The 288,358-nt window shown below is 40.0% G+C and overlaps 2 protein-coding genes, 1 long non-coding RNA gene and 3 pseudogenes across 9 annotated transcripts; 3 read left to right on the forward strand and 3 right to left on the reverse strand.

The window, feature by feature from the left end:
* Positions 1-20,159: 20,159 nt before the first annotated feature.
* Positions 20,160-165,451, forward strand: LOC149196873 (ent-kaurene synthase CPS/KS, chloroplastic-like). 4 transcript variants are annotated; one of them, XM_089405671.1, is made up of 13 exons: positions 20,160-20,490; positions 160,753-161,057; positions 161,731-161,911; positions 162,021-162,238; positions 162,329-162,449; positions 162,536-162,648; positions 162,873-163,084; positions 163,190-163,302; positions 163,424-163,522; positions 163,671-163,886; positions 164,060-164,198; positions 164,335-164,580; positions 164,708-165,450. In XM_089405671.1, exons 2-13 carry the CDS (start codon positions 160,772-160,774, stop codon positions 164,993-164,995), a joined length of 2,232 nt encoding a protein of 743 aa, XP_089261797.1. In that variant the 5' UTR covers positions 20,160-20,490; positions 160,753-160,771; the 3' UTR covers positions 164,996-165,450. The 4 variants fall into 4 exon arrangements, with proteins under 4 accessions (XP_089261797.1, XP_089261798.1, XP_089261799.1 ...); XM_089405672.1 differs by having other exon boundaries at positions 162,972-163,084; XM_089405673.1 differs by lacking the exon at positions 160,753-161,057 and having other exon boundaries at positions 164,708-165,451.
* Positions 145,022-146,749, reverse strand: LOC149196874 (uncharacterized). Its single transcript, XM_089408474.1, has 2 exons — positions 146,223-146,749; positions 145,022-145,169 (listed from the first exon to the last, which is right to left on the reverse strand). Exons 1-2 carry the CDS (start codon positions 146,747-146,749, stop codon positions 145,022-145,024), a joined length of 675 nt encoding a protein of 224 aa, XP_089264600.1.
* A 22,993-nt stretch (positions 165,452-188,444) lies between the features above and the next one.
* On the reverse strand, positions 188,445-188,867 carry LOC149196875 (uncharacterized protein At2g34160 pseudogene; annotated as a pseudogene).
* Positions 188,868-195,327: 6,460 nt separating this feature from the next.
* Positions 195,328-195,750, reverse strand: LOC149196876 (uncharacterized protein At2g34160 pseudogene; annotated as a pseudogene).
* An 8,720-nt stretch (positions 195,751-204,470) lies between these two features.
* LOC149196877 (putative pentatricopeptide repeat-containing protein At3g13770, mitochondrial pseudogene) lies at positions 204,471-207,521 on the forward strand (annotated as a pseudogene).
* Positions 207,522-207,694: 173 nt separating this feature from the next.
* Positions 207,695-208,825, forward strand: LOC149196878 (uncharacterized). Of its 4 annotated transcripts, none has more exons than XR_016254154.1 (3): positions 207,695-207,777; positions 207,900-208,120; positions 208,317-208,825. It is a non-coding gene; the product is annotated as an uncharacterized LOC149196878 (long non-coding RNA). The 4 variants fall into 4 exon arrangements; XR_016254155.1 differs by having other exon boundaries at positions 207,929-208,120; XR_016254153.1 differs by lacking the exon at positions 207,695-207,777 and having other exon boundaries at positions 207,784-208,120.
* The last annotated feature ends 79,533 nt before the right edge of the window (positions 208,826-288,358 follow it).

Here is a 288,358-nt window from a genome sequence, read left to right on the forward strand (position 1 = left end):
TAAGTTACATTTTAGCTTTATTCTTAAAGTAAGTTACACTTTTTAATAAACCTTTGCTTTTAACATGCATATTCTCCGCCCGGCTTAGCCTCCTGAATTGTGACTGAGTACACGGGTCAGAGTTGCGTGTCCAAGCATTCTTCCAAAAATTCCAACTATAAATATCTCGGCGGTCAGACGCTTTCTTGATATAGAGGTTGAGAATTGATGCGAGCTAGTTTGCCCAACAATGGTTTCTGGAACTCCTTTCCTAGAGTGATACTGCAGGCCCGAGGCGAACAACGCCTGGATTCGCTTAGTAAAAAGTGCTTTTGGCAGTTACATGCCCCGCGCCACTAAAACCATGGTGGTTTCTCTGTCGCATTTGATTATGTGGTGCTTAATTTGTTACAAATTTTATCTCATCTAGAAGGTTTTAAGGTGCGAGTTGATCTGCATCAACTTCCAAAGCGGTTGAAACCTCAGGCTATCACGACAGCAACACAAGGAGGGAGGACGCCAAGTTTAACACAATGGAGGATATTAGAGTTCTGCCTTAAAAAGGTTTAAGGTTTTGGATCAGACCAGAACACACTAGCAACTTGTATAACCGTTGTGGAACTGGAGATTTTGAGGTTTAGTTCAAGGGAATCCAGATCCTATTAAAGGTCAGGTCTAAACAACAGGTGGAATTAAGGTGCTAAAATGAAGAAAGGCAGAATTGACAGATGGAACTGCCATCTCTTAAAGGCATCTCTGAGGAGTCCCTTTTAAGTAACCGAGAGTTGCCGACAGGTAGTGTCTGCCGAGAACATGGAAAACGCTCAGAAGAGCCAAGGCCTACAGAGCAGGGATTCCTATCGTGTTGCTTGAGGATAAATTGGTGCAAGGGAAAGGGAAAGACGCTGCTGCCAATACTAAAAATTGTAAAAGTGTTAAAAATGACAAGGAAATCTCAAATTTTATGGAAACAAATCATTTGAGTCAAGTCAAAATTGCTTCAAGAGACAAAACATGAAAGTGGATTTGGGTAAATGCAAAGCAATATGAGGGCATTCTAAGGCATAGGCTTTCTAGCCTTAAATGGGAACAAATGAGAAGAAAACCAATCCAGGGAAAGAAAACAAATAAGAGAAACAAAAATAAAGAAGAATCAATCATTTATAGTCCCACATCTACACCTCTTACTTGGTCATCAGATCTATATATCCAATAACCGATGAAGGTCAGGACAAGGCTGAAGATTTTGGGAGCCAAAGAACAGGGAAGAGACCGCAAAATTTCACAGATCATAATTGCAAACCGATGTCTAATGGAAGGTAATACAATTTTAAAAGAACATGTAACAATGTTATAAGAGGCTCTAAAGACAGGAAAACAAGAATGGAAAAGCATGAAGATAGCGTGGCAAAGCATGAAATAATTAATAACAACAAATAGGGATGTGATAATTTCTAAACAAACTCAAGTAAGCACATAAGTATCTCAACAAATAGACATTTCCAGAGAGAAGGAAAAAATGAACATTGGGAAATATAGTTCAAAAGAAATCAAAGCTAGAGTTGAAGACGCTAATGGTTACATAAGGACAGAGGAAGAAGAAGATGCAAGTTCTCCTAGATAATAGGAAATAAAACATAAAGAAAGACAAGATAGGAAAAGAAACTTTATTATCATGGGAATAAGAGGTTATAGGAAGAATGAAAGTACTCTCAATTTGACAAGAGACTTTCTAAAAGAGAAACTACATTTGAAAGGGAAAATTTTCCAAGCAAGGAGCGTTGGGAGGATAAGTGAAGAGAGGCCTCGACCCATAAAAGTCACCATGGCAAGCGTACAAGACAAACACCAGCTTTTGGTCAAAAATAAATTCTTAAAAGGCTCACACTTCTTCCTCGATGAAGATTTAACCAAAAAATAACAAGAGGAGAGAAGGGATGAAGTGGAGGAAAATAGAACAACAAGATATGGAAGGGAAAAGGGCATGGTTGCACAATGGTAAAGTTGTTATTTCAGTGTTTGGGCCTCTAGGAAAAACAGGGCAGCAAGCTCACAGTAAAGAAAAAATAGAGAATTCATTAATAGGGACAAAAACAACAAGAGCAACATGGATGAAAAGGGGTGAAGACTCAAATTTGAGTCTTATGTGCCAAACTGCGTAGTAGTCAAATCCTACCTAGGTCTATGTAAGTTTAGTTTGTTGGAATTGTAGAGGTTACCCTTGGAGGAGGGGACCTGGGTTAGGGCTTATTGCGGAAGGTAGAGACATCATTTGTTTCACAAAAACTCATGAGCATGATGGTTGCAAAACTCCCGTGTTTGACGGTTATTTGAAGTTGGAAGTTTGGAACAAGGTAGAAGAAAATGGAAAAGGGTATGAGGGAATACTAGTTTTACCGAAAGAAAAAGAAGGTTGTCACATTCAATTAATTAAAGAAGATGCAAATAAACAATATTTATGGTTGAAAATATCAGAAAATGAGAATCACATAAGAATTGTAGCATGCCCATATGCAGCTTTAAAACAAGAGATTGTCGTGTAATCTCAGCAGGGAGAAGTTATTTTAGTAGGAGATTTCAATGCTATAACATCAAATAATCAAGCTAGCATTCTTTATTGCAAAGAGGATAACAATCCTATTTGACTCACTAAAGAGGAGAATCCCCAATGGGTGAGGTGTTCAAAAGATGACAAAGTTAGCAATCATTTTGGAGAGGAGTTGCTTACACCGTGTGGGCTTTCAACTTAATTTTTGCAATGGTATGTAGATGGAAAAGGTCTAGTAACTTCACTTGTAACACATACAATGGGGCAATGGGGCAAGTGTCGTTGACTATGTGACGTGTTCACAAAGCTTGATAGAAAAGATAGATGAAGTTAATGTTGGAGAGCATATTTGGGACTTAAAATCAGACCATTATCCAATTTATATAAGGTTATCATGGTTAGAATAAAGGCATCATAGGAGGAAAACCCAATGCTCTTGACAATCACTATCAAGGGCCAAAATTCTTCTAACATAAGAAAATTGTATTTTCTTCACGATAATGTTAAAGAGATTAATTCAGAAGGAGAAAACTGGTTTCAAAAGCTTTAATAGTCATGAGTTAACAAATATAATTCAAAGTGCACTTGAGAAGTGAAAAAGAGCAAAAATTAGGAAATCAGAATCAAATTATTTTCCTGTAAATTCTTGGTTTGATGAGGAATGCAAAATGGCAAGGAGAACCTTGAAAAAGGCATGAAAGGAAAATATGAATGTAAAGTTATATAAGCATATACTAAAAAGGAAAAAAGATGAGTTCATGCAAACAAGGAGAGAAAAGCTAATATATTTAAGTAAGAACAATCCAAGGCTTTTTTGGCAGGAACTGTAACCAAGGAAGAAGCAAATTAAAAATAATATTATAGCCAATCAATGGTTTGAATACGCAAGGAAACTCTATGAGAAAGAATCGGAGGCGGAGCCTCCCCCCTAGGATCAACACAAATTCAAAGCTCTTCACGTTACAGGAGGTGGAGAATGGAATTAAGAAGCTGAAAACATGAAAGGAAAAGGACTTGGTTGAACTTCAAGCAGAGTATCTAAAATGTGGAATGAACGCTCTTGCACCACACATCATGGAAATATTCAACAACATCATTCAGCAAGGACTCCCAAGAGAATGGATAATTAGCCTAGCAATAGCCCTTTTTAAAAGTGGAGACATTAATAATCCATCCAACTATAGAACAATTATGATCAATCCTTTGTTTGTGAAGCTTTTCGGCAACATGGTAGAAGACAAAATTAGTAAGTGGGCATAAGTCAAAGAAAAGAGGGTAAGAGAACAAGCAGGTTTTAGGCCGAAACATTCTACAGTGGATCATGGTATCACGTTGAGACACATTGTTGAAAAGGTTTGGGGGTACAAAGAATAAGTATTTGGCTGCTTTCTTGACTTCAAAAAAGTATTTGACACAGTCCCTAGGGATAAGTTGTGGTGTAGAATGGAAGAAATTGAAATTCCTGTGCATTATAGAGCCACTTTCCATAGACTTTATGAAGAAGTGAAAGTCAAAATTAGAACCTTAGCAGGTATTTCAGAAAGCTTTAGAAGTGACATTGGAGTCAAGCAAGGTTGCCCTCTATCCCCTACTCTTTTTGGTCTATATATTGATAAATTGGACGAGTGGCTAAATCTGCAAGGTGGAGATGGTGTTCGGTTGAGGGAGTTTGTGATAAAACTTCTTTTATATGTTGATGATATTGTATTGATTTCTAAATCGGCCCATGGATTGCAAATGCACTTATATGCCCTTGAGCATTTTTGTAGAGTAGTGGGGATGCAAGTCAATACTAGCAAGACCAACATAATGATTTTCTTTAATAAAAGAAAGCAGAGCCAATATACTTTCTTCTTTGAAGACAACATTCTTGAAGAAGTAAATGAGTAAAAGTACCTTGGAATTGATTTCAACAACAAACTCAATTGGGAGGACTGCAGACAGAAGAGAATGTTAGGAAGGTGGAAAGCATTATATGCTCTTCAACATAGATGTAGAGAGGCAGAGTTATGGGATTGGAAAATGATTAAAGTGATTTTTGGACTCCTAGTTTGTCCAGTGATGTTATATGGGTGTGAATTGTGGGCTAGCAACATTCCCGTCTCAAAATGGAAACAAATTGAGAAAATCCAAAAACGCTTGATCATGAGCAAATCCAAAATGAAAAGTTGAGTACCTTATGAGATAATGTTGAGTGAAACATGAGTAACTCCCATTGAAGCAATTGCTATGGTGCGGCTCATAAGATATCTAAAAATAATTGAGCAAATGAGAGTAGGTAGATGGCCTAATGTTATCGTCAATAAGGCACGAGCGAAAGAAATAAAACATGGATGAAACAAAACTACACATGGATGCAAAAATGGAATATCTACCTCAATGCCTATCCCACAAATAACAAGGAGCTAAAGGATTTTGTTATGAAGAAGTTTTGTTAAAAGGTATGGGGAAAAGAGTTGGGTAGAAAGAATAAATATTACATTGAGGAATTCAACCCTGCGTGTGATCTACAACAAAAAGAGTTCATTGGAGCTAGCATTTCGTGGAGGGAAAAGGTTCTTATTGCTCAGTTAAAGACCAACTCACATCAACTTTGGTGTGAAACAAGACAGTGGAAAAGGCCTAAAGAAGCTTGGGAAGAACGTGTGTGTACATTTTGCACGTCTAGGGCTGTGGAATCGGAAAAACATTTCAGTTTGGAATGTGATGCATTCAAAGATATTAGATAAAGTTATGAGAACATGTTAGCAACAGTTTCTTGGCATTGTCTTTTTAGCGAGGGGATTGTTGTAAGGTTTGGTTAGCTCATCATCAATTTGAATTGGAAAAGGATTGAATTGCAAAAAGCGAAAAATAGGGAACTAATGGTCTCATAAATTATTTTTAGTCTCATGGACCTTAAAATATCATTCAATTTCATTATTCAAAAGCAACTTTAAGAAAGAAATAATAATAAATAAAAAAGAAAAAAAAAAATCTAGAAAAATACTTTTGTAAAAAATGTGCTAAGTGTAAATGAAAATACTAAATAGTAAGTAAAAATAATTAAATCCAATATCCTAAACCATAAATATGTTTCTAACTCTGCATAATATTTATTTATATATTTTTCACTTGATATAATATTAGATTATTGTAAAATTGTTCATTTATTGTAAATGGGCAAAGTGACACGTGTTTCAAAAAATAATTAATATATAAATAACCTTATGCATGCACCACTTATGCGAGTTGTCTTTAGTAAGACTTTTTGGAAGCTTTTCCAATGGGTTTTTCTGGTCTAATTTCTCTAAAATCCGATAGGAATTTATTGAAATCACAAGCTTGATGGGTAACCCCTGCACAATCGAAGTGCCCTAGGGTTTTTTCAAGGCGTTGAATCCATATATACAGTCAAAAAACCAATTTAAATAACACAAATCAAGATTTCACCTCAAATTTTTCCGTCAGATTCTGGCACCGGAAAGTCCAAAAAGTCGCACTAAAGACAACTCCCTACTTATGTGACTCTTGATGAGGAGTGTTAATATAATTTTTATATTTAAACCTCCAAATTTAAAGATTTCGGAACAATGTTTTTTCTTTTTCTTTAATTCAACCCTACCAATTAAATATAAATTTCCATCTATTCTTGCATGCAAATGATTGAGGAGACTTTAATGACACCACAATTCTCATTGGCCTATTTAACCCATGCCTATAATTACCAACCCGTTCTAATAACCTTGATTTAAGTGTATTTATTCCAACTTTTTTTGATGTATCGTTTATTTATTTTTTCTAGGAGAACTTCCAATTTTGAGATTTATATATTTGAAAATTGAATTAAAAAAATGTCCATCTTTGCCTACCATCATCATTCTATTTGTTTGAAAATTGAATTTCGGTAATTTAAGATTGAAGAAAATTTAACTAATTTTAATTTTTCTATTCATACACAGTAACTTAGACTTCTCAATATACTTGTTTTCCATATCTTTATTGAAAATACAAGATATAGACATCCAATTTGACAACAATTGATGTTGCTTTAGCTAAGAGAGGAAACCATGGTTTTCTATAACACAACTATTATCATTAGTTTTTCTTATCATAATTATAGTACATAAATAAAATTTTAATTCTAATTTAAAACTTTTTTCTTTATAAATAAATGCCCACATGTAAGAAAATAAAAATAAAACCTCGAAAAATAAAAATAATGACTCGTTCAATATAAATAATTATTTGCTAAATAAAAATAATTTAATATTAATTAAAATATTAATCAATCATAAAAGAGATAATCTAAAGGTCCAACAGAGTTGAAACCTCGCTCTAATACCATATGTAACAACCCACAATTTAAATATACAACTAATTAGATCAATTATGTGATTTATAATCAACACATAACTATTCAACTAATTAGCATAGAATTTCGAAAAATATGAGCAGAGACAACTATGATATTTCTTACTTGTGATTTCAAAGTTGAATGCTATTTGGATCTCATTAATTGCAACAAAGTTTTGGGAATAACTCTCCACCCAACCGTATGTTCAGTTGCACATAATCTTTCTACAATTGGCTCCCCGCGAGCCTTCAATCAACACTGCTGCCAGGAAATCATTTGTTTCACAACACTTTTCTCTTGAGAGAAAAGATGAATCTCATCCTCCCCATTCTCTATTAAATATACCAAAAAATGGAAAAGGGTCTGCATACACACATTCTATGTGTCAACATGCAATTTTTATTTCTTTATTTTAAATTTTACTTAATTTAATATTTCTCTTAATTTAACTCTTTTGTATTTTATTCTTTTTTACTTTTGTTAACTTTACTTATCATTACTATTTTTATAATTTACTTTTAAATAAAATTATCTAGAACTCCAATATATTATTTACTATTTTATTTATTTATTATTATTATTAAATTCTCTTCATTATTTATTATTTATTTACTATTATTATTTTTTATTTTTTATTTGTTATTTATTTTTTATTATTATTATCTTTTTCTTTTTTACTTATTATTATTATTATTATTATTATGGGCATTACAATAACAAAGTAACATAGATAGAATCATCAAAAATCATTTTTGAATAACACGTTATGAAGAACATCGTAATTGCATGAAAAGAACTCTAAAATATATATATATATATATATATATATATATATATATATATATATATATATATATATATTTTATTACAATGGAATCGGTAATAGGGGCAGCCTCGTGACTCGCGTTACACGGGGTCGATTCTGACCGCTACCTCTATAACCACTGGGAGCTGTGCCCACCCCTCTATACAACTCCAAGGTAAGTCTGGGGAATTTGAACTTGTGACCTTCGGTACGGAGCCCACCTTTCTAATGAACTTCACCGCATTGTGATTACCAACTCGCCTACCCCTGTGGGGAACTCCAAAATATATTTTACATAAGAAGTATTTATATAATAATATTGTTCTTAACATGTTCAAATTTATTTTGAGAGGTAATGTAAAAAAGCTTGAAAAATATAGAAGAACAATTTTAATAAGTTTTAATACTATTATAATCAATTATGGATATGATCTGTATAAGATAAAATTCTAAATAGAGGTATATATTTTTCAAGGATCTGATGAAGGAGATGATATTTAACTTGGTGATAGCTAATTGTTTTGATTCACAATTTAATTCCATATAAAGGGAATTTAGTAAGGATGCCTAGTGAATTGAATAGCTAGGGGAGTTTGATTGTATTCTACCTTCACAATAAGAAGATGTTAATGAAATTATCAAAGTAGGTGAATCTCTACATGAATAAGTTGGATATTTAGCTTTAAAAGTAGGTTGTTATGAGTTTTATTGAGCACCAACCAAAATATGAGAATTGAAGAATCTTTGCATTGTTGAAGATAAGAACAAGGATATCTTTCAAAAATTTCATCCATTCATAATTAATAAATCAAGTTGTTATGGATCTTGTATTCAAGGGGTAAAGTAAAATAATATAAAAAAAATACATTTCATGTTAAGGGAGGGAATTATAATTGTTAATACTTAATAATATATAATACAGGTGTCCTATATTATAAAGTAATGGTGAATTTGTAGATACCAGTGAATCATTAAATGTTAGCTAAGTTACCTAAATAGGTGAACAACTACCTTTGCGATAAATAAAATGGGACAACCCCATCATAATAATTGTCTTAATGAAAATAATCATAGATATATTGTACATGAGTTTATTTTTTAGTGTCTCACATCTTTCTTTTATACTCAAAATCCTAACAATAGATATTTCTAATTTCTATTTAATTTGCTTACCTATATTCTTAAAAGTAGGAAAAAATTAGATAGTATTTTGGAGAAAGACATTTAGTCATAGAATCTAAAAATATCTATATTATGCTCCCTCAACTTGTTTTCTTGATTTATCTAGTGTACTCTCCTCAAAGCATATTCCCTTTTAGTCATAATAGTTAACATGGGAAAAATGAATGGTGTTTATTCCATTAAGCCAATCACCAAATGATTTTTTATATTGGAAGAAGGTGTTTGATTTGTCAACTTCAACATCAAATCCCAGGCTCATACTACTAAAATCTTCCCAGTTACTTATATGGAAGCATTGTCATATATTATAACAATAACAAATAAAATTAACAATAAAATTACTTGTTCCTTCCATTTTGAGAGTGATTTAATGTTGTCGTAATGTATGGCCACTAAGATTCAATTTTTGTTGTGGTTTGCACTGACTTTGAAACTTTTAGATATTGCTAATGGTTATGATAATGGTGTATAAATTGATTTACTAATAATTAAGAGTGTCAAAGAAAATTTGCATGTCGCTTCTTCTTGAACAACTCGTTCTTATTTAGCAGTTGCATTAATAGCAAATTTATTGATTGTTAATTAGATACAAATTGTTCATGGCTTTACATGATTTCTTCTTGATAGCATGATCTACCAATTCAAAATAGTAATAGTTCAAACTTAAAATTAGTGAATACAACTTATTAGAAGACTTAAATTAAAACATGGTTGATCATAAGTAACTTCAATTTGAAAAATAGCTTACGAAGTGATATCAAATCATGTTAATATTGCATATAGTCCATATATAATTTATAATGAATACCTGGAATGAATTTTTAGTATTCTCATTTTTACTACAGTAAATCACATTTTTTACTACAACAACTCAATATTGAGCAATATTGAGTGGAATGGGTGATTGTTTTAACAACATAATCCAACAATATCTCATTTCGAACAAGGTAGGGCTTCTCTTTGGGAAACATATACATTTTAAATGCAAACTTTAAACTTTGTGATAGTCAAACTAAACAATAGGCACAGTTATTTAATCTAGGAAATCAACCATTTATATCTAGCTTACTTAATTCTAAACAAGAGTTACAACTTGAGCATAAACCAACCTAAATTCATCATGAAGATGTACTAAAAGACTTCAAAAGTTTGGGGTTCGAACCCCAGTATTCCATCATAAATTGTTTTAAACCCGCCATGAATTTAGTCTATATATATATATATATATATATATATATATATATATTTTATATTTATACATGTGAACTTCCATTGCCAATTACAAATGGCTTATGCTTGCAAATGAACTCAACTCGACTCCTTTCAAGTTTTGAATTGTGTTGTATATATGTCGATTGGTTTATGAATTTAGTTTGTTGGCATTTTGTTGATACATGAGCATGACTTATGCTTTGAATATCAATCAAATGTCAACCAACTAAAGTCATAAGGATTCGAGTTGAATTCATTTGCCAACCAGGGCTTCTTATCTATTCACTTTAAACGAAGTTCTTTTCACAACTAACTTAAGAAAATTCATATATTGCAACAAGTAGAGACACTAACATTTTCATCTACATGATTTATGTATCATATAAACCCTTACTACCCCATATAATTTTTAAAGTTTAGCAACTTAAAACTAAACAGAGTGACACAAAACTCAAAGTCTTCAAATCTCATCTTTCGGTTGTTGAAATTCATACAACTGTAGAAAAAATATATTGTGAAGTGTGAGTATGAGAGGGAAAGAAATTACACCCAACCACCAAATTATTTTATTTCATATCAATCAATTGGTGTAGAGATCAAGAGGGATGGAAAAAATTTAAACAACATACAATCACTAAGTCAATTTTTAGTTTCAACTATAGAACATGCAACTACAATGTGTTGAGATGAGTAATAACCTCGTTTGAAGGTGCAAATTTGGCCTTTAAATCTCTTTTGGATAGTTGTTAGGTCTTAGAGTTTGGCTCACTCTTTTGCATCTAGACCAAAGCCCCCAAAAATTACCACACAGAGTTACCCAATAAACCAAATTCCTAGTTGAGTAAAGGGGTATCTTCCCAAGGCCAGACAACAATTATGTTGATGCCTTCATTAATACTAGATGATGTAGTGGCCATGTCAAGGCCAATATCAAATATGAACAAGCAATTTGCTCCGTCATATCAGGTGCAGGGTAGTAATTACATGTGGGTGGCAACAATATCCCATATTGTTATTGCCCTTTTATGTCAAATCATATATCAATCCCAAGTTTAATAATTTAATCAACAATCAACCCTAATGTTAACAATAATGTTACCCATTGTAAACCATGGTGCTTGTCATATAATATATTAATATGTGTTGCCAAGTATTGGACTATGGTTGTATGGTTGTATTCACTGTACATAAAACATATAATTCCCAAACTTTTTCTTTTTTCACAATTACTTTTAAAATTTCATTTCACAATAGAATCAAGATTACACCATGCCACATGATATATTATTGTTGTAACTTCTTTGATGCCACTATTCACGCACAAACAAGATGATGATACAATGTCAACATAACTCCATATGTGAGCATAGTGCCCCTATCTCTCCATCACATTTTCATGCCAAAAAAAAATTAAATTAATACCTTAAAAAGAAAACTAAACATTAAATAAAACTCTAGAACAAAAATCATTAACGAAATTAAAAATGAAAATAAATATTAAAAACTGTGTGAAAGCATTACCATTATTGTCGGCTACCATTCATTCCCAACTCACCCTCACCATTGTATATTTATGCTTTTGAGTTCTGACTTTTTTCACTCATGGATCTATCATGATGATGAACCACAGAGGAGGGTTCGAAACGTCGATTCCAAAAACATGAATGCAATGAATCCGGAAGATAACACCACAGAAAGCATAGATCACAGAAGCCTCAAATCAATAATATTCAATATAATGAAATTTGAGCACAATCAATGACACATGAACATAATATAATGAATACTCATAGTAGTCAGTCTAAACTAAACTAATTTTCTTCCTATGTGACCACATGTACTTATCTTATTTATCATTTTTCATAATGAATGGAAGGGATTTGCAATGCTTTGCAATTTTTTTAAGAATCACAGGGGTGTAGGTATCAACTTAGCTCTTCTCATTGTCTGCATAAACCATCAACCTCATCCACCTACCTTTGGATAAGATTTTGATTCTCAATCATGATTTCCATAAGCTCTATTGCCAAATGCTTTGCATGTAGGAAGAGAAACGCAAATTGTTATTTTAGCTCTAACGTTTCCCCATCTTGCATCGTAGTATGACTCCTCTTGTTCTCTTCTTAAGTTGCCATGCTAATTTTTTATCATAACCATTGTCACCTTACCGCTTTGAAATGTAGATTTTGACTACCGAATTGCCTTTGTAGCCATGACGTTTCCATTTCTATCCAACTAACATTATAGAGAAACATTACAGAGATAAAATCAGGGAGTGCCTCTGGAATGGATTCTTGACACCATAATAATACCATTGTCCTCCTTTGTGCACCATGGTGAATTGACAACATGCCTACACAAAATAAAACCTTCTATTACACAATATTTATTTGTTTTTTCAATTTCTTGGTGCAAGCTTCAGAGTTATAGACCAAGACACTATCCCAGAAAATTTTCACATAAGTAGATTTCCAACAAGCATTCATTTACTTGATTTGTGCACCTTTAGCCTGCTATATGCCCATTAGAATTTCAAGATTTATTAATTGTTAGGTATATGCCATTCACTTTCGATTTCCAGATTTGGATTATGAATAATAATCCTACATGAATCCTATAGAGAACCTCTTTACAATATATAAGCATGAATAAATTTTTATTATATTCATGTATTACACTGGAGTCAATATGGACCTCTTCCCTCACAAATTCCATGTGCAAGTTTTGTGTAACACATGATTGCATTTTCCAAGACTTTCCAAGTCATCATCTCATCATGTGCTTAGTCATCACATGTTTTCTATGTGTCTCTATGTCATTACTCATTGCCAAAGTCATGGGGTTTGTATGTCTTTAATAATATGGAGGGAAGAGTAGTGGATGAGAAAGAAATGTTACCTCCCAATCTTTAATATCCACTCATTTTTCTTTAATAATATGGAGAGAAGGGTAGTGGATGAGAAAAAAATGTTACTTCCCACCCTCTAATATTCACTCTATTTGAGGAGATTTTGAAGGAATGTGGTGTGGATTATGGAGTGAAGGTGGAAATGAAGAAGGGCCTAAGGATGGATGGGATGGAGCTACATTGAGCAAGGAATAATGAAGTGTGGGGTGGAGGTAAGTTGGGTTAAGGTAATGCACAAACAGGGAGTGAAGGATGTCTTAACCTTTTGTCCCAACCATGGGATAAAAAAATATAAGGGCACAAAGAATGGGATATTTGTAACCCCATACTTATACCATCATAATGACTTCAAGCCATTAAGAAGAGATGGAGGATAGGCTCTTCACAACTGTAGAATTTGCTCAAGTTAAAATAGGGTTTATGTAAAACAAAGACTTTAAGAAGAGGAATTTGATTTGATTCTTAAAAGGGTTAAGCTAATGGTTCACCCAACCCCAATAACCTTTTTAGAGATAATTTTAGTCTAAAATTTAGTAAAAGAATTTATGAAAAAGTAAAAGATAAAATCATAAATAGAGGTATTTATATTTTTTAAGAGTTTGACAAAAAGGATGATTGTGCACTTGGTGATAATTAATTGTTTTGATTGACAACTTCACAATTTAATCCCATATAAAGGGAACTTAGAAAGGATGACTAGTGAATTGAATGGCTAAGGGGAGACATATTGTATTCTATTGTTTTGATTGACAACTTCACAATTTAATCCCATAAAAAGGGTACTTAGTAAGGATGAATAGTGAATTGAATTGCTAGGGGAAGACAAATTGTATTCTACCTTCACAATAAGAAGATGTTGATGAAATTCTCAAAGTAGTTGACTCTGTAGAGGAATCAATTAGATATTTAACTTCAAATATAGGTTCTCATGAATCATATCGAGCACCAACAAAAATATGAGAATTAAATCAGCTTTGCGCTATTGAAGATAAGAACAAGGATATCTTTCAAAATTTGCATTCATTCTTAGCTATTGAATCAAGTTGTTATGGATCTTGTATTCAAGGGGTTTAAAAAAAATCGATTTCATGTTAAGAGAGGGCATTACAATTATTAATACTTAATAATATATGTGTCCTATATTATAATGTAATGGTGAATTAATAAATGACATTAAATCATTATTTCATAGGTAAGTTGCCTAATTTTGGTGAACAACTACCTTTATGGTAAATTAAGGGGAACAACCCCATCATAACAATCACCTCAATGATAATAAACATAGATATATTGTACACAAGTTCATTTTTAAGTGTTTCACAACTTTCTTGTATACTCAAAATCCTAACAACAAATATTTATAATTTCTGTTTAATTTTCATACCACATATTCTTAAAAGTAGGAAAAAATTAGATAGTAAATTGGAGAAAGGCATTTAGTCATGGAATATTAAAAAATCTATATTGCGACCCCTCAACTTGTTGTTGTCTCAATTAGCCTAGTGCACTCTCCTCAAAGCTATACCCTTCAAGTCACAACAACTAACATGGGAAAATTGAATGGTGTTTATTCCATTTAGTCAATCACCAAATGAGATTTTTATATTGGAAGAAGGTGTTTTGACTTGTCAACTTGAACATCAAAGCCCATATTCATGCTGCCAAAATCTTACACAATTACTTAGATGGATGTGTTGTTATATATTATAACAATAACAAATGAAATTAACAATAAAACTACTTATTCCTTGCCTTTTAATAGTGATTTAATGTAGTAGTAATGTAAAACCACTAGGATTCAATCTTGGTTGTGGTTTGCATTGACTATGTACTTTTTGGATATTGTTAATGGTTATGATATAGATGTATAAACTAGTCTACAAACAATTAAGAGTGTCGGAGAGAAATTCTATGCCACTTGCTCTTGAACAACTCCTTTAGTAGTTGCATTAATAGAAAATTTATTGATTGTTAATTAGATAATAGATTGTTCATGGCTTTATAGGATTTCTACTTGACAATATGAGCCACCAATTAAAAAATAACAATAGTTCAAACTTAAATTTAGCTAATCGACTTATTAGGAGGAAGACTTATTGTTAAGGCATGGTTGATCTAAAGCATCTTCAATTTGAAAAAGAACTTATGAAGTGCTACCACATCATGTTACATTGAGTGCTACCAAATCATGTTACATTGACTTTCCACTAGAACCCAAGAGAGAATAATGTTGCTACCATAGAAATTAATAGAGGCAAATTAATGTGTTGAGCTAAGATCCAATGACAAAATTTATCATGTTACAATGCCTTTTGACTTGAACCCAATGAAGAATATTATTACTAACTTAGCTATGAATGAAGACAAATTAGTTACATAGCGCCAAAAGTAGCGTCAGTTGAGATACACATTCTAATCTTTTTATTTTTATTTTTGTAAATTAGAACTTTTTATATTATCAAAATAGCTCAAAGACATGGTTGTTGCATATATCCATTTGAGTGGATCTCTGTTTTCTCCAGTGAATACAAGAGTACCCATAGCCCAAAATTATTTGTTAACCCCAAAGAACAAGAAAGCACAAACCATCCAACTAGTCTAGATTATAAAAAATCCCTTTCTATTGGGCTACCAAAGCATAACATATCAGAGTAACAAGAACACTAGAAATCATAAACATCATTCTGGACCAGAGGAGGAGATGGGAGCAGGGTCCTTGACACTTGATCCAAGAGTTGCATTGATGTCCGAATCATAGTGGATGTGTCCTTCCACGTGTGCCAACCTTGCGTCCAACCTGTCCAAAGTGAATCGTTGATTCCTCAACATCCTGTGAATTTCCTCCAAAGAAGCGAACAAATTATACGTTCCACATGTTTGTCCTTAAGGATCATGTCAAGCAACGTCTTCATCTGCTAGTGAATGGATATTGAGTTTAAGTATTGCTTTTTCCGTCCCATGGTATGACGAGGATCCAAAACCTAAATAGAAACCTCATCCAGAATATTAGAGTCCAAGTGGGACCGTTTATCTGCGCTTGCCTGCATTTCCAGTTTTCTAATTTCCCTTCGTGTCCCTAGTGGAACAATGTTAAAATAGGTGGTAGCGAAGAGCCTAATCCTTCACTAGCCTTGCGGGCTACTTCTTCGCCCCCCTACAACACATTCACTACTTGGGAGGCATGGATGGTGAATGAGGGTCACATCTGTAGAAATAGTTGAAGCGTCCATAATCTGGAAAGGAGCAAGAGAACAAAATAAACAATGCATGGGCGAGAAATAGACCAAAAGAAACAAAAACGTCACTATACCACATATGCCAGATTGAAATGTGCGAGAAAGCCCCATGCTTAAACAACACACAACTCGCTCCACTTGGAATAGAAACTTCCATCCCTAGAAAATTCAACCAAGTACAAAGGCATAAACCAATTTTACCACATTTACACATACCCAAATTAGACTGGGAGAGTGAGAGAGATTTAATCCAATTGCACATACTTGTCATGAGATAACTCCAGATAGAACTGTGGTGAGGCACACATAGACTTAGAAAATACCTAATCTTGTCATACGCCAAATGGTCAGAACCATAATGAAAATTAACCAGACAGAATCTCACACTTAACCTAACATAATTCCCAATAGATAACCAGAGACCAGATTTGAGAAACTAGAAAAATCTAACATTATAAAATTCAAGAGCGAGAGAAAAAAAACTTGAACCACCATGCCCGAGATTAAAGAGACAAACCTCTACTGGCTGGCGCATGCAATATTCGGGCTCGATGAAAGAATTTTACTCACTGGTGAAAAAACCCTCCCACCTCCACTTCACCAACAACATGCAATGCTCGAAACACTCCTCTTTAGGATCTAAAACCCAAATAAATGATGACTTAACAACGATAAAATATCGAACTTCCACCAACAACAAGGATGTTGGCTACTCGACCTCGCCTCTGCTCCAAACCTCCACTCAAACCTCATGAACGACGTCGAGTTGCAAGGATGAAGAGCCATACATGGCTAGCTAAGGGCCTGCATATAGATGCATTATGGGGGTAGGTTCCGCCCTTTGCTCATTAATTCACATCACGTCACAGGGTGGCAGGCTCAACCCCCAATGCGCCCTCTTGAACACTGTGTACACCCCCATCAGGGAGATAAAAATTATAATCTTTCAATCATGAGTGGAAATCACAAATTGCCAATACATTTCCTTTTATCTACTTGATTCATCATATAAGACGAAAAAGAGATATTTTTATTCTCTATTTATGGCCATCTTATGATTACAAAGGGGTGTCCTTTTCTATATATATATGCATATTTGACATGTGTTTTTATAGTATATTTTTTTATACTATATTAAAAAAACATTTCGATTAATAAAAATAAAGCTCTACTTACTATTATCCATGAATTACACTGCCAAAATGACAAAAAGTAAAAGACGAAAAACAAAAAGACACTTTGTGATAGACAAATATTAAATTATAAGTACTTATATTAAAAGGTGGGCCTTCTTTATAGTCATTTTATGTCCGCCCATGCCTTTTGGACAACAAGCTTGTTACCTTGTCAAAGTTGAGAGTAACATGAAGGAAGATACTTAAACTAACTACTGAAATATGTTAAATGTTGAAATTAGAGGTATAAGCTACATATGGTAGTCATTGAAAGAAGTTTAATGTTGAAACTAGAGGCATAAGCTACAACGTTATAATGGTTTCACATTATGAGACAATGACATTTAATGTTGCAAATGAAAATGTGAAATATTATGTTGATAAAGCTCATTAATCTTTGAAGAAGAGGAGCCATCCACATACACATTGCTAAATAGGGAATGTTGATCCCGCTAAAAAAATAAACTCACAATCTAGGAAATATCTAAAATATAAGTGGTTTTGAAATGTAAATTTTCCAAGGAAAAATGTTGAAGTTTGAATAATGATAAATTAATTTGGAATTGTTGTACGATGTATGAAAATAACAATTGTCAAACCCAAGATCATAAGTAGAAGTGTTATTTATTACTAACATAGGGGAAGGCTAATTATGCTTTGGGAGGTCTTAAAGAAACTTGGTATAGAGGGATCCCAAGGAATGCTTAAGGGTTTAGGAGAGGTGGACTCACAAGAGTGTAGTAGTTGTCATATGGCTTTGTTTAAAAGATAAGGTGATGCATCTAAAATAGAGACACCTAATAAATGATAAAATCCAAATCAAATGACATCTATCCATTGTTTGTGTTGAATCACCATGTGCATATAGATTAGTGCCATTTAGAGACAGGTGACAAAAAATACACAATGAGAAAAACTTTAGAGTAAAGTTATGGATTTGAGATGCATGTTCAACACACTATAGTATCTACAGATAATGATTGCCTCAAAGCTCAACTAATATAGTTGAACAAGGGCATTGGTATCCCTAAACCCCACTATTACAAAAAGACAAATCAACTTACCACGCTTTCATTGACTTGAAGATGATCATACCGAGATGAAGTCTTTTACACAATAGTAGCACTATTGCAAACTACATCATAGTGGAACCCTTAGTAAACATACGACTATATTTCCTTGCAACTAAAGGAGTATTATGAAGTGCTCACTCTAATTGTTGAACTAATGGGAGATAAAATATAATGGAGGAGCACTAACAATGAAAATATACGATACCTATAAACCAATGTTATTAAACCCCCCCATACTCAAGACAACACTAGGCACGACAAAAAAGTGTTGAAATATACAATGCCTATGGTAACTAGAATGCAAGTGTTATGGCTACCCAAAAAAATAATTAAGTTAAACTCGTGACAACAAAAATATCCAACTAAAAGAGAAGGGCCAAGACACATCCTTTGACTAGCAAAGACTAGATAAACACTAGAAAATGAAAAGAGCAGGATTTGAGAACGTACTCTATGCATGCCATAATTTAGTGACTTATTCACTAGTTGATTATCTTTTAAGAAAATACAAGAAGGTTTCCATTCAAATTACCAACAATAAATAAAGAAGATCTAGTAAGCCCTCATTTCATGTCTTAGAGATGGAGGATAAAGTTAAGGAGAAGATACCCAATTTTGTGACATGGGCCTAGTGATTAGGAAAAAAAGCAAAGAGAAAATAACTAAGATGGTTGAAGCTAAAAAAAAAAAAGTAGAGTTGTTTTTTCAAAGTGTATAAAGAGATTTGCTTATGCTCACATATGCCAACAATATAATGTAGTGCAAGAAATTAATATTTAATACACTACAAACAAATATTTACTAAAACATTGACTTGATATATTTCGCAATGTAAAAAAAAATATTATTCAAATTGGAGAGAAATTCAAATTTTTTAATTAAAAAAAAATAAACTAAAGTTCAATTTTAGAATATTATTTTTAAGATAAAAAGTAATAAAAAACAAGAACTTTAACTTCTAATTGCTTTGTTTGGTAAGACTTATTTGTTTATGGGATGATGGATCTTCTTCTCCTAACTATTTGATTGAGTTTATAAAGACAAACATATCTTACTCTAATTCCAAAAATTTAATAAATTTATTAAGTATGCATACCTCACTCAACCCAAATTCAAACCTGGAATCTAAATTTTTTATTTAAAAATAATAATTTAATTTGATTTTAAAATATTATTTTTAGAATCGAAATTAATTAAAGATAAAAGACTTTAGCTCTTTGGCTCTCAGAAGTCCTGGTTATACTTCTTTCTTTATTTATGAGAAATAGTCCTTTTCTTCCTTCCTGATTATTTAATTAAATTTATAAAAAAAAACCTACATTACTATAATTCCAAAATTTTAATAAAATTTAAAGGATCTATACCCCACTCCTTCTAACTTTAAATATTAGAATCTGATTTTTTTAATTAAAAATAATAAACTATAATTTAACATTAAAATATTATTTTCAAAACAAAATTAAATAAAAATTATATCTTGTTTGGTAAGATTTCATCGGATTTCTTTAATTAAAAAAAATAATTAAATTTACAAGGTGGCATGCCACTACTTTCTCCAAATTCAGACCTTATAAACTCCAAAATGAGTTACATTCCCCTTAAAATTTTATGGAAACCATCATTTTCTCACATTTAGTGCTTTTTGACATCTGCCAATAAAAATCCTCATATGGAACAAACATGGTAACATAATTTAATGCAGGGGTTCGAACATTATATTTCTGAAGAATCACTATTACAAGATTACGCTCGCGAATGGAGAAAGGTGGTTTAATATCTTATCTTCAAATTAATTAAGTTTTCTCCTGATCCACTCCAACCACGAAACATTTGGACAAGTGGGTCTTCCAAGATGGCATTCTGAGGTGAATTTACTGGACCAAAGCACAACATGGCTTATAATAGTACTCTCGGGCAGCAGAATAACCAGTGCTGTCAGCGTCAGTATCATAAAAGCCATCTTCATCCTGAAGCTTTTATGCCATTTATGTCTTCAGATTCAGAGCCACGAGTTGATGAAGCATGAGTAATACACAGTAAGTGATCTTGGCTCGTCAACCTTTTCTACTTCATGGCACCCTATTTCTTTCTCATAGTTTTTAAACGAGATAAAGGGCTTCTTTGCTTGCAGTCTGTCATGCATGAAGTTTACAAAAAATAGAAATTGAAAATGGCTCGAATATTAGTTTCGAATCTCGGGAAAAATCTGAAATAGTTAATATAATGATATAAAGTCCTCTGGTATTTGATTCTGTTCTCTGTAAGTCCTAGACCCCCACACATATTTATTCTTCAATGGATTCCATTCCTTGACCACCTTCATCGTTTGCTGTCTACTTTTTCTCCCATTTTTTGGCGCTCCGAAATGAAATTTGTGGCCAAAAGGTTCGTTACAGCCATTAGTTAAGTTAGTAATTGTAGTGTGTGTTAATTACTCGGGGTTCTCAGGAGGAAATGTGGCTTGCTAATGTGAATTTGTAAGCAGCAGATGCAGACCTCCCAAGAATGCGGGTGTCTAAGCAACTGCCTACCACGTTTTGGGGACGTCGTACACTTATTGGGGACATGTGGAGTCCCAAATTTAAGGGGATGATGGATCATAGGAAAAGTTTAAATGTTAGATGATTTGGAATTTTCTTTTCAGTAATCATCATCAATATTTGGTGACATACTTTTTGGTGAAATTGTCATTTTTCATGGTTAAGGACGCATAAATGGATTTAGTGTTTTTAATAACTCATATTCCATCTGGATTGTGAAATCTCAACAATCGTTATTTACCATTCCAGCAATTCTTCTAAATTTTAAGCTGGATTCTGAACAAAAACGATCAAAGAAATATAACTATAAAAAATCCAAATCATAACATGTTTATATGACATTATTAATCACATATCACAAACAACGTCATTGACCTTGTCTAATTTTTTTGAAGCTTGTTTCTCACATGTCCTAAATTTAGGGGAATTTGAAGTTCATTCATAAACTTTGTAAACTGCTGCTCTCTAATTTTTGTGATGCTCATTTCTCCCGTTTCTACATTCAGGAAACTGTGAAGTTTATTCATAAATTTTGCTATTCAAGAGTGTAATTAAACCAAAATTACTAGTAAGAACCCTAGAATCTGCAACTGTCAAAAGTCCTTTCCTCCTCCAGGAGAAAAAACCCAATCCAATTCATACCATAGACATCTCCACAATTAAATCCTGGCACTCAATACCCATCTGCTCATATGCATATCACTGGGATGTGCATTGCCAACAAATCCTCATTTCATGTTCTCTAGAATGTGTGCGTTTACTGGAAATAAAGGCTGCACATTATTCTTGTAAACCACATAAGAATCACAAAGGCAATTTACGATGATACTGTCAAATCATGATACTAGCCAAAGTAATTGTTAGAATAAAACATTCTAAGAAACGGAACAAATTGTCAATGACATTACTGAGCAAAACACAAAAAACACTGGACTTAAGAATATGACAATGCTCATACAATAGAAGGCACTTGGAGGCTAGGCATTCACAGAATCGAATCAGATGCTCTGCCAAATTATCAATGCAGCTTACATATATAGTCTGGGAACTATTTCAGCACAACTACCAGAGTGGAAGATAGGCACACATGCTTTCTCTTTTTCAGCAGGAAAAAGAAATTAAAATTTACGGTTTGTTGTCATATATGTTTTTACCAGGAGTACACCATAGCATTGGGTAATCCTGGATGTCTTTGCTACCCGGGCATGTCACCCCAAGTACCAGGGGTGTCCTGTTTCAGCAAAGGCTGGCTCCCGTGATGTCCCTTGCCATCCCCTCCATACTGGGGATGGTAAGGGACGTCCCTGATGAAGCTCCCCTTGCTCAGACAGCATGGGAAGTATGAGGATGTGTCCTCATGGAACCCTCCTAATAAGCATGGAACTATATTTGAGCCCCCAGCTTCACCAGCTCAAATTCAATAAGTGAAGTTCCTCAGCCAGTGTATAAGTCTGTGGACCCAACTATACTGGAACTTACACCCTATTCTGATGATGCATCCTGTTACAACATACAAAGTTCTTGAACACACCCAACCAGAGACATGAACCCAGCCACACATATTGGGTTGCGTACTCAGGTACACTTTTGCAGTCAAAGTGAGTGTGAGAATCAAGTTGATGAAGATCTTTTTTTCTATAAAATTGCATATGCTTGTAATCTTTCCTTTGGAATTACAGGTTCTGCAGTTAAAAAAGTATGAATTGAGTTTATTATAGAGCCTCCTCTAAAGAAGAACACAAGCGTTTGAAACAATTCTTTTGGCAAAACTTTAAGTTAGTCTTTGCTGTGCAAATAACTGGCATGTTAATGATGTTAACAGGTTTTGTTAAAACTTTATCGATTTTGTTTTGTTACTATCGTACTAATTACACTCAAAGAGCATCCTTCAACAAACTTAAAATATTTTCTTATAAGAGCAGCAAGTCAAGCATCTGTAACTTGTCCCGTGCCCAGATCTAGAGATTTAAGTGCTGTCAATTTCGATGGCCTTCACAAGACACTGTCAAATACTCAAAATAAATGACAGGTTCAAGCTTTCTAACTTTTGAAAATCTGAACACCACTGATATTTACATCAGAATACCATTACTATATTTCCACATAATATTTCAGACAGAAATCAGGTTCAGGGAAAATGGAGCCATAAAATAGGACTTATTGTCGAAGTATCTCTAGTGTTCTCTTGTAAATTTCATTCGAAATGTAAAATTTTGCACAACTTTCTGGAGTGGCAAGTTGCGACAGCATACCTCCTTCCAATCAGCAGATGGCGGAAGCACATGGCATATCATCATCAAATAGTGAATATCAGGGGTTGTTGGTTGCCAGGTTGTTCGACTGGTTATCAAATGTAGGAGAAAATTTTCCTCCTATGGGGTTACCCATTTTGGGAGTAACATTTGGCTCCAAGTCGGGGACATGAGCTCACCGTAGAGTGCATGATCCACATGTTCAAACAGGGAGTTCATGAGAACTCCAACAATCCCTGGACTCGTAGACGTGTTACTTGCACATCCAAGTCAACTTGTTTGGGAGCATGTGCACTAGGTGTTGGTTATCACCCTGTTTTATATGATGACAATAAAAATCCATACTGAAAATAAAATCTAACTAAAATGCGAGATTTAGAATGCTCACACAATATGTAATGCGATTAACTACATGCATAATTAAATTAAATTAATTTTTATCGAACAAAGTGAGGCGATTGCCTCTTACCGAGAGTTCACCATCAAGTATAAAAATGTAAAAGTATCCAACCCCTACTTTGCCCTGGATTCTAATGGGGATAGGGTCCTTATCCACCAAAACAAGATCACCTACTTGGTTTTCTCTTTTTGGTTTCTGGACCCACTGTTTCCTTTGAAACATCTATTTCTTCTTGTTGTTTTTGATATGACCGACGTTTTGGGTAGGATTAGTTTCTTTCAACTTTGGAGACCCTTTGGATTGATTTTGACCTACAGCCTTATGATTTTTGGCAACCGTTGGCTTTTCAATGGGCCTGGGGAAAGGGAAGGGCTCCATATCTTCTACGTGATCAGGCATTTGTGGTTTCCTGTACAAGACAAATGGTGTTCCATCAATGGTAGGTATAGTTGCATATGACAGGTCCATTTGTAATTGTCCCCCAATTGAGGCACACCATTTTCTTGATAATAACATTCCCCAGGCATTGGGCACATCTATGACTACAATATCCATCAATATTGATATATCTTTGTTGGCTGCCAAGGATATCTTAACATCTTTTATAAGGCCATATATGGGCATAGATTTTGAATTGAAGCCACCTAAATTTTTACACTCCCTGGTGATACCAATTTCTAATTGATGCAAGACTCTCAAAGGCATTACATTTGCAGATTGTTATTTTTTGTAGCATCAGACAGGTGTTCTAGTCTCGAATTTGGTTAGAGAGGCTAAGAAACACAAGATCTCCAAAACCTAGAAAAACTTTCAGGAGAAAACACCTAGAGATGGCCCAATTAAGTTTTGATCAATAATCAAATATTTCCTAAGTCTAACTAAGGAAAAGTGATTAATTAACAACAATTAATTGAGAAAGGTGAGAATTATCTAGAAACTCACATGGATCGAGTTGGAGATGTTCTTAGTCGTTGATGGGGATCTAATCATGGCCGTTTGTTCACCAACGAGAGATTATAAGAGCAACTCGATGGGTAGATGGAGGACACATCGGAGAGGTCGAATTCCTTGGTAGATCGAGCTATTCAGCTACAGAGGTCGAACAGGGAAGAAGAATTCGAGCCAGAAAGGACGCAGAGATAGAGAGGGAGCATAGATAGTGATTCCGAAGGAGTTTCTAGTTCCGGAGAGGCAACAACAAGAGGCTGAGTTATTCCACTAGAGGTTGCATAGGGACTACGCAGGTAGCTTCAGAGGGAAATTCGATTTGGCTGAGGAGGAGGTTGATTTAGGTGCCATAGGCTGGGATAATTTTCTAGAGGGTCAGAGGATAACTTCCAGCAACGACAATAGGAAGGACGTCTGATTCAAAGGCTGTTCCAGACAATGCGAGTTACAGGTTGCGCAAAGGCCTGTGCAGGGATATTTCGGGGCCAGATTTTAAGCAACAATTGGTTGTAGGATTGCTTGTGGAGAAGGAAAAAATTTCCTTAATAATTTTGGCCAGATTAATTGCTGAGGATTGCTAGTTTGGCATCCAGATTATACTCATAAATTTCACTGTTGCATAATAAAAATAAAACCCTCATCTGCTTCATTGGTTTTCCCACATTGGGTTTTTCCGGGGACATTTGTCCAAAAATAATAGTGTCAATTTTATTTTGTGTGTGCTATCATTATCTCATTTTTCGGTTTATTTCCGCAACATATTTTATTTGTGAAAAATTGTAGTGTGATTTATTCATTGTTGTTGTACCAAATAAATTGCATAATTAATCAGTTAGAAGAATAAATTTCTAGTTGCTGCAATTGAAGGAAATTTCACATGGTATCATAGCGATTTTGAGGACAGATCAGTAGCTCAGAAGCAAGGAGGAAATTTGTGAAGGTTTATAGGGATTTCTGCAGCACAATGTCCAGATCTGCGTAGAGGGCCAGCTAGGCAGTTTGAATTGTTGGACAGGGGTTTGATTTCTAGTTGTAGGTGCTGGGAGAGATCGAATAGCTTAGTAGTAGTTCTAGTAAGTAGTGGTGTTTTCGGGAAGCAATTTCGGTGAGCAAATTAGTCAGTTTGTTGAGCAGATCTAGGCACAATTGTTTTTGCAGTAGCAAAATCAGCGCTAGGTGGAAGAGAAAGCACACATAGAGGGATTTTCCGAGAGGGTTTCCAGTTTCATTTCTCTGGAGGAAATCCGTGATTTACAGTAGCTGAAGGCAGCAACAAGCAGCCGAATTGCACGTTCCAAGAGGGAGTGCGTGTAGTTGAGAAGGAAATCGAGTAGGAAAGGGGGAGATTCTTGTTTATTTTCCCAGTTGTGAGTTTTGCAAAAATAGCCTTAGCAGGACTTCGAGATCAGGATAGGATAGATGGAGCCTCAAATTGTTGTATCTGGAAAGCTAGAATACCTTTCCTGCTAGATGAGCATGGTCTGAAGATGTACACAGAGAGAGTTGTAGCCGTACCTACAGACCCACAACAACTAGAGAACTACAATAAGGAGATGGCCAAGGTGAAGCGGTTGATCCTTGATGGCGTTCGGGATTATATAATCACACACTTAGTAGCCAAGAATGCAACCAAAGAAATGTAGGATGCAGTTGCTACTCTTTTCCAGAATCCTTCCGAGAATTGGAAGATGTCCTTGAAAGAGAATTTGAGGACCACCAAGATGCATAAGGGTGAAGGGGTCACTCCTTATCTCACCAGGATTTAGAATGTTTGAGACAAGCTTGCTATAGTTGGGGAAGCACCTCAAGAGAGTGAGCTAGTGCATACAAACCTCAATGGTTTTAGCCTGGAGTGGGTTACCTTCGTCCAATGTATTACTGGACGAGATAATCTACCGGGTTGGGATTGATTGTGGGCCAATTTTACACAAGAGGAGATGAGGCTTGCTCTAGTTGAGAGCAATATTAGTGGCAGCAGTAGCAAAGGACGAAATGATGTGAAGGAAGAGGAGAATGTAGCCTTTGCATCAAAAGGGGAAGGAAAAGAAAGGTCCCAGTCAGGACAAAGGCTCACAGGGAGGAGAAAAGGAAAAGATAGATCTGTAGAAGATTAAGTGCTTCAGATGTGGTGAGTTTGGTCACTGTTACCCACCATTTTGTGGGTGAAATCCCTAGGAGAATTTTTTTCTCCAAGATGGTCCTTAGCCAGCAGCCAACAACCCCTTGTAGCCACCATCTAGCTCATTGTGCCATTTCTCCGCCACCTGAGCCAACCATGTGGTCCCTCACCTATCTGCCATGATCATATGTTTGAAGGTGGGCCTCTCGAACCTAAATGTTGATTTGGGGTAGCATCGGATATGCTCTAGCCACGAAATTTGGTGGAGAGGTTGGGGCACATGAGATCTCCAATACCCAGAAAGTGTTTGGGCATATTCTAAACAGTTCAGGAGATATTAAAATAATTAATATTTTTAATGGAGTCCTTAAGTCTAAACTTAAGGAAAATAAAATATTAATGTGTATTAATATGAAACTGTGTTAGAATGGTCCAAAAGACATGGATCAAGCCAGATCTAATCTTAGCCATTGATTAGGTACTTAATCTTGGCCGTTGATATGTCAACGAGAAAAGTATAAGAGGAGGCTTGAGGGTCACTTGGAGAATACACTAGAGTGATCAATCATTCTATTCTCTAGAGCGGGGTTTGCTAAGAGAGATAGAATTAGTGATCGGGAGTTGCAGCTGAGGGGCATTGAGTACAAAGAGACAGAGAGGCAGAGATAGTGCCGGGAGAGCAATACAGTAGCCGAAGAGAGTGACGCAGAGCCAGTCAGGGCTCACGCAGGGCCACACAGAGGCAACTGGGAGCTGCGCAGAGCCTTAGAGAGGCCAGCGTTGCTAATGCAGAGGGCCAGAAGGTTGACGCAGGGCCTCCTAAGGCTGATGCAGACCCATCCGGTGTGAAGTAGGGCCAGTGCTGGGTAGAGAGAGGCTGACGTAGTCCAAAGAAGAAAGACGGGGTTTCTGTGGCAGATTGGTGTTGAGGAGATGCCAAAAGGATTATCCGGGGTTTCAGCTAGGAGATTTGTCTCAAACTGAGAGGTATTACTGCAAAGGAAATTGTCTGTTGGGTAGGCCAGTTTCAGCACCCAGATTGTACTTTGATATTGCTTAATAAGAAAACCTTGAGATCGCTGCACCAGTTTTCCCACATTGGGTTTTTCGAAGGACATTGGTCCAAAAATAATGGTGTCATATGGTGTGATTGTTTATGTTTCCTTCAGTTCTTGATCTGTAATATGTTGAGCATGCACTAGTGTTTATTTTCAGTATTTACATTGTAAATAACTTGTTAAGTAACATAACAAGTAGGTAGGAATAAATCAGATAAAGTGCATGGAGGGTTTCTAACTAAGTAGACTTAGAAACTTCAACATGGTATCAGAGCGTGATTGCAGATCATAGGAGGACTGAGGACATCAACCGAGCGGAGCAATAGTAGCAGAAAATAGTTGTCTTGAGGTGACAAAATCTGTTTCTAGCAGAACAACAACAAGGGAAGGGCGAAACAGTGCCTGTGTCATCAAGGGTGAGTCGGGAAGAGGCAGCGCAGAGGCTAAGGAAGGCAAAGGGAGCCTCACGCAGAGCCACGCAGAAGCTGGGAGGGCTGACACAGTTGGCTGAGGAGGCCGGGTTGTTGTTGCCGGGATTGTGCAAAGCCTAGGAGCTCTCACCTTCAGGTTATTCGGGTTTAGAAGGCTGTGGGAATATTGCAGAGTGGGGTTGGTGAGGTACTGTAGTCAGAACAGTACCTGATAGAGCAATGCCAAGAGGAGGGAGTGGATACAGAGGGTTTCTAGCCGAGGAACCTAGATCAGTGGTGCAGTGGCACAAGACGATCAGAGAAGGGGGCATCTCGACAGTGGCAAAATAATTTCCAGGAGGGAAATTGGGACTCAAAGGGAGTTCAGAAGAGAACTTCTAGACGGGAAGTAGAGACTCGGAGGAGTCGAACAGAGAACTTCTAGGAGGGAAGTAGAAGAGCATCATGGCACTACACGGAGTAAGAGACCAGGACAGACTGGACGGAGTGTCGAACTTCGTAGTTTGGAAGGCCAAAATCTTATCCGTACTTGACAGAAATCGTGTCAAGAACTTCGCCTTAAAGGTTATAGCTATCCCAGTCGACCCCAATGATAACGACAAGTACAAGGAGGCAATGGCGAGGGCCAAGAGCATCATTCTTGACGGGGTCAAGGACCATGACATATGAGATGTGGGAAGCCCTCAAGAAATTGTACGAGCATACTTATGTGTAGAGAAGAATGTTACTTGAGAATCAGTTGAGGTCGTATCAGATGAAGAAGGGAGAACCAATTGACACCTTCCTCAGAGGACTGAACGAGATCCGAGATTAGTTGACTGCTATAGAAGTCACGTCGGATCAGGAGTTGATGGTGAGGACGACCCTGAATGCAGTGTTAGAAGACTGGGAGGTATGTGTCTAGAGTATACTGGGCAGAGGGACACTTCCACCTTGGGATGAGATGTGGGCGGCTCTTCGCCATGAAGAGATCAGACGGCAGTCGAAGACGGGTAGCAGCAGTAAGGGGATCAAAGTCAAGCAGGAGGAGGAAGATGTTGCCCTAGCATTTGAGGGAAATCAGGAAAAGCGGAAGAAGAAGGATCTATCCAAGATTAAGTGCTTCCACTGTGGGGAGCTTGGTCATTATGTGACTTAGTGTCCAAGGAAGAAGAGTAAGGGGGAGTCTTCCAAGACTAAGGCAGCATCAACATGGGCAAAGAAGGAAGTTTTGACAAACGATGACTGTGCCATGAGTGCACATGCGCCACTTGAGTGGAAGTGGGGAGACATTGAGCTGTAGTTAGGCGGACTACAGGCGATGAGGGGCAGGATCCTCGAGGTAACCCAGCCTCTTGGATTAGACCTTGATACGGGAGCCCCAAAGAGGAGTATCAGGATTGGCTGAGTCGGGTAGAGATGGATGCGGATGGAGCAGAAGAGAGAGCTACAGTGCAGGAGTCCCGAGACAACACGAGGCTAGCAGGCTGCAGCAGTGCGAGAAGCATAGGAGTGTTGTACCAGTGCAAGATTGCACAAAGAGGTGTGCAACGGTGCGAGATGCAGGGAGTTGTTGCAGCAGCGCAGAGGTCAGAGAGGGAGCACTTGTCAGTGACAGAGGGAGCTTCAGCATTAGGAGGGTCTCTAGCCCAACAGAGGCGTCAGATTGGGAGATCAGTTACTTACTTCTCAGTAACTGAGTTGCAGTGCAGCAGTGGGTAGTACAATGCAACGTGATGAGAGGAGGTGTAGTGTGGACGCAGTGCTGAGAGAAAGGACCAGCAGCAGCGCGAATACAGAGGGGGTTGTCGTACAGATGCAACAGTGGCAGTGGTAGAACCATGGGCAACAGTACAAGATACAATAGTGCAGAGGATGGTGGGCAACAGGCCTAGCATCAACACAGGGACCGATGCTGGATGATCAGGGTGATACTCAGTGAGGAGTATTACTAGAGCACACTCCTCGCTAAGAGGGAGTGTTGATTTGGGGTAGCATCAGATGTGCACTAGCCACGAAATTTGGGGGAGAGGTTGGGGCACATGAGATCTCCAATACCCAGAAAGGGTTTGGGCAGAATCTAAACAGTCCAGGAGATATTAAAATAATTAATATTTTTAATGTAGTCCCTAAGTCTAAACTTAGGGAAAATAAAATATTAATGTGTATTAATATGAAACTATGTTAGAATGGTCCAAAAGACATGGATCAAGCCAGATCTAATCTTAGCCGTTGATGAGGTACTTAATCTCGGCCGTTGATATTTCAACAAGAAAAGTATAAGAGGAGGCTTGAGGGTCACTTGGAGAATGCACCAGAGTGATCAGTCATTCTATTCTCTAGATCAGGATTTGCTAAGAGAGATAGAATTAGTGATCGGGAGTTGCAGCTGAGGGGCATTGACTATAGAGAGACAAAGAGGCAGAGATAGTGCCGGGAGAGCAGCATAGCAGCCAGAGAGAGTGACGCAGAGCCAGCCAGGGCTCACGCAGAGGCAGCCTGGAACTGCGCAGAGCCTCAAAGAGGCCAGCATTGCTGATGCAGAAGGCCAGAAGGCTGATGCAGGGCCTCCTAAGGCTGACGCAGACCCATCCGGGGTGACGCAGGGCCAGCGCTGGGCAGAGAGAGGTTGATGCAGTCCAGAGAAGGAAGACGTTGGGGTTTCTGGGGTAAATTGGTGCTGAGGAGCTACTGGAAGGATTATCCTGGGTTTCAGCTAGGAGATTTGTCTCAAATTGAGAGGTATTATTGCAAAGGAAATTCTCTGTTGGGTAGGCCAGTTTTGGCACCCAGATTGTACTATGATATTGCTTAATAAGAAAACCCTCAGATAGCTGCATTGACTTTCCCACATTGGGTTTTTCTGGGGACATTGGTCCAAAAATAATGGTGTCATATGGTGTGATTGTTTCTGTTTCCTTCAGTTGTTGATCTGTAATATGTTGAGCATGCACTAATGTTTATTTTCAGTATTTACATTGTAAATAACTTGTTAAGTAATGGTGCAGGGCTACACCCGCATCCATACCCACAGATTTCATAAGAGTGCCTAACACAATTGTCCCAGGCAATAGACTCACAAAGGAGTCAAACTTCGTATTTATTTATGGTTAAGGCCCTTCACCACCAGTTCCTTTGAATCGGAACCCAATCACCCCGCCATTATCTCCTATCGGAACTCTATCTGCTCTTATAACCTTCATATGAGAGTTAACGAAGCCTTTTCTTCATATCCCTCCATCGTTAGACATATATATATAATTAGTCCTCTCAACCTTTGGCTAATACATATTTAACACATAAAACCATTCTATATGCGTAAATACCTTTACAAAGGAAATTTATGCAAATATACTCTTTTCCGCTTTACGTACGGCTTCAACGAAGATTTCGAGGCTAAACCTCATCATAATTGCTATTGGCTATATTCCACGGCCATACACATATATATGCCTTCCATTTCCCGATATGAGATTTCCCTACAAACTCGGGAAATACACTATCGACGCTTTATTCTTCGCTATCCTGTTTACAAAGGAAAACACCCCAAAACATATATATCAGACATAAATCCATTGAACCCCCATCTATAAATGTGTCAGATCCGTTACCCATCGACCCTTTGTATTATCACAAGTCTTCTCCATAAGCCGATTCCGATATCCCGATACCTCCGATTCGCTTTATCGCTATCGGTGATCAGCCCTTGCTTAATCCACTGTCGCCAGTCCTTTGTCGGCTCCGATATGCGATTAGATCTAGACTGTCGATCTGGATCTTGATCCGACGCTACTCATTTCATCGGCAGTCGCTCATCGCTATAACTCAATGACTCACTCCGAACACTTTAAAAGGCTTTTCGCCGCTGTGATTTAATCTTAGCCGTTGATCTTAATGATCCAACGGCTGCTAAGCGTCCATCCTTCACTTTTCCACTCGACTCTCTGTACTTAGTTTTTCCGCGTTTTCTTCAGTTTCTTCTTTGTAGTTTGGCTTCTTCAAAGGTTCTACTTTCCACTCTTCTACTGCTCAACTCATTCTCGCTAGGGCTTAACTTCACTCCTTCTCTTCAGAGCTCCTTGAGACTTTTTCCATTCCATCTTTTCCTTTGTTTTAAAACAGAAAAGTCTTCTTATCAACTTCCCATTTAATGCCTAAAAGCTCTCTCTTGTTCCTAGAATCATGGAACTGTTTAAGAGTTGGATTTGACTTCTACCACTCATGTTCTCATTTATTTATTTTTGAGAGCATTTACATATTCTCCCATTATCTAATTAAATCACCCTTAAAGGCCTAACTATTGCCTTAACTTGATACTTAGGAAAACTATTTCCTAAAATGCATGACCCCCGATGTCTACTATTTACAATGATTTTCCTTGCGCTGAATGTTCCTGCATCAAGTAACATAACAAGTAGGTAGGAATAAATCAGATGAAGTGCATGGAGGGTTTCTAACTAAGTAGACTTAAAAACTTCAACACTAAAGGTATGCCTTGTCATTTGGTAATTGAGTATTGTAGTTTGCTTATCATGGACACTTTTGGGCATGGATCAATGGGGGGATTCGACGAAAATAATGGAATAGGTCTGTGCTCCTGTCCCCTAGACCCCTTTTGGGTATTAACTTTGGATTCTAGTCCCATGGGATCTCTTTTATTGACCATTTGGCTTTAGGGATGGTATTTCACAGGAAACCCCGATTTTGGTTGCGTGGTCCCGCTCCCTTATCCGCTTATATTAACCCCCTTTCACTCATTATTATCCCATTCATTATTTCTCTCGCCTGGGTCCACATTCCTCCACTAGGTCCACATAGGGTTAGCTCACCCCTTTCCCTTGCCTTCACATTGGGCCAGGCCTGGAATGATGCCCCGGAGGTTGATGCAGCTAAAAAGAAAGATAAAAGCATGTTTGGCCACATTCAACAGGAAATGTACTACAAAATGCAAAAGATGGCTGGGACAAACACATTTAGCACGTGGACAAAAGCCAATACATGAGCTCTAACCCATCATCATGGCCATCACCTTGGTTCTTACAGGTTCTTTGAACCTCCCTCATCATATAGGAACCCATGATTGTCCTAACCCATTGTGGGCAATGGTACCATTAAAGAGGGGTATTCACTACTATATCGTATGCATCATGCTCTTACCCCTTGAGCCCTCAACAGTTAATTAAAGAAAATCATAAAAAGGCAAAAGGCATATAAAGAAGGGTGGAAAAATCAAGGTTGGGGCAACTCATGTACCACGATTTCTCCCTCCTATACATTATAAACCCAAGTGTGGGATTCCTTTTTATTAGCTACCCTTGTACCTAGCATGTGGCCTGGGGCTGCCCTTTCTCATTCCCTACTTCATTCACCTATCTGTCACATGTCACTATCTTTTGAAGGATGTACCTTGAATATATTATCCCATTTAGAAGTATAAACCACCTAATAGGATACTTGGTTAACCACATTTGGAGTTTAGGAGACATTGGCACATCACGAAGCCCATTATGGAAGAACAGGCCATTATGAAGTCCCCACATGTGGTCCATGGTAGGTAAGGTTATTTACTCTATTTCCCTAATGAATTGTTGTACTGGAAGTCTAGGGGATGCATTGGATCTTATGCAGGATTGCAGATGGTCTCCATCTCGGGTTTGGTCTCCCTATACGGGGTCTTAATCCTCCAGAGGGCTACATTGGCACATGTAGGGTGTGTGTTGAGAGTCATGGGCCTCCACAACAGTAGACAACACTCCATGGATTCCCGAGGATCGTCAAAGATGCTCGAGTCTCGAGATACTCCCATTGGATGAGGAAGATGCACTTGGTTCATCTTTGCCTAGCAGGTCCCACAGATGTACCATTCACTTGGCAACTGAACTAGGACTTGTAGGACGATGTGGCATCCCCTATACCATCATCATAGCCCTTGCAGATGATTTATAGGCATCTTCGACTCATTTGGAGTCTCATGAGGTTATTGTTGTGCTCCCACACCCATTGGGAACACCACAAGTTTTTTGTTTGGAGAACAAGAGGCCAACCCCTTGTCCATCACTTTTGAGGGTCCTATTCTTCATTAGGGCACCTATGGACCTCATCAGGCCTCTTGGAGGGCCCTATAACATGTATTATTCATCATCTAACCTCTTAAGAGGCTTATTCTTTCATTTGTGAGCTAGTTTGGCGGGCTTGTCACCAAAAGTTAGATTATTAGCACATTATTTTATTTTGGGGGCTTATGTAGGACAAAGAGACTAATTCGAACTCCTCATTAGTGTTTAAACACAAGTGAGATGAGTGAATTTGCTCATCATCACTTTGGATTGGATGTCTTCTCTCTCTTGAGAATTTCACACCTTTCTTTGAGGATGAATTGGAGCTTTATGGATGAATTTTGATGTGTGGATTTGGTTTATCTTATCTTGTAGCTTCTCTATTTTCAAATTGTGGATGGTTGAATATGTTTTATTACATGTAAGTACATTCTTTTAATGCTATTCTTGTTTTACTTTGTCATATACATTGGATTAGGATTTTCTCTATTTAAGGCTAATTGCAGCATGCATTTACTGCTTAAATTGTGGAATTTTGTCTATAGCATCTCTCAATGTATGGGCCATGTAAATTGAATGAAATCTCCTAGGGATAATTCTATCAACGAATTTATCTTGATAAGCCATCACCTTTTGCACATCAAAGTATGAAAGCTGCAAGATTGCTGCTCTTTGACCTATAAGGCTAGTGAAGTAGTGTTGAGGCCTCCTTGACTAAGAACCAAAGGTCCTCATTCATTTCTATCATAGACTTCATTCTCCCAAGACTATGGCACTGATCTACCAAGAGGTGGTCACCTAAAATCAATTCCTTTCACCTTTTCCTAGGTCTAGCCAAGTTGGGTCACCTAGGGCATCATTTTCCCGACAAGATTGCCCTCCAAAAAGTTCAATCTCCTAGCCTCTCCTGTGTTGGTGTTTCCTCAAGGCCTCCTCCAATTTTGAAGCCATTTCGACGGTGGAGTTATGAGAAAAGCTAAGCCCTAACTCCGAGATCAAACTTTGCCCTAGTATCCCCAAGGCTAGTGCCTCATAGGATCAATTCAACACCTTTAAGTGAATAGTATTTCTTTGATCCTTCCCCCTTCCTTGTCTAGGTTAAGAACATCATTGGTTGCTAAACTCTTACCTCCTAACCTAGGTTGGGTCCACTTGGTCCCATGTGGTCCCATTCCTTTGAAAAGACAATTCTTCAAGAACCATCCGGGATATCAATTTCAACGAGGATTTTGGATAGGGAAACTCTTTCACAAGTGATATTCCCTAAACTTAACCCTCAAATCCTCCCATCCTTCTTCCTAGAAGACATTGTACCTTGCTTAGAAATCAAGCAAGCTTTAGCCTTCAAATTCTTTTGGAAAGGAATTATTTGGGTCACTCCATATCCACTTATTAGTTTATCCTTCATTAGTGACTCCATAATATACTGGGTCTCCTCCCATCGTTGAAAGTCCGTAAAGAGTAGGGAGCCTTAGATGAGGTGATAGTGGGCTAAGTCTCCATTTGTTTCCCTTGGTCTAACATTTGTTCTTTAGGGATCCCCTTTAGGTCCCCTGCTAGATTGAGTGGTAATATTTTGGCGCCATTGCCAGGGACAAGAAACGTGTGTTTTGTTCCCCATACGACACATTGACATCTCATTATTAGCGACTCCATTGGAAGAACGAAGCCCTAGTTCTTCATTGAATTCTAAGGTCGATGCTTGTAGGGTGAAGCAAGCATTTTTCTAGACATGTTTAAAATCACCCTGGCGAATCCTACATATTTTTCATGTATAGCTCAAATAGGTTGTCTTTCTTTGATAAATTTCCTGCTTTGGACATTGGTAGGATCCTTGGGCATCCTAATCTTGTCGCGGGAAGGATGGTACGTGGGGTGCTCGTGTTTGATGGTGATCCACTCTTCATAATTGATCACGTGGAAAGATTTAATACACATGCTTCAAGAGAGAAGGTTGTTCACCAAGACGTCCTTATGTTATTGTTTGTGGGATCTCTCGGTGGTCAAAACTCATGGCTGCATGATCATGAACCTAGGAGTATCTCATCTATTGAAGAGTTTGTTGATGGCTTTCTTAGACAATTTCAAGTACACCCTACGTTAAGCATCCAAGAGGAAGCCTTCATTGAGCATCATCAAGACATTAAGAATCTAGGTAATGAGCAAGAAGACAAGTCCTCCTTGGGTCCGCATGATGAGAAGGATGATTATGAGAACACGTGTTGGGAATAATGAGTCAATGGAAGGTGAAGTTGAGACTAACCTTACCTTTCTTAAGGCCATTACTTCTGATGATTCTCCTTTTGAGAACCTTGAGGAAGTTGACCCCATTAACCCCTTGAAAGATGACATTGAAGATTACTTCCACATTGAAAAGGAGAAATGGGAAATTGTTGGTCCTCAATTTGATTGTGCTCCCATTTACGGCACAAACAAGGAGGATGAGGATGAGATTGGTCTTCCCTTCCCCTCAGACACTATTTATGATGGCATAACGATTGATACCCTTGGGAAGGAGAATCTTCTTTTGCCTTTGCATTAAGAGGGGTAGTTGGAAGTGATCAATTTTTCTTTTAAGAGAGACCCAATCTTTGATACTAAGGAAATTGATAAGGCTCCCACTTCTCCTGAGTATGATTCTATGTTCAAATCACTTGAGCCTTTAGATAATGATTTTGGGAAAGCAAAACCCGTTGAATACAATACTTCTTTCTTCCTTTTAACTATTGGTCATCATCTCGGGTCTTCATCAAGTGATTCCCTCACCCCTGGTCATATGATCTCAAGGAACTGTGAGCCCTCCCCCCTCTCAAGTATAGTGTCAAGGAAAAGCCCTTCATTGATTATACTTTTCCTCCTTGGACGCACCATCAGGGTTTTGATTACTCCATAGTCTCCCCTCTCCAGTGTAATCATCATGTGCAATCTACTTGTGTTTCTCGATCTCGTTGGCCTCCCTTTCCTGCTAATCATAACCCAATGAAGGCCATAAGCCATGATGTAAATAATAAGGACAATGGTGAAAGTGATATGCCGGAGGTCGCCATCCATCGAAATTTTATGAGCTTGGTTGTTGACATCTCTAAATTTTGGTTGCAAGAGAAGATCTCATTGACTAGATTACATCCTCTTCTTACCTCTTCTCACATGATCATCCATATGTGGGCATCATATTTTCCCACCTCCCGCCTATAGCATCCTCCATGTGCTTGGGTTTGCATTCGCTTTGGGACTTGCTACATGAGTAATCATATAGGCAAGCATATTTATATTGACTTGATGATATGTTGGTTGCATTGGATTTATGATTACACTTAATAATAGCTTCATCATATGCATGTTAGGGTAAGATGCATTGCATGCTCATTTTCACATTAGAATTAATGTCATATGATATTTCTCATGGTAGATAGATGCATATTTGCATATTTTATTTTCTGTTGATTTTATGGCCTAACATATAGCATGTGCGATCATGAAACACCGTGAAAGCGTGTTGCCCCCTGTTCTTCATCTATCATATGTGCAGGGGACAGGTCTACGGTAACCAAGAGATTGTTGGAGTCCTCGTAATCTTCTGTTGAGTAGCTTCGCCCTCTTCTTCAAGAGATCACGTCCTAGTTGGAGCCAGATGTTACGCACCATTTTGTGGGTGATATCCCTAGGAGAATTTTTTTTCTCCAAGATGGTCCTCAACCGGCAGCCAACAACCCCTTGTAGCCACCAGCTAGCTCATTGTGCCATTTCTCCATCACCTGATCCAGCCATGTGGTCCCTCACCCATCTGCCATGATCATATGTTTGAAGGTGTGCCTCCCGAACCTAAAGGTATGCCTTGTCATTTGGTAATTGAGTATTGTACTTTGCTTATCATGAACACTTCTGGGCATGGATCAATGGGGGGATTCGACAAAAATAATGGGCTAGGTCTGTGCTCTTGTCCCCTAGACCCCTTTTGGATATTAACCTTGGACTCTAGTCTCGTGGGATCTCTTTTATTGACCATTTGGCTTTAGGGATGGTATTTCACGGGAAACCTCGATTTTGGTTATGTGGTCCCACTCTCTTATCCGCTTATATTACCCCCTTTCCACTCATTATTACCCCATTCATCATTTCTCCCACCTGGGTTCACATTCCTCCACTGGGTCCACATAAGGTTAGCTCGCCCCTTCCCCTTGCCCTCACCTTGGGTTAGACTTGGAATGATGCCATGGAGGTTGATGCATCTAAAAAGAAAGATAAAAGCATATTTGGCCACATTCAACAGGGAATGTACCACTAAATGAAAAAGATGGTCGAGATAAACACATTTAGCACGTGGGCAAAAGCCAATACATGAGCTCTACCCCATCATCATGGCCATCACCCTGGTTCCTACAGGTTCTATGAACTTCCCTCATCATATAGGAACCCATGATTGTCCTAACCCTTGGTGGGCAATGAACGCCCTACCATTAAAGAGGGGTATTCATTACTATATCTTGTGCATCATGCTCTTACCCTTTCAGCCTTGAGCAGTTAATCAAAGAAAATCATACAAAGGCAAAAGGCATATAAAGAAGGGTGGCAAAAACAAGGCTGGGGCACCTCATGTACCATGATTGCTTCCTCCTATATATTATAAACCAAGTTTGGGCTTCCCTTTTATTGGCTACCGTTGTACTCAGCATGTGACCCAAGGCTACCCCTTCTCATCCCTTACTTCATTCACCTATTTGTCACATGCCACCACCTTTTGAAGGATGTACCTTGAATATATTATCCCCTTTAGAAGTAGAAACCACCTAATAGGATACTTGATTAACCCCATTTGGAGTTTAGGAGACATTGGCATATCCTGAAGCCCATTATGGAAGGGCATGCCATTATGAAGTCCCTACATGTGGTCCATGGTTGGTAAGGTCATTTACTTTATTTCCCTAATGACTTGTTGCACTAGAAGGCTAGGGGACACATTGGATCTTATGCAGGATTGCAGATGGTCTTCATCTTGGGTTTGGTCTCCCTATACGGGGTCCTAATCCTCCAGAGGCTACATTGGCACATGTAGGTTGTGTGTTGAGAGCCATGGGCCTCCACATTAGTAGATAACACTCCATGGATCCCTGAGGATTGTCAGAGATGCTCGGGATACTCCCATTGGACGAGGAAGATGCACTTGGTTCATCTTTGCCTAGCTGACCCCACAGATGTACCATGCACTTGGTAGCTGACCCAGGACTTGTAGGACGATGTGACATCCTCTACATCATCATCAGAGCCCTTGCAGACGATCTACAAACATTTTCGACTCATTTGGAGACCAATGAGGTTATTGTTGTGCCCCACACCCATGGGAGCACCACATGTTTTTTGTTTGGAGAACAAGGGGCCAACCCCTTGTCCATCACTTTTGAGGGTCCTATTATTCATTATGGCACCTATGGACCTCATCAGGCCTCTTCGAGGGCCCTACGACATGTATTATTCATCATCTGACCTCTTAAGAGGCTTATTCTTTTATTTGTGAGCTAGTTTGGTGGGCTTGTCACCAAATGTTAGATTATTAGCACATTATTTTATTTTTGGGGCTTATGTAGGCCAAGGAGACAAATTTGAACTCCAGATTAGTGTATAAATACAAGTGAGATGAGTTCATTTGCTCATCATCACTTTGGATTGGGTCTCTTCTCTCTCTTGAGAATTTCACACCTTTTCTTGGAGGATGAATTGGAGCTTTATGGATGAATTTTGATGTGTGGATTTGGTTCATCTTATCTTGGAGCTTCTCTATTGTCAAATTGTGGATGGTTGGATATGTTCTATTACATGTAAGTACATGATTTTAATGCTATTCTTGTTTTACTTTGTCATATACATTGGATTGAGATTTTCGCTATTCTTAGGGCTAATTGCTGCATGCATTTACTGCTTAAATTGTGGAATTTTGTCTCTATATAGCATCTCTCAATGTATGAGCCATGTAATTTGAATGAAATTTCCTAGGAATAATTCTGTCATCGAATTTATCTTGATAAGCCATCACCTTTTTCACATCGAAGTATAAAAGCTGCAAGATTGCTTCTCTTTGACCTAGAAGGTTAGCAAAGTAGTGTTGAGGCCTCCTTGACTAAGAACCAAAGGTCCTCATTCATATTTATCATAGACTCCATTCTCCCAAGACTAAGGCATTGATCTACCAAGAGGTGGTCACCTAAAATCAATTCCTTTCACCTTTTCCTAGGTCTAGCCAAGTTGGGTCACCTAGGGCATCATTTTCCTGACAAGATAGTCCTCCAAAAAGTTCAATCTCCTAGCCTCTCTTGCGTTGGTGTCTCCTCAAGGCCTCCTCCAATTTTGAAGCCATTCCGATGGTGGAGTTGTGAGAAAATCCAAGCCCTAGCTCCGAGATCAAACTTTGCCCTAGTATCCCCAAGGCTAGTGCGTCATAAGATCAATTCAACACCTTTAAGTGAATATTCTCTCTTTGATCCTTCCCTTTCCTTGTCTAGGTTAAGAACATCATTGGTTGCTAAACTCTTACGGTCTTACCTCCTAACCTAGGCTGGGTCCATTTGGTCATGTGTAGTCCCCTTCCTTTGAAAAGAAAATTCTTCAAGAACCATCCGGGATACCAATTTCAACAAGGATTTTAGGGATTGGGAAATTCTTTCACAAGTCATATTCCCTAAACCTAACCCTCAAATTCTCCCGTCCTTCTCCTAGAAGACATTGTACCTTGCTTAGAAAGAAAGCAAGCTTTATCCTTCAAACTCTTCTGGAAAGGAATTATTTGGGTCACTACATATCCTCTTATTAATTTATCCTTCACTAGTAACTCCATAATATACCAGGTCTCTTCCCATTAGTGAAAGTTTGTAAAGAGTAGGGAGCCTTAGCTAAGGTGACAGTGGGCTAATTCTCCATTTGTTGCCCTTGGTCTAGCATTTGTCCTTTAGGGATCCCCTTTAGGTCCCCTGCTAGATTGAGCAGTAATATTCACTATAGTACCCAGTGTCTGAAGAGGAAGAAGGACAAGAAGGAGAAGCAGGAGCACGTAGTAGCATCGGTAGAGATCGAAGATTTGTCTTCCAGGTTGGAGGATGAATTCGCTTTATATGCATTTATACCTTCAGGAGAGAGGTGGGGAAACATTGAACTCTAGACCCCAGAGTTGCAGAGATTTGGGCAGGGTCCTTAGAGGAGCCGCAATAGTTGCAAATTACTCCTCATGTGGATCATTACCCTTGCTACAGGTGCCCACAGTGTTCAGTAACAGATGGAACAGTGTCAATATGTGTTAAAATTGGCAACTAGGGCCAAATTCCACTTTGGACAACTCATTTGATGGAGATGATTATTGCATTGAATTTGTCTTTTCGAGAGGACCAAAATCGACCTAAAGATCATCAAATTTGGACAAGGGGAAATATGTTTTTGAGGTCAAGCCCACACATGTGCAAATTGTCAAGGTTGGCCACATCATCATGTAGGCTCATGAAGCCCAATGGACATGTCCCTTGACCCCCAACGACTTGTATAAATAAGAGAGACCTCCAACCTCATTTGGCACCTCATCAACTCATCTTCTTCTTCTCTCTCCTCATCTGATTGGTTCGTACAACTTATTGGGCAACTCTTCTTCTCACACGTGTGGCTGGAAAAGAGGATGAATTATAGATCTGTTGCAGGGTTTGACCAACGTTGACAGGGCTATTTTTACCTCCTTTGACTGCGTTTTTCATGCCAATTTTTTTTTTTTGTTTTTGTTTTGGAGGGCCACATTAATTGGCACAAAAACCTAGGTTTTCAGGGCATGTTGACTGGGGTGACTGGAGGCTTGAAGTGCAAAGTGTGACCAAGTTTGGTTGCTGTTTTAATGATTGTTTTGGGCTAACATTGACCAGAAAAGAAGGCCGAGTTTGATTGAGCTACATTGTGGACTGTTCGCTATTGTGTTGACCAGTGTTGACTTTTTGGTTAGGGAAGAATTTGATTGTTGTTTACTACAAATTTGACAGGGCTATTTTGACTTTGATTTGGCAAGTGAATTTTGACTTTTGTACTCCCTCTCTCTGCTGAACATTTGATATAATAATAAGAAGAATTAATCAAAGGGTTTTCCGCATGTTGGGGTTTTTCCTTGGCATTTGCCAAATCTGGTGTCCTCTTGTCTTGGCTTGTCTTCTGCATTTTATAGCTTATGTTCTATCTACAGTTACTGCCAATGTGTTTAGTGGTTAATGTGATCGCTATTGGAAACTAAATTGGAAATTGTCATTGGGTTGCTACAAGGACATTGACGTAATTGTGCTAAGCCTATAACATACCATTGTTAACTAAAATTAACATGGGACCAGAGCCCAGGTGAAGACAAAGCCCAAGCAAGAGAGAGAAAAACAATCACTAAGAAAGATTTGCTGGGCAAGAATATGGACAAGTCTCCATGGCATCTACATTTTACTTCAAGACCTAGGACAAGCTGAATGACAAATCTGACTATCATGCATGGAATATGAATTTGGACCTGACTTTGGAGGAGCATGAAGTATTGGACTATGTGCAGGGAAAAGTGGTGGAGCCTCCTTCAAATTCACCTATTGGTAAGACGAAGTATAAAAAAGGTGAGGTCAAAGCGATGAAAATTTTGATTGACTCTATTCAAAAGCATTTGGTTGTATATATTTCTGATTTGGGAACTTCGAAGGAGATATGTGATAAGCTGGTTGGGATGTTCAAACTTGCATTATTGATAATATCGGTATTTGCAAAATATTGGCGAGGGTCCATAAAACGTCTTATCGGCAATATTGGCGAAAATATCGGCAAGCATAAAAAATGCATAATATAGTCATTTTTTTTTCCAGATTCTTAAACATATAAAGCAGTAACAACATGAAATAAACACATTGGCACATAAATATGAAGAAAGCACTGATATATATGATGTAAAATAAAAATGATACATCAAAGGCAATACCAAATCTTGCTGATCCTTGATAATTGTCCAATCAAGGACTCAAATGTGGAGAACCAATACAAAATAACATCACATATATCAAAGTATCTTATCATCATGAGCTATATGTAACAAAACAAATAAAACTAGCAACTATCTATCTGAAATCAATGCCCTCTCCCCCTTTTACGGGAAAACATGATGGGTTGTTTGCCAGGCTTGCCCCTAGCAGTAGAAAGCCCTACCCCTGCACCTAATGTCAAATAATGAGTGCTAGGTATGGAGTTGTGTTCTCCTATATCTATATCATATGGTGTTGATGTTGATGCTCCTACAATCTCCTCCTCCTCCTCCTCCTGCTCCTCTTCGTGCTGCTCCTTCCTCGAGTCCTCCTCCTCTTGTTGCCCCTATTCTAATGGATTATCTGGCTCTAACCATAAGGTGACTCCTCCAAGATGGGCACCTCAGACTCCACCCTCCATTGAGACAATATATCAATATTGTCTAAGGAAATGGCATCTGGATCCATTGGTGCTTCTATTTGCTTCACTCGAAGTCGGATATTGTAATGCATGTACACTAAATCATTGAGGCTTGAGAACTCCAACCTGTAAGAGTGTAAAAAAAACTAACGAGTCTTGAGTCCTTGACACTTGAGGGTCATAAATTAAAAACTTGAAATTACAATAAATATAATTGCTCAACTGAAGGCTGAAGCTCAAAGTTATACCTGTTGCGCTTTTTTGAGTGTATTTTCTCAAATACACTCCAATGGCCTTCACACCCTGAAGAGATACATGTTTAACTCAGGATTCTTATGGCCAATTTCTGCAAATTTGTTGCCCTTGCACCATAGCTTCGCCACCAAATATTTACAACAAAATAAAGAAATAAAAAAGTCAAAAAATTAAAACATAATTAAACTTTTAAATAAAAGTTACATAATTGAATTTTAAAAATCTAGAATTATAAATAAGTGTAAATTGAAAATTCTAATGAGTGATGACTTGTAACTTACGTGGCATGAAGAGGGTCCTTTCCCTAAAAGCATCATTAAAGCCAAATAGGCCAACACAATCCCAATAAAACTGTCTCGCGATTGATTTTGCTACGAAGCTCAGGATCAGGTACCATCCTCTGAATACAGGAATGGAGCCCTTCCATCACCTCGCCATCAAAATCAAAGGCGCATTTGCATGGAAATGCGGGGTTGAGGAAGAGTGTTGTTGCATGAATGGGTCGATGAAGCATCCATGTCCACCGATTATCAATCACATCTCATAACATCATATGCCTATCAAGCCCAACAGAACCCTTGTCTGCATAATAAGAACGAATGGCCTCCTTGGCCCTATCCTTGGCCTCATACAAATAAGCCATTGTAGGCTTATCCCCATCTACCAATCTCAGAACCTTTACTATAGGTTCACTAACTGAGCACACTTCTTCTACTCCCGGCCAAAATGTGTTAGTTTACACCATTTTTGCAATGGCTCTCCCGTCCTGTCTCTTGATATATCTAAAATCACACCACTCATTAGAAACAAACATTTTCTTCAACTCAAACTGGCGTCGAAGCAAAGACTGAAGAGTAATAAAGTTGGTGGAAAAACATGTGATTGCAGGACGCCGCAACTCCTTGTTTCTAGTGTTTCTCCTCATGAGGCTAAGAACAAAAGCGTGGTTATAAATAAACTTGGGGACGCTCCTAGCCATATCAATCACCTCCTTGATGAAGGAGAGTTTCCCCATATCCTCAAGAAGCAAATCGATACAATGTGTTGCAGACAGAGTCCATAACAATGTGCGATGCCTCTCCTTAAGCACCCTGCGGACATACACATAATTAACTACATTATCTGTTATGACTTGCACCACATTTTGCACACCAATCTCCCGGGTGAACCCATCTAACAACTCACATATCATTGCTACATCTTTTATATGTGCTGATGCATCCACTGATTTAATAAACATGGTACCTTTAGGACAATGTACCAAGAAATTTAGAAGGGTCCTACACTTCCTATCTGTCCAACCATCAGACATCACTGTGCATCTAGACACTTCCATGTTTGTTTCAACTCCGCCAATCTAGAGTTGATGTCCTGCTTTTTTGCTTGAAGGATTGGCCCCCACAACTCCTCATATGTAGCACTTTTGTACCCTGGGCCCACAACAGCAATAGCATCACACATTGGCTGCCAAAATGGATTGGTTTTGGTGATGCTGAGAGGTAAGTCGTTCCAAAAAAGACACCTCCCCATAACTCTATTTGCTTTTTGCTTCTCCCTTTTTTTAACAATTGATTTTATGGAAGGTTGTGCTCCATGTCCTATTCGTAGAACAAAAATTGATGACCTCGCACTCCCAACAACATTAGCACTAGCAGTAGCAGGGGACGTTGTGGAGCCCCTCCCACTATCCTCAGCCTCAAAATCAGAAGAAGATATCCCAAAAGATCTACGACACGTTCAACCTTGTTTCTTTCTGCCTCTTCCTTCTTTCTATCTTTTTCATCAATTGCTTCAAGAGCTTTTTGTATAAGCTCCGCACTAGAAACTGTACAAAGCCCAACATCATGTCCAGGGAGTCTAGCCAGATGGTATTTCAATCACGTAACCCCTCCTGTCATCCTGGTCCCACACAATTTGCATGATAGATATGCCCGATTTGTCCCACCATCATGCTCCCCATACTCCCAAAATGGGTCCAAGGCTTTTGGCATATTTGTAGTGAGCTAATTCAAACCTAGGGCACCAAAAAACCGAAAAATTGGCATTAATGATTAAAGTTTAAACACTCATACACAAAAAATAATAAGTAATAACCACCTCATTTTAAAAAATAAATGTTTTGCTACATTATTTGCAATGTGAATTCAATGAAAAATGGCAATAAGAGGGTGCATAAGAAAGTTAAAAAAAGAAATGGAGTTTGCAGTCCAAATATGGAGAAAACCCTTGCATTGGCTCATGGGCATGAAAATCATAGCAAATGGAAAAAAAGAAGAAGCAAAATGTTGGTAGGCAAAGAGGCAAGCAAGCATAACCTTAAATCTATGAAAAAATTCATTAACATAGGAGTTTTTAAGAACATGCCTGTTAGTGGAAGACATGAAGTTTGTCTCAATGTTCTTCAATCTTTGATCCACAAAAATTCTTAGTTGGTGGTGATAATGGCTGTTTGATCCTCAATCCCTCCTTGACAACCACCATAAAGCTCTTCCCCTTCCTTCTCCAACACTAAGAAACCGAAATGAGGAAAAAAAAGAGAAATTTCCCTTTTCTAGCCACGGCCCAGCCTGCTCGGCGATATTTCCTATCGTTGCGTGATTTTTTGCCTAGATATTGGCGATTTCTCGGAAATATCACGATATTTTCTCGGCAATATTTCGGCTCGCCAAAAATATCACGATATTTCTGAAAATCGCAGATATCTCGGTGATATTATCATCATTGGTTGAAAGTGAACAATGCAAATCAAATCCTCTTTCTCAAAAACAAGTTGAGGGATATCAAGATGGATAAAGGGGAGTCTATCCAATCCTACTTCATGAGATTAACTCAAATTAAGAATGACTTACTATGTATTGGAGAAGTTATTGCTGATAGAGAGCTCACTCTCATTGCACTTGGAGGTCTTTTAAGACCTTGGGATGTATTTTTCACCACTATTCTCAACAATGACAGGATTCCTGGTTTCGATGAATTATTGGCTAGATGCACTCAAGAAGAGACTAGGATGATGGATAGAGACAAGCCCTCCAATGGAAATGTGCCTACTGCGTTTTCCACTAATGCAAAAAGGAAGAATAATGTTGGTCCAAGGAGACAGAGTCAAGGATCCAAGAAAGGATTCAAAGAAGGAAGAAAAGGAAGATTCTACAATTGCAACAGGTTGCCGGGATAATGACAACAACAACCACAACAATTTCAAAGGCAATAACAATCAAAGGAAAAACATGTTCAACAACAAAGGAAAGAGGAATGCTCCTGCTGTTCGAAATGGAATGGTTGACCTCCTAAAAGGACAAGAAATGGCAGGTATGATGAAAGTAATGTTGTAGCAAAACAAGATGAGTTTTATCTTATATCTGCTCTATCTACTGCCTCTCCTCTGGATACTTTGGATCATTGGTTGATTAATAGTGGAGTCTCAAGGCACTTAACTAGATACAAAGAGGTTCTCTCAAATTTGATTGAAAATAAGACTAATTTTAAGATCATACTTGGAGGTAATGCCACCTACCCTGTGAATGTGATAGGTACTGTCACTCTTAACGTGAATCAAGGTCAAACAGCTCATCTACAAGAAGTATTGTATGTGCCTGATTTGAAGAACCTAGTGTCTATTTCTGCGATGGAAGATAAAGGCTTCAAGGTAGCATTCATTGATGGAAAGGTACGTATTTGGCAAAGAAACCCTAAAGATGCATTTACTCTTGGATTTAGGGTTGATGGTCTCTATCAAGTTGGTGGAAGTCCTTTGGGAGCTTTGGCAAGCGATACTTCTCTTCAGTTTGAGGTATGGCACTAGAGGTTTGCCCACTTACATTACAAAGTACAAACCCTTATCTGGGGTAGGGAAGATGGTCATAGGTATGTCCGAGTTTAATATGAACCATGGTGTTTGTCAGGGTTGTGCAACTAGGAAACATTCAAAGGAACCATTCCCTTCTCATGAAAGCAAGACAACTGATTTTCTTCAATTGGTCCATTTTGACTTCTCTGGTTTGTTGCCCATAACATCGTTGGGAGGATACTTATATTATGCAATCTTTGTGGAGGAAGGATGTAGTGTTCAAATGGTTTTGTTCTTTCAAAGCATTGGTGGAAAATCAAACAAGGAAGAAGATCAAGATATTGAGGACCGACAATGGAACCGAATATGAATCAAATGAATTCAATGACTTTTGCAGAGAGGTTGACATTAAGAGGGAGACAACTATTCCATACACTCCTGAGCAAAATGGTGTTGCTGAAAGGAAGAATCGAACGATTATGGAAGCCACCCGTGCCATGATCTATGATCAAGGTCTACCAAAGTTCTTATGGGGAGAAGCTGCCAACACTGCTGTATATGTTCAAAATAGGAGCCCGCATCAAGCATTGGATTTCAAGACACCTGAGGAAGTCTTCACTGGTAAGAAACCTGATGTTTCTCATTTTAGAATATTTGGTTGTCCCGTATATTTTCATGTGCTTAAAGAGAAAAGGAATAAGTTGGAAGCTTCCAGGAAGAAAGGTATATTTGTTGGCTACAGTGAAAATTCAAAGGCATATAGAATCTATGTGCTTGGTCAAAGAGATGTGGAAGTAAGCTGTGATGTCACCTTTGATGAGGATACTTCCCTTGGGAAATCCAAAGATCTCCCTATTCCAAGGAAGGATGATGATGATGTTGCAAAAAAACAGGATGAACCTCCGACAAATGAGCCTATGCCCAATCTTGATGGTCCAATGGATCCTATTGATCCACCTCCTAGTGTCCCTCTACCTCTAGGAAAAAACCACTATGGCTCAATGATACTCATAAAGATGTTGAAAGACGTACTGCTCCAAGAGGGACATTTCGTGAAATTAAGAAGCCGAACAGGTACCAAGGATATTTGGCTACTATGAGTACTATTGTTCAAGCTGAACCATGCACGTTCAAAGAAGCCGTAATGCACCAAGTATGGAAAGATGCGATGAATGAGGAATATGAATCGATCATGAACGACACCTATGGCTGTATCTGACGCATCTGAGGAGATGTGGAAGGGTAACTCCCAGTTTGGTCCTATTAACACTGGTACCGTTGAAACCAGTTTCTTGAGATTTGCAAAGGCAATATCACATTTATCAGTCCATTCGAATTCAATATTGCCTGTTAAAGTATACAAAGGTGCAACTATTTTTGAAAAATGTTCTATAAATCTGTGGTAATATCCTACATCAGAGAAGATGAAATTTATGATATCTTGAAAGCCTGCCATGACGAACCTTGCGGCGGACACTTTGCAGACCGCAGAACCGGACATAAAGTTCTTCAGATGGGCTATTACTGGCCCACGATATTTAAGGATGCAAAGAAATATGTTCAAGCCTGCGATAGCTGTCAAAGAATGGGCTGTCCTGGCCAAGCTGATGAGATGCCCTTACAACCACAATTGGTGGTGGAACCTTTTGAAAGATGGGCACTGGATTTTGTTGGCCCCTTTAATCCACCATCAAACCAAAAAGTTTATATACTGGTTTGCACTGATTACGTAACTAAATGGGTAGAAGCGGTAGCTTTGCCAAGAGCCACAGAGGAAGCAGTGATCAAATTTCTTTTCAAACTTTTTGTGCGATACAGATTACCAAGAGAAGTAATAACAGACGGAGGACCACAATTTACAGGTCATAAAATTTCGGCCACTCTGCAAAATTATCATATTAAGCATAGGATTACTTCTCCATACCACCCCCAGGCAAACAGACAAGTGGAAAGTACCAACAAAGTCCTGGAAGCAATTTTGACTAAAACGGTATCCGCGAATCGTCGAAATTGGGCAACCAAGCTTCTGGAAGCTTTGTGGGCCTATCGGACGACATGGCGCAACACTACTGGTCACTCACCATATCATCTTGTCTTTGGCAAAGAACCAATTTTTCCAATTGAATTCAAAATAAAGACTCTTAAAATTGCACAAGAGATTGGATTGGATTTTACAGAGGCACAAACATGACGCCTACAATAGCTCAATGAATTAGATGAAACACACCCATTTTCTTTTGAACGCACAACCATTATTCAACAGCAAAGAGCTAAATGGCATGACCGACTTATTAAAAAGAAATCATTTCAAAAAGTGATTGGGCATTATTGTATGATTCCAGATTCCAGGATTTTCCAGGAAAATTGCAGACGAGATGGCTTGGACCTTATGAAATCAAAGAAGTTCATGATAATGGTACCATAACTTTAACCACCATCGATGGGTCTGGTACCTCTTTTCTGGTAAATGGACACCGACTGCGCCTCTACCACTAGCCGCTCACAAAGGAGTCTTTCTACCACAAGATAAGTAGTGATCCTACTTTTCAAATTATAGCTGACTGGGGTGGTAACCCAACAACTTCATCTCTATGAAATCTGATTTTTTACCATATTGTACATAATGTATATATTTTTTGGAATTCGGTTAAGTTTTTTTTGTTTCTTTTTCTTTTCTTCCACGAGCCAACCCCCCACGATCATAAGACATTAACACAAGTGACATTCCCATTATGGCCACCAAACCAAGGTAATGGCCTTTGACACCATTGTCAAAAGGACAAGAGGTCTCATCACGAGCTGGCTTGTTCACTTTGTTATGATCTAGTGAGTGGCATTGTTGTTACCTAGTCACCATGCCAGAACAATGGCCTTTTTGAGAAAATCATTTAAATAATAACATGTTACATTTTTCATAAGGACACTGGCTCATCAAGGGGTTAAAAGGCAACCTTGTTGAGGCTATGGATGCCTGCTGGCAGCAGTGGCTCTGCCTATGGTATTGGAGTATAACTTGAATTTCCATATCATTACTATGTCATTAGATTCCTTTTTCTCTGAAAAGACATCACCACTACTAGTATGTATATTTTCTTCCTAAAACGACTAGAGGTGGTACATCTACTATTACATGAACAAATCATAAGTCTTTCGAACCTCCGTGATAAGCATTATTAGTTATAAAGGTATTTTTCCATATTTACTTTTTTTTTTTTCGTTCCCAAGGGTAATCTTTTTACAAAAAATATTTTTACCCATGATAAAGATATCTTTCATTACTATGCTTTTAATTTCACGACAATTTTTGCATAACAACAATCCGCGCATTTACTGCACTTTATCATCTTCCCATTTGGCTGTGTATGATTTGACCGTTTCCCTTCACGCTAATTAATGCCTCCGTATGAATTTAACTTCCCATAATCTTAAAGGTCGTGGTCGACCTTTCTCCTATTGGAGGAGGTAGGAAATATCACATGCGTGATATGACTGGGCACAAGCGTGATATGACTGGGCACAATCAACAAAAAATTGCAATTATTATGATAATCTCCCACACATAAGTATACTGAATGATACTATTTTGACATGCTGCTATTTCTACTAAGGGATTTTTGGTTTGAACAACTTTGTATACAGTCACTGCAGCAGTTTTATGAATTAGCAAGTATGGGTGGTAAGCCTATCCGAAATGAACCTACTCTGCTACAGGTTACTGAGCAAGCCCGAAGGATCCTAGAGCGGGTAGGCTGGGCCGAATACTTTACTCGACTGCAGGGATTCGACAATGTTGTTGCTTTGGAATTTTTGCAGAATTTGAGCAATGAAGTCACGACAGTCAGAGGCAAGCAAATAACAGTCAATGAGACAATTCTGGCGGAGGTCATAGGTCTTCCCATAGAGGGAGAAAAATGGATAGATAAGCACACTGGACTTCAAAGCACTATGGAATTATTTATAGACCCTGGTGAAGAATTGGCCCGTAAAGGCAAAGGTTTTCACCCTGCTTCATTCAGAGAACCATGGCAGGAGCTAGTAGAAGTAGTCCAGAGGTATATTACGTGTGATGGTCGCCATGACGTGGTAAGACCTCGACACCTCAAATTACTGGTAGCATTAAAACAGAAAGTAGTCATAAATCTGCTTTTCATTTTAAATTTTCTCTTGCATGACGTTGCTGGTAGACTTGGGAGAATTAATGACCCCAATTCTGCAGTTAGTCATCACTGTTTGATTAAATTGGTAGTAATTAGAGAATTGAGACAGTCACAGTTAACCTGGGATAACTTCATGAGACCCAATGAACTACCATCTCTAGAAGAAATGCATGAAGTAGAAATCAAAATATCTACCGATAGTTCACGTTGTAGGAACACTATCTGATCTTATTTTAGGTAAACAAGTACCTGTCAAATATGAAGACCCAGGAAATCCTGTAGTAATTGTTCAAATACAAGGCTGCACCTTTCCGAACACATTGGTAGACCTAGGAGCAGCTATTAATATTCTGACTTATGAGACCTGCAATATTTTGGGTATTACGGCCTTAAAACCAACCTCAACCCTGTTAGAATTAGCTGACAGATCGGTGGTTAAGCCTGAAGGTACTTTGGAAGATATTACTATCTTTGTAGACTCCTGGGAATATCCCGTGGATTTCCTAGTTATTAACCCAAGGAGTAGACTGGATGGGCATCCTTTGATATTAGGAAGACCATGGTTAGCAACGACAGATGCATATATAGGATGTCGAATAGGCAGCATGACGATTACCAAAGGAAACACTGTTAAAAATCTTATTTTGTATCCTCCTGCTAAACCAAGTCTGCCTATTACAAGTCTCCAGTTACGCCCACAAAGAGATCTAGAAGAAAATATGCGCTCTCCTCTTACGTTAGATGAGGCCCTTGGACTTAAAAATCAAATAGAAGATGATGTAATCAATAGCTTTATTAATGAACCAACTGTTATAAAAAATCCAACATGCCAAATGCTAAAATCTATACTCGATAATGAAGCACAAGGAGACCCCTTAGAGAATTCAAACGATAATCACATTCCCACAACTGTTGTCCATAATAGTATGCCAATCGAGATTGAACCAGGAAAAACCCTCAATATTAATGCCAATCTGGAAAATCAGCAGCAACAGAAATTAATCCAGATTCTCTGTAAATATAAACAAGCTTTTTCTTGGGAATATTTGGATATGAAAGGCATCGATCCGCAGTTGTGCACCCATCGCATTTATCTTGAGAAAGATGCTTGTGCTATTCGGCAGCCCCAGAGGAGGTTAAATCCACACCTCAAGGATATTGTGAAACAAGAATTACAGAAATTGTTGGATGTAAACTTTATATACCCCATCTCAGACAGCCAGTGGGTCTCCCCATTAGTAGTCGTCCCTAAGAAAAATGGGAAATGGAGAATTTGTGTAGACTATAGAGAGCTCAACAAGGCTACCCAGAAGGACCATTTTCCCCTTCCCTTCATAGATCAAGTCCTTGATACTTTAGCTGGGAAGAAGTTTTTCTCCTTCCTAGATGGTTTCAGTGGCTATAATCAAATTCAGATTACTTTGGAAGATCAAGATAAAACTACATTTACCTGCCCCTGGGGTACATTCACATACAAAGTTTTACCTTTTGGATTATGTAACGCTCCAACTACGTTCCAGAGAGCAATTTTGAGTATTTTTTCTGATCTGATTAATGAAGGACTTGAATTGTATATGGATGACTTCACTCCATATAGTGATGAATTTGACCAAGCTTTAACAAATTTGGAAAAAGTGCTTAGACGATGTATTGAAACCAGATTATGTTTAAGCCACGAAAAATGTCATATGATGATGACTGAAGGTGTAGTTTTAGGACATTATATTTCTGCTGCAGGAATTCAAGTGGATCTGGCGAAAATTGAGGTAATCCTTAAATTACCTACACCCCGCACACAAATTGAGGTACGTAGTTTCCTCGGTTATGCAGGATATTACCGCAGATTTATAGATCATTTTTAAAAAATAGCTGCACCTTTGTATACTTTAACAAGCAATATTGAATTCGAATGCACTGATAAATGTGGTATTGCCTTTGCAGATCTCAAGAAACTGGTTTCAACAACGCCAATGTTAAGAAGACCAAACTGGGAGTTCCGTGGGACATGGTGCCTAGACCTAAGGACAAGTTCGTGGTCACGTCAAAATGGATTTACAAAAGTAAACATGGAGCTCATGGAAGCGCTGAAAAATATAAGGCTAGGTTCATTGCTTGTGGCTTCTATCAAAAGGAAGGAGTGGACTATGACGAAATATTTGCACTAGTTGCCTGCTATACCACTATATGATCTATCATTAATCTCGCTGCCAATCAAGGATGGAGCCTACATCAAATGGATGTCAAGACTGCTTTCTTGCATGGCTCACTTGAGGAGGAAGTCTACTTGGAACAACATCAGGAGTTCAAAGTACAAGATCAAAGGACACATGTATGCAGGTTGAAGAAAGCTCTCTATGGGTTGAAGCAAGCCCCTAGGGCTTGGTACGAAAGGATTGACAATTATCTTGTGAAGTTGGGATTTACAAGGAGCTATGCTGATCCTAACCTATACTTCAATGTTGAAAAGGACATACCTCTCATTTTGGTCCTTTATGTTGATGATCTCTTTTTGACAGGTGCAAACCCTCTCATTTATCAATGCAAGAGTTGACTTCTGAATTCAAGATGAAGGACCTAGGATTGATGCACTACTTCCTAGGCTTGGAGGTTTGGAAAAAGCCAGGCGAAATTTTCCCTTTCTCAAAGAAAATACATTGTGAAGCTGCCAGAGAAATGTGGGATGGTGGATTGCAAGTATGTGTCTACTCCGATCGAACTCAACTTCAGGAAGCTATGTGGTAGTGCTGTTGGGCCCAAACTGGAAAACCCTTTGGAGTATTAACAACTTGTGGGGGCCCTGATGTTCTTGGTAAACCCCTGACTGGACATATGCTTCGTTGTGAATACTTTGAGTCAATTTATGGTTGAGCCTCATCACATACATTCGATTGTTGCTAAGAATCTCTTGAGATATCTCCGTGTCACAATCAACTATGGGTTGAGATACACTTCCGGGAATTTGAGGCTTCATGGATATCCTGATGCTGACTGGGTTCGCAGTGTGTGGATAGAAAGAACACGTCAGGATGTTGCTTCTCTTTGGGGTTTGCCTCGATTTCTTGGATGAGTAGGAAGAAAAAATCAGTTGCTTTAAGCACCATTGAGGCATTGCAGCCAGTATGGCCTGTTTTGAAGCTATACGGTTGACAAAGCTCTTCAGTGAGCTATTTGAGCACGTGCTGGATACCACTGTGATCTATTGTGACAACTAGAGTGGGATTTTCCTTTCAGAGAATCCCGTGTTCCACGATCGCTCCAAGTGCATTGATATCAGGTACCACTTTATCCGGGATATGGTACAATGGGGAGCAATAAGGCTCCAACACATCAAGACTGTTGAGTATATCAATGACATTCTCACGAAGTCCTTGGGGAAGGTCAAATTCTTAACCTTTCGAGAGACACTTCGAGTTGTGGAAGGACCCTCTCATGAGGGTCCTGCTTGAGTTGGGCATTGAGCTCTGGGAGCTCCTGGGGGCTTCAGGTACTTCTTGGAGCTATGTGTGACCATAGAGTGAGTGGTCCACCTTCCCCTATAGGTGCACTCTGTACGGGGTGAGTGGTTCACCTTCCCCTGTGATACCCCATGATGGTTGACATGTGTGTAGGGTGAGTGGTTCACCTTTCCCTACGATTTATGACACATGTGTGTAGGGTGAGTGGTTCACCTTCCCCTATGATTGATGATATATGCATAGGATGAGTGGTTCACCTTCTCTTGCGGATGCCCCAGCATACATCCTACCCATGTAGTCCAAGACTCATGGGAAGTACCTATCATCTGGCCAATGAGTTGGGAAAAGAGGATAGGGACCATAACACTATAGATGGACGCATTGTGTACTGCCGTACTCCCTATGTCTAAGATGCATGGTTTTCAACAACTTGATTTGGGATCTGTTAGAAAATCAGAAATGCAGAAAGATTTTCTTTATATAGATAATTACTTGTGACTTTCTTTATATTTATGTTCTTTAATCTTTTAGTTCATCAAGCAATTACCAAAACAATAGCACAAAGATCACAGACACCAGATATAGTCAGATAGCTAGGGAAAAACCCCCATCTAGGGGAAAACCTAGTCAACAACTCTTCCTTAATAACTTCCTGGGATAAACCAAGACTCTTGACCTAGACATAGACTTCCTCCACACCAAATCGACCCTTTCTTCCTTCTTGCAGATGATAACTCTATAGCAACAACTTCGACCTACCAGCAACTGGCAGTAACAACAATGACAGAAACTTCGACTTGACAAAAAGACTTCGATCTCCTAGAGGAATCCACACGAGAGAGAGATAGATAGCTCAAAATTTCGATCTTGCCTTTTTCTTCCTTCTTCTCCAACTTCACACTCCTTTTAGCCTTCTTTTCCTACTTCGCACTTTTCCAACTCTTTCTTCTAGATATCGAACTTGTGTGAGCGATAATGAGTGCTCCAAATGAATTTGAAATGCTCCAATATATAGGGTGTTGGTGAGGTCGAATTACCCAGTTTGAGACCGACTTGATCTCCTTAAGGCCGACTTGGTGTGGAGGTGACAAATAGCTTATTTGACTCAATATTAATTCTTTTTACATGATTCAAAAGCGTAAGAAGGGCCTCATTAAATGTACAATGACTCTAATGACTCAGTATAAATCCTAAAAGTCTTCAATGGGGACTTTGACCTAAAACATGATGACCTAAACATGAAACCCATGCTTTACTAATTCATAATAATAATAATAAAATTCTTTTTCATAAGTACATTTCAGTGTGACTTAAATATAATTATGAAGACCGAACCTAGTTACATTCTTCAACACCCCCTCTTAACTGGGGAGGTATTCATACTTACATATACAAGTACATGGAAGATCTCAAAATATATGAAGTATGAAGAGTTTAGGCACCGCAATGCCATGGACTAGATTCCTGACTAGAGCAATCTATCTAAGGTCCTCCAATAGTTTAGGCACTCACGGTGCCACAGACCAGATTCCTGACTAGGGCAATCTATCTCGGTGGAACTAAGATGGACTCAAGTTTTCAGCCAGTCTAGGTACCATCAGGCTTACTTGCTAACCATCAACTCAGGGATCTAGATGCATATCCGAGGTCAAAGCTCTATGACCAACGCCACCCTCCCTACTTCAAGATCTAGACATCAACACATAGTGCCGACTTGATGTCCTCCCAAGCAATGTGTCTCACACACAAGGCCTCAACATATTAAATCTCTCTAACCAACTTTGAGAGATTCACCTGAACAATCACAACCCGAATTAGTAACAATCTTTCAAATATTCATGAGTAAACACAAACCTTTGGTGTCTTCCAACTTCTTGATGCTGCCTCACAATTCATCACAGTAGGACTTCAAGGCTTTCCAGACAAATCTTGACAAAGTTTTCCTCAATCATTCAAATTCCTTTCCTACTTCACATATAGAAACCAAATCCATCTTTCCTTCTTTTAGCAACACCTTAATATGCGTTCTCCAATTTCTTCTTCAAGATATCCATCATGACAATAGTATGCTTTCCCTCTCAACTTGGGAGATATACTTCTTTCTTTATCCAGACTCCTTAACTTAGGGAGATTAACTTCTTTTCTACGACATCGGAGAATCTTTCATGGCTTCCATTCTTCTTATCCGAGACATCTTGCTCATTATCATTCATATAACTTCATCATACTTATCATATCAACTTTACTTACGAACATCTTCACCATCTTGAAGATTATGTACCTGCACAACCTAGATAGAAAGTACAACCAAATACATATATAGAAGCATGAACTTAACTATTTTAGAATCATACAATAATGGAAGCATTAGACATTAGACATCAAATACCTATACTTAGTTAGGTTCACAAACAACAAGAAACATATACTTTTATACTTCAACTACATGCCAGGGTTTTGTTATAAACCCTAGATTCCATCGTCAAGTCTTCGAACACCTCAATCAAGATAGCAACCTTCATTATATCTAGAGCTTCAATATTTCTTCCAGAGATATGGCATACCCTACTACAATATGTTGCAAACCTTAGAAGCAATTCAAACGAATATAGTTCTACAAAGCATCCAACGATTTTGAATTCATATGTTAGACCTCTACTAGGATTTAGTGCAAGCTCCTAGATTTGATACATGAGCCATTAAGCTTCAACAATCAAAACCAATCATAGCTCAATTTTAGATTTCAACAACCTTTCATAAATCTCAGATTGACATCATATATTAGAAAATTTAACTTCCACTAAGGTTTAGTTACAAAACCCTAGAATTCACAAACACTGTCATCTTAGAGTATCAAACTTCAACAAAGGCTTTGTTCCAAACCCTAGGACTTATGACCATCAACAGTAAGGTCAACACATATATCTAGGATTCCATCAACATGCACAAGCATATCATAACAACATATATTAGTCAAACCCAATGACACAAACACATTTAGATATCTAACATATTTGATTAGATGGACAGACATATGCCTAGGGATTCATTCCTAGGACATTATCTAAAATAAGGGTCTTGCTCATAAATCTTGTCAAACCTTAAAGATCTAGGGTTTCAATAGAAAACCCTAATTTATCAATACTTCAAAGTTTTGGGATTTCAGACATCACCATCCAACCCTAAAAGATTAGGGTTTCCATGACCATACCAAAACCTCAAATATGACATCATCAAAAACTTTAAACATCTAGAATATCATTTTCTTAGACTTTATGGATAACCCTAAGTAGGCTAGGGCTTCACACATTATCATTGACATACCTTTAAGTTAGGGTTTTATAGAGAACCTTTTTAGGGTTCCACAAGAATAACCAAAGATATGAGGAGGGTAGAGCTATCTAATGATGAATCACCCTATCAAGAATCTTTCTGATTCAAAAGAGCTAGACACAATAATGTTAGTAATGTAGAATAGTTTATCAAGAATGAATATACCTTTATCATGAAGAGAGCAAAACTTATAGTCTAAGGCATACCTTTTGTTTCTTAAAAAACCTTGTAATTCGAATGCTTTGTCTTGTGAGGCCTTCTTCCATAATCCTTGACTATTCAGCGAGCCTTTCCTAAACAAGGAAAATATGAATAGAAATGTTTAATGCAAACAAACTTAAATAAGTAAGGGAAACTAAAAATGAAAACGTAATACAAGGAATAAGGTACTTATCTTTGGAAGTTGTTGAGGGCTCGCTCCAATTTCGAGGGATACTTATAACCTTATAAAAACAATTCAAAAATGTTTTTCCAAAATATGTTAAACCTACAAATACTAGAAATAAAAAATGAAACAACTGAAGCTTAGAGTAAAGGACTTAGTAGTGTAAGTACCTTATATCTGATTCTTTGACTTTATTCTTCTTTGGAGATCCTTCTTCAACGAAATTAGCTTGGTCCCTATTCCCTTTCTTATTCTTCGGATTGTCAGGACAATCATTTTTATAGTGACCCATTTTATGACATTGGTAGCATTCTATTTTGGACATGTCTACCTTCCTTCTTGGACCTTTTGACTTCTTGAAGTTTCCTTTCTTGTGATAAGCGAAGTATACATTTGGAACTTTCTATTCTTCATTGTTGGTTACTAATGAGATTATCATCTCTTCTTGGCTGCAGGCATTCCATAATTGTTTGAATGAAGGAGTTTCTTTCCAACTATTGAGTCTTGAAGCAAAAACACTCCTAGTAGGTGGCAATCCCAATAATGCAGTGATCACTAGCTCTTTTTCCAGTATAATCTCATATATGGCTTGAAGGCATCTCTAATTCTAGCTATTCTTACAAAGAAGGAAGCCACAATGTCATCTTTTGTCAATTTTGTAGTCCTTAGTTCATTCTTAAGACTTGCTACTTGACCGATGTTCTTGATAGTGAACAATTTTGATAAGGCTTCATACATTTATTAAGCATGGTCTATGTTGGAAATGTATGTGACAAGATTGTCCTTTATACCTTCTACCATTAGTGTCATAGCCAATATTTTTGACTCTCTAAACTTCACTTTATCTACATTACTAGATCCTTCGGTAGGTTTCTTCACTTTTCCTCTGACCAAATCTAGTACTTAGTTCTTTTCAAGAATGAGATCAATTATTTTCTTCCATGACCTATAATTTGATGCTACTTCTAATTTGTTCTCTCCCTTTATTGTGTTAGACATTGTCCTTGAAGGTAGTAAGCTTCTTTCCTTATATGATCCCTTGCTCAATCCTTTTTGAGGTTTCTTAGACTCCTTTCAGTAGATCCTTAAATTGCCTTTTTTTTTCTTCACCTTAGCTCTGATACCATGTTAGAAAATAAGAAAGGTAGAAATATTTTCTTTATATAGATAATTACTTGTGACTTTCTTTATATTTATGCTCTTCTTTTATCTTTTAGTTCATCAAGCAATTACCAAAACAATAACACAAAGATCATAGACGCCAGATATAGGTGGATAGCCAGGGCAAAACCCCTATCTAGGGGAAAACCCAGTCAACAACTCTTATTTAATAACTTCTTGAGATAAACCAAGACTCTTGACCTAGACACAGACTTCCTCCACACCAAGTCAACCCTTTCTTCCTTCTTGCAGATGATAGCCCTACAACAACAATTTCTACCTAGCAGTAACTGGCAGCAACAGAAACTTCGACTTGACAAAAAGACTTTGATCTCCTAGAGGAGTCCACACAAGAGAGTGATAGGTAGCCCAAAATTTCGATCTTGCCTTTTTCTTCCTTCTTCTCCAACTTCGCACTCCTTTTAGCCTTCTTTTCCTACTTCGCACTTTTCCAGCTCTTTATCCTGGATATCAAACTTGTGTGAGAGAGAGGGAGTGCTCCAAATGAATTCGAATTGCTCCAATAAATAGGCTTCTGGTGAGGTAGAATTACCCAGTTTGAGGCCGACTTGGTGTGGAGGTGACAAATAGCTTATTTGACTCAATATTAATTATTTTTACATGATTCAAAAGACCAAGAAGGGTCTCATTAAATGTACAGTGACTCTAATGACTCAATATAAATGCAAGAAGTCCTCAATGGGGACTCTGACCTAAAACATGATGACCTAAGCATGAAACCCATGCTTTAATAAGTCATAATAATAATAATAAAATTCTTTTTCATAAGTACATTTCAATGTGACTTAAATATAATTATGAAGACCGAACCTAGTTACATTCTTTAATAGGATCAAGTCCGATTGGGGTTGTAGTTTGTACCCCTGGTTATGTGGACTGACTTTTGTTAGTGGAGAGTGGCAAGGTCTTGTGACTCACTCTTGATCAATTCTTCGTCATTATCTATATCAATGTTTAGCAGAGTAGAGACGAGATGCAAAGATGGTACGTGATGACAGGATGGCATGATGATGGATGGATTGGCGGGTGGGATTCTCCCTAGTTGAGAGGGAGTGTTAAAAGTGGCAACTTGGGTCAAATTCCACTTTGGACAACTCATTTGATGGAGATGATTATTGCATTGAATTCATCTTTTCGAGAGGACCAAGATTGATCTAAAGATCATCAAATTTGGACAAGGGGAAATATGTTTTTGAGGTCAAGCCTGTTACTGACCACCTTTGGGTAGTGTATATGGGAGAAATATTTTTTCCTAGATGGTCCTTAGCTGGTAGTCAGTGGCCCCTTGTAGCCCCCAGATAGCTTGATGTGCCATTTTCTCTGCCACCTGAGCCAACGATGTGGTCCCTTGCCCATTTGTTATGAATGTATGTTTGAAGGTGGGCCTTCCAATCCCAAAGGTATGGCTTTTTGTTGGCATAGTTGAGTTGTTTTTTCCTTACTTGTCATGAGCACTTTTGGGCATGAATTGGTGGGCGGATTCGACGGAAAGAGTGGGTTAGGTTTGTATTCTTGTCTCCATTGCCTAATTTCATTGTTACCCTTGTATCCTAGTTCCGTGGGATCTCCTTTATTGGCCATTAGCTCTAGGGATGACACTACATGGGAAATCCCGACTTTGGTTCCGTGGTACCACTACTCGATACCACCTACATTGCTCCCTTTCCACTCATTTGAGCCCCATTCATCTCTTTTCCCATCCGGGTCCACATGTGTCCACTGGTTCCGCACAGGGTTAGCCTCACCCTCCCCCTTGGGTCGGGCCCGAAACAATGCCCCGGAGGTTGATGCAGCTAGAAAGAAAATAAAAAGCATAATTTGGCCACTCTCAACAGGAAATGTACCACAAAATGCAAAAGATGGCGGGACATACAAATTTAGCACGTGGACAAAAGCCAAACATGAGCTCTACCCCTGAACTGTGGCCATCACCCTAGTTCCTATGGGCCCTAGATGAGCCCCCTCCATCATTAAGGAACCCATGATTGTCCCAACCCCTGGTGGGCGATAAACTGCCTCACCTTAAGGGGGTATCCACTGCTACATATTACACATCATCCTCTCCATCCCTCGAAGCCCTGAGCAGTTATAAAGAAAAATCAATCAATGGTAAAAGGCATATGAAGAAGGGTGGAAAAACAAAGGCCGGTGTAACTCATGTACCACGATTTGCACCCTTCTACACTCATATACCCAGGTGGTCCACATGTGTCCACTGGTTCCGCACAGGGTTAGCCTCACCCTCCCCCTTGGGTCGGGCCCGAAACAATGCCCCGGAGGTTGATGCAGCTAGAAAGAAAATAAAAAGCATAATTTGGCCACTCTCAACAGGAAATGTACCACAAAATGCAAAAGATGGCGGGACATACAAATTTAGCACGTGGACAAAAGCCAAACATGAGCTCTACCCCTGAACTGTGGCCATCACCCTAGTTCCTATGGGCCCTAGATGAGCCCCCTCCATCATTAAGGAACCCATGATTGTCCCAACCCCTGGTGGGCGATAAACTGCCTCACCTTAAGGGGGTATCCACTGCTACATATTACACATCATCCTCTCCATCCCTCGAAGCCCTGAGCAGTTATAAAGAAAAATCAATCAATGGTAAAGGCATATGAAGAAGGGTGGAAAAACAAAGGCCGGTGTAACTCATGTACCACGATTTGCACCCTTCTACACTCATATACCTAGGTGTGGGCTTCCCTTATTATAGCTACCCTTGCTCCTTGACATGTGGTCTGGATGATTCCCCTGATCCCCACTCCATTCCATTATTATATCATTTTCTACCTACCTCTTAAAGGATGTACCATGGACATGCCACCCCCTTTAGAGGTTAAAACCACCTAATAGGGTCCTTGGTTAAACGGTTTGGGGGTTTGGGTTTTTATTTCAATTTTTGTATGGGTTTTTGGGTCTTCTCTATTTCTTTTGTGCAAGTGATAGCTCAAGGGTTTGAAGCAGAAATCAATTTTTGGGCCAATCGTTCAAGAGAAGGAGGTTGATCTAGGCCCTAGAGGGTAAGATCTAGCCTCTTCAAGCCCTATTTCCTCAACGTCCAACTGAAAGAAGAGGGCTGCTAGCCTTTGGAGGTCTTTGGAGTGTTTTCTCGCCATAATTTTGTGTTTGCAGGGTGCCGAGGTCATTTGAAGGCTAGCCGTGGGCATTTTAAGGCCATTTAGGCCTAGCCGAAGCTCTTTGTGGGCATTTTACCCTAGTTGCAGCCCTTAGGGTTTTTTCCTTCGTAAGTCATAGGCCTAAAAGGTCTTTGTTTTGGCAGCCTCTAGGAGGCCTATCCCTCCTAGCTGCAGCCCTATTGGTCTCTTTCTGGGGTAGCTGCAGCCCTATTTGGGCATTTTTCTTATTGTTTCAGTCTTGTATTGGCTTACTTGTGGGGTTTTGCACTTGATTTTGGTACTAATCTTTGTTTTGCAAGCCTAGGGTAAGTTTGGCAAGGGTTTCAAGTGTTTTCTTGTCTCATGGTATCATTGATTTATGCTATGTTGAGCTAACAATTGGTTTTGTAGGCTTCATCACTCATTGAAGGAGTTTTCAAGGGCTCAAGTCCTCTCTAGCCCATCAACCAACCCTAGAAGCCCTAGCTGTCCTCATTAAAGGGCTGATCCATCACTTGGCTTGAGGTTTATATATCTAACATTGGTGTTGCAGGTGTTTGGAAGAGTCTAAGTGCACTCAACAAGCTCATCTAGCCATCTCATAAGTTCTTAAGGCCAAGGGTTTGCTCTCTAACCTTATCTCTTTCTTCACTGTTTTAAATCAGATCTGAGGACATCTCATAACAGTGGTAAAATCTCTGAATACACATCCTAAAACTCATTAACATAAGCCTATAATCATCACACATTTAATCTTGAGTGATAAGAAAGATTTATGTCATTATGTTTGTGGTGTTCTAAAGTGATTTTAGAGGACTATCATATGGTTTATGAGGTCTGATATATGCCTTTATAATTCTGATATAAGTCATAACAGTGATTAAAAAGGACATCTTAGAAACCTCTAAATTCATAAGAACTCATCTTGAGGCTTTGAAGCATCATTTCTCTTATCTTAAGTTATTGGCAAAGTGATTTAAGTGGGCTGCTCTAAGTTTTCTCTTCATCTTGTGGTTGAGCTAATCATTGTGGAAATATAGTGAAAGAAAAGTAATTGTTGTCTTGCTGGTCCCTCCGTGCATTTCCCATGTCTTGCATTGCATCATTGGCATAGTTTTACTCGTCTCCATTTGCATCTTAAGATTACATATAAGTACTCTTTGAAATTGTGCCTCATTGTTATTTTCTAAAGAAGTGAACCTAATTGCATATCTTGTTGTAAGAAGTTTGAATGATTGCTAATCCTCTTGGTATTGCATAAAAGAGCATTGTTGTCAAAGAACATAATTCCAAAGTAGTCTATTGTTCCTAATTGCTAAAATGACATAAGATTGCTCTCGCTCATTTGTTAAAATTGGCAACTAGGGAAAAACTTCATGTGGGTCATTTTATTCATGGCTGATAATATTTTTATTAGATTCCTCTTGTCGAGAGGTGTAGGATTGATATAAAGATCATCCGATTCCGATAAATATTCATGGAGATATGAATTTATTTTGATTATGGAATTATTATCAAGCCGACCTACAACTCATGTAGGCTCAAAAGCCCAACAGTCGCATTTATTCAAACACCAACGTTGTGTATAAATATAATAGGACTTTTCCTCATTTGGACTCACTCATCTCATCACATCTCTCTCTCTCTCTACTGCACAGAAATGAGTCTCTTCTCTACTGCGCAGAAAAGGGTCTCTCTCTCACACATGTGAAGCTGGAAGCTGTTGAACCTGAAGATGCAACTGTAGATCCAAAGTTTGACTAGAGTTGACCATCAGATCTCCTCCTTAGAACTACGCTGTAGGGCCATCTGGATCTCCTCTGAAAGCCGCAACTTTTGGTGGTGGAATGAAGTCAATCCGACGGATGGTTTGCAAGATATCAACTGCCCTAGTTTGAAGCTGGAAACTGCCGAAATTGAAGATGCAACTGCAGAAGTAAAGATTGACCTGCGTGGACTAGAAGATCTCTTCATCTGAACTGCGCTATAGGTTCATTTGAACCTCCTCTGGAAGCCGCAACTTTTGGTGGTGGAATCAAGCCGATCAGACGGTCGGTTTGTGAGATATCGTTTGCCCTAGTTTGATGATGAATCGCTAATGCTGATGCTGCTGATCTAGGGTTTGCTACTGTTGATATGAATCATATTTATTGTACTATTTCTCTCTGCTGAATTATTGAAGATAAAAGAAGATTTGATCAAAGGGTTTCCCCACACATTGTGGGGTTTGTTCCTGGCTAGCCGCCACATCTTGTGTCTCTTGTCTTGGCTTGTTTTTTGTCGATCGTTTAATGTTCTATCTGCACTTTAGTTTATGTACATGTGATTGCTAATATGTAGAATATAATAAGAAAAATAAGTAAACTATTATAAGCATAGAACATACCATAACTTAACATGGTATCAGAGCTGAGGTGAAGACAAAGCCCAAGCAAGAGCAAGAGCAATCACCGAAGAGAAGATTGGCAAAGCTATCCTAAAAGAACGATGGGGTCCTCAACACTCTTTCCTGCCGAAGACAAGCTCCGTGAGAAAGCTGACTATCACGGATGGAAGATGTCTATCGATCTAACCCTTGAGGATCAAGGAGTGTTGGATCATGTGAGAGGCAATATTGTTGAGCCTCCATCAAATGCACCTCCTGCTGCCAAGAAAAAATGGAAGAACGGAGAAATTAAAGCGAAGAAGATCATCCGGGACTCTATCGACAAGCGCTTGGTGGCCTACATCTCTAATCTAGACACCTCTAAGGAAATCTACGGTAGACTGGTGAGTTTATTTAAAGTTAATGATGCAAACCAAGTCTTGTTTCTTAGAAATAAGTTGAAGGAAATTAAGAAAGGCAAAGATGAGAGTATGCAAGCATATTTCTTAAGGATCACCAAGATCAAGAACGATCTCCTATCTATTGGAGAAGTAATTCTTGACAGGGAAATGACACTGACGACTCTTGGAGGATTGCCATCTGAATGGTATATATTCAGGACTACTCTTCTCAACAATAACGTAATTCCTGGATTTGAGGAATTAATGGCCAGATGCATTCAAGAAGAAACGAGGATGGAAGAGCAAGAAATGCCCATACTTAAAGGTCATCCCTCTGCGTTTTCTTCTCATACTAAAAGAAGAAACAATTCTGGGGCTAAATTCAAAGGAAAGGCTGAACCAAAGGGTGGAAGAAAAGGACGATGTTACAATTGCAATAAACGGGTCACTATGCAAGGGAGTGCCCTGATAAAAGGGACTCACACCGAGACGATGATCAAAATCCCTCTCAAGGAAATCAAAGGAATGGCAGGTCAAATGGTAGAGGTAAAAGAAGTGCCGAAAATCAAGGAAGAGGACAACCATTCAAGAAGGCAAGAAATTCCAGGTATGAATCTAACACTGTTAACAATAAGCAAGATGAATATTATCTACCAGCAGCTCTATCTACTACTGCTCCCTCGGACTCGCTGGGAAATTGGCTTATTGATAGTGGTGCCTCAAGGCACTTCACTGGTTACAAAGAAGCTCTCTATAATCTAATAGAGAAGGAAACCAACCTGGAAATTGTTCTTGGACATAATTCAAAATATCCCGTGAAGGGCGTAGGAAATGTCACTCTTCAATTGAATCAGGGTAATACCATCCACTTACAAGATGTATTATATGTACTTGATCTAAAAAAGAACCTGGTGTCCATTTCAGCAATGGAAGACAAAGGCTACAAGGTGGCCTTCAGCGATGGCAAGGTACGTGTATGGAAAAAGAACTTTAAAGATGCTTTTACTCTTGGGTTTCGAGTTGATTCATTATATCAGGTTAGAGGAAGTCCACTGGGTGTCATGTCTTGTGACACATCTCTTCAGTCCAAACTATGGCATCAGAGGTTCGCTCACCTTCGTTATAAAGCTCTACCCGATGTAAGAAAAATGGTGACCGGGATGCCCGATTTCAGATTAGAGCAAGAAGGTGTATGTCCAGGATGTGCCAAAGGATAGCTCAAAAGGGGACCATTACCCTCAAGCCAAAGCAAGACCTCCGATATATTGCAGTTGGTTCACTCAGATATATCCAGTATGATGCTCGTGAACTCCTTGGGAGGATATTTATATTACCTCACTTTTACAGATGATTATTCTCTCAAGACTTGGATATACTTCTTGAAAAAGAAGGATGAAGTGTTCTCCTGGTTTTGGCACTTCAAAGCCTTGATTGAGAATCAAACCGAAAAGAAGATCAAGATCTTAAGCATTGATAATGGGACTGAATATGAATCCAATGAGTTTCATGAATTTTTCAAAGAGGCTGGCATTAAGCGGGAGACTACTACACCATACACTCCTAAGCAGAATGGTGTGGCAGAAAAGAAGAATCGTACAATTGTGGAAGCTGTCCGTGCTATGCTCCATGATCAAAGACTTCCGAAGTTTCTATGGGCCGAAACTGCAAATACCGCCGTATATGTACAAAACCAATGCCCTCATCAAGCATTGGGTTCCAAGACTCCCGAAGAAATGTTCATTGGTAAGAAACTTGACGTATCTCATTTTAGAATTTTTGGAATCCCCATATATTTTCATGTGCCTAAAGAATAAAGGAATAAATTGGGTGCATATGGAAAGAAAGGAATCTTCCTGGGTTATAGCGAAAATACTAAGGGCTATAGAATCTATGTAGCTGGTCAAAGGGAAGTCGAGATTAGTCATGATGTCACCTTTGATGAAGATATGGCTCTTAGCAAGGTAGACAATCTTCCTACTTTAAGGGGATCTAAAGAAGCTGACACCGGGGAACCGAAGGAAAAGGAAGATGAGATGATGCCCGATGTGGAAGAACCTATGGATCCTATTGATCCTCCTTCGCAAGAGCCTTCCTCTTCTAGGAAGAGGCCTTCATGGCTTAGGGGGACACTTGATGATGCTGAAGGACACATTGCACCCCGAGGAACCTTCCGTGAAAGTAAGAAGCTGAACAGGTATCAGGGATACTTGACCATCATGAGCACGATCATCCAAAATGAGCCTTCGTCATTCACAAATGCCGTCAAGCATCAAGTATGGAAGGATGCTATGACCGAGGAATATGAGTCCATTATGAAAAACGATGTTTGGGATGTGGTCCCTAGACCCCAGGACAAAGTAGTTGTCACTTCAAAATGGCTTTACAAGATAAAGCATGCAGTTGATGGAAGTGCGGAAAAGTATAAGGCTTGTTTTGTCGCTCGTGGCTTCTCCCAGAAGGAAGGTATAGACTATGACGAGATATTTGCACCTGTTGCCCGATATACCACCATCCGCTCGATCATAGCCCTTGCTGCTTCGCAAGGATGGAACCTACATCAGATGGATGTCAAGACTGCGTTCTTACATGGTTTGATCAAAGAGGAGGTCTATGTGGAGCAACCCGAAGGATTTGAGATTTATGATCGAGAATCTCATGTGTGCAGGTTGAAGAAGGCCCTCTATGGGCTAAAGCAAGCACCCCGAGCATGGTATGAGAGGATCAATAGCTACTTGATGAAGCTGGAATTCACTAGGAGTGAAGCCGACCCTAACCTTTACTTTAAGGTTATAGATGACAGGCCTCTCATACTGGTGATATATGTTGACGACCTCTTTCTAACAGGTGCAGACCCTCTCATTCACGAATGTAAGAGGGAGCTGACTTTTGAGTTCAAGATGAAAGACCTAGGACTCATGCACTATTTCCTAGGACTGGAAGTTTGGTAGAAACCAGGTGAGATTTTCCTATCTCAAGGAAAATATGTGGTGAAGATATTGGAGAGATTCGACATGGTGGACTGCAAGCCCGTAACTACCCCGATGGAGCTTGACTTCAAGAAGTTAAGTGGTAGTGCTGTCGGCCCTGTTTTACAAAATGCTACCGAGTATCGCCAACTCGTCGGAGCATTAATGTTCTTGGTGAACTCTCATTCGGATATATGCTTTGCAGTCAACACATTGAGTCAACATATGGTTGAGCCTCACCACTCACATTGGATTGGTGCCAAGAGTCTGTTGAGATATCTTCGTGGCACAATCACTCATGGGTTGAGATACACTGCCGGAGATGTGAGACTACTTGGGTATACTCATGCTGATTGGGCAGGCAGTGTGGTGGACCGAAAGAGCATTTCCGGGTGCTGTTTCTCTTTGGGATCTACCTCGATATCCTGGACGAGCAGGAAGCAGAAGTCGGTGGCTTTGAGCACCGCCGAGGCAGAGTACATTGCTGCTAGCATGGCCTCCTATGAGGCAGTGTAGTTGCGAAAGCTCTTCAGTGAGCTGTTTGGATTTACATTGGATACCACCGTGATTTTGTGTGACAACCAGAGCAGGATCTGTTTATCAGAGAATCCTGTATTTCATGATCGCTTCAAGCATATCGATATTAGGTACCACTATATTCGAGATATGGTGCAGCGAGGAAGAATAAGGCTCCAACATATCGGTACAGATGAACAGGTCGCCGACATTTTGACAAAGCCTCTAGGAAAGGTCAAATTCCTGACTTTCCGAGAACGACTTGGTGTTGTTCAGAGACCCTCTTATGAAGGTCGAGTATGATGTATTGAGCTCTGGGAGTTCCAGGGGGGCGCAAGGTACTTCTTGGAGAAACATGTGACCACAGGGCGACTCACCATCCCCTGGTGGTGCATTATGTATAGGGTAAAGGTTCAACCTTCCCCCGTGACACCCTGTGGCCACTGTGGAACAGGATGATTAGTTCTCCTATGGGCCAGGATGATTCGTTCTCCGTGGTGATTGTGGAACAGAATGATTAGTTCTCCTGTAGGCTAGGATGATTAGTTTTCTGTGGCATCCACTGAACAGGATGGTTCGTTCTCCTGTCGAGGCATCCTACCCATGCAGTATGGGACTCATGAGAAGTACCTCTTATCTGATCAATGAGCAGGGAAATGAGGATAGGGACCATAGTAGTACTATCGATGGATGCATCGCTGTATCTACTGTACTCCCTATGCTAGGATGACCTCCATTGATCTGGGATCAATGATACTGATCTGGGATCAGTGAGAGAGGTTCACACTCTAAGACTGACTTCGGGTCAGTGGAGGATGGTATGATACATCCTTGATCATTTCTTCTTCTTCATAGTTCGAGTAGAGTAGAGCAGAGCAAAGCAGAGTAGGGTCAAGCTGTATAGGACAGTGCATTTGATGGATGGATAACAGCGACGGTCTGATGGATTGCAAATGAAGTTCTCCCTAGTTGAGAGGGAGTGTTAAAACTGGAAACTAGGGCCAAACTCCATGTGTATCACCTTATTTATGGCTTCTGATATTTATCCTAGATTCCTCTCATCGCGAGGTGTAGTATTGATCTAAAGATCATCTGATTCCGATAAGTATTTATGGAGATATGAATTTATTTTGATTATGGATAAATTGTCAAGGTCGGCCAACAAACTTATGTAGGCTCAGAAGCTCAACAGTGACGTCTATTCAACCTCAACGTTTGCATATAAATACAAGGAACATTCTTCTCATTTGGACAATTCAATTCACTCATCTTCTCTCTCTCTCCTCTACACATAAAAGGAGCCTCTCTCTCTCACACGTGTGGCTGAAAAGAAGCCATTGGAAGATGTAGAAAGAAGGATGCTAGGGCAGCAAGTCATATCTTTGACCAGAATTGACCAAGCCTTGACCTTCCAGAAGTACGGATTGGGTGTGGTTGTCTCTCCTAGGCAGGTCGCAATTTTTGGCATGAAAACTGAGGTGATCTGGCCTCTAGTTTGACCGGTGTTGACAGCCCTAGTTTAGGGCTGCAGTTGACTTCAGAAATCTGCAAATTGACTGTACTTTTGGGGCTGTTCAAGGGTTGTTTCTTCAGGCTGTTCAAGGGCAAGTTGACCGGAAACTGACCAAGCATTTTAGAGGTTAATTTTAGCTAGTTTGACCAAGTTTGACTTTGCTGATCTAGGGTTTGTTGATATAAAATTACATAATTCAGATTTTGTACTATTTCTCTCTGCTGAACTATTGAAGATAAAAGAAGATTTGATCAAAGGGTTTCCTCGCATTGGGGTTTGTCCCTGGCTAGCCGCCACATCTTGTGTCTCTCGTCTTGGTTTTTTTTCTGTTGATCATTTATTGTTCTATCTGCACTTTACTTAATGTATATGTGATTGCTAATCTGTGGCTAATAAGAAGAAAAATAAGTAAACTGCTCTAAACATAGAACATACCATAATTTAACATTGGGATAGTTGGTTGGTTGATAGTGAAGCCTCTCATCATTTCTCTTGGTATATGGAAGTTCTTTTTAATTTGGTGGAGGGGGAGTCAAGTTTGAAAATTATTCTTGGAGACAACTCCACTCATCCTGTTAAGGGTTTTGGGTCTGTTAAATTTCATTTGGACTCTAGGTAATCTGTTTTGCTTCATGATGTGATGTATGTGTCGGGTTGAAGAAGAATTTGGTATATATATCTGCTTTGGAAGAACAAGAGATGAGGGTTGCCTTCATCAAGGGAAAAATACTTACTTGGTCGATGGGATCTCCTATGAGAGATGCATTCACATTGGGATCAAGATTTGAAGGACTCTATAAAGTCACTGGAAGGCTGGTGGGCTCCAGTATTGTAGCAATAATGCTACAACTCCTGGAGCTTCCTATCTCTAATTTTATCAACCCGGTAGTTCGTAACAAACTTGGAAGCGACGGTGCTGTATGCACAAGTACTAGCTCTTGTCGCAGCTGTCACTTGGTCAGCTGGCACAAGTCCGCTAGGGCTCAAGCCAACTTCTATATGTTCTCAGAAGAAGTTTTCTAAATGATGAACGAAGACTATCTGAAAGGAAATTAACCTACTTTGCAAGAATGAACTGAAAGCCAACAAAACATGGAAACCCTAGTAAACCCTAATCTGACTAGTCTAATCTCTATGATGCAATGGTGGGAGTGCAAACTTCTAGAAATGATGCCATTACTTCTAGTGATATGAGATGCATGAATTTAAACTACTTCTACTGAAAAGAACATTGTTTTTGTATTTTTGCTTAAGTGGTTGGAGTTATTATGATTTTGTTTCTTATTAGGGTTTGACTGTGCAGGGGTAGTTCGAAGGGAAAGAAAGCTTGGGAAAGGTCAGGAGGGCTAGGAAATGTTCCAGGGGATCCAAAACATCATTCCACAGAAGTCCACAACGTTCAGGTGCTCGACAACCGAGTTTGCAGGCTTCTACAGGATGTCTGCAGGGGATCCTACAGGATGTTCAGAGATTTCTACAGGATGTTCTCAAAAGAGGATTTTGGAGAATGGATGGAGGGAAAAAAGGTGGAGGAATGAGTATGGAGGTGAAATAGGGGTCTGAAGTGGCCTAGGAACTGATGGATGGAGCTAAGGAATGGCGAGGATGGTTCGATTTGTTCAAGGGAGAGTGAAGCGATGTTGCACAAAAATTAGGGTTTTGGGAGCAAATGGCAAACGTGAAGCAAGGGTTCTAAGTAGAGGGTGGAGTGGATGGTGCTGATGGAGAATAAGCAGATGAAGGAGTGGTACAGGTGCTCTGCAAGTCGTTTTTCCAATCTGAACCAACAAAGACTTATGAATTCAAAGACCTAATTACGTTGACCTAATTTGCTAGCTGTTAGTAAAGAGAATGAACAGAAGTGTGACCTGCAATGAAACCATGTATTTTAACTCATGCAAATAAGCAAATGAAAGTTTGAACTTGTAACCAACTTCTACACATGAAAATCAAACACTAGTGATTGCATGGCAAAGCAAAATCAGTGTTTTTGTGGGCAGCGAAGTCATCCTGGTCACAGCTCCTGATCCCACTAAGGGAGAGGTGAAACCATAGATGTTTGTTGGCCCTTTTCTTGAAGCTTTTTCTGTTAACAACCTATCAACTAAATCTGAGCATGAAAAGCTATTTTACACATAAAAAAAAACAAACTAAATAACAACACAAGAGTTAGATCTAAATAGCAGATTTTATTCTAAGAATGCAACAAACACATAAAGATAAACGAAGGAGGTACTGGGCGCTTGAGATGGGCCCAACCCCAAGAGCTACAACCTCCTAAGAGAGATTTAGAGCTGGTGCAAAGCTGGATTCATCTTTATTGATCAAGAAATGAAAAGTTACATCAAAACTGTCCACAAGAATAGCTTGAGAATGAGCTGAAAGCAAAGCTAGTCTATTGCCTACAAATCGAATTACAAAATGACTACAACAAGGCTATGAAATGACTAACTACTAGCTACTATCTACTGGCTAACAAAATGACTAACTAGCTAACCAAATTGACTAACTGAAATGAGGTCTTAAGCCCTCTTATTTATACAATTTGAGGACCCAACAATGCTCCTAAAATTTAGGGACTTGGCTGCCCAAGACTTGTAGTTAACAGCAGTCCTACTTGACTTGCTTGGCTGCCCTTGTGCTCATTGATTTGGTGGCCTTTGAACTCCGAGCTGATGGTGGAGAATTCGAGGTAAGGGCCCATAAATGAGGGGGACACCTTCCTACAAATCCTCTAGCTTGTTCTCCCACGAATTTGGCTGCCAAGTGCTCATTAAGACCTTCAATTTTGTCTCCAAGTGGACCAAAAAGGCTACACAAAGCACCCATTAGACTTGTTGGCATAATGACTAACCAAATTCACTCTATTAACATAAAAATAATAAAAAACATGCAATAAACCAATGAGAATGGTGGATTAAGTCAAATTAGGAGGTTGAATGAGCCCAAATAATTGTCCATTTTTGGGGCTCATCATCACCCCCCTACTGAAAGTGTTGCTCACCCTATGAGCAACCAATCTCTCTCCTCATCTTTGATGGCCCTGGTGGCTTCTTTGGCTAACATCTCGGCTGTTTTCTCCTTTGGCTTCCCTCTTTTCAAACTTCCTGTAGAAACAGTTCGCTGGCTTCCTGTAGAAACAATCCTCTGTCTTCCTGTAGAAACAGTCCTCTGTCTTCCTGTAGAAACAGTCCTCTGATCAGTTCTCTGTCTTCCTGTAGAAACAGTCTGCTAACAGTTCTCTGTCTTCCTGTAGAAACAGTCGGCACTGTCTTAGCCTGCTTGGCTGAGGGTGCTTTTCCTTTCAGCTTGGCTGTGGCAGCCTTCGTCTTCTCGCCCTTCTGCTCTTCTTCCTCACTGTCTGCTGCTTTTCTTAGTGAATCCTCAGCCTTGTTATGAGTGCACAAGTATATGCAATCATATGGAAGAAATGGTGCCCTCTTCTCTGTCAAAGACAATTCACCAGCACTTTGTGTGAAAGCAAATATACCATCAACTATCACCTCTCAGCTCCAAAGTAAGATCTTCACAGAAATCATCAAAGATGAACATCTTGCCAACAATCCTCAAATGCTAAGTTGGACCAGTTAGCAGAATGAAGCCATCACCAAATCACCCCACTTTTCAAAGGCTTTGGTAAGCAGGTTATTGTGCTTAAGCATATTAGTAAATGGAATAAGTAGCAATATACGAACACACCCAAGTCCCAAGTTGAAAACACCTTCCTCTTTTATAAATTTCACAAACATCAGTGAAACAAGGAGACACAAGACAATCAATCAAAACCAAGCCAAAATAGTGTTTTCAGGACTTCCTGTAGAAAGTCCTGTAGCTGATTTCTGGCTTCCTGTAGAAAGTGTCTTCACTGTTTTGGTCTGCGTGGCTGGGGGTGTCTTCCCTTTTAATTTTGGTGTGGTTGCCTTGGTTTTGTCTTCACTTGTTTGGACTTTTTCAGTCCTCTCTGCCCTGCTTTGCAATTGTTTCTTCCGGGGTGTTTGTGTCTTTATTTCACCTGCAGCTTTGGTCTCAACAGCTGGTCCTTTTTCTTGCTTTTTCTGTGGCTTCTCCTATGATTTTTCATGTGATGGTCTGCCCTGGGTTTCCTTACCCCTGGCTTTCTCTTCTGCCTCAATGTGCTCCCTTTCCTCACTGTTGGATGAAGTGAATTCCTTGGCCAGAATTCAAATATAATGCACTGTTTTGGCTTGTGCTCTGATCAGAAGGGGAATTTTGTGTATGGTTTCCTCCTTTGATTCTCAAGACAGGGTTTCTCAGATGTTTGTATCTCCCTTTTCACCAATTCCCTGGTTATATTGCTGCTGCTGCCCCAAAACTTGACTGTCAAAATGAAATTAGGCTCTCACAGACAGAGTGCAGAGCTTAATTTTCACACCCACCAGCATACATATAACCATGTAAAATTCACATTTTTCACACAGGTTAGCCCTGACAGTGATTTATCTTTTCTACAAGAGAGATTTTAATTCAAGACCCTGGAGAAAATCTCACATGCAGACCATGAAGACAATTCCAGGCAGCGATAATAAAACAACTTTTGAATTCGTAGACAGACTTCCATTCACATTTTCCTTACCCCCTCAACACATCGAATTCACCACCTTTTGAATTATTTGCATGGGAAAGTTATGTTCAGGCCTACCTCACTGAGAATTTCCACCCTCGACGTGAACAGTCCAAGCTTCTTCGTATGCTGGGTTTCTTGTAGCACAGCTTCCTGTAGAAACGCCTGTAGAGTGTGATAGGTGGGAGATTTTTCAAAAACGGCAGAAATCTAAGAAATCAGGAAGAAAACTTGTAGAGGACCATTGGTTAACTGATCTGGAAGTGGTGGACATGTGCTTCAGTTGACCGTAGTTGAACAAAGAGTGGTGAGAGTTTCAGCCGAGCGTCGTTTAACTGCAGCGTGATTTGTGGTGAGCTGGAAAAAACGTGTGCTGTCTTCATTCGAACTACAGTGATGTTATAAACTGTATGTTCTCCTCTATCTGTTAATTATTTGACGTCCTGTGCACTGGAGTTCAACTGATCTACCACTAACTGTGTTTTTCAACTTCCACGTGAATGACTTACCCATGCATGCTGCGTGATTTTTGCCTGGATGAGTGCAATCGAATATGGCTACCTTCCTAACTGAATCTCACCATCTCATTCATTCATGCAATGCTTTAGATTAGATCTATGCAAACAGATGAACAAGGTTTAGTCACGTACCTGAAGTCAAACGGCTGCTTGTGAAGCTTTTTGCTGCTGCATGCTCTGATTCTGCTGCTGCATGCTTGGATCCTTTGATTGCATGTGGCTTGGCTGCTAATCTTTGATTGTTTTTTCTTGTGCAGGTGTCCTCTGGCCAGATCTAAGCTGCATGCAATTGTTTCCACGTTCAGATCTGCACCTTCAAGCTGCTGCTGCTGCATGGTCACAAAACCAGAACTTGTTTTCGCCATTGCTCTCAAACGGTAAACCGGATTGATCTGAAACTCGGTGAGCATGTTCCTATCATCATTATGCATCTCCCATAGCAAAATCGTGATCAATGGATGCACGGATTTCGAGAAAAATGGAAAATGGCTGAAGATTTCAGAGCTCGATTTCTCGGAAACCATGCATCAGAATCGGCTGAAACTGCTTGGGTAGGTTACCATCACTCACATGCATATCCCCATGAAACAGGCTTTGAAACGGATGCATGGTTATAGAGAAAATGCAAAAATGGCTGATGGTGATGGAGGCTGATTTCTTGGAAACCGTGCACCGGAACGGCATGAAACTGCTCAAGCATGTTGTCATCACCCTTGTACAATTCCCCATAAAACGGTTTGTCAAATGGATGCATGGTTTTCAAGTTATGGCAAAAACAAATTTTGTTCTATGGATTTTTGCCTCAAGGCTTTTTGCAAATGTTTGCATGGAAGGAAAAACTGAGCTTGGGCTGTGATGCAGGTATGGAGATGATGGAGGAGGAGTTGGAAGATTGCATGAGGGCTCCTGAACCCTTGAGGAAGCTACCATGTTCGCCAAACCACTTTTTGACATCCATGTCTAGTTTCCCACAATTTCTACAGGAAGTTCCTGTAGAAGCACAATGAGGTGGAAAAAATGATGCAGAAAGGCAAGGGATGGACACACAAGTGCTTGTAGGCCTAATCAACAGATTCCCACCATTAGATTCACTTTTGAAATTGGATTTGGCTCGTCCAAAGGTTCTACAGGATGTTTCCTGTAGAAATACAGAGCTTCCTGTAGAAGGCACAAAAAGATTCCTTTAGCCTTGATTTGAGTGCTCCTGTCATGAAACATCATTCTTGCAACCTGCAATGTCATTGCTGCAACATGAAATTATTCAATGGAGATTAGCTTTATTTTTCTTTTTCTTTTTCTCTTTTTTTTTTTGAAAAACAACTAGGGCGCCTCATGGAGGTTTTCACCCTAATTGCCTGCCTTGGGCGCCTCCAAGGGAGGTTTTCACCCAAAGATCTTATTCTCTTTTCTCTTTTTTTTCAACCCATTGACCGCCTCATGGAGGTTTTCAATCAATGAGCCAATCTAAGGCGCCTCCGAGGAGGTTTTCACCTTAGATTTCTATTTTCCTCTTTTTTCATTTTTTTTTTTTTTTTTTTTCTACCCTACCCTACTTGAAAAACAAAATCATTTTCAAGTATAAGAATACTTCCAATGGAGCCATGTGCACATCGAGATTAGAGAAAAAATGATGTGAAGGCTTGAAATGCATGCTTGGACAAGCATCCAGATCTCAGAGACCAAATGATCTGGCGTTGAAGGGATCAAACAAAGCTGAGGAAGAAAGTATTGCTGCAACTTAGTGACCTTCTGAAACCATATCTCAATATAGCTTTGATATCCTTGGTTCTTTTGCTGATCTGGATCATTCTTCATGTCACCTTCTATCATGACCTTCTGATCTTCCTCTTTTTGTTGATCTTTCTCTTGAATACATGGAAGATTTGATGGTAACCATGAGGGAACTCTCTCGATCTCTAATTCTGATCTCTTCTCTTCATCAAGTGCAACCCATGGTTCTTTGATCTCCTTTTTGGAATCTTCTTTTTCCTTTGGTCCTTCAATGTTGTCAATATAATCTCTGTTTTGCAACACTCTTCCTGAGCTTTGGTGAACATCATTGAGCTCAAAAGGAGTCATTTGCACATGTTGTGCCTCAGCTTTGCAATTGGGTTGAGCTACTCCATTGTATGGCTTTGGAAATGGTACGGGTAGTTGAGCGGAGGTGTGAAATTGAGATGGCATTGTGGTTGGGTAGGCATTTGGGGTTGCCTTGGTGGAGGAGGAGGCGATGGTTGTGGATGAGCAGGTGGTGGAGGAAACGAAGTGGGAGGAGTGTTGTACTGGGGCCTCCACCCTTGATGAGGTGCATTCCACTGAGGCTGTGGCTGAGCATAAGAGTGAAACGAATGAGCCGCTGGTTGGGCATAATATGGATCTGTGAAGGAACAAGGAGGAGGTGTGAACCAAGAAGGATGAGCAGGGGGACCCCAAGAAGGCATGAAAGTGGCTTGATAGGGGTCATAATAGGTCTCGAGTGTCCCTTGCAGTTCCTGCTGGTAAGATCTAGGTCCATGCGGCCAACTTTGATTCATGTAATAGAGTGATTCAGTGGCTCCTTTGGCTCTCTGATATGCAGCTTTGAATCTGGGTAAGGAAGGGCAGTGATCTGTAGGATGGTATTCTTCACAGACAAAACACACTTCTATGGAGTACAATGGACATTCGTTCCTAGGATGCTTTCTAGTGCACCTAGGACAAAAAATGACCAAAGCCCTCTTGGCTTCCTCTTGCTTCTGTTGGATCCGCAAGGTATCCAGTTGCATGGCAAGAAACTGCCTCATATCACTCTTGAAATCTTCAATCTGATTTTCAAATTCGTCTTTGGACAAGGGACTGCTCCCAACATTTCTGCTTGTAGCCATTTGCTCTAGAGGAATGGTTTCTTCTTCTTCTTCCCTAGAGGTTCTTTAAATATGCCTTGATGTCCACCTAGGGGTTCTTTAATCACAGCCATCGAAGAAGAGAGAACGTTGGCTGTGTGAAGCAGTGGGGGTGTTGTGCAATCATTTTTCTAACTTATCTCTACTCCTACAAGGCATGAAATGAAATCTTTTTGCTTAATTTTTTTTGCTTTTTTTTTTCTACTTCTACTTGCAAAACTGAAATAGATTGAACTGCAACTAACTATCTTGCTAAAATGAAAATGCGGAATTGAAATGAAAGCAGGAAAGGACTAATCTATTTTGCTCAAATGAAATTGCAGGAATGAAATGCTAAGCTACGCTTGCGGAATTGAAATGCTAATCTACGCTTGCAGAATTGAAATTGCGGAATTGAAATGCTAATCTATGAAAGCGAGAAATGCTAATCTATGAAAGCGGGAAATGCTAATCTATGAAAGCAAGAAATGCTAATCTATGAAAGCAGGAAATGTCTAGGCTAATTTTGCAGAATGGAAATGAAATAAACTACTTAGCAGAAGATTGTAGTGGAAAATAGAAGAAAAGCGACAATCACCAATACTCTGACGCTTCCCCGGCAACGGCGCCAAAAAGATGGTGGGCTCCAGTATTGTAGCAATAATGCTACAACTCCTGGAGCTTCCTATCTCTAATTTTATCAACCCGGTAGTTCGTAACAAACTTGGAAGCGACGGTGCTGTATGCACAAGTACTAGCTCTTGTCGCAGCTGTCACTTGGTCAGCTGGCACAAGTCCACTAGGGCTCAAGCCAACTTCTATATGTTCTCAGAAGAAGCTTTCTAAATGATGAACGAAGACTATCTGAAAGGAAATTAACCTACTTTGCAAGAATGAACTGAAAGCCAACAAAACATGGAAACCCTAGTAAACCCTAATCTGACTAGTCTAATCTCTATGATGCAATGGTGGGAGTGCAAACTTCTAGAAATGATGCCATTACTTCTAGTGATATGAGATGCATGACTTTAAACTACTTCTACTGAAAAGAACATTGTTTTTGTATTTTTGCTTAAGTGGTTGGAGTTATTATGATTTTGTTTCTTATTAGGGTTTGACTGTGCAGGGGTAGTTCGAAGGGAAAGAAAGCTTGGGAAAGGTCAGGAGGGCTAGGAAAGGTTCCAGGGGATCCAAAACATCATTCCACAGAAGTCCACAACGTTCAGGTGCTCGGCAACCGAGTTTGCAGGCTTCTACAGGATGTCTGCAGGGGATCCTACAGGATGTTCAGAGATTTCTACAGGATGTTCTGAAAAGAGGATTTTGGAGAATGGATGGAGGGAAAAAGGTGGAGGAACGAGTATGGAGGTGAAATAGGGGTCTGAAGTGGCCTAGGAACTGATGGATGGAGCTAAGGAATGGCGAGGATGGTTCGATTTGTTCAAGGGAGAGTGAAGCAATGTTGCACAAAAATTAGGGTTTTGGGAGCGAATGGCAAACGTGAAGCAAGGGTTCTAAGTAGAGGGTGGAGTGGATGGTGCTGATGGAGAATAAACAGATGAAGGAGTGGTACAGGTGCTCTGCAAGTCGTTTTTCCAATCTGAACCAACAAAGACTTATGAATTCAAAGACCTAATTACGTTGACCTAATTTGCTAGCTGTTAGTAAAGAGAATGAACAGAAGTGTGACCTGCAATGAAACCATGTATTTTAACTCATGCAAATAAGCAAATGAAAGTTTGAACTTGTAACCAACTTCTACACATGAAAATCAAACACTAGTGATTGCATGGCAAAGCAAAATCAGTGTTTTTGTGGGCAGCAAAGTCATCCTGGTCACAGCTCCTGATCCCACTAAGGGAGAGGTGAAACCACAGATGTTTGTTGGCCCTTTTCTTGAAGCTTTTTCTGTTAACAACCTATCAACTAAATCTGAGCATGAAAAGCTATTTTACACATAAAAAAAACAAACTAAATAACAACACAAGAGTTAGATTTAAATAGCAGATTTTATTCTAAGAATGCAGCAAACACATAAAGATAAACGAAGGAGGTACTGGGCGCTGGAGATGGGCCCAACCCCAAGAGCTACAGCCTCCTAAGAGAGATTTAGAGCTGGTGCAAAGCTGGATTCATCTTTATTGATCAAGAAATGAAAAGTTACATCAAAACTGTCCACAAGAATAGCTTGAGAATGAGCTGAAAGCAAAGCTAGTCTATTGCCTACAAATCGAATTACAAAATGACTACAACAAGGCTATGAAATGACTAACTACTAGCTACTATCTACTGGCTAACAAAATGACTAACTAGCTAACCAAATTGACTAACTGAAATGAGGTCTTAAGCCCTCTTATTTATACAATTTGAGGACCCAACAGTGCTCCTAAAATTTAGGGACTTGGCTGCCCAAGACTTGTAGTTAACAGCAGTCCTACTTGACTTGCTTGGCTGCCCTTGTGCTCATTGATTTGGTGGCCTTTGAACTCCGAGCTGATGGTGGAGAATTCGAGGTAAGGGCCCATAAATGAGGGGGACACCTTCCTACAAATCCTCTAGCTTGTTCTCCCACGAATTTGGCTGCCAAGTGCTCATTAAGACCTTCAATTTTGTCTCCAAGTGGACCAAAAAGGCTACACAAAGCACCCATTAGACTTGTTGGCATAATGACTAACCAAATTCACTCTATTAACATAAAAATAATAAAAAACATGCAATAAACCAATGAGAATGGTGGATTAAGTCAAATTAGGAGGTTGAATGAGCCCAAATAATTGTCCATTTTTGGGGCTCATCAAAGGCCTCTTCTAGCATTGGTCCATGATACTAATAGTCAAAGCGAGCTATGGCATCGAAGATTGGCTCATCTACATTATGATGCCCTTCTGAAATTGACGAAATTGGTCTCTGGAATTCCTGATTAGGGTTGCGAGGGAGTGGCTCCCCCACCCTCGAACCCGCTCCCTAACCTTTTTTACAATTTTTTTTTGCAGTAACATTCCAAATTCAATTTTTTCAAAGAAACAAATAATTTTTGAGTGGGGTAGCCTAATGATCAAGCCTATGGCCCTAGTATTGATATGTGATTCATGGTAATGTTAAATTCTTAAACATTACCATAATCTTGGCCCATAATCTTCATTTTCATAGCAATTTTTCAGGATTTCAGGATTGTGGGGGTTGCAATGTTTCCATTGGATTTTGTAATGTATTAGGGTATTGAACTCATATTTAATCAAGAGCACCAATCCCTCTATGTTCCTTGATGTTAGTGACATTGGTTGTTGAACTCATCTATCATGACCCTACTAAAAATGTACCCATCGCTCAAACAAAATCTTGACTTGACATGCTATGTTTTTTCTATCTTATGTTAATGCTTAGAGGGTGATAGTAACGACAAAGATCCTGATTTTCCAACAAGACTAAAAAATTACGCATTTCTCATGACAGCAAGAGGCCCAAGCATTAACAATAGATAATGATTTACTTGTCTTTTCTAGTTTCTAGTAGTTTTTATAACTGTTGACTTTTTCATATTTATTATGATATTTTTTATAAACAATATAAGACAATTTAAGTTTGAAGCTTGAAGTTGGCAATTATAACCTAAGTAACCGGATTCGTTATATAGGGTCCACGAATCCGAATCCGGCATGTCGGACACGATTCGCCCGAAAATCGTGTCCAAAAAACATGACACGACGAATCCTATTATGACACGTCGAATCCCAAGCGTGTCATGATTTTTTGACATCATGTCCTGTTTTCCAGGACTCGTTTGGTGGAAAAGTGACCTGCGCGGGTTAGAAAAGGCCGCATTTGTTCATTACAGCCACGCTGTTTATCATTTGGCAAGCGTTGTTTGAGCTGTTGGCAAGTGGAGAAGGGTGGCAAGTGGAGAAGGGTTTGGAGCAAGATTCCTCACGAGGATTCTCCCATCTCTTTGAACAATTTCGCTATTATCTCTGTTTTTATTATAATGAAATATTTCGTACGTGTATTCCTCTATGCTGCCAACCTTAACATAAATTTCAAGTGGTTAATGATTTGTTATTTTCATGATAATGCAAAATTGGTAATGAAAGGTCATTGTCATAGGATCACAATGGTGAATGACTGTCATTGTCATCGCAATGATGATGAGATGACGATGATCAAAGGCAGTTGTCCTCACTTAAATAAAACAAAAAGCAAAGCAACACTATGATGATGCGATGACGAGGACCAAAAACAGTTGTCCCTAGAATAAAACAGAAAGCTAAGCTAAGCTAAGCTAAGCTAAGCAACGTTCAATTTCTCGGAAGCATCCGGAATAAGCAACGTTCAATTCTTCCGGAGTATCCAAAGGAGCCAAAGCAGCTGCATCCTTCATTTCAATTTCTTTAAAACCGTACCAATTCCCTCCCTTTATTTATTTAAAAAAACAGCCCCACCCATAAAAGGAAGCTGATGCAGGTTTCGACAGTTCCCTCTTTTGTATCTTTTTGTTCCTGATCATGGATTGAGTTCATTTCCAGCAGCATTGCCATTTTCCTTGCTTCATGCTCCTGTCCTGTCCTCCATTTTATCTGCTTCATGCTCCTTCCTCCATTTTATTTGTTTTCATTGTATCTTATTATTATCATGTTTCTTTCATGTGTTCTTTTGGGTGCATTGTATGGCATAAATATTTCTGTGTACTTTTGGGTGCACTCAATTTTGTTTATCAGTCCTTGTCTTCTTGATTTCATATCCATGATCATCATCGCATGGCTGGACAAAAACCTAGGTACCTAGGGCAGCCTGGAGTGCAGAGATTCTGGAAATTGGAGATAAATCGATCTTTAACATGATTCAAGTTTTATTGGGGTAATATCTCCGTACTGAAGGAAAATTTGGTCTCATTTTGATACATTTATCCTGAGGGCAGCTTGGAGTGCATTAAATGAAGAGATTCTGGAAATTGGAGCTAAATCGATCTTTAACATGAATTGTGAATCATGATTTATGTGATCAGTACCACTGACATGTATTTGAATTTTGTATGTACTATGCATGCTATAGATGAAGTTTTATGTTTGAAATCAATAAATTTGTATCATTAAAAAAAATTTATGTAAGAAATATCTAATTTCTAATATATATATATATATTTTAATAAAATAATATATAACGAATCCTACGTGCCTTGTTCTGGAGGGGTCAACGTGTCCGAATCCGACACCACGAATCCCGAATCCCCGTGTCAGGTGACTTAGATTATAACTCATTGGTAATGAATTATGAATATGATGCTTCATGAAAGTTGAAAGTTTCATTTCATTTTATGTTAGATATTCTTTGTTGTGATGGTTACACTTAGCTTATAAGTACAACTTTGGTGCTCAATGATGATAAATGTTATAGATTGAATTTTGAAAGCTTGAAACTTTAAGATTGATGAATCATGAGACTCAATATGTTGTATGTTACTAACTTGTGGATGTGGTTGATGAAGATTATAACTTCTAGATGATTGTTGTTATATGGTTCAATCTATGTTTTTATGCTTTTTATATCTAATTCATCATTCTCCATGCTTTTGTTGACATATATGCATCAAAATATAAAAAATGTATATTATATAAAAATTGCTCCCTAGTTTGGTCTCGAACTGGGAGCTTATGAAAATGTCGCTCCCACTCCCCGTTTTCGCTCCCGCTCCCAAGTAACCTTGTTCCCAATGTTCAAGCCCAACACGATGGAGTATGTCCTGGATGTGCCAGTGGAAAGAAGACAAGGGGACCATTCCTCTCTAGCAAGAACAAGACAAATGACATCCTCCAACTCATTCATTCCGACATATGTGGACTGATGCCCGTACACTCTCTTAGTGGCCATCTCTACTATATTACCTTCATTGATGATTTCTCAAGGAATACATATATATATTACTTGAAGCATAAAGATGAGGCCTTCGATTTGTTCAAGAATTTCAAGACTTTGGTCGAAAATCAAACAAGGAAGAGAATTAAGATGTTTAGGTTTGACAATGGTGGAGAATACATCTCAAATAAATTCATATATTTTTGCAAGAAAGAAAGCATCAAGAACGAAACAATTGTGCCCTGTTACCCACAACCTGTGGGTACTATCCATAGGAGAAAAATTTCTCCTAGATGGTCCTCAGCTGGTAGCCAGCAATCCCTTCTAGCCACCAGATAGCTCGATGTGCCACTATCTCCACCACCTGAGCCAACCATGTGGTCCCTCGCCCATTTGTTATGATCGTATGTTTGAAGGTGGGCCTCCCGACCTCGAAGGTATGGTTTTTCATTTGTGTAGTTGAGTAATTTTGTTTACTTATCGGGGAAACTTTTGGGCATGGATTGGTGGGGGGATTTGGCGAAAAGAGTGGTTTAGGTTTGTACTTTTGTCTCCTCTGCTCGATTTGGTGGTTAGCCTTGTATCCTAATACCGTGGGATCTCCTTTACTGGCTATTAGCTTTGGGGCTAATACTACATGGGAAATCTCCCTTATGGTTGCATGGTCCCGTTTCTTGACACAATATACATCACTCCCCTCCGCTCATTTTAACCCATTTATCACTTTTCCCCATCTGGGTCCACATTTGTTCACAGAGTCCGCAAGGGGTTAGCCTCCCCCTCCCCTTGTCCACACCTTGGGTCGCGACTGAAATGATGCATGGAGGTTGATGTAGCTAAAAAGAAAATAAAATACAAAAAAGCATAATTTGGCCACTCTCAACAGGAAATGTACCACAAAATGCAAAAGATGGTCGGGACATACAAATTTAGCATGTGGGAAAAATCCAATCATGAGCTCTACCCCTTATATATGGCCATCACCTTGGTTCCTATGGGCCCTAGATGAGCCCCCTCCACATTAAGGAACCCATGATTATCCCAACCCTTGGTGGGCAATGAACTGCCCCACCTTAAAGGGGGTATCTACTGTTGTATCCTACACATCATGCTCTCATCCCCTGGAGCCCTGAGCAGTTATGAAGAAAAATCAATCAAAGGCAAAAGGCATATGAAGAAGGGTGGAAAAACAAAGGCTGGGGTAACTCATGTACCATGATTTCTCCCTCCTACACTCGTATACCCAAGTGTGGGCTTCCCCTATTATAACTACCCTTGTACCATGGCATATGGCTTGGAGCCTTCACCTGATCCCCACTCCATTCCATCATTATATCACATGCGACCTACCACTAAATGGATGTACCATGGACATGTCACCCCCTTTAAAGGCTAAAACAACCTAATAGGGTCCTTGGTTAACCCCCTTATTTAGTTTGGAGGCACCTGTACACGCCAAAGCCCATTATGGAAGGGCATGCCACCATGAAGTGTTCATTTGATCCCATGATTTGTAAGCTCTTTTACTTGATTAATCTAATGATTTGTTATGTTGGAGGGAAAGGGGACGCATCGAATCTTATGTAGGATTGCAGGTGGGTCTCCGTTTGTGGTTTTAGTCTCCTTATACAGGGTCCAAGCCCTCCAGAGGGTCACATTGGCACTTGTAGGGTGGGCTTTGAGAGCCATGGGCCTCCACCATAGCACAGAGCACTGCATGGATCCCCAACACCATTTATTGACTACTCGTGTTCCACCTTTTGGATGAGGATGATGCAACTGGATCACCACACCTAGCTAGCTTCACAATTGTACCATACACTTGGTAGACGTTCCAGGGCCCAGATAAGGATGTGTCTCTCCATGGGAGACAAAGGGAGGGCTTATGTCATCATTCTAGCCCTTACAAATGGTTTACATGCACTGCTGATCTACTTGGAGACCCAAGAGGATGTCATTGTGCCCCCACACCCACTTGGGGACACCACATGTGACTTGCATTGATAACAAGGGGCCAATGACTTGATCACTATGTTTGGAGCCCATTCTCTCAACTTGGCACATTTTGGACTCCACTGGGCCTTCTCAGTGACCCAAAAAGTCATCATGTTTACTATTTTGCCCTCTTGAGAGGTTAGTTTTGTACTACGGAGCTATCTTGGTGGGCTTGTCACCAAGGGATGTTATTATTGCACATTATTTTGTTATTTGGGGCTTAATTGGGCCTAATTAGGCAAATTGAACTCTTTAGGAAGGATGTAAATAGATGAGAGGCTTATCCATTCTTCTTATCATCACTTGGATTGGATTAGCAGCTCTTGTGAGAATTTCTCATTCCCTTTTGGAGGATGAGTTTGGTTTCATGGATGAATTTTGATGTTTGGATATTGTTCTCTTGGTCTTGGAGCTTTGAATTTGTCTTGAATTGATGATTGGATATACTCATTGTACATGTAAGTGCTCTTTTGCATGTCTATTCTTTACATTTATCTTGTCACATGAATAATGTATGGGATTTTTGTTCTCTAGATCTGAAATTTGCCCTAATCTATGCAAAATTGTGGAAATTTTGGACTTTTGGAGTATTGCTTATGTTACATGTGTCATGTATAATGAATGAATGTTCCTAGAGGTTTAATTTCATTGAATACATCTTGATAAATCATCAATTCTTGCACATTGAAGTATAAAATCCTTTGGTAGCCGAGTTCATGCCCTAATTTGCCATGCAAAGTTGCCTAAGGACTCCTTGATTGGTTAAAAGTCTCTCCAAATCTCAGAATTACCTTGACTCCATCTCTCTCAGGGTAAGGCATTGATCTAGCCTCTTGATGGTCACTCAAACGAATATTTTTCTCGCCTTTTCCCCTCTTTCTAGGCCTAACCCTAGTAGGTCACCTAGGGCATCAAGTGAAATTCTTTGAAACCATCGAAAACCCTTGAAATGTGTTCCACTACTGCGTTGGGGTTTTCTCAAGAGGTCCTCCAAGTTTGAGGCGAATTTGACGGTGGAATCCTGAGATATAGCAAGCCCTAGGCATAAGACCATCTCTTTCCTTAGGTTGATTTGGGTTAGTGTCCTCACTTGGGTCATTGCATTTGTATTTCAAAAGAAAATTTGTCCTTTGATCCTATTCCCCTCCCTAAACTGGTCAAGCCCCTCTAGTGTTGATCAACTCCATATCCTTGACCTAGTTTGGGCCCACTTGGGTTCTTTGTGGTCCCACAACTTTGTAACTCACATTCCACAAGGGTCACATAGAAGCCATTTCTCCTTTAGGATTCTTAGGTCTAGGATACCTCTTGTTAAAGGATATTCTCCAACCCTAGGTCTAGGTATCCTCATAGCCCTTCTTAGAGAGCTAATCACCTTGCTTTTAAAGCAAGCAAGCCAATTATTTGAGCATCTCTTGTGAATAGGTTTTAAGAATCACCCCATATCTTATCATTGATCCATATATTCTTGTGATTCCTCTCATACATGAACTCCTCCCATCAGTGAAAGTTCATAAAGAGCAGAGAGCCTTAGTTGAGGTGATAGTGCGTTATCACCCCATTGTTGCCCCTTGACCTAGTAGTTGCTCTATAGGATCCCATCCTTGGACCCTGCTAGTTTGAGTGGTAACATTTTTGGTGCCGTTGCCGGGGAGGAAGCAGGTCTACCTCCCTAGTGAATCATTGAGGAATTGATTCATAAACGACATTTCAACTATTCCTCTAACGACTCCATTCATTGTCCAAACCCCTAGTTTTCTTGAAGGTGACAACATTCCTCCTTTAACTAGGGCTCCTGCAAGAAGGGGAGAACGAACTCCATCACTTGTTAGAACTAGCCTTCTCCCTGAGTTTGAAAAGGTCGGTGATCCCACCCCCAAGATGGCAACAGACTCTAGCACTGACCTAAACCAAGACCAACCCAAAATGTCACGAAGTAAAAGGCATTTAGTTAGTGTCTTTGCACCCTTGAATTTGAGTGACAATCCTGAGCTTCTACCCGAGAAATACAATAATTGGTTACCCAAGTTTAAGGGTGATGCTACCATTAGTGCCCGTGACCATGTTGAAGAATTCTATTGGGCCATTTCTCCTAGGTTAGTATTTGACGAAGATAGGATCATGATGCTATTTGCCTTATCTTTTGAAGGACAAGCAAGGGAATGGTACCTTAGTCTTCCCCCAGGATGCATAGAAAACTCTGACCAATTTGAAGATATTTTCATAAGGAGATGGTTGTGTGATGCTCAAGGGACTTTCAACATTGAGAATTTTTACCAAATAAGTAGGGGAAGGGAAGACATCAAGGAGTTTATCCAAAAATTTGATAAGCTAGTTAAGGGATATCCTTGACCATTTGAGACCCCTTGATTCCAATATTCTTGACAACTTCATTAAAGTCGTGGGTGGTGATCTGACATATGCATTAAGGGATAAGAAACCTAAGACTATAATATTCCTAATTAGCCATGGCTAATTGGAATATTCAATTTTGCACAATTTTGCCTTTTATAGTTATTTATAAAATAAAAAGGTGAGGAAAGGGGGGGCATAACTCACTTTATGAATAAAGTCACTCCCTAGTAGCACAACGTTGTAACTTAAAAGGGGAGCTAAGGGGGCCCAAGGGCCACGTAGAGAAGGGGCCCACATAGACAATTGGAGGGACTGCGCAGATAGAGAAGGAACACGTGGCAAGAGAGAGGCTACGTTGGAGGAGGTGGGCCTTAGGGTTTTGAGAAAGGCCAACGCTATAAAGGAGAGAGGAGCCTCCTCATTTTGATCATTCGATTATGTTGCATTTGAGCTAGTCACTTCGACTTAGAGCACGTTCGCTGTTTAGCTTGTCTGCAGCACTGTTTAGTGCATCGAGTGTCTCCATTCGGAGATCTCACCCTTAGTCCCGGGGGACTTTGAGTGCCTACTTGGGCAAGGTAGTTTCAGCAGTATTTTGTAGGAGGACCGATTTCTGGAGTTGAGGAGGAGCTGAGCATTCTGATGATTGCGCAGCCTTGAGAGGGGAGGACGCAGTTACTTTTGGTAGGAGCTCCGGATTGGGGTTTTGTGGAGGATTTGAGCTTGGAGATTGAGCAAAGGATCAACCCTTGCATATTGGAGGATTTTGGCAGTGTTTCGGGCAGAGTTTTGGAGGATTCTCTTCAGGGGCAGCGCAGAGCCTTGAGGGATTGCGTAGATCCCCATGGGGGTGATTTTCAGGGGTCAGCTATTTTAGAAAAGCTTTCTGGGCTTTTTTGGGTTTATTGAGCAGAGGCTGATTCCAGAGTTTCAACGTTTTCTGAAGAGGGGAACAACGCCAAATCCTCATTTGATTCCAGCAGTAGCAGCAACACAACAGTTCTCTGGCAGTTTGGACACAGTTCAGAGAGAGGCCATTTCCTTACCATTCTGAGTGTATTTCTTCACTTGCCTTGTGCAAGTCGAGGTGCTACTTGTCTAATCACCTCTTGTACTCTTTCCATTACTCAGTATAATAAAATGGCTTAGCATTTCTCTCTGCATTTCTCGAGTACTTGCTTATATTCCATGTATACATTATTGTATTTTTGTTTTATCTCTTTGAGCACCCCGACTACTATATTGCTTGTGTTTGAGGGATATCTCTGATAAGGGATATTACAGTGGTATCAGAGCATAGATCTGGCTCAGCCTGTGGAGCTAGCAGTAGATGACACCAAGGGAGAAACCCTACATCTGTTACGTAGGTAGGAAATACAGAGAGATTGAGCATAGGTTGGAGAACACCTACGAAGAGGGACACTGTGTTTGGGTGGTGGACACAAAACAGGAGGAGCCTGTGGTGAACACAGAACAGGAGGAGTCTGTGGTGGACGCAGAGCAGGAGGATCCGATGGCAGATGATGACAGGAAGAAATTTGCGGACATGCTCCTCAAATCAGTGCAGGATCTGTCGAGGCAAATCGAGGTGATGGGGTAGAGATTCACGGCGGTGGAGGCTAGACAGCATGAGAGCCCACGAGTTTTCCAGGTTGGTGAGGGATTGGGTGCATCTCACCATTTGCCAGAGCAGGGTGCCACTCAGCGTGATACTACTCAGCAGGTGGCCTCACATGCCCCTACACGCTCTACCATGCCCACTTTCCTAGGAGCGGACACGGGGGCCGGAGCCCAGCAAGAGGTAGAGCCTAGTCATATGGGCTATTATTTTGCAGAGTACCAGGCCTATGGGTAGGAGTTCAGGGATGCTCTCTCATTCAGAGACTTTGTTCAACTCCAATGGTATAGTAGACCCTGCGACCATCACAGAGGATACCGACATTATCATGATGGAGACACCCACTGCACAGCTAGTAGATTTCACTTGCCTATGTTTGATGGCTCATCAAACAGTTCAACAAAGTCTTGGGTGGAGAAGCTGGACATCTATTTCCAGCTTAACTAGATGTCGGAGACAGAGGCCATCAAGGTGGCGACATTACATTTGGATGGTGAGGCCCAGGACTGGTGGTTCCATGGGTTGGTTACACTTGGACACTCCACAGTGACAACATATGTCGAGTTCACTAGGAGACTGATAGAGAGGTTTGACCGGAGGGATCCGGAACAACACTTTGTTGAGTTGACGAGGCTCAAACAGACTGGGAACCCAAAGACCTACATTGCAGACTTCTTGAGGGTTTCAGTGATGGTGCCAGATCTATCGGCGGCATGGAGGATCTACATGTTTGTTGAGGGGTTAGTAGAGCCACTTCGGGGTCTAGTCAGATCCACTAGACCAGCTACACTCTAGGATGCTATTAGCAGGACCCAGGACTTACAGGATGCCTTACCCAGGACCCGGACACCTTACCCCCAGAGACAGGCTTTCTAGCCTAAGGGGAAGGATGTGAGGATTCTGCCTCCAAAGGGGAATCCAGGACGAGCACAGATTGATGATGATGCCAGGAGGGAGCTAAAGAAGAAGCGGTTGTGCTTTACCTGCCAGGAGCCGTGGGCACCAGGACATAGGTGTGCTACTGACAAAGCACATTTTATTGAGGTCTTCTCCGAGAGCAGCGGGGAAGAGGATGAGGAGGATGATGTGGAGGTAGGAGATAGTCATGTCGCACAAGATCCTTTGCCACCTCCACCACCAGCAGTAGGTGGTGCAACTTTTGCACCTACTAGAGGGGCCCTTACAGCATTGCGAGGAGTTCCCAAGTATTTGACATTGCGCGTACGGGGGACAGTACGTGGCCAATGAGTATCAGTTTTGCTTGACAGTGGTGCAACCCACAACTTCATCGATGCACAGATGGTTGAACGGAGAGGTATACAAACAGAGAGCTTCGATGGCTTTTCAGGTTTGGTCCCAGGAGATCAGACCATGGTGTGTGCTCGTTATGTTCCAGAGTTATCAGTGACGATGGGCACCTACACATTGACTGACCACTTTTTCGTGGTCGATATTCCGGACACCAACATGATACTGGGTGTTCAGTGGCTTATCACTCTAGGGAAGGTCACGACAGATTGGAAAACCCTAGAGATGGAGTGGGATGATGAGAAGACAGGGAGGCATGAGAAGATACGGGGACAACACACATATCTGCCTCAGACTGTTTCGGCTCATCGGATGGAGGCAGTGTTCCGGAAGGGAGACGTAGAGTGGGCAGTGGAGCTGCGTGCATCAGAGGCAGGGACTACAGGGCAGACGGTGCACCCAGAGATACAGTCCATCCTTGACCAGTATGCCACAGTGTTTGGGGAGATTCCACTGGGACAGCCACCGGACTGGGGGTTTGAGCACACCATTGAGCTTGAGCAGGGCATACAGGCAGTGATTACTACCCCTATAGGCATCCCAAGGCCTATCGGGATGAGATTGAGTGGGCCATTCAGGAGTTGCTGGCTCTTGGGCACATTTGGCCGAGCACGAGTCCTTTTGCTTCTTCTGTGGTGTTGGTGAAGAAGAAGGACGGCACATTGAGGATGTGTATTGATTACAGGGCCCTGAACAAGAAGACCCTGAAGAACAGGTACCCCATACCCAGGATCGATGAGTTGAGAGGAGCACGGTTCTTCTCAAAGATTGATTTGAGATCTGGGTACCATCAGATTCGCGTGAGGGAGCAGGACATTCCCAAGACCGCCTTCAGGTGTCACTATGGGCACTTTGAGTTTTTGGTGATGCCCTTCGGGCTAACCAACGCCCTAGCTACATTCCAGTCCTGCATGAATCACATCTTCCGCAGTCACTTAAGGAAGTTTGTGTTGGTGTTCTTTGATGATATTCTCATTTACAGCAGGACTTGGGAGGAGCATCTCCAACACATTGAGATAGTGTTGCGCATTTTGGAGGAGCAGCAATTCTATGCTAAGCTCTCCAAGTGTGAGTTTGGGTTGACGAAGATGTTGTACTTAGGACACATCATAGGGGTGGACAAAGTGAGAGTCCACGAGGAGAAGATTAGGGCCATCAGAGATTGGCCGGAGTCGAGGAACGTGACAGAACTTCGGGGGTTCATTGGCTTTTGTACTTACTATCAGAAGTTCGTCAAGAGTTTCTCATAGCTTGTTGCACCCCTGACAAATCTGACGAGGAAGGGGGCATTCATTGGTCGGATACAGTGCAACGAGCCTTTGACAGGCTCAAGGAGGTTATGAGCAGCTGCCCAGTGCTTGTATTGCTGGATTTTTCGCAGCCATTTGTTTTGGAGTGTGATGCGTCGGGAGAGGGGATCGACGCAGTGTTGATGCAGGGAGGTCACCCTACAGCCTTTGAGAGCCGGAAGCTCCTTCCGCATGAGAGGTTGTAATCTATATACGACAAGGAGATGCTGGCCATTATGCATGCATTAGCCAAATTCCGACAGTGTTTAGTGGGTAACAAGTTCAGGGTGAGGACTGATCACAACAGCCTCAAGTTCTTTTTGGAGTAGAAACAGCTACAGGAAAGGCAGCAGAAGTGGATCAGTAAGATCCAAGCATATGACTTTGACATTGAGTATGTCAAGGTTAAGAACAACGTGGTAGTAGCCCTTTCACGTAGACCAGCCACGTTGTCTCTTATGAGCTTGGAGACAGACTGGAGGGCTCGACTCTTAGTAGAGTACTCCAAGGACAGATTTGCATGTGAGGTTCTGGATGGGTAGGTGGCGGATGATAGGTACAGGGTAATCGATGAGATCATCTACTATAGGGACCGAATCTTCTTGACTGAGGGATCTCAGCTTAAGAAGAAGATACTTCAGGCATCACATGATTCACCATTGGCCGGCCATCAGGGGTTTACCAAAACCTACAGGGCCATTAGAGAGAGGTTCTCATGGAAGGGCCTCAAAGAGGATGTGCTTCAGCATATCCGAGAGTGCAATATTTGCCAGAGGAATAAGGGGAGATGAGCCATCCCGCAGGGTTATTGCAGCCTCTTCCCATTCCGGAGGGGAAATGGGAGAGTATTTTGATGGACTTCATCATAGGGTTGCCCATGGTGCAGGGCAAGGAATGTATCTTTGTCATTGTTGATCGACTGACAAAGTACGCACACTTTTTCGCCATATCCACACACTACACAGTAGCGCAGGTGGCCGAGCTGTTCTTCAGAGAGGTCTTCAGGCTACATGGTTTTCCTAAGACCATCATTAGTGGGGACGGAGTTGAAACCGAGTACCAGTTATCACCCACAGACGGACGGGCAGACAGAGATAGTTAACAAGTGGTTGGAGGGCTACTTGCGTAACTATGTCAGTGGGCAGCAACGAGCATGGCTGAAGTGGCTGCATCTGGGGAAGTACTGCTACAACACTACCCATCACATGTCCATTGGTATTTCACCATTCTATGCTTTGTATGTATATCATCCTTTATCTTTTGCTGACGTGATGTTTGGTGCTAGCAAGGCTCCGAGAGCCAAGATTTGGATCCAAGAGAGTTAGGATATCCTCTGAGCTCTCAAGGATAATATGGCTACAACGCAGAACCAACAGAAGTTGTATGCTGACAGGGGTCGGGTGGAGAGACAGTTTGAGGTAGGGGACTTGGTCTACCTACGATTACAGCCATACCGACAGTCGTCACTGAAGCAGAAGGGAGCTAATAAGCTCAAGCCCCGCTTTTATGGGCCATACAGGGTGATACGCAGGATTGGACAGGTTGCGTATGAATTGGAGCTGCCCCAAGGCAACAAGATTCATAACGTTTTTCATGTATCATGCTTGAAGAAGGCATTGGGGCAGCAGGTGACAGTGACATATGAGCTACCACCCACGGATGATGAGGGGCATTTGGTGTTGTAGCTAGAGGCCATTATTGATACCAGGGAGAGGCAGCTACGGAGCAGGATGTTCCGGGAATTCTTAGTGAGGTGGAAGAATTTACCGGATGAGGATGCCACTTGGGAGAGTGAGAACATTTTGCAGCATCCATCACTTCAGTTGCTTGAGGACAAGCAACATTTTGCCGGGGGAGACTGTAATATTCCTAATTAGCCATGGCTAATTGGAATATTCAATTTTGCTCAATTTTGCCTTCTATAGTTATTTATAAATAAAAAGGTGAGGAAAGGGGGGGCATAACTCACTTTATGAATAAAGTCACTCCCTAGTAGCACAACGTTGTAACTTAAAAAGGGAACCAAGGGGGCCCAAGGACCACGTAGAGAAGGGACCCACATAGACACTTGGAGGGACTGCGCAGATGGAGAAGGAACACGTGGCAAGAGAGAGGCTACGTTGGAGGAGGTGGGCCTTAGGGTTTTGAGAAAGGCCAATGCTATAAAGGAGAGAGGAGCCTCCTCATTTTTATCATTCAATTATGTTGCATTTGAGCTAGTCACTTCGACTTTAGAGCACGCTGGCTGTTTAGCATGTCTGCAGCACTGTTTAGTGCATCGAGTGTCTCCGTTCGGAGATCTCACCCTTAGCCCCGGGGGACTTCGAGTGCCTGCTCGAGCAAGGTAGTTTCAACAGTATTTTGCAGGAGGAGCGATTTCTAGAGTTGAGGAGGAGCTGAGCATTCTGATGACTGCGCAGCCTTGAGAGGGAAGGACGCAATTACTTTTGGTAGGAGCTCCGGATTGGGGTTTTGTGGAGGATTTGAGCTTGGAGACTGAGCAAGGGATCAGCCCTTGCATATTGGAGGATTTTGGCGGAGTTTCGGGCAGAGTTTTGGAGGATTCTCTTCAAGGGCAGCGCAGAGCCTTGAGGGATTGGGTAGATCCCCAAGGGGGTGATTTTTGGGGGTCAACTATTTTAGAAAAGCTTTCTGGGATTTTCTGGGTTTATTGAGCAGAGACGGATTCTAGAGTTTCAACATTTTCTAAGGAGGGGAACAACCCCAAATCCTCATTTGATTCCAGTAGTAGCAGCAGCACAACAGTTCTCTGGCAGTTTGGATGCAGTTCAGAGAGAGGCCATTTCCTTACCATTCTGAGTGTATTTCTTCACTTGCCTTGTGCAAGTCGAGGTGCTACCTGTCTAATCACCTCTTGTACTCTTTCCATTACTCAGTATAATAAAATGGCTTAGCATTTCTCTCTGCATTTCTCGAGTACTTGCTTATATTCCATGTATACATTATTTTATTTTTGTTTTATCTCTTTGAGCACCTCGGCTACTATATTGCTTGTGTTTGAGGGATATCTTTGATAAGGGATATTACAAAGACCTTGGCTGAGGCTAAAGAGTTAGTCATGGAAGTTGAACAAAACCTATGAATTTCCAAAATGGATGTGGATAATCACCCTAAATCTAAGGTTGAAGTCAAAAAGGGAAAATCCAAGGACCAAACCGAAGAGACCCTTTTAGTGCTCCTTAAGAAAGTTGATAAGCTAACTGAGGAGATGAACTCACAAGATAGACTCTACATGAACAAGCTCACCACCTTGGAAAGGGTCCAAAAATCAAATTATATTCCTAAAGGTAAGCCTTTCCCTAGGAAGCAAAATGATGAAGACAAGCCAAGCTCATCTCAAGTCCCCAACACTTTGGCTCCAACAAATGTTGTGGAACAAGAATCATCCTCTAAGGATGAACAAAGTGATGAAGATGAAGAAATCAATGAGCAGCTAATATCGTAGAATCCAAAGCCTTTAACATTTTGCTAGGTGGCTCGTACACTCATCCTCCCATTAGTGAAGTGACTATTAAGGAAGAGAAAAGTGAGCCAATCCTCAATGCCGATGATAGTGGAAGATTTAAAGGGATCCAATATTCACGAAAGAACAACAATGAGAACCCCACAACCTCCAAGGAAACCAACAAGAATGAATCTTTTCCTAAGTAGACCCCTCACAAAGAACCTCTCCTTAAAGAGCCCCTAAGAAGGATCCTCCAAAGAAATTCAATTCTAAAAGGAACCCTCAAAAGGGAGAACCCACAAAAAGGGATAAGGGTAAAGAGGTCGAGCTTGATGTTGATATAGAGGCTTCTATAGGAAAGATGACTGTGCAGGTTCCATTAAAAGAGATTGTGAAACTTCCACGACAGCATTGGCAAGCCAAGAAAACCCTTGGGTTTGAAGAAGAAGACATACCCGTAGCATTGCAAAATATCCAACTTCCCGATTTAAACCCAGGGCATGAGCCATTCCTCCTCACCTTAGTTGGTAATGACCTCCTATTGCATAACTGCATGTTAGATTCAGGGGCTTCCGCAAATATTATGCCGCTAAAGGTCATGAAGCAATTGAATCTTAGCATTACTCGTAGGTACAAGGCAGTTTGTGGGTTCAATTCTCAACCCATTGAAGTAGAGGGCCTCATAAAGGATCTCAAAGTTTCTTTGGCTATGAATCCTGATATATCATTACTCATGGATGTTGTGGTCATAGATATTCCTGATGTATGGGGGATGTTGTTATCAAGGAAATGGGGTGCCACTGTGGGTGGTCAACTTCAAATGGACTTATCTTATGTCACCATTTCGCTCCACCTGCATCCGTCTCTACCGACATCTGCCAGTCCTGCTACGCCTCTTCGGGGCTTCTGTAGCAAGGTATAATCCAAGAGGTTGGGTCCCTCGAGGATCCTGCCCCTCATTGCCTATAGTTTGTCTGACTACAGCTCGATGTCTCCCCACTTCTTCTCAAGTGGCACATGAGCACTCATGGCACAATCGTCATCTGTCTCCACTTCTTTCTCTGCCCTCGTTGGCGCTGCCTTGGTCTCAGAAGCCTCTCCCTTGCTCTTCTTCCTCGGATACTTGTTCACATAGTGACCCAGTTCCCCATAGTGGAAGCATTTGACCTTGGAGAGGTCCTTATTCTTTCATTTCTCTTGCTTTCCCGCAGATGCTAGGGCAACATTCTCCTCTTCCTCCTTTTTGATTCTGACCCCCTTGCCACTGCTTCCCGCCTTGGTCAGCCGTCTGATCTCTTCTTGACAAAGAGCGGCCCACAGTTCCTCCCAATCCAGAAGGCTTGCCCTGCCCAGTAAGCTCTGGACAAATACCTCCCAATCCTCTGAGATTGCGTTCAATGGGGTCCTCACCAACATCTCCTCATCTGGCGTGGCCCCTATGGAAGTCAACTGGTCTCGGATCTCTGTTAATCGCCCGAGGAAGATATCTATTTGCTCTCCCCTCCGCATCTGGTATGACCACAACTGATTTTCTAGAAGCATCTTCGTCTGCACGGAAGTATGCTGATACAACTTCTTCCGGACATCCCATATCTCAATTGCCGTACCCTTCTCGGCAATATGTGGTACCACATGATCCTTGACCCCATCAAGAATGATGCACTTAGCCCTGGCCATTGCCTCATATGTCTCATTTTCAGCCGGGTCAACTAGGATCGTTGTCGTTTTCAAGGCGAAGTGTTTGATGTGATACCTGTCGAGAATGGACAAGATCCTGACCTTTCAGACTACAAAGTTCGAAGCTCTGTCCAGTCTATCCTAATCTCTTAGCCCATTCACTGCCATTTTGCTACTCCTCTTTCGAGTCTCTCAACTTCCTGTCTGGAAGCTCTCGGTTTGACTCCCTCTGAGCCTCGATTTCCCTTCTGGAAATCCCTCTGCCAATGTCGAGATGCCCCACTCCAATCATTTGTGCAGTTGCACCACTGATCTGGATTTCTTGGCTAGAATCCTCGACATCAACTCCCTCCTCCTTGGTCTTGCCCTGTTAGGTACTGTTCTGACCACAATACCCCACTAGCTTCGCTTCGCAACTTACCCACATCCTCCTATGCCCCAGCAGTCTGAAGGTTAGAGCCTCTAGGCTCTGCGTAATCCTAGCACCGACACAATCTGCACCTCCTGGCCACAGCGTCGATCCTTCCTGACTGAGAAAGATGACTGGGCACTGCGTAGGTCAGGTCTGCTCCTCTCTGCCTCAGCACTGATCCTCCTCCTGGCTCGAACTGATGACGCAGGCTCTCTGCGTCACCCCTTCCTTGCTGCTTTCTGCTAGGAACAACTTTTGTCACTCGGGACAGCTGTTTCTGCTGCTGCTGCTCTGCTTGGCTAATGCCTTCAGTTATCTTGTGATCTGCAACCACGCTCTGATACCATGTTGGAATTTCTAAGTCTATCTATTAGAAATTCTTCCTGTACTATTTGATTTATTTCTTCCTACTTGTTCAGTTACTTAAAAAGTTATTTACCATGTAAATACTGAAAATAAATACAAGTACAGTATCAACACATGTAGATCAACAACTGAAAGAAACAAGCACACAAGTGACACCATTGTTTTTGGACTAATGTCCCGGAAAAATCCAATGCGGGAAAATCGGTGCAGCTATTCAGAGGGTTTTATTATTATGCAGTTTTTAGAATACAACCTAGGTGCCAGAAATGGCTCACCCAACAGAGAATGCCCTTGGCAGTAGTACCTCTCAGTCGGAGATAGATATTCTGGCTAAATCACCAGATGAATGATCCCACAACAACAATACAACTTCTGCTGCTCTGCGTCACCCTGATAGGGACTGCATCACCCTATCCAGCTCTCTAGCTCCAATTTGTCCCACGAAAATCTCCCAGTGCTGCCTCTAGGGCCTGCGTTAGCCTCTCTGGCCCAGCGTCAGCTTCTTGGGGCTCTGCGTCTCACACGCTGGCCCTCTCTAGCTCTGTGCAGCTCCTAGCTGCCTCTGCGTGGCCTTTGGCTGGCTCTGCGTGGCCTTTGGCTGGCTCTGCGTGGCCTCTAGCTGGCTCTGCGTCAACCTCTCCCGACTTCTGCGCTGATCCTCCCGGTACTAACTCTGCCTCTCTGCTATGTATTCACTGCCCCTCAGCTGCAACTCAGATCACTTCACTCAATTTCCTCAGCAAACCTTGCCCTAGAAAATCGAGTTCTTGATTTCTCTCTTGGTGTTCTCCAACTGACCTTCAAGCCTCCTCTTATACTTTTCTTATTGGTCCATCAACGACCAAGATTAAATCTCTAATCAACGGCTAAGATTAGATTTGGCTTGATCCATGACTTTTGGACCATTCTAACTCAGTTTTATATTAATTCACATTAATATTTTATATTTCCTAAGTTTAGACTTAAGAATTCCATTAAAAATATTAATTATTTAATATCTCCCAAACTAGTTAGATTATGCCCAAACCATTTTTGGGTCTTGGAGATTTCATGTGCTTTAGCCTCTCCACCAATTTTCAAGGCTAGAGCACATCCGATGCTACCCCAAATCAACACCCATGTGGTTAAGACTGGACTAATCCCTTATTATAAGATGCCCAAGATTGAGAAACCTTCTCCCATTCTTCCTTCAAAAGAAGTCTGTATCCTTAAAAGGCCTAGTCATAACAACAAGAAATGGAAGCCTAAGAAAGAATACAAGGTTGGGGATGTGGTCTTGGTAGACAAGAACCTTGTGCTTGTCAAGATTCATGGAAAGGTTGGAGAAGATTATTATTACATTGCCAAACTTAATGATGAACTTTGGCCACAACTGGTCAAATTGAGTCATATCACCCCTTTCCTTGACACTTGACATTGTATCATATGCATGTTAGGGTAGGATGCATTGCATGCTGATTTTCTCATTAGAACTAACATCATATGATATTATCATGATAGACTAACTGCATTTAGAGAAAAATTGCATTTAGAATAAAAAATTATTTTCTTGTTGATTTTATGGCCTAATACTAAGCATGGGTGATCACAATACACCACAAAAAAGTGTTGCCCAGTGTGCTTGGTCTTTGATATGTGAAGGTAACAGGTCTGTAGTCTCAAAAGATTGTTGGTGTTCTCATGACCCCCCTTTCGAGGACGTTCGTGCACTCTTCTGAGAGGTCGTGTTCCAGTTTGAGCTAGATGTTACCCACCACTTATAGGTAGTATCCATAGGAGAAAATTTTCTCCTAGATGGTCCTTAGCTGACAACTAACAACCCTTTGCAGCCACCAAATAGCTTGATGTGCCACTATCTTCGCCACCTGAGCCAACCATGTGGTCACTTGCCTATTTGTTATGATCGTATGTTGAAGGTGTGCCTTCAGACCCCGAAGGTATCGCTTTTCATTGGTGTAATTGAGTAATTCTATTTACTTGTCATGGACACTTTTGCACATGGATTGGTGGGGGGATTCAGTGGAAAGAGTAGGCTAGGTCTGTACTCTCGTCTCCTCTGCCCGATTTGGTGGTTAGTAATGGCAGAAGTGTCCTCAGACACGTAATTTTATTAATCAGAAAAAAATAATTACATATTTGATTTTGCAAGACTTTACACCCGAACAACCAAACACTCTTGCAATGAACTATTTATAAGCTCCATGTCCTAACTACCTCTAATTATGGATCACTTATTAAATAACAAGTGTCCATTTACAATAAATACTATTCAAAACAACTAGCTAACAAATATCCTAAAATAGAGCCTAAGATACGACACTTTTGGAGAGTCATATCTTGTTACAACAATATACTAATTCTAAATGTCTCCATTAAATAATTAAACATTATAAAATAATAATTATTAATTTAATATCTTAAACTAATACTTATTTTATTCCTACTTTATAATCTATGATAATATTTTATTTTTGGATCATCTAACATTCCCCCCTATGATCCAAAAATACATTACAAGAAATACCAAGTTCTTCCCTGAACTTAGTAAATTTTATTCTGCCAAGTGGTTTCATGAAAATGTTGGAGATTTGATCTTCGGAAGGACAATAAATTGGCTTGAGGACATCTTTGGCAATGAGAGATCTGATATGATGATACTTGGTGTCCACATGCTTTGTCTTTGAATGAAAAACTGGGTTTTTGGCAAGTTTGATGGCTGACTGGCTGTCAATGAATAATGATGTAGCTTCGGCCTGAGAAATGCCCAAGTCTTGCAAAATTCTATGCAACCAAACAATTTCACATGCTGCTTCCCATGCTGATATGTACTCTGCTTCTGCTGAAGAAATGGCCACTGTAGCTTGTTTCTTACAACTCCAAGATACTGCTGCTGACCCCATGTTCATTAAATAACCTGATGTTGATGCTCGATCATCAATACTTCTAGCGAAGTCGACATTGGAATATCCACCAAGTACAAAGTTTTTAGTCTTTGTGTAAAGAAGACCAAAATCTTGTGTTCCTTGGATATAGTGAAGAACTCTTTTGGCTGCATTCCAGTGGCTGTCTCGTGGTTCCTGCATAAAACGTGAAAGAATACTGACTGCATAAGATAGATCAGGGCGAGTATTTGTCAAATAAATGAAGCTGCCAATCAACTGTCTGTAAGTCGTACTGTCCACCTTTCCCCCCTTCAGATTTTGCTCCATGTGGGTGAGAACGGGCTTGCAATCTTGCATGCCAAATCGCTGAAGAACCTCTGTTGCATACTTACTTTGAGAAATGAAAATATGATGTGGAAGTTGGAAGACATTAACTCCAAGATAGTAGTGAAGTAATCCCAAATCTGTCATCTTAAAACCTGCATGTAATTCCTTTTTCACCTATGCAATATGATCATCATGGTTGCCAGTAATAATCAAATCATCTACATACATGACAAGAATTACCAGATATTTTCCCTGTTGTCGCGCGTACAAAGTATCATCAGATTCACTTCATTGAAAACCAACTTTCTTAAGGTATTCATCCATCTTTGCATACCAAGCTCGGGGAGCTTGTTTTAATCCATATAAAGCCTTAATCAATTTGCAGACTTTATGTTCTTGTCCTTCAATTTTAAACCTGGTGGTTGTGTCATATACACTTCCTCCTGTAAATCCCCGTTGAGAAAAGCACTTTTCACATCCATTTGATGAACTTTCCATCCTTTCTGAGCGGCCAATGCAAGTGTTAATCGGATGTTGTTCCATTTAGTTGTAGGAGCAAAAGTTTCCTCATAATCAATGCCATCCTGTTGCGCAAAACCTTTTGCGACAAGTCGTGCTTTATACTTTTCAAGTTCTCCCTTTTGATTATACTTAATTTTGTAAATCCGTTTGCATCCAATGGGTTTAACATTTGATGGACAATCAACAAGTTTCCAAGTGTTGTTATCAATTACTGCTTGATATTCTTCAACCATAGCCTATTGCCATTCTTTATGTTTTGCTGCTTCTTTGTATGTGGAAGGTTCAGTAAAATCATTTGCTAACAAGGCAAAATTGCCTTCACTTCTATGTGCCCTTCTGGTGCCCGTTTTATTCTGCTCATAAGGCTTTACAATTTTCAAAAGTTGAACTGCCCATTTCGATAGTTGGTGCTCACTTGTTTGCGTCTCTGAAAAGTCTCCATCATTGTAAAGGGGATTAATGTAAACTGATGTTCGTCGTTCAGGTGAAGAGTCTGGAGAATCATTGTCAGAAGAACTGCTGCTGCTTGGAGATGCAGATGAACTGCTAGAAGACCCAGATGATGTTGTTGAAGTAGATGGACTAGATGACTCATCTTCAGAGGAAGGAAAATCAAGTTCATACCAATTTGGTGAAGTTGGTTGACTTTGCATTCTTCCTTGTCTTTTATTGCCCTTAGTTTCTAACTTTTGAAGAAGACTTTTGATTTCTTTAGCACTCTTACTTTTTGTTTTATAAAAAATGACATCCCTGCTCACAATGAATTCCATTGGTCAAAAGACGGTACCCTTTCTTCTCACCAGAATAGCCAATCATTGTGCATTTTAAACTTCTTGAGTCAAGCTTAGTTCGTTTTTCTTTCGGAACTAAGGCATAAGATACTGATCCAAAAACTCGAAGATGTTTAACTCTAGGTTTGAAACCAAACCAAGCTTCATAAGGTGTGATTCCATCTAACGAAATAATTGGAGATCTGTTTCTTAAGTAGACAGTTGTATGTATTGCTTCTGCCCAATATGTTGGACTTAACCTCTTGAAAGTTAACATGGATCTCGCCATTCCTAACAAGATGCGATTCATTCTTTCGACTACTCCATTTTGCCGTGGAGTGTAAACATTAGTAAGATGTCTTCTTATGACATTTTCACTGCAATAAGTTTTGAATTCATTTGAAGTGAATTCTCCCCCATTATTTTTTCCTGAGAGTACCTATCTTTTCTTTGACTTCATATTCAACAAGCTGGCAAAAAATTTTAAACCTCTCAAATGCTTCTGACTTGTTCTTCAAGAAGTAAACCCAAGTCATTCTACTGAAATCATCAATGAATAGTAAGAAATATTTGCAACCACCAAATGAAGTTTGTAGTGGTCCACAAACATAATTGTAAACTAGTTGTAGCCGTTTGTTTGCACGCCATGTACTTGTTGGAAAACTTTATCGACTTTGTTTGCCATAAATGCAAGCTTCACATTTTGCATTTTCCCTTTTGAAAGTGGGAAGTCCTTTAACCATTCCTTGTTTCTGCAATTGAGAAAGACTCTCAAAATTTAAATGTCCATATCTTACATGCCATAGTCTTACAGGTGAAATACCTGTAGTCACTGCCCCTGCAAAATTAGAATGCCTTGGAATAACTGTCCCTTTCATCCTTAACAATTTTCCATCTTCATAACCTGTCATGACAGTTTTCAAGCTCTGTTTGACTGAATTAATCTTGACTAAACCATCTTCCATAATCACCTGATGTCCTGCTTGTCGAATCGTGACTAAAGAGAGCAAATTTTTCTTAAAAGTTGGTACATACCATACATTGGAAATCATTTTTTCTCCAATGCCAGGGAGAAAAACTTTAACTGCTCCTTTTCCATAAGGAGTATGTTTTGTATCATCTGCAAGAAAAATAAAATTAAGTTGGCAATCTTGAAAATTCCAGAAAAAATCACGTCGACAAGTCATGTGCTGAGTTGCCCCTGAATCCAAGATCCACGCATCTTCATAATCACTTCTAAGATGGGATGAAAGTTGTGATGCTGGTGAGGAAGTAAAAACATATTCTGAGTTATCATCATCTTGATCATTTGCAAATTGCGCTGAGTGCTGCTGAAACTTAGGAATTTTATTAAGAGATGTTCGACAATCTTCAGCATAATGTCCAACTTTGTTACATCTTCGACACACAATTTGACTTAAGTCTCTTCCTCTTCTTGAAGATTGTCCTCTGCCTCTGCTTTGACTTCTATGTTGAGATTGTCCTCTACCTTGATTATTATTTCCTTGTCCTTGAAAATTGCCTCTTCCTTGGTTGTTTCCTCTACCTTGAAAATTACTTCTTCCTGAACTGTTGCCTCTATTAAAGTTGTTTCCTTTGCTTTGTACATTATGTGCTGCTTGATTCTAATTGAAATTCCCTCTGCCTCTGCCTCGAGAACTGTCTGCTGATGATTTACTATTGCTGGCCTCTGTGTAAAAAACATCTTCACCAACTTTCTTGTTCTTCCCAAAGTTTTATCATGTTGGGTCAACATTTCACAGAGCTCATCAAACTTTAGTTTCTATAATTTCCCCGTTAATTGTAAAGTCTCCAAAAAATGCATGTAGGAAGAAGGAAGTCCAGCAATTACAATTGTGACCATAAAGCTATCATCTATTGCTGGAAAACCAACATTAATGATTTCATGCCTAATATTCTTAAGTCTTGAGATATATTCAAGAACATCACCTCCTTCAGTCAATTTTTGTTGCAACAATTTTAATTGTAGATCAACTTTCTTTGATTCAAGCTGAGTATCAAAGAGGTCTTTAAAAGTTTTCAAAGCAGACCATGCATCTGTAGCATTTTCTATATGGACATACATTTCATCATTGACAGAAGATTTAATAAGAGCTAAGGCTTTGGCATTCTTAACTTCCCATTTTGCTAGTGCAGCTGCATCTGTGGGTTTATTTGGCTTAATATCTCCATCACATATACCCTGCCATAATTCATTGTAAATGAGAGTGCTTTCGATGAGGCGGTGCCATGTTTTATAAGATTTTGTGCCTTCAAGTTTGTCGGAATCAGAAAACAAATTAATCAACTTTGACATTGTAGCGTTGAAGCTTCGCACCAAGAATCAAAAAAATGTCAAGATGGGCAACACAACATGCAACACACCACACAAAAACACGATCTATCGGGGCTTGGCCTTGACCCTCGTATAGTCGTTGAAGCAGGAGAAAAATGACTGAGCTTTGCACTTGGCTCTAGTCAATTTCTCAAAAAATTACAAGGTAACTTTCAAAATTTGACTTTTACAATGATGCTCTTGCAAAACTTGGTAAAAAAAAGTTACCCCCCCCAAAGTAAAATTACTTTGAGTTACACTTATCCCTTCAAAAAATTACAATTGAAATCCCCTTATTACTCCAAAATACAATAGTTCTTATTTCTCCACAAAATTACAAACAACAAAAAAAATCCTTATCACTCCATTAACATTAAAAAATATTTCTTATTTCTTCGCTTCTTCACGCTTCAATTCAGCTTTAAATGTTCAAATAGAAAACTCTTTAAGAGGCTGAAATTTTTTGTTTCAGGCTGTCCTCCACGCTGGCTACTAGCTAGCTCGGGCTAGCTTCTTGCTGGCTTAGGTTGGCTCACGCTGGCTGGTTTCACTGCAAAAAAAAACATAATCGTTTATCCAGTATTGGGCGGAATGCTTGAAACATCGCGTTGCATGTCATCTTCGTCGTGGCTGCTGTTGAATTACTCGTACTTTTCCACGATGGAGATCTTCTCGGTTTTCCAAGACCGCTGGAGTTGATGACAGTTTTGTATTTCAGTCGCAGTGTAAATGTCACCAGTCAGTGTAATGCGAACCACAAACCACTACCAGTGCAAATCGTCTAACTGTGATGGGAGAAAGAGCTTACCGGTCACTTAAATGCGAACCACAAACCACTACCAAGAGCCACCATCTAACTCGAATGATCCATCACCCGCTGGCAGTCAATCATGTAGGCAAAATCAAATCTGTGGAGTGGCATATGGCAATTATTCCGGTCACCGCTGCCACGGATGCTGTACAAACATTTTCTATTTACAGTTCTGCAGATCCACATTAAGCAAACAAAACGTAGATGAGAAAACTGAAAGCAGGAGAGTCATTTTCTTGGAAGGCGGATCCGTTCTGGTCAAGATCCATTTGGGGAAGGGCTGGTTGCGTATTCAATTCTCGGGGGTTGGGAGGCTACGATTCCGATGACTATGGAGTAAAGCTTTAGTGCAAAGACGATGAGCGTACTGCAGAAATAACGACAATCACAAAGGTAGTGTTTGAACTTCTGGGAGGAATAGCGAAGCCCGACACTTTTACTGTTTCGTTGGAGAAGGGTTACAATCTTACAATGTCTGTGGTTCCAAGCTATGTGGTCAATAATATCAGCAGAAGCCGCCCCACTTGGGTATCGAGATTGCTGTTTGTACTAGTCTAAAAAAAAATGGTTGGAAGTCGAAGCAGCCACCAGTTATCACAATAAAGGAAGAATTCACACAGAACAAGCCATCTAATATGGCACTAAAATAATAGAAATTCAAGACAACGATTTTGATAAAAATTCAAAAAGTTGATTTTCAGATTTCAAAATCAAAATAATAAAATTTCTTTTCTTTTGAACATAAAACTGGACAAATTCATACCAATCATTCGTTGATCAATTTAATGGAGTTTCCAAAAACTTGTAGAACTGGAATCTCCTTCTCACATCAACTGCAACATTACTGGAACTCTGATACCACAATAATGGCAGAAGTGTCCTCAGACACGTTATTTTATTAATCAGAAAAAAATAATTACATATTTGATTTTGCAAGAATTTACACCCGAACAACCAAACACTCTTGCAATGAGCTATTTATAAGCTCCATGTCCTAACTACCTCTAATTATGGATCACTTATTAAATAACAAGTGTCCATTTACAATAAATGCTATTCAAAACAACCAGCTAACAAATCTCCTAAAATAGAGCCTAAGATACGACACTTTTGGAGAGTTGTATCTTGTTACAACAATATACTAATTATAAATGTCTCCATTAAATAATTAAACATTCTAGAATAATAATTATTAATTTAATATCTTAAATTAATAAGTATTTTATTCCTACTTTATAATCTACAATAATATTTTATTTTTGGATCATTTAACAGTTAGCCTTGTATCTTAGTCCAGTGGGATCTCCTTTACTGGCTATTAGCTTTAGCACTGGAACTACATGGAAAATCCTGATTATTGTTGTGTGGTGCCGCTTCCTGACACATATACATCACTCCTCCTGCTCATTTTAACCCATTTATCGATTTTCCCCATCCAAGTCCACATTTCTTCACTGGGTCCACAAGGGGTTAGCCTACCCCTTCCCTTGGGTCGGGCCTAGAACAATGCCCGAAGGTTGATGCAACTAGAAAGAAAAGAAAAAGCATAATTTAGTCACTCTTAATAGGAAATGTACAACAAAATGCAAAAGATGGTTGGGACATACAAATTTAGCATGTGGGTAAAAGCCTTATCTATGGCCATCACACTTGTTCCTATGGGTAGTAGATGAGCCCTCTCCACATTAAGGAACCCATGATTGTCCCAACTCCTGCTGGGCAATGAACTACCCCACCTTAAAGGGGGTATCTATCGCTGCATCCTACACATCATGCTGTCATCCCCTGGAGCCCTGAGCAGTTATAAAGAAAAATCAATCAAAGGCAAAAGGCATATGAAGAAAGGTGGAAAAACGAAGGTCGATGTAACTCATGTACCACGGTTACTCCCTCCTACACTCATATACCTAAGTGTGGGCTTCTCCTATTATAGATACCCTTGTACCATGGCATGTGGCTTGGAGCGTTCCCCTGATCCCCACTCCATTCCACTATTATATCACATGCCACCTACCACTTGATGGATGTACCATGGACATGTCACCCCCTTCAAAAGCAAAAACCACCTAATAGGGTCCTTTTTTAACCCCCTTATTGATCTTGGAGACACCTGTACATGCCAAAGCCCACTATGGAAGGGCATGCCACCATGAAGTGCCCATTTGATTCCATGATTTGTAAGCTCTTTTACTTGATTACTCTAATGATTTGTTGTGTTGGAGGGCAAAGGGTTGCATTGGCTCTTATGTAGGATTGAAAGTGGGTCTCCATTTGGGGCTTGGTCTCCCTATACGGGGTCCAAGCCCTCAAGAGGGTCACATTGGCACTTGTAGGGTGGGTGTTGACAACCATGGTCCAACACCATAGCAGAGAGCACTTCATGGATCCCCAACACCATTCATTGACAGCTCGTGTTCCACCTTTTGGATGAGGATGATGCACCTGGATCACCACGCCCAGTCAGCTTCACAGTTGTACCATACACTTGGCAAACGTTCTAGGGCCCAGACGAGGATGTATGTCACCATGGGAGACAAAGGGAGGGCTTATGTCATCATTCTAGCCCTTATAGATGGTTTATAAGCATTGTTGATCTACTTGTAGGCCCATGAGGATGTCATTGTGCACCCACACCCACTTGGGGACACCACATGTGACTTGTATTGATATCAAGGGTCCAACCCCTTGGTCACTATGTTTGGAGTTGATTCTCTCCACTTGGCACATTTTGGACTCCACTAGGCCTTCTCAATGGCCCAATGACTCATCATGTTTATTATTTTGCCCTCTTGAGAGGCTTATTTTGTACTATGGAGCTATCTTGGTGGACTTGTCACCAAGGGATATTATCACACATTATTTTATTATTTGGGGCTTAATTAGGCCTAATTAGGCAATTCGAACTCTTTAGGAAGGATATAAATAGATGAGAGGCTCATTCATTCCTCTCATCATCATTTGGATTGGATTAGTAGCTCTTGTTTGAATTTTGCAATCCTTTTGGAGGACGAGTTTGGTTTCATGGATGAATTTTGATATTTGGATACTATTCTCTTGTTCTTGGAGCTTCAAATTTGTCTTGAATTGATGATTGGATATACTCATTGTACATGTAAGTGCTCTTTTTCATGTCTATTCTTTACATTTATCTTGTCACATGAATAATGTATCGGATTTTCGTTTTCTAGATCTGAAATTTACATTATTCTATGCTAAATTGTGGAAATTTTGGTCTTTTGAAGTGTTGCATATGTTACATGTGTCATGTATAATGAGTGAATGTTCCTAGAGGTTTAATTTCATTGAATACAACTTGATAAGTCATCAAGTCTTGCACATTGAAATATAAAATCCTTTGGTATCCGAGTTCATGCCCTAATTTGCCATGCGAACTTGCCTAAGGACTCCTTGATTGGGTAAAAGTCTCCAAATTTCAAAATTACCTTGACTCCATCTCTCCCAGGGCAAGGCACTAATCTAGCCTCTTGGTGGTCACTCAAACGAATATTTTTCTTGCCCTTTCCCCTCTTTCTAGGCCTAACCCTAGTAGATCACCTATGGCATCAAGCTAAATTCTTTGTAACTATCCAAAACTCTTGAATTTTGGTCCACTATTACGCTGAGGGTTTCTCAAGAGGTCCACCAAGTTTGATGCGAATTCGACAGTGGAATCCCGAGACATAGCAAGCCCTAGCCATAAGATCATCTCTTTCCCTAGGTTGATTTGGGTTAGTGTCCTCAATTGGTTCATTTCATTTTTATTTCAAAAGAAAAGTTTTCCTTTGATTCTATTCCCCTCCCTAAACAGGTCAGCCCCTCCAGTGTTGGTCAACTCCATATCCTTGACCTAGTTTGTGTTGAAGGAAATGTAAGTAGGTTCGGTCTTCATAAATGTACTTTTGATATTTGTAATTATTCAAGAAAAGAAATATTATTTTTATAATATATGTCAATGAGTTTCTTGCTCACTGAAGTAGGTCTAGCACATGTCAAAGTGCTATAGGTGAGTCAAAGAGTCAAAACAATTATGTTAAAGACCTTAAGGGCATGTTACATCATGTATAAGTGTATATTAAAGTCAAAGAGAAAAACATCCAAGCAAATTCAAGTCTACTCCTATGCAAAGGCACCATCAAGAAGCTCCTTCAAGCATGCTACACCACCATAGAAACTATCCAAAGTCTGCTCAACAAATCGGCCTCCAAACAACCCTCAAAGTCGGCCTACAAACAAGGTGACACGTCGGCCTAAATGGAGGGACAAACCTCTATATATAGAGGCTGTCCACTCCTCTAACGCATTCAAGGATCTCTGAAATAAGCGAAGACAAGGAGCCGAGATTAGAGTGAGACAAGCCGAAGATAAAGAGCCTCTAGTGCAGCAAAGGAGGGAGAAGTCTAAGCGAATGTTGAAGGACTGTTTCTAGGGAAAAACACAGTCACACGTGTGAGAAAAGGAGGGCTTTCTATGGACATATCAGCAGCAATATAACAGTCCCATACTTCTCATTGTTTGGGCTTGAAACTTAGGCCTATAAGGCCTCTCATTGGAGCGAAGAAGAGACTCTCACATACAAAGGAGAAAGGAACCAAATACACCACGAAACCTCCCACACGTGCGAGGTTTAGGGCTGCAGTGCTGCCACATAAAGTATGAAATCTTACATGAAGAAGAAGCTTGATTGGTGAAGAGAAGAAAAACATCATCGTATGTGAGTAGGTACACTTAGGATCAAGAAGAAACATCTCTTCTAGAACTAGCATAAGAGAGCCTACCACCAAGGAGTAGGAGAACGAAGTGCCAGAAGAAGGAGGACAAAGTGTTGGGGAATAAGGTGCAGAAAGAAGGAAGGACTTGGCTTGTGCTTGGAGGATACTCTTGTCAGGGGTCTAGGGTTTGGCATTGATCAATAGAAGCTTCAATAAGAGAAATTCACTCAAGGGTTTTCCTCTCAAGAGAAGAGAGGTTTTGGCCCTGGTAGAAAGCCAACTTCGTGTGTTCTTGTTTTTATGTTTTGGTAGCAGTTTGATGAAGTACACACATATGCACTAATAAGAAGAAGAAGAAGAATAAGCTAATAAGGAAAAGTAAAAATACTCCACAAATTGTTATCAAGTAACGAAGAATCACACTACACTACTTTGCCCTAAGATTCTTCAACAGTTTAGGCCCACTTGGGTTCTTTGTGGTTCTACAACTTTGTAACTCACATTCCACAAGGGTCACATAGAAGCCATTTCTCCTTTACGATTCTTAGGTCTAGGATACCTCTTGTTAAAGGATATTCTCCAACCCTAGGTCTAGGATTCCTTATAGCCCTTCTTAGAGAGCTAATCACCTTGCTTTCAAAGCAAGCAAGCCAATTATTTGAGCATCTCTTGTGAATAGGCTTTAGGAATCACTCCATATCTTATCATTGATCCATCTATTCTTGTGATTCCTCTCATATTGGGACTCCTCCAATTGGTGAAAGTTCGTAAAGAGCAGGGAGCCTTGGCTGAGTGACAGTGGGTTATTGCTCCATTGTTGCCCCTTGACCTAGTAGTTTCTCTATAGGATCCTCACCTAGGACCCTTGCTAGTTTGAGCGGTAATATGCCCTACAATCCCGAACAAAATGGAGTAGATGAAAGAAAGAACAGGTCCATTGTAGAAGCTGCCCACACCATGCTCCATGATCAAAAGCTGCCGAAGTTTCTTTGGGGAGAAGCTACTAATGGAACTGTATATGTTCAAAATAGGGTGCCTCATCAAGCATTAGACAACAACACTCCCAAAGAAGTATTCACAGGTGTCAAGCCTGATGTTAATCACCTCCTTATATTTGGCTGCCCTATATATTTTCATGTGCCGAAGGACAAAAGGAACAAGATGGAAGTGATAGGAAGAAAAGGTACGTTCGTTGGATATTGCGAAGATTCTAAAGCATTTAGAATATATATTCCTGGTCAAAGGAAGGTTGGAATTAGCAGGGATGTAATGTTCGATGAAGTTGCTGCCCTTGGGAAAGCAAAGGACCTCCTCCGCCTCCTCATCCTGAGAAGAAGAATGATGATATGGATATTCTAGAAGGCCCTTCCATGCTTGAATCCGAGAGGGACATTGTTGATGATCCCATGGAACCTATGGACCCCTTGGATCCTCCTCCATGTCATCCTCCTGCCAGGAAGAAGCCACTTTGGGTTCGTGATACATTATAGGATGCCGAGAGACACATTCCCGCCAGAAGATCATTTAGAGAAAGCAAGAAGCCATGTAGGTACCAAGGATATGTTGTAGCTATTAGTAATATGATTCAAGCTTAAGCCTCACACCTTTGAAGAAATTGTGAAAGAACAAGTTTGGAAGGATGTTACGGTTGATGAATACGAATCAATAATGAAGAATGATGTATGGGATGTTGTACACAGACTAAAGGGAAAATCTGTTGTGACTTCAAAATGGCTATTCAAGATCAAGCGTGGAGTTGATGGAAGTATTGAGAAATATAAGGCAAGGTTCGTGGCTCGAGGATTCTCCTAGAAAGAGGGAAAAGATTATGATGACATATTTGCACCTGTGGCTCGATATACAAGCATTTGCTCGATAGTTTCCCTTGCTACAAGTCAAGGATGGACCCTTTATCAGATGGACGTGAAAACAACATTCCTTCATGGCATGGTACAAGAAGAAGTCTATGCTGAGTAGCAACATGGATTTGAAGTAGAGGATCAAAAGAATCATGTTTGCAGGTTGAAGAAGGCATTATATGGTTTGAAGCAAGCCCCTAGAGCATGGTACACCCGCATAGATAGTTACCTGATGAAGCTTGGATTCACAAGAAGCAATGCCGATCCCAACCTCTACTTCAAAGTTGTCCAAGGTATTCCATTTATTTTGGTTTTATATGTTGACGATCTATTTATGACAGGTAGAGAGCCCTTGATGATCAAGTATAAGAGGGAGCTAGCCTTTGAATTCGAGATGAAGGACCTTGGACTCATGCACTACTTCCTAGGCCTGGAGGTGTGGCAAAGGCTTGGTGATATTTTCCTTTCCCAAGGAAAATATGTTGTGAAGCTATTGGAAATATTTGGAATGACAGAATGCAAGTCCTTATCCACATTGATGGAAATGAATTTCAAGGGGCTATGTGAAGAAGATTCAGGACCCAATTTGGCAAATCCATCCGAGTATAGACAATTGATTGGGGCTCTGATGTTCTTAGTGAACACTCATCCAAACATATGCTATGCAGTGAACACGTTGAGTCAATTCATGACTGAGCCTCTCCATGCACATTGGGTTGCTGCCAAACACATTTTGAGATATTTGCATGGGACGATCACCCTTGGTCTGAGATATTCTGTCGGAGATGTTCGACTACATGGATATACCGATGTTGATTGGGTAGGAAATGTTGTTGACAAGAAGAGTACTTCTGGATGTTGCTTTAGCCTTGGATCTGCCATGATATCTTGGATGAGCAGGAAACAAAAGTCTGTATCATTAAGTACCGCAGAAGCAGAGTATATTGCCGCTAGCATGGCTAACTGCGAAGTAGTTTGGTTGAGAAAGCTCTTTGGAGAGTTGTTAGAATAGGTCCTAGACACTTCAATGATATATTGCGATAACAATCATGGGATCCGTCTGGAAGAGAATCCTGTGTTTCATGACAAGTCCAAGCACATAGAGATCCAATATTGTTACATTCGAGACATGGTGCAGAGAGGATCCATTAGACTCCATCACATTGACATATGATCAGATTGCAGGTATTCTCACCAAGGCTTTGCCGAAAGGGAAGTTCTTGGTCTTCAGAGAGCAGCTTGGACTAATGGATGTAACCCCTCCTAATAAGGGGCATTGCTCATCGAGGACACTAAGCCAACTCTTCCCCTCGTCTGAGCTCCCAGGGTGAGGAATTGAGATGTAGGGCTCCTGGAGTTGAGGGATCTCTGGACATTTGGGTATCACGCCTATCTATCACCCATAGGGTGGAAGATGTTGCTCCCTTTTCTTGGTCTAGCAGAATATACCCCAGTTTGCATCATACCCACAAGCTGGGTTTTTTGGGATTATAGCTCCCTGTTTGGCCAACAGTTTGAGAGGGCTTGGGGGTGTGTGATCCTTACCTTTGGTAAGTCGGGTATCTCAACCAAGCTTATGATGCTAGGTGTTATGCCACATGACTCTTGAGGGTCATTGTTGGGAAGATCAGGAAGCAATAGGATGGATGAGATATTGTATCACGCTTATTGCACGACATAGGGTCTGTTGTCTCTCCCAGAGACAACCTTGGATTGCTTACAAGACCAGTGCTTGGGCACATCTAAATTCTATGTATCTCATATGATCCTCAAGAAACCGAAGGCATCATATGCATTTTCTACACATAGTAATTACAAATATACAAATATACACATAACAACATGGGTTGGTTCCTTCATCCAAGGATATAAGCCATGTATTTTTGGTATCCTTTCACATATACAACTCACAAGAATAAGGCAAAAACAAGTGGAGGCCGAGTAATCAAGGACTTATAGTTTAATCAGATTTTGCAGAATAATGAAAGAAGAGAAAGAGAATAATAACTCATCACATAGAGCTTGAAACATCAAGAGTTCTATACTTATTTGAGCTAAAGATAGACAGGTGGATGTAAGAAGAGTGAATGCTATGATTTCAGGAAGCGCACATTTAAAGATATAATCTCAAACTTGCATACAGGCATATGTATTAACTAGTTAACACCAATGAATCTGTAAGAATATAAGAGATATTTCTGGCAGCTACAATTGCTTGAAATCAGAGAGGAAGTGCAAACATAATGGAAGTTTAACAGAGAAACAACATACTATAATACTCGAACATGGGAATCACCACTGTTTCATTCATATTAAGAAAGATGTAGATCTGGAATCCATACAACTTCAGAAGCACATACAATTTTTTCCTAGAATTCAAAACCCTTCTTCAATGTTTCTTCCTCCCTTTTATAATGAGAGGGAGGGTAAGAAAATCAGTTTCAGAAAAATATTTTTCAGGCTGAAGTTACAGCTGTCTGTATGGATGGGTGTCTCAGTGTGAATCCTCTAACTATTACCACAGGGAGATTCCTTTCTTAAAAGCAAAACAGAATAACAATACAATGATCAAAACAACAAAATAGAATCAATCCATCGAAACTGAAATGATGATTTTTGGAAATATCTTCATGCCACTCTTCTTTGTTGGCCTTTGGTCCTGGCGTGTTGCTGCTAAGTCATGGTTAATCCTCTCTTGGTCGGTTCCTGGTCATTGTCTGCCTTAACTGCCAACCCATCACGCCCTTTTTCTCTCTATCCTGCACTATCGGTGCCTCATTGAAGTGTGACAACCAAATCTCTCAGCTGCGGGCCTTTAAACACTAAAAACGGATGAAACAGGCGGGCGCTTTTAATTTTCCCCTTAGCCCCTATGCTTTCAGCCCCTTTTGTAACTTTCCGGATATGACTGGGCGCTGGAACCAAGGGCTTAATCCTCTGAACGCTAAGGCTCTCAACGGCTGTACAAGGGCCTTATTCCTTTGTTATCGCAATCGCAACCACGGAGAGGGAGACCCCTTTAACTTTTTCCTTAGCGCGGGCCGACAGTCTGGATGCGAGATCTTTATGGAATATAGCCTATGGAACATCGCATCCGAGGGGGCCTTTTCTTATCGCAATTGCAGCCGGGAAGGAGATTCAACAGAAGAGAAAGCTTTACATTGCGTGATTGCCGATCGTTGATTGCGATGGGTGACGTCATTGCTGACGTCATCACTGCCTCGTGTCACCCTGTGACTGGTGCCACGTGGCACCCAGAAACAACCCCATTGGACCCCTAAAAACACCAAAAACGAGTGGCGTGTCCACCACCATGTCATCATTCGTACTTGCCACGTCATCGCTGACGTCAGCTGCCATGTCAGCTCGATGGACCAATTAGAGGCTGCCATGTGGCCCCTTGGAGGAGAGAGAAAGAGGCTCGCTGAGCCCTGTTTTTCATGCTTTCCTTTGTATTCGGTTTTCTCGGTCACCCGACGATGCACCACTTTATCATAATATCGGCGGTTTGCAGGTTTTTTTAAGTTGAAACCCAGTTGATATGCCGATCGCCGATGCCACGTGGAGGAGAGAGAAAGGGGGCCGCCTGCCTTAGTTTTGTCGAGCATTTCCTTTGTTAACTTTTTTCAGCCCTTCCCCGAAACTTTAACACTGCATCGCAATATCACCCCCCTATGCAGTTTTGGGACTTAAAACCCCATCGATCGCCGATGAATACTGAGCTTTGATCCGCCAATTGCTGATATGCGATATCGGCGATCGGCAGATCGCTATTTCTACTTCCACCAGTGCTCCTTACCTGCCAGCAAGCCCAATTTGCGATTGCGATGAGCCTTAGATCTCCGATTGCGATTTGTCTTCTACACTTAGTCATTTTTCTCTATCAGCTAGGCTTTTCCAAGGTAATCTTCAAAATGCTTTATCTTCTGCTCTAGGAGTCCATTTTTGGACTTCCATATACTGTTGGAAAGCTTTTTCTGAGCACTTGGCAATGTGGAGGGTCTGGTTAGGCTCTGATGGATTTTGTGGCTTGAAAAATGGCTTTAACTTCACTTCTCTTGGGCAACCTTGACCAATTGAAACCCACAATGCAGTGAGTGACAACATTGGCTCCAACTGGGGATAGTGCCTTGCTGGCAAGGTGCTGAGGACCTGCAGACCAGTAGCCTTTCCTTCCATTGGGCATGGAGTTATTCTTAAACAAAATATAATTCTGTGAAAAAGGACTTTTTTGAGAATAAACTGAAAAATTCAAATAACAATTTTAACACACACCAATATTTACAATGAGAAAGAGATAGATATCTCTAATTTTGAAAATAAAATTTTAGGAACTGACCATTTACAGGCAGTTCCAGCAGTTCACCATCCAAGTTTTCGAGCATGTAAGTGTTATTTCCCCTTTCTTCTGCAATCCTGAAGGGGCCGAACCATAGCAGATCAAACTTCCCATGTTTGCCTTTGTCTTCTCGTTTGACATCCCACCTGAGAACTAAATCTCCTTGTTGAAGAGGTTTGTCCTTAGCCTTCTTGTCAAACAGAGATTTCATCCTTTGTTGGTAGTTTAACAGTTTGGTCCCCACCTGCTCTCTGTTCTCGTGAAGCTCCACCAGCTGATTTATTCTTCTAGTCAAGGCACTAGGCTCTTCCTCGACTTCTTGCAACAACTTAGCTACTGGCATTGCTAATTGGATAGGGAAGACAATAACCTTGCCATATACTAGCTCAAAAGGAGATTTCCCAGTGGATCTTTTGGGTGTTACACGGTTAGCCCATAGAGAAAACTTTAGTTGAGAGTCCTAGTTCCTTTGATTTTCAGTGATGGTCTTCTTTAGAACTCTCACCACAGTTTTATTAGAAGACTCAGCCAAGCCATTCCCTTGAGGGTAGTATGTAGTGGAGTGTCCAACAATGATGTTGAATTTGTGGTAGAAGTTGGTGAACTTGGCAGATTTGAAGACCTGTGCATTATCAGTGATGATTTTAAAAGGACACCCAAAGCGGGACAATATGTTCTCCTCCATGAATTTTATCACCACTAAATCAATAGCATTCCTAGCTGGGATAGCCTCTACCCACTTGGTGAAATAGTCAGTGGCTGTTAAAATCCATTTGTGTTGGCCGCTAGAAGGTGGGTTGATTTCTCTGATGAAGTCCAATCCCCACTATCTAAAGGGCTCCTCTACATGCACAGGAATCAGGGGGAGAGGAGCAAACTTCTGTCTTTCAGCAAACAACTGGCATTTTTGGCATGACCTGACCTTAGAATAAACATCTCCAAACAACGTGGGCCAGTAAAATCCTGCCTTGAGGATTTTGTGTGCTGTTGCCTTCCAACTGTAGTGTCCTCCACAGACTCCCCCATGGAAATCCTCAATCACTTCATGGGTTTCTCCCTCAACCAAACACAACAGTAATACCCCCATCGAGTCCTTCCAGTAGAGTAGTCCATTGGATATAATGTATTTTTGTGCCTGCAATCTTAGACTCCGGTATTTTGATCTATCTAGTCCCAACGGGCATCTTAGAAACAAGAGGTAATGAACAATGTTCTTATACCTGGGCGATCCCTCATACTTGGCATAGATCTTCTGTTCAACCATTTTAATTCTGCTCTGTTCATCCTCTGGACTGCCCTCCTCTGTGATCAGGCTTATCCCTAGAGCTTGGCAGTTGGATTCAGACAAAATCTTGGCCAACCCCTGGCCTTTGATGAGCTTGGTAGGCTTGATTTCCAACTCATATTCCTGTATTTTAGCTATCCATCTGCCCCTCTTTCCTTCGCTGTCTCCCTACACCAAAATGTCTTTGACTACAATCGTTGGGACAAACACTGTGGTTTCGAGTTGCAACACATACATACAGAATGACTTCAGCGCCTTGACCAGTGCATAAGCCTGTTTCTCCAATATATCATACTTCAGCTCAGTGTCCCTTAGGACTTGGCTGAAAAAGGCAATGGGCTGCTCGTAACCTTCTTTATTTTTCTGTAACAGCACAACAACAATGGTATGTGGAGAGGCGAAAGAAAAGATGTAGAAGGGCACTGAATAATCGGGGCTGACTAGCATTAGCCAAAGCTACTTTGATCCTTGTGAAAGAATCATGGGGGACGACGCTCCACTTAACTTCGTTCTCCTTCTTAAGCATATCTGTGATACCTTTAACTATCTTAACATAATTGGGTATGAATCGCCTTAAGAAATTTATCCTCCACAAAAAGGCTTGGATTTATTTCTTATTTCTGGGCAGGTGAATAAGGCTGATGGCTTTGACTCGTTCAGGATCAATCTTTACTCTTTCCTGCGCTACTATGTGTCCAAGCAGCATCCCCTCACTCAGGGCGAACCAATATTTCTTTGGATTTAGAGAGAGGTCATACCTTCTGCACTTCTCGAAAGAGAGTTTTAAATGGAGGATATGCTCTTCATCAGTCTTAGGAAAGACTATGACGTTGTCTAAGTAGACTACCAAAAATTTCTCTTGCTCGCCCACAAAAAGCTATGTCCATTGCTCTCTGAAATGTGGCCCCTGCATTTATCAACCCGAACGGCATGCGTGTGTACATGAAGGTTACCCATGGGGTGGTGAAAGCAGTCTTTCTCTGGTCTCTGGGGTGGACCACCACTTGGTTATATCCAGAGAATCCGTCCATCATGGACATTTTGGCTCAGTGTTGTGGGGGAGTGCCCCCCCCCCGATCCCACTCCCAATCCGCGCTCTGGGCGGGAGCGACTCGGGAGCGGGTTGAGAGCGCGCTCCCTAAAAAAATTTTGCTCCCTGCCTTTTCGGGAGCGTTTTGCCTTTTTCGCAATTTTTTTTTTGTAGTAATGTTCGAAATGCAATTTTTTTTAAGAAACAAATAATTTTTGAGTGGGGCAGCTAAATGATCAAGTCTAGGCCCTAGTATTGATATGCTATTCATGGTAATGTTAAATTCTTAAAGTAAAAGTGACATTCTCTGTAATCTTCGTTTTCATCCTTTTACTTAAATTTTTAACATTACCATGAAATGACTCAGGATGTTTCAGAGTGGTTCCAGCGTCATTGGATTTCATATGGAGAAAGTAGAATTTTAGATTTCATTCAAAATCCAGCAAACTTATCAGTTTTTCAGGATTTCAGGATTGGGGGATTGCAATGTTTCCATTGAATTTTGTCGTGTATTAGGGTATGGAACTCGTATTTAATCAAGAGCACCAATCCCTCTATGTACCTTGATGTTAGTGACATTGGTTGTCGAACTCCTCTATCATGAGCCTCCTAAAAATGTATGCATCACTCAAACAAAATCTTGACTTGACATGCTATGCTTTTTCTATCTTATGTTAATGCTTAGAGGGTGATATTAATGACAAAGATCCCTATACAGATACAGAGGTAATGACAAAGATACCTCTGGACATTAATGCTTAGAGGGTGATATTAATGACAAAGATCCTGATTTTCCAACAAGACTAAAAAATTAGACATTTCTCGTGGTGGCAAGAGGCCCAAGCATAAGAAATAGATAATAGATTTACTTCTCTTTTCTATTTTCTAGTAGCTTTTATAACTATTGACTCTTTCATATTTATTATGATATTTTTTTAAACAATATATGACAATTCAAGTTTGAAGTTGGCAATTATAACTCATTAGTAATGAATTATGCATATGATGCTTCATGAAAGTTGAAAGTTGTTTCATTTCATTTTATTTTATAACATTTCATTTCATGTTAGATATTATTTGTTGTAATGGTTATACTTAGCTTACAAGTACAACTTTGGTGATCAATGCTGATAAATGTTATATATTGAATTTTTAAAGCTTGAAACTTTAAGATTGATGAATCATGAGACTCACTATGTTGTATGTTACTATGTTACTAAGTTGTGGACATGGTTGATGAAGATTATAACTTCTAGATGATTGTTGTTATATGGTTCAATCTATGTTTTTTTATGTTTTTTATATCTAATTCATTATTCTACATGTTTTTGTTGACATATATGTATCAAAATATAAAAAATATAAAAAATATATATGTTATATAAAAAACGCTCCAGGATTCGCTCCCAAATCGGGAGCTTCAGAAAATGTCGCTCCAGCTCCCGTTTTCGCTCCCGCTCCCAAGTAACACTGTTCTGGCTGCACCTACTACTTGCTGCAATATATTATCCATCTTGGATAGAGGGTAGTTATCTTTTAGAGACGCCCTGATTAAATTCCGGAACTCCACGCATAGCCCTATCTCTCCGCTCTTTTTACAAACATGGACCAGAGTAGCTACCCACTCAGAGTATCTTAGAGGAACTATGATCTTGGCCTGCAACAACTTCCTTAACTCCTTTTCAATGGAGGGGAGTAAGAGTGGGTTTATTTGTCTGAGTTTTTGTTTGCATGGCTTTATCCCACCCTTCAAAGGAATTTTATGTTGAATAATATTTGTATCAAACGATTTCAAATCATTATAAGACCAAGCAAATACATCTTTGTAAGTTTTGAATAGATCTAAATACCTCTGTCTGTATTGCAAGGGGATTTCTTTGGATAGCCTGATCATCTGGGGTTCCTCCTTTGATCCGATGTTGTAGTCTTCTACTTGCTCATCCTTCTCTGGGGCCATTTGTTTGGACACTATGTCGTCTTTATTGAAAAGTATTTCAAGTGGAACAAGTCCACGAGGGATGGTGTTCCCTTTTAGTTGCAAAATTTTTTGCCCAGCCACTGTGTCTTTCCACGAAGTGGCTTCTTGTTCTGCTTCTTCTTCTTCTTGATCGATGGTGGAGTGGGAAAACTCCCCAACGACTTCTATGAATCTTGACCTGCTCATCATCTTCGAATACCTGCCAGTGTTTGACATTATTAGGTATTGAAGGCCTGTGTCTGACTTCTATCTCATATCTGAGGAGTGGATTCTATGGGGGCCTGAAAGTGCTTGCAACTACTGTAAGAGAGTCAGCCATCCTGTTTTCTTCCCTGGGCAGAAACTGGATGTTAAAGGCTAGGAAGAAATTTTCGATTAAGTCCCACACTTCATTTTGGTACGTCCTCAGCCTGGGGTGTTTGGCCTGGCATTGATTTTTGATCTGCCTTATGACCAGTTCAGAATCTCCATAGACTGCTAGGCATTCGATATTCATCTTTTTTGTTGTTTGTAACCCCAGGAGCAATGCCTCATACTTCGCTACATTGTTGGTTGCCTCAAATTCAAGCTTGAATGAGAGGGGTATCATGTTTCCTTTCGGGGATACCAACAATATTCTAGCTCCATTTCCCTCTTTTGAGTTTGCTCCATCAAAGTACAATTTCCATACTTCATTTTCATTTAAATGTTGGTATTTCAACTGCCTTGTCAAGTGCACTGATGCTTCTTCTAAGAGGTTCTCATCTTCTTCTAAGAATAGGCAGGAGATGTCACTGTCTTTCCCATGTACTGGGGAGTTTTCTGAGCCTTTAGCTGGGGTCACGGTTTTCACAAACTGAGATTCTCTGTACAACCTTCTTTGTTCACCTCCAAAAGTGGGAATGGTGGCATAAGTTAGATCTAGCTTGATAGAGCCACCCACCTTGGAACCCCAAGATCTGGATAAGAGCATTCCAAAATGAGGAGGTATATCAGCCACCACTATATCCATTACCACACTTTTCACCGGGATCTGAGCCAAGTTTACCACCAGATCCTTTATCATGCCTAAGCACTTGACTCTCTTGGAGTCAAAGGAGTACAAGTCTTTGTATGGTTTGGTGATCTCCAAACCTAGCTGTTCCATTACTGATAATGGCATGAGGTTGTGGGAAGCTCCTGAATCCAGCATGCAATTATGCAACAAAAGGTCATGGATCACCAAAGTCACATAAAAAGGCACGGTAGAAGGATCCAACTCTTCCACATGCGACCCAAAAACGACCATTGGCCTTTCCTCCTGGAGGTTTAAACTATCATGGGTTGGTGCTGAGATAGAGGGATGCATAAATTGAGAGACTTGAGCTTTATAAATAGGCTGCTTTAGAAGCTCAGTCAGGGGAACAAGAATTTTTACCTTCTCAAGCTCCTTCTGGAGATTGAATGCAAGTTGGACCTTTTCTGTACCTCCTGGCTTTGTTCCTTCTTCCTTGCCACTGGTAGTTTTCGGCAGAATAGGTGTCTCTTTTTCTATGTGTCCCTCTGAACTAGTTCTTTCCTCATTAGAGGAGACTTTTATCTTGGAAGGGTCAGGATTCAGCTTACCCTTCCCTTTATTCAGTACTGGGGGAACAACTTGGGGAGCAACTTCCCTTTGTTGTTCTGGTTCTCTAGTCCTCTTCTTTGAAGATCTTAGATCATACTTATGTTGTGGTTGTGCTTGCATGAACTTTGCAAACTGTTTGCAATAATAATCCATATCTTCCTCTTCTGTTGTTCCTTCTCTATCATGGTTGGCCTCCTGGTGAGCCATATTCTCATATTCTTCTTCGGTAAAAGCAGAATACATATTTCCCTGCATCTCTTGTGTATCCGATGATTGTTCATCGGGACCATCTTCCAAGTATAAAGGATGAGGGATCTGATCAAGTTGTTCCTTTCTTTCCCTTGGAAGTAGTTGCAGTGGAGGCCTTCTATATTGAGGGTTATAGCCCCGATTGTTGACTTGAGCGTTCTGTCTGGAAAGGTTCTTGTTCTCAATTTCAAGCTTTCCAACCTTTTGTGTTAAACTCCTAATGAGTTTCTCTAGCTCGTCCCACTTCGGGTCTGATGATTCTTTATCTTGACCAGAGGAGGATGCCTCCTCTTTCCATCTTTTGGGTTCAATAGTTTCTTGCTTTACCCTTGACTTGCTTGTCGAGACCATATTGGCTTCCACTTCAAGAGCATCGGTCTGAAGTTGGTCTAGAGTGAGAGACTTTCTTTCTCTCAGGGAAAAACCAACGTCAGACTCAAAAGCTCCCAGGAAAACCACACAAGCCGCAGTTGGAGGAGGTTTTATGTCAGCAGGCAAGTTATTGTACTGCTTATTGAATCTTTTGATAAATTTTGAAGTATCCTCCTTCGAATTTTTTCTTAGGGCATTAAACTCAATGAGGAGGTACTCATGATCCCTCTTTTCTCCCCATTTCTGGGTGAAAGCATTTTCTAGCTCTTCCCAGGTAGTGATGGAGGCATTGGGTAGATCTTTGAACCATTTTCTGGCTTCTCCCTCGAGACTTTGTACAAAAAGTCTCATGACCACATCCAGCTGATCCACATCTAGGATGTGAGAAAAATAACTGAAGGCTTCAATGTGACTCTTTGCTGTGTTATCATCTTCCCCATTGAACCTAGGCAGCTGCTTTAGGTGGTTCTGGGGCATTGCACTTAGAGGCTGAGGTAAATTAAGAGGTGCATACTTATTTAGCAAAAAGCCTGGGAGAGCCATCTGGATTGGTGGAGGGGGATTAAAATTTGCTTGAGGAACTGGGGTCAAGACCACAGTGGTTGGAGGAGAAGCAGGGTATGTCAGGGCCTTAGGAGTAAGTCCTGAGTAGTGAGCAACAATGGGCTGAGAATTGGAGGTGGAGGTGGCAAAGGTTGATGAGATGGTAGTACAAGCAGGGGGAGTTTTCTCTTTCCTGACTTTCTTGGAAATTAACTTTTCTGGATCAGATACAAATGGGGCTTTCTTTTGGGATGTATTTGAGCGAGTATGAGGCCTTTTAAAAGCCAGGGTTATGAATGATAATGAGGGGGGTGTGGAGTCGCCAAGGTGATATGAATGCAATCAGAACAGACTTCGCTCACCTACACGAAGGGTGTTCAATTTTTCATATCTCGGGGGAAAAATCCTTCAATAAGCTCCCTGGCAACAGTGCCAAAAGATGTTGTCTCTCCCAGAGACAACCTTGGATTGCTTACAAGACCAGTGCTTGGGCACATCTAAATTCTATGTATCTCATATGATCCTCAAGAAACCAAAGGCATCATATGCATCTTCTACACATAGTAATTACAAATATACAAATATACACATAACAACATGGGTTGGTTCCTTCATCCAAGGATATAAGCCCTGTATTTATGGTATCCTTTCACGTATACAACTCACAAGAATAAGGAAAAAACAAGTGGAGGCCGAGTAATCAAGGACTTACAATTTAATCAGATTTTGCAGAATAATGAAAGAAGAGAAAGAGAATAATAACTCATCACATAGAGCTTGAAACATCAAGAGTTCTATACTTATCTGAGCTAAAGATAGACAGGTGGATGTAATAAGAGTGAATGCTATGATTTCAGGAAGCGCACATTTAAAGATATAATCTTAGACTTGCATACATGCATATGTATTAACTAGTTAACGCCGATGAATCTATAAGAATATAAGAGATATTTTTTGGCAGCAACAATTGCTTGAAATCAGAGAGGAAGTGCAAACATAATGGAAGTTTAACAGAGAAACAACATACTGTAATACTCGAACATGGGAATCACCATTGTTTCATTCATATTAAGAAAGATGTAGATCTGGAATCCATACAACTTTAGAAGCACATACAATTTTTTCCTAGAATTCAGAACCTTTCTTCAATGTTTCTTCCTCCCTTTTATAATGAGAGGGAGGGCAAGAAAATTAGTTATAGAAAATATCTTTCAGGCTGAAGTTACAGTTGTCTGTATGGATGGGTGTCTCAACGTGAATCCTCTAACTATTACAACAGGGAGATTCCTTTCTTGAAAGCAAAACAGAATAATAATACAGTGATCAAAACAACAAAATAGAATTAATCCATTGAAATTGAAATGATGGTTTTTGGAAATATCTTCATGCCACTCTTCTTTGCTGGCCTTTGGTCTTGGCATGTTCTTGCTAAGTCATGGTTAATCCTCTCTTGGTCGGTTCCTGGTCACTGTCTGCCTTAACTGCCAACCCATCACACCCTTTTTCCCTCTGTCCTGCACTATCGATGCCTCGCTGAAGTGTGACAGCCAAATCTCTCAGTTGCGGGCCTTTAAACACTAAAAATGGACGAAATAGGTGGGCGCTTTTAATTTTCCCCTTAGCCCCTATGCTTTTAGCCCCTTTTGTAACTTTCCGCATATGACCGGGGGCTGGAACCAAGGGCTTAATCCTCTAAGTGCTAAGGCTCTCAACAGCTGTGTGGGGGCCTTATTCCTTTGTTATTGCAATTGCAACCATGGAGAGGGAGACCCCTTTACCTTTTTCCTTAGCACGGGCTGACAGTTTGGATGCGAGATCTTTATGGAATATAGCCTATGGAACATCGCATCCGAGGGGGCCTTTTTCTTATCGTAATCGCAACCGGGAAGGAGATTCAACGGAAGAGAAAGCTTTACATTGCGCGATCGTCGATTGCAATGGGTGACGTCGTCATTGCCACGTGTCACCCTGTGAGTGGTGCCACGTGGCACCCGAAAAAAACCCCATTGGACCCCTGAAAATGCCAGAAACGAGTGATGTGTCCACTGCCACGTCATATCCATACTTCCCACGTCATCACTGATGTCCGCTGCCATGTCAGCTGAATGGACCAATCTGAGGCCACCATGTGGCCCCCTGGAGCAGAGAGAAAGAGGCTCACCAAGCCTTGCTTTTTCATGCTTTCCTTTGTGTTCAGTTTTCTCGGCCCCGGCGATGCATCGCTTTATCGCAATATTGGCAGTTTGCAGGTCTTCTTAAGTTGAAATCCCTTTGATCTACCGATCGCCAATCATCGATGCCACGTGGAGGAGAGAGAAAGGGGGTTGCCTGCCTTGGTTTTTTCGAGCAGTTCCTTTGTTAACCTTTTCAGCCCTTCCTTGGAACTTTAACACTGCATCGTAATATCAGCCCCCTGTGCAGTTTTGGGACTTAAAACCCTGCCGATCGCCGATAAATACTGAGCCCTGATCCGCCGACTGCCGATATGCGATATCGGTGATTGGCGGATCACTATTTCTACTTCCGCCAGTGCTCCTTACCAGCCAATAAGGCTGATTTACGATTGCGATCAGCCTGAAACCTCTGATTTCGATTTGTCTTCTACACTTAGTCATTTTTCTCTATCAACTGGGCTTTTCCAAGGTAATCTTCAAAATGCTTTATCTTCTGCTCTAGGAGTCCATTTTTGGACTTCCATATACTGTTGGAAAGATTTTTCTGAGCACTTGGCAATGGGGAGGGTCTGGTTAAGCTCTGATGGCTTTTGTGGCCTGAAAAATGGCTTTAACTTCACTTCTCTCGGGCAACCTTGACCAATTGAAACCCACAATGCAGTGAGTGACAACAGGGTGGAAGATGTATGCTCCCCTATGAGATGACATGAGGTGATAGTGTCCCATAGGACCTTCCTCATTGTCTTGAGAGGGTGGTAGCTGATGCTCCCTAATGATTCTTCTTCTTTAGATTCAAGAATGATTTAGCAGATAGAGTTGAGCAGAGATGAGACATGAGATGATGACAGGATACTTATGATGATCACATGATGTAGTTGGAATTTCTCCCTAGCTGAGAGGGAGTGTTAATTTGGCAGCTCAATGACAAATTCCAATCATGGGACTAGATTCCTCTTTTCGAGAGGACCAATTTTGACTTTTGAAGCACTTAATTTGGACAAGGGAAAGTGTATTTTTGAATTAAATCCCACAATGTCACATTTGATTAAGTCAGCCCTAAAGCAAATTGGTCACCCTTGGAAGCCTATAAATACAAGTCAAGTGACCCTCATTTGGACACCATCATCAAGCATCTTCTTCTTCTCTCTCTTCATTGGATTGGTTCGTACAGGTCTAAAGTTTGGTTCGTACAGGTCTAAAATTGCAAGGTTTGAAGCTTGCACGTGTGATTAGGGTTTTTGGTTTCCAGTTGCAAGGTTGACTCAGGAAATTTTCGGCTATAACTGTAGGCACATAGGCTCATGCATGCGGTTGGAACAACTCAACTGCACACATAACTCTTCCTCCATGCGGTTGGGATCTAGGGTTTCAGTTTGACAGTTGACCACAGATCGGGAAAGCTAAATCTAATTAGTATTGTTGTTGGGATCATATTTCTGATATTGTTTGGTTGATATTGTTGGATATTTTTATGGGCTCATTGTACTCTCTGTTGAACATTTTATGACAATCTAATAGAAGAAGAATTTCAAAGGGTTTTCCCCCTTGTGGGGTTTTTCCCTGGTCATTGACCAAATCTGGTGTCTCTTGTTGATGTGTTGATTGTCTCCTATTGTCATTGCATTACTGTTCTATCTTCAATTACTATTGATTGATGAAAGTATTAATTGCTATTGAAATATTTCTAATTGAACAATTGAATTGGGCTAAAGTAATTGAAACAACATAGAGCAGTGTAAAAACTAACATTCATAAGTTCCTTCATTTAGATAGAGCATGAAATGCTTAGGAACTGGTTGATGGCTAATGAGGGGGGTAGAGCTCATGCTAAGATTTTGCTTACATGCTTATTACCTGTCCCAACCATCTTTTGAATTTCTCAGTTTTTTTCATTTGTGGCTTAATATGCTTTTATCTTTCTTTCAACTGCATCAACCTCTTAGGGCATAGTTTCCGGAACCCAACTTAGAGATGTGGATATAGGGTTCTAGTCCCAATTACCAACGACAGTCAACCCAAAAAATGGAAGTGAATATAAAGGAGAGATGGAAAATGGTAAGTATGGATTACCTTGGCACACTATATGAGTCAATACCTCCTATTAGTGCCCCTCCTAAACAATAGAAGAAAAGGACTTTAGGGGAGGTCACACTAGACTATGGGCAAAGGCTAATCTTTGAAATGAAGAATGGGAACAACGATACAATCAAGAGTGCGCAATCATTTGGCTTGACTTGTGATCCATGTTAGTATGTCTTCAACATTAAATAAAAGCACATGACTACAAAAATGGTTAGTGTACCTTTGATAGATGACCCACCTTCCTTCAAGAAGTATGCTAGATGGTAGAGAGCACTAACCGGAGCATAAGTGGAGAGCTTTGATGTAAAATTATCTATGGATTATCATAGGATTGCTGGCATGGATGGTTTACCAAAGTGGAAAAATTATTTTTCCTAGGGGTTACCCACTTTCGGTGTGTAAGAGGGCTCAAAGTCTTTCAACAAGACTCGAAGCTACTACAACAATATACTTGATATGAGCTCACATGTCACTTGTGAGAATTGAACCTGGGTGGGAAGGATAATAATCATTACTCCCAACCACCCAAGATAAACCCAATTCACAAAGAACATATAAAATTTTATAATAAAAAGGATATAAATATAATAATATAAGTTTATAATAAAAAAAACAGATTTCAGAGGGAAAGAATTTTACATTAATATATACTTATATTAAGTAGACTACGTTATTAATGAAAAATACAAATATGTCATTGAATTGTAAGTTCTCTCCCAAAGACAATTGTTAGCAACCATTTCATTTGGTTCCCCAATTGATATGCATCTCCAACCAATTTTTTGTTGAGAAATCAATGCTAGTAGTAATTACGGTTTGATTCCTCTTCTTTGATAATTACTTGTGAATTATTTTGCCTTTCTTTTACTTCTTTATTATATTATGTTCCATCAAGCAATTACCAATATATGTGTGTATGAAGATCACAAGAACAAGAGACATAAGATGTAGGCGGACAGCTAGGGAAAAACCCCTATAAGGGGAAAACCCAGTAGAACTCTTCCTTCAGTAGATTCAAAGACAAGATGAGATAGTCCAAGACCCTTTTGACCTAGACACAGGACTTCCTCTAATCACCAAGTCGGCGCTTCCTTCTTCTTCAAGTGATGTTCTCCCAGTAGAAAATTTGACCTAGAATTTCGACTTAGCAGCAACAGAATTTCGGCCTCCCTAGCAATAGAACTTCGACCCCAACAACAGGACTTCGACCTACAATGGATTTTAGAATTTCGGCCCCAATTGTTAATTTATGCAACTAGGGTCAAATTCCACCTTGGACAACTCAGATGACAAATATGATGATTGCATTGAATTCCTCTTTTTGAGAGGACCAAAATCAACCTAAAGATCACCTCATTTGGACAAGCAGAAGTTGGTTTTTGAATTTATGAACCCACTCATGTATATTGGATTAGGTTGGCCCTATACACGTACAATTGGACAGGTTGGCCTCACCATCAAATGGACCCTCATGGAAACCTATAAATAGAAGAGACCTCAAGCTCATTTGAACATCATCATCAAGCATCTACTTCTCTACTCGTCTGTTGTTTGGCTCGCGTAGGTTTGTTGAAAGAAGTTCGCTCAGGGTTCGAAGTTTCTGGTATGTGGCTCGCACAGATTAGGGTTTTTGTTTTCTTGTTGCACTCTCACCACAGGTCTGATCCCACTGCATTCGCACGCTCACAGTGTCTTTGGGTGTGATTGCGAAGACACAGTTGCTCGCATATCGGCTTGAAGGGAGCAACCAAGGCCCTAAGATCAAATCTGGGTAGATCCGATCCATAGTTGCACGCACACAGTGGCTAAGGGAGCGACTAGGGCATCACAGTCACTCACAGGGCAACTTGAAGGGAGTGATCGAGGCTCTGAGGCAGATCTAGGCTGATTCGACCACATCTGTACGCACACAGTACCTCTGGGAGTAACTAGGGCATCATAGTCGCACACATAACATCTTGCAGGGAGCGACCGAGGGTTTGAGTTAGGTCTGCTTTATATTTGCGTGCTTGCAGTACCTCAATGAGCAACTAGGAGTTAAAGTCGCTCGCTCACAGTGCTTCAGAGAGCGACCAAGAAGTCATAGTCGCTCAACAAATTTCTTGGTGAGGGCGACTAGGGTTGTGAGCTAGGGTTTGACAGTTGACTGCAGTTGACCACAGATATCTGAAGACTGGAAGGTTTCTCTCTGTTGTATAGTAATTCTGGAAGTTTGTCTCTGATTTGTATTGGGTAAAACTCTGTTGAAAGATTATGTATTGGGCTCATTGTACTCTTTGCTAAAACATTTTATGTCAATCTATTAAGAAGAAGATTTGAAAGGGTTTTCCCCCTTGTGGGGTTTTTCCCTGGTCTTTAACCAAATCTAGTGTCTCTTGTGGTTGTGTTATTGTCTCCTTTGTCATTGCATATATTGTTCTATCTTCAGTTTCTTCTTATGATTGGAAACATTGTTAATAATTGGATGCATTGCTATATGAAGAATTGAATTGGGTTGAAGTAATTGAAAAAACATAGAACAATCTAACAAAATAACATGGAATCAGAGCTAAGGTGAATGACAGTCCTAAAAGGAGACAAGCATTGAAGCCATCTTCCTTGGAAAGTTGAAGGAACTTATCTAGTCAAAGTCAAGATGTCTTCCTCTACCTTCAAAGAGCATGAAAAGTTGGGAGACTCATCAAACTTTCCTGCATGGAAAGTCAGGTTGGAAATCATAGCAGACAACAATGATGTGTTGGAGTACATTCAAGGAATAATGCCCGAGCCTCCATAAATACTTCCGCTTCCCTCAAAAACAGGTACAGGAAAGGTGAGTCCAAAGCAAAGCAAATTATAGCTGATGGTTTACAAGATCATTTATTTGCATATGTGGGAAATTTAAGGAAGTTAAAAGACATGTATGATAAGATAGCTTGGCATGTATGAAATCAACAATTTGAATGAGATCATCACCTTGAAAGATCAACTCAAAGACACCAAGATGAACAAAGGATAAGCAGTACAATCCTATGTCATGAGGATATCTCGCCTTAGAGATCAACTGCAGAGAGTTGGAGAATCTATGCCTGACAGAGAATTAGTGATTGTGACTCTTAGAGGTCTCCCTCCTATTTGGGAAACCTTCATTACTTCGATAAGTAATAACAATGTCCTTTCGTCATTTGATGAGATTGTTGGAAAGCTTACTCAAGAAGAATCAAGGATGGTATCAAGAGGTAGAATTCAAAAACATGAAGAGGGATAGCTTGTTGCATATATCACTCATGACAAAAAGAAGAAGAAAGGAAAAGGAGGTCCATCAAGCTCAAGAAAACCTCCTCCTTGCCATTCAAATAGAAGGAAGGAATCATCGCACGTTAAATGCTATAATTTTCACAAGAAGGGTCATTATGCACGAGATTGTCCCGAGAAGAGCAAAGGACCACGTTACAACACTAGAAGCAACAACATCAAATACAATAATAAAAGAAGAAAAGAAAATCGAAGAAATGACTGTGATAGAAGAAGAAGAAGAGATACCTCAAGCGACTTTGAAGAAGATCATCATCCTCAAAAGAAGTCAAGATTTCCCAGGTATGAAAGTAATGTTGTAAATAAATTTGAATACATTCTTATTTCTGCCCTTACTAGTTCTTCTCCTCCGGATTCTTGGGATAGTTGGTTGGTTGATAGTGGGGCCACTCATCATTTCTCTGGATATAAGGAAGTTCTCTCTAATATAGTAGAGAGGGAGACTAAGCTGAAGATTATTCTTGGAGACAACTCCACTCATCCCGTGAAAGGTTTTGGGTCCATCAAATTTCATCTGAATTCTGGGGAATCAGTTTTGCTGCATGATGTTATGTATGTGCCGGGATTAATGAAGAATTTTGTATCTATATCCGCATTGGAGGATAAAGGGATGAGGGTTGCCTTCATCAAGGGAAAAGTTATGACTTGGTCTGCTGGTTCACCTATGAGAGATGCATTCACATTAGGATCAAGATCTGAAGGAGACTATGGAGTCACTGGAAGGCCACTTCTAGCATTGGTCCATAATACTAATAATCTGAGCGAGTTGTGGCACCAAAGATTGGATCATCTACATTATGATGCTCTTCCGAAGTTGAAGAAGTTGGTCTCAGGTATTCTCGATGTTCAAGCCCATCATGATGGAGTATTTCCAAGTTGTGCAACTAGAAAGAAGACAAGGGGACCATTCCCCTCTAGTGAGAACAAGACAAATGACATCCTCCATCTCATTCATTCTAATATATGTGGTCTAATGCCTGTGCATTCTATTGGTGGTCATCTCTACTACATCACCTTTATTGATGACTTTTCAAAAAAGACATATATGTGGTCTGATGCCTGTGCATTCTATTGGTGGTCATCTCTACTACATCACCTTTATTGATGAATTTTCAAGAAAGACATGGATATACTATTTGAAGCACAAGGATGAAGCCTTTGAAATGTTCTAGGAATTCAAATCTTTGATTGAAAATTAAACAGGGAAGAAAATCAGAGTATTTAGGTCCGACAATGGTGGGGAATACATGTCAAATGAGTTCATAGCATTTTGCAAGAAAGAAGGGACTGGGAAGGAAACAATTGTGCCATATACACCTGAATAAAATGGATTAGCAGAAAGGAAGAACAGGTCTATGTTAGAAGCTGCTCGTCCTATGCTCCATGATAAAAAGGTGCCAAAGTTCCTTTGGGGAGAAGCAACACATGCTGTTGTATATGTTTAAAATAGGGTGCCTCATCAAGCTTTGGAAAATAAGACCCTCGAAGAAGTGTTTACAGGTAACAAGCCCGACATTAGCCATCTTTGTATCTTTGGATGCCCCATATATTTTCATGTGCCAAAAGATAAAAGGAACAAGTTGGAGGCTACTGGAAGTATGTTTGTTGGTTATTGTGAAAATTCTAAAGCATATAGAATATATATTCCTGGTCAAAGGAAGGTTGAAATTAGCAGGAATGTAACATTCGATGAAGATGTGCTCTTGGAAAGGCAAAAGACCTTCCTCCACCTCCTCCACCTGAGAAGAGGAATGATGACAAGGATATTTTAGATGGTCCTTCCGTGCCTGAGTCGGAGACTGATATTGTTGATGATCTCATGGAGCTTATGGATCCCTTAGATCCTCCTCCGAGTGATCCTCCTACTAGAAACGTACCACTTTGACTCCATGACACTCTATAGGATGCTGAGAAACATATTCCTGTTCGAAGATCATTTAGAGAAAGGAAGCAGGCATGTAGGTACTAGGGATATGTGGCAGCCATGAGCACCATGATTCAAGCCAAACATTCCACATTCGAGAAGTCGTAAAAGAACAAGTTTGGAAAGATGTTATGGCCAAGGAATATGAATCGATCATGAAAAATGATGTATGGGATGTTGTGCCGATACCAATGGAAAAATTTGTGGTGACTTCAAAGTGGCTATTCAAGATCAAGCATGGAATTGATGGTAGCATTGAGAAATACAAAGAAAGGTTTGTGGCTCGAGGATTCTCACGTAAAGAGGGAGAAGACTATGATGATATATTTGCACCCATGGCTCGATACCATAGTTTTTAAAACTGGAACCAGTGACCGGACCGGTCCACCTAATGAACCGGTTTACTGACCAGAACCGGTCTAACCGGGACTGGTTTGGTCTAAACGAACCAGTTTTAGAAAAAAACATTAAATAATTAATTTTTAATGAAACAAAACTATTTTTAAGATTTAAAACCATGATTCCAAGCCAATAGAGACAAAATATGCAAATTTTGCTCATTTATATATCATGTAAAGGTGAATATATCAAAATGGCACCGAGTGCAATACATATCATCAACAAAATAGCAAAATACATAAGCAATGAGGCTCTAAATGGCCTATAAAGTCCAAAAACAATGCTGCAAGCTATGAGGCCATTGGCCTACTACAAGTCTACGATGTACACATGATCACTCATCAAGTTCATCACCACTACTAGCCACAAGATCATCATCAGGGGCTACATAGACATCATCTGGTTTAGAGTCTGAGGATGCCTCAGCCTGATCTGCAACCTCAGTATGAATGCCACCAATAACAATAGAAGTGGACCTATTGGAAGCACGAGTTTGTCGACCTGCATGACTAGTGCCTTTCATTGGTTCTTTGCCTTTCCTTGATGTTGCTACTGATCCTGGTTTTGATGCCACCACATACTCTGCTTCATCCCCCGCTAAAGCCATGTCGATATCAAAATCAGCCTCAAACACAAGTTCTTCAGTCTCCTCCACCCATTCTAATGTTGGATCAATATCGTCCAACACAATGGGATCTAGATCAGGGGTTTTTCTCATCATTTGGAGCTCCGATTGCATTTATTGTTTACCCCCAAACCATGAAATCTTGAAAATCATTAAGTCTATTGAATTTTGAGTGAAATCTAAAATTCTAGTTTCTCCATATGAAATCCAATGAGGTCGAAACCACTCTCAAACATCCTGAGTCATTTCATGGTAATGTTAAAAATTTAAGTAAAAGGATGAAAATGAAAATTAAAGGAAATGTCACTTTTACTTTAAGAATTTAACATTACCATTAATTGCCAACATTGTTAGGGTGTGTCAGGACAATGAGAGGGTAGGCATGTTTTTCTTGGAGGGACTATTTTTGGAGGAAAACAACCCCAAATTTCCCTCAAAACAGCTTCAAAACTCACAAAAATGCATTTTGTGGGGGTTATACTTGCCCTGGCAATAAACCAGCCAGTTAGGACAAAACCGACCGGTTTGACCACAAACCAACCTGTTCCGTCCTAAACCGGCTGGTTAGCTCCAATTTTTGGCCAGACAGGGTGTCTGACCGGGTTTTTTGACCGGTTCCAATCGGTGGGCCTGCTAACCGGCCGATTAGACTGGTAACCGGTTAGCTGGGCCGGTTTTGAATACTATGCTCAATACACAACCATCTATTCTATAGTAGCCCTTGTCGCAAGTCGAGGATGGACTCTTCATCAGATGGTTGTAAAGACTGCATTCCTTCATGGCATATTACAAGAAGAAGTGTATGTTGAGCAACCACAGGGATTTGAACTAGAGGATTGTAGAACACATGTTTGCAGGTTGAAGAAGGCGTTGTATGGTTTGAAGCAAGCCCCTAGAGCTTGGTACGCGCACATAAACAGTTATTTGATGAAACTGGGATTCATAAGAAGCAATGCTGATCCCAATCTCTACTTCAAGGTAGTCCAATGTATGCCATTGATTTTGGTTTTGTATGTTGACGATCTATTCTTGACATGTAGTGAACCTCTGATGATCGAGTATAAGAGGGAGCTAGCCTCTGAATTCTAGATGGACGACCTTGGACTCATGCACTACTTCCTAGGCCTTGAGGTGTGGCAAAGGCTTGGTGAGATTTTCCATTCATAAGGAAAATATGTTGTGAAGTTGTTGGAAGATTTGGAATGACAAAATGCAAATCCATGGCTACACTAATGGAAATGAACTTTAAGAAGTTATGTGGAGAAGCTGCAAGACCCGATTTGGCGAATCCATCCCAATATAAACAATTGATTAGGGCTCTGATGTTCCTTCTGAACACCCGTCTAGACATATGCTATGTAATGAACACATTGAGTCAATTCATGACCAAGCCTCTCCATGCACATTGGATTGCTGCCAAACATATATTGAGATATTTGCATGGGACGATCACACTTGGTCTGAGATATTCTGTCGGAGATGTTCGACTTCATGGATACATCGATGCTGACTGGGCATGAAATGTTATCGACAAAAAGAGTACATATGGATGTTTTTTTAGTCTTGGATCTGCCATGATATCATGGATGAGCAAGAAACAAAAGTTTGTAGCATTGAGTATTGCCGAGGTAGAGTATATTGCCGCTAGCATGGATAGTTGCGAAGCAGTCTGGTTGAGGAAGCTCTTTGGAGAGCTATTTGAGCAGGTCCTAGACACTACAGTGATATATTGTGACAACAAGAGTGGGATCTGTTTGGCAGAGAATCCCGTGTTTCATGACAAGTCCAAGCACATAGAGATTCGATATCACTTCATTCGAGACATGGTGCAGAGAGGAGTTGTTAGACTCCACCACATATCGACAAATAAACAGACTGCAAATATTCTCATCAAAGCTTTAATGAAAGGGAAGTTTTTGGTCTCAAATGAGCAGCTTGGACTGATGGGTGTGACCCCTCCTGATAAGGGGCAATGCTGATCGAGGACACTGAGCCAGCTCTTCCCCCCTGTTGAGCTCCTAGGGTGAGGAATTGAGATAAAGGGCTCCTAGGCTTGAGGGCTCTCTGGACAATAGGGGATCACCCCTATCTGCCACCCCTGGGATGTGTGCGATCCTTGTCTGTTTTGACAAGTCGGGTATCTCCCCCACCTTTGGTCGTTGCAGAGTATATCCTAGTTAGCATCATACCACGAGCAAGTTTTGTTGGGAGACAACGGGTTGAGGAGGCTTGGAGGCGTGTGATCCTTACCTCTTGGTAAGTTGGGTATCTCGTTCAAGCTAGATTATGATGCAGGTGTTCTACCTCATGACTCTGGAGGGTCATTGATGGGAAGATCAATAGGCAATAGGATTGGGTTGAGATTTGCTCCCCTTTGTGGTTACGGGTTGAGAATGAGCTCCCTGATGTGATTACAAGGTTGAGATGTGCTCCCTTGTGTGTTTGGATATCCTATTGCTCCATATGGGGTTGAGACATGTGGCTCCCCCATGAGAAAGAGAGTGGAAGCTAATGCTCTCTGATTCTTATTCTTTTAGATTCGAAAATGTTTAAGCAAATAGAGTTGAGCAGAGATGGTCACGGCATGTCGACAACATGACAGGATGGTGTAATGATCAACGAACAAATATTGGCAGGTGGAATTCTTCCTAGTTGAGAGGGAGTGTCAAATTGCACCTTGGACAACTCAGATGATAGAGATGATGATTGCATTGAATTCCTCTTTTCAAGAGGACCAAAATCGACCTAAATATCACCTCATTTGGACAAGCAGAAGTTGGTTTTTGAATTTATGAACCCACTCATGTATATTGGATTAGGTTGGCCCTATACACATGTACAATTGGACAGGTTGACCTTACCATCAAATGGACCCTCATGGAAACCTATAAATAGAAGAGACCTCAAGCTCATTTGAACATCATCATCAAGCATCTTCTTCTCTACTCGTCTATTGTTTGGCTTGCACAGGTTCGTTGAAAGAAGTTCGCTCAGGGTCTGAAGTTTCTGGTCTAAGGCTCGCACAGATTAGGGTTTCTGTTTTCTGATCGCACGCTCACCATAGGTCTGATCCGACTACAGTCGCACGCTCACAGTGTCTTTAAGTGTGATTGGGAAGCCACAGTTGCTCGCATATCAACTTGAAGGGAGCGACTGAGGCCCTGAGATCAGATCTGGGCAAATTCGACCATAGTTGCATGCACACAGTGGCTAAGGGAGTGACTAGGGCATCATAGTCGATCACGAGACAACTTGAAGGGAGCAACCGAGGCTCTGAGGCAGATCTGGGCGGATTCAACCACATCTGCATGCACATAGTGCCTCTAGGAACGACTAGGGCATCATAGTCGCACGCATAACATCTTGCAGGGAGCGACTGAGGGTTTGAGTCATCTCTGCTTTACAGTTGCACGCTTGGTCTATTCTCCTTAGAGTTTTGAGATATTGGGTCAAGTACTACTATTTGAGCTTGTTAGTATATTACAAAGTTGTAGCACAAGGCAAACCCTTGTCTAAAAAACCACCTTCTTGATTTAAAATTTGCTACTTCAACTTAACCATCACTTGCATTTTTATCATTTGACAAGCAACAATTAATAGATTAATCTCTCTTACTGCTTGCAAGATTTCACACCAGATTGCCTTGAATCACATGGTTATTCATATATATCATAATATCTTTTTGACACTTCACCATTTGGCACATTATATCAATTGATCATTCAAAGAGTTTCAAGCATCCTTTGATCAACTTCATTCACAGAACAAAGAGTTAGAATCTAATCTTGGCCATTTTCTCCCCTGACTTAGGATCAAGTATTAGGTAGGAAATCATTCCTTGAACCTAAAAGTGATGCAAGGTTGCTGAGGTGACAGTGGGTAGCTTGCCTGATAGTTTCCTTAGGTTTTGCCCTTAGTGAGGTTAGGACTTGTTTCTCTTGGGAGAATTTGAGAGATAACAAGCCCACCTATAATTTGAGCCTACTAACTGATTTGGGCTTTATTAACTGTTGGCTTGATGGGCCCTGACCCAGGTTCAACGTTAGTCAGCCAAGCAAATCCCTACACTACTGGCCCTTTCGGCACCAGCCTGCGGAGCGCGCACTAAAGTCTCACCCGAAGCAGTATGGGGGGATGCAGGAACCAAGTTTCCGCACCTTGAGATGGTTGTGATGTTGGTTTTACACTTCAACTCTGCCTTCGCGCACATCGATAAGCCTTTAGGGCTTATCGATGTACTTCTTTATTAGTCTTTTAGAACCTCTGTGAAGGTCTGCAATCGTCCTTCGCATAACCTTAACAAGCGATTTAGGCACCTATGCGCCTCTGTAACTACTTTACTGTATAGTTTCTCGAATTATCTTAAGTGTTCGCCAACTCTACCATGCAATTAAGATTGTCTTCATGTAAACATATATCTCTACTTGCGTTCATATAATAGAGGAAAACATATATATTCACGCATCAAATTAGCAATAAAAACCCAGTGCTTAACATCAGTGTTGATAATATCGGCGATATATCGCCGAATATCGGAAATATCGCGATATTTTTGGCGAGCCGATATATCGCCGAGAAAATATCGCGCGATTTCCGAAATATCGGCGATATTTTCGAAAATATCTCGCGACGATATAAAATATCGTCGGGCGTGTTTTTCCGTGGCTACAAAAAACGAAAATTGGTTTTTTTTTTCTTCATTTATGAGTGTTGGAGAAGAAAGGGAAAGAGTTTTGTGGTGCTTGTCAAGGAGGGTTTGAAGATCAAACGACGATTATCACCACCAATTAAGATTTTTTTGTGGATCAAAGATTGAAGAATAGTGAGACAAACTTCATTTCTTCCATTAGCAGGTATGTTCTTAAAAACCCCTATGTTAATGATTTTTTCATAGATTTAGGGTAATGCTTGCTTGCCTCTGCCTACCAACATTTTGTTTCTTTGTTTTTTTCCATTTGCTATGATTTTCATGACCATGAACCAATGCAAGGGTTTTCTCCATATTTGGACAACAAGCTTCATTTTTTTTTTCAACTTTCTTATGCACCCTCTTATTGCCATTTTTCATTCACATTGCAAAATGCAAATAATGTAGTAATTTTTTTTGAATGAGGTTGTTATTACTTATTATTTTTTCATTTTGTGTTGGGGGGTTTAATGCCAATTTTTTGTTTTTTTTGTGCCCTAGGTTTGAATTAGTTCACTACAAATGTCAAATATGCCAAAAGCCTTGGACCCATTTTGGGAGTATGGGGAGGCTGTTGGTGGGGCAAATCAGGCATATATATCATGCAACTTGTGTGGGACCAAGATGTCAGGAGGGATTACATGATTGAAATACCATCTGGCTAAACTCTCTGCATATGATGCAGATGTGATGCCTTGTATGGTTTCTAGTGCAGAGGTTATACAAAAAGCTCGTGAAGCAATTGCTGAACAAGACAGAAAGAAAGCTGCTAGGGAGAGGCCAATGGTCTCAGATAGATAGCTGCTAGTTTTATTTGTTTTGCAACTTTTGCTACATATAAGTTTATAACTCATGATGATGAAATACTTAAGTTTTATATATGTGATGTTGTTTTGTTTGAGTCCTTGATTGGACAATTATCACTATCAGGGATTAGCAGGATATGTGACATTGTGATGTTATTTTGTTTGAGTCCTTGATTGGTCAATTATCAGGGATCAGCAGGATTTGGTATCGCCTTTGAAGTTTGATGTATCATTTCTATTTGACATCATATATATCAATGCCTTCTTCATATTTATATGCCAATGTGTTTAGTTCATGTTATTATTACTTTATATGTTTAGAAATCTGAAAAAAATGAATATATTATGCATTTTTTATGCTTGCCGATATTTGCCGATATTTTCCCGATACCGATATTATCAACACTGCTTAACATAACATATTCACATGCAATTGACATAAGTAAAATACACAGTAATTTCATAATACTTCTCTTTATTGATGATTCAGATTTCTAGTATAGACTCTAACTGCCCTGCACACACAGTTGCAGGGGTCCACGCACTCAGCTACAGACTTCTACCCTAGGCCTTTGCGCACTCCACTGCAAAGCCTCTTTCCTACGCTTAAACTCTTGCTTTTAACTCTTCACAGACTCATCGATGACTCCAATTATGACTTGCCTACTAAAAACTCTTCTAACACTTCTTTTTATACAATCCCATGGTCCGCGGACCAAGGGCGGATCTCATCAAACTGACACAACCTATGTAAACTAAGGGCGGAAACCCTTTTTGACACTTGGTATTTTTGCGCTCCGCGACCACAAAATGCGGAGACTTTACATTCCCTTATACAAAATTCGGACTTTCTGCCCCAAAACTTGAGCTTTTAACCCCAAAATTGACCCCAGGGGACCTGTTCCCAACAGGCCCCCAACACAAACATGGTGACTCGCCCTCGAGTCACTTGACTGGCGCAAAAATCTTGTCGTGAAGACCTCCCATCTCCACTTGAACTACTACAACTTCGGCAATGCACTGTGTTGCCGCCTGCTTCATCTCCTCAACTAGCTGCTCCGTCGATGGCCTTGCACTAGTTGATTGTATCTTCTGCTGAGTCACCTGCAGACTAGCCAGCTTGCCTTCAATAGTGACCGTGATCAAATATGCCTCGTCCAACCAAGGCTTCAAGCGAGCCTTCAACACTGCTTCCTTGTGCTGAGCTACATCCACCTGCTCTTTCAGTGCCTTTGCCTCCTGCAGCTTTGCTAACCTTTGTGTGATGGCGACGGTGCGCATCGTCACTTTAACTTCGTCATATTGCTGTTGCTCTCGCGCCTCCGTTTTTAGCCTTTGTACATTGGGGCCCTCTTGCACGTTGGTGACTACTTTGGGCAACTGCTCAAAGAGAGCAGTGCAATCCTTTACTGCACTGTCCATTGCTGCCACGACGTCTTTCATAGTTGTCTTGCACTGCTCTCTGACTTCTGGCGGAGTTGAAGGTTGGGCCTCCAACTGCAGTTCTGCAATCTTGAGGTTTAGGTCAAATTGAACCTTCGCCAACTCTGTTCTTGTGTCGGGTACTTCAGCACGAGCTTCCGAATCCGCACATCTACTAGCTCATCATCGGGAATGTCCAGCTTTGGGATAGACCTGCATGCCTCAGCCACTACCTTAGCCGTGCGCTCATTTTTATCTGTGATGACTTTGACGAGTTTAATAGCGGAATCCCTTTGTACAACCATCTGAGCGTTGTTGACTTTCTGCTCACTGATTACCTGTAACGCACACTTTTCGTGGGCCCGAAGTTCCGCGATCACGCCATCTTGCAAAATGTGAAGCGCCTCATTGGGAAGCGCGACCAAATTGAACCCAACTCCTTTGAGAGCGCTAATAGCGGGCCTGTCAGCTGCAGTCTTTGTGGTTAGCACTCCCTCCGGCAGCACTATTGCTTGGGGATCCAGTGTGTGCACCATCCCTGCTGCTTCCATTGTGCTGGGTACCAAACTAGTTGATGCTGCGCTGCTTCTTCCTACGCTAGTCTGTACCTGTGACGCCTGGATCTGCAGCTCACGCAGACTCGTCTGAATGGCACCCAAGGCCTGCTTCTGCTATAGCTCGAACTGCTGCAGCAGTTCCGCGGTGGCATCCCTTACTGTATCACCGATATCATTCAAATCACCTTCTGTTAAGGTGATCGAATAGAGAGAAGCCTTGCTGGCCTTAGACTTCTTTCATGGCCCAACCTTCTCTAGATCTCTGTTACGCTTAATGCGAAACAGAGTAGTCTCTAGGTCTGCTCCTCCCTATTCCGACTGCTGGTCCTCCTCCTCTGTCTCTGGGGAAGGCGACTTCTGACTCCTGTGAGAGCCGCGCTCCTCTTCTTCTGCCTGTCCTCCCATTTGGTTCACGACATCGCTCTCTCCCTTGGCCTTGTCCTCAGCCTCCTTTTTTCTCTTCGCGGCCAACTGTTCCATCTTCAGCTTGGCCTCTTCCTTTTTTCGCTGCACTGCGGACTTGCTAGACCTAGCTATCAAGTCCAAGGCAGAGCGCCAATCTGCCGGCCAACGGTCGAGGACTGCTGTAATCGCGTCGTCTGTGGCCAGGTATGGCAGGTCATACCATTTCTGCTCAAGATCCTTTCGCCGCGTATCGAGACATGGTGGAAGTCGGCCTTGAACTCCACATACTCTTGCAGCTTATCAAAAACGGTTGGCGAAAACCGTGGTTTGCAGTTGATGGCCATATGGATACTCATCTCCATCAAGATCCAAAAGATCTTGCTGTCCTTGACCCTTTGAGGGTCCTTCGTAGCCCATAGCGAAGCGAACTTCGTTGCTTCCGGTAGGTCAGGCACGACCGGAGGAAACTGGCTATCCTCTGGTAACTCCCACGCGACCAACACTATGGACAACAACAACCATGCATAGTGGAATGTTTTGCTGTGATCCTGCGCCTCTCTGTAGTTCGCGAGGAACTCACCGCAGAGGTAGCACGCCCAGTTAAACTGTACGCCCTCCGTGCACTGGGTCGCTAAGGCTACTACTGGTGCCGACACTTCGTCTACGCGACACTTCCGCATAATCTTTCCTGCCAAGATTTGCGTTGCTACTTTGACCACGGGGTCAGTTATACTTGTGATGGCATAGCCGCGCGACTTCTTAGCGAGTTTGAATTTGTCCTTCATTGCTTCAGCGAGGTTGCGCTCGCTTGTCTTTCTGCCAAACGCCATGGCCGGATTTTCTCCCGAGTGCGATAGCCGAGTGATCCTATGGATCAACATGTCAGTGATGGGTATCGACTCTTCTAGCCACAGACACCCATCGTGCACCAAGCACAACAGCTGCTTGATCACTACCATGGTTATGGGTGTGCGGTTGTAATGCGGTACCCACAACATGTTTAATAGACCCACCTTATCCACCCCTTTTACCCACTTCCTTGGCTCCAGCATGGTCACACTAGAGTCTTTGTAGAAGACGCGGTGCATGAGTTGATCCATCGCTAAATGGGGAAAGCGTTCCGTATTAGCCAAATCCCAGTCCTCCAATTTTAAAAAGGGGATGCGCCCCAGGCGCGGTCCTTCAAAAACGATTTGGTCCGGTAGTAAGGGTGTGCAGTGTGACCTTACTTTCATCAATATCCTTCGGAACCTTTGTCTTGCCTCTGCGGAGGAATGTACTTGGGCAGTTTAGAAATGGGGTTAGACCCCTCCACATCAACGTCCTCCGCCCCCATATCAATGTCGTCTGCGCCCACATGGAGTTCTTCAACATCGACTTCAGGCTCTAGGTCAATCACCTTGCCCTTCTCTTGCGCAGTGGGCTTTCCCGTCTGTGGGTGCTTTCTGGGTGATGCGCGCACCGGGTGTTGCGCTTTCTGCTTATATTTCTTTGATTTTGGACCCTCATTTGTCGGCGTAGGCCTCGGCCTGGTTGTCCTCGGTGATTTAGGCACTTCTGTCGGTACTTTGACTCTTTCAACCTCCGGGGCAGCTCCCTCAGCTACCATTACTACCTCCAGGGCAGTTCCTTCAGCTGCCATTGCTTCTCTTGCACTCACGGTTTCAACTTTCTGCAGGCGTTGACATAATGCTAGACAACTCTTGCGTCTCCATTGGCAATTTCTCAAACAATGAACTTGCTATCAGAGCTTCAAAGATCTCAGGGTTCATACGCGCTTGAGAGCTTAAGTGTTTTTCGCTGGGCAGCCACCTGTAATTTATAGGCATTTTCGAATTCAGATCCGATCGTTCCCCCCCAAAATTCGTTCATAAATGCTGGATTGGCGACAGATTTTCACAGATCTTGCCCTTAAATTTCAACTTAAATGCCGCCCCCTTGCTCCATTTGGCCGTTTTCCCACTGTCAAGTCATGAACAGTGACCATAATGGTCACTTTCCAGCTGCCCTGCGCGGTCCCTTCTTGGATAGCGCAGCTCCCTACGCTTTTTTGCTGACACTGTGACATTTCTTCATTCCGCGCAGCTCCCCAACCCGGGCAGTGTAGTTTATAGTCCCGCGCCTCCTTCCAGCTGTCTGGAGCGCTAAGACTGTGCTGCGATCATGTAGTCATCTAGTCGGATCGCCGGTGTATGGCTTCAATCAGCTGCCATTCAACTGTCCTCGGAATGGTTCTCCATTCAATTTTACCAACCTGCTCCACCATCGGTAATCTCCTTGATGACATAGGGCCCCAGCCAATGCATCCCAAATTTCCCTGGAAATTTATCAAACTTGCTATCATATAACAAAACCATATCATTTACCTTGAATGTGCGCAGTGTGATGTGTCGATAGTGCCATGCCTTTTCGGACTCCTTTTGAACTTGTTGATGAAATCCAGCTAGAAATCTATCTTCCTCAAGTTCCGTTAGCTGCATGAGCCTCTCTTCCAGGGCTCCGCAATCCGCCATTCTTGTGAATGCTACTATGTGCAGACTACGTACAATGTACTCCATCGGCGTCACAACTTCTATGCCATAAACCAGTCTGAATGACGTTTGTCCAGTCAACTTCTTACAAGTCGTCTTGTAAGCCCATAGCATTGTGGGTACACGCACATCCCGGTCATTCATTTGAGCATTGCAAACCTTTGTTAGCGTGTTTTTCAGTATCTTATTAAATGCTTCTACCGTGCCATTAGCCTGTGGGTGATATGGCATGCTCTTCTGATGGTAAACCTGAAATTCCTCCGTCATCGCATTGATTGTCTCATTAAGAAAATGCGTACCGTGATCGCTCATTAAAATTTTTGGACAACCAAACCTTGTTAGCATGTACTCAAAGATGCATTTTGTTGCTGTCGCGCTTGTATAGTCCTTCACAGGTTGTGCCTCTGCCCATCTGGCTAAGTACTGAGTCGCAGTGATGATGTATCGCGCACCTGTCTTCTTTTCTGGAGGCTGAATTGGTCCTACAAAATCAATCTTCCACTTCTCGAAGGGCTGTAACGATATCTGCAGATTCAATAGTAGCTCATCCCTGTGCAAGGGTCTGTCGGTCCTTTGGCATACATCGCATGCCCTATAATACGCTTTTGAATCCTTATGCAAGGTCGGCCACCACAACCCAGCATGTAGAATCTTTTGCACTATTGCTTTACTTGCATAATGACCTGCTGTAGCTTCGCTATGTGCCTCAACGAGGATGCTGTTTCGTTCAAACTCTGGGACATAGCGTCGCAATACTTCATCTGATCCCATTTTGTACAAGTGTCCTGCAATGACAGAAAAATTTGCTGCGCGCACTACGAGTTCCTTCTTCTGTTGACTTCTATAACCTTCCAGAGCCATTCTTGTCGTCAGGAAGTGGATAATATCTTCAAAGTGACTGTTCGCGACGCGCACTGCAAAGAGTTGTGCGTCAGGTAGCCCCTCCAAATTAGTAGGCTCCTCCCTTGTTTCAATGCACGACAGATGATCCGGTCCAACATTCAAGCGTCCTGGTTTCATAATAACTTCAAAATCATATTCCAGGAACAACAACAGCCACCTGCATATCTTTCTACCCAACACACGCTTGTTGACCAGGTATTTCAACGCGGAATGGTCTGTATACATCTTAAAGTGTCTGCCCAACAAATAGTGCCTGAACTTCTGGAGCGCGTACACCATAGCTAATCCTTCGCGCTCTATTGTGGAATAATTTTTCTCCGCTTTGGACAACTTCCTACTTGCGAACGCTATAGGATGATCCAAGTCCCCCTCACTAGCATGTGCCAATATTGCTCCTAGCGCAATACATGACGCGTCCACATGCACATGAAACTCCTTTTTCCAATCCGGGAAAACTAGGGTCAATGCGGTGACCATTTTTTCCTTTAGCACATCAAAGCTCTTCTGGCATTCTTCATTCCAACAGAATGTGACATCCTTCTTTAATAGTTTCTCCATCGGCGCGGTGATCTGGGCATAGCTCTTGATGAATTTTCTATAGTATCCTGTATGCCCCAGTGTTGTGTGTAGTTGTTTCACACTCCTTGGCGCCTCCAAATTGATTATGACCGCAATATTTGTTGGGTCTACCATCAAGCCTTGTCTGTTGAAGTTTCTAATTTTACTTAGTTTAGAAACCCTTCATGCACTTTTTTTGATTTATTCCTACCTACTTGTTATTTTTCTTTAACAAGTTATTTACAAAGTAAATAATGAAAATAAACACCAGTGCATGCTCAACATATTACAGATCAACAACTAAAAGAAACAAGAACAAACACACCACATGACACCATTATTTTTGGACCAATGTCCTCGGAAAAACCCAATGCGGGAAAATCGGTGCAACTATTTGAGGGTTTTCTTATTAAGCAATATCAGAGTACAATCTGGGTGTTGAAACTGACCTACTCAACAGAGAATTTCCTTAGAAGCTATACCTCATAGTTTGAGAGAAATCTCCTGGTTGAAACCCCGGAAAATCCTTCCGGCAACTGCTCAGCACAAAACTGCTCTACAACCCCGGCGTCTGCCCAATCTGGAATGTGTCAGCCCCTCTCTGTCTCAGGCTGGCCCTGCATCATCCCTAGCAGGCCCTGCATCAGCTTTCTGGGCCTCTGCGTCAGACACGCTGGCCTCTCAGGTGCTCTACGCAACACTTCGCTGCCTTTGCGTGGCCCTGCATGAGCCCTTGCTAGCTCTGCATCACTCTCCTTGGCTGCTGCGCTGCTCTCCCAGCACAATCTCTGCCTTCTCTGTTTCTCTATATGCTTGCCTCTCAGCTGCTCTCACAATCACTGATTCTATCTCTCTTAGCAAACCCTGTTGTAGAGAATAGAATGACTGATCACTCTAGTGTATTCTCCAAGTGACCCTCAAGCCTCCTCTTATACTGTTAAAATTGGCAACTAGGGCCAAACTCCATGTGGGTCATCTTGTTCATGGCTGATAATATCTTTATTAGATTCCTCTCGTTGAGAGGTGTAGGATTGATCTAAAGATCATCCCATTTCGATAAGTATTTATGGATATATGAATTTATTTTGATTATGGAATAATTATCAAGCCTACCAACAACTCATGTAGGCTCAGAAGCCCAACAGTTGCATCTATTCAATTATCATCAGATGTGTATAAATACAGGAGGACATTTTCCTCATTTGGACTCACTCAACCCATCACATCTCTCTCTCTCTCCAGCGCAATAAAGAGGCTCTTCTCTTTTGCGTAGTAGGTGACTCTTCTCTCACACGTGTGGAAGGAAGGTGCAAAACCTGAAGCTACAACTGCAGATCCAAAGTTTGACCAGCGTTGACCATCAGACCTCCTCCTTTGAACTGCGCTGTAGGTGTACCTAGATCTCCTTCTAAGGTCGTATTTTTTGGTGAAGGAATCAAGCTGATCCGACGGTCGGCTTGCGAGATATCGTCTGCCCTAGTTTTGATGATGAAGCCGCTAACACTGATGCTGCTGATCTAAGGTTTGCTACTGCTGATATAAATCAGATTTTTGTACTATTTCTCTCTGCTGAATTGTTGAAGATAAAAGAAGATTTGATCAAAGGGTTTCCCCATATTGGGGTTTGTCCTTGGCTAGCTGCCACATCTTATGTCTCTTGTCTTGGCTTGTTTTCTGTTGATCGTTTAATGTTCTATCTGCACTTATGCACATGTGATTGCTAATCTGTGAATAATAATAAGAAAGAGAAGTAATTTGTTCTAAGCATAGAATATACCATAAATTAACATATACTTTTCCTGTTGACATCTCAATGGCCGATATTAAGTCCCTAATCAACGACTAAGATTAGATCTGGCTTGATCCATGTCTTTTGGACCATTCTAACGCAGATTCATATTAATATACAATATTTTATTTTCCCTAAGTTTAGACTTAGGGACTCCATTAAAATTCTTAATTATTTTAATATCTCCTGATCTATTTAGAATCTGCCCAAACCCTTTTTGGGTATTGGAGATCTCATGTGCTCCAACCTCTCCACCAAATTTCGTGGTTAGAGCACATCTGATGCTACCCCAAATCAACACTCCCTCTTAACGAGGACTGTGTTCTAGCAATACTCCTCATTGAGTATTACTCTGATCATCCGGCATTGGTACTTGTGTTGATGCTAGGCTTTCCTGCCCACCTCCTCTGCACTGCTGCCCATGGTTGTGCCACTGCCACTGCTGCATCTGTACGACAACTCCCTCTGCATCCGTGCTGTTGCTGGTCCTTTCTCCCAGCACTGCATCCGCACTGCACCTCCTCTCAACATGTTGCATCGTGCGCCCACTGCTGCACTGCAACTTAGTTATTGAGAAGTAAGTAACTGATCTCCCAACTGACCTCCCTGCTGGGCTAGAGACACCTACTGATGCTGAAGCTCCCTCTGCCGCTGACAAGTGCTCCCTCTCTCTGACCTCTACGCTACTGCAGCAACTCCCTGCATCTCGCACCGTTGCACACCTCTCTGTGCCTTCCTGGATTGGTGCAACACTCTTGTGCCTCTCGCACTGCTGCAGCCTACTAGCTCTGCATTGTCTCGGGACTCCTGTACTATAGCTCTCTCTACCACTCCATCTGCATTCGTCTCTACCCACTTAGCCAGTCCTGCTACTCCTTGTTGGGGCTCTCGTAGCAAGGTCTAATCCAAGAGGCTGGGTACCTCAAGGATCCTATCACTCATAGCCTGTAGTTTGCGTGACTACAGCTCGATGTCTCCCCACTTCTGCTCAAGTGGCGTGTGTGCACTCATGGCACAGTCATCGTCTGTCAAAACTTCCTTCTTTGCCTGTGTTGGCGCTGCCTTAGTATCAAAAGACTCTCCCTTACTCTTCTTCCATGGGCACTAGGTCGCATAATGACCCATCTCCCCACAGTGGAAGCACTTGATCTTGGAGAGATCTTTCTTCTTCCGCTTCTCCTGCTTTCCCTCAGATGCTAGGGCCACATCCTCCTCCTCTTTTTTGACTTGATCCCTTTGCTACTGCTACCTGTCTTAGATTGCCATTTGATCTCTTCTTGGCGAAGAGCTACCCACATCTCGTCCCAAGGTGGGAGAGTCCCTCTGTCCAGGATACTTTGGACAAATACTTCCCAATTTTTTGAGACAACATTCAGCGCTATCCTCACCATAAGCTCCTGATTCGGTGTCGCTCCTATAGCAGTGAACTAGTCTCGAATCTCATTCAGTGCTCCGAGGAAGGTGTCAATCGATTGACCCTTCTTCATCTGATACGACCTCATCCGGTTCTCGAGCAACATTCTTCTCTGCACTAAAGTATGCTGGTACATGTTCTTGAGAGCCTCCCACATCTCAACTGCCATTTCCTTCTCGGCTATATGTGGTACCACATGATCCTTGACCCTGTCAAGGATAATGCACTTGGCCCTCGCCATCACCTCTTCGTACTTGTCGTTATCATTGGGGTCGACTGGGATAGCTATAACCTTCAAGGCAAAGTTCTTGACACGATTCCTGTCAAGCACTGATAAGATTCTAGCCTTCCAGACTGCAAAGTTTGATGCTTCGTCTAGTCTATCCTGGTCTCTTACTCCATGTAGTGCCATGATGCTCCTCTACTTCCCTCCTGGAAGTTCTCTGTTCGACTCCTCTGAGTCTCTACTTCCCGTCTGGAAGTTCTCTTCTGGACTCCCTCTGAGTCCTGATTTCCCTCCTGGAAATCCTTCTGCCGCTTGTCGAGATGCCCCCTACTCTGATCGTCTTATGCAACTGCACTGCTGATCCAGGTTCCTCGGCTAGAAACCCTCGGTAACAACTCCTCTGGCCTTGCTCTGTCAGGTACTGTTCTAACTATAGTACCTCACTAGCTCCACTCTGCAATATTTCTGCAGCCTTCTAGACTCCAGCAACTGCCTCTCTGTGAACTGCGTCAGCCCCTCTCTGCCTCATGCTGGCTCTGCATCACCCCAGATGGGTCTGCGTCAGCCCTGGGATGCCCTGCGTCAGCCCTCTGGCCCTCTGCATCAGCAACGCTGGCCTCTCTGAGGCTCTGCGCAACTCCCGGCTTCTTCTGTGTGGCTCTGGTTGGCTCTGTGTCACACTTCTTGGCTTTTACGCTGCTAGAAACAGCTTTTGTCACCTCGGGACAACTGTTTTCTGCTGCTATTGCTCCGCTCGGCTGATGTCTTTTAGTTCTCTTGTGATCTGCAATCATGCTCTCATACCATGTTGAAGTTTCTAAGTTTACTTAGTTTAGAAACCCTTCATGCACTTTTTCTGATTTATTCCTACCCACTTGTTATTTTTCTTTAACAAGTTATTTACAAAGTAAATGCTGAAAATAAACACCGGTGCATGCTCAACATATTACAGATCAACAACTAAAAGAAACAAGAACAAACACACCACATGACACCATTATTTTTGGATCAATGTCCCCGGAAAAACCCAATGCGGGAAAATCGTTGCAACTATCTGAGGGTTTTCTTATTAAGCAATATCAAGGTACAATATAGGTGCCGAAATTGGCCTACCCAACAGAGAATTTCCTTAGCAACTATACCTCATAGTTTGAGAGAAATCTCCTGGCTGAAACCCCGGAAAATCCTTCCGACAGCTCCTCAGCACAAAACTGCTCTGCAACCCCAGCGTCTGCCCAATCTGGACTGCATCAGGCCCTCTTTGTCTCACGCTGGTCCTACGTCAGCCTTTCTTAGCCTGCGTCATCCCCAAGAGGCCCTGCATTAGCTTTCTGGGCCTCTGCGTCAGACACGCTGACCTCTCTGGTGCTCTGCGCAGCACTTGGCTGCCTCTGCGTGGCCTTGCGTGAGCCCTTGTTGGCCTACGTCACTCTCCTTGGCTGCTGCACTGCTCTCTTGACACAATCTTTGCCTTCTCTATTTCTCTGTACTCAATGCCCCTCAGCTGCTCTCTCGATCATTGATTCTATCTCTCTTAGCAAACCCCGCTCTAGAGAATAGAATGACTGATCACTTTGGTGTATTCTCCAAGTGACCCTCAAGCCTCCTCTTATACTTTTCCTATTGACATCTCAATGGCCGAGATTAAGTCCCTAATCAACGACTAAGATTAGATCTGGCTTGATCCATGTCTTTTGGACCATTCTAACATAGATTCATATTAATACACATTAATATTTTACTTTCCTTAAGTTTAGACTTAGGGACTCCATTAAAAATATTAATTGTTTTAATATCTCCTGATCTGTTTAGAATCAACCTAAACCCTTTCTGGGTATTGGATATCTCATGTGCCCCAACCTCTCCACCAAATTTCGTGGCTAGAGCACATCCGATGCTACCCCAAATCAACATTGTCTACATACCACATGGCCCAGCAAGATCCCAAAAGGGACACAAAACTAACATTTCTTCAGATTGAGCGCAATCTGGTACCTCCGACATGTATCTAACATCAAACGCAGACTTGCCACATGGCACTTTACCAGTCCAAACACTGTCCAATTGTCAAAGTATACTTCCAGAAATTTGTGAATGAAATCTTTGAACGTCGCGATGACTACACGTGAAACGATCGTTGTCGTGTTCTTCAGCCCAAAGGGCATCAAAGTATAGTGGAAGCATCCCCATTCAATCCCGAAGGTCGTCTTACTTCGATCCTCCGCCGCGATCTTGATCTGATGGTACCCAGATAACCATCAGTGAACGAATATGGTTCGTGGCCACCAACATTATCCAGGACCTCATTGGTGAACAGAGTGGGGAAGGGATCATGCACATAGACATCATTTAATTTCCTGAGATCTACACATATCCTTATTTCTTCCTTCTACTTATTTTCTTGAAATACTATTGGGCTCACCCAATCAAATTCTTCAATTGGTTCAATAATACCCGCTGCGAGCTTCTTATCTAACTCAACGCGGACCCTTTCCTTATACCTTGGATTGAGGCAGTAAGGTCTTTGTTTCACAGGTTTCACATCCGGTTTTAGGGTGATCTTCATGACACCCAGGTCTCCTATTATTCCTTTCAGATCGGAAAACTTCGTGGGGAACAAATCCTGATATTTGCGGAGAAGTTCAGCGACCTTATCTACTATCGCATCGTCCTAATAGTCCTTAATCTTTGCAAACTTCGGCTCTGCCTCCATGCCAATGTTCACCTGTCTAGTTTTGAGCGACTCTATTATGTCGGGGTTCTCTAGTTGTGGTCCTTCAACTCTGCGGTGACCTTCAGTCTCTGGGATATTAATCTTCCTCGGATCTTCGTCTTCTTTTTCCGCTGTTACATTGTAACACTCCAACGCGTGGCTCAGCTGGGTGGTCTAATCAAGGTGAATCAAATCTAGAGGATCCTGCGGTATCTTGAAAATTGTCGTCTTAACGTCTTGCAACGCTTCGTCGATAGATTCAAATCCATCCTCAAAACTGAACGTCATCAAAAATCCCTGGCGCAAAATATCCCATTCTTTGGTGCCATGGCAGAGTTTCGTCTCCAAGCACCAATTCATTGGTATAACATCTAAGGTATGAAAAAACAGATGGACCCACTCCGGCTGAGGCTTCGCTCCATACACTTCAGTCCATTTGGCGAAATGATCGCGCGGATCATTTCTCCTGTCATACTTTTCTGTTAGTCGTACCTTCGGGTGGCCAAAGAGTATCCTCATCATCCTTCTATATTCGTACCAGTCATCAAAATTGCCCTTGTGCGTACCCCACCATCTTGCGAGTGTAGCGTGCAGCGCCCAATCTAATGCCTGGAAGCGATGCTTCTCGGGCACTTCCCTTTCGAATGCATCCAAAAAGTGATCAACGTCAGTTAACCCATCATAGTGAGGCAGATTTCTTACCTTTGATGATACGCAACGCAACGACTTGGTCATCATATTACAGCGCAGCGTAGATACTTCATGCAGTTGATTTTGCTAGTGCTCTAGTTCTTCGTCCGAATCTGATGTGCAGGAGCTCTCGCGATCCCATGCGATACGTCCATCTATTGTCGGATTCACCCAATCCTGATTGCGTGCCGTTATCTTGTAAATCTGGTCTAAATCGTTGTCACTTTCATAATCGCGGACTGACTCAGTATAGCAGGGTCTAGTGGCACCACTTTGCGGAGTGATTTCTTCTCAAATATCATCTTCTGTTTCTTCAAATTGATCACCCCATTCTTGTCAGTGGCCCAATTGATCCCTAGAAGCGCGGGGTAGGGATTGCTGTCATCCACAATCTCTATCACTTCAAAATCAGCCAACGCGCTTGCGCCTTCAATATGCATTGTTACTCCCTGCAATCTCCCAATTGGGATGATCTTTTGTTGATTTTCCATTCTTAACTAAATCAGAGACCACTGCAGTGCAGGTCTTCCCATTCGCTCCCATGTCTGTTTAGGCAAAACATTCGCGTCAAACCCTAGATCCAAGATAACTTGGTCCATTTCGTATTCCCCTATCTGCGCGGTGAGTCTCATTTCACGTCCAGTCCTTGCCTTATGCTTACCAAGCTTTCTGACTACGCGCGGTTCGTCAGTAGCATTTTCCTTGCCAGCACACTGATTGATCAGTTCCTGCAGTCCCTTCACAACCTTGCTATCGCAGAGCAGTTTCATGCAGGTCTCCAAGAACATGGTAATCATGGATGGGTCCATTTCTTCAACCGGTTTCTCCTGACTTCCTGAGGTAGAGGCCTCAGTGAAACTTTTCTTCACTTCCATAAATGTTTCTTTTGCGCGTTCTAGATCAAACTTAGTCTCCTTTTCTGGTGCTTTGCGGACCCACTCACCTTCTGCAGGCTGCTTCCCCTTATCCTCACCAGTCATTGTTCCACTTCACAGCATAATGTTTACCTTATGGTCTTCCTCGCTAGGCGCAACCCTCATCATCTGTAGGTTCTGAGCCGACTTCAGAGGCTGTGCCCCCTTTTCGCGAATCTTAGCTAATAATATAGGTTAATCCTCCGTCGCATGGTCAAACTGAGTACAATAGTGGCATGAAAGACGTATCGGATTTGGGTAGTCTCTCACGTAGTGTCTTGGTCCTCCACAATTGTAACAAATAAGTTGCCCTCGACCTCTACCAGGTCCTCCTCCACCTCGGCCTCGTCTGCCCCCTGATACTCACCTCGTGCTCCTTCAACGCCTTGGTCCGGAGGCTGCGTTTCTGCCTGCACCCTGTATGTAGGTGTCCTGTCCATCATTAATTCGTAACTACAACAATTGCGCTCGTCATGACCTACTGATTGACATAAATTGCAGAAGAGTTGTTGTGGAGTTTGTACGAATTTCTGTAGCAAATGGCAATTGTCGATCACATGTTTCCTAGCTACCTGGCAGATAGCACACCATAGCGTGGGCCCTGTACTTGGCCCTGTTGCAGCCTCCGACCTCGGAGGCATTGGTCCCCCTGCTGCAACATAATGCTCAAAGACTGGATAGTGATCCTTGTCATGCCCCTGACCTTTGCATTTCAGGCACTAGACTTCTTCGCATACCTCAGGCTGAATTGTCCTATCGTTTTTTAGACTCTGCATCTCCAGGCAGAGGTTCTGCAACTGTGCATGAATCTGTTGAACCCCTAGATTAGCATCTAGCATCAATGTTTCATGTAATCTCATTGCAATCTCCAGAGCTTCCGCCTGAGTCCCAATCTTCTGTTGTGACAGCTCAACCCTTAGATGAGGCAGGAGTGCAACCACAAACCATTCACGGTGCTGCCCATCTGTCAGATTCATGCTAGCTTCGCAGATCTTACACTTCAATCTTTGGTCCAACTCCCAGGGTGTCTCACCAAGCTTCATCAGAATCTCTTTGAACCCCACAATGGATTGCGCTTCAGACTTAGGTCTACTGAATTCCTTATTTAGCGCAGTCTGGATATCTGCCAACGCGGACGTCGGGTTATCAGCACTGTACTTAATGTACCACGTTAGTGCGCGGTCTTGCAAAGCACTAACCAATGTAGCTTTCTTCATTTGATCATCCGTGATACCCTGAGCTTCCCATACAACCCTCGCGACGAACCAAAATTGGTTCGGATCTTCATTCCCCAGGCCCTTGAACACAGGCAACTTTACTGAGTTCGCCATATTGAACGGTGGTGGTGGTAGTGGTGGTGTTGGCGAGGGTGTAAGCAGTGGAGGTGAAGACGGAGGTGGTGTGGGTGGATGAGGAATTCGTGGGAACCCTTGTTTTATAAACTGAATAGCGCTCTGCGAAGAAGCCTGTGCTGCTTCCTTGTTGTCACTCAGAGGGGGTTCAATCAACGGGCTATATTCAGGGCCTCTTCTTCCTCTGTCCCTGAAAGTTCTTCCACTTCGCGTTGCTCCAAACATCAAGGCAACTGCATAACCCGCTTTTCACACAATAGCATCTTAATCCAAGTATTTAATGACCTTAAATACTTACCTCGCAACCCTTTGAAGAAGCGCCGCTCTGCGTCGCTGTAACTGACTGAAGTATCGACCGCGAACTCTGTCACAAATCCCCCTATGATATAATCGAGCCAATGATCGACAGCGCGCGCGATCTTATCTTCAGAGGCTTCCAATATTTGCACTAACTCCAATGTCCAAACAATTGGACCGTCAAGCCTCCACCTCCCTTGGCCGTCTGCCAACTTTGCGATCCACTCGTATAATTCAACTGGGAAGGAATAGAAGAAGATTTCGTGTATCTCTGTGTACATATATCTGTCCAACCATTGTTCTTTCGTCAATCGCGGATTCCTGTTTTCCTGTGCCACGAATTCGTGGATTGTTTTATGCAACCAATCTTCAATCTCTTTCTTAGTTGGGTTCTAATCAGTGTTCCACAGGGACACGTCCCCCAGGGTCGGGTGCGCGCACCCTTCGCACCCCACGCACCCCGGACGGGGGGATGCCTAGGGAAATGTTTCCCCACAGCTCCCCTTTTGGAGAGACATGGGGAGGCGCAGAGGGGGGACGTTTCCCTAGTGTGGGGGATGCAACTCCCCAAAAGGGGGACGCCCCTCAAAATGGGCTATGCGTCCCCCCTTAAATTTGCTTGTAAACAATGATTTATGACAGGGAAACATAGTATTTGATCATATTGCAATTCATGCTATGCAATTCATGGTAATGTTAAATTCTTGAAGTAAAAGTGACATTCTCCTTTATCTTTCATTTTCATCCTTTTACTTAAATTTTTAACATTACCATGAAATGACTCAGGATGTTTGAGAGTGGTTGCGACCTCATTGGATTTCATATGGAGAAAGTAGAATTTTAGATCTCACTCAAAATCCAGTAGACTTAACAGTTTTTCAGGAATTCATGATTCAATGGATTGCAATGTTTCCATATTTAATCAAGAGCACCAAGCCCTTTGTGTACTTTAGAGTGACTTTGAGACTCATCACTCCACTGCTTTTGAGTTTTAGTTATATCAATTTACTATTTCAGTCTTCAAATATTAGTATCTATTATAGTTTATTTTGCTTAGTACTAATTAGATTCTAGAATGATGAATGATGAATTTTAATTTTAAATCAATTTAGAATCTAGAATAATGAATGATGAATACGGATCAGAGTATTCCATTATTGAATCTCGTGGTCTATGGATGAATCATGTATGTATTAGTAAGGATGATGAGTATGGATCAATGTATTTCATTACTTAATTCAATTATGTATGTATCATTGTATTTATTCTTTCATTATTGAATATGAATTTGAAATATATATATATATATATATATATATTAAAAAAGAAAAAAAATTATATACCCCAGTCTCCCTGTCCCCCCAAATATACCTAAAATTTGAGGGTACTCCCACACATCCCCTATATATATAGATATTAAAAAAGAAAAAAAATTATATACCCCAACGTCTCCTTGTCCCCCACTAAATATACCTAAAATTTGAGGGTACTCCCACACATCCCCCTTGTGTGTCTCCCCTTGTGCGTCTCCCCATCCCGGAGTCTTGTGGAACATTGGTTCTAATGATGCGACATCACATGTCTCGTTATGCAGATCTCGGTCTCGGCAACGGACCCATTTGTTGGCTTGATGGACCTTGACCCAGGTTCAGCCTTAGTCAGCCAAGCAAATCCCTACACCACTGGCCCTTTCGGAATCCGCGCGGACTAAAGTTTCACCCAAAGCAGTATGGGGGGATGCAGGAACCAAGTTTCCGCACCCTGAGATGGTTGTGATGTCGGTTTTACACTTTAACTCTGCCTTCGCGCAGATCAATAATCCTTTAGGGCTTATCTATGTACTTCTTTATTAGTCTTTCAGAACTTCCACGAAGGTTTGCGATCATCCTTCGGGTGACCTTAACAAGCGATTTAGGCACCTGCGCGCCTCTATAACTACTTACTGTATAGTTTCCCGAATTATCATAAGTGTTTGCCAACTCTACCATGTAATTAAGTTTGCCTTCGCGTAAACATATATCTCTACTTGCGTTCATATAACAAAGGAAAACATATATATTCACGCATCAAATTAGCAATAAAACATAAACCCAGTGCTTAACATAACATATTCACATGCAAGTGACAAAAGTAAAATACACAATAATTTCAGAATATTTCTCTCTATTGATGATTCAAATTTCCAGTATAGACTCTAACTGCCTTGCGCACATAGCTGTAGGGGTTCATGCACTCAGCTACGGACTTCTACCCTAGGCCTTTGCGCACTTAGTTGCAGAGCCTCTTTCCTATGCTAAGATTCTCGCTTTTAGCTCTTCACAGACTTATCAATGATTCCAACTATGACTTGCTTACTAAAAACTCTTCTAACAGTGCTTTTTATACAATCCCATGGTCCACGGACCAAGGGTGGATCTCATCAAACCGACACAACCTATCTAAACTAAGGGCGGAAACTTTTTTTGACACTTGATATCTTTGCACTCCGCGACCACAAAATGCAGAGACTTTACATTCCCTTATACAAAATTCGGACTTTCTGCCCCAAAACTTGGGCTTTTAACCCCAAAATTGACTCTAAGGGACCCGTTCCCAACATCAACAAAGAGGAGCCTTTTTACGATGAGTGACTATTAACTAACTATCTAATGTGCCACATACATTAATACCGTATCTAAAGAGGTTGGGTAGGAACAGAATTTGTGCATAGCCCATTATTTTGAGAGCTTATAAATATTGGAATTGTCATTAATATATTTTTCCTGCACAAAGTTGACTATATTTTGAGTTTTCCTTTTCTATTTGCTGAATTTTGTTGAGTCTTCAATCAAAGTTTGTTAAGCTGTTGAGTCTTGTGCATAGGACCCTTTTTACAATGAGTGACTAACTATTTAATGGGCCACATACATTAATAATGTATCTAAGTAAGAGGGTTAGGGTAGGATGCTAACAGAATTTGTGCATATTCTGTTGTTTTGATAGCTTATATAGATTGGAAAAGTCATTAATATATTTTTCCTGCACAAAATTTACTATATTTTGGGTTTTTCTTCTCTATTTGTTGAGTCTTGAATCAAGGTTTTTTGAGTTGTCTCGTGGAGTTCCTGGCCAGCCAAGTCGTTGCCAAGTATGAGACGAACAACTTTATGTAGGAGAGTTTTAGATACTTAGACTTGTGGCTCGGGGGAGGGAGGCTGTTCCTACTCCTCTTCATCCTCAGGGGATGACATCGAAAGGCATTGAAGCTCCCTTTTGAGTAGTCCCATGCAAGACATCCCTCTTCCCAGGATCTTGGTTTTCAACAGTGCTAGCATTTTAATGGCTGCGTTACTGCTTTGTATTCTGCTCTTTGAATTTAGACCATAGTATCTTGGATCTTATAGGTTAGATCTGCTTTTATGGGATCTGCCTTTGCACTTCTGCTTTGTAATGACACGGACATACTTAGTAGTCACTCTAAGCTATTTTGGGTCATTATTATCTTATCTTATCTTTTGTTTCCTTGTTATTGGATGTTGGAACTTGGAATAGTTCCATTCCAAGTATTCGAGCACTTCAATGTTTTTAAAAATAAATAAAAACCTTGGATTATCTTATTTTATGAAAATGCAAAAAGGGCCCCAATTCTCCTTCAGGTTGCAGTCATGTGGTATCATATGGGGGAGATCTTGATGGTCAATCTACAATTGGCAGGGTTCTGTCTTACATTATCTCTGCATCCTGGTGACTTTTTAACTTATGTTGCTCATATTATTGATTAAACATTGAACAAGGACAATAAACATAGAAAAGGGCAACATGGGTTCTTTATCTCATAAACATGTTTCCAGGGTATATTTCATATAAATTCTACCCGCATAAAAAAACTGCTTTTATTTCTAGTGAACATCTTAACTTGCTTAATAGAATAGTATCAAGTTTAATGAGTTTTGCAACCAAGTTGGTAATTATCGCCTATGTATTCTTATTCCTATAACTATGTATAAACTGCATTTGATTGGTTTCTAGATTCTGAGAGAAAGAAAGCATGGCAGACGAACTTATTCTAAGGATAAAGAGAATGTTCTCAGAAATAAAGAACATACAGACATCTGCATCTGCTTATGATACAGCATGGGTGGCCATGGTCCCATCTCTGGACAACTCTCAACAGCCACAGTTCCCACAATGCCTTTCCTGGATAATAGACAATCAGCTATTGGATGGATCCTGGGGAATTCCCCACTTGATTATCAAGGATCGTCTCTGTCACACTCTAGCATGTGTTATTGCTCTTAGAAAATGGAATGCTGGCAATCAAAATGTTGAAACAGGTAACTCTTTTTCATCCCTGGCCTAACTTAGCTATCTATTATGACTATACAGTGCTATTGTTTTCTTACAGAAAGATGGGATTATGCGATCAGTATCATTTTTTGTTGTTTCTTAAGGCTATATGTTGCTATTGCTTTCTGGCAGGTATATAGCATTATGTGCCAAGTAAGTTTTTGCATGCTGCCAACAACAATGTAGCTAATGGTGGAAAAAATGCTTGCAAATTTCAAAAGATCACTGAACAACAAATTGAGACTTGGTAGTTAGATTCTTCAACATAACTAGGCTTGAAACATAGATTTTAATAATTGGCTCCAAATCAAAATTATTGTTTACAGGATATTTTGGCAATTTTTGCACAAGAACCTCTGGGTACAACAGCAAGTTATATGTCAGTTGTACAGTGTCATGAGAAATAATAAAACATATTGATACAAGCAATGGGCATATGGGAAAATCCGAAAATGTTCATATGGTATATAAAGGGGATTGCCTACAAGTTTTCTGCATCCATCTTTTGTAAGCATTATCATTGTTCGTGTCTGAGTTCCGTTACCTTCTATGTCAACTTTTGTATATTAATTCACTTGTAAAACCAGATTGAACCTCTGGTTTTAAAAATTTAAAACTTAATTGCCTTTGTTTTTTAAGCTATTTTTTATTCTTCCACAGGTTTAAGATTTTTAAGAGAAAACATTGAAGGGATAGTTCATGAGGATGAATATACACCCATTGGATTTCAAATGATCTTCCCTGCGATGTTGGAAGAGGCAAGAGGCTTGTGCTTGGAACTTCCTTACGATTTGACACCCATCAAACTCATGCTCTCTCATCGAGAAGAAATCATAAAGGGGTATTTTTTGTGACTAATCTATATCTTCATGATCTCCCATTCTAAAAGTCTATTCTGTTTATTAAATATTTGCTGTAAGTTTTGTCTGCCTGTATTTTGGTTTCTGCAGCAAAGGAATAGACCATATGCATGAGTATGACTCATCTTTAATCTATCTAATTGAGGGGATTCATAAGATAGTTGACTGGAATAAAGTTCTTGAGCATCAGAACATGGATGGTTCACTCTTCAATTCTCCTTCTGCGACCGCTTGTGCTCTAATGCATACGAGGAAGAGCAATTGTCTTGAGTATTTGAGTTCAATGCTGCAAAAATTGGGGAATGGTGGTGAGTTCTTCCAAGTACATACTGTGCATATTTTCATTTTGATTAGCCTTATCATTTCCAAAGTCTAAGAACACAGCTCTGTCATTGCAGTGCCAAGTGTTTACCCCATAAGTTTGTATGCTAGGATCTCAATGATAGATCGACTACAGCGACTAGGATTAGCAAGACATTTTAAAAATGAGATAGTGCACACTTTAGATGATGTCTACAGGTGATTGACTTCCTTGCTTTTTACCAGATATTATGATTTTTGTGCTTAGTTTCCAAAATTTGCTGAAATTAGTATTGTCTGCCCAGATGCTGGATGCAGAAAGAAACAAGTAGAGAGGGAAAAACACCAACACCAGACATAGTTAGCACTTCCATTGCTTTCATCCTTTTACGGTTGCATGGATATGATGTACCTGCAGGTCCGTCCATTCTACAAATTATACCTTAGTTTTCAGAGAATTTGATGTTGAATATTTACTCTCTTTGGGCATGCACGCTTGTGAATATTCAATAGATTCCATAATTCTAGGCTTCGAATCCTCTGTGGAGGTTATATAATTATAGAGTAGCATGTAACGATATATCCTGACATAGGGGGTATGTCTTGGTTTTTTCATTTGCTTCAATAAAACCGATTGTGTAGATGTCTTTTGCTGTTATGATCTCCATTCTATTGAGCAAAGTGGGGAAGCTGTCACAGCAATGCTGAGTTTATACAGAGCATCACAGGTTATGTTTCCAGGAGAAACAATTTTGGAAGAAATAAAAACTTTCTCCAGGAAATATCTCAACAAAAGAAAAGAAAATGGTAGAATTTATGACCACAATATTGTTATGAAGGATCTTCATGGTGAGGTAACTCAACAACTTATATTCAGTTCCAAATCAGATATCTCAAAAGAACTCGACATTTCAAAGATTTTTGCAGTAAAATTTGGAGTCTGCTCTGTTTCTTTGCAGGTTGAGTATGCATTAAGTGTTCCCTGGTATGCCAGTCTGGAAAGAATAGAAAATAGAATATACATTGATCAATATGGTGTTGATGATACTTGGATTGCCAAGACTTCCTACAAGTAAGCTTTAATTCAGATCATTGTTGTGACAACCGACATTTGTATGACTTTTAGCTAGTCATATTTTTTCATGAGATGTAATTAGGATCTCCACGTCATTGAATTTGTAATTGGACTGCAGGATACCCTGTATTAGCAATGATTTCTTCTTAGTATTGGCAAAACAGGACTACAATATCTGTCAAGCAATACAACAGAAGGAATTACGAGACTTGGAGAGGTAGGCACTTAATTTGTCCAAAACCAATTGAAATACTACTTGGAAATTACAATGTCATATCAGCATTATATTTACTGGTTTTCTTAGAAAATTACATATGCGTTTGATGATGAGAGATGATATTGATGATTGATGTATCTCATTACAGATGGTTTACAGATAATAAATTTAGTCACCTCAAATTTGCTCGACAAAAGCTGATATACTGTTACTTTTCTGCTGCGGCAACACTTTTTAGTCCAGAACTGTCTGCTGCCCGTGTAGTATGGGCCAAGAATGGAGTTATCACTACAGTGATCGATGATTTTTTTGATGTAGGGGGCTCAAGTGAAGAGATTCACGGTTTTGTTGAAGCTGTTAGAGTGTAAGTGCATTCAACCTTCAACTATGACTCGTATATGGATCACAATCAAATCAATAGTACAGTCAATATTTAATTTAGTCTCTGAGGAATTTCAGGTCTTGGTCTTATATAGGTCTTGGGTACTGTAGTGTATATGATAGAATTAAAAGGGACACATTTCTGATATTTTCCAGATGGGATGAGGCAGCAATAGATGGCTTATCGGAAAATGTGCAAATCTTGTTCTCTGCATTGTACAATACTGTGAATGAGATTGTTCAACGGGCTTTTGTTTTCCAAGGCCGAGATATCAGCGTCCATCTAAGAGAAATTGTGAGAATCTTTATTTTCAGCGTGCAGCTTTTTCATATATAACTGGTCATACATATAGACTACGTTTGGTAAGGCCCATAAAATTCATTAAATTACAATATCCATGACTATGTCTTGTTCTCTTCATTATTTTCAGTGGTACAGATTAGTGAACTCAATGATGGCAGAAGCCCAATGGGCTAGAACACATTATATACCATCAATGCACGAGTATATGGTAAATGCGGAACCATCATTTGCTTTGGAGCCAATTGTTCTTTCATCAGTCTACTTTATAGGGCCAAAGCTTTCAGAGGAAATCATCTGCCATCCTGAGTATTATAATCTCATGCATCTCCTCAATGTTTGCGGTCGTCTTTTGAACGACATTCAGGGCTGCAAGGTATGGAATACTCTCTTTTGGATATCAAACTATCTGAAATGCTTGTTAAGTCCTATATGTGTATAAGAATCCCTGTCACTTGTTTTGAATTGTGGAACTGATTATTTAACGTTCCATATAATATCAGAGAGAGGCCAAACAAGGGAAGTTGAATAGCGTGACCTTGTACATGGAAGAAAATTCAGGAAGAACCGTGGAGGATGCGATTGCCTATTTGAGAAAAACTATTGATGAAAGCAGACAACTATTATTGAAAGAAGTGTTGAGACCAAGTGTTGTTCCTCGTGAGTGCAAGCAGCTCCATTGGAACATGATGAGAATCCTGCAACTTTTCTACCTGAAGAATGACGGTTTCACATCTCCGACTGAGATGCTTGGGTATGTTAATGCAGTCATTGTTGATCCTATTCTGTAAAGTTGCAGATTACAAAAGAGTTATGCAGGCCATCTGGAGAATGACCCCTAAAAATAAATAAAACAAAAAGGCTCTTCTCAGATTGGAAAATATATCCTATTTGTTATACAAGAATTCAGATATCAAAATTATAGCAAAATGTTGTTATAAATGGAATGAAAAAAGATATTGGCATCATGACATCCCGATAACAACAGAATCCCCAGCAGGGGATAATGCCTTGATGGTTAATTTGAATTCTTTTCGGTCTGTTAAAGGTAGAATTCGCTCAAAGCTACTCAAATAGTCTTTTCGGCTTCTGAAATCTTGCTGAATTTCAGTGGATGATTTATGATATTAATATACTGGTGAACGCTCTGCAGCCTCCATGGCCATGTTATTTATAAATTCATATGCAGGATTAGAGGACCTGGGCCTCTGCATGTAATGGTAAAAAGGATAAACATCTTGATCTTCAAGATTTTTTTTTACATGTGTTTCAACTGAAACATTGATTGTGTTGTTGAAGTGTAGTTAGGTTTGTACACTAAAGTGGCGGGAGTTGCGTGTGTTGGCTTTGTATGCATCTGAGTTACTAGTGGTAGAGTTTCAGATTTTCAGTGAAAATACACATTCAGGCATACATACTAGAAATAAAGAAAATGAAAAATAAAAATACTAGTGGAAGAGTTTCAGATTTTCTCTGAAAATACACATTCAGGCATACACACTAGAAATAAAGAAAATGAAAAATAAAAATAAAAAAAGGAGAGGGGAGAAGAGGAAATTTTAAGATGGTAAAGAAGCAAACATGATGTATCAAATTCTTTATTATCGTGTTTATCAATGCATTATTTATCACCCACACAACACATCCCACAAAGTGGGAAAGAAAATACTCATTCAATCCGTAACAATCAACCATTAACCAATGATAAATCTACTCTGATATTAAGTCACTAAGAATTCCAAATTGTTAAATGAATCATTAAATTAATTTGTAAGGCTATCATTTTAATTTTCATGATTATTGACTATTTGGAAAACTAATATATTATACATATATATTATAGTTGTTTCTTACCCTCAAAAATTGCGAGGGCTCATTATGTCTCTTGCGAGAATTGAACAACCTTTCCTTCCAACCACACAAGATAAATTGACAATTTATTTATGCACGACGCTTGATTTTAAGTATGATATTGTTTATTTCTGTTTGTATATTTATAATGTATTTTCCCCTTTTTATTTCACGTGATTTACATGTATGATAATTATAGTTGTTTCTTACCCCTCAAAAATTGCGAGGGCTCATTATGTCTCTTGCGAGAATTGAACAACCTTTCCTTCCAACCACACAAGATAAATTGACAATTTATTTATGCACGACGCTTGATTTTAAGTATGATATTGTTTATTTCTGTTTGTATATTTATAATGTATTTTCCCCTTTTTATTTCACGTGATTTACATGTATGATAATTATATTAATTACTCAAGTTTTATAGATTTGTTTGATTGATAGTAGATGGATATCAATATTGTAAGGTAGCATTATACAAATTTATAACATTTAATAAATTATTCACATTATCTAAATTTCTATTACATAATAGTTATTAACAAAAAAAAAATGAAAATGACTACTAAGTTAGAAATATGTGTGGGGCACATGCTTATTTTTACTATTATTAATTTAATCATGTTACAAATGATTGAAATTATGTTACTTGTATAACCATGTAAACACTAGTAAAATAGATCAATAATTACTAATTGAATTAGTAAATATACTACACGCTAATGATTTGGGTCAATTAATAAATGACTAAGAGAGATTCTACCAAATTTTAGTCATGTTACAAAGAACTTGGATTATGCTTCTATTGCTTGTCTTCACAAACTATTAATTATACACGTGTGTTAGTTCTTTTTCTATCATAAATGAGCCAATTTATACTTGTTGTTTTTGTGTATTGACAACAACTTTGAATTTTGTAAATAGTAAGAAGGATCTTTGATCACCTCCTATGAGAAAAACACTAATAGACTGGTTAAATTTGTATAATGTGTTATCACAAAATCACGCACTGAAGGCTGACAAACAGTGAGATTATGTGTAACTATTTCAAACCAGGCTTTAGACTAAAGCTTAGCCTCGTTAGTCAGAGAGGGCTCTCTCACAGCTTGTGAATAGGAATTAATAACAAGGAAAGATGGCTAACTCTTTAAACATCACATGAAAAAAATAAACTGGCTGGACACTATCAAGTCAACTCCCATTGGGCTTATGGAGTCTCACACATCTCAGCAAACTAAAACACTATCCTTTCATAGAAGTCAGGGCACTTTACATCAACTTGTTCAAACATTTTTCACATAAACACAGCTTGCAAAGCATACTGGAAGTCAGAGCATGTAACATGAATTCTGAGTGATTATGCTATTACAAAACTGTAAGAAAACATTAAAAGAATAGACCATCATCACACATTTGAACAATGAGACATATTGTGAATCCTGAGAAGAAACAACAACTGTTTGTATTACTGAAATCTGCTTTTTACATAAACCAAAATGGACCTGTTCTTTATCAAAATCTCCAACCCCTATTACATCCAAGTCTGATCCATTTATAGGAATACATTCTTAACTCTCTAGAGCTAGCTCGAAGGCTGCTATTAACTATCACATCTACTGATTAACTAATTCATTAATTACATAAGTGTTGAACTGTAAATTACAAAAGATCCTAATTAATTCAAACTCAGATCTGTCCATCCTTGTAGCATGATGACTTTCTGATCCTTGACACCTGTATCCATTCTGTTTTGGCCGAAATATATTGGAGAAGAATCCACTGAATGAACTAGCTTTGGATACTGGCTGCGTACATGGCTCATTTATTAATTAAGATAGGTGTCCCCTGTTTCCACGGTCCTTGTCTCCTACCATCCTTCAATACTTAAAGAGCATGCTCCCAACTCTTTAATTCTTCAATTACAACGCATATCACCATATTCCCAATGAGCTGGAAGCCTTTGAAGTAAACAGGTGTACAAACCAAATCACCGAAGACTATAACCAGAACCCTAACAATTCGGTCATAAAGTGCCTTTAAGAAAGCTTTAGCTAAAAACAAAATATTTCACCTTTTCTCCAAAATGCACACCTGTCATTCTCTGAATAGCTAGGATAGCCTCATGTGATCTCCCTTATGTTCCCTAAGCGTTTCCTTCAACAATTTGCTGATATTACCATTAAGCCGTTTGTCTTCATCATAAAACAACACCTACAGCAGTTTCGTAGCGCGCTACGAAACTGCTGTTTTTGCCTGAAAAATAGGTCTTGGGACAGAGATCATAACTTCTTACAGAAAACCTATTTGGAAAAACTGAAGGAGGCTTTTGTAAACCAATCCATGCTGAACAAAAACCTCCTTTGGTTTTTTGAAACACTACACCAGCTGCCCAGAATCGATCCTTGAAGACGATGTATAAAACAGGAAATTAAAAACTGCATCTACAGCAGTTTCGTAGCGCAACGTTCAGTCACTCGTTTCTCCCAGCTCATAATCAATTTGAAAAAACTGAAAGAGGTTTTTCTAGTTCAGTATGTCAGGAATAAAAACCTCTTTCAATTTTCGAAAATATTCTTTCAGCTGCGCTAAATACCTTCTGGAAGTTGACTGCTTAAAACAGAGAAATATACCTGTAACAAACATCACCTACATCAATTTTGACATCCCGTCCTTCCAGCCACCACACAGGCATCCATAAAATGATGAAGGTGTCTCTACAAAATGAATTTTAAAGAATTGATAGGAACATCCTGTACCATATCCTCAATAAATGTTGCTTTCATTCCAAGTCCTTTAGAATTGCTGGAAGTGAACCATTATCCATAATATCCTGAATGCTCTGTTCTGCTTCTTTGAAATGCTTCTCCTTTTAAGAGGTCAATCCAGTTTCTTGAGCGTGGCCATGGAACACCAAAAAAAAACTTCCAACCATCCATTCACCGATTTATCTCAAATACTTTAGAACATAGTCATTGCCTGGCTGTTTGGGTTGTTTGCATCATGAAAAACATGATCATAAGATAAACCATTCAACATGTTATTTACAAAACCTTCTTCCTGAATGATTGGATTTCAAAACACCTATAAAGGAAGAACTAGCAATTGCATTTGATACTCGGTATTCCAGTATAATGTATGTTAAACACAAGAAAGAGCTCATTAATGGCTTCTTGAGCTCTCAATGATCCCTGATGGGAACTTCCAAGTATTGCTAAGACAAAAGATGAAAATGCATCCCAATCCTTCATTATGTGCCTCATTACCACAGCAGTATCTATCAAACCTTCTCTGCCAAATGTCAATGTATTCTGGATTTTCATCAAAGATACTACCATGTATAGCTCCTTCTTGGATACCAGAACTTTGGCCAATATAGTGGGATTATAGGAAAAACCTTGAGAATGAAACACAACAGTATTATTTGTATATTGATGATAAGATCCAGCACTGTGACATGTTGAGTCAGATATTCCACAGAATCCATAGAAGACAGCTGTGAAATATTGGCTATGGATTTGAACAATTCCCCAATTTCGTAGCGCAGCCAGTGCAACATAGGAATTATGCGCTACGAAATCACCTAACATGTAGCGCTGCGAAACTGCTAAAAAATAAATCATGGGCTTATTTGCAGACATTTGGCTTTGAGATTTTGTCAGTGATAACAGTGGCTCCACTTGGGATAGTGTGCCCTTGTGGTACACTAAGAACCTGCAGTTCCAGTGCCTTATAAAGTTTATTTGACAAACATCCTCTTTCAGCTTCTTGGGCCTTCACCTCGGGATTTAGCTGGATGATCACTGTAGGAGAAAGAAAACTACATCTACTAAAAAAAAATGCTCAGTCAACCTTGAGCTTATTTTCATTCACCTACCTACCTACCCTAACAATTTCAACTTCTTTCTGCTCAATCAATATGAAATTTCCAATGTAGCCAATCCTATGTTTTATCTGATATTTGAGTTTTTTGACTGCATCGGAGTTCAGAGCCAATATGATAGTATGATGACCGCTGCCACGGAAATTGTCTCTGATCCTTGTAGGAAAACTGAAACACTGGAGAGCAAAACTCTTCCATGTAGTCAGCTATAGGATCCCATAACACATGATCAGCTTGATTTTTCTTGTAACTTTCCAGCTGTGCAAACTGATCTTCAACAACAGTATACTCATCCTTAATTGTAAAAGAGAAAGTAAGCAACACTCTCTCCTTGTGTTCTATCATAAAAACCTTTTGAAAAGAATGATCATCATAACACTCTTCATTTTCAGGCCACTGATTCTCAACCACACAAGACCCCTTTGATGTGCTATCCAATTTGCTATTTGATAAGCTATCCAACTGCTTTTCTGAATCATTCCAACAAACAATGGAATTTTCCTCATTATTATCATCATGTATTGCTGTAAGCTGCTGAGAAGTTTGACATAAAAAACCAACCTTTTCCTCTGCCTGAGGGTCATAAAAGCTATCTCCCACTTCTTCTTGCTGTGTGTAATCATTTTCATACTGTTTATGACCAAAAGACTGGGAAATCTGCTGCGCCTCTTCATTCATATCAAAGGATGACACATGGTTTTCACAAGTAAACCCCTGCTGCTCCTCATGCTGCGTTTCATGGGATGCTATACCTTCTCCTTGATGCTGGAATGCATCGTTATGAAGAGCCTCTAAAATTTTCATGCTGAACAAAAACCTCCTTTGGTTTTTTGAAACACTACACCAGCTGCCCAGAATCGATCCTTGAAGACGATGTATAAAACAGGAAATTAAAAACTGCATCTACAGCAGTTTCGTAGCGCAACGTTCAGTCACTCGTTTCTCCAGCTCATAATCAATTTGAAAAAACTGAAAGAGGTTTTTCTAGTTCAGTGTGTCAGGAATAAAAACCTCTTTCAATTTTCGAAAATATTCTTTCAGCTGCGCTAAATACCTTCTGGAAGTTGACTGCTTAAAACAGAGAAATATACCTGTAACAAACATCACCTACAGCAATTTTGACATCCCGTCCTTCCAGCCACCACACAGGCATCCATAAAATGATGAAGGTGTCTCTACAAAATGAATTTTAAAGAATTGATAGGAACATCCTGTACCATATCCTCAATAAATGTTGCTTTCATTCCAAGTCCTCTAGAATTGTTGGAAGTGAACCATTATCCATAATATCCTGAATGCTCTGTTCTGCTTCTTTGAAATGCTTCTCCTTTTAAGAGGTCAATCCAGTTTCTTGAGCGTGGCCATGGAACACCAAAAAAAACTTCCAACCATCCATTCACCGATTTATCTCAAATACTTTAGAACATAGTCATTGCCTGGCTGTTTGGGTTGTTTGCATCATGAAAAACATGATCATAAGATAAACCATTCAACATGTTATTTACAAAACCTTCTTCCTGAATGATTGGATTTCAAAACACCTATAAAGGAAGAACTAGCAATTGCATTTGATACTCGGTATTCCAGTATAATGTATGTTAAACACAAGAAAGAGCTCATTAATGGCTTCTTGAGCTCTCAATGATCCCTGATGGGAACTTCCAAGTATTGCTAAGACAAAAGATGAAAATGCATCCCAATCCTTCATTATGTGCCTCATTACCACAGCAGTATCTATCAAACCTTCTCTGCCAAATGTCAATGTATTCTGGATTTTCATCAAAGATACTACCATGTATAGCTCCTTCTTGGATACCAGAACTTTGGCCAATATAGTGGGATTATAGGAAAAACCTTGAAAATGAAACACAACAGTATTATTTGTATATTGATGATAAGATCCAACACTGTGACATGTTGAGTCAGATATTCCACAGAATCCATAGAAGACAGCTGTGAAATATTGGCTATGGATTTGAACAATTCCCCAATTTCGTAGCGCAGCCAGTGCAACATAGGAATTATGCGCTACGAAATCACCTAACATGTAGCGCTGCGAAACTGCTAAAAAATAAATCATGGGCTTATTTGCAGACATTTGGCTTTGAGATTTTGTCAGTGATAACAGTGGCTCCACTTGGGATAGTGTGCCCTTGTGGTACACTAAGAACCTGCAGTTCCAGTGCCTTATAAAGTTTATTTGACAAACATCCTCTTTCAGCTTCTTGGGCCTTCACCTCGGGATTTAGCTGGATGATCACTGTAGGAGAAAGAAAACTACATCTACTAAAAAAAAATGCTCAGTCAACCTTGAGCTTATTTTCATTCACCTACCTACCTACCCTAACAATTTCAACTTCTTTCTGCTCAATCAATATGAAATTTCCAATGTAGCCAATCCTCTGTTTTATCTGATATTTGAGTTTTTTGACTGCATCGGAGTTCAGAGCCAATATGATAGTATGATGACCGCTGCCACGGAAATTGTCTCTGATCCTTGTAGGAAAACTGAAACACTGGAGAGCAAAACTCTTCCATGTAGTCAGCTATAGGATCCCATAACACATGATCAGCTTGATTTTTCTTGTAACTTTCCAGCTGTGCAAACTGATCTTCAACAACAGTATACTCATCCTTAATTGTAAAAGAGAAAGTAAGCAACACTCTCTCCTTGTGTTCTATCATAAAAACCTTTTGAAAAGAATGATCATCATAACACTCTTCATTTTCAGGCCACTGATTCTCAACCACACAAGACCCCTTTGATGTGCTATCCAATTTGCTATTTGATAAGCTATCCAACTGCTTTTCTAAATCATTCCAACAAACAATGGAATTTTCCTCATTATTATCATCATGTATTGCTGTAAGCTGCTGAGAAGTTTGACATAAAAAACCAACCTTTTCCTCTGCCTGAGGGTCATAAAAGCTATCTCCCACTTCTTCTTGCTGTGTGTAATCATTTTCATACTGTTTATGACCAAAAGACTGGGAAATCTGCTGCGCCTCTTCATTCATATCAAAGGATGACACATGGTTTTCACAAGTAAACCCCTGCTGCTCCTCATGCTGCGTTTCATGGGATGCTATACCTTCTCCTTGATGCTGGAATGCATCGTTATGAAGAGCCTCTAAAATTTTCATGCTGAACAAAAACCTCCTTTGGTTTTTTGAAACACTACACCAGCTGCCCAAAATCGATCCTTGAAGACGATGTATACAACAGGAAATTAAAAACTGCATCTACAGCAGTTTCGTAGCGCAACGTTCAGTCACTCGTTTCTCCCAGCTCATAATCAATTTGAAAAAACTGAAAGAGGTTTTTCTAGTTCAGTATGTCAGGAATAAAAACCTCTTTCAATTTTCGAAAATATTCTTTCAGCTGCGCTAAATACCTTCTGGAAGTTGACTGCTTAAAACAGAGAAATATACCTGTAACAAACATCACCTACAGCAATTTTGACATCCCGTCCTTCCAGCCACCACATAGGCATCCATAAAATGATGAAGGTGTCTCTACAAAATGAATTTTAAAGAATTGATAGGAACATCCTGTACCATATCCTCAATAAATGTTGCTTTCATTCCAAGTCCTCTAGAATTGCTGGAAGTGAACCATTATCCATAATATCCTGAATGCTCTGTTCTGCTTCTTTGAAATGCTTCTCCTTTTAAGAGGTCAATCCAGTTTCTTGAGCGTGGCCATGGAACACCAAAAAAAAACTTCCAACCATCCATTCACCGATTTATCTCAAATACTTTAGAACATAGTCATTGCCTGGCTGTTTGGGTTGTTTGCATCATGAAAAACATGATCATAAGATAAACCATTCAACATGTTATTTACAAAACCTTCTTCCTGAATGATTGGATTTCAAAACACCTATAAAGGAAGAACTAGCAATTGCATTTGATACTCGGTATTCCAGTATAATGTATGTTAAACACAAGAAAGAGCTCATTAATGGCTTCTTGAGCTCTCAATGATCCCTGATGGGAACTTCCAAGTATTGCTAAGACAAAAGATGAAAATGCATCCCAATCCTTCATTATGTGCCTCATTACCACAGCAGTATCTATCAAACCTTCTCTGCCAAATGTCAATGTATTCTGGATTTTCATCAAAGATACTACCATGTATAGCTCCTTCTTGGATACCAGAACTTTGGCCAATATAGTGGGATTATAGGAAAAACCTTGAGAATGAAACACAACAGTATTATTTGTATATTGATGATAAGATCCAGCACTGTGACATGTTGAGTCAGATATTCCACAGAATCCATAGAAGACAGCTGTGAAATATTGGCTATGGATTTGAACAATTCCCCAATTTCGTAGCGCAGCCAGTGCAACATAGGAATTATGCGCTACGAAATCACCTAACATGTAGCGCTGCGAAACTGCTAAAAAATAAATCATGGGCTTATTTGCAGACATTTGGCTTTGAGATTTTGTCAGTGATAACAGTGGCTCCACTTGGGATAGTGTGCCCTTGTGGTACACTAAGAACCTGCAGTTCCAGTGCCTTATAAAGTTTATTTGACAAACATCCTCTTTCAGCTTCTTGGGCCTTCACCTCGGGATTTAGCTGGATGATCACTGTAGGAGAAAGAAAACTACATCTACTAAAAAAAAATGCTCAGTCAACCTTGAGCTTATTTTCATTCACCTACCTACCTACCCTAACAATTTCAACTTCTTTCTGCTCAATCAATATGAAATTTCCAATGTAGCCAATCCTCTGTTTTATCTGATATTTGAGTTTTTTGACTGCATCGGAGTTCAGAGCCAATATGATAGTATGATGACCGCTGCCACGGAAATTGTCTCTGATCCTTGTAGGAAAACTGAAACACTGGAGAGCAAAACTCTTCCATGTAGTCAGCTATAGGATCCCATAACACATGATCAGCTTGATTTTTCTTGTAACTTTCCAGCTGTGCAAACTGATCTTCAACAACAGTATACTCATCCTTAATTGTAAAAGAGAAAGTAAGCAACACTCTCTCCTTGTGTTCTATCATAAAAACCTTTTGAAAAGAATGATCATCATAACACTCTTCATTTTCAGGCCACTGATTCTCAACCACACAAGACCCCTTTGATGTGCTATCCAATTTGCTATTTGATAAGCTATCCAACTACTTTTCTGAATCATTCCAACAAACAATGGAATTTTCCTCATTATTATGATCATGTATTGCTGTAAGCTGCTGAGAAGTTTGACATAAAAAACCAACCTTTTCCTCTGCCTGAGGGTCATAAAAGCTATCTCCCACTTCTTCTTGCTGTGTGTAATCATTTTCATACTCTTTATGACCAAAAGACTGGGAAATCTGCTGCGTCTCTTCATTCATATCAAAGGATGAAACATGGTTTTCACAAGTAAACCCCTGCTGCTCCTCATGCTGCGTTTCATGGGATGTTATACCTTCTCCTTGGTGCTGGAATGCATTGTTATGAAGAGCCTCTAAAATTTTCATGCTGAACAAAAACCTCCTTTGGTTTTTTGAAACACTACACCAGCTGCCCAGAATCGATCCTTGAAGACGATGTATAAAACAGGAAATTAAAAACTGCATCTACAGCAGTTTCGTAGCGCAACGTTCAGTCACTCGTTTCTCCCAGCTCATAATCAATTTGAAAAAACTGAAAGAGGTTTTTCTAGTTCAGTATGTCAGGAATAAAAACCTCTTTCAATTTTCGAAAATATTCTTTCAGCTGCGCTAAATACCTTCTGGAAGTTGACTGCTTAAAACAGAGAAATATACCTGTAACAAACATCACCTACAGCAATTTTGACATCCCGTCCTTCCAGCCACCACACAGGCATCCATAAAATGATGAAGGTGTCTCTACAAAATGAATTTTAAAGAATTGATAGGAACATCCTGTACCATATCCTCAATAAATGTTGCTTTCATTCCAAGTCCTCTAGAATTGCTGGAAGTGAACCATTATCCATAATATCCTGAATGCTCTGTTCTGCTTCTTTGAAATGCTTCTCCTTTTAAGAGGTCAATCCAGTTTCTTGAGCGTGGCCATGGAACACCAAAAAAAACTTCCAACCATCCATTCACCGATTTATCTCAAATACTTTAGAACATAGTCATTGCCTGGCTGTTTGGGTTGTTTGCATCATGAAAAACATGATCATAAGATAAACCATTCAACATGTTATTTACAAAACCTTCTTCCTGAATGATTGGATTTCAAAACGCCTATAAAGGAAGAACTAGCAATTGCATTTGATACTCGGTATTCCAGTATAATGTATGTTAAACACAAGAAAGAGCTCATTAATGGCTTCTTGAGCTCTCAATGATCCCTGATGGGAACTTCCAAGTATTGCTAAGACAAAAGATGAAAATGCATCCCAATCCTTCATTATGTGCCTCATTACCACAGCAGTATCTATCAAACCTTCTCTGCCAAATGTCAATGTATTCTGGATTTTCATCAAAGATACTACCATGTATAGCTCCTTCTTGGATACCAGAACTTTGGCCAATATAGTGGTATTATAGGAAAAACCTTGAGAATGAAACACGGCAGTATTATTTGTATATTGATGATAAGATCCAGCACTGTGACATGTTGAGTCAGATATTCCACAGAATCCATAGAAGACAGCTGTGAAATATTGGCTATGGATTTGAACAATTCCCCAATTTCGTAGCGCAGCCAGTGCAACATAGGAATTATGCGCTACGAAATCACCTAACTGTAGCGCTGCGAAACTGCTAAAAAAAAATCATGGGCTTATTTGCAGACATTTGGCTTTGAGATTTTGTCAGTGATAACATAATGGATGTTTAATGTTGGGAGAAAATCCTAAGGGGTTGAATATGATATCTAAATTTTATGAACTTCTCTATTGGTAGTATCTAAAGATAACATATTTACTGCAGAGGAATCTTTGGTATAAAGCAATCTGCATTGATCAATTTCAGTTAATAGTTTAGGGGATGAAATAAGAGTGTTGTGACTCTTCTTTGTTGTTACAATCTTGCAACTTTGTCAGTGTTGCGATAGTGTTGTGGCTGCACCATTGTTGCGACCTTGCTGCAATAGTCTTGCAACTCAGCCGGTATTTTTATAGTGTTCTCACTCTGCTACAACGCTATGGATCATGTCTTGCTATGATTTCACACGTCTTATGGGACTTCGTGACAAATCAGTGGGCTGTCTACATGAGGAAATGATGATTGGTTTGGGAAATAAGTGAGGGAATTGAACTGTTGTGACTGTTCAATTTCCCAACCATTGTTTAAGAGTAAGGAATGGATAGAGTGCAAGGAAATAATAGTGGGATTGGGAAACAAATGAGGAAGTTGAATTGTTGTGACTATTTAGTTTCCCAACTTTCGTTTAAAGAGAAAAGAACAAACAAAGGAAAGGAGAGTTGGAAGAGAAAGGGTATAAGAGCTTGTGAAGCTAGAAAGGAATAGAAGAATAGAGGGAAGATGAACAACTAGGTAAGTTTGGTGGTGAAACAGAGGGTGTGTATGCAAAGACATAGTGTAAAGTAAGAATGTCCATATTCATTGCAACTAAAGCATTGAACTTTATACATACCTCAATTACCAAGAGGCTTGTTGTTGTTGTACTTGTGATGAGATCAAAATCTTCCATATTTTCTAAACTTCTTTTTCGACTTAGCAACAAATGCTTGAGAATTTTCATTATTAGGTTTGGTGTCATCTTTAGCCTTCAACCTTGTTTCTCCTAGAACACATAGAGCCCAAAGTTCTTCAAAAGATGGAGTATCTTTGTTTTTGCATGATCCACTTGCAAAACCATTACAAGATGGAGGTAGAGCATTCAGAACATAAGTGATTAATTCATAATCAACTATGATTTCTCCAAGTCCTTGAAGTTGATCCTTTATTTTTGATATTTTCACAAAGTATGAAGCCACATCTTCGTCCTTTGATATTCTTGTTCCATAGAGTTGATTCCTTAGAGATATCTCCTGACCAGTAGTACTAACAGAATATAGTTTGACCAATTTATCATAGACTTCTTTGGATGTGGATAGATCTGAAACAACAAAGATAAGATGGTTTTTGATAGAATCAAAGAGAATTATTTGAGCTTTAATCTCTCCTTTGTTGTACATGGCTAATTCTTGAGCATTATTTTTATGTGGTACTGGAACATTGCCTTCAACAAATTACATGACTTCATTTTCTTTGAGAACTAGATCAATCCTCTTCTTCCAAACCTTGTAATTAGATGCTCCATCAAGTTTGTTGCCTTCCTTACAAATAGATGTCATTTGGCTAGGAGGATTAGACATAGAGTGTAATATAGTACTTACTTGTCAAAGAAGGAGAAGTTGTTATAAGAGTGTCTTCAAGAATGTTGATGAGAGGACAAGAGCGTTGATGAGTGAGCGAGAACTTGATGATATTTCCAAGAGCCTTCAACAATGTCCTTGAGAGAGTGATGGTTGCTTTATGAGGATATCTTCAACATTAAGATCCTCAAGCCTTTTATGGAGAGATAACTGCTGCAATAGAGTCTTCAAATATGCCAACAATTTGTGATCTTTCAAATTGCCTTTCTTTCACCTTAGCTCTGATACCATGTTGAGAAACCAAGTGCTAGAAAATAATGATTGATTTCTCTTAACTTGATAATTACTTGTGAATGTTTGTTGGCTTCTTATTACTTATATTATCTTCTTCATCAAGTAATTATACAATTGTGCAAAAACATAAAGATCACAAAGAGACAACGAACACAACAAACTAGGCCCCAAGCTAGGGCAAAACTCCATAAGGGGGAAAACCCAAACAATTTTTCTCATATAGAATCAAATCAAAATGAGATATCCAAGACCAAAGACTTCCACAAAGATCCAAGTCAACCCTCTAAGTCACCTCCAACCAAGTCAAAGTCAATGAAAGTCAATGTTGGTTAAACTCTTTGAAATTTGGTCAAATCATAGAATTTTCGGACTTGAGCACGTGAGCATAAACAAGCTAGAAAACTCGAATTTTATCTCTCTTTTGACCTCCTTCTATCTCCTTTGACTTTGGTTCTTTTTCTTGTTTTTGGCACATAAATCTATGTGATGTGTTGATGAATAATTGGTCTTCCAAGAGGCCAAGTTGACTTATATATATATATATATATCTATCCAGGAGGGTCGAATAGCTGCCACATAGGTTGACTTGTCCAAGGAGGGCCAAATTGGTCTTGTATTGACTATTTGATTCAAAATAATTATTTTTCTTTTCTTACAAAAAAGTCCAAATAGGACTTTGACTCAATTACATTTTTTCTTGACTCATAATAAATTCTTTTTGATTCTTTTAACTCTATAAGCATGAAGAACATGCTTTGATAAAATATTAAATAATTAAAATGAATATAAAAAACATGTCAATGATAACAATTACATATTATTACATTATGAAGACCGACACCAGTTATATTTTCAAATAATTTCTCAATTCCTTGTTGTATGTGTTAGTATTTAAATTTTGTTAGTATATAAGTAGCTATGCACTTTATGGGCAAATACTAGGTTCTTGTTGTGGTTGTGTCCATGGTTTTATGGTCACTTGCATCAATATTTGTTATAGCCAACACACATTTTTAAAAATATATATGCAAATCTTTGGATGTTTGTTTCCTTTGAAGAAATGACTAATAATCCATCGATTAGGAATGACATGGAGGAGTCAAATATAAACAATTATTGATTCAGGAGGATTCCGTTGATTCAATTTTACAGGTGTTCAAGTGTCGTCATCAGTGTTCAGTGTCGTCGTTGCTTCAGTTCAACTTCGACAGTGTTGGTTGTGGATCAGGTTGTTCAGGTAATGTTCATAGTTTTCATGGCATTCAGTTGATATGGGTTGTACCTAGCTGTCGACTTGAGTTCATCGATAGTTCTGCCAGGAATGGTTGACGACATGTGTTTTGTTGTTCGTCTTTCTAGGATTGGTGTCGACAAATCGTCATTAGGTGCGTCGCTAATGTCACTTAGCGACAAATGATTATAAATGGGCGATCAAATTGCTAAAACCCTAATCCTACATCTAAGGCCTAAACCCTAGTCCCTAAGCTATACATGATATTGTATTAAAAACATGTATTCAAAACTATGTTAAACCATGTGATAAAACCCTAAAGACCTAAGACCTAAATACATTACCTAAGCTCTAAACCTAATGCTAAGTCATAAAACCTATGCCATATTAACTCTCAGCCTATTCACATTGTAAAAACATTACAAAATACAAACCCAGTCCCTAACCGCGTCCACAGACCGCAGTGGAACTGTGGTGATGTGACCAGAAATGGGGTTGACCACAAGGGTTCGGGAACCACAGACATAAGTTGTCAATCCTAAACCATGTGGGGGTCCTGAATCATGTGATTAGTACATGGAGACCACAACGGTTAGCATAAATTGCAGTCAACAAAACTGTTTGCTGGAAAACCGCGTTAGGGAAGCCGTTAGAGGTAACCACTGGACAGTGGTCACACACGGACTATTAGCGCAACCACCGCTAGAACCGCCGGGGGAAAAACACATGGTGGCATCTGGTGGTTAGACCATCAGTGCTCACATGCAGCGATTACAACCCTCGACCCAGTTAGCCAACTGTTTGTGGTTTTAGGGTAAGCTATGGTTATTTTGGGTTTTAAAAACGGTTTTGTTTGTAAAATTAATTCGAGGACCATAACATCTAGCCCTAGGTGTCATTACACTACAAGATCGAAGTTAAACCCTATCCAGAATCGACCAAGTTCATTTACAATTCAGTCAAAGGTGGTTTCAATGTATCCATAGGCCTAGAAGAGGCAGTTTTGTCCATGGAGGAGAGGAGTGGTTTTTGACTTTTGTATGCAGATTCTGGAGGACATAAGCGATTTTGTTTTCAAATTTATGGGAGCATCCAGGGTCGGTTTTGGAAACGTAAGAAGGGTTGGAAAGCTAGTTCAGAGGGTTATCTGATGACAGTGATCGGAAGTGCATGCGTACACATTTAGTCTAGTCTTTTCTCTGTGTAATCAACTTATTCTTCTCATTCCTAATAAAAACAGTGGCCCATCTTGAAAGTGCATCTGGAGACGTAGTCCATCAGGGATGAACTCCATCATCAATTTGTTGCCGGTATCACTATGTTTTTACTGTTTTCACTTCTGTTATGCGTCGATTTTATGTTTAATCAACTATTGTAAAGTGTTATTTTCAAACAATTTTTCCTCAGTTTGCGTGCTTCAACTAACATTCAAATCATTAATGGTTAATCAATTCTACATCATTTTTTAGTTTATGATAATTTCAGATCATATAATTTGGTATCAGAGCAGGTTGCGTTTGTAAAATGTGCCATTGAATGTTAACCAAGTCAAAGTCGTAATGAGGAGAAGGAATCCTTGAGCAGATCAATCTAGAGATTGGAAAGTGACGAGTCATTCAGAAATCGACCATGTCAGGACTTGATGCAGGTGAAAACACTGAAAATAAGATGAGTGAAGAACAGTTTCAGCAGGCATTCTTAACCATGCAGCAGATGTTGGGAGAATTGTACGAAGACAAGAAGGCGAGAGATGCAACTTCTTCTTCAAAACCATCAAAGAAGGACAAAGGTAAAGGGAAGACTGATAAACCTCCTTCACCTCCATCATCTCCATCATTCTGTTCTTCTTCTTCTTCTTCCAGTGCAGAATCTGAAACGGAAAAGAAACCTAAGAAAACATCTCTTTTGAAACTTGATGTTAAATTTGAGTTACCTGTTTACGATGGTGAAATGAATTCTGAAAAATTAGATAACTGGATAAAGTAGTTAGAAGTATATTGTCATATTCAGAACATTTCTAGCGATGAAACTAAAATTCAGCTAGCTACACTTAGAATGGGGGGAACAACTTTAATCTGGTGGGAAAGTAAAACTCAGATAGATGTAAAGCGTAAAGGAAAAGTCATCTCTTCATGGTCTAAGTTTTTAAAAGCTCTTAGGAAACAATTCTATCCTTTAGGATACATGCAACAAGTTGTTATTGATTGGCAGCATCTGAGGCAAGGTAAAGGGCAGAGTGTTCAGGAGTTTACTCAGGAGTTCAGAAAGAAAGCATTGGCGCTTGATATTTCATTGGATACACGTGAAACTTTGTTAAAATACATCGACAGTTTACATTCATATTTGCAGCATACTTTATTGATGTTTAATCTTGATGATTTTGATGAGGTGTGTGTTCAGGCCATACATATAGAATTAGGTGGCAGAGCATTCAAGTTTTCAGCGCAGTCATCCAAAGAGTTGGAAACCAAATATTCCAGTGACAGTAAGGGGAAGAACAATTCGAAGAGAAAGAAATCAATGATCGTTCAGAGGGAAAGACCTACTTGTTCTCATTGCCAAAGAATCGATCATGTGGAATCAAAGTGCTGGAAACTTCATCCAAAACTTAAGCCCAAAAAGTTCTTTAAGGAGAAGGATGAAAAGAAGGCCATTGCAGTAGTCCAACAGGATCTAGGTTCAGATTCAGGTGATGAAAGGAGGATAACCGTCATGGTTACGACAAGAAAAACTTATGAAACTGGTTCAAGTTTGAAAACTATTGCATCTTCTTCAAACATAAATCCTCCACATGAGGATAACAGAGTTGAAATGTTTAACATAAGGATAACTTCTAATCATACAAAGATAGATACAATGTTTGATAGTGGATCACAGGCAAATTTAATCTTTGAATATTTAGTTAAAAGTTTGGGTTTGGAAACACGGAATCATCCAAGACCTTACCCATTAGGATGGCTAAATAAATCAACTCAGATAAAAGTCACCAAATAGTGTCGATTAAGATTTGCCATAATAGCTAATTACATTGATGAAGTGGAATTAGATGTGGTTCCAGTAGACATATGTGGAGTTGTCTTAGGAAGTCGTTATCTTTATGATCGTGATGCAATATTTTACAAGAGAGAACATAAATATCACCTTAAGAAAGATGGGGTTGAATTTATTGTCAGGGCACATCAAAGTAAAAATCACTTGAATTCAGTTAATGTTACTCAGATGAAGCAATTAATAAGTTCAAACAAGCGGTTTGTAAGCATGTGTGTAAAGTATCAACATAACAATCAACATAATTCTTGTTTAAGTTATGCAACTCAGCTTAAAGATGGTCTATTTAAAGAGATAGAAACAATTCCAGTTCTATATAAAATCAAGCATCTTATTCACGAGTAGGGAATACAACATGAGTTACAGTTTGTGCCTAAATCTACTCTTCCTAATATCAGAAAGAATCAATTTAGTTTAAGTTTGGAACTTAAAAGTTGCAGGGATACAGGTTAGTATTGGGGAAAGTCAATGTTCAATTTCTCTTGTATTGTGTCGCCACGTCATGTCTCGAACAATTTGGAAACCTCTTTTCAAGTGGAGAGGAAACCTATTTGTTTTCATATCAAAGCCTTTTCAAAAGCAGTGTCAAAGTGTCTAATGGGAACTTATGCATCAAAGGAAAGTGCTAATCAATGGAAACATCATGTAATAAATGAAGGAAAAGTGATTCAAACAAATTAACGGCTAACTCAATACTTTCAAAGACAAACTAAGTTGCAACAAATTTCACCTTACAGTTCGATAGGTTCAGTGCAACGAGATCACTTAGTAAACAGGAATCAAGAAAGTATGTTAAATCAAGTAGCTGGTTTGATGTCGAAAGTATCTTTGATTATCTCTGTTATTCCACAAAATAGATTGTTTATACAGGTTGATGGTATTAAACAACATCCAGTAGAGACTGTTTTCAAAGATTGTGAATCACTAACTCATGATTCTTCGTGGAAAGAATTCAATTTCCATGTTGATAACAAGTTGTTTGCCCATCGTCGCAAGTTGTTCATACTGCAGATGGAAGAAACAGGTCACCGATTCATAATGTGCCATGGTTAGCATCATCAGGGTCATCACTTGCAGGTGATTGATCGAATGTATTGGTACATCGTCAAGTCAAGGTGGAAAGAGAGGGAGTTCTACCCTCATTGACTATTTGTTTAGTCAAACTTTTGTGGTCCAAAAGCTTTCAAGTGGAGAGGAATGATCCAGGAGGATTTCGTTGATTCAATTGTATAGGTGTTCAAGTGTCATCATCAGTGTTTAGTGTCATTGTCACTTCAGTTCAACTTCGACAAATCGACAATGTTGGTTGTGGATCAGGTTGTTTAGGTAATGTTCATAGTTTTCATGGTGTTCAGTTGATATGGGTTGTACCTGGCTGTTGACTTGAGTTCATCGACAATTCTGCCAAGAATGGTTGACGACATGTGTTTTATTGTTCATCTTTGCAGGATTGGTGTCGACATGGTTGTGTCGTCCATCGCAGAGGTTTGATATGTCGTCAGGGTTGTCATCACAAAGGTATCTGGTGTCGACGATATGTATATGGTTATGTCACATTGTCGACAAATTCGTCATTAGGCGACAAATGTCGCTAATGTCACTTAGCGACGAATGATTGTAAATGGGTGATCAAATTGCTAAAACCCTAATCCTACATCTAAGGCCTAAACCCTAGTCCCTAAGCTATACATGATATTGTATTAAAAACATGTATTCAAAACTATGTTAAACCATGTGCTAAAACCCTAAAGACCTAAGACCTAAATACATTACCTAAGCTCTAAACCTAATGCTAAGTCATAAAACCTATGCCATATTAACTCTCAGCCTATTCACATTGTAAAAACATTACAAAATAAAAATCCAGTCTCTAACCGCGTCCATAGACCGCAACAGAACCATGGTGATGTGATCAGAAACGGGGTTGACCGCAAGGGTTCAGGAACTGTAGACATAAGCTGTCAGTCCTAAACCGTGCGGGGGTCCTGAATCATGTGATCAGTGCATGGAGACCGCAGTGGTTAGCATAAATTGCAGTCAACAAAACTGTCTGCTAGAAAACCGCGTCGGGGAAGCCGCTAGAGGTAACTGCTAGACAGTGGTCACACGCAGACTGTTAGCGCAACCACTGCCAGAACTGCCGGGGGAAAAATGCATGGTGGCATCTGGTGGTTAGACTGTCAGTGCTCACATGCAGTGGTTACAACCCTCCGCCCGGTCAACCAACTGTTTGTGGTTTCAAGGTAAGCTATGGTTATTTTGGGTTTTAAAAATAGTTTTGTTTGTAAAATTAATTCGAGGACCATAACATCTAGCCCTAGGTGTCATTACACTACAAGACTGAAGTTAAACCCTATCCAGAATCGACCAAGTTCATTTACAATTCAGTCAAAGGTGGTTTCAATGCATCCACAGGCCTATAAGAGGCAGTTTTGTCCATGGAGGAGAGAAGGAGTGGTTTTTGACTTTTGTATGCAGATTCTAGAGGACATAGGTGATTTTGTTTTCAGAGTTACGGGAGCATCCGGGGTCGGTTTTGGAAACCGTAAGAAGCGTTGGAAATCTGGTTCAGAGGGCTATCTGATGACAGTGATCAGAAGTGTTTGTGTGCACATTCAGTATGGTCTTTTCTCTGTGTAATCAACTTCTTCTTCTCATTCCTAATAAAAACGATCGCCCATCTTGAAAGCGGACCTGGAGACGTAGTCCATTAGGGATGAAACTCCGTCATCAATTTGTTGTCTGGTATCACTGTGTTTTTACTATTTTCACTTCTGTTATGCATCGATTTTATGTTTAATCAACTGTCATAAAGTGTTCTTTTCAAGCAATTTTTCCTCGGTTTGCATGCTTCAGCTAACATTCAAATCATTAATGGTTAATCAATTCTACATCAGTTTTTAGTTTATGTTCATTTCAGATAAATTATGCATGACCAAAATTTGAGAGTATGTTGAAGGAAAACAAGATCAATATACTAGATGCAATGTGATGGTTGACAAATAAATATGAGGTATTCATTGTGAAAAAATGTTGTCTATCTCAAGGATGCCAATAGGATATGGTCCATCATTAAAGAAGCCTTTATTTTTGATTGACATGCCACTTAGCTCGAGTCCTACGACCACCATTACTCATTGAAGATATGTTATTCTAACTCATGGTTGTAAAAATAATTAATAGATCTTTATAGGCACACACACATACATGTATGTACAACTAAATTATTGCTATAAATTTAAACATTTTAATTGATGACCACTTTTAATGTAGCACATTTATCCTCTATCTTGAACAAGGTTGTTGGAATGAAATTTTCCAAAAATGCTTATGAGTAGCCATGGCAAGGATATCCAATTTTGTAAGGTGAATAAAACCATGTTGGAATGAAAATTTCCAAAGAGACTTATGAGTAGCCATGACAAGTTTGTCCAATTTTGATACTAATTTTGTTGCTAGTTCATGTATCATTGAATTCAATAATATTTACATTAATGACAATATTGATCAATATTAATCATTAATTTATTCTAAAATACTTATTGTGTTTTATAAATATTTTCAAGAGATTAGATCTTTCTGGATGCTTGGTATATATATATATACACACCTCAAGAGATTTGATCCTCTTGGATGCTTGGTATATCTACTATTAACACACACACACACACACACACACACACACAACTTCTTGTAACATCCCCTGGTAACCTTGCATGAAAATGCATGGAATTATAATTTTTTTATAGCATTCGCCAACGTGTAACATTTTGAATTATTTTCTACATTCCATCAATTATTGTTAGATAAACCATCATCATTACATAGTAATCTTTAGTAAAGGAATAGTAAGTGACACAACCATTAACTGTCACCGTTATAGCATTTTAACTTAAACTTCTTGATGTAACCTTGCACCAATTCCATGATTCTTTTAACTCAGTTGGTTAATCACATATTTGATAATATAAACATCACATCATGCAATGAATCAACATCATAAAAATGATACAACAAACAACCACATCAATAGACATCAATGTACCCTGGAAGCCTCGTAGGGTGAAAATCAACAAACGTTTAATTTAATTAATAAATGCTCATGAGGTTGTTCACCCCTCACTCAATGGTTATAAGGGAGTCCATCCCTTGACCAATGTAATAAAATATTACAAAGAATTATCATTTAAATACAACATATTTAACTAGAAGCTATTACAATCATCATGATATCATTTACCCATAAATCCTCAATCTTTGTCTTTGTGGTTTGGTTGTTCCCATAAGTGGATCATCTTGTAGTTGACATTTCTTAATCTGCATGGATCAACAAACCTTTACTTTCCACTACGTTAAAAATGAACTATCCTTTACATAAGCCACCATTATTATTGTCAACAATCTTTGATACCATGATTAGATGAAATATTAATCAACCAATAAACAATCTTTATTAGTGACACTTCAACATCTATTTGTGTGCATACATAAAACATAAACAAAATATCATGAAGTGCCTTCTATAACATCACTACACACGCATTAGTAACAAGCATATCACTATGAAGGATGTCTATAACTATTACTCCCCTTGCATAAGCACACATTTTTTCCAAAGGCAAATCTACTACAACTGACTAGATTCCTTTAAAGGAAATCTAGCACATTAGCTACATTTTTTATGTGAATATGTAGACTTTCACAATAATTGTTATTCTTGCATGCAATTTCATATTCTTTCCAAAGGAAAGCTAACATACTAGATATTGTTCTTGTGCATGAAAATGAATAACAATCTTTTAAAAGATCTAGCCTCACAAGCAATTTTCTTTGTGCATACTATTATGTTTTCTTTTCCAAAGGAATTAACGCAATAGATTTTATTTTTATGCATGTGAATGCATGTTCTTTTCAAAAACACCTTTTTCACGGGAGAGCTATTCACAATGGCTATTATACATGAAAATGCAAGCTCTATTTCAAACAAAGCTATCATAATAGTTATAATTTCTTGCATGCAACTACTTGTTTATTGGAAATACTGAGGGGGGGGGGGTGTGAATCAGTATTTCTTTCTATTTTTTTTTTAATTGTTCTAGTGATCGCCAACAACCTATATAGATATGTATATGTATACACAGAACACATAAATCAACAGCTGAATTTAATGCTTTTATTAAAACTCAAGACAGTGCAAAGAAATAAATACAATATAAGTATATTTTTGATTGTGAATAGTTGCCAAGCTCCAACTTGGACTTCAGTGAGGCTCCAACCTTCGGACCACAAAATCTATTTTGCAGTGGTTCTGCACTTAGGAGCACCTACCCCAATGACTTCAGTCCTGTTCAATTTTGAGGCTCCAACCTCTTGGGCTCCAACCCAACCTTGGTATAAACAGGTATGCTACTGCACTCTATTCAGCTGAGGTTGTCTCACTCCTGCTCTCCTGCCTCTGCTGCTTCTGCTGCCTCTATAGCCTCCACTACTTTTTCTGCCTCTTTTGCCCCTGCTGCTTCTACTATCTCACCCTCGGGTTCTTCACCACCATAACCGCACCAACAGTTCTTTGTTTCTACTATTTTATACATTCCCATGTCTTTGTCCATTCGTTTCCGCTTACACCGTCTCTTAGGCTTCCTCCTCAGTCGTTGTCGTTTCCTCTGACTCACTTGATCTTTCAGCTTCCCTCTCTTCAGCAACAATAGCCATCAAATCATTGAACTGCTCTGATTTTCCCAGTATTATTTCAACCTTTACTTTCTGGATGGGACGACCTCTTGATTCATCTCTCATATCAATGGTAGATGTTGAGATTTTCTTTTCTACAGCTAGACCATTGTTCTTCAATATCTCAGCAATAGTAACCACTGTGGCAATGGCCATTCCTAAAGCAGATAGCTCCACTTCTTCATGTTGCTGCATATACCTCTTGGCGAGGTTGACATAGAAGAAGAGCGGCTTCTTGGTATTGGAGACTTGAATCCATTTTTTCTTGTGAACATCATTCAGATCCATGTTTCCAACTCGCTCTGTGATTTCTTCCACGACCATCGTTCCTGTGCTTTGCTCTTCAGGGAATTTCCTCTCTTAATACCTTTGCGTTACTTCTCCGCCTCCACTGTTTTATTCCAAAAACCCACGTAATCGCACCCATATTAGCCTTTTTCATATTCGCAATCGCAGCCGTTGATCACCCTCATCCAACGGTTCCCATGTGGCTACGGCCTTTTGCTTGCACATTAAACCTTGTGTATCTCCTCACCGTCCGATCAAACCCCACCATGATCGGATGGCAGTCGCACCTTTCCTCGCTGAAACCTGCATATGCGTTAACCTGCGGGGGCGGCGGTTTTCATCTACCACACGTCGTATTTTGATTGGATCGCTGGCCCTTGTACGCATACCACTGAACCTCGGTGGGCGGTGTGGGGAATACCACTTACCGCCTACCTGTACGTCTCTCGCGCATTATCGTCCGTGCATCTTTCGCGTGCGACAACCGTTGGATCCGCTGCTCTTTGATCTGACAGCTCACATTCACCTCTCTCACCTGTCCTCCCGCTCATTAACCTGCGTGCATCTTTATCGCCTACGACTGTTGGATCTACCCGTCGTGCTGTATCTATCGTCCATCTGCGCAACTCTGATAGTGTATTTGTTGGGGATTCATAGTATTCTGCCTCCGTTTATGTTAATGCATATTTATATGGTTTATGCTCTGATGGCTTTGTGTGCTCCTCTTCTTCGGCTCTGTCTGCTCCTCTCGTCTCTATCTGCTCCTCGAATATTGCCATATTGACATCAATGACAATCTGTGTCCAACAATCTCTCCCTTTGTTATTGATAGCAATATTCTTCTACTTTCTCCCCCTTTGACATCAATGGCAAAGGGATGCATATGGACTCCCCCTGTGAAATTTCTCCCCCTGTCCTGCTACATCTTTATGAATGAACTTGAGTGATGATAAAGAAATAACCCCCATCTTTTGACGCAGATGTTCGAATGCTTCTCAAGGAAGAGGTTTTGTGAAAATATCAGCTATCTGCTCCTTAGTACTGATATATTCCAAGACGATGTTTTGTTCAGCTACTTGTTCACGGAGGAAATGATACTTTATTGGTATGTGTTTGGTTCTTGAGTGCATCACAAGATTTTTGCTGAGACTGATAGCACTTGTGTTGTCACAATAGATGGAAATTGGTTGATCTGTACATATGTCGAGATATTTTAGAGCTTCCTTCATCCATAGTATCTGAGAACAACAGTCTGCTGCAGCAATATACTCAGCTTCGGTTGTGGATAATGATATGGATGACTGTTTTTTGCTGAGCCAGGATACCAAATAGTCTCCTAGGAAGAATGCATTTCTACTAGTGCTTTTTTGATCATCTATACTTCCAGCCCAATCAACATCGGTGTATGCAGTTACAGTCAGTGTTGAGTCCTTTGGGTACCAAAGACTGAAATCAGAAGTTCCCTTCAGATATCTGAGAATTCTATTTACAACTAATAAATGGGATTGTTTGGGCGCAGATTGAAATCCTCCCACCATTCCTACTGCTTGCATTATGTTTGGTCGTGTAGCTGTTAAGTATAGAAGGGCTCCAATCATTGACCTATAATGAGTTGCATCTACTAGAGGGGAGTCATCATCCTTGCTCAGTTTGCAGTTTGTGGTCATAGGTGTGCTTATGGGTGCACAATCCTCCATTCCATATTTTTTGAGCGTGTCTTTTAGATATTTGGTTTGAGATATACACAATCCTGCTCTAGTTTGAGATATTTGAAGTCCAAGGAAGTGGGACAACTCTCCTATCATTGAAATCTCAAACTCTTTTGACATGTTTTGAGAAAATTCATGGCTCATTTCATCATTATTACTAGCAAAAATCAGATCATCGACATAAACAAGAGCAACTAGTAACTTACCTTGATCTGTCTTTATGTATAGATTGCTTCCAGCCACTCCCTTTTTGAAGCCTTGTTGTTGTAGATAGTGATCCCGTCTTGCATACCAAGCTCTAGGAGCTTGTTTCAACCCATATAAAGCCTTTTTCAACTTACAAACTAAGTCCTTTCCTGCTATTAGATCAAAATCTTCTGGCTGCTCCATGTAGACTTCCTCCTTGAGTTCCCCATTTAGAAATGCTGATTACACGTCCATTTGATAGATTTTGAATCCTTTTGAGCAAGAAAATGGCAAGAACATCCTGATAGCTTCCATACGGGCCACTGGTGCAAATGTCTGTTCAAAGTCAATTCCTTCAATTTATGAATAGCCTTTGCAGACAAGTCTTGCCTTGTTTCTGATAACCTGTCCTTCCTCATTCATTTTGTTTTTGAACACCCATTTGGTTCCTATTATGTTTTTTTCCTTTGGATGAGGTACCGGCTCCCATGCATTGTTCTTCTCAATTTGGGTAATTTCTTCTTCCATGGCTTTTACCCAATTGAGGATCCTTACTTGCTTCTGCAAATGTTTATGGTTCTATCATAGATAGGAGGGCAATGACTTTTCTCTTGGGTGTAATTTTTATCCTTCTTCGGGTCTGCACACCTTCATCTTTATAGCCAATGATCTGCTCTTCTAGATGGTGTCTTTGGACATACTTCGTCTTAGAAAGGGTATTAGGTGGTTCTCTTTCCTCTTCTTCTTCTTCTTCTTCCTCATCTATTTCTTCTTCTTTAGGTTCTTCTTCTTCAATGAGAGAGTCATATTCATGTTCTTCAATTTCCTTTACTTAAAGATCTTCATCAACCTTTAAATCAATTCTTTCCACTATTTTCTTCAGTCGATAATTGTAGCACTTGTAAGCCTTTCTCCATGTAGAGTATCCAAGAAATATCCCTTCATCAACCCGAGAATCAAACTTTCCTGGTGAACCATCATTTATTTTTATGAAGCACTTGCTTCCAAAGATCTTGAAGTACTTCACCGAAGTAGGTCTTCCTTTCCATATCTCATAAGGAGTTTTATCACAATTTGGTCTTAATTGAGTTCGATTCAGTGTGTAGACAACTGTCCCTACTGCTTCTCTCCAGAATTTAGGCTGTAAGTTTGCTGCTAATAGCATAGTTCTTGCCATTTCTTGGACTGTTTGGTTTCTTCTTTCAACTACCCCATTTTTCTGAGGTGTTCTGGTAGCCGAGAATTCCCTTTTAATTCCATGAATATTACAGAACACACTAAACTCATTTGATGTGAATTCTCCTCCTTTGTCTGTTTTGAGGCACTTAATTTTTGAATCTTTTTCATTTTCTACAAGGGCTTTTAGATTCTTTAAACACTCAAAAGTTTCAGATTTATACTTTATGAAATATATCCACATCATTCTAGTATAATCATAAAAAAATAACACAAAGTACCTTTCTCCTTGGAGTGCTTGATTTCTAGTTGGCCCACATACATCAGCATGGATGATCTCTAAGGGCTTCGATGTAGAATGTTCCTTTGTCTTGTGGCTAATTCTGGTCTGCTTTCCATGTTGACATGGACCACATACTGCTTGATTTGGTTTGAACAGCCTTTGGATGTCTCGTATAGCTTTGATCTTGCTGATGTTGATCAGATTTTCGAAGCTTGTATGTCCAAGTCGCTTGTGCCACAACCAACTCTCATCTGTCTGACTCAGGTAGCATTTATTTTCTTGAATCTTGTTCAGAATGTAAATGTTGTCTGGTGTCCTCACCCATTTTGCCACAAGTTTCCCTGAGGCAGAGTTCCTTATTTCACAATCTTTGGTGCTGAAAACAACCTTATGTCCTTGATCACAGATTTGGCTGACACTCAAGAGGTTGTGTTTGAGTCCATCAACCAGCAGAGCATCTTGAGTTTTTCCTTTTCCATTGATTAGAGTAACTATTCATTTTCCTGCAATTCTGCCAGATCCGCTTCCCAAGGACACATTCCCTTCCTTTTTTCTCAGTGAGACAAACTTCCTTCTGTCTCCTGTCATGTGTCTAGAACACCCACTATCTATAAACCACTGGTTTCCATTATTTTGAGCATATAGAGCCAGGCCGCATTTGTCCATGTTGGAGTTCTTGCTACTCGTCTTTCTTCCTTTGAGTGGGTAGTCTTATTCATAGTGTCCATTATTGTAGCAGAAAGAGTAAATCAGATCAAATTTGGTCAAGGGATCAAATGAATTAAAGGTTTTGATTTGTCCCTACCTTTTGGGGGCATATGAGTTGATTATTCTATCCTTTAGCTTTGTCTTTTCACTCCTGTGAGCCATACAATGTCTGGCTTGATGACCGAAGGTTTTACAGTGAAAGCAATGTCCAAGAAAGATGGTTTTGTACTTGTTGAAGCAACCACGGTTTGAGTCGATTTCCTTCCTGGGAATTACTTCTCCCTCATTCTTTGGATTTGCGATGGGCCCTTGGTGGAGTACAGGTTTGTATTTGCTGTAGTGTCCATGATTCGACTCAAAATTCTTCTTTGGAGTAATTCTCTCTTCATTCTTGGGATCTGGGGTGCACTTTTCATCTTTTGGATTGCAGGAAAGTGCATCGGCATAGATTTTTGCATTATTCTTAGTGCTTGAGGATTCTCCTTTGAAACCTATTCCAGACTTGTCATGTTGAGGTTTTTGATTTTTCATAATAGGCTCAAGTATTTGAGAGCCTTTACAACCCTTTTTAATTTGCTCCAACTCCTTTCTCAGAGACACTATTTCGGTCTTGTGTTCTTCACAAGTCTCTTCCTTTTCTTTAAGCTTTGCTTCCAAGAGATCTTCTCTCCTTATTTCCTCATTTTCCACTTTGAGAGAAATGATTTTGTTTCGTAGTTTCTCATTTTCTTCAATGGCACTTATTAACAGTTCATCTACATTTCCTTCCAGCCCTGAGTCATCATCATCTGCGAGTGCCATGAATAATGCTTCTTGGCTTTCATCATGATCGCTTTCCTCATCTGATTTCCTTTTGATGACCATAAACTCATCCTCATCAGACTCATCTTGCTTGGAGAAGAAGTTTTTCTTAATGAACCCTTTCGTTTTATGTGCCATTCTTTTAGATATTCCTTCATCATCACTGTCATGTTTATGAGGACATTTTGCTACATAATGGCCTATTTTACCACATTTAAAACAGATAAGAGGATACTTGCCTTTAATCTTAGATCCTTTCTTCAGCTTTTGTACAAATTGAGCCAATTCGGATTCCACATCTGACTCATCACTACAATCATTCCTTTCTTTCCCCTTCTTTGACCTTGAGGCCTTGAATGCTGCATCTTTGGAGCTTGGGCCACCTTTCCTCATTTCATAGGCAGTGAGAATTCCATGGAGTTCATCCATTTTGAGGGTATCTAGATCCTTTGCTTCTTCTATAGTGCTTATTTTGGAGTCAAACTTGTCTAGAAGAGACCTTAATACCTTTTGAACAATGGTACTTTCTTCAACTTTTTCGTCCAATCCTTTCAGGGAATTTACCACTTCAGCTACTCGGAGGAGGTATGCTGCAATATCTTCTTCATCTTCCATCCTCAAACTTTCAAATTGTTTTCTATGAGTTTGAAGCTTTGCCTTTTTGACTTTTGAGTCTCCATCGTACAAGCCAACTAGCTTCTCCCACATTTCTTTGGCCGAAGTACAGTGCATGATTTTTGTAAACGCGGAATCAGTGATTCCGCTAGTGATGGAGTTCATGGCCTTTGCATTTGCGATCTAGGCTTTCCTCTCGTCTTGGTCTGTTGGAAGAGTGGAAGTAGTTTTGTATTCATTTTGAACAAAATGCCAAACTTCAAGTCCAAGGGACATTAAGTAGTAAGTCATTCTTTTCTTCCAGAAACCAAAGTTAGTGCCATCGAACAAAGGAGGTCTTCCTGATACTTCGTGGTTTCTCATCATGGCTGCGGGTCCTTCTTCACGCTGTTAGGCTAGTATGAAGAAGCCTGCTCTGATACCAATTGTTGGAAATACTGGGGGGGGTGAATCAGTATTTCTTACTATTTTTTTTAATTGTTCTAGTGATTTCAAACAACGTATATAGATATGTATATGTATACATAGAAAATAGAAATCAACGACTGAATTTAATGCTTTTATTAAAACTCAAGACAGTGCAAAGAAATAAATACAATATAAGTATAAATCTGATTGTGAATAGTTGCCAAGCTCCAGCTTGGACTTCAGTGAGGCTCCAACCTCTAGAGCACCAACTCTGTTTTGCAGTGGTTCTACACTTAGGAGCACCTACCCCAATGACTTCAGTCCTATTAAGTTCTGAGGCTCCAACCTCTTGGGCTCCAACCCAACCTTGGTATAAATAGGTATGTTGCTGCACTCTATTCAGCTGAGGTTATATCACTCATGCTCTCCTGCGTCTGCTGCTTTTGCTGCCTCTACAGCCTCCGCCGATTTTTCTGCCTCTTTTGCCCCTGCTGCTTCTACTATCTCACCCTCGGGTTCTTCACCACCATAACCGCACCAACAATTTTCTATTTCTACTGTTTTATACATTCCCATGTCTTTGTCCATTCGTTTCCGCTTACATCGTCTCTTAGGATTCCTCCTTAGTCGCTGTCGTTTCCTTTGACTCGCTTGATCTTTCAGCTTCCCTCTCTTCAGCAGCAGCAACCATCAAATCATTGAACTGCTCTGATTTTCCCAGTATTATTTCAACCTTTTCTTTCTGGATGGGACGACCTCTTGATTCATCTCTCATATCAATGGTAGATGTTGAGATTTTCTTTTCTACAGCTAGACCATTGTTCTTCAATATCTTAGCAACAGTAACCACTGTGGCAATGGCCATTCCTAAAGCAGATAGCTCCACTTCTTCATGCTGCTGCATATACCTCTTGGTGAGGTTGACATAGAAGAAGAGTGGCTTCTTGGTATTGGAGACTTGAATCCTGTTTTTCTTGTGAACATCATTCAGATCCATGTTTCCAACTTGCTCAGTGATTTCTTTCACGACCATCGTTCCTGTGCTTTTCTCTTCAGGAAATTTTCCCCTCTTAATACCTTTGCGTTACTTCTCCACCTCCACTGTTTTATTCCAAAAATCCATGTAATCGCGCCCATATTAGCCTCTGCCGTATTCGCAATCGCAGTTGTTGATCACCCTCATCCAACGGTTCTTGCGTTGCTACGACCTTTTGCTTGCACATTAAACCTCGTGCATCTCCTCACTGTCTGATCAAACCCCGCCGCGATCGGACGACAGTCACACCTTTCCTCACCGAAACCTGCATACGCGTTAACCTGCGGGGGCGGCGGTTTTCATCTGCCACACGTCGTATTTTGATTGGATCGCTGGCCCTTGTACGTATACCACCGAACCCCGGTGGGCGGTGCGGGGAATACCGCTTACCGCCTACCTGTACGTCTCCCGCGCATTATCGTCCGCGTGCGATGACCATTGGATCTGCTGCTCTTTGATCCGACGGCTCACATTCACCTCTCCCACCCGTCCTCTCGCTCGTTAACCTGCGTGCATCTTTATCACCTGCGACCGTTGGATCTGCCCGTCGTGTTGTATCTGTCGTCCATCTGCGCAACTCTGATAGTGTATTTGTCGGGGATTCATAGTATTCTGCCTCCATTTACGTTAATGCATATTTATATGGTTTCTGCTCCGATGGCTCTGTGTGCTCCTCTTCTTCGGCTCTGTCTGCTCCTCTCGTCTCTATCTGCTCCTCGAATATTGCCATATTGACATCAATGACAATCTGTGTCCAACATTGTTCTCTCCAAGAGAATACAACATGATAGCTTGTTCTTCTTGCATGTGAAGTATATATTTCCTTCTAAAGGAAGCTAACTAAATCTTGCATGGAAAAACACATTTCTTTTCCAAGGGATGAAATGCATAACATCCATTCTTTCATGTATGGAAACTGACATTTTCCTCTTACCAAAATATCTAACCCAATCACTATACATAATCTTCTCCCAAAAGAAAGCTAATACCATAGTTAATCCCCTTATGCGTGCAAATGCATATTATTTTTCCCAAAATAAGGCTAACACCATAAATTTTATGTGATTGCACCTTTCTTTCCTCCAGAAATTTAATACCAAAACTATTCTTTTCCATGCATGCAAGTGCATATGTTTCTCTAAAGAATTTTCCAAAAGGAAGCTTAATGCAATAAAACATGCAATTACAAGTTCTCCTCTCCAAGAATCTAATACAATAATGCATGCAAGGACATGTTTTCTCTTCTCATATTTTTTAAGATTTCTAACACCACAAATATATATATATATATATATATATATGTGCCAAGGGATCTAACACACTAACTATTATTTTTCCACAAGATAGCTAACTCGCCAGCTATTATGCATGCATTACACAATCTCTTTCTATCATTTCACACATGATATAAATATGCAATATATCCTCAAGAAAAAACATGAATAACAAATCCTTCTCAAATAACACAAACAATTATCTTTTATGCAAATGTTTTATGTGAAATCTTTTTCAAAAAAGTTACTGAATGCATGTAAATTCACATATTCATTTTCAGTAGATCAAAAGATCAAATATAATAGACATTATTCCTATACATAAACATCATGCTAATATCCTTGGTAATCTTTTAAATGAAATAACGAGTATTTTTGTACTTTCATAACCAAAGTTTACATGCATTTCTTTTTATGGATTCTTTATCTTCTTATATATAGGGTTTCATGTATTCTTTTCAAGAACTCAAATACATGATATTTTTTTGCATATAAACTTATATATATTATCTTTCCACGCACAATTCCTACATTTGTTTTGAGAAGTGACATGGATTCTTTTAGAGATTAGCATAGTGAATTTTTCTTTTACCATGATGTCTCTCCAGGAATAAATGTGGCTAATCTTTTTTTTACAACAATTCATATGAACTCTTTTTTGTTTATTTCAAGAACATAGGTAAATGATTCAGATGAGAAGTGTTACTCTTTCAAGAGATAAATAAAATAACAAGTTTATTTTCCAAGAAGTGCATAATTACTTATCTTTTTATCAATGCAACCATGATTCAAATACAAAGTATTACTCTGTCAAGAGACAAACAAATTATCAAGTTTCTTTTCCAAGAAGTGCATAATTACTTATCTTTTTATCAATGCAACTTCTTCTCCATTGTGCTGCAGCTATGCACATGTTGCCCTTCGTTCCCTTAGCCTCCACCTCCATATGTTGTCCTATGCCAACAATGTCTATACTGTATTTTTATACCAGAAGTGCATAATTACTTGTCTTTTTATCAATGCAACTTCTTCTCCATTGTGCTGCAGCTATGCACATGTTGCCCTTCGTTCCCTTAGCCTCCACCTCCATATGTTGTCCTATGCCAACGACTCATATACCAGCACGAGGATGAGAGTATTCGGGAATCTCTAACACACTATCTATAGGAAGCGTTATAATTGCATCTGACGTTCAATTCTCCATAGGCAGGGCTTCAAGCGACTATATAACTGTCCATTCAACCCTAACTATGGCTACAGAATGTGTTATGGACAATAAGATTCACAAAGGAGTGTGGAAAATTCCATGATATTTCAAAATAAGATCACAAAAATGCATAAATCAATATTATCATCGACCCTCAAGGCACTGTAGCAAATCAACTAAGTAAACTGGCCTCACAATTGATTTTGCTACGAAATTTTTGAGTGAAATAATGGGTGTTGCCATTGTAATATCTACTGGTCATCTCTTTTAAGTTTACTGACATACTCTCTATATTAGTGACTCATTCCTCTTCCAAGAATCATTGATGCAGTCGTTATTTTGATCGCCCCCAGTCTTTTCTTGCCGACACAATTTAGTTTTTACCACTATTAAAATTAGTTCTGTAACTAATTCTTGCTGGGATAATTAATCAATGTTAAATATAATTCTAAAGCGATATTACAATTAATTTGATTAAGTGTTTGGCAAAATCCACAAATGTATCAGAATTACATCTCATCACGATTTTTTTGAAATTGTTGAGTCTCAGAAGTCGATGGCTTCCTTCGCCTCATTCTATAACATTTTCCAGTTTGAGTGATAGCTATGTAGGATCAACGTACTTTGGAATTTTAGTTTAAAATTGAAATTGACTGAGTCTGAGTGAGTGCAAATCTTGTTCTTTTCAGGAATGTGTAGAATTAGTTTTGTAACTAATTCTTGATTGGTAACAATTAAACTAAATTAAAATAATTATTACTTGTTACCATTGCCAAAGGTTTGTAGGTATATTAGATTTCTTACATAAGAATATCATTGGTAAGAGCATAATTTTTCAAAACCAGGAGCACAAAAACTGTCAATGGTAAATTGACTATTTTACCTTAATTTTATTTTAATTATTAATTATATTATATTATATTTACATAACAACACATGATAGGACATTACAAAATCTCTTCCATACTCGGTTGGAGAGCGCTTATCAATGCAATAAATTTATTTTAAATTATTATTATCAACTAGCCTAGATCCATCTTAACTCGAGATCTACCAAGCATCCAGAGGGATCAAATCTCTTTTCACTCTAAAAGAGGTTTTTAACTCAAGAGATTTGATCCCTCTTGGCACTTAGATTCAAAGTTAAGATGGATCTAGGCTGATGATATGTGTGTGTGTGGGTGTTCTTTCTTACATAAGAATACAATTGGCAGAACTATGGGTTGTCAAATATTGGAGTCCAAAAACAACCAACAATGAATTGACTATTTTACTTCAATTTTAATAATAATAATAATAATAATTTATTTATTTTTATGTAGTTTGACTGAATTAAAATGTTTACAGGAAAGGACATGACATTAGAACATTGTTGGAAAATTGTTAGTGATGTCAAAGGGTGAATGGACCAACAATTGTCTGATAATATGCATGCAAGAGACAATGAATTTGGTTCAAGGATATCCTAAATTGGTAGGTGGCACATCTTGTTGGTCCTCTTGACTGGAGAGATATTGATTTTTGAAGTTTGATGCCCCAAGGATGAGTTTAGCCCTAGCATCTTGCCCCTCAAAGTTATGGTGTCAATACTGCATTGTTGCACCTTAAAGGAGGTCAAAATTATATTTTAATTTGGCCTAAACTCATGTGTTCTAATTAGCCTTGAAAAGAGATTGTATGGAAGATAATAATTTATTTTTTAGAGTGCTCTAAGCCTCCTCTAAACACGACAGTTCCTCTCCTTCAGGTCAACTTTGATATAGTCATGTCTTTTTAAAAGAAAATTCTTATGTTGTTTAGGTTGGCCCCAATATAGAGCCCCCTTCCAATGTGTATATATATGTCCTAGTCGTGGCGTCCAAAGTGTACAACAAGTTGCATGGAATTGTCATAGATCTTCTGCGTTTTTACACAAGTCAAGCCCTAAACGCATATTTGAAGAAGGTTGAGATCATCTGGAGAAATATTGGAGTATCGAACATTGTTGTGAAGTTACCTCAAGATAATTTTGGTAATTTTTTTTAAGCCTATTTCTATCTTCTATTTGAGGCATTGCTGGATAGAATTTCGGCCTCCATTTGAAGACAATTTGTATGTGGTTTGAAGTGCTAATTTGAACTTATTTGAGTCTTAAATTTGACCCTGTTTTAGGGTAAGTTTCCTTAGGTCCAATCTAGGTTTCATGAGGCTCATTGTGGACCTATACCCGAGGTAGAATTCAAACCTGTTTTAAGGAAACTCTTTGAGGTGAATTCGACCCTGGTTAGGGAAGATTTAAAACTACTTTTCTAAGGTCATCCTGAGATCATTTTCTAAGCTTATATAAGCAACATTAGAAGGAAGTTTAAGGGAGGAAAAATAAGTTTTTGTAGTAGAACTTTGGTGCATATTCTGGAGCAGACTTTGGTTTTGTCGCAGACTTTTTTTGGAGCAAACATTGATAGTTGTCTTGCAGAAGTCTTGAAGCAAGAAACATTGAAGGAGTCCTTCATTAGGGGATTTTTGAGGTCTAAAATGGGCATCCTAAGGAAATTATAGAATAATAGTAGAAATAATTAAATAATATTTTATTACATCATCAAATTTTAGAAGGAAAAAAGAAAAACTATTTTTTCAACTAGTATTTTCAACTTATCTCCCTATGGGTTTATTTAAATTTCGAGCGGAAACACTCATTGGATGAAAAATTTGATTCATCATTGAAGGAGTACACATGTTTCATATTTTAGATGGACACTATTACAAGAAAAATGAGAAATACATGAAAACATGATTGCAATGATGTTTTTTCATGTATTTCTCATTTTTCGTGTAGCAGGGTCCATCGAAAGTATGCAACATGGGTATTCCTTGGATGAGGAATTAATTTCACCCAATGAGTATTCCTGCTCTAAATTTGAGTAAAACCTTAGGGAGATAAGTTGAAAAAATAGTTTTAATATTTTATTATTATTATTTTTTATTTTTACTTTTTTACTCCAAAAATGGTGAATCATCCCCCATGCTTGTTCTTATAAAATTTATTTTGGTTGTACATTTTCCTTAGGAGGCCCATTTTAGACCTCAAAATTCCCCTAATGGTTGAAGTCTTGATTCAAACTTGCAACAAAGCCTATGTTGAGGTATTATGAGAACTAAAATAGTACATTTGTGATAAAGCTTTCATGAGAAACTATTGGAGGTATGCATAATCTTAAGGACTTGTACAAATTGAAGAGTTGATATCGAAGTTACAATAGTATATATATTGGAGCAGACTTGAAGATTGAAATAACTCTGATTTTAGTACTATTGTAAATTGAACCATTTTCCCTAGTACGTGAGCCCAAGAGTTTTTATTTTATCTTTTATTCTATATGGTGGTGGGAAGGAACTAGGGAAGGAAGTTGTAGTTTCCTTCAAGAGGTTGTCGTCTCCTTCTAGTGGCAACTGATAAATATGAGGTTGTAGCCCTTCCGGTTATAGCTGGTAAACTAGAAGTTGTAGCTTCCCTTGTAATATAAATAAATTGTTTATATATATCTTGTGTTCCTTTACTGTGATGTTATTGGTTAATTCTTTTGATAATAAATTGTAAGAAACTATTGTAAATTGAACCATTTCCATGGTACGTGAGCCCAAGAGTTTTTATTTTATCTTTTATTCTATAAGGCGGCAGGGAGGAACTAGGGAAGAAAGTTGTAGCTTTTGTTGTAATATAAATAAATTGTTTATATATATCTTGTGTTCCTTTACTGTGATGTTATTGGATAATGCTTTTGATAATAAATTGTAAGAAAAGTGAAACATTGATTCACACCCTTTGCGCCCCCCCCCGCTTCAGTACTTCCAATAAACATCTCTTCCAAATTGGGTTAGAGTGCACCTCTTGGCACAATAATAATAATTATAAAAAAATTTAATATATGAGTCAAACACATATACATTTAAAACAACATGTAACAATATTCTTAATCATGAATTTTTTTTAAGTTGTAAATGTATTTTATTACAATATTACGGTTTACAAATACCACATGCTTAAAAAACTATAACTCATATTCATATGAAACATGCTTATATGATATATTTTTTTAATTAATTTATTTATTTAGAAGGATAAAAAGAGTATAACTACCTCAAAATAAATCTTAATCTTTGATATGTGACTACTATTATTATGTCACTGTAGTGACATATATGATATGTGCCACAATATTAGTTTGCGGCTGTACAAAAAAATTCACAAAATGTTTTTGCAGTTTGCAATGTTCACTTTGGCTTTTGAATTTTTCTAGGGATGATGTCAATAGCACCGCCATATCAGGGCTCCAAAGCCAGATGCGATGACATATCCCCACATGCTTGTCCTGACAATGATCAATGCCATTAAATTCAAAATTTAAAATTCCATGGCTGGAATTGTTTGACTTCACTGTCGAGTTTCTAGAGACAAAGAAAAATTTCGACGCCAGTGAAATCTTTTTTGAGAAGGGCTTCTACGACTGGTCTCTAGAACTTTTCAACGAGGTTGAATAAAATAATCCTCCATTACATGAAACAAATGACACTGAAGCTCAGGATTATGAATCCAAGGAAATTTGCATTCTTTCCTCTAGAAAGCAGAAAGGTTGTATCAGAAAAGAACCCATCAAACAAAACAATAAAATAAAGTGCAAGTATTATCTAACATGAGATGCCAACATGTGATGAATTACAAAAGCTTGGATTTTTCTAGAGGAGCCATATGAGATTTGGAAACTTCATCCTCATCAGAGTGCATTGTGAAACACAACCTTTAGTATGGACAAGTCACAAGCCCTTCATTTGAATACAACCAAATACATCATCATCATGATAATCACTAAGAGCCATCTAATCCCCCTGCTAAGTGATTACTTGTCCATTATAAGAAATGATAGTCATTACATGTTAATTCTTGCAAAATGATCGATGAATTAAAAATTGAACCTAAATTTTTACTAAATAATTTATCAATAATTGATTGATATACTACTTACATATGATTGTTGCAAAAATCATTAATCATGTTCATTGTAGACTACATGGTGATGAAGCTTCAATGACATTTCTTCCCAAATCTCCTAGGTGGTTGTGCTAATGTGTCTCATTCCAACTATCTAGTTCCACCTCTTCCATCAGGCCCATGGTGGTCGTCGTTGTGTATCTCATTACAACTACCTAGATTCAACACTTCCACCAGAGAATTATTTTGTAGATTTGAATTCTCAATCCACCTGAGCGAGACATTGCCATGGGATACACACCGATACCAATGCTTTGTAGATATATCTATATGCCCAAACACATCGAACCAAATTACCAACCAGAGAAAACTTGAATAGAAAGGTCACCCTATAAAAGATGCCATGAGAGAGAACAAAAACATTGAAGGGATGCTGCTTAAATGATCACCTAGATATGTTAAGTGGTCATGTACAACCACTTTCATTAGACACTTGGTGGTCATTCATATTTGTTATTACAAATGTATAATTCTATGAGTCAATAGTTATCTAGATTTGAAATTCCAATCCCATCTGCACATTGCAATGGGAAACACGCTGATTTACAAAGGTTGATGCTGATGTTGTGCAGATACATCCATATGCTCGTACACATCGAATCAACTAAAATGAAATTTTAATGCATATATCACCCTATAAGAACTCTCATAACGAAAAAACAACATTGAGAGGATGCTAGTTAAACAATCACTTAATTAAATACTAGACACTAGTTAATGAAAAGACTATGGCTTGCTTAACAATTGTCACCCCACCTAAAACAATAACTGATTGGACGACACTATTATATTCACTTTCATATCAAATGTTTGGGGCCTTTTCGTATTAGATTTTTTCATCAAAATAATTTTTTTCGTATCCTTCTAGTAGTGGAATTAGAACCTCCACTAGCTGTGAATAGAGGGACTGCAACCAATGATGTAAAGGCACCTATGCTAGATTTACCAAATAGAAGGAAAAATGATCTTAGATTAATTTACTAATAAGAAAAGATGGTTTGCATTAACATGGTAGACACAAAACCTATAGTAGTTAAACAAGCTAAAACTACATGCACAAAAGTAAAACACAATAACATACCACCATGTATCAAATTCAAAATTCCCCCAAAATAAACACATTTATTCATATATTTATTAAATTCAAATGAACTCCTATATTCATATAATTATTTCGGAAATTCTCACATTATTCCATTTAATAGATATTTTTGAGAAAGCTTCAATGTATTGAATTTTTTTTGATGATAAACATTAGAACTTTTAACAATGGTACAATTTAACTGCAGTGCCGATACCGATGACGGTAGCCTCTGCATAGGCATGCATTCATGCTATGGTGTTCAGTGTATAATCATTCAAGACTTTGAATGTAAATGGCGTCAGACGTTTGAATGCATAATAGTAAACCAAGCTCTATGGTGCAAGTAAAATTCTGATAAGATGAATGGCACTGAGTGCTATGAATTTCACCTGTTTAAAACAGCTCGGACACCATCATCATACTCAGAGAAGCATCTGGAATACATTGGTGTTTCATCTAGAGTGTAGATACTGGGTGAATAAGCGGAGAGAGTTTGGTTATGCTCTCAAAGATTATCCCAAAGAAGAACAGGGAAGTAGCCATGATATAGGTGTTCTGAATTCTACATATTGCAGGTTTGTTCAGGTGGATCCTAATATTTATGTTCGTCGCTTGCTGGAGTGCGGAAATAGCAGAGCCCTAGCAGAGGGCAAGACGGTTCATGGCCATATGGTTAAAACCGGCTTTGAGCCAAGCATCTATTTGTGGAATTGTATGATTGACATGTATGTGAAGTGTGGGAGAATTAAGGATGCATGCCAAGTGTTTGACACAATGCCTGAACGAGATGTCTGTTCATGGACTACGGTTCTTACAGGTTATGCAAAATGTGGGTATGTGGAAAATGCACGGTGTCTGTTTGACAAAATGCATGAACGTAGCATAGTTTCTTGGAATGCAATGATTGCGGCATATGCCCGATGTGGTGATCAGGTTGAAGCCATGGATTTATATGGCCAGATGCAATGGATGGGCACGAAACCTGATGAGTTCACCTTAGCCAGCGTTGTAAGTGCATGTGCAAGCATGGTGGATTTAGGATATGGGAGGAAAATTCATGGACAGGTTGTTAAGCTTGGATTTGAGTCAAATGTATTTGTTGGGACTGCTCTTGTTGATATGTATGCCAAATGTGGGAGAGTAGATGGTGCACGCCAAATGTTTGATTTAATGCCGGTTCGAAATATTGTTTCTTGGACTGCCATGGTTGCAGGATATGCCCAAAATGGGCAAGCGGACGAGGCCACAAGGTTTTTTAATCAAATTCACCAGACCGGTATGAAGCCAAATGAGTTGACATTTGTCAGTGTCGTCAATGCGTGTGCTATTCTCATTGATTTGAGGTTTGGCAGACAGGTCCATGCGTACATTATCAGAAGTGGATTCCAGTCCCAAGTTTCCGTGTGCAATGCTATTGTTACAATGTATGCCAAAACTCAAACCATAGAAGATGCACTATGTGTGTTTGATAAAATGCAGGAACGAGACTTAATCTCATGGAATGCAATTATTGCAGGATATGCACATAATGGCCATTATCAGGAGGCCTTAAAGCTTAGTTTCCAAATGAAACAGATAGGTGTGAAACTGAATCAATTCACTTATGCAAGCATTCTCAGTGTAAGTTCCAGCTTACCTGCTTTTGAAGAAGGTAAACAACTTCACGGCCACATTATCCAGACTGGTTTTGACTCAAATATGTTCGTTGGAAGTGCTCTTGTAGACATGTATGCTAAATCTGGCAGCCTACAATATGCCCGTCAAGTGTTAGACAAAATGCCTGAACAAGATGTGATCTCCTGCAATGCAATGATTGCAGGGTATGTGCAGCATGGGTATAGTGAAGAGGCTCTAAAACTCTTTTGTCAAATGCAACACACTGGTTTGAAGCCAGATGAGGCAACTTTTGCTAGCATTGTTAGTGCGTGTGCCAACCTAGCAGTTCTTGAGCATGGAAGACACATCCATGCCCACATTTTCTGTATGGGGTTTGAGTCACCCATGTCTGTGGTCAACGCCCTGGTTACTATGTATGCCAAATGTGGAGGCATAAAAGATGCACGGAAAGTTTTCGAGAAGATGATTGAGCGTGATGTTGTCTCATGGAATGCAATGATTGTTGGTCATGCTCAGCATGGGGATGGGGTGGAAACCTTGAGACTTTTTGAGCAAATGCTACTGACAGGCATTAGGCCAGATGCCATAACCTTCCTTGGTGTTCTCTCTGCTTGCAGCCATACAGGTCTAGTAGATCGAGGACATTATTACTTTCATTCCATGAGGCATGAACATAACATCACACCAAGAATGGATCATCATGCCTGCATGATTGACCTTCTTGGTCGTGCTGGTCGTCTAGACGAGGCAGAAGATTTCATCAATAAGATGCCATTTGAACCTGATGTCAGTATCTGGGTGGCACTGCTCAGTGCTTGCAGAGTTCACGGCAATATAGAAATAGGAAAGCGTGTCGCACAATTGCTTTTCGATTTGGAGCCGCAAAATACTTCTGCATATGTGCTGCTTTCAAATATCTATTCTGCAGCTGGCAGGTGGGATGATGCAGCCAAGGTTAGAAAAATGATGAAAGACAGAGACGCTAAAAAGAAGCCAGGGTTCAGCTGGATTGAGGTCAAGAATAGAGTACATGCATTCATGTCAGAAGATAGATCACACCCACAAATAGAAGAAGTTCATGCAATGTTGAATACATTGGCCGGGCCAATGGAGGAGGCAGGTTATGTACCGAACACAAACTTTGTCCTCCATGATATGGAGGATGAACATAAGGAACATGTCCTCTACCATCACAGTGAGAAGCTAGCCATTGCATTTGGGCTTATGAGCACACCTCCTGGGGCCCCTATTCGAATAATAAAGAACCTTCGTGTATGTGGTGACTGTCACAATGCTGTCAAGTTTATTTCTAAGATTGTTGGACGTGAAATTGTAGTAAGGGACATTATACGTTTTCACCATTTTAGGATGGAACGTGCTCTTGTCAGGATTATTGGTAATACAAGATGAAGTTTGAGCACTATTTGGGAGTGGCTTGAATGCTTCTCTATACTATCCTCTATTGGTCTAGAAGTTGCCTCTTGTGACACGCGGAAATAAGGAGAAACATGCTGAGAATATGTCAGTTGTCTCGTAGCTTCTTCATGTGGAGCAGGCTCACCTCTGGTAAGTTTCATACAATATTTTGTATTGCTTTGATAGCATGAATGGATGCATTAAAAGTTTAGTATGTTAAGCTTGATTATTGACAAGACGGTTCTGATCTTGTTGCATGACACATAAGACACTTTCTTTTATAGTACTCATTTTTAACATTTTTTACTGTCTTTATAGCTGCACTAGTTTGGCAAATTGTAAAAATTTCCCTTTGGAGAAATGTTAGGAACATCACTTTCTAAAGAGAACAAAAGCATGGGTGAGAAGCAACATTACAAAACATATGTTTTTTCACAATTCTGCTTTTTATATGTTGAAGTGCTAATTCGGTCATTTATCATTATTGAGTTGCTCATTTATCATTATTGAGTTGCTCAAAAGGAGGGATGCAATCGATCTTTCTTGATCAGGAAACCAACTTGAACTTTTGAATGGAAGGGAACAAATGGCATGTTGATTAATGTCAAACATTGAGGTCTTGATCAGGAAACCAACTTGAACTTTTGAATGGAAGGGAACAAATGGCATGTTGATTAATGTCAAACATTGAGGAATCCCAACTTTGGAACGGCACGACATTGTTTATGTAAGCCCCCATCATTGTAAGTCAGGTTTATACTAATTTTATATTATTTCAGAATAAAGATTTGATTTGATTTAATTATAATTTTGAGCTAGTAAAACATCAAGTACCCTAGAATGTTTCTGCTAGACGTTTTTTGTTGAAATTGCTCTACACACCCCAGAAATGCTTTGCAGCTAGGCCTTCCAATTGATATGATTTTTCTGCAATTTCAGATGTTAAGTTTCTATTCTAGAGTGATGGAGATGCAGCATTGCGTGCTTTGCAGCTAGGCCTTCCAATTGATATGATTTTTCTGCAATTCCAGATGTCAAGTTTCTATTCTAGAGTGATGGAGATGCAGCATTGCGCGCTTTGCAGCTAGGCCTTCCAATTGATATGATTTTTCTGCAATTCCAGATGTCAAGTTTCTCTTCTAGAGTGATGGAGATGCAGCATTGCGTGCTTTGCAGCTAGGCCTTCCAATTGATATGATTTTTCTGCAATTCCAGATGTCAAGTTTCTATTCTAGAGTGATGGAGATGCAGCATTGCGTGTAGGTGGGAATATCTTTGTTTTTGCAAGAAATCTTATGGAAGAATAACTTTTGGTTTTGATGTTGACAGTAGACTGATGTGAGTTTCAAGGAACTCAGAAGTTAGAACCATTAAAAAGTATGAAAGACAAGTAGGTCACATTTGTGAAATATGTTCCCGGCGATTGAATTTTGAAACACTTGAAAGAAGTTTCTCGTAATGATTGGATTCTGTTCCTTTGTATAGGGCTGAGACTTTGACTTTAATATGTAATACTAACATTTTAGGGTGATAATCTTTTCCCAAAAGTATGAAATAAAAGTTGATTTTTATTTCCAATAAATGTTATCCATGTGTTATAGCTTTGGTAGAATATCATCCTTAAATTGTGCTTAAGGTGTCACTTTGGCTTGGTGCATTTATGAACATTTTGTAATAAATTACCCAAAGAACGTAGCTGAAGAAGAACACCAACAATGATTTTATAGTGAAGAAAATAATGAGAATAGAGAGAAGAGAATCAATCAAAGAAGTTGGAGAAACCTTAGATACCAAGTCGTAGAAGGAGGAGGATAAGGTGGCGGTGGAAAACACAATAGAAGACAAGCAAGGGACCTAAAAAGAGTGACCACATCCCTATATTGGAAGGAATAGCTCATCAATAGAGCTTGACAAATGAAAATATGGTGGTTCTAGTGAAGGAAGATGAGAAAGATGAGAAACATTGCAAAGAAGATTTGGTTAGACACTATAATGTTGAATACTTTTTTATAAGGAGTGGGAACAAAAAAGAGGGATGATCTCAAATGTAGTGAAATTGTAGACTAGTAACAGTGAATTAGAAAATGATGAAGGGATTTTGTGGCTTTGAGGGTGTTGTGAACGAGTCTTGTTGCCTTTATGCCTCGTTTTACAATTGTTTCACTTTGCATGCTCTAGATATGCTATCCCTTTCTTTGCTTTTAGTTCGATGCTCTTAATTAGTCCTTTCTTGTTAGCAAAATAGGGGGCTCAATATGTTCCATACTTAGAGAGTTGGCATTAGTGCTACAGTTTCCATAGAGGAGAAGGATGCCCAAGAAAGCCTACATGTTTTCTCCTAAGGTCTTCCACGAGGCAATGAATCTATTCCTCTCAAACATCAAGTTTGAATTTCTGTTGAGAAATATAAGGAGAGTTGTTTTGATTGCAGTAGCCATGCCCCATTTGGATACTTTGTTGATTTCATTACATATATAAACATTATCACAACTTTTCAAGAAGTTTGGGGACCATTTGCTAGCATATCTCTGGCATCAGGGACATAACCAAGGGTCTTTTAATGTTTATGTTTAGGGAGGCCTTGAGCTTCATGGTCATCATGCAATGAGGGCCATAGATTTATAGGAACACATTGGTTGTTTTCCCATTGGATATGGGATTTCATTATTGAGTTTTACACTCAGTTGCATTACTTGGTCTAGCATTTGATAGTCAAGTATTGGCATTTCTTATAAAGTCTAGCTTAGTCTCTAGCTTATGTGTTGCATTAACTTCTTGAATATGTTCTTCTGCTATGGAAGGATGGAACAAATATTGCCCTTTCATGGTTAACTTATATTTGACAAACCTTGAACCTCAAGTTCCTTAAGTGAATTGGTGTCCTCTAGCCTTGAATGCTAGACAGGATGGTTGCAATATTGTTGCAAGGAAAGGTTCCAACATCCACACAACTTCAAACGTTGACATCTGAACCTTGTAATACTGCTCATAGACGATATTAGTCGCCATTGCATTTGTTGCACATGCATGTAGAAGAACCAACATAGGAAGGTGAAATAAAGTGCTTGTTGGGAAACCCAAGATGTTCACTGAGTATTTTCATTATATTTTGATGTATGTTTCCAGTTTGTTTGGGGTATTGTTGAACCAGGAAGATGGTGGTATGGATATTGGAGATGGAGTCAAGAAGGGGGTAGGAGTTTCCCACTCTCCTCATGAATGAAATTCTTTTTAAGGCATGCAATGCTTTGATGTGGTTGGATGGTTGAGTGGTTGTTAGAGATCAATTGGCTAGTTTGTGGGGATTTTAGCACGATGGAATCTTAATAGGACAAAGAAGGTTTGTTCCTTCATTGTTAGGCCTCAAGAGACTTGGCATGGTTTAGAGTTTATTCTAGTTTGAGTTTGTATGACCCTAATATGCATAGTGTTCTTTGCCTAAATTTTTATGGACCAAAGTTAAAAATTTTAGTTTCGAGGACCTTCTCATTCAATAGCCTTGGTTAGATGCACCTTTAGGCGAGCTCCAAAGGTAGTTCATACTTGTTTGTTTGTTTGTAACACAATCAACTAGAGGAAAAACACTCAGCTCCTGGTCTCTTAGACATAAACATGGAAAATGATTATTTCAACGAAGGAAAGACTGCAAGATGTTAAATATTCTCTTACGGGGTATTTGTTGTTTTTCTTCGGAATCTAATTATATCAACTATTATAGAACATATCTTCAAATTGGTAAATGGAACTTAAAAGCAAGAACTTCTCTCAGAACTATATTCTGCCAAGTTAATCATATCAACTATTATAGAACATATCTTCAAATTGGTAAATGGAACTTAAAAGCAAGAACTTCTCTCAGAACTATATTCTGCCAAGTTTTGCGTGTTCAAAAGTATCATCCTAGATGGTAGGGACAAATTAGTTGATGTGTTATTTAGTGAACATCCATCCAAAAAATTTATTGCTTGGAGCATATGATCTTATAACATTACAACCCTTTCTTGAGAAACGAAGTTGACCAAAAGTATTCTCCTATTACGAGTAGTTATTGATATGGATGACGCTTGTGTGCAAGATGGATGTCAACTTATTGTGGAGTGTATTGTGGAAGTGATATATGCTGCTCATGTATTTCAAATCTTGGAGTTTGTTTTCCTATTACAATGCGTTTCCCAAATCACAAATTCATTGATATTTTCTAATCCATTCACACTCATTAAAACACACTGTCAAGTTATCTAGTGCAAGTGACTAGTTTACGAAATTGCAGGATTCTTAAAAGATCACATTTCTTGGGATGTTTTGTTATCCGTACATTATCTTCTTTCATCTCAATAGAAATTCAAAATATATACGTATGTTGCATTTGAGGTAACTTTATTTTGGGACTGCATGTTGAAATTATGATGTTTTATGTTGTAACAATTACTTATTCCGAAACTTCTTTTTGCTGCAATATTAGTTAAACAATTGTAGATGGAACATAAACCAAATGCACAATTGAAGGCAACCAAGAAAAAGATAAGACCAAGAATTTAGCTCCAATGACTAGGGAAAAACCCACAAGGGGAAAACCCAACTAGATTATTCTTCTATTAGATATCAATTATTCAACAGAGATACAAAGTACATGAGAGATCAAGAGAATGAGTAAGTTCACCCAATTCTGAACAAGTTGTAGCATGAAGATCATTGGCAGTAGCAGCTGATGCAAATATTGAATCAACCTTCAAGTTGTGCTCTTACTCTCTAAGTCCCTCTCTCTCACACAATCTTCTTCAAATCTCTCCAACCCTCTCTCTCAAGCTCGAATTCTTCTTTCACAATGCACAAGTAATGAGAATGAGATGATGAGATACATATATATAGGAGTAACAAATTCTGGTCATAAAGAAGGATTGATACACATGCCTTGAGGAGCAGTTACATATGCCATTTAAGGAGGTACACATGCCTTCGTAACTCATGCCTTCGTAACTCATGCCATTAAGGAGGTACGCATGCATTAGTAACTTATGCCATAAAGGGGATCAACACATGCCTTAGTAGCTTATGCCATAAAGGGGATCAACACTGTTGAAAATAGCAACAAGAAATGCTAAAATTAGCACTACTATAAATAACATTTCGAGATACATTTTAATTTTAGTTAGTCCCTAAACTAAAATTGAGAATTAAAATTTGAATTTGATCTTAGCAGCTGTTTGTAAAATAATTAATTAATTCATCTTGAGTCAATTAGTTGTAGAAAATCAAACATGAAGTCTATGTGAAGACATGCAATAGTTTATCCATTGATTGGGGAGGTTATCCCTTGATTAAAGGAGATCAGAATGAGTTGTACTTTGAGTTGTAATTAGTTAGCTCAGTTAACTGAGTTAAGTCTAGTTAGATTAGTTCAAATAGTTTGTTGAACTAATTGTGAGTTCAGTTAGTTAATGCATGCATGCATGTAACTGCCGCACTTCAGATAACTGAATATTCTCTCATAAATAACTCATGCATGTTAGTTCAGTCAGAGACCCAGTTGAGATCAGGTGATGGGACAGTGTACTATCAGTTGCAGGAATATTCCATGGAGGATATCTCTTGCATGCAGAAGGAATTCATTCCTTGGAGATTGCACAGTTATTTTCGAGTTTGACGAGTGTGTGATGAGGCCAATTCACACAAGTGGTAGCATTGGACCCCAAGAGAAACTGCGCAAGGAAATAGGAGGCTTGGAGCGCTGAGGGAAGGCATATCTTGTGTCTATTCAGTCTGTGAGCTGTATTGTTGGATTGTACTAAGAGCAGGATAGCTTGTGAGCTGATGCTTTGTGTAATCTGAACATATTTCCACTTGTATGATAATACAGAGATTGGGGGTTTTAGCTGAGGCTTTCCCCAGAGTATTCTTCTGTGTTTATGTGTGATTGCTTTCTCATTCTTAGTTATATGTGTTCTATTTGATCTTGCTCAAAATCGATCAAGCTTCTGCAATTTTTTTGTAGAAGTAGATCTTGTATTTTTCTTTAGTATATTGCATAATTTGTTGATCTACAGTGGGAATTTCAACATGGTATCAGAGCAAAGGTGATACAAAGGAGGGAGAAGTTCGAAGTGTCAAGTTCCTGATTATAGAATTGGAATTCTTATCACATCTCAAATTTCCCCAATGGCGTTCAACGGTTTAAGACTCGAGTATGCCCTTGATGGAAGCTCGAATTATATAGCTTGGAAGGATCGCATGGAAGCAGTGTTAGAAGACAATGGTCTAAAGGACTTCATTGATCAAGAAGTTCCCAGGCCGGAAACAACTAATGCTACAGAATTGGCAGAATGGAAGAAATGTGTGGCTAGAGCAAGGAGAATCCTCTTGGAGGGAGTTCAAGACCACATTGTCTCGAGCCTTCATGGGAAGGAGACACCATTTTCGATGTGGAAAACATTGAAAGATCTATATCAAAACATTAGCAATAAGAGGAAGCTGTCGCTGAAAGACAAGCTTTGGAAAATCAAGTGTGAAAAGGGCGACACGATCTCTACATATCTGAACAAGCTCACCACTTGCAGGGATGAGCTTGGAAGTGTAGGGATCATGTCAGCCGATGATGACATGGTGAGTCTTGCTCTTCTTGGTCTTCCTAAGAGCTGGCATAGCTACCAAGACTCGATTAATGGAAGAGAGAAATTGCTAGATTGGGAACGACTTTGGTCGGATCTGATGCAGGAGGAGATAAGAAGAAGCACCAGATATGGATCTTCATCAAAGCAAGATGATGAAGAAAATCTAGCCTTAGCGAGTAAGGCGAGGAAAGGGAAAGGGAAGGCGTCCCATCCCAAATCCGGTTCTCCCCATGGTGGGAAGAAATTTAACAAATCGAAAATGTGATACTTTCATTGTCATGAGGTGGGCCATTATGCTACGAATTGTCCACAAAAGAAATCCAAGAAGGGATCCTCGAAGGGATCAGACAGTAAGGCACTGGCCTCACAGTTCAAGTTGGATTTCTATTTCATCACATGCATGGTTTCATCCATGGTGGGATGTGTTTGATACCTGGATAGTGGAGCCTCTTTCCACATGTCTGGCGACAAGAATCCATTCAGTACCCTAGAGGAGAAGGATCTCCAGATGCGGATTGAGATGGGCGATGATGGAAAGTACCGTGTTTCAGGTGAAGGTACGGTTGTGTTTTAGAGAGAGCATGGAGCTCCTCTCACCCTGACTGATGTAAAGTATGTACCGGGTTTGAAGAAGAATCTTGTGTCTGTCGCTATGCTAGAAGATAAAGGCTATGATGTAGTCTTTAGTAAAGGAAAGGTATTCCTGAGGCATATCAATACTGGACAGACCAAGAGGATTAGGATTCGAGTAAAGAATCTCTATAAGTTGGAGGTAGATGACTGTGCTGCATTGAGTTCGAAAGCAGAGGTGGTGCAAAGCCAAGATGTTGGCGAGCTATGGCATAAAAGATTGGGCCACTTGCACCATGGGGCTTTGAAGATCATGCAACAGATTTCTACTGGATTTCCCAACGGAAAACTGGAGCAGACAGATACATGCAAAGGTTGTTCCTTGGGTAAGTATGCGAAATCTTCTTTTTAGGATCGAGATAGTAGAGCTGGAGCAATCCTGGAGCGAGTTCACTCAAATCTTTGTAGACCATTCTCTACAGCCTCCACCACTAAAAAAAGGTACTATGTTATTTTTATTGATGATTTTTCTCGTAGATGCTAGATCTAATTTATGCAAAAGAAGGATCAGACCTTCTTGAGGTTTTGTGAGTTTAAAGCCTTGGTAGAGAAAGAATCTGAAAAGAAAATAAAAGCCTTGCGTAGTGACAATGGTGGAGAGTATGTCTCCCAACAGTTTAAAGACTTCTACGTTGTAGAAGGAATTAAACGGGAGTTGACAACACCTCATAACCCACAGCAGAATGGGGTGACCGAAAGGAAGAACAGATCGTTTGTGGGAGCAGCTCGAGTGATGTTGCATGACTAAAGCCTACCACTTCATTTGTGGGCTGAGGCATATAATACAACAGTATACTTGCAGAATAGAAGCCCGCACCGTATATTGGGAATGAAGACACCTATGGAGGCCTTTTTTAGGAAGCGACCAGATGTGAGTCACTTTAGGATCTTTGGATCATCGGTTTATTTCCATGTGACCAAAGATGCTCGAAAGAAGTTATATCCAACAGCTGAGTTGGGGATACTTGTGGGGTACACTGATACACCCCACAACTATCGGGTGTTCTTGCCTACCAGCCAGAGGACAGTGGTACGCAGAGATTTGAAGTTCGACGAGCAGAAAGCCATGTAAGTATCACTTGAGAGGGAGCTCAAGTTGCATGCAGAGGAGAAACTTTCAGTTCCTAAGGAGGAGGAGCCTCAGATTGATGCGGAGCAGCCGCAATCAGAGGATCCAGGAGTGGAGACATCCACTCATGTTGAGTCTTCCAGAGATGGGCGGAAATGCTCAAGGGAAGCTGATAGTTTGATGCTGGATGCAAGAGAGAATGTGGGACAACCATCTTCTCAGCACAGACAGAGGAGGTCACCCGAGCAGTACACTGGTTACATGGGCCTGGTTGGGGAGTGTGTAGAGTCCAAACCTTCTTCATTCGAGGAGGCAGTGTAGCAACCAGTCTGGGTTGATGCAATGGTAGATGAGTACGACTCTATCATTCGGAACAGTGTGTGGGATGTTGTCCCTAGACCTCAGGACAAGTCAGTGGTGAGTTCCAGATGGCTTTACAAGGTAAAGCAGACAACTGATCGCAGTGTTGAGAAACATAAGGCAAGGTTTGTTGCCCGTGGTTTCTCACAGGTCGAAGGGATCGACTATGATGAGACCTTTTCTCCTGTAGCAAGGTACTCATTTATCAGATCGATGTTGGCACTATCAGATCAGATGGGTTGGAAGATGCATCAGATGGATGTGAAGACAGCGTTCCTCAATGGGAATATTGAGGAAGAGGTGTACATTGAGCAGCCAGAAGGTTTTGAGACCTTCGATCGTGAGTCGTATGTGTGTCGACTCAAGAGGGCTTTGCATGGGCTAAAGCAAACACCCCGTGCTTGGTACACCAGGATCGACAGTTATTTCACTGGGTTGGTCTTCCCCAAGAGTGAAGCAGATGCAAACCTTTACCACATCATGGTAGAAGGTAAGCCATCGATCATTGTTCTTTGTGTGGATGATCTGATTTTGACAGGTGATGATCAGTTGATCAAGTCTTGCGAGGAGCACCTTGCAAGAGAGTTCAAGATGAAAGACATGGGTCTTATGCACTACTTTCTAGGCATGGAAGTGTGGTAGAAAGATGGGGAAGTATTTGTGTCTCAAGGTAGGTATGCTAATGAGATACTCAGGCGCTTCCACATAGAGAAGTGCAAGCCCATGTAGACTCCTCTAGCTGGGAACTGGAGGAAGGAGGATGCTACTTCAGGTGAGGTAGTAGCTTCTACTGTTTATCGGCAACTTGTGGGTTCACTAACGTATCTAGTGAACACACGACCAGACTTATGCTTTGCGGTGAACCAGCTGAGTCAAGCTATGGTTCAGCCTACCAAGCTGTTTTGCAAGGCAACGAAGCATGTGCTGAGATACCTCAGAGGCACATCTCAGTATGGATTGTGGTATAAACGGACAGAGGGAGTGAAGCTTCAGGGCTTCACAGATGCAGATTGGGCAGGGAGTCCATCAGATCAGAAGAGCACTTCTGGAGGAATCTACAACCTTGGTTCAGCTGCAGTTTCCTGGTACAACAAGAAACAGAGGTTAGTTGTACTTAGCTCAGCAGAGGCTAAATACATGGCTGCCAGTCAGGCAACATGTGAGGCCATTTGGATGCGGAAGATTCTAGTGGGATTGTTTGATTAGAGGATGGATCTAACTGTGATCTACTGCGATAATCAGAGTTGTATCAAACTCTTTGAGAATCCAGTATTTCATCATAGGTCCAAGCACATCGATATCTGGTACCATCATTTTCGAGACTGTGTGGTGAAGAGGATCATGTTGTTGCTGTATGTTTCGATCGAGGAACATGATGCAGATATTTTGACTAAGGCATTGTCAAAATGCAAGTTCGAGTTCCACAGAGATAGGATTGGGGTGACTAATAATCCCTTTCTTGTTGGGAGGGAGTGTTGAAAATAGCAACAAGAAATGCTAAAAATAGAAGTGCTAAAATTAGCACTACTATAAATAGCATTTCGGGATACATTCCAATTTTAGTTAGTCCCTCGACTAAAATTGAGAATTAAAATTCGAATTTGATCTTAGCAGCTGTTTGTAAAATAACTAATTAATTCATCTTGAGTTAATTAGTTGTAGAAAATCAAACATGAAGTCTATGTGAAGACATGCAACAATTTCTCTATTAATTGAGGGAGTTATCCTTTGATTAAAGGAGATTAGGATGAGTTGTACTTTGAGTTGTAATTAGTTAGCTTAGTTAACTGAGTTAAGTCCAATTAGATTAGTTCAAATAATTTTTTGAATTAATTGTGAGTTCAGTTAGTTAATGCATGCATGCATATAACTGCTGCACTTCAGATAACTGAATATTCTCTCATAAATAACTCATGCATGTCAATTCAGTCAAAGACCCAGTTGAGATCAGGTGATGGGACAGTGTACTATCAGTTGCAGGAATATTCCATGGAGGATATGTTAGGCCCCTATACTACTAGTGTAACCCCTTATTGTTATTAGTATAACCCACTTATTATATTAATGTACCCATGTAGTGCCCATATTGTTACTATTGTGCCCCATAGAAGCTCACTATTGTTATTATTGTGCCCTTACATTATTATTGTTATGTCGGCTCTGATTATGTTATAACCCCTTAGACTCCTATATATAGAAAGGAGGTATTTTCATTTGTATCATCCAAGAATTGTTCATTTATGTAATGTAAAGGAGGTTGCCCCCTCAAAGAGGCTGAATTCTAAGGCGTGGATTTATCTTTTCTATCTTTTCTTGAGCTAGTTTCATAACATTTGGTATCAGAGCTTTGGATTCTAGGGTTTTGCTGCTCCAAACAGGTTATCGTGGCATTTTCGCTATAACTTTTTTTCTGTGACGTTTCAGAAGTCGCAAAAAAAACCCATTTGAGAAGAAATCGTGCTGAACCTTGGGTCCGAATTTCAGAGCTTTTCACGCGATATTTGCGGAGATATGATCTGAGGAAGTTGGTCTTTTTGCAAACTCCTGAATTACATTCAAAACAGGTGATCTGAGGAAAATCGTCATAACTTTCTCTCTGGGGATCGGATTGAAATTTCGTAAGAAGGTACAGAAAGAGGACGGACTATAGTTTCTTGTATGCATTTTTCAGATCCAAAGGTTGAAAGAGTGAGACGTGGCACTTCATACAATTTCGCTCTTCTGGAAAGGTCTATAATCAGGTCATCTTGGGAGATTGTGCATAACTCTTTCTTAGAGAATCCAATTTGGATCAGACTGGTGGCATTGGAAAGAGGAAACAGAGGGCTACTATAGTTCACAATTTCAGAACTTAAAGATCTGAAAGGACAGAGTTACAGTCGTTTCAAGGTCGAGCTCCTAAAATAAAGAAAAAGCAAGATGAGGAAGTTTGATGGCAAGGATCCGGTAAATTGGATACTTCAGATGGAGCAATATTTTGATCTACATGGTGTACCACTGTTACAAAAGGTATGTATTGCATCTTCATATTTAGAACCAGATCAATTTTTATGGTATGAAGGGCTTTCTTCTCGTAAAAAACTTGTTACGTGGTCAATTTTCACGGAGGAAATGATAGCACATTATGAGGATACAAAGAGCAACACCTTATTTAGAGCAACACCACAACAATTGGAAAGAGTAAAAGGGCTTTGTGACATAATGGAAAGAAAAATTATGGAAACCAGGAAGCATACCCCTCGCAACTATAAAGATGGAAGTGTTGTTTCTCCCAATCTTCCACAACCTAAAAGGGTTACACCACAAAAATTGGAAGAAAAAAGAGAAAAAGGGATTTGTTACAATTGTGATAGCAAATGCACTAAAGGTCATAGGTGTGCTAAGAAGAAATTATTTTACATAGAATATGAAGAGGAGGAAGAAAAGGATCAAGAAACATCAAAAGAAGAGGATATACACCAGGACACCACCCTAGAGAAAGAAGAAATGAATCAGACCGTACCTTGTAAAGCATTGGCAAGAATTACCACTCCTCAAACTATCAAGATAGAAGGACATATCAAGAAGAAAAAGGTGCAAGAAGTGAAATATCACATCAAGAAAGAAGAAATGAATCCAACCACATCTTGTAATTCAATGGACGAAATTACCACTCCTCAAACTATCAAGATAGAAGGACACATCAAGAAGAAAAATGTTCAAGAAGTGAAAGATCACATCGAGCATCAAGAAATGAATCCGACCATATCTTGTAAAGGACTGGAAGAAATTACCACTCCTCAAAAGATAGAAGGACATATCAAGAAGAAAAAGGTTCAAGCAGAGAAAGATCACATCGAGCATCAACAACAAGTTCTCCAACTTTTAAAGGATAACGCCACTTCAGTGCAAAATCAAACGAAACAACAGGTAGATCAACATCGTAGCGAAAATTGTTTTGATGTAGGTGATTGGGTATTTTTACTGCTACATCTCAAGCAAGCTATTTATGAGAAGGAAATGTTGGTAATACTACATGCACTTAAAAAATGGTGACCTTACCAAATTGGAAGACTCTTCAAGGATGAGGATGTGGAAGCATTGTTTTGTGCTATTTGTATTATCCAACCAGATTGGATAAACGAAGCAAGGGATGAATGGAAGAAGGACGAACAAGTATGGCCACTTATTCAAAAGTTGCAAAAGATTCCAATTCAAGCAATATTGCCAGAAATTGAAGAGGAAGGAAAAATCATATTGGAACCTGGAGCAGTCACAAAAACAAGAACCCGACAACTACGAAATCGATCAATTTCAAAGTATCTCATCAAGTGGAAGAACTTACCCGCTGAATATTCCACATGGGAGGACAAGAATTTTATACAGAAGCATCAAGAACTACTCAAGCGTTGAGGACAACACGTTTTGAAGGAGAGGGGCATGTTAGGCCCCTATACTACTAGTGTAACCCCTTATTGTTATTAGTATAACCCACTTATTATATTGATGTACCCATGTAGTGCCCATATTGTTACTATTGTGCCCCATAGAAGCCCACTATTGTTATTATTGTGCCCTTACATTATTATTGTTATGTCGGCTCTGATTATGTTATAACCCCTTAGACTCCTATATATAGAAAGGAGGTATTTTCATTTGTATCATCCAATAATTGTTCATTTATGTAATGTAAAGGAGGTTGCCCCCTCGAAGAGGCTGAATTCTAAGGCGTGGATTTATCTTTTCTATCTTTTCTTGAGCTGGTTTCATAACAGGATATCTCTTGCATGCAGAAGGAATTCATTTCTTGGAGATTGCGCAGTTATTTTTGAGTTTGATGAGTGTGTGGTGAGGCCAATTCACATAGGTGGCAGCATTGGACCCCAAGAGAAGCTGCGCAAGGAAATAGAAGGCTTGGAGGGCTGAGGGAAGGCATATCTTGTGTCTATTCAGTCTGTGAGCTATATTGTTGGATTGTACCGAGAGCAGGATAGCTTGTGAGCTGATGCTTTGTGTAATCTGAACATATTTCCACTTGTGTGATAATACAGAGATCAAGGTTTTTAGCTGAGGCTTTCCCCAGAGTATTCTTCTGTGTTCATGTGTGATTGCTTTCTCATTCTCAGTTATATGTGTTCTATTTGATCTTGCTCAAAATCGATTAAGCTTCCACAAGTTTGTTGTAGAAGTAGATCTTGTATTTTGCTTTAGTATATTGCATAATCTGTTGATCTACTGTGGGAATTTCAACAAACACATGCCTTAGTAACTTATGCCATAAAGGGGATCAACACATGCCTTAGTAACTTATTCCATAAAGGAGGGAATGTAACATATGCATTAAAGAGTGCGTAAGAAGAATCTTTTGTGACATACTTTAATGAATGTGTAAGAGGAATATGCCATGCTTTTAATGTGTGTAAGAGAGAGTGTAATGTATCCATTAAGTGAGAGAGAGTAACATATGTATTAATTGAGGGGAGTTACATATGACATGATTGAGTGCCATGATTGAAAGACATGAATTTCCTTTTAATAATAATATAATAGTCTCATAAAGGATAATAGTGATAATAATAATATTGATGATTAAGTTGAGATTGAACTATTAGGATTGATTAATGATAAGTTAAGTAATTTTCCATCAACTATACTTGATTACCAATTGATGCAAGGTGATTTACTATTTTTGAAAGGTCATACTTGAAATGTTAGACATGAATTTCTATTTTTAGAAAGTCACTCCAGAATTATTAGAAATGAGATTTTAAATAAGGAAATTCAACCCTGCACTGCCACTTTTCAACTTTCCCTCTCGGCGAGGGAGGAATTTCTTTCTCAATCAAAGATCTCCGCTTTCTTTGCTCATCTTTGTTCATCTCTTCTTTGTATCATCTAGAACAATGATGTCTCAATCTAATGAGGAAGAATCATCATAGGGGAGATTCATCTATCACCCTCTATCCATTGATATTCCCATCTTGACACATGCTTGGGGGGATTACCACTTGTCAACACATGACAATGGATCGCGCAAAATCAAGTCTCACCTCTACAGGCGGGGATTACCACTTGTTAATACATGACAAGGATCATGCTCAACCAAACTTTACCATAAGAGTCAAGTGGTAGAACACCTACATCCACAGACTTTGGGGAGTTACCATTTGTCAACACATGACAAGGATCACGCACAACCAAGTCTCATCTCTGCTTGGGGGGATTACCACTTGACAAGGTTCGCGCACCACCAAGTCTCATCTCTGCTTGGGGGGATTACCACTTGACAAGGTTCGTGCACCACCAAGTCTTACCTCTACTTGGGGGATTACCACTTATCGAGGATTGTGCACAACCAAGCTTTACCACAACCATTGGCGTAATGGGTGGTACTCCCAACAAGCCCAACTTGTGGATAGGATGCATACTGGGGTATACTCTTGGAAAATCCCAGACATGATGGTAGTTGGGGTTACCACTTATCAATGCAAGACAAGGATCACACACATCCTATAGTCAAGAGTTCCCTCGACCCTAGGAACTCTCTTGGCTCCATTCCCAACTTGGGAGCTAAAAGAAGAGGGAAGAGCATAGCTCAGTGTTCTCGATCACCCATGACCGCCTCCACCAAGAAGGGTCACATATGTCAATCCAAGCTGCTTTCTGAATACCATGCACTTCCCTTTTGACAAAGGTTTGGTAAGTATGTCAACTATTTGATCATTAGTTGCAATATGATGGAGTCGTATTGCTCCTCTCAACACCATATCTTAGATAATGGTATTTGCCCTCAATGTGCTTGGACTTGTCACAAAATACGAGATTTTTTGCAAGTCAAATCCCACTCTTATTGTCATAGTATATTACTGTTGTATCTAGCACATGTTCAGACAACTCTCCAAAGATATTCCTTAGCCATACTGCCTCACAACTAGCCATGGTAGCATCAATGTACTTGACTTCAACTGTGCTCATCCAAATCTTTCCATACTTGATTTTTCACTATTTCTTCAAAAGTGTATGGTTCACCTTGAATAATATTGCTCAAGGCTACAAAGAATCCGTGGAACCATCATGGTTTCTTACTTTCTCTGAAGGTTCCTTTAGGGTTAACATGTCTGTCAACATCTTGTAAAGTGTCATGAACAAGATCAGGCTCAGGTTCAGGATCAAGATCTTCTTGTGCATCCAAGGCATCATCCCGACTTTCAACATTACCAGGAGGAGGAGGAGTGCCTTTTGCCTTTCCAAGAGCTACATCTTCATCAAATGTTACATCCCTGCTAAAATTTATAGTTCTTTGACCATACACATATATTATGTGATCTTTAGAATTTTCACAATAACCAACAAACATACCTTTCTTACCTGAAGCTTCTAGCTTGGTTCTCTTTTCCTTTCGCACGAAAGTATGTAGGAAAAATAAATATCCTCAAGTGCCCAACTTCAAGCTTTTCACCAGTGAAGACTTCTTTAAGAGTCTTATTGTTTAAGGCTCAAAGTGGAGATATATTTTGGACACAGGCAACAATGTTAGTAGCTTCTCCCCAAAGAAACTTTGGTAGCTTCTAATCATGCAACATAGCTTTGACTGCTTCCATGATGGTTTCGTTCTTTCTTTCGGCCACACCATTTTGTTATAGGTTATATGGCACGATGGTCTCTTTCCCGATTCCAGCTTCTTTGCAGAAGTCAATGAAATTATTTGAAGTGAACTCTCCTTCGTTGTCAGATTTGAAGATTTTGATCTTCTTTCCAATTTGTTTTTCTACCAGAGCTTTAAAGTCTTTGAACATGTTAAATGTTTGACTTTTGTTTTTAAAAAAGAAGATCTGATTTTTGCGAGAAAAATCATTTGCAAAGATTTTATAATACAAGTAGCCACCAGGAGAAGTTACAGACATAAGTGCACATAAATCATGCTGTACAAGATGAAGTACCTGACTGGTTTTACTTTTGCTTGAAAGGAACGATGCCTTTACATGCTTTCCACTTGCACACTCTTGAAAAACTCCATCATGATCCACTCTAATCTCAGGGATTCTAGAAACCATCTTTCTCACATGAGGCAATGCTTTATAGTGAAGATGAGTGAACCTTCGATGCCACAATTCACATTGATGACTACTATCATGAATCAATGCATGGATAGGTATTCCATTGATTTTATAAAAATCTTCAAATCATGATCCCAAAGTGAAGGAAAGTAATAATAATTATACATATTGAATTCATTGCCTGTAGTGATATAATTCATCTTTGATTGCTGCAAAAGAGGTTAGTTTAGAAAACTATCATTCCATCCTTTGCAAAAGTCATGATTCTTTCTTGCAATCACTATTGTCAGTAAACCCATGACTTTTCTCATCAAATATATGTTAGAAAATGTAACTATGTTCGGTCTTCAATAATGTACTTGAGTCATTATGAAATGTACTTGTCAAAAGAATAAAGAAAATCATTTTTATTATTGTAACAATGACTTATTAAAGCATGGGTTTCATGCTTGGGTCATCATTATATTAGTCAAAGTCCCCATTGTGGACTCCTAAGATTAATATTGAGTTTATAGAGTCATTGTACATTCAAAGAGACCCTTCTTGGGCTTTCGAATCATGTAAAAAGGTTTAATATCAATTCAAATATGAATTATGTACCCTCCACATCATGTCGGCCTAAGAGAGATCAAGTCACCTAAGGACCCTCATTCGACCTACAAGAAGCCTATATATTCAAGGAGGTCGAAGTCACTTGGAGCATTCAATCTCAAGCAAGTTCGATATCTCAAGAAGAGCTAGAGAAGTGCGAATTCTATTGCCGAGAGGTGGAAAGAAGTACGAGTTTGGGGGAGTCTTTAGAGAAGCAGAAAATTGAACTTTTGGTGCCTCTCTATCTCTGTTTCGTGGTCTGGGTTGGGAGATTAAAGTCTCCTATGATTTTGCTGTTGTCAGAAGCTGCATGTTGTCGAAAGCTGCTGCTTAGTCGAAGTTGCTAGAAGAGGTCGAAGATCTAGGAGGCTGACGTGGTGTGGAGGGAAACTATGGTCTTGGTCTAGGGTAAAGAGTCTCAAAGAATACTATTGAAAGGAAGAATTATCTTCACTGGGTTTTCCCCTCGAGGAGGGTTTTTCCTTGGCATGTGCCTATATCTTGTGTCTCTTGTTTTGTGATCTTCATACACATAATATGGTAATTGCTTGATGAAAGATAAGATAATAAAGAGGTAAAAGAAGCCAACACACTCACAAGTAATTATCAAGAAAGGAGAATCAAACCCTAATATAATAGCTTTGATTTCCCAACATGGTTTCAGAGCTAAGGTCAAGAGAAGTCGAAGATCACTTTGTTGGCATAGATTCTCCTTCTCTGCTGAAATACATAATATTGGGTTACAACACTACTGTAAGATGGATCAAGAAGATCATCTACTACATATTCAACAAGGTCAAGAGTCAAGGATTCTTCGCTGCACTTACAAGTTCTCTTTTTGATGACAATGCATGGATCATTGATAGTGGAGCATTAAGACAAATGACAGGTGAAAGCAAGCAACTTCACACACTATCAAAGGAGCCATCCTCTCATGCAATGGAATTGGGTGACAACAAAAGCTATGTTGTTAGAGGCTTGGGATCAACATCAATGAAGCTGGATAAGGGATCGAAGCTTCATCTCAACAACATTCTCTATGTTCCAAGTTTGAAAAGAATTTACTTTCTATTTCTTGTTTAGAAAATAAAGGGGGAAGAATTGATTTTGTTGATGGAAAAGTATTGGTTTGGGGAAAAGACTCTAGCATTGATAAAGCTAGGGTTATTGGAGTTCGTGATGTTGAAAAGTGTAACTAGGTTTGGTCTTCATAACGACATGTAATTGTATTTTTATGTAAAGAGATGAAAATAAGAAAAAAAAATAATATTATTGTAATGCTTGCATCATGGGTTTCATGAGCAAGAGATTTTATTTTTGAGTCAAGGCTCCCATTGAGAGACTTTAAGAATTTCGTCATCTAGTCATAAAAAAATAAAAGAGTCATTGTCATGTAATGAAATCATGTTATACTTTGTAAATAGTCACACTTGTTTATGTAAAGTCATCCTCCAAGACCTTGTCACTAGCCCTCTTCAAGTTGGCGTAAAACGAATGAAGAAACTTAGAAGATCATGTCGGCGCTCCCTCAAGTAATCATGTCGGCCTAAAGGACATGAAGCAACGTGTATATATAATAGCACTCGACCTCATTTGGAGGCAAGAAATTCAGTGAAGAAGAGCCTACAATCGTAAGTGCGAAGAAGGACTAGAAAAGAGAAGCAAAGAACAAAGGGAGGATATTGAAGGAAGGGATACTTTGAGGAAGTCTGATTTGGGCTTATATACTCTCCCACGTGTGAAGGTAGCAGATTTGAAGGCATATAGAGAAGGTCGAAGAAATTGCTGCTGCATTGAGGTGACCTTGTTTGGGTAAATGATCTTGCAAGAAGAAGCGGAGTAGATGTGCTGTAGGTCTCTTTTTCTTGAAGCGACTAATCAAGGAGTGAAGATTGTTCTAGGGTTTCTGGAATAAGATTGACCTAAGAGACCGAGATTCTCTAGGAAGTCGAGAAGAGAAGTTCAAGAAGCAAGTTGAGAAAGGGAAGAGGAAGACCATCAACAAGGCTAGTGACTTGGTCTTGGGAGGACTCTAGTGTCAAGGGTATTTGTCATGGTATTGGTATTCGTCAATTGAAGATCTATAAGAAGAATTTCTAATTGGGTTTTCCTCTCAAAAAGTGAGAGGTTCCTGCCTGACTAGCCTACATACTGTGTCACTTGTCTTCTATTGTTTATTTGGTAATTGTCTTGATGAAAAGAAATCAATAATAACATAACAAAGATAAGACAATAGTCCAAGAAGTAAGAGTATATCACAAGCAATTATCAAGAAGAGAAATCTCCTAACTACTGATGCCCTAAGATTTCTCAACATGGTGTCATACTCAGGTGCTAAAGTCAAGAAGGGGCATCTAATCAAGAAGACACACGAGAATCAAGTTTCAAAGAAGAAGCAAAGCAAGTCAAAGGACACCAAGCAAGAGATTAAGATCTTCATCATACCAAAACCCTAGATCGAAGAAGTCTACTCTAGAAAAGAGTCTTGAAATCATCTTCAAGAAGGAAGCATGGGGAAAGTCCAAAACCCTAGAAGTATTTCCGAGATCATCATCTAAGGAAGCTCTTTAAGGTTGAAATTATACTAGAACATTCAAGAAAGATCGTGAAGCAAGCTCTCTCTCATCTTCAAGGAGTAGTCCTCCATCAACATCAAGATTAAGGAGGAAGCAAGCATCAAACACTCAAGTAACTTTATGACTTCATCTGATACTACCAAAATATCTTTTTGCAAGGAAAACAACAAATTGGTTGGGGCTGAAAACTTCCTTGCATGGAAGAAAAGAACATACCTAAATCTCATTGAGAATGAAGTCGCAGACCACATCAAATGGTCAATAAGTCAACCTCCCAAAGAAGATACTCAAGCACATGCTAGATGTTATCACCTGGATTGAACCTCAGGCTGAAGGAAGGCAATGCCAAGGTAACCAAAAACCACTCTTAGCCAAGTAGCTAGCCCTACTAGGTCAGGAGAGGGCTCTCTCTGTGAGGATCTCAGCCAAGATGACTGGATTAGGAAAAGGATATTAATCTAGGTATAGTAGCATGGAGTTTTGATTTGGATTTTGAAGGGGTTTTGCTAGATCAGGAGGAGCTGGACAGTTTAGGGCTAGGGAATTAGGTAAGAATTGCAGGGTGTTCAATGGGGCAAGGTAGGCATAAGGTTTATGTTAAAATTGGCAACTAGGGCCAAACTCCATGTGGGTCAGCTTATCTATGGCAGCTGATATTTTTATTGGATCCCTCTCATCGAGAGGTGTAGGATTGATCTAAAGATCATCCGATTCCAATAAGTATTTATGGAGTTATGAATTTATTTGTATTATAAGACAAATTTTCATGTGGGCCAGCATCTTATGTAGGCTCGGAAGCCCAATAGTCATGTCTATTCATCATCTACATTTTAGTATAAATAGGAGAGGACTTGAAGTCATTTGAGAAACACTCACCCTTCATGTGATCTCCTCCTCTCCACGTTTTGGGTTTTTGGTGAAGGAGAGACATAATGAAGATACACTGGCCTTGTATGATGCCCTAGCTTATACGTAGATATGGAGACACTATTATACGTTGTTAATAGAAGACCTTATATGCTACAATGGAGACTCTTTACGCACAACAATGGAAACATCTATGTGATGCCCTAATCCATTGGCAATGTAGCAACTATACACACATCTACGTGATGCCCTAATCCGCTGGAAATGGAGACTCTATACGCACAAAAATGAACTCTATACGCTGTCATGCATATACGCAGCAACTATACGCACAACAATGAAGATACTCTATACGCTGTCATCTATATGCACAACAATGAAGATTATATACGCATAGACTCTATATGCTGTAATGATATAACACACAGTCTATACGCTATCACCTTATACACAGTTATGGAAACTATATACGCACAACACTCTATACGCTGTCATAACATACGCATGGAGACTATATACGCATAGTCTATATGTTGTCATGATATATGCAGCAATCGAGACTCTTTATATGCAGCTGCAGTTATGAATAGGAATCACTGTCAAGACATATAGCCGCAGAGAGCCGCAGTCATGAAGAGGAGCCGCAGTCATCTCCGCATGAAGCTGAGCCGCCGTAAAGGGTTTGACTGCACCTCGCTTTAGGAACAGTCATCAACTCAGATGCTTGAGGAACTGCAGCCTCAGCATATAAGTATGTATCTCATTCCATACGTAGTCACAGTGAGGAGAACTCAGATTAATGAATTACTAGAAGTCTGGGCATAAGGAGAAGCAGTGACAAGGGTTTCAAGCAATGTTATATTGTATTGAAACCTCGGTGGCATACCTGTAGTAGCCATATCACAATGAATAGCAGTGATAGAATTATTCTCTCGACTAAATGAAGATTATGATAGAAGTCAATCCTGGCATAACGAAATAAATCATGATGATGAATGAGATCATGGGCATGGGCATGGGAAGCATGATGATGAATGAGATCATGGGCATGGGCATGGGAAGCATGATGATGAATGAGATCATGGGCATGGATAGCATGATGATGAATGAGACCATGGAAGATGTAGCACAGTGGGCATGATAAATAATGAGTAGCATGATGATGAGAGCAACTCATTCATCAAGGCTCAACACTGTGACGGTACAACATGATATCACACGGCTTTGTGCAGCAAATGGACGAGAGGCAGCACTATGATAGGTGAAGGAGTCACCTTAGAGAATCAGTTGAAGCAATATGTCTTCAACTGATCTCTGTGGATATCAAAAGTCAAAGTGTTGAATTCTATTGTAAATGTACTCTCTCTCTCACTTTCTTTGCTAAACTTTGAAGAACATAAAAGAAGAATTGATCAAGGGTTTCCCCACATTGTGGGGTTTGTCCTTGGCTAGCGCCACATCCTGTGTCCTCTTGTATTGGCTTGTCTTCTGCGATTTATGTTTACGTTCTATCTGCAGTTTACTTTAATGCTAATGTGATTGCTAATCTGGAAAAGATATTGAGCTAAATGTGAAAATTGAAAAAAATTGCTCCTATCATAGAACATACCTAAAATTAACAGTTTAACACTCTAGGGCTTGATGGGTGAGATGTTTTAATACCGGTGAGAGGCTAGCAAGAGCATGTGATTACCATGGATCCTTCCCAAACTGTAGAAAACATGAAATGGTGAATATTTTCCCAAAGCAGAGCACTGATGGAATGAACTCTGCCTATCAACTTGAAAGCATTCATTTAGAAGCAATGAAATGATTAACGGAATACACAAAACATACTAACATATGATCAAAAGAGAAGAAACTGTACTAAAACTACATACCACATGGATCTCATAAAAATCGCTGCAATTCTTATTAACCTCTTGCTAAACTGTTGCAAAATGATGTACAATCAAGGTCTAAGAATCTAGCTGAGTCAAACCCTTTACAATGAGAAAGAAGAAGAAGATATAGGCTTTGTTTCAACCTCCTCCCATCCTCAGGGGTCAAATCTCTAAGATGAGGAGCTAATATAACCAACACTGGACAAGAAACATGAATATAGGCATCTTAACAACTTGCCTCTAAAAGTGAAAAACTGATTCATTTGAGCTCAAATTGACTTTTAATCTAATGAATCTACCCTCTACTACTAATTATCCATCATATTTACAAGCCAAGTTATCATTTACATCAGTAAAACATACTCCATGAGAGAAAATCCATGAACACAGTAAAACATAGAAAAATAGCCATCCTGTGAAAAATTTGCCCTATGTGTAGTGCCACTGGCCCAACGCGCAACGCCACTTTCATGTCCTTTTTGGAAGCCTTCTCGGCATCCAAATTGAGTTCATGATAGCTCATTGCAAAGGTATTCAAGTCTACCTTCCAAAACACCTAGAATATCTTCATTTGAAGCTCATTTGACCCCTCAAAACTTGATTCTCCCAAGACTGCTTCTATGTGTCCAAAAAGTGGTAGAAAGGTCATTTTTAGGGTGTTTTTTGACCTTTTAGTGGACCAGTTTTTCCCGAAAAATTGAGCAAATCCATAGGGTTCATGTACTCATCGCTCTGAATTCAAAAATGCAAGACATATGTGCATTGGGTGCCTCTAGGAAAAGAATAGTGCCAATGGTGTTGTGCGTTGAGCCTGATTTTCTGTGTTTAAAATTTCAAAATTTACAAAAGACAAAAACTCTTCCAAACTTGACCAAAATTGGTGAGAATCACCATCATCAAGTATCCTGATGAGCCAAAGAAGCTTCAGCAAGCAACCTATGCCTATCCTCCTCCTTTTTGCTTTTTAGAGCCCGCCTTAGCCTAGCTTTCATCTTTTTGACCCTCATGTTGCAATTTTTTTTTCGAGTCCTATAATGGTAGGACATGTGTTTGATCATTTGGTTCTCCCTATTGGCCTTTTACAACAACTTCTCTAGGTGCAAATTTACTCTCTCAAGCCAATTCTCTCTATCATTTTCAATCTTCTTCTCAATAGGAGTCAAAGTGACTTGTGCCTCCTTGTCACTTTGTCATTTTACCTTGAGCAGTTCCAGCTCCATGAGGACTTGTTTGTCACTCAACTGCTTGTTCTCTTGTTCCAAATATGTGATGACATACTTGGCCCTCTCCAAATTTTCCATCAAAGCTTGGACTTGAGCCTCCTTTTCTTGTATGATGATGTCCTTTATTGTTTCTTCATCCTGAGCCTCTAAGTCAATTATTTCCACGCCATGATGAGTATAACACTGCTCCGGCTCATCATGCTCTATCAAATCAAAGCCCCTCTCTTTATCCTTATCATCAAAACTCTCCTTTACCATATTTTTCTTCCCTTTGTGCCGCTGTTGCACCTGTACCTGCTGTGTTGATGAAGAAGGCAAAGCCCCTTCCACATCCTGTGGAGCTAGCATTTTCCTATGGGTTGATGAAGAAGGCAAGGTCCCTTCCACATCTCGTGGAGCAAACACTTTCCTATCAGCTGTAAACAATCTCCTTGTGCCCCTCTGATATGTCATGTAAGTCCTGGGCACCTCAGTAGCTCTAGTCTCTTTGGCCTCCTCATATGTTTTCACCTGAGCACTGCTAGAAGGTCCCCCTGCTTCTTGAGACATTGGTGGAGGAATTTGAGGACCCCTGAAGATGTCATGAGCGATAAATGTCTCCCAAGAGATGTTGAGGAGGCTAAGATGATGAAGCACAATCATCTTGATTAGGGAATAATGATAGAGACTGCTCATCTGCGGAGGGTATGGTTTTTTCTACACAAAATGAGCCATCTTCTCAATATTCCTGAACAAGAAATAAGGGAGGTTTAACATCCTTACCCTGGTAAAATACATGAGGAGCCTGATGTGATAGGTGTACAGTCTGGAAAAGATACCCTTACAAGTGAAATATTTCATGATGATTTTCATCATGGGGGCATACTTGGCCTCAAGGAATCTGAAAGGAAAAAGTCTTTTTGCCTCATTTCTATACCTGGGTTTGATATAAGGCTCATAACAATGTTCATCCAGGTCCTGTGCGTTGTACCACTTCTCCCCTACATTCGGAATCTTGGTGGCATCTGCAATGATGGAAGGTGAAACTGTGAATGTCACCCCAGCAAGAGTCATCTTGTTGTCGTGAAGATGAGCTACAAAAAGTCTAGTGAGCTTAGGGTGGTGTTGAAGTCTCTCTACCTGTTCACAGAACTCATAACAGCCAAGATATCTGAAACAAGTGACAGCCAACTGAGAGGCCTGCAATTCTCTGAGGTTTGATGGCTCTTCCCTGATAATTCTGCCTCCCTTGTGTGGTTTTCTTTGATGCCTAGGTCTATCTGTCGAACTGTCACTGCCTGTGTTTTCCTCCTCATAGTCTCGGTCCTCTCTGTCCATGTTTGCAAGGCTTGAGGTTGTATGAAGGGAATGAGTGAAAGTGATTTAGGAGTGAGGGGATGGGAGATGACCTTATGGGCTAGAAAATGAATGAGGGAGTAGGAATCATAAAAATGAGAGGGAGGGCTTGGTTTGTTTGAGATATTGCTTTTTGGGAAGAGGGATAAAGGGATGTGGATGTTATGGAATGTAATAGGGAAAGAGTTTAGAGTTTTAGTGATAGGTGATAGGAGGAATAATTGGGATTTAGGGTTTAGGAATAACCAAGGGAGAGTTTAGGGTTTGACATTTACCATGGGGAATTATGTTTAAAAGTTTGAATGCAAACCAACAATGTAGCATGGGAGGACAACTTACTTGTATGAAGGGAAGAGAGGGAAATCTTGAAGTTTGTATGAAGTTTGAGGCCTTTTTGTCCCTTCTTCTCAACGTGCAGTTCCAACATGCAAATGCACAATGCCACCTCCAGAAGCGCAGCGCAATGTAAAATTACACTGTGAAAATCTCTAGACATGCAGCATGGGCCCAAACGCGCAACGCCAAAATCTCAACGTGCAACACCAACCCTCCTGCCTGAAATGCGCAATGCCATACTGTAGAAGCACAACGCCACATCACCATTGCTCCAAACACGCAACGCCACCCTCCAGAAGTGCATCACCACTTCTCCTTTGCCCAAAACTCACTCAACCTTTCCTCTTCTCCTCACTTTTTGACTCCTTGCTTGCCAAATGAGAATGATGAACTTGAAAATGAAATGTGAGACCTTATATAGGAGTAAATTTTGATTTTTCACTTGAAAAACCCACTTTCTAATGTTTCTTGACCTTCTTCAAAACTCTGTTTTTAATGCCTTTTCTTCTTTGTTTCTTTTCAGGTGGATAATGCTCAACTTGAACTGAATTTTGCATTGTTTTTTTTTTTTTTTTGTTTTTTTTCAGAAAGGAGAGATGCCTTTGTTCAGCCGGGATCATTTATTACATAAAGTGACTTAAAATTACATAAGAAATACAGATTAACTCACAATGCTCTGTTTTCACCTCAAAAACATGTTTTTTGAGGTGAAAATTACATTAGTTTAAAAGATAACTATATACTGACTATGACCTACAAGCCATCATTCTTGACTTATTTATCATTCTCATACCTTTTCTGCCCTTTATTTACACTTTTAAATCATGCTCTTGACCTTGGTAATGAAACCTTAAGACCTAATGAAAACATGGCCTATGACCTAATGAAAGCAATATTACAAATTGACCATGAAACCATAACTGAAGACAACCTGAAGAAGGGTTAGCAAGTATACTCTATGAGGGAGAAATTAGATTTTCTGAAGAGAAGACAACCATCAGTGGATTAGTTTGACATGACCTAATGAAATGATGTAAAAATTTCAGTATGGGACCCTTAAAATGAAAATGCAAAGAGCAAATTTTGATCCCTGATGGAAGTATGTAGATACTGACACTAACATTGGCCTTATTGGGGATGGTAGCTCCTTGGAGGTGTCAAGCACACCATAGACCAAGTGCCTCTTCCATTGGGAAATACGGTCCAACAAAAAAAAAAGTGAAAAATGACTCAATACGAACTGAAAACTGACTCACGACCGACTCTAAACTTGACTATAAACCAAATCAACCAAACTTGACACAAATCATTCAAACTTTATAGCCTTCACTTTGGGCCCCAAGCTCAGATGATAGTGTACTTGAAACCTTGCAAGGAAAAGCAAACTGGTATATACAATGAAGGTGAAGTAATTTCACGAAACAACCTCAAAAGTAGTAGTGCTTCAGGAGCCTACCATTCACTATCCCCCCTGAACATTCCTAACCATCCATTTCCTTTAACAAAAATGCATTCTGTCCCCGATAAGTTGCGATTTTATATGGTCCTTTCCATAAATTGTCAAACTTACCATGCTTTCCCTTTTCCTCATTTAGTGCATCCCACCACAGCGCTACATCTTCCAGCTGAAACTTTTCTGCTTTGGTTTTGCGGTCATAAATTTTCTTTATCTTCTCTTGCAACTGGAAAGTGTTTTGGGAAACCTCTTCTCTTGTTTGTTGAAGGTGAATCATTTTATTAATTCTACGCTGAATATCATCCTCTTTGCTACCAAATTCCTGTAATAATATCATGACCGAGACTGCAAGTGATGTAGGAAAGACTGTATCAGTACCATAAACCAACTCAAAAGGTGACATACCTATTGATTTCTTGCTGCTTACTCTGTTGGCCCACAAGGCATTAACAAGTTTTTGATGCCAATTCTTCTTGTTTGCTTGCAACATTTTCTTGATAATGTTCACCAAGGATTTATTTGATGACTTAGCCAATCCATTGCCTTGCGGGTAGTATGCCGTGGAATGACCCAATGTAATATTGTACTTGTTGCAAAACTCAACCATCTTCTTGGACTTAAATGCTGCTACATTATCTGTTATAATCTTGTGAGGGCAACCAAAACGAGACAAGATATTAGATTCTAAAAATTGGATAATTACCGTGTCTGTGGCTTGCCTTGTCGGAATGGCCTCAATCCACTTGGTGAAGTAATCGGTAGCTATCAAAATCCATTTGTGTTGTGCTGATGATGTGGGATGGATTTCTCCTATGAAATCAAGTCCCCACTGCTGGAAAGGTGCATTTATTTCAACTGGTTTCAAAGGAAGAGGAAGAAACTTCCTTTTTCCTTGAAAAACTTGGCATTCATGGCAGCCCATAACTGTCTTATATAAATCTGAAAACAAAGTCGACCAATAATATCCTGCTCTCAACACTTTGTTAGCTATTGTTTTCCAAAACAAATGACTACCACAATCACCTCTATGAAAATCATTCATTATCTGCTGAGCTTCATCTTCAACTAAACAATTAAGAAGAATTCCTCCCAGATCTTTCCAATAGAGAGCACTATTTAAAATGCAGAATTTTGCAGACTTTAGTTTTAGTGATCTACCTTTACTTCTTGACATTTCGGGAGGTGGTGAAAGATGCTGAAGAACATAAACTATATCAGAATACTAAGGAGATTTGAGAAACATTTCTGATACTTGAATGAGTGAGCCACCATCTTCGTCATCTGACATTGTTACAATGAGATTTATGTCTAGAGCATGCAAATTTGATTCAGCCATCAATTTTTCCAAGCCTTGTCCTTTGATTAGTTTGGTAGGTTTAATGTCAAGATCATACTCCAACATTGCTGCTATCCACTTACCTCTTCTCCCCTCCAAATCAGTTTGCATGAGAACATCCTTGACGGCTGCATTAGGAACATATGCTATAGTATGTGAATGCAGAATGTATACTCTGAAATCCTTCAATGCTTTTATAAGAGCTAGTGCTTGTTTTTCAATGATATTGTAACGCAAGGCAATATCTCGAATAGTCATATTGAAAAAAGCAATGGATTGCTCCACGTGATCCCTCTTTTGCATCAACACCACAACCATGGTGTGCTCGGATGCAAATGAAAATATAATAAAATCATGAGTATAATCATGACTGATCAAGACTGGGGCTGTGGTCAAAGCAAACTTTACCAAGTTGAACGATTTCATGGCATCCTCGGTCCATTTCACAGTGTTGTCCTTTTTCAACATATTAGTTATTTCACGTAAATGCTTAGCCAAATTTGGTATAAATCTGCGTAAGAAATTCATCTTACCATTGAAACCCTGAATCTCCTTTTTGTTGCATAGAAAGTCTATATGCTGCATTGCCTCCACCCTTGAAGGATCAATGCGAATACCATCTTTAGAAATTATATGACCAAGGAGTTTACCCTCGTCCATGGCAAAAAGACTCTTTTTCGAGTTTAGAGAAATCCCGAACTTCCTACATTTTTGAAAGACAATCCTTAAATGGTGCAAATGCTCATCATCAGAACCAGAAAACACTGTCAAATCATCTAAATAAACTACCAAGAAAACATCCTTCTCATTAGAAAAAGCTATGTCCATTTCCCACTGAAAAGTGGCTCCGGCATTCTTCAATTGAAATGGCATTTTGGCATACTGAAAAGTTCCCCATGGTGTTGTGAAGGCAGTTTTGTCTTGGTCTCTTTTATGCACCAAGATCTGATTATAACCTGAGTAGCCATCTAGTAGTGACATCCGTGATGCTCCAAATACTCTTTGCAGAATACGGTCCGTTTTAGGAAGTGGGTAATTATCCTTTAAGGACACTTTGTTGAGGTTCCAGAAATCTATGCACAACCTTATTTCTCCGGTTTTCTTTCATACCGGGACCAAATTTGAAATCCAATAAGAAAATCTAATTGGAACAATGATGCTAGCTTTAAACAATCTATTTACCTCTTTCTTAATGGATGGCAACAACTTTGGATTGATTCTTTTCAACTTCTATCTAAAAGGTTTTTGATCCGGCTTGATAGGAATAGTATGCTGAATGATATCCTTGTCATACACTTTCAAATCTGAATAATCCCATGCAAAAGCATCAGAAAATTCAGAAAGTAATCTAACATACTTAGCCTTTACTTCGGGAGACAATGCTTTTGACAACTTTACAAACTTGGGCTGGTTAGCTGTCCCAAGATTTACATCTTCAACTCCTTTTTCCGTAGGAACCAAGGTCGTTTTTCTTGCCATATATCCTAATCAAAAAGCTCCTCTAAAGGTATGAGACCTCTAGGAATAATATTATCCTTTAGCTGTAAAACCTCCATATGATTTACCTCTATATCTTGTTCATCAGAATCACAAACATCATCAATGGAAGTATTCTTAAACTTTCCTTCATTTTGCAAAAAGGCATTAATTTCATTGTCATCCCAAAAAACTTGCCTATACCTCAAATTATCAGGAACAACATGCCTATGTTTTACATGAATTTCAAATTTGTTGCTAGAATTCATTGGAATATTCAAATTGATGGCCGCAGTGGCGAGTGAATCTGCAATGATGTTTTGAGTCCAGGGTAATGCTGTCAAGGTATATTCAGGAAACATCCTCAAAATATCTAGAACTGCATTTCTATAGGCTCTCATCTGCGGATGTTTCGCTTGATATTCTCCTTTTACGTGTTTAATCACTAGCTTTGAATCACCATAAATAGAAATCCTTTTCGCATCCAACTTCTTCAAAATTTTAAGGCCTGTAATCATAGCCTCGTACTTCGCTTCATTATTAGAGAAATCAAATGCTAACTTGGAGGAACATACTTTAACATTACTTGGGACTTTGGCAGGCTGGAAAGCAGAGCTTCGAATCCAAATTCCAATACCAACACCGTCCTTACCCACAGCGCCATCGAAGTCCATGCTCCAAAGGCCGACTTCATCTTCTAGATGCTGGAATTTTGTTTCTTTCTCAACCTTACCTTTGCTGATTATTTCATTTTTATACTCTTCATTGACCTTTTGCTGTTGTGTAGGCTGCTCAGAAGAAATTGCTATTTTTTCTTTTTCTTGATTAAGAACTGCTCTAAAAGTCTTGGAAATTTCTGGTACATCATCTACTTCTACAAGTTGAATATCTACATCATTCAATCCACTATCAGAGTACAAAACAAAGGACTCTAAATTAGTATGTACAACATTTATCGTATGATTCATAGTCTTCTCTGTACTAGTGATAATGTACTTCATTTTCTTTTCCCGGTACAACTTCCTCAATTGACCGAAAACAGGGATGGTAGCATAAGAAAAGTCAAGTTGTAAAGTGCCTTTGAGTTTAGCACCCCACGATCTAGATAAGAGCATACCAAATCGAGGCGGTATATCAGAAACTACCACATCCATTAAGACATTTTTGGTTGGGATTTGATCTAAAGAAACCACCAAATCTTTGATGAGAACAATGCAATGAACTCTACCAGAGTCAAAGGAGTACAAATCATGATATTTCCAGGTGATATCCAGGCCCAACTTTTCCATAATGGATTTGGGCATCAAATTGTGGGAAGCTCCGAATCTAACATAGCATTATGGAGGATATACTCATGCAGTCTAAGACTCAGATAAAAGGGAGGAACTTCACCATCTTCAATCTAGCCTTCTATAGCTGGACCAAAAATGAATTCACGATGATCATCCTCGACATTCACCATGTCTGACAAAGGATCTATTTGCAATATTCTAGATACATGATGTTTATAATTTCTATTCTTAACAAGCTCAGTCAAAGGAATGGACACTTTTAATTTAGCAATTTCACTTTCTAGATTAAAGGATGAAACTTTTTCTACCTCTTTGACACCAATGCCTTTCTTATCTTCTTGCTCTTTCGTTGCACTATCTTTTTGCTGATTGTTCTTATTGTTTGCAGTGATACTTTTTGATGGTACCTTGCTGAGATTCAGATCAGCAAGCTCTTTCCCTTTCTTTTGAGTGTTTGAAGAATCATTCTTTGATTGCACATATTTTCTTTTCTGAATGGGATTGACCGGTACATCTCTACTCCTTAAAGAGTACTGCCTCTGCTGTGTAGTCAAAGCATTCATATAACCATGCTGATAATCATCAAATTCAGCCTCCAAAACCACATCATTTGCTAAGATGTAATCCTCATCCCTTTGAATGTCTGGAACTGCATATTCTTCATCTTCGGTCAGAAATATAGGCATACCATCAGCAGTGAAAAAGTGATTTGTTTCAATTACCAGATCTTCCTCATCTTCTTCTTCCATTCCTTGAACATAATTCTGCTGTAAGGGAGTTCTGATCTGCTGTTGTTGCGCTGGTTGCTCTGGTGCTTTTTGTTCTCTCTGCTTGATTCGGAATTGGGGCTGCTACTGTCCTCTAAAATTTGGATTCCGGATTGGTGGTTCAGGTCTATCTGTGATGGATAACCGGTCAACCATCCTCTCCATTGTTCAAATCAATGTATCCATCTTTACATCGGAAGTAGATGCTTTTTATTTCATGGTCACTCTTTTCTCAGATCTCATTCTTGCTCTTTTGGCCAACAAGTTCACTTCTACACTCATAACATTCTTTTGCATGTCTTCTAGTGTGATAGGATCACGTTCTTGCAACTGATTTACCATATCAGCATTGAAACCGTCTGGAAATTTGAGCAAAGTAAAACCCTCCGGTGGTTTAATGCTGGTAGGAATAGTGTTGTATACTGCATTAAACCTCACATAATAGTCTTGCTTACTCTCGCTGACATTTCTTTTGATGTCCTCATACTCAGACAAAATCTGAAGTGGATTCTTCTTCACCTCCCATCAATCCAGGAATTGCCTATGGAGGATTGGTAAAGTGGTGATAGAAGCTGCGGGTAAAGCTTTGAATCATTTTCGAACTTCACCTCCAAAGCTTTGTACAAACAATCTCATCATCACATCTTCAATCTCTACTTCATGGAGGTCAAATAAATCATTCATTTTATCTACATGTCGCTAAGCTATAATGGTTTGAGTGGCATCAAAGAAAGGTGTTTTGGTTTGGTAATCAGTGAGCATGGCACCAAGATTTCGAGGTAAAACAAGGGGTGCATACCGGGCAGCCATAACTCGAGGTGGGGGAGGTGGATTTAAAGCAAGGATTGTGGAATTAGGAGACGATGCAGTAGTTGATGGAGAACTAGGAGTAATAGGTGATTGATGGGGAATGGTAGGTTGATAGGGAAGTGAAGGTATAAATGGAGGTGGGGAATGAACTTCAGAGGTTGAAGGGAATAATGGTGAACTAAGGGTAGTGGACACTGGTTCAGAAAGCTCAGGGATCTTAGCAGTAGTAAGGGATGATTGAGGGGAATTTAGAATATACTCATCAATTGACTGGTTCCTTTTGGACTTCGAGATTTTCAATAAACTCTGGATCTAGAACTATGTCGCCAAGTGCACTTTCAGACTTGGTTCTAAATAGGGAAAGGTCAAACAATAGATCAAAGGGAAGGTCTTCTAAAAAAGCCACTCATCAGGGTAGGAATCTACTTTTATTGAAGGTGTTTCACTGACTAAACTTTCTTGTCTTTTAAGTCTTCTCGAAATCAGGTTAGGATTATCCACTACTGGGGCAGGGTTTGGATCTGGATTGGCCCTAGTGTACTTTCTTGAAGCCAGTGTGCTCAAATTTCGAAGTTTTATATATTGCTTTACAACTTTCCAATTCAGCCTAGTAAATTCTAAAACTCATCATCCATAAGCTTAAGAATTCAAATGAAATATATTATCGAGGTGATTAGTCTTTCGTTCCCCAGTATGGTCACCAGTATGTTATCACTTGGATTGAACCTCAGGTTGAAGGAAGGCAATGCCAGGGTAACCACAAACCCCACTTACCCAAGTAGCTAGCCCTACTAGGTCAGGAGAGAGCTCTCTCCGTGAGGATCTTAGCCAAGATGACTGGATCAGGAAAATGATATTAGGCTAGGTATAGTAGCACGAAGTTTTGATTTGGATTTTGAAGGGGTTTTGCTAGAACAGGAGGAGCTAAACAGTTTAGGGTTAGGGAATTAAGTCAGAATTGTAGGGTGTTCAATGGGGCAAGGTAGGCATAAGGTTTAACACTGTAGGGCTTGATGGGTGAGATGTTTTAAGACTGGTGATAGGCTAGGAAGAGCATGTTATTACCATGAATCCTTCCCAAACTGTAGAAAACATGAAATGGTGAATATTTTCCCAAAGCATAGCACTGATGTAATGAATTCAGCCTATCAACTTCAAAGCATTCACTTAGAAGCAATGAAATGATTAATGAAATACAAAAAACATACTAACATATGATCACAAGAGAAGACATTGTATTAAAACTCCATACCACATGGATCCCATAAAAATCGCTGCAATTCTTATTAATCTCCTGCTAAACTACTACAAAATGATGTATAATCAAGGTCTGAGCATCTAGCTGAGACCAACCCTTTACAATGAGAAGAAAAAGAAGATATAGGATTTGTTTCAACCTCCCCCATCCTCAGGGGTCAAATCCCTAAGATGAGGATCTAATCTAACCAACACTGAACAAGAAATAGGAATATAGGCATCTTAACAACTTGCCTCTAAAAGTGAAAAACTCATTCATTTGAGCTCAAATTGACTTTTAATATAATGAATCTACCCTATACTACTAATTATCCACCATATTTACAAGCCAAGTCATCATTTACATCAGTAAAACATCCTCCATGAGAGAAAATCCATGAACACAGTAAAAACATAGAAAATTAGCCATCCTGTGCAAAATTTTCCCTACGCGCAGCGCCACTAGCCCAATGCGCAACACCACTTTCAAGTCCTTTTTGGAAGCCTTCCCAACATCCAAATTGAGCTCATGATAACTCATTGGAAAGGTCTTCAAGTCTAATTTCCAAAACACCTGGAATTTCTTCATTTGAAGCTCATTTGACCCCTCAAAATTTGATTCTCCCAAGACTGCTTCTGTGTGTCCAAAAAGTGGTAGAAAGGTAATTGTTAGGGTGTTTTTTGACCTTTTGGTGGACCAGTTCTGCCCCAAAAATTTAAAAAATCCATATGGTGCATGTACTCATGGCTCTGAATCGAAAAATGCAAGACATTTATGCATTTTGTGCCCCTAGTAAAAGCGAAACGCCAGTGGCGCTGCGCGTTCAACTTGATTTTCTGTGTTTAAAATTTCAAAATTTGCAAAAGACAAAAACTCTTCCAAACTTGACCAAAATTGGTGAGAAGCACCATCATCAAGTATCTCGATGAGCCGAGGAAGCTTCAGAAAGAAACCTAAGCCTATCCTCCTCCTTTTTGCCTTTTAGAACCCGCCTTAGCCTAACTTTCATCTTTTTGACCCTCATGTTGCAAATTTTGTTTCGAGTCCTGTAATGGTAGGCCATGTGTCTAATCATTTGGTTGTCCCTATTGGCCTTCTACAATAGCTTCTCTAGGTGAAAATTGACTCTCTCAAGCCAAGTATCTCTATCATCTTCAATCTCCTTCTCAATAGGAGTCAAAGTGACTTGTGCCTCCTTGTCACTTTGTCGTTTTACCTTGAGCACTTCTAGCTCCATGAGGACTTGTTTGTCACTCAATTACTTGTTCTCTTGTTCCAAATATGTGATGACATACTTGGCCCTCTCTAAATTGTCCATCAAAGCTTGGAATTGAGCCTCCTTTTCTTGTATGATGATGTCCTTTATTGTTTCTTCATCCTGAGCCTCTAAGTTAATTATTTCCATGCCATGATGAGTATAATGTTGAGCCGGCTCATCATGCTCTGTCAAATCAAAGTCCCTCTCTTTCTCCTCATCATCAAAACTCTCCTATAGCATCTTTTCCTTCCCTTTGTGTAGCTGTTGCACCTATACCTACTGTGTTGATGAAGAAGGCAAAGCCCCTTCCACATCCTATGGAGCTAGCATTTTCCTATGGGTTGATGAAGAAGGCAAGGTCCCTTCCACATCCCGTGGAGCAAACACTTGCCTATTAGTTGCAAACAATCTCCTTGTGCCCCTATGATATTTCATGTAAGTCCCAAGCACCTCAGTAGTTCTGGTCTCTTTGGCCTCCTCATCTGTTTTCCCCTGAGCACTGCTAGAAGGTCCCCCCTGCTTCTTGAGACACTGGTGGAGGAATTTGAGGACCCCTGAAGATGTCATGAGCGATAAATGTCTCCCATGAGATGTTGAGGAGGCTAAGATGATGAAGCACAATCATCTTGATCAGGGAATAATGATAGAGACTGCTCATTTGCTGAGGGTATGGATTTTTCTGCACAAAATGAGCCATATTCTCAATATTCCTGAACAAGAAATAAGGGAGGTTTAACATCCTCACCCTGGTAAAATGCATGAGGAGCCTGATGTGATAGGTGTACAACCTGGAAAATCTGCCCTCACATGTGAAATATTTATTGATGATTTTCATCATGGGGGCATACTTGGCCTCAAGGAATCTGAAAGGAAAAAGTCTCTTTGCCTCATTTCTGTACCTGGGTTTGATATAAGGCTCATAATAATGTTCATCCAGGTCCTGCGCCTTGTTCCACTTCTCCCTTACATTCGGAATCCTGGTGGCATCTGCAATGATGGAAGGTGAAACTGTGAATGTCACCCTAGTAAGAGTCACATTGCTGTCCTGAAGATGAGCTACAAAAAGTCTAGTGAGCTCAAGGTGGTGTTGAACTCTCTCTACCTTCTCACATAACTCATAGCAGCCAAGATATCTGAAACAAGTGACAACCAACTGAGAGGCCTGCAATTCTCTGAGGTTTTATGGCTCTTCCCTGATAATTTTGCCCCCCTTGTGTGGTTTTCTCTGATGCCTAGGTCTATCTGTCAAACTGTCACTGCCTATGTTTTCCTCCTCCTCATAGTCTCGATCCTCTTTGTCCATGTTTGCAAGGCTTGAGGTTGTATGAAGGGAATGAGTGAAAGTGATTTAGGAGTGAGGGGATGGGAGATGACTTTATGGGCTAGAAAATGAATGAGGGAGTAGGAATCATAAAAATGAGAGGGAGGGCTTGGCTTGTTTGAGATATTGATTTCTGGGAAGAGGGATAAAGGGATGTGGATGTTATGGAATGTAATAGGGAAAGAGTTTAGATTTTTAGTGATAGGTGATAGGAGGAATAATTGGAATTTAGGGTTAGGCATAACCAAGGGAGAATTTAGGGTTTGACATTTACCATGGGGAATTATGTTTAAAAGTTTGAATGCAAACCAACAATGTAGTATGGGAGGAAAACTTACGTGTATGAAGGGAAGAGAGGGAAATCTTGAAGTTTGTATGAACTTTGAGGCCTTTCTGGCCCTTCTGCTCAACGTGCAGCGCCAACCCTCCTTCTTGAAATGGCGCAGTGCCAGACTGTAGAAGCGCTGCTGCCACTTCACCACTGCTCCAAACACGCAGCGCCACCCTCCAGAAGCATAGTGCCACTTCGCCTTTGCCCAAAACTCACTCAACCTTTCCTTTTCTCCTCACTTTTTGACTCCTTGCTTGCCAAATGAGAATGATGAACTTGAAAATGAAATGTGAGACCTTATATAGGAGTAAATTTTGATTTTTCACTTGAAAAACCCACTTTCTAATGTTTCTTGACCTTCTTCAAAACTTTGTTTTTAATGTCCTTTCTTCTTTGTTTCTTTTTAGGTGGATAGTGCTCAACTTGAACTGATTTTTGCGATGTTTCTTTATCTTGCAGCAAGGAGAGATGCCTTGGTGTAGTCAGGATCATTTATTATATAAAATGACTTAAAATTACATAAGAAATACAAATTAACTCACAATGCTCTGTTTTCACCTCAAAAACATATTTTTTGAGGTGAAAATTACACTAGTTTAAAAGATAACTATATACTGACGATGACCTACAAGCCATCATACTTGACTTATTTATCATCTTCATACCCTTGCTGCCCTTTATTTACACTTTTAAATCATGCTCTTGACCTTGGTAATGAAACCATAAGACCTAATGAAAACATGCCCTATGACCTAATGAAAGCATGATTGCAAATTGACCATGAAACCATAACTGAAGACAACCTGAAGAAGGGTCAGAAAGTATACTCTATGAGGGAGAAATTAGATTTTCTGAAGAGAAGACAACCATCAGTGGTTCAGTTTGACATGACCTAATGAAATGATGTAAACATTTCAGTATGGGACCCCTAAAATGAAAATGCAAAGAGCAAATTTTGATCCCTGATGGAAGTATGCAGATTCTAACACTAACACTAGATTCATGAAGGGAGAAGTTAGAGCCCAAAGGATTCTCATTGAATCGATCAAAGACGCTCTCGTCCTACGTGTATCAAAACTAGACACTTAAAAAGCTATATGACAAATTGGTAGAGTTATTTTCCATAAGTACTGTTGGAGAAGTAATCTCTCTAAGGCAAGAACTCTACAAATTGAAGATCTCAAGGGAAGAAGGAATAGCCTCATATTTAAAGAGGATTTTTGAAATAAGAGATCAACTTCAAGATCTGGGTGAAATAATTTCTGACAAAGAAATGACCACTGTAGTACTCAATGCACTACCGGAGGAATGGGGCAATTTCACTTCAAGTATCTATGGGAAGAAAGAAGCCACTCCTTTTCAAGATCTATGGTCAGTGTGTAAGATCAAAGAAAATAGAGTAAAGGTGAAGTCGGATGTAGGAACACATGAGAAGAATCAAGTGTATGCTACTATGTCATGAAGAAAAGGAATGGCTAAAGTACAATGCTATGGATTTCAATAATATTGGCACTATCAAAGAGATTGTCCTAAGCTTAAAAGGGACAATAACAAGAGGAATAAGAAGCCCATATTATTAAAGAAGTAGAAGAGCCCGAGGCAAAGAAGCCTAAGAAGGAGGAAGTGAAAGATCTCTACTGTGACTAAGAGAATCTCCTTCACAGAAAGGCACTCTTCTATTGTGTAAATTATAGATACGAAGCATTGAAAATAAGATATGATGCATCACGTTAGAGAATGGCATCATGATAGAAGCATTGGATGTAAGAGCTCGAGACATATATATTATGATGGATGTCTGGAACAAAACCTATGAAAGTCAACTATGTAGGATATATCTCTTGGAAAAATCTCATTAAAAGCTCAAGTAATACTTATGAAAAATGAAGAAGTCATCTAGGAAAAAGGGTTATCATACATTTGTCAAACGGTAACATCTATAGGATAGAATATGCATGATCCTCAAGGTTCTTTGATGGAATCTTTATTGTAAGAATCACTGATCAAGAGGAATATCAAAGTGTTTCTTCAAGAATTCCAATCTTGTAGAATTCATAGGATGATGGTAAGATAACATAACAGTGAAGCAAGTCAAGGGGTGAAATTCCTTCACTCAAAGAAGGTTGATGCAGGAAGACTGGATGAAAAAAAAAGAAGAAGAGGGAAAGATGAGTTATGTATGTTCACATTCGATATCAGGAAAGTCATGTTATATGGTTGTAGACAACATGGATCACTACTATATCTAAGCATGGTCAAAGAAAGGATCTCCTTCCTCAAAGGGATGCAAGAATGCATGGGTCACATATTTATTAGATGAAATCAACATAATATGTCCTCGTATGGAGTATGAGGTAGTTGAATACAACTGAGGAACTTTGAAGCTCCTAGAAATGAAATGTGTGAATAAAGGAAGGACGAGATCATGCAACAATGATGAAGGCAATCAACATCCGAAAGACCAAGAAGATTTGACTATGATATCTCCCAAAAAGATATGGAGACTCTGATAGAAGTTTGGTAAAAGATGGAGACCCTTGAAAAAACATATCTTTAGGAGATGAATCAACATGTACATTGGATGCTGATGCCTACAAGAAGATGTCATGATGAAATACCATCACAAAGGTAATTATGATTTTCATTTCCTATTTATGAACTAATATCTAGATGGGATTATGCAAGGCTTCTGAAGGGAAGAACTGTGGATGTCTTCCCAGAGAACCATGTAGAAGGATGTAATATCCTTCTGAAGAAGAAAACATGATGAAGACAACATAACATGAAGCAAGGCTAGATGTAGATTGATGACTCACTTTCTGATGAAAGGAATAATGACATAACTGACTTGTGGATAAAAGTGATGGATGGTCTGTGCCCTATGTAGAAGTCCCAAAAGATGAAGACTCTGTGACAAAGAAATTCAATACATCGAAGGAAGGATTTATTCAAGCAGCTAGTTGCCCCATTATCTCCACCTGAGGAGCTGCTGCAGGTCCCTATTTTTAGAGGGAGCTTGGAAAGTTTCTTACTTGGAAGAAACTTTGAAATTCATAACCCAAGAGGGAGCTTAGGTACATTGCTTGTGTGGGAATGAGTAAATTCCCTTATTAGAATACATATGTCCTCCCTATATGAGAGCAAGAGATAGACACATCATTCTAGTCTTCATCTGGGAAGGCAAAATGAGAGGATTGGGTAATCATTTGGCATCCAATACTCTTTGAGGATGAGATAGGGCATCCAAGATAAGGGTAGTCGTGGATGACCAATATTACTTGAGGAATACGAATCTAAGATAAGAATAGTCCTAATGGAAAACACCCTGAGAACCCAGGTGGGGTATGTTCCGAGAGAGACTATGATGAAAGTGTCTATAAATCATTGGTCTCGCCAACATTGAGCTTAGATCTTGTGGAGAGATAGAGCTATTGGTCAAGGCCTTGCTATGTGACATTGTTGGTTGATATGACGCTAAGAAAATGGGTTACCAATCCGATTCTTCTTATGAGAAATTCTTCAGATTGAGAATGACCAAGTACTATTATGAATACCTCCCTAGTTAAGAGGGAGTGTTGAAAAGTGTAACTAGGTTTGGTCTTCATAATGACATGTAATTGTATTTTTATGTAAAGAGATGAAAATAAGAAAAAAATAAAATTATTGTAATGCTTGCATCATGGTTTTCATGAGCAACAGATTTTATTTTTGAGTAAAGGCTACCATTTAGAGCCTTTAGGAATTTTGTTATCTAGTCAATAAAAGAGTAAAAGAGTCATTGCCATGTAATGAATTCATGTTACACTTTGTAAAGAGTCACATTTGTATATGAAAAGTCATCCTCCAAGACCTTGTCACTAGCCCTCTTCAAGTCAGCCTACAATGAATGAAGAAACCTAGAAGATCATGTCAGCTCTCCCTCAAGTAATCATGTAGGCCTAAAGGACATGAGACACCATGTATATATAGTAGCACTCAGCCTCATTTGGAGGCAAGCATTTCGGTGAATAAGAGCCTACAATCATAAGTGCGAAGAAGGAAAAGAAAAGATAAGCGAAGAACAAAGGAATGATAGCGAGGGGAGGGATACTTTTGGGAAGTCTGATCTAGGCTTGTATACTCTCCCACATGCAAAGGTAGTAGATCCGAAGGCAGATAAAGAAGTTCGAAGAACTTGCTGCTGCATTGAGGTGACTTTGTTTGGGTAAAGGATCTCACAAGAAGAAGCCGAGTAGAAGTGTTGTAGGTCTCTCTCTCTTGAAGAGACTAGTCAAGGAGAAAAGATTGTTCTAGGGTTTCTGGAATAGGATTGAACTAAGAGACCGAGATTCTCTAGGAAGCTGAGAAGAGAAATTTGAGAAGGAAGTCGAGAAAGGGAAGAGGAAGAGCATCAATGAGGCTAGTGACTTGGTCTTGGGAGGATTCTAGTGTCAAGGGTCTTTTTCATGGTATTGATATTCATCAATTGAAGATCTATAAGAAGAATTTCTGATGGGGTTTTCCTCTCAAAGAGTGAGAGTTTTTGGCCTTGGCTGACTAGCCTACATACTATGTCTCTTGTCTTTTATTGTTGATTTGGTAATTGTCTCGATGAAAAGAAATCAATAATAACATAACAAAGAGAAGATCATAATCAAAGAAGTAAAAGTATATCACAAGCAATTATCAAGAAGATAAATCTCTTAGCTTTTGATACCCTAAGATTTCTCAACACGTGAAGGAAGCCTTTACCAGGTTATCACACCATCTTCTCAAGCTTTGGTTCATATGAAAATAAGTCCCATCGAACTATGGCATCAAAGGTATGGTCATCTCCATTATAGGGTCATCCCTACTCTTAGTCAACTGGTTCATGGTATTCCTAATATGAAGTTAGACCATGGAGGTGTGTGCAAAGGATGCTCTTTGGGGAAACATACTAGAAAGCCATTTCATAATATTGAAACTAGGTCTAAAGAAATATTAGACCTCATCCATTCCGCTGTATGCGTGCCCATGTTTGATAAATCACTCGGAGGTGATATTTACTATGTAACATTCATTGATGACCATTCTAGGAAGACATGGCTCTACCTACTCAAAACTAAAGATGAAGTATTTGATAAGTTTAAGGAGTTTAGGGCTGAAGTGGAAACCCTAACCAAAAGAAAGATTAAGACTTTAAAGTCTGAAAATGGTGGGGAATACAATTCTAAAGAGTTGATTGCATATTGTGAGGATGTAGGTATTAAGAGGGAGCTCATTGTTCCATACTAACCTACGAAAAATCGATTGGCCAAAAGGAAGAATAGGTCAATTGAAGAAGGCATTCAAACTATGCTCCTTGATCAAGATCTACTGAAGTTCTTATGGGGTGAAGTAGCAATGTCTATCGTGTAGATTCAAAATAGAAGTCCTCATAGGAGTCTTGATAATACTACACCTGAAGAAGTATTCACAGGGAAGAAGCCAAGTGTGGATCATCTTCGAATCTTTGGAAGTCCAACATATGTCCATGTTCCGAAAGATAAGCAAAATAAGTTGGAATCGACAAGTATCAAGGGAATATTCGTTGGTTATAGTCTTTCCTCAAAAGCATATAGAATTTACATAAAGGAAGGAAGACACATTCAAGTAAGTAGGGATGTCATATTCGATGAAAATCAAGCTTACAAGAAATCAAAGGATATTCCTATTGATTCCGATGATGAAGAAGTTCCCGTATTTGAAGAAGAAGAAGTTCATCATGAGAACTCTACTACAAATGTTGAAATAGAAGGACCGAGTGAGCCTATTCAAGTGGTGGTTGTCTCGACCACAAGGAAGAGACCAAATTGGTTGAAAGCTACATTAGAATATGCTGAAGGACATGAAGCTATGAAAGGGTCCTAGAGGGAAAGTAAGAGACCAAAGAGATATTTTAGCTATGCTACATATATGACAAAATTAATTGAAGCTGAACCATCTACATTCAACGAAGCTGAGCATGAAGAGGTTTGGAAGAAATCTATGTAGGAAGAATATCTATCCATCATGAAGAATGGGGTTTGGTAGATCGTTCCTATACCTAGTGACAAATTAGTTGTCACATCAAAGTGGATCTATAAGATCAAACATGTTGTTGATGGAAGTATAGACAAGTACAAAGTAAGGTTCATTGCAAGGGGTTTCTCTCAAAAGGAAGCTATTGACTATGAATAAACCTCTGCACCTACAACAAGGTACACTACCATTAGATCATTGGTGTCATTGGCTGCTACAATGGGTTGGAATATCCATCAAATGGATGTTAAGACCACATTTATTAATGGGACCATTGATGAGGAAGTTTACATCAAACAACCTGAAGGTTTTGAAGTGAATAGCAGGGACTCTCATGTTTGTAGACTCAAGAAGGCCCTATGTGATTTGCAGCAAGTACCAAGGGCATGGTATGCAAGAATGGATGCATATCTAATTAGAATTGGATTCGTGAAGAGTATTGATGATACAAATCTATACATCAAGGTCGTGAATAATGAGCTTGTCATTATTTTACTATATGTGGATGATCTATTCATCACAAGTGTAGAACAAAGAATTCTAGAATGCAAGAAGATGTTGGAAACTAAATTTAAAATGAAGGATCTATGACTGATGCACTACTACCTAGGTCTAAAAGTATGGCAGAGACCTAGGGAGATATATTTGGGGCAAGAAAGTACATCATCAAGTTATTGTAGAAATTTGGGATGATGGATTATAAGCCGATGACTACTCCTATGATCACCAATCTTAAGAAGTTAAGGAGTTCCAACTCTAGTCTTGTGGATCCTACCTCATATCGACAGTTGGTGGGTTCCCTGATGTATATGGTAAATACTAGGCTAGATATATTTTTTATAGTAAACATTCTTAGTTAGTTTCAGTTGGAGCCTCATCATGATCACTGGATAAATGCTAAACATATATTGAGGTATCTTCGTGGCACTATACATCACTGCCTAAAGTATGATAGTAAGGAAGTCAAGTTAATTAGCTTCACAGAATTTGATTGGGGTGGTAGTGAGACCAATGGAAGTAGCACTAATGGAGGATGATTTAGTTTGGGAGCTGCTATGATCTCATGGATGAGTAGGGAGAAAGATCCCGTTGCATTGAGTAGTTCCGAGACAAAATATGTAGCTGCATGTGAAGTAGGAAAAGAGGCTGTTTAGTTAAGGAAGCCTTTGACTCATTTGTTCGATAAGTCTCTGGGTCCTACTATGATTAATTGTGACAATCAAAGTTGTATCAAGATGTCTGGAGATCTTGTGTTTCATTCGAGGACGAAACATATCAATAATAAGTTCCACTTTATTAGGAACTTGGTGCAGGATGGGATCATGAAGTTAGAGTATGTCCCAACGGATGAACAGGTAGCAGACATACTATCAAAGGCTATTCCTAATAAGAAATTCATATATCTAAGGAACCTGATGGGTTTGGTAGATATTAGTGATTGTATAGATGATAAGGAAATGAAAGATATTTTTTGAGGCTTTTCGAGTGAAGCAATGCATGGGGAGACATTAGGCTGACACTCTGTGTTGATGTATGGATCCTGAAGTTGAAAAAGGTGGTGTTGGTTATTGAGCTCTATTTTGGATACACACTTGTATGTTTGGGTTGGCGGTTAGCAAGTAAGCCTGATGGTACTTAAAGGAGTTGAAAGCTTGAGTCCACTATAGTCCCACTTGGATAGATTGCCATCATTAGGAATATAGTCCTTGGAATTGTGGTGCCTAAATTGTTGAGTGACTGGTTGGATAGATTTACCTGGTCAGGAATCTAGTCCATGGCATTGTAGTGCCTAAAAGTTCTTCATGTTTTTATATAGTTTGAGATCTTCCATTGTATATGTACATTACTCCCTTTTTAAGAGGGAGCGTTAGAAACATAACTATGTTCGGTCTTCAATAATGTAATTGAGTCATTATGAAATGCAATTGTCAAAAGAATAAAGATTTATTATTATTATTATTGTAACAATGAATTATTAAATCATGGATTTCATTCTTGGGTCATCATTATATTAGTCAAAATCCCCATTGTGGACTCCTAGGATTAATATTGAGTTTATAGAATCATTGTACATTCGAAGAGACCCTTCTTGGGCTTTCGAATCATGTAAAAAGGTTTGTATCAAGTCAAATATGAATTATGTCCCCTCCACATCATGTTGTCCTAAGAGAGATCAAGTCGGCCTAAGGACCCTCATTCGACCCACAAGAAGCTTATATATTCAAGGAGGTCGAAGTCATTTGGAGAATTCACTCTCAAGCAAGTTCCATATCTCAAGAAGAGCTAGAGAAGTGCGGAGTTTGTTGTTGGGAGGTGAAAAGAAGTGCGAGTTTGGGGGAGTCTGTAGAGAAGAACAAAATTGAACTTTTGGTGTTGGGTCCCTATAATACTAGTGATTACCCCATTACTATTGTAGTTATACCCCTTATTAATATTTTTGTGCCCATATTTCCCCCATATTGTTATTATTGTGCCCCATAGAATCCCTCTATTGTTATTTTTGTGGCTTTATATTATTATTGTTAGGTCGGCTGGGTTATATTGTGACTCCTTAGACTCCTATATATAGAAAGGAGGTTTTTTCATCTTATCATCGAAGAAATTTTCATTTATGTAATGTAAAGGAGGTTGCCCCCTCGAAGAGGCTGAATTATAAGGCGTTGATCTATCTTTTCTATCTTTTCTTGAGCTGGTTCCATAACATTTGGTATCAGAGCTTGGGTTCTAGGGTTTCACTGCTCCCAATAGGTCATCGTGGCATTTTTGCTATAATTGCGAAATTTTAGAAGCTAAAAAAAACCCATTTGAGAAGACATCGCGCTAAATGTCGAGTCCAAATTTCAGAAATTGTTGCGCTATATTTGCGGAGATATGATCTGAGGAAGTTGGTCTTCTTACAGACTCTTGAATTACATTCCAAACAGGTGACCTGGGGAAAATCGTCATAACTTTCTTTCTGAGCATCAGATTGAAATTTAGTAAGAAGTTACAGAAAGAGGACGGACTGTAGTTTCTTGTATATATTTTTTCAGAGCCAAAGGTTGAAACAATAATTCGTGGCATGTCGTACAAGTTGGCTCTGCTGAACTAGTCTATAAGCAGGTCACTGTGGGAGATTTTGCATAACTCTTCCTTGGGGAATCCAATTTGGATCAGATAGGTGGCATTGGAAATAGGACACAGAAGGCTACTACAAGTCTCAATTTTAGAACTGGATGATCTGAAATTACAGAGATACATCAGATTCAATATCAGGCTTCTACGAAGTGAAAAAAGGTGTGTAGTTTTTTTTAAATTTTTGCATAAGCTTGGTTTGAAGGAATTCAAAGGGCATAGTAAAGCATTATTATCAGTAACTCATGCCCTGAGGAAAAAAAAATGCAAACACCTAGTAAGGAACCTGAAAGCTATAGCATGACTCATGAAGAAGAGGAAGAAATGCTACATGATATATCAAAATTACAAGAACAAGTGCAACAAATGTCATGCTCACAAAAGCTAACAGAAGCTAAAATAAATGGTGTGGAATCTAAGATAAATGGCATGGAATCTAAGATAAAGGGTATGGAAGCTAAGATGGATGATTCAAAGATAGATTTGAAGAGAGACATGGCAGATTTGAAGACAGATTTGAAGACAAACATGGCAGATTTGAAGACAGATTTGACAAATTTTCTACAAGAAATACTTACTAATGGTGAAAAGGTTGTAAAGGAAACTCATGATGCGAACAAAAGAAATGTTAATCATGATTCTTTAGACTCTAATGTTGGATCGAAGACCCACCATATTCCAAAAATCGATATGAGGAAGTTTGATGGGAAGGATCCCACAACATGGATATTACAGATGGAGCAATTTTTTGATCTCAATAATGTGAAAAACACACAAAAGGTACATATGGCAACTTTATATTTGGAACCAAATCAGTTTGTATAGTATCAATGGCTTTGCTCTCGTAAACAATTTATCACTTGGGCAATTTTTACGGAAGAATTGATAGCACATTATGAGGATACAAAAAGCAACACTTTTTTTAGCCAATTGATAAGTCTCAAACAAAAGGGTTCAATAATGGAGCACATTGAGGAGTTCCAAAAATTGAACATAAGGGTAAAAGATATTCCAGAGGAGCACAGAATTGATGTGTTCATAGGGTCTTTAAAGGATAATATCCAACATGATGTTCGCCTTTGAGAACCTGATTCATTAGAGAAGGCATTCAGGTTAGCAAGAAAAATGGAAAGCAAAATTATGGTAACCAGGAAGCATACCACACACAACTATAAAGACGGAAGTGTTGTTGCCCCTAGTCTTCCACAACCTATAAGGTTGACACCTCAACAATTGGAAGAAAAAATAGCAAAAGGGCTTTGTTACAGTTGTGTTGTAGGGAAAAGTATCCGACTCGGATGACCCTATCCCACTCTAAGGGTGATAGTACCTCAGCAACAACTGTAAAGAAAACTACTTAAGGTTTACTTCTTTACGAAAGCAAGAGAGAATGAGGAAATGCACTAACCGTTGCCTTGCGCTTAATGTCGAATCCAAACTCTTCTCTTTGCTGCTTGCTCCCAGCTCCTTGCTCTTTTGCTGGCCCAGCTACAATGAGATCCTGCAAAATAACAAAGAAGGAAACTACAAGAAGCATGCAATCATAACTGATTCAAGGATTAGCATAAATCAAATATACAATTATCACAATATATCATTGAAACAAGTGCATATAGAAGAACCTCAATAGCTTTTATTAATGAAGAAGTAAAGTTCTGAGAGAGTTACAACCATTGAAGGCCCCAATCCAGCAACACCTCCCAGCAGAAAGAATTTCTCCTCTTCACCTCCTTCAAGCAATCACCCAATAGTTCTATAGTGAAACCAACAGCACATCATTACTTTGCACAAAATTCCAGCCTCCTGAGCTCATAGGAGAGAGCTCAATATATAGATGAATTGAGAAAGGATGAGTCAGCTTGCAACTGATGTGTAGCTGCCTTGTGTCCTCTCTCTCTTCAGTTGATCTTCAGTTCTTGAGTCCACTTGGAGAACCTTGCTTCCACTTGGAGAAACAGAGCCTCTGACTCATCACAAGGCGAAATCCCTGATCCAAGTGTCATTTTTGGAAGATTCCAGAGCAATGACTCAGTGTGCCACTTGTCCCATCTCGCTCAGCGCAGGTGGCCTTTGTTCTACCTGCTTTGCAACGCAGGTACACCATGGAGGAGTTGAGTTTCAGCGCAAAAGCCTAGTGGAGCACCTGCTTTGATTTCAGGATTGCTTGTTTTTGAGTGTTTTCAGGTGGAGAACTGATCTGAGAGCTGTTGGTTTGCTGACCTTGTTCCTCTAGGGGTAGGAACATCATGTTTAGGGACTTTGGATCCCTTGGATTATTGACAATTCATGCCTGATGCTGCAAGGCACCAAATTGTCTATAACAGATGCCCCCTAAAGTATGAGGTCGTTTATCGGGTGAAATGCTTTATTAGGAGGATCCGAAGTTCATTCAATCTGCTGAGAAGTGTCCTGTAATAAGATACAATACAATACATTATTTTTCATACTTTTTCATGATCTAGCTGAGGCGGGCATTCCCATGCTCAGCTTTATAAATTCATTTTGGTACATAGCACAGACGATCGTCTGATGATAGACTGATAATTCTCTGCTGAAATTATCATCCTTTGAGAAGGATGATCATCTGTTGCAATGATGTACATATCAAATGTCTTTATATCCTGAATATATATCGCAGCCCGGATGGATGAAACTAGATCCGGGGTCTTCAATCTCTTCCGATCTTCACTCGATGCACAAGTCGATCCATGTGAGAATTTCTTGAAGTCGAACATGGAAAGACATCGCTTGATTACCGGTCAATGATGTAAACCGTTAACAAGCGCGAGAGGAATCACTGATAAGGATGATGACCCTCAAGGTACGGCAGTACAATTCACATGGTGGGAATAAAGGACTTGGCGTCGACCACCATGCAAAATCTTCTGGTCGAAGGTCATTGATGTATACCTGTCGCCGGAAGTGAGAAACTTGCCATTGAGGCATGCAAGCTTCAAAGTACTGAAGGGGTTGTTCCTAGATCAACTCCTTGGATAATGAGCTGATGTCGACAAGGAGTGATCCGTCAAAGGAGGGCCTTAATGAATCCCACATCAGTGACACGGAACAGAGCTAGTGATTGTGATGAGGTGAGAACAAACTGTGATGTATGATTCAGGGTGGCGGTCATGAAATGGATGAAGGACAATGTATGGCAGTGGATGGGACACGGTTGACTCTTTGCAGAACAACATCTCTTGAACATATAACGACACTGATGTGATGGATTGGTAGCATTACCCCAAATGTGGATGGTGTGGCGAGGACCATGGTGATGAGACCGGTGAATGAAACAACCCAACCCGATGTGATACGGAGGACAAAGTGTCATGTTCAAGAGTGACTTGCTACCATTAAAGCTGTGAGGTTCTCCCAATTTTTCCCCAGTCATTGCTGACCAGTACCTCTTTATTTTTATCAAGCTTGAGGAGGATAACGTATGCTTGTTCTATAACCTGCCCTTCGGGCAAGCCTATCACTATGTTTTAACGAGCCTAGCGATAGGGAAACTCGTTCTCGTCTAAAGACAAGTTTGTCGCTATTTAATGAATTTAACGAGTCTAACAACAAGGATAACTCGATCCTTTTCATTTTTAGAGAGTCTGAAAAGGTACATAAAGTCAACTCCAGTATTCCTTTTTCGTCATCTAATCCCTTAAGTCCGAAAAAGTGTAAAACAATACAGAAGGGATGAATTTTCGATTGCTTTAACGAGCCGAACAAAACAAGCGCTTGATCTTTTTGTGCAATAATCCCTCAGGTCCAAAAAGATTAAAATCTAGAGGAGGGATAGCTCTTCCGGTCGTTTAACGAGCTGGAAGGCCAAAACTCGGCAAACTTTTCATATTTTACGAGTCAGTGAAAAGAGCTCAAAGAAGACTCGTCTTTTGAGGAACGAGTGATGAACAGGGCAGCAGCAGATTCCAGGTACAGGTTGGAATATTCCAATCACGGCAGTGTCACAAGGATGGCTTAGTGAAATCACTCTTCGAGGTTGTTCCTCAAAATGGGTAAACAAACATATGGAGATGAACGATTGGCCAAATGAACGGATGGAGGTGAGACTGCAAGAACACGACCAAGGGCTTTTAATATGGCTGTCAAAGGTTACATTTCTCAAGGTTATTTACCGGTTCATTTTTTTTGGGTGAGCTTGAACTCTAGGGGAAGATTGCTCACAGCTTATGTTTATTTTTTAACGAGCATGAACTATGTGCTAAAACTGCTCGATTATGGATGCCCCCAGCATAATAATGCAGACGAGGCATATGCCCCCTAAACCTTAAGGGGCAGTTCATTTTTTAACGAGCTTGAATGCGACCAAACCTTGCTCAAATATACCAGTCTTAATACAAGGAACGCCTCAGGTGAGGTAGTCATATTTAAGGAGCTATACCTCACTAGTTACTCCAATTTGGCAAGTTTTAACTTTTGCCCCACATCCTTTCTTTATGCAAGCTGGAAACGGCTAATCCTACGAGTTTAACGGGTTAGACCTACAGGTTTAAAGGGAGGACCTAAAAATTTAAAAAAATAAATAGTCGTCCCGTGCTTGCACTCCAAAAGGTTTGCATGCCCCCAAGTATAAAGTATAATTTCGAGGCTTTGCCTCTTTCTTATTACCCGAAAAATGGTTCTATTCGCTGCCGCAAACTAAACTCTTTTTCCCGGCGATGTCTATTACTAGGTTGCTAAGGATGGTGACTACTTGTTGCAGCAATTTCATCTCTTTCTTTGGAGGCTGCCCCTACTTATCCTTCAAAACATATGTTTTAATGGGTGAGGCTTGCCTTCAAAGATGGTGGCTACTTGCCACCACAAATGGATCTCCTCCCTCAGGAGAGCCTACTTTTTAGACAAAGGGAGCGAGAAGCTGATTATCTCACTCACATAACTTTGACAAAAGAACTTTATGCTAGAACAACCCTCTTTTCCTTCCTTCGGACGGGGTACGGACTAGTCCCATTCTTCTGCGGAAATTAACTTTATACCCAAGGTTTTCTCTGCCGAAGGCAGGCCAGGGTGCATGCCCCCTGGGTCTCAGTTCTTTCTTCCGAATCACTCGCATTCATCGGGAAGTAGAACCGGAGGTGGAGGCATTCCTTGAGTGAATAAACCGTTAAGGGATGGTATTTGACTATTTGCGATGCGTGATCCTGGAAATGAAAGTTGGTCTACAAGCTTGACCATTCTTCCTTCGTGCGGAAAACACATAACTCTGAAGAGTGAGGACACTATCGCCTCCATGCAATATATATAGTCTCATCCAAGGAGTAAGTTATAAACCAAGGGTCCCTGGACGACCATGATGTTCATATGAACTGTCTTCCCTTTCAATGTAATGGGAACATTGGGGAGAATCCCTAATGGGTGACTGGTTCCTTTATCAAAACCCGATAGATTTCTCATCTCAGGTAAAAGCGCCGGGGAACCCAGTGCTTTCCAAGCAATAGAGGAAAGGATACTCACAGATGCCCCTTCATCAATGATAGTTCCATCCATCACCATTCTGTAGATTTGGACGATGATTCTGAATGGGATACTGGCTGGTAACCGGGGTCTGCCTAGTTGATTCCAATCAAAGGATACAACTAGGTTGCTTGGTGGTGGGACCGAATACACGGCCGGATACGACCCTGACGATGTTCCTTCCTGCGATAAAGGAATGGGCGCATTGCCCTGATGCTCATCAGAGTCTGTGTTGATGAAAAGAATCTGGATGGTGTCATCCTTGTTCTCTTCAGTGAGGGTGTCATTTGAAGATGAATCTTCAACGACGGTGTCATTTGAGGATGAAACCTCTGAAGGAAGAACCGGGTCAACTGCCGTTTCGACCTTTAGACTTTCGTCTGGTCTGGATTCAGTGGGTTCATTCTCAATGACTGACACTTCAGCTGACCACCTGAGCGGGCCAACTGGATTTTCAACTATCGAGGGATTAGGCACGAGTTTTTGGTATCCAGGAGGAAGTCGTAACGGTGATACCGGACGATCTTCCAAAACTCTCTTCGCCTCATCTAAGAATGGACATCGGTGGATGGCGTGATCGCCTTCACACAACATACAGGGTGATCTTGGTCTCCCTTTTCGTCCTTCACTCTCGCTAGTTGACGGACTGCAATCAACATGACTACCAGAGGTTGATGCTACCGGATTGTGCAACCTGGGGGACCAGTCCCTTAGTATCCGGGGAATATAAGGACAATCACGATGGAAGTGGGTCCCTTTGCAAATGACGCATGGCGATTTAGGCCCGGACGGTGCAGTGTGTGGATTTTTGTCAGATGTCTTTTGCTTGCCCCCAGTCGCCTTCGCCATAGGCCCCTTCTGCTTCTTTTCTCTCTTCTTCTTTTCCTTCTTCTCCATGGGAGGCTGACTTTTGCTGGCTCTACCTTGCGAAGATAAAGGATCAGAGGAAGAATTGTAAGAAGTGGAAGGCTGGTGGGTAGCTCTAGACTGGTCTGACTGTTGATTCGACTGCTCAAGATTAGTGGTGATCTGAACTACATTAGTTGAAAAGAGCCATACAGGTAGGCCAATTGTCAATCCTGGAAGTGACAATGTGGCCATATGAGGCGCACCAACATCTCCCCAAGAGGAGAAGGGATTGGGACTTCCGCCAAGGTGACTTCCTTGGTTGGTGGGCTCCATACTTTTCAACTGAAAGATCAACGTGGGAATAACAGGTGATTATGTTCCGATTAAAATAAATTTTATTAAAGACGCTTTAGACACAACTTTGCTTTTTCATGTTTTAAGAGTCGAGAAAAAGCTAAAGATGACTCTAGTCTCCTTCGATGTTTTAACGAGCCCGAAGTGAAAAATGCTCGGATGGACTTTTTCAGTTATAGAGTTTGAAAAAGGCCAAAAGAAACTTCTCTGGAGTTATAGGCAGAGGGTGTGCCAAACTTTTCGCGAAACCACATAATACGTTTTACGGTACGGGTGGTCGATCTTCGTGAATGCTGTGTTCACTGCATCGCGATCAGTAGGGCGGCCGACACGGCTTCCTATGGATAAAGGCTTTGTTCCTATAGGGGTCTCCCAATATATATGCGACGGTACGTGGGAGCACAAGTCCGTATTAGTGCCACCGACTCTCAGGAGGAATCACCCACCTTCGTAGAGATCGACAGTCACTATGTTTAACGACGCCGGAACACGTCTCTACCTAGACCTCTATGTGTTTGCGTTATGTTACAAAGCGTTGTTATGTAAATTGAATTTATTTTAATGTTGATCTTGTTTAGCAGTTTGCCTTTAAGGATCACCACGAGATGTATGTAACAAATTCCTGAATGCAGTCTAAGATGAGAAGCAAACTTTTCAATCTTTCAACTTTGAAAATCTTAACTACTGAGGGAGAAGAAAGGCAAATCTTTTCACACAGATCATAGAGCACACACTAATGCAATTTTTCCTAAATCAGCATGCAAACTTTTCAAATGCAAAATGCACAATGCATGTATTTTCTTTTCCCTTTCTTAATGTTGATGTATTACAAAAAGAAAGTTGTTATATAACTTTGATTTCGATTTCAAGCGAAAGTAAACAAGCTAGTCCAAAATCAAAAGACACCTTAAGATTTACTTGTTTAATCACTGGAAATACATGAAATCAAACCATACTGACGAAAGTAAAAAGACTAATAAGCTATGGACAGCAAACAAGCTAACTCTTTAGACCAGCAAAATGCCTAACACAGGTTCAGATCTAAGAGGCCAAAGCAAGACTAGTTCACTTTCGTTATGGGAAATTGTAAATGATGTAAGAAATACAAAAGAACAAGTACAATTTCGTTATATAACAGAGGCGGAATGATGGCAAGTAAGGTTGGTTTCAGAATAGGTACAAGAAAGACAACTTGCTGCAAAAACTATAGTGAAAACAGGCAAGAAAAAGGGAGGAAACCCCAAATGCACAAGGCAAAATTGGGCCAACGCAGGTGCTGCACATCCAGTTTGGCTCTCAGCGTAGGTAGCCCCTTCGGGACCTGCGTTGCAAAGCAGGTAGCCTGTGTACTACCTGCTTTGGAAAACGAAAGTTGCGTTTTCTCAGTTTCCGGGTCACAATTTTCTCAAAAATTCACAGTTTTTGCTCAAATCAGAAGCTATCAATCAAGCACACACTAAGGGATGACAAGGAAGATGAAAAGCTATCACTAAGAGCTTACAAGGATCCTTGTAGATCAGCTCTTCAAATCATGAACATGCTCAGAAATGAGCTAGAGTAGCTGCCCTCTACTTCGCTTTTGATATAGTCAAAAGCTTTTCGATTTGGTACTCTTTTGTTCAGGAAATGAATAGCAAAATACTACAAACAATCAAACAGATACGATCCCCAGTGGAGTCGCCAGTTTGTTGTAGGGAAAAGTATCCGACTCGGATGACCCTATCCCACTCTAAGGGTGATAGTACCTCAGCAACAACTGTAAAGAAAACTACTTAAGGTTTACTTCTTTACGAAAGCAAGAGAGAATGAGGAAATGCACTAACCGTTGCCTTGCGCTTAATGTCGAATCCAAACTCTTCTCTTTGCTGCTTGCTCCCAGCTCCTTGCTCTTTTGCTGGCCCAGCTACAATGAGATCCTGCAAAATAACAAAGAAGGAAACTACAAGAAGCATGCAATCATAACTGATTCAAGGATTAGCATAAATCAAATATACAATTATCACAATATATCATTGAAACAAGTGCATATAGAAGAACCTCAATAGCTTTTATTAATGAAGAAGTAAAGTTCTGAGAGAGTTACAACCATTGAAGGCCCCAATCCAGCAACACCTCCCAGCAGAAAGAATTTCTCCTCTTCACCTCCTTCAAGCAATCACCCAATAGTTCTATAGTGAAACCAACAACATATCATTACTTTGCACAAAATTCCAGCCTCCTGAGCTCATAGGAGAGAGCTCAATATATAGATGAATTGAGAAAGGATGAGTCAGCTTGAAACTGATGTGTAGCTGCCTTGTGTCCTCTCTCTCTTCAGTTGATCTTCAGTTCTTGAGTCCACTTGGAGAACCTTGCTTCCACTTGGAGAAACAGAGCCTCTGACTCATCACAAGGCGAAATCCCTGATCCAAGTGTCATTTTTGGAAGATTCCAGAGCAATGACTCAGTGTGCCACTTGTCCCATCTCGCTCAGCGCAGGTGGCCTTTGTTCTACCTGCTTTGCAACGCAGGTACACCATGGAGGAGTTGAGTTTCAGCGCAGAAGCCTAGTGGAGCACCTGCTTTGATTTCAGGATTGCTTGTTTTTGAGTGTTTTCAGGTGGAGAACTGATCTGAGAGCTGTTGGTTTGCTGACCTTGTTCCTCTAGGGGTAGGAACATCATGTTTAGGGACTTTGGATCCCTTGGATTATTGACAATTCATGCCTGATGCTGCAAGGCACAAAATTGTCTATAACAAGTTGTGATAGCAAATACACTAAAGGTCATAAGTGTGCTGAGAAGAAATTATTCTACATAGATTGTGAAGAGGAAGAAGAAAAGGAGCAAGAAAGGTCAAAAGAAGAGGATATACTCCAGGAACAAAGCCTAGATGAAGAACAAATAAATCTGACCATATCTTGTAATGCATTGGCAGGAATTACCACTCTTCAAACCATCAAGATAGAAGGAAAAATCAAGAAGAAAAAGGTAATAGTGTTGATTGATTCAGGAAGCACCCATAATTTTATTCATTGTAACGTAGCAAAAGAATTGAATTGCTTCCTATATCTAGCACCAGAGTGTCAAGTGATGATTGCAAATGGAGGAACAATAAATTGCTCTAGAAAGTGCCATAATATCAAGCTATCCATGGGAGAATATGTATTTACTAGCCCAATGCTTTCCATTCCAATGGGAGGTGCTGATGTTGTACTAGGAGTCCAATGGCTACAATCCTTGGGTACAATAGCTTTTAATTTTCAAGAACTTTTCATCAAATTTTCTACGGAAGGAAAGGAATTTGAATTAAGGGGTATTGCAGGGAAACCAGGAAAGATAATCAGCTCTAATGGTATGACAAAGCTTCTAAGAAAGGAACAAAGAGGTGTAATTGCACAATTATGTTCGCTAGATGTTTCCACATCGGAATCATCTATTTCTCCAGATCTCCAAAAAGTCCTGGACAATCCTTCCAAGGTATTTGAGACTCACAGAGGTCTCCCACCTATGCATGATCATGATCACGCTATTCATCTGATTCCAGGAAGTGTTCCTCCAAACATCAGGCCGTACAGATATCCCTATGTCCAAAAGAGTGAAATTGAACGTATGGTTGCAGATATGCTAGAGGCGGGTATAATTCAACCGAGTCAAAGTTCTTTCTCTGCTCCAGTAGTATTGGTGCCAAAGAAGGATGGATCATGGCGCATGTGTCCGAATTATAGGGAGCTCAACAAGCTAACTATTAAAGATAAGTTCCCCATTCCTATCATTGGTGAATTACTGGATGAATTGCATGGATCAATTTACTTCACCAAGTTGGATCTTCGTTCAAGATATCATCAAATCAGAATGAAGACTGAAGACATTCCGAAAGCAGCAATTAGAACTCATGAGGGTCATTATGAATTTTTGGTCATGCCTTTTGGCCTTACTAATGCACCTTCAACATTTCAAGGTTTGATGAATTCAATTTTCAAACCATTCCTTAGAAAATTTGTGTCAGTATTTTTTGATGATATACTAATCTACAGCAAGTCTTGGAAGGATCATGTTGAACATGTTGACAGGGTGCTACAAATATTGGAGGAGAAACAATTATATGCAAAAAGATCTAAATGTTTCTTTGGAGTGTTACACTAAAAAATGTCACCATGACTATTTGCAGTTAGTATGGCTCCATCCACTGTCATACTATCCTCCTTGGCAAGTCTCATGCCTCTGCTCTTCATGTCAAACTCCAAGAAAGAGAGAAAAGTCATTTAAAGTCAATTATCTCTGGTACGCAGTTTCTCTTAGCCTTACCTGCGTGTACGCAACCCAAGTTCACAATATTTGCGTAATTGTACGCTCTGTATGTAAAGGGGTGGATGCGTACCCTTGTAAAGGTCAAAAGGCGCGAGTTTCATCTTAAAAAAGTTACTTGTGGTCATTTCTAGAGTCTTCTAGAAGCTTGTTTGACGTGTATGAAGCGCCTCCAGATGGTTCATGTATCCCTACCAAAGAGGAACTTATCCCATCAAGAGGGGAGCTATCCCATCCAAAGAGGGGCTTATCCCATTGATGGTGGACCTGAATAAATTCCTCTAGAGCACTATAAATACAGGCATTGGGCCAAAGGGAGGAGAGGTTGAAAGCTGAACATTCCTAAGGGTAGATGCTGCTGGAATTAGGACTTCCTTGTAGAAGCTTGTGAGGAGAGATTACCATCTTTGCTTGTTTCATTTGGAAGTGGGTGAGCTGATCAGAGTAAAGGAGAACTCTTGTGGACCCTGGGAGGGACTTGCACAACACCAAGGCTCAGGTGGTAATGGTTCCTTTTGTTACCTTTTAATGCAAATAAGTCCATTCTTCTCAACAATTTGTTATTTATGAGTTGTTTCATATACTCCTTGGTCTATATGTTAAATATGTTTTATTTTATGTGATATTCAGGTGCTATTTAATCGTTTGATTGTTAGTGAATGCAGGTTTCGAAGGGAAGGAGGAGCTCATCCGGATCAACGAAGTTGGACTACTACAACAGCGTTGGGTTACAGGTAGGATCTAAACACTTGATTTCTCATATTGTAAAGGCATATTTAGTGAAGGATTGCTCTTATTTGTCTTGTTTGTCACTAGAAAGTCTTAGACTTCTAGGGAGGTCGGTTGTGTCCGCACTAACGACTCTTTCCGCATGACAAAATGGCGACTCCACTGGGGAATCCATGAATATGTTTGAGTTCTTTTTGATTTGATATTTTGGTCTGAGAAAAATCGCTTGTTTTCTGATTTTTGGCTGTCTAACTGTGTATTTGGGTGGGTTAGCTTAGAGTCAAATTAGATTTTTATTTTTCTTAGCTTTGCCAGCAGTACACAGCTTCTGAGTTAGGCACAGTGCGTACTTGTACGCACTGCGTCTTTGTGCACAGGGCGTCCCCGTACCTGTGTAAACTGATCACCTGCGTACCCTTGTCAAATTTGAGAAAATTTCATTTTTCCTCTTTTTGCTCTTTAGATTTTGTTTTTGATTTGTTTTACTGCCCAGATCCATTAGTTTATTGTCAGAGATCTTCACCTGAACTTGTCCCGTTAGTGTCGAGGGTTTTGGTGGAATTCATAGAGATTTTGCCTTAAGGTTTGATTTTTAACTGGTCCTGTAGTGACTTTGGCGTTAGATGTTGTCAAACTTTGGATCTCCCTAGTTTTGTTCAACCCTCTTAGGAGTCGGGCCTGTCATAGAAATCTCCCTTGTGAGAAACCTGCCTTTGTGTCTTCTCTTTGCGAATCTCGAAAAGTTTGTTGGTTAAAGCTTTGAATTTCATTCTTGAAAAAAAAGAACAAAAAGATTTCGATTTTTTCTTTTGATTAGTTTATGATTCTGCATGAACTGATCCTTAGTTGCATTTTGACTGAGTAAAACATCCGGGAATTATCCTTGTAGGCTTTTGTCCTCATTATTTTTGCTTTTAGGTAAATTTCCTTTTAATTTTCTTTTGAGTGAATTTGATTTGATTGTCTTAGATTTGTTAAATTTGATTTGATAAATAGTTTTACATGCTTTATTAATATAGAAAAAACACAAAAATTCTTTTGGAAAAAGTTTGCTTTGGTAGCATTTGTAGTCTTTTGGGAGAGAAAAGAAAATCTCATGAGGTAATTAGTTGTCATGAGTTATATGTTTTGAAAAGATAAAGAAATTGTTTCTTTGATTGTCTTTGCCAAGAAAGTTGTTTTCTATAAAATTTGCATTTTCCAACTCTCTTAGCTAGGAGATTCATTGAAAAAGAAAAGTAGTGTAAATCATCTTAGGTGCATTTTTGTAGTGGTTGCGAGTCGAGTCTACACACCACCAGTTTCATCTCCACTACCTTTTTGTCTTTAAGAAAAACCATAAAATTAATGCTTAAAGTAAAATCAACTTAGTAACTTTTATTTATTATGGCTCTGAAACACCAATATAGATCAGGCTAGTGTCTTGGAGTAGGAGAGTAATTAACTCTCCAAGACAACAAAACCAAACAAGTAGCTTATCTTGTGATAGAATAAATCGAATTGTTTCATTTGTACTCTGGGAAAGCTCCTCTTAAAGGAGAAGCACGAGCTCGTGTCCGAACCAGTGAGGGGATCAATCCTCCCTCGTTGGGAACGACGCCAGACACGCACGTATTACAAACGGTAAACCTCGGATTAACCATTGTCGAGGAGCCAGGGGTCACTTGTCGGTAAACCTTGGATTATTGTCAAGGAGCCGGCAAGGGGATTGAGCTTGATACTCTGCCCTTGCGTGCTGTCGGAGTGTAGACTGTTCCCCCAGGTTCATTTGTTGCTGTTGGTAACCTTAGTGACCATTATCTTTAGGATTCTACCGAGGTGACGGTGGAGGGAAGATCCCACTGTACCTGGAGCAGACGTCGGCTAGACTCACTTGGATTTTCCGGGGGGTTCACTTCACTCGAGACGGTTAAAGTGGAGGGACTTGTGCCGGTCTATTCATTAAGCAAGTTGCCGGGGTAACTGTTCCACCCGCCACTTCTGTACTGAATCCAGTGATGTTGGGTTTCATCTCCAACTAGCGTTTTTGGTCCGGAAGGCTATTGTTTGTGCTTGGTTTGACGCCCTAGATTCTTTAGGCGTGTGATTCGAATTTGTCTGGTTCTTTAGAAACTTTAGGTGGTTTGCTTTGAGATTTTACTTTGTTTGCGTGTGCAGTAGTTAAAAGTTTTTAACTGTGGCGGAATTACCGAGACAGTCCCGTCGACTTCGGGGCAAGTCTCCCGAGGTTGTTTCTGTGGCCGAATTGTTGAGGAAATCCCGTAGACTTCGGGGTGAACCTCCTCAAGACGTCCCAAGTCATTACGAAGGTTTAAAGGTCCTTGTAACTCCGAGTGGCAGTAAAGTAGGTTCACCTGAAGAAGGAGAGTCGTCATTGGTAGTCCATCCAGATTACCAAGGTCTAGAAACAAGTTATAATCCTGAAGCTGTTGCAGTTTCTGAGCTTGTTGGTAGTTTTTCATATACTAGTGATATAGGCGAAGAACCTGAAGTATCTGAACCTGTTACTCCAACTTCTAGTGCACCAGATTCACCTAGGGTAGAAAGAGTCATCACCGAAAATCTTCCTGCTGGTTTGGTAGCTATTGAAGAACTTGCTCCAGAGGAAGAATTAGGCGTATCTACCCTTGAAGATCAACCTACTATTGATCTAAGGGAGCGTGAATCTATCTTTTACAGTCCTCCTAGAAGTACTACTTGGTACCTTTCATTAACCAATTATTTAGACAACTCAGGGATAAGTTTTTCTCCACCTCGTACTCCTTTTCCACCTGGAGGTATTTATACTCCTGTAAATATGTCTGGTCAGTCGTCCGTGTTCACTCAATCTCCTGAATCTTTCTTGTATGGCGGTCCTTCTGTTCCCGCCGGGTATCAGTCACTTTATGGTACCTTTGCGGGGGCATCTCCTCAACCCATTGATCATGGGTTATTAGCTGGAAACAATGGTAATAAACCGTTGGGTGTAGGGGAAATTTACATGATGTCAGGTTCAGTTCCCATTTATCAACCTCAAGGTGGCCAATTACCGCCTGGGGGGCAGCCTCAATTAACGCCTGGGGGGCAACCTCAAGGTACACAAATTGCATTTGGGGGGCAACCTCAAGGACAGTATGTACCCATAGTACAATACATGCCTCAAGGTCAACCCCAGCCTCAATATGTACCCCAGGGTCAACCTCAGTATCAATATTTACCTCAAGGGTATCAACCTCAAGGTCAAGGTCAACCCCAATATCAGTATTTACCCCAAGGTTATCAAACTCAAGGTCAATACTCGAGTCAAGGTTATCAACCACCTCAAGGTCAGTCATATGTTCAAGGTATGGGAACTGTGCCTTTCAGTTATCAAACCTATCCTCAATCCGGTTATGGATCTCAGTATCCTCAACCTGTTACGGGTCAATATCCCGGAATGATAGTGTGGGATCCATCACAAGGTCAACAGGTGTTGCAGCCAAGTATACAGTTGTTACCTCAAACTGGACAACCCGTAGTTTCTGGTTCACCCTAGCAACTGCAACCTGTCCAGTCAAATATTCAAACTTCTGTAACTTCGGTAGTTACTCAGCCACCAATTGCACCTAGTACTCCATCTCAAATGACTGCTGCAACTACCGCAACATCTACCGCACTTACTTCTGGAGTATCGACAGCTCCGGTTTCTACTGTCTCTGCAACCACTCCTCAGACATCTTTACCGTTGTCCGGATCTACGATTCAAACCACGGTTCAGATGCCTGTAGGGCAGCCTGGTTTAAGTACTGTTGTAACAAGTCAACCTCAATTTACCTATCAACAGTACCAGGGACAGTACCAATTCGGTCCTGCTGTCCAACAGCCGGTTTACCAGTATCAACCGTATCTTGGGTACACTTATCAACAACCTCAACAACCCCAGTACGGTCCGGTTAATCCTAGTTTTCCAGGAGGATATAATATCCCGAATGTGATTCCTGTTCCAAGTTATCCTGGATATCCTCCTCCTGGGACTGGTCTTGTGACCCAAAGTTTTAGGGATCCTAATCGGCAATTACCGTTTATTGCAACTTTGGATTTACCAGACTTGACGCGCCTAACGAACGATCCAATACAATATCTTCCGTTCTGGCCGCCAATGCCAAATAAGTTGACCAGTGATATACCCAAGTTCGAAGGTAAGTCTGGAGAGGATCCGTCCAATCACGTGATGACTAACCACCTCTGGTGTGCTTCAAATTCCATCTCGGATGATTCGATCCGCTTACGTCTTTTCCAGCGTACGCTCATTGGTCTCGCAGCCAAGTGGTACATTGAGTTACCACGGGCCTCTTTTTACAAGTTTAGTCAGTTGGCTACCTCGTTCCTAACTCATTTTTAGTTGCCGGTCAGATACGATAACGGCACGGAGCTATTAACTTCATTAAAACAGTCGACCTCCACTTATATTTCCGATCATATTCATGAATGGAGACGTCGACGACGATTAGTGAAAGTTTTTATTCCGGACCAAATCTTAGCTGAATGGTTTGTAAAATCATTATTACCGAAGATTACTGAAGATGTAGCTAAGGCCGGAGTAGTTACTGAGGAGCAAGTCATTGCTCAAGCCCAGTACCTTGACTTAGTTTACACTCAGTCGGGTACGTTGCACGAGAAGATCCCGGATCTTCCTAAGTCGAATCAAATCGCTGCTACTCCTTCGGGGTCTCATGCTGCTGATGGCATGATTGGTACGGTGAATACTAAAAGTAAGAAGAAATCCTCAAAGAATTCTTCTCCAATAATAACCTTACCAGACTCCCCGACAGGAGAGTCTTCTCCTGAAATTACCGCCGACATTCATGCTGTAGAGTCATCTACGGCTAAATCAAAAAACGGTGGTAAGAAGAAAGGCAAGAAGAAGGATAAAGCAGACAAGGCTCCAAAGGAGAAAAAAGAGAAGTCGGAATCTAACGACGAAAAGCGCAAACCTCGCTATCCTTGTTTAATTTGTGAAGAAGATCATTTCACAAGAGATTGCCCTCATCGGGCGGAGGTTGTGAAAATCGTTAAAGGTTCCCCAACTCCTGCTGCTTTGAAAGATCCATTTCCAAAGCAGGAGAGTAAAATGATAGGTTCTTCCTCGAGTGCCAGTGAAGAACCCATATTGATGATGTCTCATGTACGGATTGCAACTCGATCACAAGATTATGGTAGTAAAGATCCTGTTGATGGATCGAAAGAAGCATAATCTTCTCGTTCAAATCCATCAACCTCAGCTCCCGGTTCCGATCCACTACAGATCGAGAAACCTAACCCTGACTTAGTAATAAAACCGCCCGCCAAGGGTGTACTTCGAAGGTCTGCTTTCAATCCACATGTGAGAGTGGCCCAGAATTACAACATTGTTGAGGATTTAGCTGTTTCACCCTCAGCAATGTCGGCTTTAGAAGTGCTGCAATCATGCCCAGCACAGAGAAAATTACTTTTGTCGGCCATAGGAGCTGTTGATGTTCAGGACCCGAACCTGATAATCTTTGATCTAGAAAATAGTACACCGCGTCTCCCTCATCAGATGGCTTTCCAGGTTCCAGTGATAGTCAAAAACAGGCCTATTCATCGCACTGTAATTGATGAGGGAGCTTCCACGTGTATTATGTCGATTCAGTGTTGGAGATCGCTTGGTTCTCCTTCGCTGAACCAATCCCCGACTATTCTTAAGGCCTTTGATGGCCGTGGGTTCCATCCGTTTGGCATTCTACAGGATTTGCCTATAGGGGTTGAAGGAAAAACCATTAGTCTGGATGTGGAGGTGGTTGATGCCCCTCTAGACTACAACCTTCTTTTGGGTCGCAGTTGGTCTTACGCTATGACAACGGTCGTGTCATCAGTCTTCAGAGTTATAAAGTTTCCACACAATGGTAAAATCGTGACGATAGACCAGCTGGCTTACTTTTCATCCGACCCAACCTCTTCAGAAAGTATCTAGCATGTCGGTAAAATGATTATCCCTTACAAGGATGTTGGTGTAGGATTAGTTAAAGATTCCGGTTTACTGGGAACTTTTCCTTTCCCTCCAATCAACATAGACCCTTCATTCGCAACCATTCATATGATTACTTCAGACACTATTATCTATGATGATCCTTGGATTGTCCCATCTGAATTTGAGATAGACTCATTCGGTAATGCAATGCCTTTGAGTCCATATGAAATTGCTTCTGAGGCCGTGCAGTCTTTTTCCGACTCAAGTTCAACCCAAATCGACCAAATGAATGTGGTCTGTGAGGAATCACTTTTCACATCTGTGGAGCACTCGGAAGGTATGCTTTTGACAAGCAATCTAGTGGTTTTTTAATAATAATTGTAACCTTTTCTGCATCAGGAATTCAAAGAAGATAAAGGATTTTGATAAAATGTGCAAAAATAGACAAAGGAAGCTCAAGTGCTAATAATTGACGTTTTCTATGCAGGAAGACGTGCAAGCAAGGAGTTCCCGTCCAAAAGCGAGAAGCAGAGGAAAAATAACTGTTGTTCCTCCAGTAGGGAACCGGATGCGGACACGATCAAGCAAAATCGGAATTGAATAGTCCAGGAAAAGAATGCGGGATACCGGCTCGCGAACGCAAGAAAGATTGAACGATTAGCGAATCCCTCAGGATCTTTGATCCTGAGGGATCGCTGCTTTACTTATCTTTGATTATCTAGATATTTCCGTCATTTCTTTTATATAATGGCACAACATCATTAAGCAAGGTCGACTATTTTTGTAATTTTACAGTTCCAGAACAAACTTTAATCATTGAGTCTCACTGAGACCTGATTTTGTTATACTTTTGTGGATGCGATTAATATAAAAGACTTGGTGTTTATTCCGTCTCTGTGTCTGGAGTAATCTAAGGCGGTGTACCATTGGCAGCTAAGGGCCCGTCTCCGAAGGACACTTGCTTTTGTATCATTATATAGTGATTTGTGTGTGGTTTGTTTATCTTTATTACTTAGCAATCTGATGAATTCTTTATATGATACGCTATGCTCTGTTATGATCAATGAATGAATGATCTCTCCATGTAAGGACTCTGCACTGTATAATTGGATTTGTATAGGGTCGAATTGTATCTTTATTCATCCATTTCTGTAACAGAGTGCTGGTATGAATGTTACTGTCATTGGATTTATGTGAAACAATATTTGTGGGATTTGAGAGTAGCGTCATTCTGTTTAGAAACATTTAATATTCTCAGATTGCTATATTAATGTAGAACATGTTTATATAGGTGATGGTTGTTGTTTCGTAAATCATTTGATTATTGCTGTTCCATTTTACTGCTGTTCCATTTACTGCTGTTCCATTTCCGTTTTGCTGTTCCATTTTACTTTCCGCTGATTTATTTACCTGCCTTTGTTGTTTTGGTGTGAGAGAAGGCCTAAGGCTGTAGCGAGCCTCAGCAAGACGCTGCTTAGCTCCCAGACCTATAAGTCCATGCTCTAATTTCCCTTATTTAGTCAGTTTCTAGAGGGATGGGTTATTGCTTCCGTACCCTTGACTGATCAACTGTTTTGTGTGATTCCATCTGTTGGGTTAGTTTAGTTACAGCTTAGCATCTGTTTTCCTTTGGATCTTCTGAACACTGTACTACTAAGCATTACTTGGACAAATAGCCTCGGATTGAGCTACTTCTTGCAATAACAAAACGTTCCCGGATTGACTTATTAATGTGGAATAATTAGTGGTGTGAGAGACCCTAGTTACAGCTCTACATTTTGGCGCCGTTGCCGGGGAAGAAGTATAGCCATTTGCCCTTTACAGAGTAGTGCGCAAATCTGCTAGGGGGGAGTTGGATTTTAAAAACGAAAGGTAAGAACCTACGTATGGAGCATGTAAAAGCCCTGCTCCACCATCCGCTCTTTTAGCAGAATTGCTGGTTAAATAGGATTTAGTAGTTTTTAGAGTGCATGAATAAGCAGAAAAAGCTAGAAAAGAATATCAAACCTCCAGTCAAACCTGAAAAAGCCAAAGGACCAATGACCCTTGGCCGAACAACCTTCATAGATGAAATTTATAAGAAAACTGAATCTCAGCCGTCAGTAGGCCTCAGAAAGATTCATTCTAAGCAGCCTACTAGTTCCCTTCAGGCTACAGCATCACCATCTGGAGCCTACGCTGAGGTGCATAGTCAGACTGATGAACAGGACTTCCAAGAAATTGAAAATTCTGTGTCAGAACGGCTACAAGAAGGGAATTTAAGCAATCTTTGTGAAGGAGAAGGGGAAACAGGGGAAATAGAGGAACCAAGGTCTCCTTCTAGGATAATCCAATTGTTAAATAGCCCAGATAGGGGGAGCGCGGCCAAGGTTAACATTGAAGGCACCCCATTCCCTCAGACAGAAATCCCAGATAAGGGAAGTGTCATTAAAACAGTTCCTGCCAAGGCCGTCCCTTCTCAACCTAGCAATACCCTCCTAGAAATTCCGGAAGGATATTGGCACATATTTGATCCAATGGCGCAGAATTAGCCAAATACTCAAACTTCTACATTGCAATATCCTATAGTAGATTTTGCTGCAAATGCACCCATGAAAGCAATACCTCTTCAACACATCCCGACGTTTCATGGACTTACATCAGAAGACCCCGATGCATTTTTATTTGAATTCAATGTGCTATGTAGAGGGTACGATTACACCACTGACCCCCAGAAATTAAAACTGTTCTCCTCCACTTTAAAAGAAGCAGCTCTGAGATGGTTCAGGGGTTTAGGTGGTGGAGTCATAAACAATTGGGAGCAAATGAAAGAATCCTTTCTAAAAAAATATCAGGATTATTGTAGGTCGAGAGAGCTAAAAGATGAAATTTTCCAAATGACGGCCAGACCAAATGAAACTTTAGAAGAATACGTAGAACGTTTCCAGTATAATTTACAGAGATCCCCCTATGCATCACTACCTCTGCCTGATAATGTGTTGAAAACTGCATTGATTAGAGGAATGAAAGAGCAGTGGATTGAAACATTGAATATCATGGGAAAAGGGGATATTTACCAAGAGAATTTTGCTGATATCATTAATTTATGCATCAGGAGTTCAAGAGGCAGCACAAGGATAAAATCAACAGAATATGATAGGTTTGTTAAAGACAACAAAATATCAACAGAAGGGGTAACACGTGTAGAACTAGGGAATTTATTAGAAAATTTTAAAACTGATATTCTGGGGACATTAACTACTCAGCTTGATATTGTGCAGGCTAAACAAAAGCAAATGGAGGCGGAGCAAAATCTGGCAATTTTCTGCCCCCGATGCAGAAGAAAACACAGCCACAAGGAATGTACGCTAGATACAGTTCAAACATGTGCTATCTGTACGAAAGACCACCTTACTGAGAGCTGCCCCTCACTTCCTGGATTCAAGGCAGTATACAAGGAAGCAAAAGAAGAATCAGAACCAACATACTTTGTTAACCAACGTCGCCAATGGCAACCTAGGCAATCTGGTATGTTTTCGGACCCAACTTCTTCTTTCCAGCCTCCGCAGTATAATGCTCAGCAATATGGTATGTGGCAAAACCAATCTACACCTCCAGTCCCGAATTGGTCATCACAGCCGTTTCCTTCTCCGAATCCATGGATGAATCAGACAAGCCAATTTGGCTGGCCAAATTTTCCTTACACCCCACCATATTGGCAGAATAACTCATACCCTCCACAATGGATTCCCCCTACTTCACAAGGTTCACCCTGGCAGACAAATTGGCCAAGATCGACATATCAGTCAACATGAACTATTCCACTCCCTCAACCGACTCTGCCAGCCTTACAACAAAACCCCCAGTCTAATCTAAGGCCGCAACTCCCAGCCCAACCCAATCCCAATCCTAATAATAGACCAGTCCAATCCCTCCAAATTATAGAAACATCAGAACCTGGACCTGACCTAAGGGAGTGCAATGCCTTCAGTTACGATCTGGACGTATCATAGAAACAGAGGGAGACAAAACAGTTCACATTGAAGATCAGTTACCAATAGAACAACCACCACAACAAGAGGGTGTAAATAAAGAACAGACCCATCAACAAGCAAATACATCCTCTCCTCCTTTCCCGGAACGATTAGTCATACCACGACCAGTTCAACATCCAGACTTTGACATTATGGGAGAGTTACAAAACTTGTACATAAAAATTCCATTCCTCCAAGCCATTCAAGATATTCCTATATACGCAAAAACTATAAAAGAACTGTGCATAAAAAATCAAGGAGGAATACAACCACTAACCCAAGAGTCCAAGTAGTCAGCACCTTATCTGACTTATTATCGGGAAAAGAGACACCTATCAAATACGAAGATCCCGGAAACCCAATTGTAACTGTCCAAATCTATGGCCAAACCTTGACTAACGCTTTAGTTGATCTAGGAGCTGCAATCAATATTTTGACAACCTCTACCTGCCAAAAGCTTGGCATCACATCAGTAGAACCTACTTCTACTTTGCTAGAATTGGCAGATCGATCTGTAGTTCGACCAGAAGGCACTCTATACGATGTCATGGTTTCTGTAGACTCCTGGGAATATCCAACTGATTTCCTGATAATTAACCCAAAAACCCGACTGGATGGACATCCGCTAATACTAGGAAGACCTTGGCTCGCTACTGCCGATGCCTACATTGGTTGCCGGCAGGGAAATATGACCATAACTAAAGGACCAGATGTTAAAAATCTAGTTCTATATCCTCCAGCACAGCCAAGCCTCCCAATGATCAAAACCAATCAGTATCCTATGTCATACCTTACTAACAATATCAGATCCCCATTGACTGTACAGAAGGCTTTAGATTTTAAAGATCAAATAGAAGATGATGCCATCAATAACTTCACTAGTCAAACTGAATCTAGATCTCACACACAGTGTTTTATGATAGAGGCAGCATTTGATAGTGAGCTAGAGGAAGACCCTTTGAAAGACGCACATGACCAAACAATACCAGTGACTTTTGTTGCCAATAGTAAAGTAGTGGAAATTGAACCTAGTAAGGCCCTAAATATCAATGCCAACCTTACACCAGACCAAGAAAAAAAGCTTGTAAATCTGTTACGAAAATATCAAGGAGCATTTGCGTGGGATTACCCTGACATGAAAGGGATCGATCCCCAATTATGCACCCACCACATCTACATAGAAAAAGATGCACGACCTGTTCGTCAGCCGCAAAGAAGACTTAACCCCCATCTAAAAGAAGTAGTAAAAGCCGAACTTCAGAAACTTTTAGATGTTAATTTTATCTATCCCATCTCCGACAGTAAATGGGTCTCTCCCTTGGTGGTGGTACCCAAGAAAAATGGAAAATGGAGGATTTGGGTAGATTACAGGGAGTTAAATAAAGCCACGCAGAAGGATCACTTCCCTCTCCCGTTTATAGATCAAGTATTGGACACTTTGGCGGGAAAGAAATTCTTTTCTTTCCTGGACGGTTTCAGCGGATATAACCAAATCCAAATCGCCCCTGAAGACCAGGATAAAACTACCTTTACTTGCCCTTGGGGAATGTTTGCCTATCGAGTTTTGCCCTTCGGCCTATGTAATGCCCCTGCTACATTCCAAAGGGCTGTCCTTAGTATCTTCGCAGATCTAATAAATGATGGACTTGAAGTGTATATGGACGATTTTACACCATATGGAGATGATTTTGACTCAGCTCTAGATACCCTGGAAAAAGTCCTACAACGCTGTATCGCTACCAGACTTTGTCTGAGCCACGAAAAATGTTACATGATGATGACAGAAGGGCTCATTCTAGGGCACTATAACTCAGCAGCTGGCATCCAGGTAGACCCGGCTAAAATCCAGATTCATTTGCTTATTCCTACCCCCACTACTCAAACGGAGGTACGCAGTTTTCTTGGATTTTCTGGGTATTACAGACGATTTATAGAACATTACTCACGTATTGCTGCACCTCTATATGCTTTAACTGGCAATGTTGATTTCTTGTGGACACAAAAATGCAACCAGGCTTTTAAGGAATTGAAGAAGCTTGTATCAACCGCCCCAGTCCTTCGAGGACCAAACTGGAATTTGCCATTCCAAATCTCATCTGATGCCTCGGATACAGCAATTGGTGCAGTCCTAGGGCAAGAAGAGGATAAGAGACCATATGCTATCTACTATATCAACAAAAATTTATCCTCTGCCGAACTCAATTATACTGTTACTGAAAAGGAGTTCCTGGCTGTAATACATGCTGTTAACAAATTTAGACATTATATCACAGGCTATCCCGTTGTGTTATATACAAATCATTCTGCTATCAAATATTTGGCAAATAAACCTGTTACAAAAGCTAGAATAACCAGATGGTTGATCTTATTGCAGGAGTTCGACATCACAATCAAGGATCGACCTGGCAAGGAGAACCCTGTAGCTGATTTCCTCTCACGAATACCGAAAGCGATTGAAACAACAATAGTGGAAGATCAATTTCCTGACGAGCACCTGTTTGTTGTTGCTGTTCAAACACCCTGGTATGCTGATGTCACCAATTACCTTGCAGTCAGTAAGCTACCAAAACACTTAACCTCTCAGGAATGTAAGCAGATTGTTCAGAAGAGCGCTCGGTTTTCGTGGATTGGAGGCCATTTGTTCCATACAGGGGCAGACATGCAAATCAGAAGGTGTATTCGAGAAGACGAAATCTTCGACATTCTAAAAGCTTGCCACGACGGGCCATGCGGGGGACATTTCGCTGAAAAAAGAATAGCACATAAAGTATTGCAGATGGGATACTATTGGCCTACAATTTTCAAGGATGCGAAAAAATTTGCACAAGCCTGTGACAGCTGCCAGCGAGCAGGAAGACCTGGCCAAGTCGATGAAATGCCTCTGAGACCACAATTGGTCATTGAGCCATTTGAACGATGGGCTCTGGACTTCGTTGGACCCATTAATCCATCATCAAATCAGAGGACATACATTCTCGTGGCGACAGACTATGTTACTAAATGGGTCGAGGCCGAATCATTACCTAAGGCTACAGAAGACTCTGTGATACAATTCTTGTTCGATTTGTTTGTACGTTATGGACTTCCGAGAGAACTAATCACCGATGGTGGACCACAATTTGTTGGAAATAAATTAGCTGCAACACTTAACAATTATCATGTCCAACATAAGATCACTACCCCATACCATCCGCAGGCAAATGGGCAAGTAGAAAGTAGTAATAAGGTAATAGAATCAATTTTAACAAAGACCATTGCATCACATAGGCGTGATTGGGCCACTCGACTACCCGAGGCACTGTGGGCCTACAGAACCACATGGAGAAGTACTACAGGCTATTCACCTTATCAATTAGTGTTTGGAAAGCAGCCAATTTTCCCCATAGAATTCGAAATCCGAACGCTACGAACTGCACAAGAGGTCGGCCTAGATCTGAGTGAGGCACAAATCAATCGATTACAGCAGATTAATGAATTGGACGAAATCAGGCTCTCTGCATTACAAAATACAGCATTGATTCAACAACAACGAGTTAAATGGCATGATGCACTTATCAAGAATAAAGTCTTTCATGAAGGAGACTGGGTTCTGTTATACGACTCTCGGTTTCAGGATTTCCCGGGGAAACTCCAGACTCGATGGTTAGGACCATACGAAATCCAGAAGGTACATGACAATGGGAATCTTACCCTGATCACAATTGACGGTTCTGGATATGCATTCAAAGTAAATGGCCACCGAGTTCGCCTTTATCGAAAGCCACTCACTCGGGAATCCTTCTGTCAGCAGCTAAGACAAGATACTGATATGGAAATCTTAGGAGAGGAAGCGAAATCTTCCTCACCTATAATTTAAGAAGTTCATTTTTATAATTTGTACATAACATCTTGTATATATGTTTCCTTGATTTTTTTTACTTGTATTCCAAGTGTTTTTGCTGTTCCTTTGCGAAAAGGAACAACACTTGTGAGATTTTGCTGTTCCTTTGCGAAAAGGAACAGCACTGGTGTGTTTTTGCTGTTCCTTTGCGAAAAGGAACATCACTTGTGTGTTGCTGCTATTCCTTTGCGAAAAGGAACAACACTTGTGTGTTTTTACTGTTCCTTTGCGAAAAGGAACAACACTTGTGCTTTTTGCTGTTCCTTTGCGAAAAGGAACAACACTTGTGTGATTTTGCTGTTCCTTTTCAAAAGGAACAACCTTTGTGTGATTTTGCTGTTCCTTTTCAAAAGGAACAGCCTTTGCGAGTTTCTACTGTTCCTTTGCGGAAAGGAACAACACTTGTGTGTTTCTGCTGTTCCTTTGCGAAAAGGAACAACACTTGTGTGTTTTTGCTGTTCCCTTGTGAAAAGGAACAACACTTGTGTGTTTCTGCTGTCCCTTTGCGAAAAGGAACAGAACTTATGTGTTTTTGTTGTTCCTTTGCGAAAAGGAACAACACTTGTGTGTTTTTGCTGTTCCTTTGCGAAAAGGAACAACACTTGTGTGTTTTTGCTGTTCCTTTGCGAAAAGGAACAACACCTGTGTGATTCTGCTGTTCCTTTTCAAAAGGAACAACATTTGAGTGTCTTTGATGTTTCTTTCTCAAAAGGAACAGCATTTGCAATTTTTCGTTGTTCCCCTCAAAGAAATGGTATCCTACGAATGAATTCTTCTCTCAGGAATGCCATCGACATGTTTTTGCCCTTATGGAGGATGCTTTGCCCCCATGTTCTCCTCAATCTTGTAGATACAGCAATGAACTTATGCGATGAACATAAACCATGATATACCGAAATCAGCACATCATAAATCGCTATCACTATGAATCCACTATGTATAAGAGGACAAGAGGAGGGACGTGAACTTTTCATCTTCGCTGTCATTGTCATTTACCGGTACCCTGGTTGGTGATCTTCATCATGACGATTCCCCTAAAAATCTTTCTTGATCATTACTTAGGAGTAAGAACGAACGATTTATATCTATCTATTGGGATCATAAGACTTCTTCCACCATTCCCCGCTCTTAAGGAGTGTGGAACCACCCTTATGTGAAAATAAACAAGAGAGGTACTCTGCAAAAGAAAACAAAAACAAAATATGAAAACTGTCAAATGCAGGATAGGGGGTCTCATTAAGAGCCGGCCTACCATGATCATAAGGATGGAAGCGAAGTGGCATTCCCATAACGGCCACCACACCAGGGATATGGTCCGAAGGTAAATTAACAAGCAAACCTTGGAACAGGGGGTCTCATCGCGAGCCGGCCTGACCACGTTTCGTGCCTACCTTGTGAATGGCATTATGGCTATCTGGTCACCAAGCCAGCATAATGGCCTGCATTTTGACAAAGCACTCTTCAGAATATACACAAAGGATCATGGTTCCGGAGGGTGAAATAAACAACTCTGCCAAGGTTATGAACACCTGTTGGCAGCAGAGCTCTGTTAATGGCATAGAAGTCGTAATAATTACACCAACATGGATGATATTAAATTTTTCTGTCTCTTATCCTTTGCAAAGATCATATGTCACACCCGATGTATATATCGCATGAATATTTATTACCACCAATCATGGCAACGGAACTGACGGTGACCACTGGAGACTTCGTACGCTTGACAGACGTCCCATCCCCTAGCTCCTCATTATATCACGCAGGCTCTTATATAAAACACGATCTACCTTTTTGCCTCGGTTTCGGCATTTCGTTGTTTTTCTAAAACATGGAATTATTTCATATGCTGTACTTTATGATTGGACCTCCGACTGGCTGCTGCTCCTCTCTTTGATGGCTGGGGACAGCCTATCAGATCGTGGGGGGGAGGTAATCTCATTACTCCATGATTACGTGGCTGCACACCATTCGGGCAAGATAATGTACGAAAGTATGACATGGTTTAACGGTATGATGCTTCCACTCTACGGAAATTGCCATCCACGATCTTTTTTTCGTTGCATGCTCGGTGATCTTTTCCAAAACTTGGCAACGATCATCCTCTCTGCGTCGTAAACACTGCAAGCAGTTGCTGTTCCATTTCCGAGTAGAATCATGGGCGGAAAGACGGTCCGAAGCGAACCTCACAAGCTGACAGTTTCCGCTGCTGCTCGCAAAATCCTGGAAAACGTAGGATGGTTAAATTATTTCAGCCGCCTGCAAGAATCAAATGAATCCGTGGCGTTGGAATTCCTGCAGAATTTGCAGGAAAATTACTCCATAGTAGGAGGAAAGCGGATAGAGGTTACAGAGGATATCATCGCAGAAGTCTCAGGATTACCAGCTGCTGGACCCATATGGACGCCGAAGAAGGAAAGATTACAAAAAGCTATGGAAATTTTCCAGGACGAAGGCCAAAGCTTGACAGTCAAAGGAAAATGAGTTCTGCCGGAAACACTAGGGGAACCCTGGACCGAGCTAGCGAAGACAGTACAAAGTTATATCACCTGCGAAGGGAGAAAAGACGTGGTAAGACCTCGTCACCTGAAACTTTTAGCTATTTTAAAAGGAAAATGTTTTGTAAATCTCCCTGCACTTTTAAATTCGCTACTACATGACGCAGCCCAAAGCCTGAAGAAGGCCCAACACATAGATGCAGTCGTTAGCCACCATGGGCTGATTCGGTTGATAGTGAGCCACAGTCTCACCCAACAGCAAAGCACTTGGGAGGAACTGATCGCAATAGTTGAAGGAGGATCGACTGTACCACCCCCAAAACCTGAATAGTCCTCTAGCACGCCGGAACGATTAGAGAAACGCAAGAAGTCAGTAGCAGAAAGACATGCCGCTTCAAAACGGAAACAACCTTCCGATACGCCAGAACGACCAGAGGAACCCACAGAACCTGCTGGCACACCCGACCAACCTGAGAGACCAAGGAAGTCAGGTCGGCTAGCCCGGATACGAGGAAGGTTGGAAAGAATTTAGGGAACAACGGCCCAGCCAATTGAAATTTCGGACGAAGCTCCAGAACCAGAAGGAGGACCATCCGAAGGAAATGCTGAGCAATTAGGGCCCGGGACTGGCCAGCCAGAAGAGGAAGAAATGGCCACCGAACAGAACAACCAAGAAGATGAGCACTCTGAGGAAGAAAGGGTTACCGAACAGGGTAATCAAGAAGAAGAAATAACACAGCCAGGGGGTAGCCCGTCGCAGGACCCTGTAGGTGAGGAGGAATTGGCAGCAGTTCCGGCCAATATGGGGGAATATGGCCAGCCCTCCAGCATAGCAGGCGTCCCTGACAGTCCCGCAGAGGAAGAACTACCCGAGGAAGTACATGCAGAAAAGGCAGGAGAAGAAAACCTGCTTGGTTATGATAATGAAGACAACAATCAGGGACAATCTGTCCCCAGGACACCGGAAGATATCCCAGATGAAGAAGGAGCGGGCTTAAGGGCCAAACCCTCTGCCGAGGCAAAGGAAATTAAGAAATTAAGAAAGAAACATTAGAGGTTGTTGGGCACTATAGCCAGGCTCCGGCAGCAAATTCGAATTTTGAAAGCCAATTTGAGAATATAAAGGACCACAAGGAAAAGGAGGGCCACTACAGCAAAAACCCCGAGGACAGGAACCCGTTTTGTTGGTCGAAACCCCATCAGGAGACCTACTACCGAGGAACAGTTTGCTGTTCCAAATGATAATGAGGAACAAGGTGCTGTTCCAAATAACATAGAGGAACAGACTGCTATTCCATCTGACCCGGGAGAACAAACTGACATTCCAATTAAGGGAGAAGAACAACAAGATGTTCCAATGGCAGGGGGACCTCAGCAGCCTTTCATTCGTGTCAAGAAGGAGAAAGAGAATAAGGAGATCCAAATAGAGGCACCACCCTCAGGGGTTATTCGGGTTCTAAACTCTAAACAGCGCAATAAAAAGTTTCAGGCAAAATTCCCGGCCTCTATGGCTCAATGGAAAAAGGATCCAAAAACGAGAAACTTGCACAGGATGATGAAGCAAGCCCAACAAGAAGCTGAACAACTAAGAGAGAAAGCAATCCCCCGGGAGAAATACGAAGAATTACAACAGCAACTTCGGATTATTAGTCAATCCGAAAGCTAAGCCTTTGAGGGGTGGCAGAAGGAACAAGAAAAGGTTGCTAAGGTAACTCGTCGATTAGATAGTGTTGTTAAGCAGATGGACACTGTGTGTTCCTTATATAATGACGTTTTGACTTATAGGGCCCCTGCTAAAAATTATGCTTTATTTTTTCTTGAAAGATATTTGAGATTGAAAATAAAAGCCGTTAGGGCAGGAGCACCTATCCACATCAACACTGTTAATGATTTTATAGATTGTTGCAAGCATTATGGGGTTAAGGTTCAAAGGTTATTGTGCGAGTTTTACTTGCACAACCTTGTGCTAGACCAGGAAACTGATTTAAATCCTGGCCCTTTTATTGGCGATATACAATTCCAAGCCTTCATCTCATTTGGGGTTAATAAGCTAAAATGGCTCAGAGCTTATAACACCTTTCAGAGACAAGAAAATAGCCTAGACTTGTGGATACGAGCTGAACCTAGAAACCCAGTGACGCTATGGAGAGAGCATAGGAGTCTTATGAGGATCCCAGGTGTCATCGAGATAATAGGATCCATGCACAAAGACTTGATCCGAAATGGTCTGGAATATTTCCTGACTATTAAAGATCTTGCCCTCGATGCTGCAAAATTTCGATACCGGACCTCTAGTCCAAGCATCCAGCTCAGGGAACCATTCAAATATGAGAATTTTGAGCTGGCTGCCAGCCGATTGAACCTTTATGGGGAACGGATTCTGCAAGCAGGGCCATCCTCGATGGGGTATCGATTTCGCAGTCCAATTATTTGGCACCCTGCACCCGGATATCAGGCCTTGTATGAGATGCCTGCAGATCAAATAGATCAGTTCTTTAATAATCTAGTTGCTCATCACGGTTGTCGGCCTCCTCACGAGATCCCTTCTCCAACCTATTCTCTCACCGCCTTGCATGTCAACTACAATGTTTTCATGAGGCCATGAAACAGGGTAAGCAGGGGGGTGTGTGGAGCACTCGGAAGGTATGCTTTTGACAAGCAATCTAGTGGTTTTTTAATAATAATTGTAACCTTTTCTGCATCAGGAATTCAAAGAAGATAAAGGATTTTGATAAAATGTGCAAAAATAGACAAAGGAAGCTCAAGTGCTAATAATTGACGTTTTCTATGCAGGAAGACGTGCAAGCAAGGAGTTCCCGTCCAAAAGCGAGAAGCAGAGGAAAAATAACTGCTGTTCCTCCAGTAGGGAACTGGATTCGGACACGATCAAGCAAAATCAGAATTGAATAGTCCAGGAAAAGAATGTGGGATACCAGCTCGGCGAACGCAAGAAAGATTGAACGATTAGCGAATCCCTCAGGATCTTCGATCCTGAGGGATCGCTGCTTTACTTATCTTTGATTATCTAGATATTTCCGTCATTTCTTTTATATAATGGCACAACATCATTAAGCAAGGTCGACTATTTTTGTAATTTTACAGTTCCAGAACAAACTTTAATCATTGAGTCTCACTGAGACCTGATTTTGTTATACTTTTGTGGATGCGATTAATATAAAAGACTTGGTGTTTATTCCGTCTCTGTGTCTGGAGTAATCTAAGGCGGTGTACCATTGGCAGCTAAGGGCCCGTCTCCGAAGGACACTTGCTTTTGTATCATTATATAGTGATTTGTGTGTGGTTTGTTTATCTTTATTACTTAGCAATCTGATGAATTCTTTATATGATACGCTATGCTCTGTTATGATCAATGAATGAATGAACTCTCCATGTAAGGACTCTGCACTGTATAATTGGATTTGCACAGGGTCAAATTGTATCTTTATTCATCCATTTCTGTAACAGAGTGCTGGTATGAATGTTATTGTCATTGGATTTATGTGAAACAATATTTGTGGGATTCGAGAGTAGTGTCATTCTGTTTAGAAACATTTAATATTCTCAGATTGCTATAATAATTTAGAACATGTACATACAGGTAATGGTTGTTCTTTCATAAATCATTTGATTATTGCTGTTCCATTTGATTATTGCTGTTCCATTTTACTGCTGTTCCATTTCCGTTTTGCTGTTCCATTTTACTTTCCGCTGATTTATTTACCTGCCTTTGTTATTTTGGTGTGAGAGAAGGCCTAAGGCTGTAGCGAGCCTCAGCAAGACGCTGCTTAGCTCCCAGACCTATAAGTCCATGCTCTAATTTCCCTTCTTTAGTCAGTTTCTAGAGGGATGGGTTATTGCTTCCGTACCCTTGACTGATCAACTGTTTTGTGTGATTCCATCTATTGGGTTAGTTTAGTTACAACTTAGCATCTGTTTTCCTTTGGATCTTCTGAACACTGTAATACTAAGCATTACTCGGACAAATAGCCTCAGATTGAGCTACTTCTTGCAATAACAAAACGTTCCCGGATTGACTTATTAATGTGGAATAATTAGCGGTGTGAGAGACCCTAGTTACAGCTCTACAACATCGACCTCAGAACGGATAACGTTTCCTCAAGTTGTGTCATCTGACGAACAACTTCGCGAAATCCTAAGTGTAGACGATCTACAGTGGGAAGATCTTCATCATAGATCTTCGTTTTTACCTGAGGGTGATGACTTTGAAAATGATTTTTCATCAATTTTACAGCTGAATACATCAAAGACGCTCAGAATCCCATGAAACATCCTGATTCAGAGTTGAATTTGGGAAACATTTCCCAAACTATTGCCATTGACATTTCAGTCAAAACCGGAATTATTGAGAACATTCATATAGGTGCCTCGTGTACAGATGACAAAATTCAAACATACAAGGTCTTATTTCAAGAATTCCGCGACGTGTTTGCCTGGTCCTATGAGGAAATGCCAGGAATTGATCCCTCCATTGTTGTTCATGAGATCAAAACTTACCCGGATGCTAAACCCATTTGGCAACGTCTACATCAGATACACCCTAGGAAAGCGACTGCGATTAAAAGCAGAAGTCGAAAAGCTGTTGAAATCAGGTTTCATTTATCCGATCCCGTTAACGGATTGGGTATCAAATATTGTTCCAGTTAACAAGAAACAAGGAACAATAAGAATATGCATCGACTATAGGGATATAAATCGTGTTTGTCCAAAAGACAACTATCCCACCCCTATATCGATCAAATAATTGATGATTGTGCCGACAGTGAAATATTTTCCTTTATGGACGGTTTTTCCGGTTACAACCAAATCAATATTCTACCTGCCGATCAACCAAAAACGGCTTTCATTTGTCCCTGGGGGACATTTTCTTACTGCAAATTACCTTTTGGACTTAAGAATTCCGGAGCCACTTTCCAACGGGCAATGTCTTACGCGTTTCATGACATCAAACACATTGTGCAACCGTATCTCGATGATTTGTCTGCTCATTCTTTACATCGAGCTGATCACCTTGTTCACTTACGCGCTATTTTTATGAGGTGTCGGAATTATCGAATTTGTTTGAACCCACAAAAATGTGTCTTCTGCATAGAAGTGGGATGATTGCTAGGATTTTTCGTTTCAAAAGCCGACATCCGCGTCGATCCCTCGAAGGTCGAAGCTATCATCAAATTGCCTCCTCCTTCGAGTTTGCGCCAACTCCAAAGTTTGCAGGGGAAAGCAAACTTTTTACGTCAATTCATTCCTAACTACGCCGAGGCTACAAATGGTTTCACCTGGTTGTTGAAACAAAACGCTCAATTCTCTTGGGATGAGATAGCTCAGAAATCTTTTGATGCACTTAAGCACGCGTTGACCCATGCACTGTTGCTGCATCCTCCCAACTACAACCAGGACTACTTTTTGTATCTCGCCGCCTCCCACTCCACCATTGGAATGGTCTTAGTTCAGGAAGACGAAGTCGGAACGGAACATGTGATATATTACCTTAGTAGGACGTTAAATCCCACTGAGTTAAAATATTCGCATGTGAAGAAATTGGCCCTGGCAGTTGTTCAAGCTGTCCAACGTTTTCATCATTACATTCTTCTCTGTAAAACTACAGTCATTTCGGATTGCAACCCTATGATTTATATTTTGACTAAACAATTGCTAGGGGGCAAGTACTCTAAATGGATTGTTATCTTGCAAGAGTCCGACTTGGAGTTTGAAAAATCTAAGTCTAAGAAATCCTTAGTTTTTGCGGAATTAATGTGTGACTTCCCGCGTGCTGACACGGAAACTGTGGCAGAGGAACCCATTGCGAGCGAATCTCTGTTTCTCATCAGCACTTTAGATCCGTGGTATGGGGATATAATCGTCTATCTCCAAACCCAATCCTTTTGGCCTGAAGCTTCAAAGTCGGAACGTCAGAAAATTCGATTCCAGTCCCAACAGTACAAAATTATTGGAGATACTCTTTATCGTCGTGGGGCGGATTTAGTTTTTCGTCGTTGTTTAACTCATGAAGAGGCAGAAAGGGTTATGAATGACTTCCATTCTGGAGCATGTGGCGGTCATATGTCTAGGTATGCCACAGATCAGAAGGTGTTGCGTGCTGGCTATTTCTGGCCGTCCATTTTTAAAGATTATATCATTGCGGTCCGAAAATGCCACAACTGTCAAGTGTTTGATCGCAACCACCTGCTCCTCTCCACCCTATAATTGCCATTGGTCCTTTTGCTAAATGGGGTATCGATTTTATTACATGTAACCCTAACTCGGCCGGGGGGCATGCGTATATCATCCTTGCGGTTGATTATTTTACTAAGTGGGCCGAGGCGATGCCTACATTCGAGGAAGATGGCAAGACAGCTGCGATTTTCGTATTCAATCATATTATTGCTAGGTTTGGTGTCCCACAAGCGATAATCACTGACCATGGATGCCATTTTCGAAACATTATGATGACAGAACTTACAAGCCAGCTTGGTTTACGCCATGATAGTTCTACTCCTTATTATCCTCAAGCAAACGGTTTGGTTGAATCCATCAACAAAGTTCTAGTTATCATGATCCGACGAATCATTGGTATTCATCAGTCGAATTGGCATAACATGTTATTTTCAGCGCTTTGGGCGTACCGAACCTCAGTGAAAACATCAACAGGGTTCACTCCTTTCCAACTAGTTTATGGTTTGGAAGCAGTGTTGCCCATTGAATGCGAAATCCCATCACTTCAAATGGCTATCGAATTACTCCTAGCTACTTCCGAAGAGCAGAAGCGTCTGTTATACTTAGCTAAATTAGATGAGACTCGACGTGACGTTGCTTTGGCAATCGAGACTCACGCGAAAAGGATGAAAGCTCAGTATGATCGCAACGTGACCCCTCGTAATTTTTCGGAAGGAGACCTAGTGCTATTATATGATCAAGCTAACGACAAATTAGGTGTTGGAAAATTCGTTCCTATGTGGCATGGGCCCTACATTGTCAAGCGAAAGCTAGAAAAAGGGGCCTATGAGCTGG

This window comes from Pinus tabuliformis, chromosome 2_2 (genome assembly GCF_031772625.1).
Source record: "Pinus tabuliformis cultivar Carrire ecotype Pingquan chromosome 2_2, CPIR1, whole genome shotgun sequence".
Classification (NCBI taxonomy): Eukaryota; Viridiplantae; Streptophyta; class Pinopsida; order Pinales; family Pinaceae; genus Pinus; species Pinus tabuliformis.

Bases quoted from the DNA above. Each gene is read 5' to 3' on its own strand.
- LOC149196874 (XM_089408474.1), bottom strand. From the start codon at position 146,749: ATGGCTCTGGAAGGTTATAGAAGTCAACAGAAGAAGGAACTCGTAGTG. The intron at 145,170-146,222 runs GTTTGGTTGTCC...TATAAATTACAG, and splicing joins TTTGAGTACATGCTAACAAG to GTGGCTGCCCAGCGAAAAAC.
- LOC149196873 (XM_089405671.1), top strand. From the start codon at position 160,772: ATGGCAGACGAACTTATTCTAAGGATAAAGAGAATGTTCTCAGAAATA. The intron at 162,649-162,872 runs GTCCGTCCATTC...CCGATTGTGTAG, and splicing joins TGGATATGATGTACCTGCAG to ATGTCTTTTGCTGTTATGAT. The intron at 163,523-163,670 runs GTAGGCACTTAA...ATCTCATTACAG, and splicing joins GAATTACGAGACTTGGAGAG to ATGGTTTACAGATAATAAAT.